We start from the raw sequence: 226,991 nt of genomic DNA on the forward strand, positions 1-226,991 counted from the left end.
TCCTCATCATTAATGTTTCAGTCTTTCCCACTTTCTTCCTCTTTGGAAACCACTGGAAATTATATATATTTATTTTAAAGTCTGATGATGCTAAAGAGGACTCTGGCTTTAGCCTCAGCCTAATCACTGCAGTGTCAGCCTGGAGGACCTCCAGACGATGGAATACTGTTTTAGGATTTCAAAACTTCGCGAATACCCACCACAATGCCCTCTATACATTACCAAAGCAGGAAAAGTCTGCGTGCACAACAGTAATCCATAACAAAACAAAATCAAGTTGGTGAAGTAGGGCCATAAAGCAAGCCTCGAGTTTAAGAAGCTTGAAATTAGAGTATGGCTGCTAACCACAATGGAATTATACTAGAAATGACAACAAGATAGCTAGGAAATCCACAAGTACTTGGAAACCCAGCAACATAATTCTAAACCCCTGTGTCAAGAAGACATAAGTGGAACTTTAAAAATAGCTTCAACTAAATGGAAATGCAATGTAGTGATTTATGGGATGCAGGAGATCCATAGCTTTAAATGAGCATAGTTGTAAAGAAGAAAGATTTAAAATCAGCAATGTAAGTTCACATGAGGAAGCTTTTAAAAAGCACATTAGTGTGGGGAGGGAGCAAGGGGTATATGGGAACTGCACTTTCTGCTTAATTTTGCTGTGAACTTAAAACTGCTGTAAAAAATAAAGTCAATTAAGTAAAAAGCCCTCATAAATATGATCAACTGATCTTCGATAAAGGTGCCATGGTGACTCAATGAGAAAGGACAGTCTCTTCAACAAATATTATTGGGGCCTGGCAGGTATGGCTCAATGGTTCAGTGTAGACCCATGAACCAAGAATTCATCAGTTCAGTCACCAGTGAGGGCAAATGCCTGGGTTGCAGGTTCAGTCCCCAGTAGGGGGGTGTGCAGGAGGCAGCCCATCACTGTCTTTCATCGATTTTTCTATCTCTCCCTTTCTCTCTAAAATCAATAAAAAACATATTTAAAAACAAATAGTGCTGGGAAAACTAGATATCCACATGTAAAAGAATGAATTTGGACCCTTCTCTTACACTATATCCAAAATAGAGTAAAGAACTAAATATAAGTCCTAAAACTATAAACAACCTAAAAGAAACACGAGGAAAATCTTCACCACATTGGACTTGGCAGTGATCTCTTGAATATGAAAATAAAAACAAAACCAAAGATAGACAAATGGAGCCATATCAAATAATGTGTTCATCAAAGGATAAACAGAGTGAAAAGGTAACCTATGGAATGGGAGAAAATATTTGTAAATCATATCTGATGGGGTTTCCAGAATATATAAAGAACCCCTGCAATTCAATAACAAAACATCAAATCTGACCAAGAACTTGAATAGGCATTTCTCCAAAGATGATACACAAAAGTCCAACAAACACCTGAAAAGATTTTCAACATCACTAATCAGAACAATGCAAATAAAACCCACAAGATATCACCTCACACCCATTAGGTTGATTACTAGCTTTAAAAAAGTGTTATATCCTATACTAGGGGTGTCGAACTCAATCAGAGAAGGGGCCAAAATCTAAAATCCAGCCTAAATCGCATGCCGAATGGTTTACTGAATAGTCATAAACTGTCATTGTGATGGAAACGCAGCGGCGTGCAGTGATGACAGCGCAGTGCGGGCCACATTGCAAGGCCTGGCGGGACGGATTTGGCCCGAGGGCCTTGTGTTTGACACATGTGTCCTATACAATAAAAACCTAATATGCAAATCAACCAAACGTTGGAATGATCAGTGGAACAACTGGTCACAATGATGCACACCAACCACCAGGGGGCAGATGCTCAATGCAGCACTGGTGGCAGCAGGGGAATGGGATGAGCAAGCAGGCAGCGTCTGTCTGGTCAAGGTGGGTGCCAATGGGGGATCACAGATCATCCCACAGATCAGCCCTGATGGCCGCCAGGCCTAGGGACCCTACCTGTGCACAAATTTTGTGCAGTGGGCCTCTAGTGTATAATAAATAAGTGAAATGTGAAATGAAACAAGTGCAGAACCTTTTTTATCTAAGATGTAAAGGAAACAAGGATAAATCAAAGGAGAAAGAATGTTTCATGATTTCCCCTTTTAAGATTGTGTTTGTTATAGCAGACTCTGTCAAGTAACTGAAGAGTATTTGCTGGAGCCAGATGTTTGCATTCAGGGATCCTGACATTCATTAATTAAACACACATTTATTGAGTGCACATTAAATGTTGAGTGTTGTAGGCTGTACAGATAGAGCCATTTAGTGATGATGATGATGATGATGATGATAATAATGACAATGTTCTTGCCCCCAAGGAACTGAAATTTTAGTGTAGGAAATGGTCAAGAGACAAGTAATTAAATAAATATATTCAGTTGGGGAAAAGAACTAAACAGAAATAGACCTGGGACATGATGGGTTGAAAAGAGTTGTTTTTATTATAGGTAGGTGGTAGGAAAGTGACATTTAAACAAATCTGAAAGGATGAGTCACCTATTAGGAGAACTGAAGGAAGAAGTCCAGTTCTTCCTGAACTGCTCGTGTAAAGGGCCTGAACTAGGAAAAGGCCTGGCTCTTTCCAGGAATGGAAAGGCAGTGTAACTGAAGCTTGCTGAGTGACAAGGACAGGTAAGTAACACCGAGTGAGGAGCAATTAGAGAACAGCTGAATACGAGGAGGTCCATAGATATCACTCTCTTACCTCCAGATTCAGGAAGATTGCTGGGGCAGAATTTTAAAGCAACACATTCTGGATGTTGCCTGAGTATTTCTTCACAACCATGAGAAGAAGAATTATCTTCCATCTTCATTCCAACAGAGCATTTGTTTATGCCCTTTAAATATAGGCTGTCTTCCCTACCAGATTTAGTGAAGGAACTACAAGCTACCGAACCTCTTAGACCAACCGTAACACCTAAAATTCAGTAAGCCCACAATATTTTGTTTTTTAATTAGAGCTATAGACCTAATTGGTGATCAACTAGTCCAACTTTTTTGTTTTATTAGGATTAAGATGATATCCTAGCTCCCAGTACAGTTTTTTTCTAACTCTATGAGACTGCCCACTTGACATTAGTAAATAAGACCAGCGATTTTCAACCTTTTTCACTTGGCACACATAAACTAAAATTCCGCGCGGCACACCAAAAAATGTGTTTTTTGCCAATCTGACAAAAATAGGTATAAGTTTTAGTGATTCACATAAAAATTAATAATAGTAATCACCTATCCTTTTTGCTCCAAAGGACTTTTTTTTCCCAATCATATATGTGGATTTCTGGTACCAAGAATTAATTAATCAATTAGATGTAACCTCATCATGTGACATGACCAATAAGATGCAATTATATATATGAATTACTAGAAGCCTGGTGCCCACATTTATGCACCGGTGGGGTCCCTCAGCCTGGCCTGCGCCCTCTCACACTCCTGGACCACTCAGACTGCCACTGCCGGGCCAAAGCCAGCAATCTGACATCCCCTGAAGGATGTAGTAGTGTGTGAAGCAGCAGGCTGCCAGGGAGAAGCCCAACAGCTCTGCGCCGTTCCTGCTCATCCCAGCGCCCGCCCCCGTGCCTGCCACTGCTGCCACTGCTCTGGTAGCCTACGATAGAGGCGGGGAAAACCAGCTGTGAGCCCTGTGACTGGCGCCCATGGGTCAGCTGCACTCTGCTGTGGGGGTGCACTGATCACCAGGGGCAGCTCTTGCATTGAGCATCTTCCCCCTGATGGTCAGTGCACATCATAGTGACCAGCCAAATGGTCGACCTGTTGAATGGTTGACCGGTTGCTTAGAGTTTTTTATATATAGATATATATTATGGTTCAAGACTGGGCATTCACACCAGATGGCTATTATGTTGTGTCAATTTTTTTTATTTTACAATTTAAGGGGGAGGTCAGTGCCTGTGACTAGTCAGGTATTGCATGCTTTAAAATATCTTGAGGCCCACCAGTTGAAAAATCACTGAAAAAGACTATGGTCAAAGCACATTTAATAAGCTAGATTGAATCTGGATGGGGTGCAGGTTGATTTCTAAGCACTATTTAAAAGTTGTATTAGGTATTAGCATATTATTCATAGCTACAATTATACTGGCAATGCCATTTAAACTGTGAGGAAAAAAAGAGTAAAAACAATGCAAATCTTCATGAAATAAGACATTATCAATGAAAAAGGAAGATGATTTATTTTTACTTAGAAGATTTGCCTATTACCTTGACAGCTATGCTAATTTCTACCCACTCTAAGTCTGGGGACTTAAATTTCAACACATCAATGAGAACAAATAAAAGTAGCAGTAGCAGCCGAAGCCGGTTTGGCTCAGTGGATAGAGCGTCAGCTTGGGGACTGAAGGGTCCTGGGTTTGATTCCGGTCGAGGGCATGTACCTTGGTTGTGGGCATATCCCCAATAGGGGTGTGCAAGAGGCAGCTGATAGATGACTCTCTCTCATCAATGTTTCTAACTCTCTATCTCTCTCCCTTCCTCTCTGTACAAAAATCAATAAAATATATTTTAAAAAATAAAAAAATAAAAGTAGCAGTAGCAAAGACATACAGGGGAAGCCAAGTATAAATAAGAGCTGGCAAAGAAGATTACACCACAGGCCAATTTGTACTAAGTATTTATTCTACTGACCAAAACCCAATAGCCATGCTAATGTAATAGGTGCCAGGGCGACAGAACTGCTCAGTGAGTTCTCCATCAACTTACCTACTTAAGCCAGAAGTTAAAGCTAGATCGTCAGAAGTACATCGTCCTGCCAGCCAAGGACTGTGGCATCTCTACATTTGCCCTTTGCAAAATAAAAGGTTGTGGAAAATGTGACTAGCAAGTGTTCACTTTCACACAAAAAAGTACCAGGTTCAGGTTAAAAAGCATTAGGTGAGAATATAATTTGAGCTTCTACCTATTAAGAAATAGGAGAAAATTGGCCATCCATCCAAATTCATGAAGGCTAAGATGTCAGATTAATAATTGTGACAGTGTCAAGGAGCAGCTATTTGCTGTCTTCCCTACTAGAGTTGACAGCCAAAGTTAAGAAAAAAAATAATCAAATACAAATATGCTCCCTCAAAAAAAAAAAAAAAAAAAAAAAAAGAAAGAAAGAAAGAAAGAAAGAAAAAGAAAATTGAATTTAAAGCGTGTGAACAAGTAGAAAAACACTTTTTTCTCTTAACCTTCCAGACCAGGTAGAATACATCCTGCTTACCAGCTTCAGCCAGTGCTTCTGTAATCATGATAAATGTTCTTAATGCTTTATCTCACTGTTCCCCTTTTTACTGAGGTATAATTTACATAAGTAAAGATAAAATTTACATCCTACAAATGTACAAATCTTAAGGGTTCAGTTTTATCAGTTTTGACAAATGCATAAATTCGTTTAACCCATGCCTTTATCAAGATGTACAATGTTGCCGAAACAGTTTTTGGCTCAGTGAATAGAGCGTCTGTCTGTGGACTGAAAAGTCCCAGGTTCGATTCCGGTCAAGGGCATGTACAATGGTTGTGGGCACATGCCCGGTGGGGGGTATGCAAGAGGCAGCTGGTCAGTGTTTCTGGCTCTCTATCCCTCTCCCTTCCTCTCTGTAAAAAAATCAATAAAATAATATATATTTTTTATAAAGATGTACAATGTTGCCAGGCTGCTGTGGCTCAGTGGTTGAGCATTGATCCCCAGTAGGGAGCCTGTGGGAGGCATTCTCTCTCATCATTGATGTTTCTATTTCCCTCTCTCTTCCTTTTATAAATATGTATTTTATTGGTTTCAGAGAGGAATGGAGAGGGAGAGAGAAATAGAAACATCAATGATGAGAGAGATCTTCCTTTTGACAGTGCTGGCCTACCACCAACCTGAAGCTGCTGCAATTAGAACTACTAGTTGTTTACATTTGTGACAGTCCACTATCATCCTCCAGGAGTCGCCTGGTTTTTGCAAGACCTGGACTAGTGAATTACATGGAGACATTACAAGGACCAGCATCCTTGTGTGTTTTAGGTTTTTAAAGGTACTGCTGATCTCTGATATACCACCTAGGATGAACTGTTTATTTATGGTGGATGGGTAGTCGGCTAGCTTTACCAGTCTCACTTTGTCTTCCTCATTGCAATGGCTCCTGTCACACAGGTCAAGAAAGCAATGCGGAAGTTGTGCTAACTACCAGGTATGTCCACTCTAATTATAATGCGGAAACTTGGAAAAAATTACCATTGTGATTGGCATCTGAAGTGGAGAGCAGCTAAATGAGGCTGAGCCCTTAACCTGTGGGATCTGGTGCTATCTCTAGGCAGATAGTTCAGAATTGAGTTAAATTGGAACATCCAGTTGGTGTTTGGAGACTTGCTGGTGGGTGTGGGAAACCCCCCAACCCTCTTCAACACACGTTGGAATTTGATGCGGTACTCTTACCCATTATCTTACCTCTGGAGATGACCAATCCAGTAAGCTCTCCTGGATTTCGTTCTAATGTTGTTGTTTATTATGATAATTGCCCCACTGGCTTCTGATGACAGAGGACTACCACCTGGACTCTATTATTTGGGGACCTTATTATTCCATTGCTATTAGAGAATCCAGTTCTGCAATATCTCTACCATCAATCCTGCCTTCACAGGAGAGCTACCACTTATGATAGCTCAGAGATGTTGTCTCTCTCGCCAGTATACTCTCCATTGCTTTGGCCTTCCTGAAGAGCAGTCATCTGGTGGGGTTTCAAGGTTTACATCGTCTGTTCATTCTAGCATGCTCACTTCCTTGAACCTTTTGACTCCCTTCTTCCACTGTCTGCCAAGGCTGTTCTAACATTTCTACTTTGCTTAAAAGGGATGTTTCTCTTTCCAAACTTTTAAGAGCTGTTCTAGCCTAAACTGGTTTGGCTCAGTGGATAGAGCGTCAGTCTGCAGACTGAAAAGTCCCAGGTTCGATTCCGGTCAAGGGCATGTACATTGGTTACGGGCACATCCCCAGTGTTGGGGGGGGGGGGGGGGGGCTGAGAGGGTGTGTGCAGGAGGCAGCTGGTCAATGATTCTCTCTCATCGACATTTCTAACTCTCTATCCCTCTCCCTTCCTCTCTGTAAAAAGTCAATAAAATATATTTTTTTAAAAAGAGCTGTTCTAGCAGCTTGTCAACACCTTCTCCTGGGTATTAAAACCTATATCCCAAAAGTGTACTTCAATACTGGTGTAACCATGCAGAATCTTTGTTTCTTTAATATTTCCTTTTCTCCTTTCTTTCCTTTTGATTCAAACTGGCCTCATTCAAAACCCTCATTCAATTCACCAGCTTCCTTCTTCCTTGCACAACCACTCCCTTAATCATTAAGCCCCCCGAGACAAAGAGGCCTCGGTTGGCATAAAATAATCTTAGGAACAAAGCCTCGGGTCTACTGACCACAGAGACAGAGTTTCAAACTAGAGATAACATTGAGACCTCAGTTGTGTTTCAGCCCCAGACCCAGAAAAGTGGTAAAACCAGATGAAGTGAAGCCATGGCTGACATTGGACCCAGATCAACTACCTCCTACCCTAGTGCTCACCAATCAGTAGAGACCACGACCCTGATCTCCCTTAGTTACCTTGATTAACCCATCCCCTAGAAGCCAGGTCTTTGACATTAGCTCATCTGTGACTCCAGATGCGGGCCACTTCCTCCACCAGTCCCTGGGTACAGGCTGCCCTGGAAAGAAGGTGTAGCTGTGGACAAGGTGGCTCCTTCAGCAGAGATTAAGCCCTCAGTTCTCAAGAGGAGATCTGGACGATGCAGAACAGGATCCATGACAATGACGACAACAAGCTTCACCGAACCAGGAGGAACAGAAATGGGAATGGCCTCCAAAAGAGAGGAAGTGTTGGACAAGAAGAACCCTCTTGCTGTAGTCTGATAGTTTTCTTCATCTACTACTTAATAGAACTTGATTCTAGAAACATAGTTTGATCTCACTGTAAAATAAAATTTGTATTTTGTCGAAACCAGTTTGGCTCAATGGATAGAGCATCAGCCTGCAGACTGAAAGGTCCCAGGTTCGATTCTGGTCAAGGACATGTACCTTGGTTGTGGGCACATCCCCCATGGGGAGTGTGCAGGAGGCAGCCGATAGGTGTTTCTATCTCGTTGATGTTTCTAACTCTCTATCCCTCTCCCTTCCTCTCTGCAAAAGATCAATAAAATATATATTTTTTTAAAATTTGTATTTTGTTAATAAGACTTCTATTTTGTTAATAAAATATGCGCAAAAATAATTATAATCCTGAATTTAAGACAAGAGATCCCAGACAGCTTAACCCTTTGATTATACTTATGCTTTAATAGAACATTGGGAAACACACAGGTATCCAGGGGGGAAGATAAAGTAGTATGAGGTATGGAGAGCACAGCTGTGCTTTACTTTGGGTCTTAAGTTTATAACTGAAACAGCAATCATGCTCATAAACAAACCATGTCCAGCAGCTCTGCAAACTCACCCAATGGTAATACTAGGGCTGTACCCTTTACACTGTAAAACATGCCAAAAACCCACTCTTTAAATTCACTATGTTTCATCCGTTTGTTTGTTGGTTTTGTGTGTGTTTTTTTGTGTGTTTTTTTACTTAAAAAGGGGCTTATCTATAATTCACGATCAAAGTCAGGTTTCTGAAGCCTTAGGTATGAAACATTGCCTGTCAATTTGCTTCTCAAACTCATTTTTAAAAAGAAAAACAGTATAATTTATTCTGTAAAGCAATTTTATAAACACAAGGAATCTAATGAATTCATAGCAACATTGAATGAATATAATATAAAGAAAGTGCAAATATTTTCTAAGACAATACAGGTGAAGGAGGCTTTAATGATTCATGAGGGGGGAAAAAGTTGATAAAACTTAAACTTCTTTTTCAGATGTTTTAAAACTTCTATAAAACCTTTTGTGCCAAAATTAATCATTGAACTGTGCTACACAAAATATACTGAATGCATTGGCTGGTATCAAGGTGGGATACCCTCTCTTTTATATGATAAAATTCTGTTCTGGTCCATCTCGCCCCAAGTCCAGGTCATCTGTAGGCATAGGCTGAAAGTTGGAGGAAAAATCAATTGCTGGTTTGTAGTCAGCCTCAATTTCATTTAGGAAGCCATCTTCAGAGCCACCACCAGATCCTGAGCCAGAGTCAGAGCCTGAGCCTGAGCCAGAATACTCCTCAGAAAGAGGGAAGACATCATTCAAGTCCTGGAATCTCGTCGTTCTGAAGTAAGACAGAAAAATGAAAAAACCACAGTAAAGCTAGAGACATAAGAAGGATCATTGTAATACATTTTTAACGTAAGAAAACAAATGCAGCCACCCAGTTAATTAGTTAACCAAATGAAAAGTTAAAATTTCATATATTCAAAGCTTTCAAACAAAAAATAAGTCAGACCCTTTCACATGTTTGCCTACCCTTGTTTTATGTAACTCGTTGCTCTTATCTATTCCACATCTACCCATTGCAAACTCATATAAACAATGCTAGTTTTCTTAGAGCATAAGAATCCTATACCTGGAATACGTTTAAGGAATCCTTTATTAAAAATAAAAAGACCCTTTTATTCATTTCCTTCCACTAAAGAAAGGATAAATAAGACAGCCTAGATAGATGACATTTTTCCCTAATTTAAAATTCCTACAAAACTTCTAATAATTCACAGTGCTTTGATAGAACCCACTTGTAAGAGTGAGAAGGAAAGTTACTGGCTGGGGGGTGGGGATCATAGAGATTTGAGGAGAGAAGAAATGGTGTAAAATAAGTGTTTTTGAAGAATTTGGGTTATTCCTCTAATATTTTAGATTTAAATAAATCGCTATTGAAACCTAAGACCTAACATAACGGAGGATCCTGTAATATCAGTTCAAGGTTAGTGCCAAGGACTTAAAGCAAAAGCATAAGGGCTCCTTCCTCCATCTTCCTGCGATGCCTTACGGGGTGCATGACTGTCGTAGCTTGTGCCCCCAAGAGTATCAGCTATGCCGAAAAGAGAGGCGACAGCCAGGCTCTTGTTAGGCCGTGCTCCAACGTCATCCTCTGGTTTCTAACTGTGATAACGAAGGATGGTTACACTGGGGAATTTGAAGTTAGTGATGACCACAGAGCTGGGAAAACATTTGTGAACCTCACAGGCAGGTTGGACAAGTGTGGAGTAATCAGGCCCTGATTTGATGTGCAATCAAAGGTCTAGCAAACTGGCAGAACCACCTACTTCTGGCCCGTCACTTTGGTTTCATGGTACCGACAGCCTCAGCGGGCATCATTGACCATGAAGGAGCAAGACAAAATCACCCGGGAGGGGAAATCCTGGGATTCTTTTTCTAGGCACGTAATACATCCTCAAGGGACAAAAGGACAAAAGTAAAAGGACAGGACAGGACCGCAGAGTTGCCTTCTGAGATGGCCATGATGTCACCTCCTGCACGGTGAAGGTGGTGATGGAGAGGGTCGCCAGGATCCCCCAGGTCATGATGGGCTGAGCTGGTTTGGGCATGATGATTTAGCTGGCTTACAGGAGAGTGATTTTCTAGGTTTAGCTCTCAGGACTAAAACTTTTATGAAAATCCTCTTAATAATTCATTTTTTGCTGTATGTTAGATAACTTTGATACTCATTGAAATAACCAATTCTAGTGGAATTCAATTTTTTGTTGCTTATGAGTTCCTATTGAATCTTTTTTGCAAGTTTAAAGCAGGTTTTACTTGATCAAGAAGAGGTTTGGTTTCCTTTTTATTATTGAGTTGAGAAAGAGAGAAAGGGGGCATTGATTTGTTGTTCTACTTATCTATGCATTTATTGGTTGCTTCTTATATGTGCCCTGATCAGGGATCAAACCCGCAATCTAGGCATACTGGGATGACACTCTAACCCACTGAGCTAGCCAGACAAGGCCGTGGTTTTCTTTTGTAAGTCATGTCTATTTATTCTTCCTCTTCTTGATTTCTTCTTGCTAAAAATCACCACTATCTAATTCCAGAACATTTTTATGAACCCTTGAGAATCCTATATCTATTAGCCACTCTTTATTCCTCCAGCCCCTGGCAACTACTAATCTACTTTCTCCCTCTATGTATTTATCTATTCGGGACATTTCCTATAAGTAGAATCATATAATATATGGCTTTTTGTGTCTGGTTTCTTACACTGTGTATAATGTTTCAGGATTCATCCATGATGTGGCATGTGTCAGTACTTCATCCCTTCTTATGATTAAATAATATTAGACTTTAGGGATGTAGCATGTTGTTTACCTATGAGGTTGATGGATTTTTATTAGATTTTAGTATCTATTGTGCTCTATTTACATAAATAAAATAATGTTCAATCATTTTCAGTGCTTGTTGGTAAAAAAAATATATATATTCCCACCAATTATTTTCACAAATTTTTTTTACTCAATTTTTGTCTCTGCCAAAATAAAGACTTTGCAAAACAATACCTGAACCACGTATTCTTGCACTTCTTGTCTACTAGTAAATGCATTTTACCATGTACTGTGCAGTGAAAACCAACCCCCCCAAAGCAAAAGCCTGAAGAAAAACACCCTAGACGACCCCCCCACCTCCATGCCAAGATCTCAAGAGAGGTTGGTGAAAGTAAAAGTAGAGAAAATCACTTACAGAAAAGGGTCAGTCCTGGGTGGGAGGATTCTGTTGAATTGGCCTAGAAGTTGGTCGAACAGCGGTCCCTTTTCCTCAATGCAGTTTGCAGAAGTGCTGTCGGGATTACAGCGGACCCTCTGGTAGCTGGCCCTCCACACAGGTAAACCTGCCCAAGCAAGCAACCCACATCGTTAATAAGTATCTCGTACACAGCTTCTAGTCTATCCTCTGTCACTAAGAAATGTTTAATTAGATTCTACATCTGGTAGCAGGTAAGGTGTAGACAGATTTTATGACCATAAAGATGACAGGAGCACACACTGGGTACCAGCCTTTTACATCTAGACCATCTGTCCTTCTCACAACACCCTTACAAAGTCGCCAGAGGGAAAGGTTAAAATAAGCCTTGGAGAAGTCAGAGTGAAGCCGGAGGTCTGCTGCTGCTGGGCCATGAAGCCTTCTCTTCCCTGAGCTCTCACTGCAAAATGAAGACACTAACTGTCTCTTTTCCATAAGCTGGTCACAAAAAGAGAAATGCATGTAAAGACCTTAACGCAGTGCCAGGCACTCAGTAAACACCAGCTAACATTAACTAGCACTATGTTTGCGCTATTATCTTCATTTTACACAGAGGGACACGGAGACCGTCTGGGTGCTGCCGGCCTCTCCTTACAGAGATGAGTCCAATCATGCTCACAAAGGTTAGGATTCTATTGCGTGCACCGGACATAGTATAGAGTCTTATTTCCTGAGGGCCATAGAGAGCTCTTAGGAATGCAAGCAGTTAAAAACGTGGCCTCTTTTTTTTGCCCTTCGATCTAGTCAGAGATTTCAAAACAGCAAGGCTCCTCCTCACAAAGGGACGGGCAGGCTGGACTATCCTAGTCTGTCCTCGCTTCCTGTGAGTTTAATGGCTATGGAAATGCTATGAGATTATACAGGAGATCTCTCATTAATTCCTGAAATAAATCCTTCAGTCCTCCATTTAGCAAGGATGGAGGCCCAATGGTGAGAAATACTTGACCCTTCAAAAGATTTATCTCCTCCCACCCAAGCACGCGCTTTATTCACGTGGGTGCAACTAATGATCACCTAGCAAGACGCAGCATGCCTAAAATCCTTCTTTTTTTTTTTTAATTATAGCTGACATATTCAGTTCTTGAAAAGCAGGAAAGGTGGTTTTAAAGCCCAGCACATTGTTGTCCTGTATAGATCATAACAACTACTTAAGGCGGGGGGAGAGACATAGTGCTGTGGACAATCGCTGCAGCGTTTTTTGCAATAGCAAAAGATGGGATGCCCTGGGCGGTGTAGCTCAGTTGCTTGGGTATCATCCTGAGCACTGAAAGGTTGCTGGTTCAATTTTCAGTCAGGGCATATGCCCAGGTTGTGGGCTCGATCCCCAGGGTGGGCCATGCAGGAGGCAGCCAATCAATGATTCTCTCTCCTTATTGATGTTTCTATCTCTCTCCCTCCCTCTCCCTTCCTCTCTGAAATCAATTATAAAAAAAAGAAAGGGAAATTACTGCTAATCTCTTTACCCAATGCCCCAGAGAGTGTGGATTTTGGAGTTCTGCTTTTTTTCCTCCTGGGTATCTGTGTTTCCAGGAGCATATGCACAAGCAGTGTCCCATTCTCTCCTGACAGCACCATCAGAGTCAAGTTCCCCTTACATCTCAATGGGATGGCCAAGAACCTGGTTCTCAAAAGACTGCAGAACCACTGAATGCTTTCAAAACATCATCTTCATCATTATTTCCCTTTTTCTCATGACTATTATCTCTATCCTCAACTTTTTTTCTAGCTAGTATTTCTGATTCATTTTATAAATACAACTGCCAAATTATCATATCATTAAGATATACATGATACATATTTACATGTATCAATAGGGAGATGGAAGAATAGGTAAAATACAAAAGATACATGCAATTGTCCACCTTAGTATTATTCAAAATAGGAAAATATAATCAAAATAATAGAAAATACTCAAATAAGTTCTTTGGCATTCATATGAAAGAATGTTAACCAAATGGTAAAAAAAAAAAAAGTAGTTAGGGAAAAGACTATGTAACATCATAAGAAAACCTCTATTTTAAAATGAATGAAAAAAGCAGAATGTCACTGTGATGCATAATAGTTGTTTACATACATAAAGGTTAAAGAAACCATAGAAACAGATATGGGGGGAGATGGGAGAAAATATACAAAAACAACTAGTGGTAGACTCCGGTGATTTTTCCCCCCTCACTTAATTTTCTAAATTGCTGTAATAAACAATATTTCTTTAAAATTATAACAAAAGACTATAATGTAGAAAAAATCTAAATATTCTCTTTTCTTCTTTTCTTTCTTTCCCTTCCTCCCTCCCTTCCTTCCGAACTGCTAGTCTATCACAACCTTTCCCATGGTTCCTAAATATAATGTCTGGTCTGGGACAGCTCATCATTTAAAATGTGTTGGAGGGAAGAAGGGGACATATATAACACTTTCAACAATAAAGATTTTTAAGTAAGTAAGTAAATAAATAAATAAATAAATAAAGTTAGCTCTGTCACTGCCTGGAGGCTGGGGGTCAGGTAGCAAGATCTCATCACAATGTCTGCCCTTTACCAGCTGTGTGACCTTGACTTACTTAACCTCCCCATGCCTCAATTGCCTCATTCATAAAATGAGGGAAAGAAGTAGATCTAATAACGAGATGTCAATATTAATTGTTTAGAATAGCACATGGTCAGAGCTTTGTGAGTGCTAGTTTCTCTGCTTAGGAGAACAACAAGGACCGTGCTCTGATAGAGAATAGCTTGCAGAGAGGGCAGAATTTAAATTACTGTTCTACCATTAAATGCCTTTCTGATTCTCAATTTCTCCTCTTTCAAGTGTGAATAGTGTCCCAAAGAGTTCCTATGTAAGACAAATGTATGTGAAAATATCTATCACAGCCTTTGCATATGGTAGGTAGTTAATGCATTTTCACCCTTTCTTTCTCCTCTGGTTCTTTCCTGAAGCAGCCTACGTTTGGAATCTAATTATGTACTACTTAGAAGCCTAGACTTGTAGGTGGGATTAAAAAATAAATAAATAAATAAAAATCCAACATCTTTTCCAGCAGAGGGTGCTGTCTTCACACCCTATGTTGTCAGACCAGTGATTTTCAACCAATGTAGCAGCAGGCACACTGGTGTGCAACAATATATATCTTAACTTTTTTTAAAAAATTGATTTGAGAGAGAAAGGGAGAGAGAGAGAGAGAGAGAGAGAGAGAGAGAGAGAGAGAGAGAGAGAGAGAAACATCAATCTGTTCTGTCACTCACTCATGCATTCACTGGCTGTCTCCTGCATGTGCCCCTACTTGGGGATCAAACCCGAACCCTTGGTGCTTCTGGTCAATGCTTCAACCAATGGAGCTACCCCGCCAGGGCCAAGAATTTTTTAAACATGCAATACCTGACTATTTAGTCAGGGACACTGACCTCTTTTCCCTTAGATTGTCATATTTTAAAATGACAGCCGCCAACACAGCAATAGCTGACCAGTGTGAATGAATCAAAATGACACCCATTTTTGGTCAGATTAGCAAAAACTAGAATATACGTTTTTTTTGTGTGGCACAGAATTTCAGTGATTAGTTTTGTATGCCCGGAAATGAGAAAGGTTGAAATCACTGGCCTAGACAAATGCTGTCCAATAGTTACAGAAGATGAAACCACATGAGAGAAAGACACCTTGATTGGTTGCCTCCTGAACACGCCCCAATCTGAGGCAGGGATGAACCTCCAACCAAGGTGAGCAGCCATATTTTAAAGAGTAAAAAGATATAAGTGAAACTCACTTACATACAGTTTATTTAAGCCAACATATTCAAATATTATTACTTAACGGAATACAAAAGCTACTGATTTATTTTAATACTAAGACTTCAAATCTGCTGTGTATTTGCATGGAAAGCAGGTCTCAGTGTGGACTCGCCACGTGACACTCATTTCAGGAAGGCCCACGTGGCTGGTGGTCCCCTTTTGGACAGAGCAGGCCTGGGCAGGATCCTCTCCATGTGGCTGGTGCATTGACTATCAAGCCACAGAAATATTTGCATAGATAGGAAGTTAAACAGAGAAGTAAAAACTGACACTTTATGAGGAAGAATCCAGTTGATTAATGACAGCTTTTTACTGGTAAAAACAAATACGTACAACTTTGGTAAACTAGTAAAAAAATATATATATATAAAAAATACAAAACTTTCCCCGAAGTTCAGAATCTCAGCTTTTAAATTTTATCAAGGGGGTTTCTTTTTGGGGGGATGACAAAATGTTCTAAAACTGACTATGGTGATTATTGCCTGTATCTGTGAATACATTAAAAACCATGAGACTATACACTTTAAACAGGTGAATTATATGTCCATGAACTTTATCTCAATAAAGATGTTTTAAAAACTTATAAAGAAATGAAAGGTAGCAATCATTCTCCCCCCCCCCCCCCCCCCCCCCCCCCCCCGCAACATACACACACATACACACACACTCCAAAGCTGATCTGGTTTGGGACTGATGTCTTTAAAATAAGGAACGTGGTTACAGACCATAGTTCCTGACATGTCTATTCAAAGGAGTTGGCAGGATGTGAAAATTGGACAGATCCAGCTCCTAATGTTGTAGGAGTATCTTGACTCTCTTTTACTTGAGAGAAATATTTTATGATTACCATATTTTAAAAAATAAAAGGAAGTATGCTCTTGTACTGAAAGATTATCTTCCTAAAAGGCCCCACTTATTGAATCTGCTAATTGATTTTGTCATGGATTCCAGGGAGAAAAATGATTTTTATTTAGAATCCCTTTCTCTCTCTCTTTCTCTCTCTCTTTCTCTCTCTCTCTCTCTCTCTCTCTTTCTGCTTTACCAAAAATATTTTCTATAAATAGCTGAAACCGGTTTGGCTCAGCGGTAGAGTGTCGGTCTTCGGACTGAGGGGTCCCGGGTTCAATTCCGGTCAAGGGCATGTACATTGGTTGTGGGCATATCCCCAGTAGGGGATTTGCAATAGGCAGCCGGTCGATGTTTCTCTCTCATCGACGTTTCTAGCTCTCTATCTGTTTCCCCTCCTCACTGTAAAAAATCAATAAAATATATTAAAAAAATATTTTCTATAAATAAACATTACTGTAGTACTTTTTATACTGTAGTACCAATTTCCCCCAACATCATCACAATTTACTAATTTCCTCTTCTTTTTTTTAAAAAAAAATATTTTTTATTGATTTTTTTTACAGAGAGGAAGGGGAAGGGATAGTCAGAAACTGCAACCAAGGTACATGCCCTTACCAGAATCGAATCTGGGACTTTTCGGTCCACAGGCCAACGCTCTTTCCACTGAGCTAAACCAGTCAGGGCACTAATTTCCTCTACTTAATGGGGACTTGCTGCAGCAGGTGTGTTAGAGAAACTTAAGCAGAAGCTGCCATGGGAGGAAGGAGAAAAGACCGTTTTGATTCACTGTCTGGCAGCACTCAAACAGACCTCACTCTCTAAGTTGAAGTTGCTTCCTACTGACCAGTCAACTCTACACTACGGAGAGGAGACTCCACCCTTGAATGGTTTGACAAGCTATTAAAAGTATCATATTTACTTTCAATTTCTCCCTCTCTGTCCCTCAACTCAGGGGTGAACTTTAAAAGCATGGGCTATAGTCAAAGCAAGGTTTTTTATTTTACATAAAGAAAGTCTCTCAACACACCAAGAAATAGGCATGTTGCAGTAGAAAGTTAGCTGGTCTTAAAATCAGATGAGCAGTGCTGTTATTAATTAGTTGTAAGGGGCCTTGAGCAAGTCTCATAAATCACTTGCAAAAGGTTGATGTAAAGAGCAAATGGGATGATGAGTGTAAGATCCAGTTTTCTCCTCTTTAAATTGGTGTTAGTTCCTCCTCACAGGGACTGTGATGATCATTTACCAGAGACGGGTGGGAAAACCCATTACAGTCCCACAGCAGCACACATGAATGGAATAAGTGTCTTTACTGTGATCTAGGAGATAGTGTGGACACATGGTCTGGCCCTGACCCCCTGGGCCATACCTGCTCATGGATTTTCCAGTTTTTCTATTTATGGGCTTCTTTGAGGAAGAGAGGCAATAAGAGGGCTTCGGATTCACAGGCCTCATCAATAACCCCCAGGAGCTCGACATGAAAATGTGTGGGAGACCCTGGAGAGCCATCTATGGTCTCCCACACATTGCCAAACTTCCATTGCTTTGACTCTGTAGACAGTGGTATATCATGTCTTTACTTGGGTTTGACTTATAGTAACTGATGGGCTGAATTGTGTCTCTTCCAAACTCCTCTCCCCAGCCCCCAGCCCAATTCATCTGTTGGTCCTAACTCCCAGGACCTCAGAATGGGGCTGTCTTTGGAGACAGGGCCTTAAAAGGGGGTAATTAAAGAAAAATGAGGTCATCTTGATGATCCCTAATCCAATATGGCTTGTGTCCTTGAAAGATGAGGAGATTGGAACACAGACATAGACGAAAGGCCATATAAAGGTACAGAGAGAAGACAGCCAGCCAGAAGCCAAGGAGAGAGGCTGCAGAATGAAGTCAACCCTGCCAGCACCTTGATCTTGGACTTCCGGCCCCCAGGTCTGTGGGGAAATAAATTTCTGTTGTTTAAACCACCAGTCTGTGGTACGTTGTTATGGCAGGCCTAGCACACTGATACAGTAACCCAAGATGTTTTGAATATGTTCAGTAAGAGCAGGCCAAAAGGCTAGTTAATTTGATAGGTTCAGTCAAGCCAATGGGTTAAGAGGGGGAGGGATGCTATCGAATCATATCTGGCATCACGTGGCTCACTCACCATGTCGCCCTGGGTGGGCGTCAATTTATCTTCCTGTTCAGAAGTGAGCACAAACCCTCCATTCCACTTCTCCTTTGGAAACACCCTGGTTTTTCAATTCATTCATTTTCTCTCTTTTGGTTTCTTTTCCAACAAAGAGCTAAACCTACCAGATGATGACATAAATGCTACTATTTTATGCAATCCCATAATGGTTTCTTTCTTTCTTCCTTCACTTCTTTTTGATGAACACCTACTCCATGGAACATTTTTTTTAAAATATATTTTTTATTGATTTTTTAGAGAGAGGGATAGAGTTAGAAACATCGATGAGAGAGAATGATTGACCAGCTGCCTCTTGCACACCTCCTACTGGAGATGTGCCCGAAACCAATGTACATGCCCTTGACCGGAATCGAACCCGGGACCCTTCAGTCCACAGGCCGATGCTCTATCCACTGAGCCAAACTGGTTTCTGCTCCATGGAACATTTTTGTTGTAATTCTGTTTTACCTGGTGAAGCTTGGTGGGGAACATGCCATGTCTGGGAAATGTTGAAGATGTAAAGACATCTATCGCTCTGGCCAGGGAAGACCCAGCACCACTGATCGTTGTAGTCGGTGCAACAAACATGGACCTTTCTGCTCTGGATCTTGCGAGAACACATGGACTTGTTCATCGAGCTAAAGATATTTCCTAAAAGGCCCACGTTAAAGCCTGTTCCCTACAACTAACAATGTTTAACACTTTTTTAAAAAAATCAATAGATCGGTGGGAAAGCTTCAGCAACATTGCTTGCTTGTTTGTTCTCAATCATTGCATACCAAGAAAAAAATGATTTTATAAGTTTCCAATACATAATTAATGTATCTGAGATCAGCTATACGACTTCCTTCCCATCAGAAGTAAAAACAAGATGCAAAGAAACAAATCCGGGACATGTGTGTCACCATGACTCAATATTTCCCTTACAGTTTAGGGGAACTTAATGTTTTTCTACTATGAATTCTACCGTGACCTCCTGCCTGATGTAGGCAGGATCCCTTATTTGCCAAAGGAGCAGCTATTGTATAGTTCTTACAAACATTTTTGTTTTCTCAGTGGTTCAAGGTTTTACCTTATTTCAGTCTTACTAAACAACCATAAATGACAGAGAAACCTAACAAGAAATTTTCAGTTGTGACGTTTCTCTGGCCAACAGCACAAATACTAAAATTCTGGGGTCCCTCTTTAAAATGTAAGAGGGTTTTCAGGAACCATGCCTACCCACTAAGAACCAAGTTTAAAAAGATGAAAAACACACGCAGTCAAATTTACTCTGATTCAAAACTGGCTCTTCCCAGCGTTCCAATAATTATGACGCCACTTGGGATCCACTAAGACGTGGGCTAGATGTGGACAGGCGGGGGTGGGCAGACTCCAAAATACCCAACCGTGCCACCTCCCCCACACAACAGGTTGTCATTCCTTTCTGAGCTTTAAAAATTTACAATATAAACTATCCATTTTCACCCAAAAATAAAATAGCGAATTTCAGTCATTGTAAAGAGTTTACAAGTCTGAGGGTTTACTTTTTCTTGGTATCACACTTAACCAAACGCACACTAAGAAGTTCAGTCACCAAAAGTCCTCTTCCTTTGCCTCCTTTCCCACAATATAACGCATCCTGTACTTTAAAGGGAACATAATGACTTGTGCAGACCCCGGGGCTTACACAGGAGGCTGCAGGAGAATGAGCGAGAGTCCTGGGGCTTACCTTGAACTGAAGAGTCCACAATGAAGATGAGGGCGAGAGCCAGGCCCAGCCGACTGCACCGGAGAAGCACCTGCATCGTGACCAGCCTTCCAAAGATCTGCCGCTTGCACGTCAGCCCCACAGTGAGGAAATGCAGAAGGTGCTCTCTGTCCCTTTTAGACAGGGCTCTACGACCGCAGACCCTGCCCAGAGCTCACGTCATAACTTCCTGAGCGAATAGAAGGAGATCCACATCAAAAAACCAGAAAGATTAAAAAAAAAAAAAAAAGACAGCCAAATAGCTATTCATACCCATTATGAAACAGCATTTCTCTCCCAGGTCTGGGTTTTCAAAAGCTTTGTTGTTTGGCACTTGCCTGTTAGAAAATTTTTTCCACTAAACCAGTAGAATCAGCATTAAGTAGAGTTTGTTTTTCTCTTTCTTTAAGTAACAATTTAACACAAAATTGGTAGCATGGAGTCCAGGGCGCTGTTGATGAGATAAGGAAGCTAGGTACTGCGTGTTTTTGGGGGTTTTTTTGTGTGTGTTTTAAATCCCTGAGCACCTTCCACCTAAAATATTCTTAATTTTCTTTTCTTTTTTTTTTCAGGAGTAGCATAACTCACTGAGCCCAGCTCAAGAACTGAAACTTCAAAGCTGAGTTCTCAACTACAAGAAAATGTCAGATTTCAGATAACCGGTTCCTCCTTCTTGGACTCAGTTTCCCCCTTTGGATCACAGGCTCTCCCTCAACCTCAAGAATAGAGTATTTTCTGTTATAAAGAACTGGGGGCAATAGAATGCTTTTGCCTTCCTCTGCTCCTTCACCCTGAGTATTCCTTACAATTGGATGGCATTTTCACCCGGTAATATTTTTCAACTTGAGTTTTGGGTCGCCTGGCCTTGAGAAGGCTGAAGATCTGAAACAAGGGGAGTTGTCCCCTTCATGGGCTACTTACTGGACCCGGGAAACACACACCCCGCCGCCCCCCCCCCCCCACTGGCCCTGTAGATGAGGCAACAGCGTTTTTCCGGGTCCCAGACCGAGGAACGCCAGGCACAGGCTCCACGTGGAAGCCACACAATAAACAAGAGCCACATGCCTTTTCCTGACTCCCATCCGAGGTCCAGCCACGCTCCTTTCCCCGCGTCTGTCCCTGCAGCTCCACTTGCCATTTCATCTTCGCTCTGGCCTGGCCTCTGACAGGAGGGAGGGGTTTCCCTTCCCTGGGCCTCGGCTTCCTGCAGATTCCTTTACCGTTTCCTGCTGAGGACAGGCCTCGGCGTCTAATCGCTGAGTGGTGTGTAACAGGGTTACAGAGAACGTTCATTTTGATCCTCCTCAGAACCAGCTGGAAGGCACTCTTCTGAGCACAGTAACCTACCCCAAACCCCCAAACCCCCAAACCCAGTGACTGCCCCTCCATGGAATATTGGTTTCAGCTGGAAATACTAGCCTTCATCTTTGGTGCCTTTTAATCCTACCCCCCAGTTTAAACCCTGGCACCCAAACCATAATCCCCGTCAACAGCTTCCATGAATCCCCTGCCAAACGTCAGAGCTGATTAGAGCTTGTGCTCTACAATGGCAATTCTGGAGGCTTTTTCCATGCGGCACTTCTTTTTCTACTTCTTTGGGTTGTGATTATTTATTTATTTTTAATTTGCAGCGTTTGTGAGCATTCTTATACCAGTACGCTGACAACCAATGGCTTCTTTTTTCAAATAGCCTTCCTCCAGTTTCATTTCCCTGGTTTTCTTCAAATCGCAGAGGAGCAGGACAGATACCAGCAACAGCCAAAAACTGGGTCAGAGCGTGTCCCCCTCCCATGGTCCCAGTTCTGACTATGGCGTGTGAAGCCCACAGGAGGACACCCACAGCGGCTACGACACACGCTGTGAGGGTCCCAGTGGCAGTGCCCCTCTGGGCTGGGTACCTTCTTCTCACCCAAAGTTCCTTCCATTAACTGAGCTTCCCCTAAACCTCAGCCTCTATAAGTCACATGTTTTCCATAATTTATGTTTTCCATAATTTACGTTTTCCATAAATTCTACTTCCAATGTAATCCTTCATTTACCAGGCAACCTTAAATGCACCCACCCGATTTCACACTCCGTTGATTTGCCTATAAAATGGGCATCTTTATGCCTTTACAATCACCCTGCCACGGGACACCAATCAGTTCCTTGCATAAGAGAGAAACTTACCCCCCTTTCCCGGCAAGCAATGTCACTTTTTCTGTAGCTATTGGCTTCAGGGTGGCCTTTTTAGGAGGAGGGTCTGTTGGAACACAAACCTTCCCGGCATCACAGCTCGGCAGAACACTGGATAAGATGAATTGAGGTTGTCAGAATTAAGGTGGTGAGGTATTGATGGCCACACAAAATGGCTCTAAGGAATGCCTCAAGGCTCATTTCCTTCTTAAGCTGCAAGTCAAAGATTCTGCAGCCTCTGGGAAATGAAGACTGAGCAGGTCTTGACTGAACTGGGCACTGCACTGAAACAGCAAACAGATCCTGTACCAAATCCATGTCTCCAGAAGGGACCTTAGAGATGGTCTTAATTCAGGTCCAGAAAGGTCTGTGGCTGCTGCTGGTCTCCCAGCTGGTGAGTGGCAAAGCCAGGTCTAGAACTCATTTCCTAACTCAAAGCCCCGTGACACACGAAGACTGATGAGAAAACAAGACTAAGGTTTGTAAATCATCAGAATCCTTCCTTTTAGTCATTTTACTTTTGTAGGGGTACATACCAAAGTATTTCTATTTGAAATGATAAAATAGCTGGGATTTGCTTCTAAATAATTCATTTTGAGGAAGGGGGGATAAGGGAGGTATAAAAGTGGATAGATAATTGCTGAGGCTGAGTGAAGGGTAGATGGAGATTCATGACATTAGTCTCCCTACTTTAATATATGTTTGAGAATTTCCATAGTAAAATTAACCTTTTAAAAGAGTATCTTTGCCCAGCTGGTGCGGCCCAGTGTTGAGCATTGACCTAGGAACCAAGAGGTCACAGTTTGATTCCGAGTCAGGTCACATGCCCAGTCTATCCCCAGTAGGTGCCATGAAGGAGGCAGCTGGTCAACGCTGTTTCTCTCTCTCTCTCTCTCTCTCTCTCTCTCATCAATAAAAAAAGAAAAAGGCTGATCATATTTACCAATTAAATTACTACACTTTAGTTATTTCTTTTCTTTTTTTTTTTTTTTTCAAATTCTAGGCTTTTTTGGGGGGTCTTGGTCTCAAACATGAAAATGTACAGAATTGCTTAGGAAAATGCTATTTAGAAGCTTAACCATTCGGTCACAACTACAATATTCCCATTTCTCACTCGAAATCTTATCTTTTAACCCCACCTCCAAAGAATTATAGGAACTGCCCATCCTCCATCTAAAAAGATAGAATCTACTGCTGGTATCAGTCACTCTTCTGATTTAGATAATATGTTCTATATTTGATGACCTTTATTTGATGATGTCCCTAAATGGATCAATCTTCTAGGTTTAGCATGTTTCTGTACATTCCCACAAGGCAATGAATGCTTTTTTTTTTTAATATATATTTTATTGATTTTTCACAGAGAGAAAGAGAGAGGGACAGAGAGTTAGAAACATTGATGAAAGAGAAACATCGATCAGCTGCCTCTTGCATACCCCCTCCTGGGGATGTGCCCATAACCAAGGTACATGCTCTTGACCGGAATCGAACCTGGGACCTTTCAGTCCACAGGCCGATGCTCTATCCACTGAGCCAAACCGGTTTTGGCATGAATGAATTCTGTATTGAACACTCCTATTTTGTTGCATGTACTAGTCTTATCTTCACACCTAGGTTATTCTAGAGATACAGTTTTGATCAGTATAGAATAAAATGGGCTCAAATAACTGTTGATTACCAAAAAGTTAACAGTGGTTTTTCTAGACATTAAGATGACATGTCTTCTATCATCTTTTCTAGACTATATACAAACAAAAGTATATATATATCAGTAAGCAAGAAAAAAAAAACCTCAATAAAATATTGATTGTTGACAAACATTTAACTTAAAAAAAAAAAAAAAAACACCACTATTACTGGAGAGTATTCTTTGAATAACCTACATTTGGAAACAATAAGACTAAAGGAGTTGGGTCATAGATCAGCGTTTTCCTCAAGGAATTGTAGCTGGCAAATAGACTGAGGAAAAAGTAGTAAGGAATATTGAAGGGGAAAAACATGTGGGTTAAGTAGATATTCCGGTCTTATTACAAATTAAATAAGAATAGAATTTCTTTTCACATTTTAGAGTATCCATGAGGTACTGATACTACTAGCACATGGGCGTCAAATAAGTTCTTTTCACTCTTCCCACGAACTTGGAAACAGGAAAGTGAGACCCCCCCTTCAAACAAACTCATAATAATGAATTGGAGGAAAGGTATGCAAATTCACCCTAAAACAACAGAATGAGAAGAAAGATAAGTGAGGAACATTGTCTTCAAAATCAAGCCAGCCTTCTCCAAGGCACACCCTACTCTAAAGACCGAACTGAAATCTCCCTGAATAGGATGGAGGCCATGTCCCCAGAAGGAAAGGGTGGCCTCTCCTCCTTTGGGGCTGCCGGGAACAGATAAGCACCACAAGTCTGGAAATTCCTACTTTAACCGGCTTTTCGGCTTTTCGTAGCTTTAGATTCGGACTCATTCACCTGGAAAAATATGGCCCCGTGTGCCCGGAATGCTGGTGTCTGCTCTTACCCTCAGAGCTGCTGCCTTTAGTTCATGAAGTTTCCATTAGAGCCGGACCCTGTAGAAGCAGCTCTGCAGGGCTTTCCCAGCACTGCTGGCCTTTAAAAAAAAAAAAAAAATATATATATATATATATATATATATATATATATATATATATATATATATATATATAGTTTTTTTAAATATTCACCCAAGGGTATGTTTATTGATTTTTTTTATTTTTTTTTTATAGAGGGGAAGGGAAAGGGAGTGAAGGAGGGGAAGAGAGAAAGAGAGAGAGATCCTTGTGAGAGAGAAACATCAATTGGTTGAGTCCCATAAGTGGCCTGACTAGGGATCAAACTGGTAACCCAAGTATGTGCCCTGACCAGGAATCAAACCCACGACCTTTCTGTGTACGGATGATGCTCTGACCAACTGATCCACACCAGCCAGGGCCCACTACTGGCTTTCAAACACTGTGACTTCAAGACGATTCCAAACAGAATCCCAAAAGGGCATTCTGCTTCCCATCCTGATCTCTCTCTCAACTACATGAGTCACAGTGAGTACTCAATGAAGTTCTTACCCCAACATTTTAGCTTAATAGAGGATGGTAATCATTCATAAAGTGGTTTCAGAATTGGATCCTCAGGACAAGAGGAGATGCAAGATGGGGCTGGTAGGGAGGGAGGAAAAGACCGTTAGGGGCAAGCAAGCATTTACTCAATAGATCTCCGTCCAAAACCACACTCTTGGAGTTGTAGGGCTTGCATCAGGACGCTCCTTGTTCCGTGTGAGCAGGATACCTCACCTCAGAGGCCTTTCTGGTTATCGGAATAGTGACTAGGAGAGAGCCAAGGCCCAGCCTGACTCGCTCACCCAGGCTAAGAGCCATCCTCTGTCATTTATAACTGCCCTGTCCCCATGTGGCTATTGCACTTGAAATGACATGAATGTTAGTTAAAATCTGCTGCATGTGTAATATATATATACATATATTGGATTTCAACGCTGTAGTAAGGGGAAAAGGGCCTACAATCTCATTAACAATTTTTATGTTATTGTCTGTTGAGATGATAATATTTTGGATATATTGGGTCAAAACACTAAAATTTACTCCACCTGTTTCATTTTGCTCTTTACATGTGGCTACTAGAAAATGTGGAGTCACCTCGGGCAGTTACACTTGTGGCCTGCGTTATATTCCTCTTGGCCCACGTTGGCTTAGAAAACAACGGCTCTTTCATGGAGGAAACCCTGAGTTAGAAGAGAGATGCACAACGTGAAAGTGTTGCGGAAAGTGTGCTTGGACCGAAAACATCCTCTCCATAGGCAGCCCTCGGTGCAAAACATTCAGACGTGGGTTAGGAAAAACCGTCGTCAGCAAAGACAAAAGCAGCCACTCGTCGTCCTGTTTCACTAGGACGTAGGTACCATCCTCAGAACTCGCTGTGTATTAATTCACTTCATTGTCATACTGCCCTGAGAACTTGTACCCATTGCACAGAGGAGGAAGCTGAGGCACAGAGAGGTATACATGCAAGTGAGATTAAGCTTCTGGTACTGACCTTTTCCAGTTCTGTGACCCCTCACAATTCCTTTTTGGAGGAACTTTCCTGGGTTTTTAAATTTTTCTTACTAGTAGTCCTGTTTCCCCAAACAGCTCACCCTATCTCTCTCTCCTGGCACTAAAAAAACACACCACTTCTGTCTGTAGGGAAAGCCCCTCCCCAGCATCACAGGACCCCAAATCCTGGCATCTGGGCAAAACCAAGCGTCTGACAACATGGTGCTTTCAAGTCCCTCCTTGTGTAGCAACTCAGTGAATTGTGAGAAGACAATTTTTCATTTCTGGCCCCAACAGCCTGAAGGCTAGGAAACTTTGCCAGGTTTTATCTTTTGTTATTTGTCAAAGACCGTTTTTTGTGTGTTTTTTTTTTCACCTTTTGCATAACACTTCCCAAACGTTCCTGAGCTGACGGTTATCGGCCTGCGGAAGTTGGGAAGCTCAGCTAAGGAAACACTGAGGGAGCAGCCAGTGGCCTCGGAGGGAGCCGTTCCCCCAGAGGGGAGACGGTTAAATGGGTTAAATGCCAGGAGAGGAAGTCCTCTCCTCTCTCACCTAGTTTTTTTTTTTCCTAATCAAAAGCTCTTGCCTTTCTTTTCTTCAGAAACCACGGAAGTGAGGTGGTTTTTACTTTTCATTTTTTTTAAAGTCTCAATAATAAGAAGATATAAACTATTCACCCTGGAAAGATGCTGCAATGGCCATCTTATTTGTAACATTAGTATCGCTATTATTGTTTTTACTATTACTTCTAAGATCATTATTTCCAAGTGCCCTCAGGGCTGGCAGGCAGGAATCCCGGGGTGGTCAGGCGTTGGCTTGTTTTACCGCTGTGACCCCTGAGGCCGAAGGGGCTGGCAGCTTCCTCAAGGCCTTATCTTGGTTGTGAAAGAGCTGGATCAGAACTGATTTCCGTTAGCCCAGAGGTTTGAGCAGAGCCTGGTCTGGAGTTGGGTAAGTTACCCCACCCGACAGGCAGCCACACAATGCCGTTAGCTTAGACGTGCAAGCCCCCCTTCTTCCCTCCCTGGGCCCTTCTCAGAATCCTTATCTCTGGTGGCCCCTTCCTGATATTTGTGTTGGATCTGATTCCTCTGAGGCTGTAGCTATTTCTGCTGCCTGAAACTCACTATTCCCAGATACCCCATGGCTAACTCCCTCATCTTTTCTTTTTCCTTTCCTTTCCTTTCCTTTCCTTTCCTTTCCTTTCCTTTCCTTTCCTTTCCTTTCCTTTCCTTTCCTTTCCTTTCCTTTCCTTTCTTTTTCTTTCTTTTTTCTTTTCTTTTCTTTTTTCTTTCCTTTCCTTTCCTTTTCTTTCTTTTTATTTAAATATATTTTATTGATTTTTTACAGAGAGGAAGAGAGAGGCATAGAGAGTTAGAAACATCGATGAGAGAGAATCATCGACCAGCTGCCTCTTGCACACCCCCTGCTGGGAATGTGCCCGCAACCAAGGTACATGCCCTTGACCGGAATCGAACCTGGGACCTTTCACTCCACACGCCGACGCTCTATCCACTGAGCCAAACCGGTTTTGGCTCCCTCACCTATTTCAAGTCCTGACTCAATGTGACCTTAAGGAGGCCCTGATCCCCATTTAATATTATATTACAGGCTATCCCGACATTCCCTGGACCCCAGCCCCCTTCCTCTGCTCCTCCCGATAGCCTTTATCAACTTACTGTCCACCTCTCTACTAGAACGTAAGCTAGATGGCTCCCTGGGGTACCCCAGTGCGAAGAAGAATCCCTGGCAGATGCTCAATGAATACTGGTGGGAATGGAAATTGTTCAGAGCTGTTCTCAATGCTCACCAGCTCTGACTGTAAGAACCTCAGGGCACAGATTGTATCTTGGCCACAGGTTCACGCAGTGCCAGCAGGTAGGCAGGCCCTCGGGTTCAATGTCAACTCTTAACTGCATAAAATGTCACGGGAGCATGTTTTCCCTACTGCTTTTTGTTTGTGTGTTAATCAATCCTCTCCCGAGGACGTTTTTTAAAATTGATTTCAGAGAGTGTGGAAGGATGGGAGAGAGAGAGAGAGAGAAACTTTGATGTGAGAGAGACACATCGATTGGCTGCCTCCTACATGCCCTGGACGTGGGGCCAGGGATCCAGGCACATGCCCTTGACCGGGAGTTGAGTCTGAGACTCTTTGGTGTTTGGCCAACACTCTAACCACTGAACCCACTGGCCAGGGCTCTCTATTTCTTTACACTTTTATTTCATCCCTAAATGTTCCAAAATACGAAAATAAATTAAGTTAAAATAAGACTCCGAGGAGCAGAGGACTGGTGTGGCTGGCTCTGGTGCCTGTGGACACAGGAGGTGTGACAGCGCCCAGAGCATCAGCAGTACAGGAGAGAGACGGGGAAACTCCGAGGAAACTGGCGGTGGGGAGAGGCCAGGCCCCTCTTGCTTCAGAGAGGAACGGGCTCAGAGAAATTTGGAACATCATAAGACTGTTTTCAAGCACGTGGAAGAATGTGCCGATCGGCGGCGTTCCATCCCTACAGGTGACAGAGCAGAGAAAACATGCCTGTTCCGGAGCACAGAGTCCAGTGAGCTTCAGAAAGAATTCTCCCTTAGCAGGAGATAAAACAAACAAACAAAAACAAAAACAAAAACAAAACAGCAGATTATAACCCGGGGAAATTTGAGATGTCTGACTCTGGAGTAAAATCTCTTTTGAATTTTTTTTTTTTTTTTTTAAAGCAAACAAGTGCCCTCACCGGTTTGGCTCAGTGGATAGAGCATCGGCCTGCGGACTCAAGGGTCCTGGGTTTGATTCCAGTCAAGGGCATGTACCTTGGTTGCAGGCACATCCCCAGTGGGGGGTGTGCTGGAGGCAGCTGATCGATGTTTCTCTCTCATCGATGTTTCTGATTCTCTATTCCTCTCTCTTCTTCTCTGTAAAAAATCAATAAAATATATATTATAAAAATAAAAAAAAAGCAAACAAGTAAAGCTCTGAGATTCATAGGACAAAGACGAGGCTCCTTTTCCCCATTTGTATGGATCCTAAACATAAGGGTCATCCGGTGGTGAGAATGTGGAGTTGGTGGGGAGCTGGAAGAGGGGCGAAGGCCAGGACCCATCCAGGCCTCTGTCCGTCTCCAGTCACACCGTCAGGTGTAATTACAACAGTAATTGCTCACATGTAAAGTATGATCAGGCAGAGCTCTAAGCACTTTCCACACACGAACACACTTAATCCCTCACAGTCCGCTGGGGGCCGTGCTGCTGAGGGAGCTGAGGGTAGAGTCGGACCCGCTGACGCTGAGCCCCAGGGGTCAGAACAAAGGGGAGCTCTCCAGGCCACGGTGGGCTGCTATCGGGAAAGAGTCCCGACTCAGACACCGCCAATCCTGTCACCAGGCAGCTCGATACGACACAAACCGGATCATGCCATGCCCCTGCAGCCCCTCCAGACTCTCCGAAGGCGGAGCCGTGACGCCAAGCACGATTTCTCCCTGGAGAAGTGTAAGGCCCCTAATCCGGGCCTCCAGAGAGCCCTTCTCTGACTGGTCCATCAGCAGCATCTTCTCTCCTGCAGTGTGTGTGTGACGCAGACACAGGAAGACCCCACAGAGGCCCAAGACTCAGACATCACAGGCCTTAGCCACACCCCACCTCTTGCTTCAGCCCCCCAAAGAGGATAATCGTTACTCAGGGTAACCACAGAGGATGAGGCGAGGCTCGCCCCCGGCTGCCCTGTGCAGGCGGAGGAGACAGGAGGCAGGGCCGCTCCCTCCTGGGCCCACCGTCCTGATGTCCCACTCACTCCTGGCTCTCCCAACCTTTCCCCCTCTGGCTGGTCTCCAGACACCACCATGGGAGCTCCGTGAGGACAGGGCCTGGGTCTGAGCGCCAGAGCAGCACTCGTGCTTGGCACACCACAGGCTCTAGCACACGTGTGTGGGCCAGATCCAGCTGGGTCCACATACCAGAAACACAAAGAGCTCATGTTCACTTAGTCTGCACCACCTTCCTCTGTCCAGGACAAGCCCAGGGCCTCGGCCACCCAAGACCTGGCCGTGTCTGTCATGGGACCCACCACAGCGGCTGTTATCTGATGATGATGTAGCCGTTAGAGTGTAAGGAAACCCTTGAACAGTCACTGCCCATAATCTCACCATCTTCTCCTTTTCTGGTTCCAACTACCACGCACGCATTGTGCTTTCCAGCAGTGGCGACCACAGCATGCTTACCAGATAGTGTTTTCCCGCCATTTATTTTTTTAATGTATTTCTGCTTAGCCTTCAGAATTAGGGTTTTCAAAAGGCTGTCTGCTGTCCTAACCGGTTTGGCTCAGTTGAAAGAGTGTCGGCCTACAGACTGAAGGGTCTCAGGTTCGATTCCAGTCAAGGCCATGTACCTTGGTTGTGGGCACATCCCCAGTAGCTGTACAGGAGGCAGCTGATCGATGTTTCTCTCTCATTGATGTTTCTAACTCTCTATCCCTCTCCCTTCCTCTCTGTAGTAAAAAAAAAAAAAAAATCAATAAAATAATATATATTTTAAAAGGCTGTCTGCTGTTCTTCTCTGGTTCCTGTGCCAGCTATAAACAATGGCCCCCTTCCACCTTTGGACCTGCACCTTTTTGGGGGCAGTTGTGGGAAATAGTTCGGGGTCATTGGCTCCGATGCCTGTGGAGCCCCATGGAGGGCCTGGGGAGCCCCGGGGCCCAGCCCACCGCCTGCCTCATCGGCCCTTATGGCCCAGGACCAGCACACCCCTGCAGTGAAATGCGAGGACGCCTTGGAAGACGGACAAGTGAATCACACTGAAAAGCCCCAGCAAAGGGGCCCAGGAGGATCCTGCATTCTCAGAATGACTGCAGTCAAGTGTCTGAGGAAGTCCCCGCTCCCAAGTTTCAGTCGCCAGAGGAGTTGAAACTACCTCCACGCAAAGCTGTCTTTGTAAATGGCAGCTCTTCTGATTTCATTGGCAACGGAGGGAAAACCCCCTTTATGTCGTGATGTACATAATGTCCTTCCTAAGGGTGCAGACCGGCCAGGAAACCCCGGGTCTCCCTCCGGCCCACGGAGAGCGAGGGCAGGCCCGTGTCCAGCATGGCAGTTACTGCATGGGCTGATATATTTGGAAGAGAGAAGAATAGAGAGTTAGAAACATCGATGAGAGAGAATCATCGATCAGCTGCCTCCTGCACCACTCCCACTGGGGATGTGCCCACAACCAAGGTACATGCCCCTGACCGGAATCGAACCCGGGACCTTTCAGTCCGCAAGCTGACGCTCTATCCACTGAGCCAAACCGGTCTCGGCTCTAACTGACTTTTCCACCACTTCCTTCGAAATGAAAGAACTCATGTTCACTTAGTCTGCACCACCAATGCTGCCTCCACCATAAAACCCGTTCTCTCATAGACCCCCTCCCCCAGCTGCCAGAAGCAGATGGAGAAGAAAAACCGAAGGCACACAGCCCAGCTGGGAACCCCAGGCCCCGGGCACCCCAGGGCAAGCTGATGAGTTTGTGGGTTCTCCCTCTTCCTCTAGACTCTGAGGCCTCACAGGACCAGCTGTGCGCCCCGTGGCATGGGAGGAGAGGTGGTTACTGGTCAGATGTGCCCTTCTGGAAGCTTCCAAACAGCAGGATTCTTTATGGTTTTCCCCTCCAGGGCTGGCTTCCCTTGGGGGCCTGTCGGAGCACTTACCACGGAGGATCGCGCTTCCTTGTGAAGGGCCGTTTTCTTGCTCCTGCAAAGCCTGGTGCTCTAAGGGCAGGCACAGGCCCCACGGGGACAACTTGGTATCAGTGAATCGGGAGCCCTCTCTAGAAGCTTCATCCCCTCCCTGTCCTTAGCGGATGGGGATCCAGGACAAGTAACATCGGATCCAGTCAGGTCCTGGTGATGGGATGAGAGCAGGACCCTCTCCACCAGTAAAAGGCTACATATGAAGTACTCTGCGCTCTTTGGTCTGAATCTCTCTGACTTTAATAAAACATTTCAGAAAATGAAATCTCCACTAGACACAGCTCAAGGAAAAGGGATTCCCAATGGGAGGTACTCAGTAGGTGCTAAATAAATGCATGCTTTTTTTCTTTCTTTCTTTCTTGGCAAACCCCAGGCGGTGGGGAGAAGGAGCATCTGCAGAGATTCGGAAAACCACAGCCAGCAACAGCCTATCGGAGAAGCCCAGAAGCACTAGCACCTGGTTCTCAAACGCGGCGGAACCTTAGGGACCCGGATGTTGGAGACATGGGCGACTTCAGCAGAGTCAAGTGGCCATGGCAGAATCTAGGGGATGAGTTTGGCTTTCACTGAAGAATTATTTGAATTTCGCTAGATATTTAAACATTTTCAATGTTGGAAAGGAAATCGGGATGCCTGGTCCCACCCCAGAGATGGATTTAATTGGTGCAGCCTGTGCGTCAAGTGTTGAAAGAGCCCTGGCTGGTTGAAGCATCATCCAGATACACCAAGGTTGAGGGTTTGGTCCCCAGTCGGGCACATACAAGAATCAGCCAATGAATGCACAAATAAGTGAAACAACAAATAGATGGTTTTCTTTCTTCCTCTCCCTCTCTAATCAATAAATAAACTTTAAAAAAAAAATAGTTGAAAGGACTCCAGCGTGGTTTTACTATCCAGCCAAGGTTGAATTTCCTTGCTCTGATATGGGCCACGTATGATCCAGATCAGCAAAATCAGCATCATCTAGGAACTTACTAGAAATGTGAATTCTGGGGCCCCAATGCAAATCTATAGAATCAGAAATTCTGATAGTAGGCCCAGCAATTGGCACTTAACAAACAAACGCCTTGTGGTGTATTCTAGCTCAAGTTCAGTGGCCTCCAAACTTGGCGGAGGAATGTTGGGGGGAAATAAACAAGATTCCAAATCCAGCCTCAGGGCTCCTGAATTCGGCCCCGGGAGTCTGTGCTCTTTTCTGTAAGTTCCCGGTGATTCTGATGTTCACCAGGGCTTGGGCCCAGCCTCTCCTCCACCTGGAGCTGACCCTCTCATGAGGCCAATGTGGGGTGGCCAAGGCTCACAGTGTCCCAGAGGACAAGGTGGTTAGAACAGGTCTCCTGGCTTCTTGTTCCACAACTCTCTACACTCTCTGGGTTTCCTCATTTAAAAATAATATAAATACATTATTTCAGAGAGAAAGGGAGGAGAGATAGAAACACCAGTGATGAGAGAATCATTGATCAGCTGCCTCCTGCACACCTCCCACTGGAGATCGAGCTCCACAACCCAGGCATGTGCCCCAAATGGGAATCAAATCGTGACCTCATGGTTCATAGGTCAATGCTCAACCACCGGCTGGTGATTTTTTTTTTTTTTAATGGACCTTATTGTGTCCCAAACCAAACCATCCCCAGGAGAATCACTAGTCTATGCGGGAAAAGGCAGGGAAGTTTGGACTTCTGGCCACTCACCTTTCTCTGGGCCTGTCCCTTTGCCCGGAGGAGCAGAACTACCAAGGACTGAAACTGAGCAGGAGGTTGGGTTTGTTAACACCTGGCAGTCAGGGAAGGCTTAGTCTGTTAGTACTTACAATGGGAGCATCTCCAGGTCAGCTGGCAGTCTCCACAGAGGGCCGAGATTGCTTCTCACGGTCTGACCAACCCCGAAAGCACAGATGTGCAGCCAGCCCGGGAGCGCATCCTGGGGGTCAGGCAGGCCACGGGAATCCAAGGTCCTCCTGCCTTGGGCGAGGGTAACTTCCTGCAGTTGCGACTTGGTGAAAAGAGCACTGGGATCAAATGGAGGAGATGGTTTCACCTGTCAATCCATTATCCATGCACTCCTTATCCATGCACTCATTCAATAGGTCGTTGGGGGCAGCTGCTTTGAATCTGGCACTGCTATTTACTAAGAGAACAGCAACATAACACCCCAAGGACTTCAGTTATGATTTTCTCAAAGGAGTTTATACCTTTCAGAGTGTCCTTAACCGCTAAGGCCATTACAGATACTCGTAAGACATTGGTGAACCCTCTTCCTGTAAAAATATCTGTAGCCATAAAATTATTCCTGTAATTTTAGGGGCTTTAGGGTTATTCCTCCCAGTCTTCTACCTAGGACCTCCCACCAATTCCCCTAGACGCATTCTTTCCCTCCCATAACATGAATTTTCTAGGCTCCCTGGACCCAATGGTCCCTGACGTACTCTCAAATCTCAGAGATCAGTCATTTCAGAAGATCCGCCTTCTCCCCACACCAGTCTTCAGAGAACTGGACGGTTGAAATGAGATTAGGAGAAAGAAAAGCAGAGAGGATCTTGAAAGTGTCTGAGGGAAAACAGAAGGTGGAGGGCACGAGGCTTTGTCCTTAGGAGAGACAGAGGCAGAGAAAGCTGGGTCCCAGGCCGAGGTACGGTCTTCCCCGGGGGCAGAGGTTGTCCGGATTGCACAGCGATAAGCCCCTCTGGGAAGCTTAGAGGCTTTAGTAACGCCAGAAGCCAGCTCTGCAGTCGGAGGAATTCCCCGGAGGTTGAAGTCACCACCTTCATCTGCGCATTCCAAAATAAATACGGAGGAAGGCTCCGGGGATACCAGCTAAACAAGCCAGAGGAGGTCCCTGACCTCGTGGGCTTTCTTTCTTTTTGCTTTTTCTTTTTTTAAATACATTTTTATTAATTTCAGAGAGGAAGGTAGAGGGAGGGAGAGAGAAACATCATCAATGAGAGAAAATCATAGGCTGACGCTCTATCCACTGAGCCACACCAGCTGGGGCTGAGCCTTCTTTCTCATCTGTGCGATGCGGGCAGGGCAGCTGCCTCGGAGCCATGGTGGGACCTGCTGAGCCGAGGCTGTCCCCAGTCTTGCCATGGCAGTGCTGCTGGGGGGACAGAGCCGCCGGGCAGCACACCCAGCCCAGGCGGCCACGTACAGGAAGTACACGAGGTCAAAAGGAACACAAGCTCTCCGAGATGTCCTTTGATCACTATCGTGTACATGGGGTCGAATGGAACAGAAGCTGCTGTTTGGGCGTTTTTTTCTCTTCTAACCTCATAGATGCTTCCTTTGCTATTTTTATTAAATACAAACAGGAACAGAAAGTATTCGCTGTGCTGCACATCCAGCGGGTTCTTAACCGGTGCAGAGATTGGGTAATTCCCAAACTGCCGTCTCATCCTCGGGCCACTAGGCCGAGAGATCTGGTAACGCCCGAAGGAGGCTCTGTCCCCCAGGAGGTCCTGGGCCGGCTCTCCCACTAACTTGAGAGCGATGACAGAGGATGTTTAAAAGTTCCACCCACAAGGTGGTCACGCGTTGGGAGTGGCCGTCCCACGTTTGCTCTTCAGAGTCTGTGAGGAATTAGCGTCTCTGCCTTCCAGTGAGCTTAGCTTCTTTAAGGATGAGCGGCTTATCTGTCTCAAAAGCAGTCACAGCCCTGGCCAGAGGCTCAGCTGCTTGGATCCTCGTTCTGTACCCACCCAAAGGTGGCCTGTTAGATTCCCAGGCAGGGCACATACCTAGGTTGCAGGTTCGATCCCCTTTCAGGGCACACAGGAGGCAGCGATTGGTATTTCTTATGTCAATGTTTCTCTCTCTCTCTCTCTAAAATAAAAAAATTTAAAAATTAAAAAAACATCAGTGAACATATCCGCAGGTGAGGAGATATATATATATATATATATATATATATATATATATATATATATATATATATATATGGCAGTTATAGAAGTTTTTGATCACAGTGAACCAGAACCCAAACATAAAAGCTGTATCTAAAGTGGCTTTCCCATTTTGGGCCCTGCAGTGCTGAGAGGCAGCCGCTGTGGAGGAGGTAATGTCCCTGCACGCCTCCGCAGGGTGCCTGAGCGGACTGGGGTGTTGAAAAGACGCCACGGCTTCCTGTCCATTTTGTATTCACAGGCACCTAGAAGCCAGGAGAATTTTGCACCAAAGGAGCCCCAAATATAATCCTAAACCCAGAAAAATCTCTCTCAGCGTGGCAGAGGTGGAGCAGGAATTGAGCATTACTTGGGGTGAGTGAACAGTGCAAACAGGATCAAGGGTGGGGTGCGTGGTTCTTAGGATTTAAGAAAATGTAAGAGAACAAACTGTGCTAAGACTCCGGTGTAGGCAAGGGACATGCTAACTGCAAACCATTCTCATCTAGATTCCCTTTGACAAATAGTCGCTAAGACAGCCTTCTCACCCATTAGTCTGTATTTTGCCCCACATGGGTCAAATCTGATCGTGAAATCAAACATGGATTGAAGACTTACAGCGAAGGGAATGTCATCAATACTATTGTAATAACTGTGTCAGGTGCCAGGTGGGTACTTGAAACATGAGAGGGACCACTCTGTAAAGTGCATGATTATCAAACTCCTGTGCTGTACACCTGACACCAACACAGCATAATATTAGATGTAAACTGTCATTGAAAAATAAAACAAAATAATAGGTTGGAGGCGGGAAGAGGGAGCTGGCTTGCTCTTTCTTGGTGGTGGCTGAAGTTGGGCGATCCAGAGGAAGAGGAGAGAGGAGGAAGAGCGAAAACAGAAGAGGAATGAACTGGCCGATGCTGAGATGATGTGAAACAGACAGACACCAATCTGACCTTGGAGAGCGAAAGCTGGGGCGATGCTGGAGCCCGGGCCCTCCTGCAGACTCCACAGAGCCCTGCCCGCCCCGTCGCAGGCACCCCAGGGCTCTGCCCCAGACCTTCGGAGATGGCAGCGTCTCTGCATCCATCACCAGGACACACAGCTGAAAGGGAAGAGCGTACCTCAAAGGAACACTGGCTCAAAAACCCAGGCCCATTTGACCCAGTGATCTCGCTCCTAGGAATATATCTTAAGAAACTAGAAACACCAGTCAGAAAGGATATACACACCCCTATGTTCATAGCAGCACAATCTACAATAGCTAGGATTTGGAAACAGCCTAGGTGCCCGTCAGCAGATAATTGGATCCAAAAACTATGGTACATCTACACAATGGAATACTATGCTGCCATAAAAAAGGAGTTCTCATCATTTGCAGCGACCTGGATGGAATTGGAGAACATCATGCTGAGTGACATAAGCCAGTCAATGAAAGAGAAACACCACATGACCTCACTCATTTATGGATAATAAGGAACATTATAAACTGATGAACAAAAGGATAGATACAGAGACAGTAAAAGAAACAGACTGTCAAACGACAGCAGGGAGGGTAGGGAGATATGAGGGAGATTAGAGGTCAACTGAAGGACTTGTATGCATGCATATAAGCATAGCCAATGGCTGCAAAACTGGGGAGGGAGGGCGTGTATGGGAGTGGGGGGGCAATGGTAAGATATGTACACATATACTGTAATACCTTAATAAAAAAAGAAAGAAAAAAAACAAAACAGGCCTTTCGCCATGGCTCTCTGGAACCCCAACCTGAGACGCCTGCAGCCTGAATGGCCCTGGAGGCTTTCGGGTGGGGCAGCTGGGAGAGGTGGGCGATCCTCTACTTATTGCCTGGAGGTTCCTCGGTCTCTAGCAGCCCCTCCACCACTGGAGGAGGTGTCTGGGGAAGAGTCTGCCCTGGGGCGGAGCTGGGGCTGCCTCTGGCCCACTTCCCTTTCTGATTCCAGTGCCCTGGACCCGGTGGGGTCGCCGTGGTTTGGTTCTTGTGAAAATCCTGGAAGCGTTCTCTGCTTTAGGAGAGGGTCTTGGACACAGAAGGAGCTAGAAGATTCTGTAACTCCCCCAGGTTCTGCCTCAGGGAGAAGACCCAGTGGCCTTTTGCAGTGGGATGGAGAATTCTGAGCCTCAGAGAGAACTGGGGGAGCTGGAGGCTCGGCCACCTCTGGTTCAGTGGTTTTCTGTGTTTATTTCCACCTGTGAGTTCCTCCAGCGTGGTGGGGAGCCCAAGGGTGGTGGCCTCGCCGCCAGCCCACTTCCTCCTCTCCGGGGAGGGGGTGGCGGGAGGGGAGAGGGTGGCAGACTAAGCCCACAGGGGCCTGGGGTCCGGCCCTGCGACCAGCATGCAATGGGTCACGGGGAATCATTCCCCATCTCTCGCTTTATTTCTTTCTCCTCCAAACACGAGGCTCCCACACGTGGGGTGAGAACCTCAGAAACGGGGTGCAGCGTTTCAACGATACACGTGCTTCCTTCCGGGGAGAGGTGTCTGTGGCTTTCACCAGGGGCCGAGAGTCCCCCGAGGACAAAGGTCATGGCAGGAGCCCTGTTCTCTGACTCGGGTGGCACGGAGCCCTCTCCCGGGCGCACCACCTGCCACCTGGCGGGGTTCACGCAGGCTCTTACCGAGTGGCCTCCCACCCGCAGCTCAGACAGAGCTCTCTGACCCCCTGGGACTCCTGCCGCCCACACCCATGATCCTTTGTATTTAATGAAGTCTTGTTGGGGCTGCTGAGCCAAGAGGCCATGCTCCCATGGTGACCCTGCCACCTGCCTCTAACTGGTCTCCAGGGTGATGCCTTCCCAGGGTACCTGTCCACGGGGCGGGGGCGGGGGTTGGGATGGGGGGTGGGTCCCAAGGACACCGGGCAGCTAACCCTGTAGCCTCTTCTCCATCCAAGAACTTTCTTTCTCTGGTTGTTAATCCCCATCCGAGGATATTTTTCCATTGATTTAAAAAAAATATATCTATATCTATATCTATATCTATATCTATATCTATATCTATCTATCTATCTATATATATATATATATATATATATATTATTGATTTTTTTATAGAGAGGAAGAGAGAGGAATAGAGAGTTAGAAACATCGATAAGAGAGAATCATCAATCAGCTGCCTCCTGCACACCCTCTACTGGGGATGTGCCCGCAACCAAGGTACATGCCCTTGACCGATAACCTGGAACCTTTCAGTCCACAGGCTGACGCTCTATCCACTGAACCAAACCGGTTACGGCTCCATTGACTTTTAAAGAGAATGGAAGGGAGGGGGGGAGACAGAGAGAAACATCAATGTGAGAGAAACACATTTATTGGTTGCCTCTGGCATGGGCCCCGACTGGGTCTGGGATGGAGCCTGCAACCGAGATACATGCCCTTGACTGGAATCGAACCCAGCACCCTCCAGTCTGAGGGCCGATGCTCTATCCACTGAGCCAAACCGGCTAGGGTTCAGGATCCTAACAGGAACCAAGCCACGGTGATCCAGAATGTTCCCCCTCACTGAAATCTAACGGGAAAGGAGGCTTTTGCATCCAGGATGCCTGGAAGGAAGTCTTATCAGCCCAGACTCCTTCCCAGCTCTTCCCTGGGCCTCTGCTTCTCAGTCCCCTCTCAAGCCGTGGGCCCGCTGAGCGACCCCTACAGCCGGGAATGGGGTGAGAGTGTGGAAGCATCCTGCATAAGGGACCCGTGTGTTTCTGATTTGCTCTGGGTACCTATACCTGCTGCCCTCAGCTCCAAACCTTTCTACACTTTCAATCTTCCTGCCCTGCGTTCTCGGCTCGGATCCCCTCACCAGGCTGCTGAGGCCCCTGAGGGCGGGGACTGTGTCTGGGCCAGGCTGCGGCCCCTGAGGGAGGGGACTGTGTCTGGGCCAGGCTGGGCCCCTGCGCCCGCCACACTGAAGAAGGGCTCTGAATGGGAGTCGGGCTCCCCTCTCCTTCGTCTGGTTGACATAGTAACGGGGCAGCGGAGTGGGGAGAGGCAGCAGGGAGCAGGGGGTCCACAAAGGCCAGGGCAGCCCTCTCCTCCAGTCCACGCTCGTTTCTCACTCTCTGGGTGCCCCCTCCCCAGGGGCCGACGTGATGGGAAGGAAAGCCCAATGGTCACCAACAGAAGCGGCCCCCCCCCCCAGGTTGCCACCGGGGGATGGAAGGGGCACATTTGCCAAGAGCCAGGGAACGGGGTGAGTGAGCCAGGGACACCCACCCCCAGGGGAAGGTCAGGTGGCCCTAACCATGCATGGTGTGACCTTTGCCCAAAGGTCACACAGGACAAGAGGGCCAGCCTCCTCTGAAGGTGCCTCTTCCTGGGTCCAGAACCCCTTTGGCACCTGAGGAAGCCTGGAGCCCCCTTCTCAGAACAGTGTTTTAAATACTGTGTGAGCGGAGTGCCTGGAGTTCCGCAGGGCAGTCACCGGTGAGCGAGGTAGGTCGGGAGGGGCTGTAGATGGACCGTGGTGTGGGGCTCAGAGGGGAGAGTGGGTGCAGGGTGTGAGAGCTTAGAAGGAGGGGCCCATCCGAGAGAGAGCATCACCAGCCCGAGGCCAGAAGGAGCGTGGGTCTTGGACGTTCTCTGTGTCCAGTACAAGGCCCGCCCTGGGACCCGCTCTGCATCCAGCTCTACTCCCGCTGCCTCCCCGCCTCTGGCACCGGCTCGGGCTCAGGCTGGACAGTACCCTGTCCTCTGCGTCTCCGTTCCCACGCAGGGGAAGGTGCGGCGGAGTGATCATTCTGGACCTTTCCGCTCAAGATTCTTCTGCACAACCCGTTCCCTTGTTTTATCATTTCAAAGTACAAGTACTTGAGTGCCTACTGTGTGCTAGGTGCTTGAGCGGGATCCCTGAAGAAAAGGGACAAACCTTTGCCCTCGTGGAGTTTACAATTTAGCAGGATGGGAATGGGGAGCGGGGTGACACTGACACATCACAATTAAGGAAATCATACAGCGTGCTGGCGGGGGGTGGGGGTTCAGAGTAAAGAGGTCAGGTGGTGCCCTAACCGGTTTGGCTCAGTGGACAGAGCATCGGCCTGTGGACTGAAGGGTCCAGGTTCAATGCCGGTCAAGGGCATGTACCTTGGTTCCAGGCACATCCTCAGTGGGAAGTGTACAGGGGGCAGCTGATTGATGTTTCTCTCTCATCGATATTTCTGTCTCTCCCTCTACTTCTTCTCTGTAAAAAAGTCAATAAAATATATTTTTTTAGAAGAGGTCAGGTGGTTAGAAGTGAGTTGCGCTCTTTTTTTAAAAATATATATATTTTATTGATTTTTCACAGAGAGGAAGAGAGAGGGATAGAGAGTTAGAAACATCGATGAGAGAGAATCATCCATCAGCTGCCTCTTGCACACCCTTTACTAGGGATGTGCCCCCACCAAGGTACATGCCCTTGACCGGAATCGAACCTGGGACCTTTCAGTCCACAGGCCAACGCTCTATCCACTGAGCCAAACCGGTTTCAGGGTTTTTTTTGTTTTGTTTTGTTTTTTTATAACAGCGACAAGGGAGAGGGATAGAGAGTTAGAAACATCACCAATCAGCTGCCTCCCGCATGTCCCCTACTGGGGATCGAGCACACAACCAAGGTTCGGGTGAGGTGCACTTTTTTAAAGTAATAAGGTCAGGGGTGCTCATCGGAGAAGGTGACCTGTGAGTGAGACACGAAGGAGGGGGAGTGAGCAGGACGGAGAGCTCACCCTGCAGGGGCCCAGGCCCACGTGCCTCCTGCCGGAGGAGAACAGTCGCTAACCTCACACCCTGGAGAGACACAGTGAAACGTCTCAGGCCGATCCCCTGGGGAAACAAGGAAGATATGAAGGAAAGGACTTTAGGAACTTGAACTTCAGAAGCAAGGAGCAAAGAAAGGAAAGCTGAGTTCTTATTGTCGGGAGAAGACAATGCGACAATGGCATGGTGCCGCTCTGGTGAGGGCCAGCTTGGCCAGCCTCCACCCAGCAGACAATGGGGAAGTGGGGCTGGAGGAAGCGAAACTCGTGGGCCAGGAGCCTTGCAAGGCCCACCCCGCCCAGCTCAGCAGCTCCGGGCGGAGGGCCGGATGCCCAGCCCCAAGCCCCGGCCTCTCCCTGCTCCGTCCCGGCCCTGGCACTGTGGTGGGCCACCCATCTCACCTCCTCTCTCCCCGCGTTCCTTGAATTCACCAAGCACAGTCCTGTGTCAGGGGCGTGCATTGCTCTCGTCTGTGCCCTGGATCTCTGCCACCGAGATTCCTGCCGCTCGCTGTCACCTCAGTCCTGCTCTCAATGAAGACCCTCAGAGGGGCCTTCCCTGCCCATCCTAGCCCATAAAAATCGCCGCCACCTCTCCCGCCTGTTCTTCTCTGTCTCCCATCCTGACTGCCTCTGTCCGACATCGTATTCTCTATCAGCGTATTGGCTGTGTCCTCAGGCGGCAGCAGGGGAGCTCCATTTTGCAGGGGGCAAAATCTGTGTCGTAGTCATCACTGCATCCCTGGAGCCTAGATCCGTGCCTGGCACCTGCCAAGTACTCTGCTCAGCTCTTTTGTGGCTTAGGACAGTGGTCGGCAAACTCATTAGTCAGCAGAGCCAAATATCAACAGGGCAATGATAGACATTTTCTTTAGAGAGCCGAAAACCGACTTCTGCGCATGGGCCATGAAGTTCCAATCGCACTGTATGTGGTCCCCACACGTGGAATTTTGTGGAAGAGCCACACTCAAGGGGCCAAAGAGCCACATGTGGCTCACGAGCCACAGTTTGCCGACCACTGGCTTAGGAGGTGCTGCCGAAACTACCCCCGTGCTAACCAGATTCTCTGGAAATGCCTTTCTCACAAAAGATACTCACCATATGTGGGGCTGAATAGAGCCCACTATATATGCACTGGAAGTCCAGAAAGTGACCCTAGATTGAAAATAGGGTCTTTGCACGGATCACTGAGTTAAAATGAGGCCGCCCTGCATTAGGATAGGCCCTACTCCAATTGTCCTTGTAAGAAGGAAAAGTGTGGGCATCGAAGGAGGAAGGTGTGTGACAGAGGAGAAGGCCGCTGGCCATGGTGGCAGCGATGGAGGGAAGCACCCACCAACCCACGATGGCAAACCCCCCATCCCAGGAGCTAGGAAAGGGGAAAGGATGGTCTCCTGCAGCCTTCAAAGGGGGCACGGCTCTGCTGGCGCCTCATTTCTGACCTCCGGTCTCCAGCACGGGGAACGGGAGCACTCCTGTTGTATGCCAGCCGGTCATGGAGCTCTGCGAGGGCAGCCCGGAGGAGCTGGCGCCTGCATGTCATCGGGAACTCATCTCGTAAGCGGCCAGAGCTGGGTCACTCCCTTTGCTGGGTGCTCACCCCTGGAGGCACCAGGAGCAGGAGAAGGCCCTGCCCTAGACGGGAAGACGTGGTTCCCAGCGCGTCCCTGCCGGGGTGCCCCTGCCCCTTCTCAACACGGCGTCTTCTGGGAAAAGGAAGTGCTGGGCCCACAGTGAAGCAAGGGACACGGGGAAAGCAAACGCTGACGGAAAGAACGTGCTGAGTCCCCGTCAGCAGGATGCCAGCCTGGAGCAGCGCTGACCCCGCACACACACTGCCAGTCACGGCTGTCATTTCAGATGCTCCAGTTACGTCTTTTAAAAATGATCTGATGGATTTTTTCGAGATGAAGGGAGAGGGAGAGAGGGATAGAAACACCGATGATGAGAGAGAATCATTGATCGGCTGCCTCCTGCACGCCCCTCCCTGGAGATCAAGCCTGCAACCCAAGAAGCGCACTCTGACTGGGAATCCAACCATGACCTCCTGGTTCATAGGTTGACACACAACCACTGAGCCACACCGGCCGGGCTTTTGAGATATTTTTTATTCTTCTCTCATTCTACGTCTTCAGAACCCAGATGTGCACAGCACCCCTCCGTTTAGACCAGCAGCACTCCCCGGGCTCCGGGGCCACGTGCGACTGGAGGAGGTCACACCGGACACGCAGCCAGACAGACCAGCTGTGCTTCCCGTGGGCCCATGTGCTTCACCAATGAGCTCTGGAAAGCCCATTCATTTCCCCGGCGCTGCTGGCCAAAACTCCAGCCCGTGTGCTTTTTCCCCAGGAGAAGTTCGGTGGTTTTACCAGATTTCCAAAGGGGTCTGGGCCCTTCCTCAGGGTTCAGAACAGCTGCCATGGTTACGGACGTGTAGGCTGAGGACGAGCCAATCCTTCACTTGGGGGCCCAGGAGTCTGTGAATGAGAAGGGGTGCCTTATTCAAGGGAACAGATCCCACGTGACACGGTTTGGACCAAACGCCACAGTTCAGGATTCTTTTAGTCGTCGTCGTCCCCCCTCCACACACACACACACACACACCCGCCACTCCCCGCTCCTGCCCCAGCCCCTGAGGGCGGCTGAGATCCTTGGTGTGACATCAGCAGCCAAGCGTGGGGGGGTAAGGGGGTGGGAACTGAAGTCAGCAAACAGTAGTTTCCACAGCCTCTTGTGCCTACGAGGGTGACACATTCTTTCGCACTCATCTTTGTTCTCATCCGAGTTTCCACAGAAATGACAGCTTCCTCTTTTTTTTCTCTCTCTCTCTCTTCTCCCTTCTTTCTCATCAAGAGCCTAAATCTGTGTCTCCCCTGCTCCTCAGAGGGAGGTTCTTCGCCTCCTCTGCTCCTCACAATCGCCTGGGCAGGTGTGTGTGTGTGTGTGTGTGTGTGTGTGTGTGTGTGTGCAGCAGGGGCTGCACCTGAGCCTCTGAAACGGCCCAGGACCCTCTCCTGATGCTGATTCCGTTTGCCTTCACCATTGGCTTGTTTCTCCTCCTAAGGAGGTGACAGGCAGCGTGAGAGCAGGCTTGGCCATCACCTGAAGTTCGAAGCTGGCTCCCTGTCACTTTCTAGCTCGGTGACTTGGGGCGGTTTTTGTGTTAACCTCGGAGTCTCTGTTCCCTCACCTGCAGAATGCAGCCAGCGTGAGATTAGATCATCCGCAGCTGTAAGAGCCCTGCTCTCGGCCTGGTCCTCACAGATGCCAGCCCCCGGGGCCTGGCCCTCAGCTCCACCCTACCGGCTCCCGTGCTCCCCATCTAACCGGATGTTTCTTTGAAGAACGTGGCCCATGCCAAAACCGTTTGGCTCAGTGGATAGAGCGTCGGCCTGCGAACTGAAAGGTCCCAGGTTCGATTCCGGTCAAAGGCATGTACCTTGGTTGCGGGCACATTCCCAGTAGGGGGTGTGCAAGAGGCAGCTTATCGATGATTCTCTCCCATCGATGTTTCTAATTCTCTATCTCTCTCCCTTCCTCTCTGTAAAAAAAATTAATAAATATATATTTTTCTTAAAAAGAATGTGGCCCAGTGGCTTGCAGAAGAACCAGAGGTTTCAGACACCAGCTTGTTTAGGGTGAAGACACTTCCCTGAGTTCCACCTAAGATGCCAAAAGATGGAAAAAAGAATATTCTTGAAACCAATTTCTGTCTTGACACGATCCCAAGCAGCACTCTGGATTTCCCACCCAGTCCGTGGCTGGAACCCTCCCATTTTCTTCGACAGAAATGCTAACGTTGACTCACTCAGAGATGGTGTACTTTTTAAAGTCCATAAATGCCCACGTAGGACATTGCTTCAGAAAGCCCCACCCTGGATTCTTCCCAAAGACAACACCCCCTCCCCCCCAGAGGCTGCCAGGAAGGCCCGGCATGGGTTTCCCGTCCCGGAGCCGGGCGGTGACGGGGTGCAGGGAGCAGCTCCAGCAGCCTGCGCTCCCGGACGCCTGACACCCACACTTTCTTCCCCTCCCCGTTCCCTGGGCCTCATCCCCTGCGGGCCAGGCTCCTCCTGGTGCCAGGCCCGCTGAGCCCTCCTGGCCTCAGTCCTCCTCCTCACACTGCTCTTCCCCAGCCCTTCTCATCCTTCACACCTCGCTTCTGCCAGGAATTCCCAGGCCTCTCCCTGTCCCCAGGTTTGCAGGCTCCTTCTTCCGAGTCCCCAAAGCCTCAGCTGCCTGCACTTCCTCCTGAGCTCTTTCCTGGAAGCTGGCAGCCGGGTTCCTAGGCAGCTTTCCTGGAAGCTGGCAGCCAGGTTCCGAGGCAGGGCCCCGGGGCAGGCTCCTCGCACAGAAGAAGATTCGGTAAAGTTGAACTGATTGCTGGATTCTGTAAGCCCCCCAAGGGGTAGAAGTGGGAATTCACGGTCACTTAGGACCGTGGTCGGCAAACTGCGGATCGTGAGCCACATGCAGCTCTTTGGCCCCTTGAGTGCGCCTCTTCCACAAAATATCACGGCCTGGGCGAGTCTATTTTTTTATTTTATATAAAATATATTTTATTGATATTTTACAGAGAGGAAGAGAGGGATAGAGAGAGAGAATCATCGATCAGCTGCCTCTTGCACACCCCCACCTGGGGATGTGCCCACAACCAAAGTACATGCCCTTGACCGGAATCGAACCCGGGACCTTTCAGTCCGCAGGCCGACGCTCTATCCACTGAGCCAAATCAGTTTCGGCGCGAGTCTATTTTGAAGAAGTGGCATTAGAAGAAGTTTAAGTTTAAAAAATGTGGCTCTCAAAAGAAATGTCATTCGCCGTACTGATGATATTTGGCTCTGCTGACTAAGGAGTCTGCCGACCACCAGCTTAGGGCCTGGTCTCCGTTATACCCCCTGAGAACGGGGCCTACCAGATTCACCTTTAGGTCAAGTCCCTTCGAACCTGAGGTTGCATAAGAGAGGAAATAGGAGTTGCAACAAAACAGCCCAACCACAGTGTGCACACATCTTGTTTGTTATCTGCAGTGACGCTTTTGTTTTCAGGCGGGAGGCCTATTGCGAGATCAGTGGTCCAGTTCGGGAACTAGATCTTCGCATTAGATCAGCGGGAGACGGCGAGGCATGAGCCTGTACGCAAGGTTAGGACCCCTGTCACTCTCAGAAAACTCTCACAAATGGGCTTCCCTTCAGCAAAACGAACCACGAAGTCAAGGCAGAAGCATGTTGAGAAGGAAAAAAAAAAAAAATCTGCCCAGCGTGTGTTTTTCCTGAGTCATTAGCTTATTTTAGCTCATGGACATGCTGTTGTGTAATTCATCGAGTTTCCCTTTTCTCATCAATTACTAGGAAGTTTAGCGTCAACCCGGTGACCGCACCCAAGTGAGGATGTCGATTTCTGTGTTAGCCTCTTCCCTGGGCCCGTTTTATGTTCATCTCTCCAGCTTTTTTCTCTATTTTTATCATCAAAATTTGTCTTAAGTCCTATTTAGAATAAGGAAGTGGGTAAGAGAAGGAAAAAAAGTGGTCCTTGCCCTTGGGGAATCAAGAATAGGTAAATAAGGAGCTTAGTAACAATAATGGAAATGATTGTTCATTTCCATTGTGCGAGTTCACATTTATTTAGCACTTATGCAAGGCAGAATGGTATATATCATCTGATTAAGTTCCCCCAACAGGTTCACCAAACTGTTTTCCCCAAAAATTAGTATTATAGATGGAGAAAGGGATCCCGAGAGAGATTAAGTCATGAGGCCAGGAACACACAGCTGTAGAATGGTGTCAACATAAGAAACATTGAAACCTGCAGAGAATTTTTGTGAGTTTATTTGAGCCAAACTGACGACAATTGCCCGGAAGCAAAACCTCAAGGGATTGAGATAATGCTCGAGATTGGCAGTTTTGCCTCTAATTTTATACATTACAACCCAAAAAGACGTAAGTGGGTTGCATGAAATCCATTGGTGATAGATTAGGGAGTGGGAGAAAGCAAAGTGCCAAGTGTGGGGTGGGGTTGGGCACCAACCTCTGGGATTGGATAAAGAGTAAAATGAGCCCTGGCCAGTGGGCTCAGTTGGTTGAGCTTCATTCCATGTGCCAATGGGTCCCTGTTCGATTCCAGGTCAACGCACATGCCCAGGTATCAGGTTTGGTCCCTGGTTGAGGAGTGTGTAGAAGGCAACCAGTCAATGTTTCTCACATTGATGTTTCTTTCTCTCTCTCTCTCTCTCTCTCTCTCTCTCTCTCTCTCTCTCTCTCTCTCTCTCTCTCTTCTCCCCGTCTCTCTCAAATCAATTTTTAAAAAGGCAAAATGATAGCTATATACCTCTTTTACATAGGTGTGTACATTGGTTGGGCTCTGAGGTGTCCAGAGAAAGAGAAGTTATCCTGACATTCCAAAGGTATGTTTTTGTAGATGCCAAAAGACAATAGGCTTACTTAAGGTGAAAGTTGATCTTGGTCAAGGAAGATCCAGTACCAGCCTCATACATGACCACCCACCATGAGCTACTGTTAGTGAAGGAAGTTTCCATTTCAGCCCATCCTATGGGGTTACTTTAGGTCTCTGAGTGTGTCAGGCCCTCGCACAGGCCTCCCCTGAGCTTGTGAATTTCAGTAGGTGTTCCCTTTTTATCCACTATAGTACAGCTGGGTCCCAAGTCCAAGTGTGAGTTCTGCCAAAGCTTGGACTCATAGGCACAATATCTACAAAATCCAATGTCAAGGGCAAAAAGGGAAGGTGCCATCGTGGGATTTGCAGAGGGACTGTGGAATTAACAGTAACTTCAGGCCAGCCTGCCCTAAAATATGCCAACGCCTTTGACTCAAGCAGAGAATAGTATTCCTAGGTGCCTAGTACCTTGGTTGTAATAACAAACAGCTAAGAACATCAAGAGCCTGAGGGTCCCAATGTTACTGCAGCTAACTCCCCCCAAACCCAGGCTCCAGGGAGTTCAGGGGCAGCACGCCCCGAGGGAAAGGACCGTGTCTCACTATTGATCCCGCAGATGAAGACAGAACTGTATTCTGATCACATCCACCACCGCACATCCACACCACACAGAGTCCTACAGAGGCACTGCCTGCCCCATGAAAACATGGCTCACAGGAGTGCACAGCTTTCCAAATGTCAATGAAAAGGAAAAGGGTAGTAAGCTGGCTACTTAATATACAGAAATAACACATTAAAAGCAGGTCTGGCCTGGCCCACGTGGCTCAATCGGTTGAGTTTCGTCCCATGCACCGAGAGGTCATTGTTTCAATCCCTAGTCAGGGCACATGCCTGGATTTCTTTCCATCCCCAGTAGGAGATGTGCAGGAGGCAGCTGATTAATGTTTTTACCATTCTCTCCCTCTTCCTTCCTCTCCAAAAATCAATAAAAAAAACAAACAAACATGTATTTTAAAAAACAAAACAAGTCTGCATCCAGAGTAAAGTAGAAGATTCAGGGGCTTAATGGGCAGTTCACACGTAAATGGCTGGGACAGTAATTTCCACCGGTGCTGATGTGGAATTAGTAAGAAGTGGGGTCAGCCCCTGGGGTGTGTGGACAAAAAGGGATGCTGTAATAGAGGATCAGTTCCTAACTGGGCAGGTCATGGTGGGTAGTCGTGTCCCCGGCGTATAACTTCTCTCATGAAGACCCCTTCATGATATAAGCCCAGCCTGTGTACTGTCTGGTGCATCCAGGTTAGCACACCTTTGAAATATCAGAAGGAACACCCCTCAAAGGCACGACCACCCTCCTGTAATCCCACCCCCACCTTACTTTTGTTGTAGGCCTCCCAGGGGTTAGACCCATGGGGTCAAACCTGGTTCAGCAACCTCAGTGCTTGAGTTCTGGCTAGGAAAGAACTCAAAGCCAAGACTCAAACTATAAGAGAACATTTATTTAGAAAACCACAGAGGTGGAAGAAGTAATTCGTAGAAGAAATGGGCTTAGGAAACAAGTTACAGAGGCAAAGGAAGGGCCCTAGGAGCTGGAGACAGAGGATGGGGAAGGGGAAGTCAAGGGCGTGCTCCAGGAGGGAGAGCACTTTAGCTCCTCCCTCCTAGGGTTTTAAGGTGGAGATCTTAGGGGCGGTCCCAGAGGACGATCTCAATAGCATATTCAGCAGCTTTCCAGGTGTGTCCTCTCAGGGTCTAGGTCTCCGAGATTGATTGGTCAGTGGTGGGGTGAGAGTGGGGTCATTATCCAACGCAGCTGGCCCTGAGGTCAGCCATGCTGTCACTGGTCTGGTTTTGTTGCCTTTCTGCGCCTGGAACTGAATGGACTTTAAAAATGTCCACTCTGGGCTTGGTGGGAGAATTGTGGGGACACAGAGCTGCTGCCTCCAAGACAATGGCCTTCATGACATCCTGAGGAGAGCCCTGCGCCGGGGGAGGGAGGGGAGGGAGGGTCCCCATCCTGTGCACTCCCTGCACATCCGGGCAGGACTGACTGAGACAGAGCAGAGACGCTGGAGTCAGTCCTGCAACAACTCTGGATTCTTCTGTGAGGCAGTTAAGAGCTAGAGTGTCCATGACCTTCTACCATACATTCCAACTTCAGGAGTCACATGACAACACACCTCCCCTCCACAGCGTGGAATGAGTCGACTGGGGGCAAAGTGAAGCAACATCTAAAGGACCTGCGTACAGACAAGACCCCTCTCTGACCCTGTGCGTCCAGCTCTTAAGCCGAAGTCTCTGCCAGTGCCCTCGGCGGTCCCTCCGCTCTGCCTCTTGCTTCAACAGTGTTTGGACAGAACAGACCCGGGGACGCCCCTTTTTCCAGCCTCCCACCACCTTCCAGCCTCATAGGTCTGTTCTGTCCAAACACTGTTGAAGCAAGAGGCAGAGCGGAGGGACCGCCGAGGGCACCGGCAGAGACTTCGGCTTAAGAGCTGAACACACATGTGCCCTGATTGGGAATCAAACCATGACCTCCTGGTTCATAGGTCGATGCTCAACCCCGGCCAGGCCCAGCATCTCTCAAAGATGCAAAACAACGGTAACAGCCCCATTCTCCTCCAGGACGTGCTGAAGCCTTCCCAAAGTGAGCGGGCAAAACTCAGGATGTCATGGAAGCCGCCATGGGAGCCGCCCTAGGAGCCACCCTGGCCTTGGAGAGGCCCTGGTGGAGCTGCAGGCCCTGGGTCCTCCCCACACAGACCCCCGTGACTTCCTGAGAACCACTTCCTGGGTGAGGAGGTGAAGCTCATCAAGAAGGTGGGCGACACCTGACTCCCCTCCGCAGCTGCTGCCCGGGCTGGGCTGGGCTGGGCTGGCCAAGTACCTCTTCCAAAGCCTCACCCTCAGGCACGACTGGGGCCTTTGAGGAGCCCTTCTGTGTGTCTGGCTCTTGCCTGTCTCTCCCTGAAACCACTAGCCAACCTTTTAACCACCTGGAGTCTTCTCATTGGACCACATGGAAAGAATAAAGCTTTTTGCGGCAAAAATAATAAATAAATAAATAAATAAATAAATAAATAGCAGGTGGGTGTCTCAACCAAAGCTTCAGGAAGGAAGGACCCCCCTTGTTGATGTAAGCGCACGTTTCCAGAGGAGATTGCGTCCTCGTTCATCTCAGAGCCGCTGGCAGCAGAGCCACTCCTTCCGCTCCACAGCCAGGCGGTCCTTCCCTCCCCCGGCTCCTTTCCACATCCCGTTCTGAGCCGTGCATTTTCCCATCCACCACACACATGCCCTGGGCCTGGCACTGTCCTCGGCGCGGGGGCTCCACGACTCTGTTCCCGCCCTCCCAGAGCTGGCATTCTTGGCCTTTGCACCGTCCGTTTCCTCCGAGAATCTGCCCCTCACAAATCAGGGCCTGCAGCTGGGACCTGACTCCAAGGGCGGCCCATCATCAGCTCGGACACAACAAGGCCTGTCGATGTTTCTCTATGGCCTCCTGCGCTTTACATCCCCATTCCTGCCGATGACATCATCACTCCTCATCAGTCACCCAGACAGACCTCCAGTGGCAATACGAATGGGCGGCATCTCCTGAGTGCTGACTATGTTCCAAGCACATTGTTATCTAATGTAACGCTCATCACAAAGCGATGAGGTGAGCTCCCGCGATGAGAAAAGGGAAGCTCAGAGAGGCTCATTGATTTGCCCAAAGTCACACAGCTGGAAAGTAGCATCACCAGAACTCAAATCCAGATCTACTTCCAGTGAGCAGCAGGTTTCTCTTCGGTGTGTCCAAACACCCTTCGGAATCCTGAGACCTTTTCAGGGGTCTCTGCGGCTGAAACTATGTTCACAACAATAGTAAGAGATTATTTGCCTTTTTAACTGCCATTTTCTTACAAGGGTTTTCAGAATCTGTGTAATATGTGGTATCACAATAGATTGAATGCAGAGACAGATGTAAGAATCCAGCAAGCTGTCTTTCTCATAAGCTGGACATGAAAGAGATTTAAAAAACGTAAAAAGCCGTGGCCAGTGTGGCTCAGGTGGTTGGGCATTGTCCGTGCACGGAAGGGTTCCCGGTTCCTTTCCTGGTCAGGGCACATGCTCGGGTTTCAGGCTCCATCCCTAGAGGCAGCCAATCAATGATTCTCTCTCATCATTGAAGTTTCTCCCTCTCTCCTTCGCTCCCTAAAAGTCAATAAACAAGTTGCACGCTCATTCACTGAGGTTCAGTTAAAAATAATGTAAAAAAAACAAACCCTAGGCTTTTTTCCCCCTTTCATTTTGGAATATACAGTTATTATAAAATATGTTAACATGTTATGGATTTATTATTTATATTTTTTCTTAGTTTTAATGTCTAATATGATAAACATCAATGAATATAACCCACAGCAACAAGATTCGATACTTTGAAAAAGTATAAAGTGGTCTTAAGACCACAGAGTTTAAGAACCACTGCTCTGAAGCTCCTTTTACTGCCTTTCTTTGCATTTCCTTGGCACCTCACATCTAAATGTTTTCGAATCTTCAGGTGGTTTCTGGCCTCCAGGCTGCCCTTGACCCCCACAGATAGCAGCTGCTCCTTGTGGGTTTCTCTTGCTATTTTCTACCCAACGTTCCTTGTCTTTTTTACTGTTTTAAAATATGGTTATATACTATTATATATTTATTTGTAACATTTTAGGGCAAACAATTTAATATGACATGTGCTCCCATGTGTATTGTATATCACTATAGCAGTAATTGGCATCCCTTGAAAATCCATGGTTAAAGCTATTTATTCAAAGTGTGGGCAGAAAGGGGCACATGCTCACCCGGGAGCTCAGGCCTGTGTGGTGGCCTTGCAAACTCGGAGACCCAAAGTCACCACGAAGGAGGGTCTGAAATTAAAACTTTTTAAAGCGAAAGCAGATTATGGTGGGTAATCATGTTAGAGGTCATTATCTTCCCTGAACAAAGGTGAATCTTGACCCTAACTGAGCCTGTCTATGGCCTTTTTGCATCTACGGTACCAGGCCATTGGGATGTCAAAGTGATTTTCCTTTTTCTGGCCCCCTCAAAGCACAGGCACAGCTCTGTGGAGACCACAAATCCCCTCACTGTTTTTTGTTTGTTTGTTTTTTTAATATATTTTATTGATTTTTTTACAGAGAGGAAGGGAGAGAGATAGTTGGAAACATGGATGAGAAACATCCATCAGCTGCCTCCTGCACTCCCTCTCCCCACCACACTGGATATGTACCTGCAACCAAGGTACATGCCCTTGGCCGGAATCAAACCTGAGACCCTTCGGTCCACAGGCTGATGCTCTATCCACTGAGACAAACCGGTTTCGGCCCCTCATTGTTATTGAGTTCATTGTTGACTGTTAACTACTCTGCACCCACCTAAGTATAAGAAGTGTGTGCCTGTCATTTTACTTTTTATCTAATCCTAGATTTCCCCTGCTTTGCTTTCTCCCACTTCCCTAATCTATCGCCAATGGATTTCATGTAACCCACTTACTCTCCTCTTTGAGTTGTAATGTATAAAACAAAGTGCAAAAACCGCCATTCTCTGGAGCATTACCTCAATTGGTTGAGATTTTGCTTCCTGGCATTTGTCGGCAGTTTGGCTCCAATAAACTCACAAAAATTCTTCACAGGTTTGAATGTTTCTTACAGTGACAAGAGACTCATATTTAAAATGTTCAGAAGAACTACAAAAATAGGACTGTTTGAAGACAGTGGTTCTCAGACTTGCTTTCATCAGTCACCAGGAGAGCTAGCTGAAACCTAGATTGTTAGTTCCACCCAGAGTTCAGAGGTCTGGGGTGGGCCCTAAGAGTTTGCATCTGCAACGAGTTTTTGCTGCTGATCCAGGGACCACACTTTGAGAATCACTGTTTGAAGGAAATAACTCCCAGTTTTGTTTTTTTAATATCTATGTCTCATTGATTTCAGAGAAGAAGAGAGAGAGGGAGAGTTAGAAACATCAATGATGAGAGAAAATCATGGGTTGGCTGCCTCTTACACGCCAACTGAGCCCACAACCTGGGCATGTACCCAGACGGGGAATCGAACCGTGACTTCCTGGTTCATGGGTGGATGCTCAACCACTGAACCATGCTGGTCAAGCTACCAGTTTCTATTTTTCACTCAGTTGAATTGCTATATACATGTTAGCTTCACACGGGCTTCATATAATAGGAATATTAAATACTTTCATTCAAAATGGGGCTTAGTGAGAACTCACTGGTAACTTGAATTGGTTGGTGATTTTTTTATTTTTATTTTTTGAGATTGATATCTTTCTCCTCAGGCATGGTATAAGAAGTCTTTTCTGCCAAAATCGGTTTGGCTCAATGGATAGAGCGTCCGGCTTGGGGACTGAAAGGTCCCGGGTTCGATTCCTGTCAAGGGCATGTACCTTGGTTGCGGGCATATCCCCAGTAGGGGGTGTGCAAGAGGCAGCTGATCGATGACTCTCTCTCATCGATGTTTCTAACTCTCTCTCTCCCTTCCTCTCTGTACAAAATCAATAAAATACATTTTTTTAAAAGTCTTTTCTTTTTCTATTTATTTGTTTGTTTGTTTATTTATGTCTGTACTCTTTTAATCGCAATGACAGAAACTCACCTTGAACTGATCTAAGCATGAGAGGAAACTTAGAGTGGGTCAGGGCCTCAGGCTGGCCTTGGATTTGGTTGTTACAGTCATTATCAGGGATCTGTCTGCTTTCGGGGCTCTTTCCTCATATCATCTCTTGCTCTTAGGCAGGCTTTCTCCCAACACGGTGACAGGGTGGCCCCAGCAGCAGCAAGCCAGGCTCAGCGCAGCCCGGGAATCTCCGTGGAAAGACAAGGATCCTCTCTTCTAGCAAAAGCCCAGGGGTTGACTGTAGCCTGTTGATTTTGTGGGTGGTAAAATACATGGCCATAAAACTTACCGTTTTGATAATGTTCAAGTGTACGGTTCTGTGGCCTTAAGTGCATTCGTGTGTGCAGTTGTTACCACCTTTGTTCTTTTGAGGTCACAGTCTGCTGGCTTTCCTCTAAGAATCCACCTTCCCCCCCCCCCCCAACGCCGTGCGGTTTGGTGGGGTTCCTCGACGCCAGCTCAGGGCGTGCCCATGAAACTCCTGCCTGGCCAACGAGAGCTGTCTCTCAGGCCGCAGTGATTGATCCAGGGACAGCCCGAGACAGAAGCTGGGTCAGTGGGTTATGTGGAAACTACGAGGAGTGGGAACTCTCCCTTAATATTGCAAAGCCGATGAGATGTCAGCCTGGTGCTGATAGAAGGAGATTGCCTGAAAACCAAACGAGAGAAAATCAGATCCAGATACGGGGGAGGAGAGAAAGACACTGGGGCCTCAGTTATATACACCTGCATATGTCCTTCTTCTTCTTCTTCTTCTTCCTACCAATTAACACAGTATGGCAGGCAGAATACGGCTCCCCTGTGCCCACCCCCAAGATGTCCATGCTCTGATCATCCTAATCCCTGGAGCCTGGGACTCACACTGTGACAGGGAAAAGGGAACTGGAGGGTGCAGGTGGGGTTCATGCAGATAATCAGATGATCCTAAAATGGGACTGGCCCGGATTACCCAGGTGGGGCCAATGGAATCACGGGAATCCTTCAAAACGGAAGCGGGAGGCAGAGGCCAGAGCGACGTGATGTGAGAAGGACGTGACTCACCTTTGGTGGCTTTCAAAATGAAGGGGCCGCAAGCCAGGGACTGCAGGAAGCTTCTGGAAGGTGCAAAAGGTAAGGAAACAGATTCTTAGGAATGGAGCCCTGCCAACACCTTAGTCTTAGCCCAGGAGACCAACATCCAACTTCTAACCCGTACAACCATGAGATAACTGATTTGTGTCCTTTGTAAGCCACCCAGTTTTTGGTCATTTGGTAAAGCAGCCACCAAGGGTGTGGTGGTTTGTTACAGCTCAGTTTAGAAAATGAAAACGCCTGTATTTTACCAGTTACATCCCAGCCACTGACTCCACCAGCACACAGTCAGGTCCGCCAGGGGCCACCAGGTCGTCTGGCCTAAGCCTACCTTCCCAGCCTCATGTCTCCATCAGTGCTTCTCTCAGCATCTTCCTCAGCCGTGGTTCTTCTTGTTCTCCTCTCTGGGCCTTTGGTGTTAAAACTGGCCCAACCCCCTTCCATCTCTTCCCCCACAGGTTTTGCCACGCTCTTCCTTCTGCCCATTGTAACCCCACCGACCCTTCAGGGCTCAGCTCTAGTCCCACCTCCCCTAGTTGATCGTCAGCCCCAAGCCACTCGCCTGGGTGTAGACCACTCCTGCCTGTGCTCTTGCTGCTCAGATGTGTGAAGACATGGACTTGCCTGGCATGGCCTGCACATCCTTGAGGGCCTGCCTCTTCCCAGACTGTGTATCACAGCACCTCCAAGCCCGCTGCTTAGGAAAAACCGGGCTCTGAGAAGGCAAGGAATGCCCTGAAGTTTCTAGGCCCATGGTTGGCAAACTGCGGCTCGCAAGCCACATACGGCTCTTTGGCCCCTTGAGTGTGGCTCTTCCACAAATACCACGGCCTGGGCGAGTCTATTTTGAAGAAGTGGCGTTAGAAGAAGTTTAAGTTTAAAAATGTGGCCCTCAAAAGAAATGCCAGTCGTTGTACTGTTGGTATTTGGCTCTGTTGACTAATGAGTTTGCCGACCACTGGGCTAGGCTTTCAGCCCACAGATCTTTCCACTTGTCCCTGCGCCTCCAGGCCCCGGCTGGAGAGTTGTTGCACGTGTGGCTGTTTGATTGCTATCCCACAGCCAGCGTTCAGCATGGCCCCTTCCCTCACGGCCCCTAAACCAGTCTCTGACCCAGTCTGTCTGGTTTGTATGAGCAGAGCCAGGGCTGGCTTCCAGGCCCAGCACGATAAGATGGGGTCTGTGCATCCTTTCCTGCTCTCCCGTGCGGCTTGAATGAGGAACGCTTTGGGATCTGTTAAGTGACTTGGGTGAGACCCCCGCTCTCTGAGCCTTGGTTTTTTAAATCTGTAAATTAAGGAGTTTGTGCCATTATGCTCAACCTCACTGGTTACTCACAAAAATGCAAATTAAAACAACAATGAGATGCCATTTTCACCCACCAGGTAAGCAAAAATTTACGTCTAATGTTGGTGAGTATGTGGGGAAACATACATGTGTGCGCTACTTGTGGGAATGGGAATTGCTGCAACTCTTGGGGAGAATAATGTGGCGATGTCTTAAAATAAAAATTATGCACACCGCTAGAGGTCAGGATGGAGGGCACACCTGGGAGGGGCTTACTGACCCAAAGGGAGTGGGAGGTGGCCTCCTCGGGTGCTGGCATTGTTCTATTTCTTGGTCTGAGTACTGGCGACACTTGTGTGTTCTAGTTGTGAGAATTCATTAAACTATACATTTTTGATGCACGTTCTTTTTGGAATGTATGTTATACCCCAATAGAAAGTTAAAATAATATATGCATGTCCTTATTGGTCCAATAATTTCACTTTTAGAAATCTATCCTACAAAAAATCAAAGCACCAATATGTAAGGTTTTATTCACAAGCATGTTTACTGTTTGTAGTGACATGAAAATTGAAAACAACCTGACTATTTATCAAAGGAAACAGGTGAATAACTAGGGTTTACCCATGCGATGGACTCGGAAGCAGCTCATTAAAAGTGTTAATGTCAACGTATTGAGCTGGAGGAAGGTTTATGGTGAATTATTAAGTGGGGGTAAAAAGTTGCAGAGTAAGATGTGTGATTCCATTTTTTGTAAAAGAACAAACTTGAAGGAACCAGCGTTCGTGTCTGAATATATGTGTCTGAGCACAGACAAAGGTGTAGAAGGGCACCCACCACTGGTCACTCAGGTGCAAGGCTGGTAAGGCTGGTTACCTGCTTGACAGTGACTCTGTGCAGAGTCCCGGCTGTCTGGGTGGTTGACAGTGAGGCAGCCCACACGGACGGTGACCTCACGAAGCAGCTCTCCCAGGAGACGTGGCGGCCGTGGCCCAGGAGGGAGCGTGCCAGAGGCAAGGGACAAGCCCTCTGCCCCTACAGTGGACTGAAAGGCGGGCAGATAAGAGCTGCAGAGCTGTTGAAGCGTAAGCTGAGTGGCCACCTGGACCGTGTTCTGAGAGTAACTCCCCTTGGGGCTGGCAGTGCCGGGTCTGAGATGGTGCCGTGGAGCAGGATGCAGTGGGGCACGGGCAGGATCCCGCGAGGCCTGTGGCCTGCAGAGCAGCTGTCAGTCCTGTGAGGTCCTGGCGATCGCTGTTGAACATGCTGTACCACCTTCCGGTGAGAGCCCAGCACAGCACAGCGTGCAGGCTCCCAGCAAATGGTCAGCCACGTGCCGAAATCGATTTGGCTCAGTGGACGCAGCGTCGGCCTGCGGACTGAAGGGTCCCAGGTTCGATTCCGGTCAAGGGCATGTACCTTGGTTGCAGGCACATCCCCAGTGGTGGTGGGGGGGAGGTGCAGGAGGCAGCTGATGGATGTTTCTCTCTCATCGATGTTTCTAATTCTCTATCCTCTCCCTTTCTCTCTGTAAAAAAATCAATAAAATATATATTTTTTAAAAGAGTCCGGCCGCGAGCTGCAGAAGTGAGGCCAGCCGGGGGTTCTCTCCACCGGACTTTGCAGGGACAGGAAACAGCCACACAGCCTGTGGATCAGGCCAATGCTCAGCACGTCGCTGATGAGGTCCTGAAAGTCAAGTATCACATGATCTCACTCCCAGGAGGGAACCTGTTTAACTGTCTTTGGTGATTACCTGGATATAGTAATAACATGCTCATATCACCCGAGGATATTTTTCCCTTTATTTTTCAGGGGGGGGGGGGGGGGGGAACATCACATCCATGTGAAAGAATTAACAAACATTGATTGGTTGCCTCCTGCATGCACCCCTGCCAGGGCCCAGGCCAGGGAGGAGCCTGCAAATTCTGTGTCTTGACTCCATTGTATGTGCTTGACTCCTTGGTCAAATATTGAGTGAAATGGCTTGGGTCCATTTCTGGGGTCTCTATTCTGTCCCATTGATCGATATGCCTATTTTTATGCCAGTACCATGCTATTTTGATTACGGTGGCTTTGTGGTATAACTTGATATCTAGTATTGTGATTCTTCCAACTTTGTTCTTTTCTCAAGATTGCTATGGTCTTTTTTTGTTTCATATAAATTCTTAGAATAGTCTAGATCTGTGAAGCATGCTGTTGGTATTTTAATAGGGAATGCATTGAATCTGTGGATTGCCTTGGGTAGTATGAACATTTTAATGATATTGATTCTACCAATCTGTGAACACAGTATATTCTTCCACGTTTTTACATCTTCCTCTATCTCTATTTTCAAAGTAAGAGTCTTGTACTATGTTGAATTAAGAGTGGCGAAAGGGGATGTTGATTTTGTATCCTGCTACGTTGCCAAATTCATTTATTAAATCTGGTAGTTTTAAGGTATTTTATGTACAATATCATGTCATCTAAGAATGAGAGTTTTATTTCCTCCTTTCTAATTTGGGTGGCTTTTATTTCTTCTTCTTGTCTGGCTAGGACTTCAGTACTATGTTGAATTAAGAGTGGTATAAGGGGACAACCCTCTCTTGTTCCTGTTCTTAGGTGAAATGGTTTTAGCTTTTGCCCATTGAGTATAATGTTCACTGTAGGTTTGTCATATATGACCTTTATCATGTTGAGATATGCTCCCTCTATTCCCACTTTGCTGAGAGTTTTTATCATGTGCCTCTGAGAATCAAACCTTGACTTCTTGGTTCACAGGCCAACACTGAACCACTGAGCAACACAGTTTGGGCTAAGTGATAGGTTTTTAAAAGCTTTTAAAGGAAACACAAGAAATGGCTGGCAAAGTAGAAGTGTGGGAGAGTGCGATGTTGTGGAAGGATGAGGAAAGAAATGTTTCAAGGAGGGAGCATCAGTCTGTCAAATGCCTCAGGAATGAGGAACGAAAGGTTTCCATTGGGTTTAGCAATGTGGAGGTCCCTGACCTCCTAGCCAATGACTAAGTCCGCCATATGCTGTATGCACATACATTGTGTATTGGACTATGCATTGTATGTGTATATTGGTGTCTTGGACTACCTGGCTACAGAGATATGAGGGGAGGACTACATGTTCTCATTCAGAGGTCCAAGCTCTCATCCACCTGGCATGTGACTCTTGTCCCCTCCAGTAGATGGCATTAAATACAGGTCAAGTTACCAACATGTCTCTGTTCTGCAGTTTGGGGATTTCCCTAGGATGCTATTATAGGAGAAAGGATTGCTTGTAAACAATCTTTTTCCTCGCCTCCCTCGAGGCATTCTAGAATATTCTGCAGGGGTCATTAGGAAGTCCCCAGCTTGTCTCTAAGAGTTTCCCCATGGGCCTTGAGAGCCCTAGTACTGTGGTTACCAGGCTCAGCCCCCCCATGGGCATGCACCCAGCAGGATTCTAGTACAGGAGGAGGTGCTGAGAGAGCCAGGAGAGACTTGCAGCTCCTTAGCTACCTAAAGCTCCTGGGAATGTTTGGTTTTTGTCCCTGTGTCCTTAGGCTGGGTTCTCCTTGGGAACCAAAGGCACAGAGTAGCTTTCTGGTTCAGGATGTTTCTCCCTGTAATAGCTGCACTAATACACTCTAGCTCTAGCTTCCTTCTCCTAATTCTAGGAGCAGAGGTCCTTGCACTTAATGTACATAAGATCACGTGTGGTTCTATTAAAATGTAGGTTTCTGGAACCCAACTCCAGAGTTTCTGATTAGTTCTGAGCTAGAGCCTGGGAGTCTGCATTTTAATTTTTTAAAAATTGATTTCAGAGAGGAAAGAGGGGAAGAGAGAGGAGGAGGAAGGAAGGGGGAGAGAGAGACATTAATTTGTTAGTTCCACTTATTTATACATTCATTGGCTTATTCTTCTATGTGCCCTGACTGGGGATCAAACCTGCAACCTTACCGTATCAGGATGATGCTATAACTAACTGAGCTACCCGATCAGGGCGTGGGAGTTTGCATTTTAACAAGTACTTCTACATGATCTTGATGCAGGTATCCTTGACTCTAGAAAAACAATGCCCTAAACCTATTATTGAAAAAATGACCTTAAGTATAATTATCCCAATTCTTCAATAGTCATTAATGATCATTAAATTCCATATAATAAAAGCCTAACATGCAAATTGCCCATTCGACCTGGAGTTAGACCAGGGAGTGGGGCCGGCGGTGGCAGCAGCAGGTGGCCAGAGGAAAGGAGATGCCCTGGTGGGCAGATCGCAGCTGCTAGGGACCCTACCTGTCCGTGAATTTTGTGCACTGGCCTTTTGTAATTATATAAAAGAATTCCTGCTGCCAACCTCGGAACACAGAGGTTCCCCTGGGGGAAGCAGCTTAATTAGCAATCAAAACTTGAATTTGGAGCTCACATTTGAACCTTATTTGTCTTCTCTGTCTCTGGCAGCTTAGTTATCATCTCTGCTGAACAGTGGTCACCCAAGCTTTATACCTTATTAGCTGCCCTTGGGAGATATCTGCTACCCTGGCCCAGTAGAGTAATTGGTTAGAGCATTGTCCCAATACACCAAGGCTGTGGGTTTGATCTCTTGTCAGGACACATACAAAAATCAACTAATGAATGCATAAATAAGTGGCACCAACAAATCAGTATTTCTTTCTCTCTCTCCCCCTTCCTCTCTCTAAAATCAGTAAATAACTTTTTAAAAATTAAAAAGGTGTTTGCCTAGTTTTCTAAGCACCCCAAGGAATCTCAGTGACTTTCTTTTATAACTAGAGGCCCGGTGCACTAAATTTGTGCACATAGGGGGTGCCCCTTAGCCCAGCCTACACCCTTTCTAGCCTGGAACCCCTCAAGGGATGTCTGGCTGCTATTTTAGACCCAGTCCCCAGGACCTCACAATCCTGGATTGCTGGATCCTAATCGCTCACCTGCCTGCCTGCCTGGTCGCCCCCAACTGCCCCCCTTTCCTGGCCTACTCACCGCTTACTGCCTTCCCCTGCCGAGCTGGTTGCCTCCAACTGCCTCCCCTGCTGGCCTGGTTGCCCCAAACTGCCCCCCTGCCCACCTGGTCACCCCCATGGCCCCCCCACCAGCCTGGTCACCCTACACAGCCTGCTGTTCAGTCACTTGGTCATCCCTCACTAACCCCCCTGATGGCCAGGTCGTAGGCAGTCATATTGTGAGGGCAGGAGGGTTAATCTGCGTATTACCTCTTTATTTATTTATTTTTTATTTTTTTAATATATTTTATTGATTTTTTACAGAGAGGAAGGGAGAGAGATAGCCAGAAACGTCGATGAGAGAGAAACATCGACCAGCCGCCTCCTGCACATACTGGGGATGTGCCCGCAGCCAATATGCCCTTGACTGGAATCGAACCCGGGACCCTTCAGTCCACAGACCGACGCTCTACCGCTGAGCCAAACCGGTTTCGGCATTACCTCTTTATTATATAGGATGCTTAAGCATGTGTCAAGTCAGATAAGATATATTTTCCAATATAGAAAATTTAGAAGGTAAAAGCAGGCCCATAAAATTAAAGTTACATGTTGGAACATTCTCAGTAAGTGAAACTTAAGCTGCTCTTCCAGAGGAGGTTGGGAATCATTTCTATTTATTTGTTTGTTTGTTTGTTTGTAATATATTTTATTGACTCTCCAGAGGGGAAGGGAGAGGGACCGAGCCAGAAACATTGATGAGAAACATCGATCAGCTGCCTTCTGCATACCCCCCCAACTGGGGATGTGCCTGCAACCAAGGTACATGCCCTTGACTGGAATCGAACCTGGGACCCTTGAGTCCACAGGCCAATGCTCTATCCACTGAGCCAAACCAGTTAGGGTGGCTCTCTTTATTTTTAAGTGGAATGTAATTAGGTTTTATGGGCTCTATGAGAAACAAATGAAGGATTCCGTATTCAGAAGCAGAGTTCAAAACTATGGAGCTTAAAGGGACATGTTCTTGTAACATAAAGCCATTTTACAGTTTTGCATAACGATTATAGCAGAGCGAAGATTGTTCTGCTCCATTTTTACAATTTCTTATGTAATTGTACTCTTTTCTTAGTGCTTCAGATGACTGTAGGGGGTGACGAATCTCCCAATAACAAAACCTCAGGGTGGTAACAGGAAAGGCCAGTGAGTAAGATAAGCAGCGGAGAAAAAGCGAGGGAGATAACTCAGAAGGAAGTGGGGTGGAGGGAGCTCTGTCCTGATGGAGCTGGTATGTGGCCGCCACAGGTTATGACAGATTCAGAAGCTCGTTATCATTCATCTGGTTCTCTGGTTTGACTTTCTTAACTATTTTTTTTTTAGCTCTGTTTTCATATGGAGTATGTATAAGGCCTTCTTATAATTTCCTGTAGATGAAAAATGGGGTCATGACCTTCCTAAGAAAAAAGGTATTAGCTTAAAAAGTCTGGTCGGGTTATATGGGTTGAACGGGTTACATGGGTGAGGTTTTAGGTGAGTTGTACTTTCTCTGGGGTTTCTCCTTGATGCCTAGTTCCTGGTTGCTTTCTTGAAATCTTACCCTCCCTCCCCATTACCATCCTAGTTTTTTTTCAAAGTCCAATAATAACAAATGATAAATTAAAAAAAAAACACACACAATTTGAGCGGCTATTACAGTCCCCATTTGACTATTTTTTTCCCTAAAAGAGTACACCTTCCCTTGCAATCCCTCGGGGAAAGTTGTTGCAATTGCCTGTAACTCCGTGCTGTTCTAGGTTGTCGACATCTTGTTCATCTCTCCTCCGCGGATCCCAGTTTGAAGCAAGGCCATCGGCTTCTCCCTGAATCATGTGAGAGGAAGGGCTTGATAGATAATGTATTTTCCTTTTTTCACTTTTGTTTGTGATTAGAAAATGCACATGTCCACATGTCAAGTCCTATCCGTTTGGGCTGATTAAATTTCTTCTTATACTTGAAGTTGGCAGACTTTCTGTAAAGGGCCAGATGGTAACTATTTCAGACTTGTCAGGCCATACGGTATTGCAGCTAGTCGATGCTGCTGTGGAAGCCGCAGAGGCAATGTGTAAACGAGCGAACGAGGCTGCGTTCTAATAAAACTTTAGGGAAAAGACTCCATAGTTCACCCAGTGTGGTTCCCTGAGCTTAATGGTAAAGGAATGAGATTGGCATTTCAACAAACCTGCTACAAAAAACTAGGATTTCTCCAAAAGATAGCTTACACTGTAAGACCCTGAAATTCATATAAAAACTTCAATATGCCAGGACCGGTTTGGCTCAATGGATAGAGCGTCGGCTTGGGGACTGAAGGGACCCGGGTTCGATTCCGGTCAAGGGCATGTACCTTGGTTGCGGGCGCATCCCCGGTAGGGAGTGTGCAAGAGGCAGCTGATCGATGACTCTCTCTCATCGATGTTTCTAACTCTCTATCTCTCTCCCTTCCTCTGTGTACAAAATCAATAAAATTTATTTTTTTTAAAAAAATAAAATTAAATTAAAAACTTCAATGTTTTTCTCAGACAACTACGTAGGATTGACAGGTATCAGTCTTCTGGTAAGTAGTATTCAAGATATACTTACTTAATAATTAAATAAATAAATCAGTTGTCTAAATCTAGCAAGAGGAAAAAGAAAATTGCCGAGGATTTTTGTGTCAAAAATTACTTTTTTAATTAGCTCAGTATGTAGTCTTTTCCTAATCATTTGTTTTAGGGGTAAGGAAAATAAAAATAAAAGGTTATCTGAAATCTATGGCTGTGGTAGGTTATTTAGGTTCTGGCATATGTATTCCATGTAAGATTATGCAAAATTAGCCCAGAATAACGCCAAGTGTGAAAGTAAGGGAGAGTTTCTACAAGCCTTTAGCAACTCTACAGTACAATAAAATCTTGATATAATGCGCTAATTTGGTTGAGGGGGTCTCCATTCAAGCCCAAAGTCCATTATAACAAAGTAGGTTTTCCGCATGTGTTAACAAATTGACAAATTAGTTTACCTGTTTTCACTTATGTAGACATGTTTGTGTAATTCGGTATGCATGCAAAGTTTAACTTCACAGAAAAGTTTTCTATATGTATCACTGTAATTTAAAATTTACCCTTAGTGGGTCTGGTACAAGCATGTCAAACTCATGGCCCACAGGCCGCATACCTTGTTTATTTGGCCCAGGTTAGCCTTTGAGTTTGACATGCTTGATCTAGTAAATGTGTGCCATACACCAGTCCCTGTGGGTAAACAAATGCGCATGGCTGGGCGTGGCTTGGTGCAGGCAGAAACATCACTAGCACTTTGTTCAAACTGCAGCACGAAGTCATGCCATGTGACAACAGAACCAATAACTGGGCGCAGAGCAGGGTGATCACAAGCTAATCATTTGACAAACACTGTCTGGGAGTGGTGACTCTTGGATTTAAATATGTAGACTATAGTTGTAGATATGTAATATTTATATTGGCAAAATTACTACTTTTTCCCCAACATATGGCCAATTCACTAAAAATTTTTTAAAATAACCTGTTCATTTAATTACAAGTAAATCTTGGTTAAACACATTTTTTTAAAAAAACAGGGTGTTAATTTTCACATATGACATTCGGTCTGGAAATGTTGTTCGTTAAATCTGAAGCCCATTAAGCCAAGGTCCACAAAATCGAGGGTTCACTATATTAGGGATGAAAAAAACAAGACACAGGTTTGTCAGAGTTCAAGCGGATAAAACGATAAAAGAATCCAGTGTTGCCGGGACCAGTTTGGCTCAGTGGATAGAGCATCAGCCTGCGGACTGAAAGGTCCCGGGTTCGATTCCGAGCAAGGGCATGTACCTTGGTTGCGAGCACATCCCAAGTAGGGGGTGTGCAAGAGGCAGCTGATCGATGATTCTCTCTCATCGATGTTTCTAACTATCTCTCTCTTCCTCTCTGTGAAAAATCAATAAAATATATTAAAAAAAAAAAGAAAGAATCCAGTGTTGCCAAGAAACCCAACGTATCCTGTGATAAAACAACAGATGGCATTGCTGTGACTCCAGACTCAAGCAAAACCAACGTGTGGTAAAGAATAGACGGTTTCAATTTCCCCTTTGGATGTGAGACCTAGACCAGCCACCGCTGATTTAAGTTTCCTAATCCAACAGCATCTGCCCAATAGAAGACCCTAGGATAGGGCACCAGTTCTCATAGCCTCCAGGAAACCACCTAGTCGGGCAGGTGATCCCAATGAACCTATTTCATAATCAGATTATATTACCCTTTCACCCTCATTCCCTCACAAATATAGTACAGTGGAGTTTCCCAAAATCTACTTGACATGCTAGCATTCTAGTTAATCAAAATCAACCTGCTTCTTATTTAGCCATAAGATATTTACAAAAATGTGCTCTGGCCAGTGTTTTTAAGTGGTTAGAGCAGGGGCGTCGAACTCAATCAGAGAAGGGGCCAAAATCTAAAATCCAGCCTAAATCGCGGGCCGAATGATTTACTGAACAGTCATAAACTGACAATGTTAACCAGAAATGTGAATTTAAAATGAGTGGAACAATCTTTTCCTTAACAGTGCTGTTAACCAACTCACATGCTATCAAGCAAAACAGTAATATTGGTATCAAGCAAAACAGTAATATTGGAATGTACCTAAAATGCTCATTGTTTTGTTTTCTGGCTAGATGTCTGACACCGTTTTCCCCGGATCAATGAGTCAATGTTCGGTTTTATTTCTTGGACTGTAGCAACCCGCAAAACAGCATGGAGGTTGTCATCGGTAATGCGTGATCTGTGCTTGTTTTTGTTCAGATTCATTATTGAAAACATCTGTTCACAAAGATAGGTGCTCCCGAACATGGACAGAATACGGGCAGCATGAAGTCGGAGCTCTGGCATTGAGTCAGGGGGCAGTAGAGGGTAGAAGTCCTCAATTTCAACATCCTGAAACCTTGATTTCAGGCCACTGTCAGACTGAAGCTCAATATCTCCATCTGAAGGTGATGGGGCACATTGTTGACATCAACTGTAAAAGGATTGGCAAAGATGTCAAAGCCTGAGTGCTGTGTTCTAAAGTCAGAGAAGCGCCGCTCAAATTCACTTAGTAAACGGCTAACTTTGGTAGCCAGCCGACTGCAAGGAAAAGTACCAGAAATAGTGGTTGAGATACTCAAACAAACGGGAAAGTGGGCAAGATTGTCCTGTTCCAGCTGGGACTTCCATAGTTGAAGTTTACGCTGGAATGCTGTGATCATGTCAGACATCTTCGTGATGACTTGTTTGCGTCCCTGCAGCTTCAGATAAAGTTGGGCGAGATGCTCGCATATGTCACACATCATAGCAAAATCACATAGCCAGGAGGGATCCGACAGTTCAGGCAAGGGCTTTCCTTTACTTTCCATGAAAAGAGCAATTTGTTCTCTGAGCTCAAAAAATCTTTTGAGGACTGCGCTCTTGCTCAGCCATCTTACTTCTGTGTGGTATGGCACGTCTCCATGCTCTGCACCCACCTCCTGTAAAAACTGCTGGAACTGGCGATGATTCAGGCCACGTGCCCGTATAAAGTTAATAGTCTTAATGACTGTGGTCATTATGTCATTCATGTCCAGAACTTTTCCACACATAGCCTCTTGGTGGATAATGCAATGATAAGTAATCAAGGGTGTATGGTAGTGACTTTTTTGCATTCTTTCCTTCATTAGTCCAACCAAGCCTTTCTTTTCTCCACACATTGAAGGTGCGCCATCGGTAGTTAGCCCCACCAACTTTTCCCAGAGTAATTTAAAATTATTTATAGATTTCTCCACAGCCTCAAATATATCTCTACCAGTCGTCGTCCCATGCATGGCAGCTACATCCAAAAGTTCCTCAGTGACAGAGAGGTCGGTCTTTGTAGCACGTATAAAGATGGACAGCTGCGCTGTATCAGTGTTGTCTGTGCTTTCATCGATAGCAAGTGAAAAAGCGAGATAACTGCATGCCTGTTCGGCCAGCTGTGATGATAGATTTCCTGAGAGTTCTTGAACTCTATCTGCAATGGTGTTTCTTGACAAACTGACATTTTGAAAACTCTATATCTGGTCTGGGCGTACTTGCTCACACACTTTTAGCATGCATTGCTTCAAAAAGGCACCCTCTGAAAAACACCTTGAAGTACGGGCAATTTCTTCAGCCACTATAAAACTTGCTTTCACTGCAGCATCATTTTTCGCTGTAGCCTTTGTAAACATTTGCTGCTGTGATTGTAGTTTGCCTTTTAGTTCTTTAACAATTTTATGCTTTTCTTCCAAAGTATATTTGCCATACTTAACATTATGTTTGGTGTCAAAATAACGACGTATATTGTACTCTTTCATCACCGACACTGTCTCATAACACAATATACACACTGGTTTGCCCTCTCTAAGCACAAACATGTATTCATTTTCCCATTTGTCATTAAATTGTCTGCCTTCACCGTCAACTTTTCTTTTCCTGGACATTTTGGGATCAATATTGGCAGTAAAAGATGTAGTTTATTGGAAATCTGCGTTAGAAGGAAAAAGTTGAAAACTGCACAGGGATAGCTTGATTTGGCAGATGGAGTGGAGAAAAAAAAAGTCAGTCAATAAATGCCTGGCTGGGTACAGATAGCAGATTCTGTTGCGATTTTTATGCCTGCACTTTATGCCAGGAACTGGCATCTTCTGCTGTGTATTTTTTATGCCCGCACACTCACTCTCTCCTCTGCTCTGCCACCCGCACAACCACATCGGATGCCGGACTATAGGTCACGCCTCCTGAATCTCGCGTGACTTGTTATCTATGCGCATGCGTAATAGATAGCAAGTACGGCGGCCGGCGAGGCAGCCAGGGAGATCACAAGCCTCCTATGTCATTGTGATGGAACGCAGCGGAATGCAGTGATGACAGCGCGGTGCGGGCCACATTGCAAGGCCTGGCGGGCCGGATTTGGCCCGCGGGCCTTGTGTTTGACATGTGTGGGTTAGAGCATCCATCTATGCACTGAAGGGTCAAGGATTTGGTCCTTGGTTAAGGGCACATATGGTCAAGGGTATGTTCCTGGGTTGCAGGCTTGATGCCTGGCCCCCGTCGTCAGGAAGAGGGCAGGAGGCAACCAATTGATGTATCTCTCTCACATCAATGTTTCTCTCTCTCTCTCTTCCCCCCCTCCCTCCTTCCTTCCCTGCCTCCCACTCTCTAAAAATCAACTGAAAAGCCCTAGCTGGTTTGTCTCAGTGGATAGAGCATCAACCTGCAGACTGAAGGGTCCTGGTTTCGATTCCTGTCAAGGGCACATGCCCAGGTTGTAGGCTCAATCCCCAGTGGGGGGCATGCAGAAGGCAGCCGATCAATGATTCTCATCAATGATGTTTCTCTCGCTCTCTCCCTTCCTCTCTGAAATCAATAAAAATATATTTAAATAAGTAAAATTCAATAGAAAAAAATATCGTTGGGTAAGCATTAACAACAAAAAAAGATATTTGCAAAAATGTAAATTATGCCACTCTTTTTTGGGGGGAAATAATAATTTTTTATAAATGACTGTTTATTTATTTTTAAACTTAGGTTTATCCTTTTTTTCTTTTTTAAATATATTTTATTGATTTTTTACAGAGAGGAAGGGAGAGAGATAAAGAGCTAGAAACGTCGATGAGAGAGAATCATCGACCAGCTGCCTCTTGCACAACCCCTACTGGGGATGTGCCCGCAACCAATGTACATGCCCCTGACCGGAATTGAACCTGGGACCTTTCAGTCCGCAGACCGATGCTCTACCACTGAGCCAAACCGGTTTCGGCTATAAATGATTGTTTAAATCCAATGGGTTTATTACTGTCATTTTAATGGAAATTGTTGAAAATTTTCTTAATTTGAATTTCAAATAGGATAAATACAAAAAAAAAAAATAACCTGCATACCCAAAAGCTCTCTGGCATTCTCAATTTTAAGTGCAAAGAAGGTTTGAGACCAAAAGCTTGACAATTACTAAAACCTAGAGAAGCAACGAAGCCTGAGGCAGGTGCCTGGGAAGCCGTGCTCAGGCAGGCAGCTGTGGGCCAGGCTCGGAGAGAGCGCGGCCTTGCAAAGCAGCCAGTGAGATTTCCTGATAATCAAAGACAACGTCTGAAAACCGTGCAAAGTCCCAGCAGACAGCAAACGACAAATAGCAGAGTATGCTGATGGGTGTGAGGATAAAAGCTGGTTTTAAGTGCCTGTTATACTTGAATGTTATCTTCTGAATAACCCTGCTGGGAAGGAGAAAGGCTATCAAGATTCGAGAGGCTGGCAATTACCGATCATATTCTCAGAGCTCGCACGAGGACTGACACACAGGAAGAGCTCAGTATCTGTTAAATGAATGAATAACGATGTAAGTTGTGAAGTTCGATATGGTTGGCAACAAAAGGCTTATCAGGAAAGGATTAAGGGGCTGAGGTGCAAGGAGTCCCACTGAGCCCAAGAGGCCGCCTCTCCTCTGCCTCAGGACCCTCTTCGCTTTCCTCCTGAAGTCTGATTAAGAGAAGTTATTAGCATCTCATCTCCAGCAACTAAACGCAGTATGACCTAACACACTGGTCGGCAAACAGCGGCTCGCGAGCCACATGCGGCTCTTTGGCCCCTTGAGTGTGGCTCTTCCACAAAATACCACGTGCGGGCGCGCATGTACAGTGGGATTGAAATTTCGCGGCCCATGTGCAGAAGTCGGTTTTCGGCTCTCAAGAGAAATTTCAATCGTTGTACTGTTGTTTGGCTCAGTTGACTAATGCGTTTGCCGACCACTGACCTAACAGAACGCTTAATTTTAACTCCACGTCCCTCTTAAAAACTCTTCCTGATGCTTCTGCTTTTTTCGGTTTTCGGCTCAGAGGCAGCTCAGGAACAACTTCCTTCGTGGCTGCCTCTCTCCCGTGTACAATAGTTCTCGGAGCAGTGTCCGCTCCCATCTTCCCAGAGGCCTCCCCGGTCAGTGGCTACGCACCCCTTGACGTCAACGTTGGCCACAGCACTCTGGCTCCTCTCCGAAGAGCACTCACAACCTGAAATCATCGTGCTTGCTTCGCTTCTCCATGTGAGCAGGGCCGTGTTTATCTGTTCATCACTGTATCTTCCTACCTTAGAAGAGGGGAGCAATGCCTGTCCCGCGGCAGACACTGCTACACATACACAAATGTACAGAAGCCGAGAGGTGACCTAGTCCTAAGCTTTCCAATGCAATAGAACTATTCTCTATCAAACTTTACCACTGATCTTGACTTTTGCACTGTACCTTTACATTTCATAGAACTAACATGTATTAATATTATGAAGTACATATTTCATAATAGTCAAACGGGCCCAATTCCATTGTTATATTTACTTTTATAGCTAGATGAGTACAGTTCGAACTTGAGATAGACCAATTGAGTCTTTACTAAGACCTTAACATAAATGTAATTAATATATCTAATTATGTAAATTGACTTGTTAAAGTGACATGTGATTGGTATTTTAGAGTGCATGTTCTCTATTTAAATATAAACTTTTTCCTGCCTCATTCTCCATTTCATAGAAGAACTAACATGTATTAATATTATGAAGTACATATTCTTTTCTAACAGTGCTCTAAGATTTATAAAATATACCAGGATCCTCTGATGAGAAACTGCAGCCAATTTAAGAATTTTTGGGCACTAAGTAGTACTACAATAAATATTTATTAAATGACTGAGATTTTAGTGTTTCTATGTGTGCAATGTTACTGAAGAAATATCCTTTGGCTTCAAGTAAGGCAATACCTTTGAAGTTGCAAAACTCAATTCTTACAAGAAAACAAGAGAGTAAATGAAGTTTTTATTAGTGAAACAAGTAAATTTATATTTCCAACAAGGCTTTTATCCCTATAAATGAGACAAACTACAATACTTTACACAACATAATTTATTTTTTTAATATTTTCAAAACGGAAAGATTTCTTTGGGACTTTAGGAAAATAAAAATTTGAGTAAAAATAACTAGAGGAAGTTTTTCTTTTAATAATTCTTTATTGTTGAAAGTATGACAGGAAGTGACTTCAATTTTTATAATAAGTTGGTCTACAAGGTATATTAACCAGCATTTCCCCTCTCAAAGGATCCATCAAATACTAGACAATGAAGAAACTACGTTTAGAAAATGAGGCAGGAAAAAGTTTATATTTAAATAGAGAACATGCACTCTAAAATACCAATCACATGTCACTTCAACAAGTCAATTTACATAATTAGATATGTTATTAATTACATTTATGTTAAGGTCCTAGTAAAGACTCAATTGGTCTATCTCAAGTTCGAACTGTACTCATCTAGCTATAAAAGTAAATATAACAATGGAATTGGGCCCGTTTGACTAAGGGGGGGAAAATCTTCAATATTGCACATTTTCTTTCATTAAAAATGAAATTTATTAAGTCAGGGCCATCTTGGTTCTGAACCTCTCCATTTTTGTTGGAAGAAGACTCACCATCTCTTTACTAAGTTCTAGCTCCACTTCTATTTCCTGGGCAGCTTCAGGGTGCTTTTCACAGTAATCGACAATAAATCTGTAATGCTCCAAGGATGTTGCCAAATTTTCTAGCTCTTTTTGGGGATCTGAAGTGATGATTTTGCCATAGAGACGAGCAACTCGAAACTTAGCCAACATGGCAGGGCGAAGCACGTCTTCCCCTATATGCTCAGGAAACACTTTATTTGGGTCTCTCAGGGAGTCTAGGAAGAGCTGGTAGTACTTCATTGCTGACTTATTAAGATTATTTATTTTTTTTACGATGTGTGAATCAGGATCCCTCAGCTTGTCAGCAATGGCAACCTTCAAATCCATCATGTCATAGTAAGCATGTGCGATTTCAAACTGAATCTGTCTGTTGACCAGCAGATAATACTGTGGGTTCAGATCCACAGTGAGGGGCTCTAGCATGGCTATTCTACGCTTATGCATCTTGCACCGCCTCTCCATGTCCGTTTCGAAGAACGCAAGCACCTTAAACAGAGCACTGTGGTCTTGGACAACTTCAATATGGTCAGTGACATAACCGTCAATCTGAAAGAACTCTTTTGCTTCAAAGACATAGTGCTGACCCAGTAAGAAAAGTTCTCTGGCCTCTTCAAAATCTAAAGGCCTCAAGTAGCCCACTTTCTCTTCCACTGCAGAGATGGCGTCACAGAGCTCACCGGTTCCAAACTGCACAGCTTTCTTCCTAATGCTTTCTTCCTCCTCGAGTTCCTTTTTCCTTAAAGCTCTCAGTTCAGACTGTTTATCAAAGTCGAGTTCTCCTATGTTGTCCTGAAAGAAAAAATAATTATGGGTAAGTTACTTATTTCCTGCTGCCAAATAATATTAAAGCAAACTGAAGAGTACAAAAGAGAAAACCTTCTTACTCCCTAGCTTGGTTTAGGGTATTATACTCTTAAGCATCTTTTTTTTTTTTTTTTTTTAAATCTTTATTGTTTAGATTACAATTATTCCTCTCCCCCACTCCTCATAGCTCCCCTCCACCCAGTTCCCACCCCACTCCCTGTCCTCCCCCTCCCCCTTGTCCATAAGTATATGATTTTTGTCCAGTCTCTTCCTGCACCCCCCACACCCCCTTCCCCCAGAGAATTCAGTCCACTCACTTTCTATGCCCCTGATTCTATTCACCAGTTTATTCACTTGCATTTTAGATTCACTTGTTGATATGTATTTGTTGTGACTTTGTTGTTCATAATTTGTCTTTTTTTTCCCCCCTTCTTCCTCTTCTTAAACACCCTTCAGCATTTCATATAATGAACTCCTTTAGCTTTTTCTTATCTGTGAAGCTCTTTATCTGATCTTCAATTCTGAATGATAGCTTTGCTAGGTAATCTTGGTTGTAGGTTCTTGTTATTCATTACTTTGAATATTTTTTTAAAAATATATTTTATTGATTTTTTTTTTACAGAAAGGAAGGAAGAGGGATAGAGAGCTAGAAACATCGATGAGAGAGAATCATCAACCAGCTGCCTCTTGCACACCCCCTACCGGGGATGTGCCCACAACCAATGTACATGCCCCTGACCAGAATCGAACCTGGGACACCTCAGTCCGCAGACTAATGCTCTACCGCTGAGCCAAACCGGTTTCGGCTCATTACTTTGAATATTTCTTGCCACTCCCTTCTGGCCTGCATAATTTCTGTTGAGAAATCAACTGACATTCGTATGGGTACTCCCTTGTAGGTAACTATTTTTCTCTTGCTGCTTGTAAGATTCTCTGTCTTTTGCCCTTGGCATTTTAATTATGATGCGTCTTGGTGTGGTCCTCTTTGGATTCCTTTTGTTTCGGGTTCTCTGAGCTTTCTGCACTTGTAGGTCTATTTCTTTCACCAGGCGAGGGAAGTTTTCTGTCATTATTTCTTCAAATGGATTTTCAATATCTTGCTATCTTCCTTGGGCCCCCCATAATTCTGATGTTGGTACACTTGAGGTTGTCTCAGAGGCTCTTTGCACTATCTTCTTATTTTTGGACTCCTTTTTCTTTTTGCTTTTCTGGTTGGGTGTTTTTTGCTTCTTCCTATGTCAAATCTTTGACTTGATTCTTGCATTCCTCTAGTCTGCTGTTGGAACTCTGTATATTAGTCTTTATTTCAGTCGGTGTATGCTGAAATAAAGCATACATTTCTAGTTGGTTCTTTTTCATATCCTCAAGGGTCTCACTAAATTTATCGGCCTTTTTTAGAAAATTCTTGAAAAAAACCTTATAATCGTGGTTTTGAACTCTATATCCAGTCGTTTGCTTTCCTCCATTTCTTTCATTTGTGACCTATTTCTTTGCCTCCTCATTTTGGCTGCTTCCCTGTGTTGATAGAATGGCTTTGTGTGCTAGGTGTCCTATAGGGCCCAGTGGCCCAGCCTCCCTAATTACCTGAGGTGGACACTCTTGGTGCACCCCTTTGTGGGCTGTGTGCACAGTCTTGTTGTAGTTAAGCCTTGATTGTTGTTGATATCACTGGGAGGAATAGACCTCCAGGCCAATTGGCTGTGAGGACCAGTTGTGTCTACAATGGGAGAACTTCTGTGCTGGAGACACCCTTATGGGGCAGGACTTGCTTCATTGGGGCTTTGGTACTTACTGAGTTTGCCCCCTTGAATGTGTCTCTTATGGATGTGAAGAGTTTTTTTGTTTTTTAAAAAAAATATATTTTACTGATTTTTTACAGAGAGGGAGAGAGAGAGAGAGAGAGCTAGAAACGTCGATGAGAGAGAAACATCGACCAGCTGCCTCTTGCACACCCCCTACCGGGGATATGCCCACAACCAAGGTACATGCCCTTTACCAGAATCGAACCCGGGAACCTTCAGTCCGCAGACCGATGCTCTACCACTGAGCCAAACCGGTTTCGGCGTGGATGTGAAGAGTTGTAATCTGACCAGTGGGTACATTGGCTCTTAGATTTCCAAGGAGGTGCAAAGTCAGCCACTGTCGGAGGCCACCTAGCCACCTAGCAGAAGCTACAGAGAGATCTGCAGATTCTTTCTCTTTTCCCCCCCTAAATATATTTTTATTTTTTACAGAGAGGAAGGGAGAAGGATAGAGAGCTATAAACATCGATGAGAGAGAAATATTGATCAGCTGCCTCCTGCACATCCCCCCACCACTGGGGATGTGCCTGCAACCAAGATACATGCCCTTGAGCAGAATCGAACCTGGGACCCTTCAGTCGGAAGGCCAACACTATCCACTGAGTCAAACCAGTTAGGGAGATTCTTCCTCTTTTGTTTGGGGTTTATAGGTGCCCAAATGAGGCCCAGCTGTGAATCAATGCAAGCTGCTGTGGAGCCCTGGAGCTCTCTGACACAGCTGCAGTTTGTTTGTTTAAATATATTTTGATTTTTTACAGAGGAAAATAGACGGATAGAGAATTAGAAACATCAATGAGAGAGAAACATCGATCAGCTGCTTCCTGCACACCATACCTCCCACCAGGGATGTGCCTGCAACCAAAGTACATGCCCCTGACCGGAATCAAACCTGGGACCCTTCAGTCTGCAGGCCGATGCTCTATCCACTGAGCCAAACCGGTTAGGGCCAGTTTGTTAGGTTTTAGATTGCAAAAGGCCAGTCCATTCGTATTCAAAAGCCTCTTCACATAGCTTGGGTGCGGTTGTAAATTGGGTGGGGCAGGGTCTCAGGGAATCTCCAGGGCAGAAAAAGGGCAATAGCTGCCCATCAGCCCTGCCCCAAAGAGGCCCTCGGGTCTCTGTGTCCCGCGACACCATGCAGGGACAATGATCATTGCAAGCCCCTCTGAGAGAGTGCCGCCCTCGTGTCCTAGCCCAGTGCCAGACAGTCCAGTTTCTCTCTGTATGAGTCTGGGTCCCCTGAGTCTCGCCCAGAACTGGAGTTCAGAACAACTGGGAGCTTATATCTCCCTTCAGACTGAAGAAGACAACAGCGTACTCAGGTGCCAGCCCCTTCGCGCGCATTTCCATACCTCCACACCCATACCTCTGCACCTCCTACCGGACTCTGCGCGTTTCTCTTTCCTTCTATTAGGTCTAGTAATAATTAATGTCGTTTTCTAATACTTTTTTAAATCGAATTTATTTAAACAATTCAACAAAATTTAATCAACAATATAGTTGCCGTTGTTTTCTACTACTTGTGCCCAACGCTCAGGAAGCATTTTAATCCCTCTGTTGTAAAATTCTTGTGATTTTGATGCAAAAAATTCGGTCAATGCATTTTTGAGGCATTCTTCATTATTAAATTTTTTTCCAAGAAGAAAGTTTTGCAAAGAACGAAACAAATGGTAATCGGAAGGGGCAATATCAGGAGAATATGCAGGTTGAGGGAGAACTTCCCATTCCAACTGGCGCAGTTTTTCAGCAGTGATTCTTGCAGTATGCGGTCGTGCGTTATCGTGGTGAAGAATTACGCCCTTCCGATTAATCAGCGCGGGTTCTTTTTCTCTTAAAGCTTGGGCTAACCTTTCCAATTGGGCACTATACACTTGCACTTGTAATGGTTTGGTTAGATGGTAAAAGTTCATAATGAAGAATTCCTTTAAAATTTCACCAAACACACAACATCACTTTTTTCGCATGCAAGTCAGGTTTTGGCGTGGGCTGCGGAGCCTCATTTTTGTCCAACCATTGAGGCCGCCTTTTCAAATTAACATACGGCACCCATTTTTCATCTCCGGTAACAATTTGCTCTAAAAACGGCAAACGGTTTTGACGAGAGAGGAGCGAACTGCAAATTGTGACTCTTTGATTACGGTTGTTGTCGGTCAACTCATGAGAAACCCATTTTCCAAACTTTTGGACTTTGCCAAGTGCACGCAATTGATTGGAAATTGTTTTTTGTGAACCATTTAAAGTTGTCGCAAGCTCTTGTTGGGTAATTTGAGGATTTTGCACCAAAAGAGCTTGAAGAGCTTCTTGATCAAAATTGGACACACGGCCTCGACCACTCTTGTCATCTAACGAAAAATTTCCCTCGCGAAATTTCTCAAATCAACGCTGGCATTTTCTGGCGCTAACTGCATCTTGACCAAGAGCACTACAGATGTTTTTTGCAGCCTCACTTGCTTCCTAATTGGAACTCGTAAAGCATGCAGTGCCGAATATGCTCTTCATCCGCCATCTTCTTAGCCCTAGTTTTGCAACAAAAACCAAACCAAACAAACTTTTTCAAGCAAAACTTGTTAATTGCACTTCACACGTTCTGTAGATACCACGTGTTTGAAGGTTATATGTCAATACAAGTCAACGCCAAGCAAGATTTTAAACGAATGTTTAAAAACGACATTAATTATTACTAGACCCAATAGTTGTAGAATTCCCACTCAGCCAGCCTTTCCATGGTTCTGGATGATATTTGTTTTGTCTTTTAGTTATAGTTTTGATATGGTTGTGTGTGGCAGCAAGTTCAGGTGTTCTCCCATTAAGCATCTTGTAAAAGATTTCTTCTAATTGTATTTTTATCTTTTACATATGTCTCCCCCCACCACCACTGACCCACTCCAGATGGCCCCCAGGCTCCAGCCCACCCTGCCGTAGGCCTTCAGCACCCTATTGTCTGTGTCCTTGGGTTATGCATATATGCATACAAGGTTTTTGGTTGATTACTTCCCTCTCACCACCCTCCCTCCCTTTCCTCTGAGAAATTGTATTTCAATTATATTAAAAACACAAGAAATTTGGAAGAAGTATTTAAATAGATTAACCATTTATAAACCTTTATTCCTATTTATTTTTTTATTGAGTGGAGAGAGAGAGAAACATTGATGTGAAGGATAAAACTTCAATTGGTTGCCTCCTGTATGTACCCTCATTGGGTATTGAATCCACTACCTTTTGGTGTATGGGACGACAATGCAGCCAACTGAGTGCAACAGCCAGGACATATTAATTTCTCTTTTGGGACTCAAACTTATTTATAAGTTACTCCTTCAGGTAAGATAACTACATATGAAAGAACTTTAAACACTGTGAAACATTATATACATGTAATACATTATTAGATTTTAACTGAGTAAAACTGTAATATAAATCCTAAAAATATTTCACAGACATGTCATTAAGATTAATGATATGTTTATGCTACAGATAAGTTTTAGTGAAATATAGTACAGAGAAATACTCGAGGTATTTTAACGACATTAAAGATAGAGTTAAATCTAACTTTATAGTTAAAAGTTCTCTCTTCCTCCTGGGGCAAAAAAAAAAATAAATATATATATATATATATACACACACACACACACACACACACACACACACACACACACACATATATATATATATATATATATATGTGTGTGTGTGTGTGTGTGTGTGTGTGTGTGTGTGTGTGTATATATAATTAAAATGGTTTAAAAATAGAGTAAGCCCTGGCCAGTGTGGGAGCATCAGCCTGCGCACTGAAGGGTTGAGGGTTCAATGTCCCATCAAAGGTATGTAGCTGAGTTGCACATTCAATCCCTGGCCTGGTCAGAGTATGTGCAGGAGGCAACCAATTGATGTGTCTCTCAGATCCAAGTCTCTCTGTCTCTGTCTCATTTCACCCACTTCCACTCCCAAACCCTCCCTCCCTATACTCTCTTTAAAAACCATTGGAAAAAATGTCCTTTGGTGAGGATTAACAAAAATTAAGCTCACCCTCCTCATGCTACCTAATAAAATGGTCAGATCCCTTAATATTCAACCTGAAGACCTTTCCTTTTTTTCTCTTGATTTTTGTCTCTCTCCTACATTGTTCAAAATAAGAGCCATGATATGGATAATTATTGAGCAGTTGAAATGTGACAAGTCCAAACTGAGTCATGGGCTATGTAAAATAATTAATTTCCAAGAAATTTTTGTATAAACAAATTTCCAATTGGAAACTTAAAATATTTCTTAGTTTTTAATATTGATGACATATAGAAATGACAGTATTTTTTATATTCTGGATTAAAAGTAGAATTAAAATTAATTTCACCTGCTTTTTTTAAAAAAATATTTTTTTTTATTGATTTCAGAGCAGAAGGGAGACACTCAAAAACATTAATGACGAGTCACTGATTGGCTGCCTCCTGCACACTCCCAATCTGGGCCTGTGCCCTGACCGGGAATTGAACCGTGGCCTGCTGGTTCATAGGTCGACCCTCAACCACTGAGCCACGCTGGCTGGGCTTCCCCCTTTTCTAAGTGGCCACTAGGAAATTAGAATCACAAATATAGCTAGCATTGTATTTCTATGGGACAGCACTGCTCTAAACAGGTGACGCCTTTCACCATGCTACCTCTGCCATTCATGTGAGGAGGCCCCGAAGTGTACAGCTACAGCCCAGACCTCTCCTCAAGCTCAGCCACAGCTCCCGAAGTGGCATCTCCTCTCAGAGGAGTCAGAGCAAGCCTGTGAAACTCGGCCCGTGGGCTGCATGCCTGGCTTATTTGGCCAGTGTGAGCCTTTGAGTTTGACATGCTCGATCCAGAGGCATCTCAGCACGTCCACAACGGAACCCCTGTGCTTCTTCAGCAGGTGGGAGCCTGATCCTGTCCTAGTGTTATCTCAGGGAAGAACACTTCATCCATGTGGACAGCCAGCAACCTAGGAATCATCCTTGAGAAGTCTCTTGTCCTTTTACCCCACATTTCAAGTCCATCACCAGGTCCTTAATGCTTCGGTTTCTAAACTAGCGGTTGACAACCTTTCGGATCTCACAGACCACCAGTGGCCCGGGGACCACCAGTTGGACACCCCTGTTCTAAAATAACTCGTGAATCCATTCTTTTCTTCTGCCACCACCTTGGGCCACGCCACCTTCACATCTCACCTGACTGCTGTGGTCTTCTAACTAATCTCCCTCAGCCACTCTTGCTTTCCCTCAATTCGCTCTCCATTCTACCACCAAAGTGACTGTTCCAAAACCCTCCTAGCCTTCCATTCCTAAAAGGCCCTGCATGTTCCAGCCCCTTTAACTCTCTTCCATCACATGTTCTCTCTCTCTCATGCAGCCTCACAGGCCTGTTTCCTCCCTTCTGGTACCATGCTCCCTACGCCCTAGATCTTTCTAATATGCTGCGTCAGCCCCTGGGAACGGTCTCCCCTTTCTCCAGCCCAGGTCATCCCACTCTGTCCCTGAGCACACTTCAAATGCTACTTCCTCCTATAATATTATGTGGGCAGCCAGCATCTTGTGTCTCATAGCTACAAACTGACAGGGCTGTTTCCAAATATGTTTATATTTATTTTTATGAATACACATATTCACAGGGTGAGAAAAAAGTTATAGCTGTGACTATATGTATGAACTGTTGTGTTAATTACTGTTATTTTCCAATTGTAAACAACTGTAAACTTTTGCCCCATCCTATACATCCTATACATATACTGCTTAAAATATATAAGATTAGTAAGAATTGTTTTCTGCTCCCAAGTTACTTATAGTCTAAAGAGGAAAAGGAACATGAATAGGGATAGTACAAAGCAGAACTTAATGACTTAGGAAGGGGTAAGAAAAGTTCTATGGAGCTTACAGGAAGGAGATATTTGCAGGGGGAGAATAATTATGCATTTAATCACTACTTATTGAACCTAGTGTACCTGAAGAATGGTGATCTATATAATAAAATCCTAGCCGAGACCGGTTTGGCTCAGTGGATAGAGCATCGGCTTGCAAACTGAAGGGTCCCAGGATCGATTCCGGTCAAGGGCATGTGCCTTGGTTGCAGGCACGTCACCAGTGAGGGGTGTGCAAGAGGCAGCTGATCGATGTCTCTCTCATCGATGTTTCTAGCTCTCTGTCCCTCCCTCTTCCTCTCTGTAAAGAATCAATAAAATATATTTTAAAAAAATAAAATAATAAAAGCCTAAGAGACCTTTACGGCAGAACGACCAGAATGACCGGTCACTATGATGCGCACTGACCACGAGGGGGCAGATGCTCAATGCAGGAGCTGCCCCCTCTGGTGGTCAGTGTGCTCCCACAGGGGGAGCGCCATTCAGCCAGAAGCCAGGCTGATGGCTGGCAGGCGCAGCGGTGGTAGCTGGAGCTTCTCCCGCCTCCACAGCAGCGCTAAGGAGCAGCGAGCAGGTGCACAGTAAGGAATGAGGGGTCCTGGACTGCAAGAGGGCACAGGCTGGGCTGAGGGACACGCCTCCACACACACAAATTTTGTGCACCGGGCCTCTAGATAATATAAATATGATGTAGACCCCACTTCTCAGGGAATTATATTCTATCCAAAGGAAAGTCTTCAAGGAAGAAGTGGTATTTGAGATAGGCCTTGAACAGTACATAAGATTTTAAAAGAGTAAGAAATACTTATGAGAGCATTCTGCATGTTTTGCATAATGAACATGCAATGAGCCCAAGAAGCATAATCCCCATTTTAAGCTTTTATGTCCTGCTCATTTAAGAAAAGGCAACTCCTGACTGCATTACCTGCATTGAATGTTGAGCATTCTGCATGAGTGTCAAACAGTATTTGATCCAGCATCTTGCTATTTCCCCTTTTCTTTGATGATAAAGCTCTGGCACATCTCCTTCAGTTTCAGTAGCTAAAATTATAAACATGATTTGTCTAAGTTAATGGTCACAATTGTAATGTTCATTGTTACTCATTCTTTTTAAAAAATATATTTTTATTTCAGATAGGAAGGGAGAGAGGAAGACAGAGATAGAAACATCCATGATGAGAGAGAATCACTGATCTTCTGCCTCTTGCACACCCATATTAGGAATTGAGCCTGCAACCTGGGCATATGCCCTGATCAGGAATCGAACCGTGACTACTTGGTTCATAGGTCAACATTCAACCACTGAACCACGCAGGCTGGGCATGCATTCTTTTTTATACCGCTTTTTCCTGATTTATATAAATAAGATTCTCACTGAAGCACTGGAAAAAATACCCCACTCCAAATCCCTACCACCCAGAGATATTATTTTTGCATATTTTTTTCTAGTTTTTTTTCTTATGTATTATCTACAGGTGAAAACTAAGGTTTTCACCTGTAGATATATAGCTTTACACCTGGCCAGTGTGGCTCAGTAGTTGAGTGTCAACCTCTGAAGCAGGAGGTCATGGTTCGATTCTCAGTCAGGGCACATGCCTAGGTTGCAGGCTCAATTCCAGTGGGGACCATGCAGGAGGCAACCGATCAATGATTCTCATCATTGATGGTTTCTCTCTCTCGTCCTTTCCTTTCCTCTCTGAAATCAATAAAACTATATTTTAAAAAATTAAAATTTACCAAATTTGTGCATTAATAGATCATATACAGTGCCATTCACAATTGAGAGCAATGTAAACAAACATACAGATGCAATACCTAATCATAACTGTAAATTATGATTTAAAAGTAAAATAACTAATACATTCTATACTACTGTATAATTTTATAGCCACCTCCTGTTGCTATTGCAGTGAATTCAAGTATTGCAAGTATCTGCTAAAATGCTGTGTAAATGCTAATCATCTCTGAGCAGTTTATTTCCCCGGTAAATTGCATATTGCAGTAAAAAGTGATCTCTCAGTATTTTTTGTCATATTTAGTGCAACACTGTAAGTCTTGAATAACACCATGGTGCCAAACAAAGTGCCTCTAGCACTACCTTTGGAAGTACTCCCAAGAAGCAGAGAAAAAGACGTGGCATGACAAGAAAAAAGTTGAATTGCTCAGTAAGTACTGTAGATGGAGTTCTGTAGCCGCAACTGCTGCCATTTCAAGATAAATGAATCCAGTATAAGAATCGGTGTTAAAAAAAAAAAAAAAAAAAAAAAAAAAAGTGAAGCTGTTACTGTAACTACACAAGTAGGCATGAAAAACTTGAACTTTTTGCAAAATATGTTTTATCTGATTCTCCGTGTGGGTGCAGGATTGCTTAAGAAAGGCATATCTATAGATTTGAGGCATACCAAATATGATTTGAGAAAAAGCAAAGTCACTATTTGACAGTTTAAAGCAAAAGGAAGGTGAAGGATCTAAAGCTGGAGAAGTTACTGCCAGCAATGAATGATTTGATACTTTTAGAAAGAGGTTTGGCTTCAAAATCTCAAGGTAATAGAGAAGCAGCTTCTTGTCAACCAAGAGGCAGCAGACAGGTTCCTAGATGCTATTCAGAAAACCACTGTGGAGAAAGGATATCTGCCTGAACAGTTTCTTTTGCAGAGGAAAGTGCACTAATCTGGGGGTGGGGGGAAGCCACAAAGGACATTTATTAATAAGGCAGAGAAGCAAGCGCCAGCATTTAAGACAGGAAGGATAGCCTAGCTCTGCTGTTCTGTGCAAATGCAGTTGGGTTGTGATCAGGAATGTCCTTATATATAATGCTGCCAACCCTGAGCCTGGAAGGGAAAGGATAAATGCCAGTTTTCAGTCAACAAGAAAGCTTGGACAAAACCCTTTTTCTCAGTTGGTTCAATTGATGCTTTGTCCCTAAAGTCAAGAATTAACTTGCCAGTAAGGGACTAGCTTTTAAAGTTCTTTTAATATTGGACAGTGCCCCCGGCCATCCAGACCCCACGAGTTCAACACCAAAGGCATCTAAGTTATCTACTTGGCCCCAAACACATCTCTAATTCAGCCTCTAGATCAGGGGATCACAAAGACCTTTAAGGTCTTTGTACCAGGCAGGGTACTCTATGGAAAGGATTGCCGCCATAGGGAAGTGGACCCCAAGAGAAAGTCTAGAAGGATTACACCATCGGAGATGCCATGTTGTTATAGAAAAAGCCATGAAAGCCATCAAGCCCAAAACAATAAATTCCTGCTCTTAACTGTCCAGATGATGTGCATGACTTCACAGAATTTATGACAGAGCCAATCAAGGAAATTGTGAGATTGTAAATATTACAAAAAAAAAAAAGAATCTTGGAGAAATTCAAGAGCTAGAAGACATTACACCAGAAGACAAGATGACGATGAGGGCATCCGAACCAGTGCCAGAGGAAGAGGCAGAGGAGGCAGGTGCAGAGGCAGAGCCAGAACGCAAACTGGTCTGCGTCAATCTAGCAGAAGGGTTTGATTATTCAAGACTGCTTTTTACTTATTTCATGACAAGAACCCTTCTGTGATACAGGCACAGTAAAGCAAATGTGGAAGGATTGGTACTAAACAAACATTTTTAGAGAAATGAAAAAGCAGGAAAGTCAGACAGAAAATAAAGGTATTTCTGTAAAGTTAAGAGTGTGCCTGCCTCCACTCCACCTCTTCTGCTTCTGCCAGCCAGATTACTCGGCACACCCCAGCGTGAAGACTAGGGTGAAGACTTTCATGATGACCCACTTCCACTTAATGAATAGTAAGTAAATCCTCATCATGCTGCAAAGCTAATGAACTTTGCTGTGTAGGCCTGTCTCCATGTGAAAATCTAATAACTGTATGAGACATTTTTGTTATCACCTAAGTATTCATTGTGTAAGGACATCATGTACAAGACCTGAAGCGGACAGCCTATCCCATAGGCATAAGGTGAGTGACATTTAGTGTAAAATTAGTAAATTTTTCATTTTCTTACTGTTTCATAACTTGGCTTTCAAACATTCTATTAACATACAGTATGCTTCTCTCTCTCGCAATTGGAAAAACTAGGTATCACCTTATCACAGATAAGTGGTTTTTCAAAAAGATAATGTTTTCAATACTGTAGTATGACTGACTGTAATACTATATGCTATGAAAATTTTATAATTTTTTTTTCACTTCCCAAGAAACATTTTTTGTTGTTGTTACTATTGTATAATCCTCACCCTAGGATATTTCTCCATTGATTTTTAGAGTGTAAAAGGAAGGGGAGACACAGGAGAAACATTTATGTGAGAAAGACTGGGGCCAGGGATCAAGACTACAAACTAGGTACGTGCCCTTGACCTGGAATCGAACCTGGGACCCTTCAGTCCGCAGGCTGACACTCTATCCACTGAGCCAAACTGGCTAGGGCTCTACAAAACAATTTTTACCCTATTCAGAATGCATGTCTTAGATATTTCAAGCATCTTATTAGAAACGAATGTTTACTATCATGATCACAGACTTGTTCCCAAACTTCATACTAAGTTTTTCTTAAACCTTCACCCGAGGACCTTTCCACTGATATTTAAGAGCAGAGAAGGGGGGAGGGGGGAACACATCAATGTGAGTAACATTGATTGGTTGCCTCTCATAAGTGCCTGGACTGGGGACGGGAATTGCAACAGCAACCTAGGTATGTGCTCTGATCAGGAATCGAACCCAGACCTTTTGATGTGCAGGATGACACTCCTACCAACTGAGCCACGCTAGCCAGGGCCTAAGTTTAATTTCATCTGAGCCTTATTTCCAAGCCTTCTTAAGGCTGCAGAGTCCCCCACCCTCCAGAGAGCTTTTTCATCTCCGGCCAGTGGAGGAGGTCGGAGGGGCATGAGGTAGGAAAGAGGTCTTTTGGCTCAAGCAATGGGGTTCTGGGCTTGCTTGCGTCTGAATGCCACCTCTGCCCCCACTATGTGTGACACGGGGCAGCCGTTGGAGCTCTCTGTGCTCCAGTTCCCTATCGGTAAAGTACAGAATGTAACAGCGACTGTCAAACAGTATTGCTATGAGGATTAATAAGATGATACCCAAGAAGAATTTAGGACAGGATAATAGTACATGTAGGTGTTCAACATCATTATTAATCAAACTGGACTAAGAAAAGCATCACTCATACAGGTTTTTAGAATACCTACTTTAATAAAAATATGAATTCTATATTTCATGCTATAAATGAATCCTTATGAGGTAGTTGAAAAGCAGTTTCCTCTAATTATTTAAACATTTTCTTTTACCACCTTCCCTATGCTGTGGTCTCTGTTAATAAATAGTGCTAAACAAGTGAAGATTAGCATAGCTCCTAACCAACTTATCAAAAATTCCAAATTAATGGAATCCAAATTGAAATAGATTTCTAATTAATTAAAAGTAGTCCTTAGTGGAAGACATCCTCCAAAATAACGTTCAGAATGATGGTGGAGGTTTAGTTAAGGGCCAATTATTAAATTTTGTAACAAGTCCCATGTCCAGCTTTACCAAAATATTTTTGCATTTGTGAAAGGTGTTCCCTTTTGCAAGAAAATTTTAAAAATTATAAATACAATAAATTTGGTTTAAATTATTTTGGTTTTCACCAGTATTTTAAAAAATCCTTTGTAACATGAAGTAACGGTATAGTTATTAATCCACATACTTTCCTCTGTAGTTTTCATCAATAAGGGTGTGCCACCAACACCACCAAGGCCCAGACAGCTGTAGCACTGACCCGTCCTACAGGGAGAGAATCAACTCACCCCTAAGCGCCACAGGACAGCCCTGATGTAAGTTACCAGAGGCTTGGATTGCCTCCTTCAGATGAACATTCGTTTCAGTAGAAAAAGGGACTTTTAAACTATAAAACTTTCTACCTGAATTCTCTTTTAAAACTTTCTACCTGAATTCTCTTATAATAGTTGATTCTCACTGTTCATGTAATTATGTTTTATAAAGTCACTGTGAACAGTAAATGAGCAAATACTGAAACATTCCTCCTCCAGGAAACACAGGGTTAGGTTCCTATGAGCTTCTGGTCCCATTTTTGTCAACTGATCAATATAAAACCTTATTAGACAAGTGTTTATTTAAAGACATCTTATTTAATATGCATTAACACTGAATTCTTGGCTAACAGCACTGTAAGCCTGAATGAAGCTTACGTCACACTGCATTTTCTCCATAAGGCACAGCACGGCCTTCACACTAGGCAGCACTTCAGCACTCCATTCGGGGCCATTATAAGTAATGAAATCACCAACAAAAAGCACAAAAATGTCACACTAAACAGACCACAAAAAAGACACTTGTTTTACAGTATGAGAGCTGAAACCTCACCTGGGAAATGTGCACCTTGGACAACTCAAATTCTCTGCTATTCAGCACATGCCAGCAAATGAAGTTTGTGCCTCGAGCACTGACTTGGGGTTACAAGTAAATTGTAGCAGGCAGGTGAATTCCCAAACATGAAATCCTCAAATAATGAGGACTGACCTTACTTTGGAACCTGCACTTAGATATGAAGTCCTTAATCTTTCCTTCACAGAAATGGGTTCTTGAATTCCTTACGGTTTGAAAGTAAGTTACTAGATTGATACCTTACTAAAATGTGTTCAGGGACCTGTGCAAGCATGTTACAGATTTTATATGGGAAGTATTTTTTAATTGAGATATTACTGACATATATTATTATATTAGCTTCAGATGTATGTGATTGATATTTGCAATATTGCAAAATAATCACAAGTCTAGTTAACATCCATCACCATACAGCCACAAATTTTTTTCTTGTGACGAGGACTTTTAAGATTTACTCTTAGCAACTTCCAAATATGTATACAGTTAACCATACTATATATTACAACCCATGATTTAATTATTTTAAAACTGGAAGTTTGTATCTTTCTCTAAATAAAAAATTTCCTTCTAATATTCCATTGAATATATATGCTACATTTTCATTATCCATTCAGCCACAGACAAACTTAGGTTGCTTCCAACTTTGGCTATTATAAATATTGCTGCAGTGCAGATATTCTTCGGGTGTTTTCCTTTCCTTTGGAAGTACACTGAATGGCCAGGTTATTATGATCTCTGGACACATAATAATATGGCCATTCAGTGTATATCATATATAATAAAAGGCTAATATGCAAACTGTCCCTTTGACCAGGCGTTCGACCAGCAGGCAGGCCAGGCAACCATCCATGTTCCCCCCCAGCCAGGCTGGCCGGACCCCACCCATGTACGAATTCATACATTCAAGCACCACGCCTCTAATATATATATATATATACTGAGTGGCCAGATTATTATGCGTTCAGAGATCATAATAATCTGGCCACTCAGTGTATAACCAGAAGTGGAATTGCTGGTTCATCAGGTAGCTCTATTTTTATTTTTTGAGGAACCTCCATACTGTTTTCCATAGTGGCTGCACCAATTTACCCAAAAGTACACAAGGGTCCCCTTTCTCCACATTTTCGCCAACATTTATTTCATGACTTTTTTATCTAACAAGTGTGAAGTGATTATCTCATTGATTTGCTCATTTTTAAGACTAAATAAAACACTAACTTAAAAATTAGATATCTGCAGTGGATAGAGCATCTGCCTGCAGACTGAAAGGTCCCGGGTTCGATTCCGGTCAAGGGCATGTACCTTGGTTGTGGGCACGTCCCCAGTAAGGGGATGTGCAAGAGGCAGCTGATCGATGATTCTCTCATTGATGTTTCTAACTCTCTATCCCTCGCTCTTCCTCTCTGTAAAAAATCAATAAAATGTATTTTTTTAAATAAATAAGTAAATAAAATAAAAATTAGATATTTGCACACTTATGTAGTATTCCAACCAAAAATGTATATAGCAGCGCCCCCTTTTTTGTGGTCTTGCTTTCCATGGTTTCAATTCCCCGAGTTCAACAACGGTCTGAAAATATTAAATGGAAAATTACAGAAATAACTCAAGTTTTAAAATTGCATGCCATTCTTAGTGTAATGACATCTCATACTGTCCTATTCCATCCCTTTGTCCAGTGTATCCTCGCTATGCAAACACTACCTGCTAGTAGACACTTAGTAGTCACTTAGATCGATTGCAGCTGGTATCACAGTGCTTGTGTGCAAATAACCCTCATTTTACCTAACAGTGGCCCAAAGCACAAGAGTAGTTTAAACTTTATAGTAGGTATGTATAAACAAGAAAAAAAAATAGTTCAATACTAATCACAGTTTCCAGGAATCCACTGGGCGTCCTGGAACATATCCCCTTTAAGTAAGGGGGTACTATTGTAACCTGAATCTTAGTGTAAGAAAACATCAACATGCCAACTGAGGAAAATTCTATGAAATGACTGACCTGTATTTTTAAAAATGTCTACATGATGAAAGACAGCAGTTGAGGAACGTTCCAGATTTAAAAAGACTAAAGAGATGTGAAAACTGCCCTCACTGGTTTGGCTCAGTGGATGAGCATTGGCCTGTGGAACTGAAGGGTCTCAGGTTCAATTCTGGTCAAGGGCATGTACCTAGGTTTCAGCCACATCCCTAGTAGGAGGTGTGCAGGAGGCAGCTAATCATTGTTTCTCATTGATGTTTTTAACTCTATCCCTCTCCATTCCTCACTGTAAAAAAATCAATAAAAGAATATATTTAAAAAAATAAAGAGGTGTGAAACCTAAACGCAATATGCAATCTTGAACTGGAAATTCAGGTACTAGAAAAGAACTGCTATAAAGGACATTATGAGGACAATTAATGAAATAGAAATATGCATTAGAGATAATAGATGTAATCATTTCTTTTTCTATGATTACATAAAACATCCTTATTCTTAAGAAATACACATTGAAGTATTAAGGAGTAAAGTAGCCTAATGTATGCAAACTTCTCTCAAATAGTTCAGAAAGAAAAATGTGACTGCAAATGAGGCAAATATTAAAAACAGGTGAATTTAGAAGGTCATATAGTAGGTAGTTTTTTGTTTTGTTCTTGAATTTTCTAAAGTTAGGAATTATTTGAAAGTTTTAAAAAGCTATATATAATAAAACATGTACACATAAACTTACTGTCTTCTGTGGTTGGATTCTTTCCAATTTGACCAAAAATGACATTAGCAGCTGATAAACAATGCCTGGCCTCCATAAAGCATTGCTGTTAAGGAAATAAACAAGAGTAAATGTAACTGTCCAACAACCTTATTTACAATTGATATGGGAAAAGCTATTAAAATCAGGTGAAAACCAGTAAGTCGCCGAACATTAAGAAGGTTTATGAGACATGTGATGGTATTATCGAGTTAAAGACTGCCTCAAAGAAGTACAATGCCCCCAAACTCTTAATCCAAACTGACTGGAAGGCAGCTGCTGACTGAGATGGCTCTCCTCAGGTAACTGGTAAGTCTACAACAATAGCTACATCATAGATTCCAGGTGCCTCAGATCATCTTCAGGTTCTGCCCAAAGAGCCAAAGTTATGTGCACGATAACTTCTTAGATCTACATTCTGTCGGAGGACTTAAGGATTTGATTTTTTAGGTTTAGAGATCCCTTTTATATCCTACCATTCAAAGGCAAAAATAATAAATGATAGGAAGAGATTCCTGTCTTCTAAAAATCTTCTATTGTATGAGAATTCCCACCAAGTTTTGATGTCAATGACTTTCCACAGACAAACTTTACGAAACTGCTTTACCAACATACTTGAAGACTTTGTAATTCAAATCTGGGCTTAGTAAACTTCTCAAATGCTTGGAGAAGATCTTGTTAATGTGAACACTTTGCATTTATCGTGTAAGTCACAGGCCACCCAGCAAAGATACAAAGTTCAAGTCCAACTTTTAGTTGGAAGCCATCCTCATAAATATGTCTGCGTCATGTTAGATATACTTACCTGATTTTGCTAAGAAGATTCTTAATAGTTAGCTATGACTTTAAAATCTCAACATTGAATGTAGCCCTCCCTAAGCAAATTCAGAAACCATCTTGAGAATATCTGGGGACCATGTGTAGTATTAGCCCAACAACATCTACAGATCAAAGTGTTAGTGTTAAACCTCAAAAAAAAAAACAAGTTCATTTACATGAGCAGCTTTAATTGTCCCTCCACAACCCCTCCGCCTCATGACCACCGCCGCTTTCTCCAGACGGGCTGGTTCCCTGAGCAGCCACGGCTAGAGCAGTGAGTGCCGCTCTGTGCCCTGCCCTGGAGGTGGCTGGTAAATGTGGGTGAGCACCTGCCAGGGAGGGACCCAACAAGTAGCAAAACCTCATCTCTGGAACCAGATGAAGATGAAGAAGGTATAAATGGCAGCTGCTTTTTTAAAAACATGGTTCAAATCTCTCTGTAATACAACTTAGCCAGCTGTAACAAAAACTTATAAGCCATCCTTGTAAAAAAAAAAAAAAAAAAAAAAAAAAGCACAAGGCATAGGGCAGGTACTCATGAAAATTATTGCATGCTCCATAAAAGCAATATTTAACAACTTTATATTTTAAATTACACTTTAATATCTAGATATCTAAGTATTATCAATACCAACATTGTTTAAAGTGATCATTAAAATCACAGTGACTATGTAACTTTGAAACAAATAAGAGGCCCCCAGAAGCTATAAAAATGGTGCCACAAGCAGAGGCACAAGATAACACTTTTTGATGATGGCCACAATAGAAGGGAGGCACGATTACATTTAACTGGATGCTCTGACATATGCAGCAGCATTACTTAGGCCAGACTCCTAGAAGTGGTGCTGCAGACACCACAGCCCTTTCTCTCCTGCTAATAGCTTTTCTGAATGGAATTCTGCAGGACAATACTTTAAACATAGGGTGCATTTACAGAATCAGCACTAACAAAAATCTTAGGATAAGGGCCCAATAAGGATACTGCAGCAGGCCACCAGAGACCTAAGGAGAAACTCTGATAAGCAAAAATTACCAAAACTTCCGAGAGGCTTATGAATCAGAAATACAAATAAAAGTAATTTCTATTGCTGAGATATTTGATTGAGGATTAACAAAATAGCTGGGAAAGGTGGCTTAAAAGTGTTTTAGCATTAAAACAAGATCTTGAATAGAGGAACAAATAAGTCAATTAAAAGTACACCAACATGATTCTTAATAATTTTGATAAACAACTAAAAATCTAAAAGTCCCTATGTAATACTACAGAGAAGTATATCATAAAGACCTGAAACTCTGGAACTGAGCAGAGATATTTTCAATATAGAAAATCATAAAGGAATTAATTCTAAAGAATAACTGAAATGCATCACATGCTTTTATCAAAGCCCACATTTAACAGTCAACTTCCTCATACAAATTCTTATAGCCAGCAGATTACAACTGCCTAAAGATAAAGTTATATCTACAAAATAAAATCTGCACTTTAAGGTAACATCTTACTAAAAATGAATTGAGATAGCATGCTTCTAACAAAAAAGAATTGGTCTTGGGTAACATATAATTTTAGAGGCTAGAAACATAAGATAATGATAAAACTCTATTTTATGTAGCAGCATAAAATAGATTAATAGATTAATGCAATAGATTAAGATTCAATAGATTAATGCAACAAAAGCTACACAATTTTAGCACACTGGCAAACTGGGCTGTATTTTTCTGTCTAGGTTACATCATAAAATATAAGCTACCTATTTTTCTCAAGGTTTAACTATAAGTTCTTGTTATTGCTGTTGAGATGAGGATACGGGCTACTGGTTGGCTACTTTATATGCCATTTTTTGGTTAAAACTATCACAAAGACCCATGCCATTCTAGCTGGGTGCCAGTTGTGTGGATATGCTTTTGTTGTTGTCATTGTTGAATTCTATGTCAGATGTCCCTAAGCTACCGAGCTTTAAGATTATATTTTCAAAGTACTATGTGGTCTATATTTCATATTCTCTATCAGTAACTTTGTTAGATAACAACTTCGAAAAGCTTACCTTATTGATGTAAAACTGTGACAAGGTAGCAGCATTGATAGCCCACTCAATGGGATGGTAGGCATTGTGCTCAAGCTGGCGCTTTAGGGTGCTGTGGCAATAATGAGCGGCCTTCTCAAACACCTCCTTATGTTGGTAGACTTGAGCCAGGTAATACAGGTTATGAGTATAAACCTTCTCAAATCTATGAAGAAGAAAAAAAATAATATTTGCATAGTGTTTTGCAATTTTTACAGAACTTTCATATATATGTATCTTAATCCTCTCACCAACCCTTTAAATTGGGTATGGCTATTTGACAGATAAGGAAACTGATCCTTAAATATGAAAGAGTCACATATCTAAGTAAGTGGCAAATGAAGGCTTTAATCGATTTCAGAATCCACATTTTAGAATTTTTATGAGTGCCTTGAAAGAGAAAGCGTGTTTTTTAACCATCATCTACACTATGTGAAAAATAGCTGTGAGGGCTGATTTCTACACCTACTCACCTTTTTGATCTCTCTTGTTCAGTAAGTTTCTCTTCTTCAGGAAGAAAATGCTCAGTAGGATCAAGAGGGGGACTCCCAATCTACAAAGAAAAACAAAACTCTAAAATTTTACTGTAAACACCAAGCGCCCTCTTCTGGAAGACCTGGAGAAATCAAAATTTAAAACCCCAATATACTTCATTTTTTACTAATTCACTTTTTTTTTTTTTTAAGCCCATGAGACTGACCCATGTCTTTTTTTTTTTTTAATACATTTTATTGATTTTACATAGAGAGGAATTGAGAGGGATAGAGAGTTAGAAACGTCAATGAGAGAGAAACATCGACCAGCTGCCTCTTGCACAGCCCCTACTGGGGATGTGCCCACAACCAAGGTATATGCCCTTGACCGGAATTGAACCTGGGACCTTTCAGTCCGCAGGCCGATGCTCTATCCACTGAGCCAAACTGGTTTCAGCTTAAGTCTTTTATTTTTAATTTAACTTTATTGTTGAAAGTATTACAGATGTGCCCTTTCCCCCCTCTATTGACTCCCTCTACCATGCCCCTCCAGGTATTTTGTCATAATTCTGTTTGATAGTCTTTTAAAACCTACATAAGCATGACAAATAGAAAAAAGTGTATACATCCTTAGAATAATATTGTTCTAAACTGACCACTAATGAAAATTCAAAGTTTGAAAATATTTTTAAATATTTTTCTAAAGAAAATAAGTATATAGATTACCTTTTAATTTTTTTATTGATTTAGAGAAAAATATCAATTTGTTGTTCCACTTATTTTTGCATTCACTGATTGATTTTTGTTGTAAGAACTCAGCAAAATAAAATTCCCATTTATTGGTGGACAACATTGTTTCACACATACATCAAAAAAGGCCAAAAAAATAGAACTTTCATAGACAAAAAAAGGGAGGAAATTTTAGCAATCTCATATAAACCAACTACTTATAGTACAGCTAAGTACATATACAAAAACTTACTGGAATACTCAGAATAAGACGGTTTTGGTGGTGGTTTTTGCTTTTTTTCCCCAAGGCACACCACAAGTAAAGTCAGAAGTAGGACAGTGAATGACCCAAAGACTAGGTTGGTCATCCCAAGATCATTAAAAAATGGCTGACCCCTAACAATATGTACAGAAATATAAAATGTAAATAAAAAATACCAATTTTCCTTTTTAAAGTACTTAAAAAATTTTTTTTAAAAAGGGCCTTGGAAGTTGTGGGTTTTTTTTCCTTCCTGTTGCAAACTCACGTTGTGGTTTTGGTTGGGTGGTGAAGAGTGCATGTCACCTGCAGGTGGCGCTGCCCAAGTTGGGTGGGTGATTGACAGGTGGGTAGTTGGTCAGGCAGGGGCGAGAGTCTCTACTTGAAGGTGACCATGTTTAGATTATGGGAAGTGGAGAGTGAATAGGTCACAAAGGCTTTTTTTTTTTTTAGTTTAACTTTTTCCTTTTTTGTTATCTAGTCATCCTCATCATCTTCAGCTGCCCATTTGCCATAGATGCCTCCTTATCTTCAGCTCCATCCTCTTCCTCCTCCCCTCCTTTTTCTACCTCATTGTCAGCCTCCTGCTCTCCATTTTCCTCATCAGCGTTCCCATTCGCAGGTGCACCTCTTCCATTTTCTGCCTCCTCTTCAACTTCCTTCTTTAAGTCCTTGATGGTGATCTTGGAGCTGGTGTCCACAGCCATGTCTGGAACGGAGCAGCTCGCCAGTGATCAGATGCAGCGGATTTTTTTAAGTGAAAGTTGGAGGACTCTGGCGAAGAAGCTGCTGGAGTCCCAGCTGGCAGAGGAGGCCCGCAGTGGAGGTGGCAGTAGCCAGCAGAGAGGCAGCCACAGAACAATGCAAAGACGGCTTTTCAGAGCAGCCGGTTTCACTGGTTGATTCTTGTATGTGCCCTGACTGGGGATGGAATCCCCAACCTGAGGTATTGGGATGACACTCTGACCAGCTGAGCTAGCAGGCCAGGGCTGGGTACCCTCTTTCAATACAGGGACATTAAAAAGTTATTCTTGCCAGGCCTGGCTCAGTGGTTGAGCGCTCACCTATGAACAAGGAGGTGACAGTTCGAATCCCAGTCAGGGCAGGTGTCTGGGCTATGGGCTCGATCTCTAGTGCGGGTGTGCAGGAGGCAGCCAATCAATGATTCTCATCATTTTATTTCTATATCTCTCCCCCTCTCCCTTCCTCTCTGAAATCAATAAAATATGTATTTTAAAAAACAACAAAACAGTGATTCCACTGTCTATTGCCTTGAGCTTCTGCTTCCTCCTCTGTAAAATAAGTGTACTTTCCTCATAAGGATCCTAGGAGGATTCAATACAACCCATCCTCCATCTTCCAAAAGAACAGTTACTTAACCTCTGCCTAATACTTGATTGAGAACAGTCACACCTACAAGCCCACCCATACTTTAAACTGAATTCACTAAACTCCCAACAGAAATGATACTTCCCATTAAAAAAAAAAAATGATCTTACATTTTGTATGCGGACAATAAAAGCATCATGACTTGGAGTCCTAGAATTCACAGAAAGTGAAAATGACTAAGATAGGAAGCAAGGCCAAAGGCAAACACAATAGATTTTTAATTAATTTTGCAAAAACCATCTCAACAATTTTAAGGGCTGCTTAGTATGCTTACCCCTGTCTTAATGAGGGGAATTAGTCAATGTATTGTTTTATGTACGTACTTCACTGTTATGACTATCACACGTTATGTATAACTTTGGCACTTAAATCAGTCTCTTAACTAAAACAGAGATATAAAAATACAGAGTGGCCTGAACCGTGTGGCTCAGTTTGTGGGGTGTTATCCTATGCACCAAAAGGTCCCCGGTTCCCTTCTCAGTCAGGGCACATGCCTGGGTTGCAGGCTCGATCCCCTGTAGGGAGTATACAGAAGGCAGGTGATTGATGTTTCTCTCTCTCTCCCCCTCATTCCTCCTCTCTCTAAAATCAATAAAAACATTTTTTTTTAAAGTACACTGTATTTTGCTACATGTTTTATGTTTCCTTATTAATACTAGTTTTGAATGAAATATAACAGGTTTTTGGTATATTTACATTTTAATTTAACAAATTCATGAATTAAGAGAGCCTAAAATCATAAACAGAGACTAACATCACATTCAATTTGGCTTTGTGGTTCTCTGCTTTTCTTAGAACTTAAAGAGGAAAGTTATAACACCAAGGTAGAAGAGCCATGACTTTTAAAATTTTCCAACTTGGGAATATATTCCTCAGGGGGAAAAGCTTTAATTGCCTATAAACACATATTCTAAATTAAACTGACAAACAGTACAACCACTATGGAAAAGTGTAGAGTTTACTCAAAAAATTAAAAATGCCATTTGACCTAGTAACCCCCACTTCTACGAATATACCCTAAGAAGCCTGATATACCAATCAGAAAGAATATATGTACCCCTATGTTATTTTGCAGCATAATTTACAATGGCTAAGATCTGGAAAGAGCCCAAGTTCCCATCAGTAGATGAATGGATAAAAATGCTGTGGAACATTCACACAGAGGAATACTATGCAGCTATAAAAAAGAAGCATTTTTTACCCTTTAAGGAGGGACCTGGAGAGTATTATGCTAAGTGAAATAAGATAGTCAGAGAAATACAAGTATCATATGATCTCATTTATATGTAGAATCTAATGAACAAAATAAACTGATGAACAAAACAGATCCAGAGACATTAAAGCGTGCAACAGAGTGAGGCATTTCAGAGGGAAAGAAGGGATGGAAGAAATTAAAGAATTTATAAGCATACTAGAGGCCTGGTGCACAGATTCGTGCAATTGAAAGGAAATTAATTAGAAGAAATATTTTAATATCACTATTCACCCTTTCTCTATAATTGAACTGTCAACCAAATTCATGATCAACGATGACAAATGGAAACACGCGTGTGCTTGGCACCAGCGAGGGCTTTATATGTATTGTGCATACACGAGTCAACTTAGCCTTTTAAGAATATAGAGAATAAACTTGCTTAGTTAGACCTGCTTTCTGATTTAACTAAACTTTTTCCAGCTCAGTGAATCACCCCAACTTTTCTTTCAAGTAATTGTCAGAATACAGCAGTAAATATCAACATGAAGCAGATTATTATTTAGATCACACAGGGAGAACAAAGGGTGAAATATTTAACTGCAGCAGAGTTTGACTATATTCTGCACAGTGAGAAAACCTAAAGTCATTTTCAAGGTTCACAATTTCTTTTCAATGGGGTCAAGTTTCTAAACTTTCTAAATCTCCATTTTTCGGCTAATGAAAAGAAAATGGGTTTCTACTGAGCCTCCTATCTACCTACTCCAGGACTTCTGTGAGGATCAAATGAGATAAGGCATGGGAAAACATTTCACAAACATTTGGTTAGTGCAAAATGTTTGCACCTGGCTATAAATAAAGCAAATTATATTCTTGGGCTGAAGAAACTCCAAGGAGGCCAGTCATTAGAAAGAGAAAGCCAGGCATTGCTATGTGACATCATTACCCGGAGCCCACAGCACCATTTCCGGGCTGGTCTGGGCTGGGGGCTGCATTTTACACCATGGGGTCTTGGCAGCATTGACTGCGATTTAGTGGGGTGTCACTCCAGGGTGGTGGCAGAGCCTGTGTCCCACTTGGGGGAAGTCGAGTGTTGGTTTGTCGGCACCAGGTCCACGGTGCAGGCCAGTGCGCATCATGGCAGCTCCTACGATGAGCCTCTACCCCTGGTGGTCAGTGTTTGTCACAGCTGCCAGATGGACGGTCAGAGGGACACTTAGCCTTTTCTATATAGACTACAGGCCCGGTGCATGGATTCGCGCACCAATAGGGCCCCTCGGCCTGGCCTGGGCCCTCTCGAAATCTGGGACCCCTCGGAGGATGCTGGGCTGCTAGTTTAGACCAGGTCCCTACAGATCCCCGTAGGCCAGGCCGAGGGACCCCACTGGTGCACGAATCTGTGCACCAGGCCTCTAGTATGCATATAAGATCTTTGGTTATTCTCTTCCTGCCCAACCCCCTTCCCTCTGAGATTCATCAGTCTGTTTCATGTTTGCATGCCTGTGCATTGAGCATCTGCCCCCTGGTGGTCAGTGCACATCATAGCTACTGGTCAAACAGTCGCTTAGGCTTTTATATATATAGTTAGATATACATAACCCATGGACACAAACAATAGTGCAGTAAGTACTGTGGAAGGAACAGGAGTAGGGTAGAGGGAGTTAATGGCGAAGGGGGAACATATATAATACTTTCAACAATAAAGAAACATTTTTTAAAAAGAGAGCAGGAAGGAGAGTAAAACCAGTTTTAGTTGAGCACCTACTATGTGCCAACTAGCATCTTATACCTATGATAGTTCATTCTTTGACCATGCTACAAGGGTGCAAGTATCATTATTTCCATTTCACATATGAGGAATCTGAGGATGACTTATTGGAAGTAGAATGACTTATTGGAAGGCTATACAGTTAATAGGTTCAGGATTCAAACTCAGATATGTGTACAAAGTCTGTGTCTCCCCACCCCACGAAAATAATAATAAAAATTATAAACTGACAAAGCAATTAGGAATGCTCAATCTGCGGATTCTGCTTACAGTGCATTCCTTCGATCTGCTCTCATCATTTTGACACCACACTGTCCTTCAAGGAGCTCTGAGCACTTGTGTTCTACACTAAGTCCAACTACCAAGTGAGACAGCGGAGTCTAGGTTAAAAGTACGGGTTCTGGAATCAGATTGTGTGGATTAGAATCCCAACTTCACAATTTACTAGTGTGTGGAGACAAGTAACTTAATCCCTTGTGGTCTGTTTTCTCATCTCTAAAATAAGAATAATAAAAGTATCCACCTCAGAAGTTGCCATGAGGATTGAATGAGTTAAAATTTATAAATCACTAACAACGGTGTCTGCAAGTACTGACTGACTACCTAGACAGCTCTATAGAGAGGTCCCTAAGTATACTGAGAGTCATACACAAATATTTGAGTAAGGAATTCTTAACATCAGTTCTTGATTAGTTTTAATCAAATCTTAAAATTTATCGGACATGCAACATACCTCTTTCATATACTGAAGATACAGTGCTTCTGATGAGTCTAGGTAAGCTTGTGCCGTTTCAATTTCTTCTCTTTCAGACCACAAGATACCCAGATTATTCTGGAAAATAAAGAGAAATAATGACAATATAAATCTCCTCGTAACAGTAACTTTTAGTTTCAAAGTCAGTATTTTCCTACCAATCAGTACTGCAGTTTGATTAACAATGAATTGTTCCTGTCTTGGCTGGTTTGGCTCAGTGGATAGAGCATCGGCCTGTGGACTAAGGAGTCTTGGTTCAATTCTAGTCAAGGGCACAGGCCCGGGTGGCAGGATCGATCCTGTAAGGGGGCGTGCAGAAGGCAGCCAATCAACGATCCTCTCTCATCATTGATGTTTCTTTCTCTCTCCCTCTCTCTTCTTCTCTGAAATAAAAAAATATATATTTTTAAAAAAACACAATGAATTATTCCCAATATTGTCCTTATGTAGTGGTAAACAGCTACTGATGGATCCCTAATGATCCCTGCCTCCTGGTATTCATGCTTTGTTGTATAATCTTTTCCCCTTAAGTATGGGCTGGATTTTGTGGCTTGCTTCTAACAAACGGAATATGGCAAAGGTGATAGAAGGTCTCTTCCAAGATTAAGTTCCAGAACACTGTTCCCCTTGAGGTGCTCCTCTCCCATTCTGAGGGACGTCAGCTGCCATGTGGTGGCTGTGCAGACTCTCACACGGCAAGGAACTGAGGGAGGTCAACTGGAGCCCTCGGGCCAACAGCCCAAAGGAACTGAGTCCTGCCAACAACCCCATGAGGGAGTTTGGAAGATCCTCCCTCAGTTGACTCTTCAAGTGCAGCCTCACCAGGCCAACAATGGGATGAGAGACCTTGAACCAGAGCAGCCAGCTAAGCCATACCTAGATTCCTGAAATAAACGTTTTTCCTTCAAGATCCTAACTTCGAGGGTAAAACTGTATCACTGTATCAATAGACAGTACACGGTGAGATGAAGATGAGCCAGAAACATGTTTTCAAATGTCTAGAATCTCCAGAGGCCTCTTAACAGTTACTGTTTGGTTCAAGCCTAAAGGGAGGTGAGCTCTCAAATTCCAATTATTCAAATTATGTAATGAAAACTGAAGATGCTATATGCCTTTCCTCATCAGATAAGTCAGGTTCCTAATGTTTACCATTTCAAAAAATAAATGTTTGTATTTTCCAAAGTTCTTAAAATTATACAGCTTTGTAATTATATCCAGAATTTTTAGTGTCTTCACTTGTAGTGTCTTTTCTTATATCGATCACTTCCTTTTGATGTCCATAGCACAAACTTCCTTCTGCTACCATGAAGGTGCTAAGAAATTGATTAGATTTGGGGTGATATGCTAAATAACATTTTTAAAACTAAGCCAGCTTGTCTCCTGCATGTGACTCTCTATCAGGCACTTTACAGAGCAAATCAGGGCTGTCTAGACTCAAAACTCAGGACTGGATGCCCAGCTAACCTTTAGAATACAGGGTTAGACTGTCCTTCAGGCACAAGGAAACTTCGGAGGCTGAGTTTCTACCACCTTTTGCTTACTTTCCTCGGGAAGGGCACAGGATAAGAAAACAGAGAGGTTTTGGTGTATTTTTCTAAAAATACATTTTATTGATTTTTTAGAGAGAGAGGAAGGGAAAGGGATAGATAGAAACATTATCGATCAGCTGCCTTCTGCATGCCCCCCACAGGGGAGCGAATCCACAACCCGGGCATGTGCCCTGATTGGGAATCAAACTGGTGGCCTCTTGGTTCCCGGTTCGGTGCTCAGCCGCTGAGCTACCCCAGCCAGGCACACAGATTAGCCTGTGGTCCACAGAACCACAAGGTAGGAACCCATTAATAGAATTCAGAGTCTACAAATATGGATGGAAAAATCATTTCAATTTATTTTCACTATGTTCTACTAAAATCTAGCATTTATTTTCATTATGAAAGCAGGAAACAAAATGCAACAATATTCCCTGGCTGGTGTGGCTCTATGGTCAGAGCATCAGCCTGAGGACCGAAGGGTAGCGGGTTCAATTCCTGCTCAAGTGCACATACCTGGGTTGCAGGTTCATCCCTCTCTCTCTCCCCCCTCTCCCCCTTCCTTTCCTCCCTGCCTTCCACTTTTCTAAAAATCAATGGGAAAATATCCTTGGGTGAAGATTAACAACAAAAAAAAAGCAACAATAGTCAAAACCAGTTTGGCTCAGTGGATAAAGCGTCAGCCTGCGGACTGAAAGGTTCCAGGTTCGATTCCAGTCAAGGGCATATACCTTGGTTGCGGGCACATCCTCAGTAGAGGGTGTGCAGGAGACAGTTGATCGATGTCTCTCTCTCATCGCTGTTTCTAACTCTCTATCCCTCTCTCTTCCTCTCTATAAAAAGTCAATAAAATATATTTAATTTAAAAAAAGCAACAATATTATACTACTTGAGATTTTGTGACTTATAAAAGTGAAAAAAAAAATCTTAATGTTACAATTTGCTGATCTCAAAATATTTATATTCATTAACTACTTTAAAATTATGAACATTGCCCAGCTGGTCAACCTATGAACCAGGATGTCATGGTTCAAATCCCAGGGTGGGATGTGCAGGAGACAGCCAATCAATGATTCTCTCTCATCACTGATGTTTCTATCTCTCCCTTTCCCTTCCTCTCTGAAATAAATAAAAAAATATTAAAAAATAAAATAAAATTATGGACATTAGACACATCATTAGTTATTGTTTAAATCTTTTTAAAAAAATACTTTGAGCCCTAGCTGGATTGCTCAGTTGGTTGGAGTGTTGTTCCAACACCAAAAGATTATGAGTTCAATTCCTAGTCAGGGCACATACTTAGGTTGTGGGTTTGATTCCTGGTTTTGGTGCATAACAATTGATGTTTCTCTCTCATATCTATGTTTCTCTCTCTCTCTTTCTCTCTCTCTGTCCCACTTTCTCTAAAATCAATAAAAATATATCCTTAGGTGAGGATTAAAATGTATGTGTTGATAACATTTATATTACTGGTTCCTTTAATATTCTTTTATATTTTATTTTATACATTTAAAATCACTAGTCTGTTTTATGCAATACTAGAGGCCTGGTGCACAAATTCGTGCACGGGTGGGGTCCAATTGGACCTGGCAGGGGGAGGAGGGTCCAATTGGGCCTGGCAGGGGGAGCCACATGTGATTGGCAAGCCAATAAGCCCCTGTTCAACTCTCTGTCAACCCCCAGTGGAGGGGACAATTTGCCTTTTAGCCTTTTATTATATAGATAGGCTTCACTAGACTGCAAAAAGTGTTTAGAAACCCTGGAGTTTAATGGTGACTTGAGCAAGGGATCTAGAATCGATTTGATTTTTTTTAAATATATTTTATTGATTTTGTACAGAGAGGAAGGGAGAGAGATAGAGAGTTAGAAACATCGATGAGAGAGTCATCGATCAGCTGCCTCTTGCACACCCCCTACTGGGGATATGCCCGCAACCAAGGTACATGCCCTTGACCGGAATCGAACCCGGGACCTTTCAGTCCCCAAGCCGACGCTCTATCCATTGAGCTAAACCGGTTTCGGCTAGAATCGATTTGATTTTTAACTCCACAGAGATAACTGCTGTTAACATTCTACATGAATTGTTTTTTAAGTATAACATAAATCCTACAATACAACAGAAACTATTGTCTCATTCACAGAGCATCAGACCAGGTAGGGGGAAAAGCTGAATATAAAATAAGAAGAGCTAAAAAAAAGTACTACTACTGGTGAATTCCACCAAACATGTAAGGAAGAAATAACACCAACTCTACACAAACTCTTCTAGAAACATAAGGAAAGTACACCTCCCATCTCAGACGAAACCAAAGACCTAACAAGAAAACTACAGACTGATAAATCCTTCATGAACAAAGATACAAAAAATGTTAACAACATTTTAGCAAATTGGGAACAAACTGGTCCCTCTTAAGATTAAAATTACTTTAGATTTTTTTTTCCCCTAATAGAATGAACAGAACTAGAAGTGGTGGAGAAGAGCTGAAAAAGTATTTTACGATTATAAAGAGGGCAAAACCAATGCATTGACCACGACTAAGCGAAGCAGCCAGGGACGTTGAAGTGGGCGATGGAGGTGGAGGAGTTTCCCAGGTGTTTATCCCAAAGCTTCAAACGCGTGGGACAATTTGAGCCTTGCAACATTTACCTTGGCCCTGGCAGGAGGTGGGCCCTCCCGCCCCGAGCCCCGAGCCCCGAGCCCCGAGCCCCCGGCCGCGGGCAGCGCTCGCACCTGCGCCTGGATGTACAGGGACACGCAGTCGGGCGACAACCGGTAGCGGCGCACCAGCCGCAGGCATTTCATCAGATGCTCCTCCCCCGCCGACAGCTCCTCCGTGTCGATGTGGTTCAGGCCCAGGTGGAACTCGATGACCGCCAGCCGCACGGCGCCCTGGGCCCCGGGCCCCTCGACCTCCACCAGCGCGGCCGGCAGCCCCCGGGCGGAGTCCCCCGCGCCCACGTCGTCCTCGGCCGGAGGCCGCTCCTCCTGGTCCTCGGGCGCGGGGCCCAGCAGCGCTCGGACCTCCTCCAGCAGCACTCGGGCGCCGTACTTGGACTTGTACGGCTCCTTCTCGGGGTTCTTGTGCACTTCCACCCGCGACAGAGCCAGCGCGGCCTGGAACTTCTCCCGGACCTCGGCCCACGAGCCACTCGCCATAGCGGCCGCCGCTGCTCAGGTTTCCCTGATGTTTCCCATCCGCACTCCCGCCTTCCTTTCTGCTTTACGACACTTCCCTTACGGCACTGCATCATTATAGCCAATGAGGTCCGCCCAGGGAACCGCAATCTGCTCAGCAGTGACCAATGGGAAGGCCTGGTGGTTACCGTAGCAACCGTTGCCATGGAAATGAAGCTGCCAAGGAGGATGGCCCCACCCACGAATCCCGCCCTCTGTAATGGTGAATTCACTTCTCGCTCAGCCCGGTGAAGTTCTTACCCATATAAAACCACCGGCTGACTTTAATAGAACACATGGAAATACTGTTGACAAACATATTTACTAATTACTCTTGTTAGCTGATATAAGCGGAAAGGCATAATTCTTTTGGCATTAGTGGTAACTTAGTCCACGATAAAAATGTAACAAGGGTCCGATTATTATTACTATCTATCCTGGTGAGTTAGAGCTGAGTATGAAAGGCATGCCGTGATCACTTCAGGCTTGAAATGCAGGTTGTAGGGCTGTGCACAACTTCCCCAGTAACACGAGTCAAATCCCAGAGCTGTGGCACCGTTCCCACTACACACCTTCGTCAACTTCAGGGCGCTGAGGGGAAGCGGGGAGACCACTTTTAGTTATTATGCTATACTGTCTCCTAGTAGGAGCTCAATAAATAAACCACCATGACACACGGCGCTGACCTCTAAAGATCTAGCTGGTAGAACAGCCAGGTGAAAACTAAGATAGAGGTTTCTGAAAATCCTTACACAGACACACACCTAATAAACAAAGACATCAGACTAGCAAACTTACTAGGTGTACCGGTTAGTAATGTGGATTTTTTCAATAGATGGGAGTTACACATATGCGATTTGATATGTATGCTATTTTGTTGTATTGACAACAAGCTGCAAAACTTCATATGGCAAATTTGCTGAAAGTGTTAATATATTTTTACACTTAAAAATGTTGTATGTCGTGCCCCCCAAAAAAGCACATTTGCAATAAGTTGTAATTCATTACTTTATTTTGAAGAAAAGTGCTGCTGAATACTTCAGGAAGCTTATGGTGAACATGCTCCATCTCAAGATACTGGCTTAAATGCTTTAAAAGTGATGATTTCAATGTGAAAGACAAAGAACATCCAGGTCAACCAAAAAAGTTTGAAGACCAACAATTACAAGCATTATTGGATGAAGATGCGTGTCAAACTCAAAAACAACTTGAAGAAAGATTAAACATTGTTCAGCAAACTATATCTAATTGTTTACAAGCAATGGGAAAGATTTTAAAGGAAGGAAAATGGATGCCACATCAACTGAACGAAAGACAAATGGAAAACCAAAAAGTCATCAGTAAAATATTGCTTCAACAGCACGAAAGAAAATCTTTTTTTTTTTTGCATCAAATTGTGACTGGTGTTGAAAAGTGGATTTATTTTGAGAATCCCAAATGCACAAAATCATGGGTTGATCCAGGTCAATCAACATCAACTGCAAGCCAAATCGCTTCGGAAAGAAGACAATGCTGTGTGTTTGGTGGGATCAGAAAGGTGTGATGTATTATGAGCTTCTAAAACCAGGTGAAACCGTTAATACTGATCGCTACCAACAACAAATAATCAAATTTGAACCATGCTTTAATCATGAAATGATCAAAATGTTCCAGAAGATACTGCAAAGTAATTTTGCTTCATGATGACACACCATCACACACTTCAAAACCAGTTAAAGACACGTTGAAAGATCTAGCCTGAGAAGTATTAACCCACCGCTGTATTCACCAGACCTTGCTCCTTCAGATTACCACTTGTTCTGATTGATGGCACATGTACTTTCTGAGCAGCACTTCAAAATGTACAAAAAGCCCTAACCAGTTTTGCTCAGTGGATAGAGCGTCGGCCTGGGAACTGAAAGGTTCCGGGTTCAGTTCTGGTCGGGGGACATGTGCCTTGGTTGTGGGCACATCTCCAGTGGGGGGCATGCAGGAGGCAGCTGATAGATGTTTCTCATGATGTTTCTAGCTCTCTATCCCTCTCTCTTCCTCTTTGTAAAAAAATCAATAATATATATATATATATATATATATATATATATATATATATATATTTTTTTTTTTTTTTTTTTTTTTTTTAAGTACAAAGTGGAAAATTGGGACTCTGAATGGTTTGCCTCAAAACAAGGAAAGTTCTGTTGGGACGGTATCCACAAATTACCAGAAAGATGGGGAAATGTAAAGCTAGCGATGGACATCACTTTGAATAAAGCACTTTTGATATTCCTCTTGAAATTATCGTGTTTTCTTTGAATAAAAACCGCAATACTAACCAGTACACCTAGAAAGATGGAAGAGTTCCAGCTGACCATAGGGGAACATTATTCCCTCTCTTGGCCTTCTTTTTATACCAGTATTTTGAGTATTGACGGTCATGGGATGTTCTCTATGAGATGTCATAAAGTAGTCCCTGTGGAATTCATCCAGTGAGTGATATACAAATGCAGTGACCCGAGATCAAGCTCAAGGAAGGTAATTAGAAGAGAGGGGGAAATATAAGGCAAGTTGTGATGAAAGGGAGTTAACCTCTATCAATTATGTTCTTTCCAGTAAAAATACACCACTAAGAAGAGCACTAATTTGTCTTTACATGGGGGAGCCAACTTAATGGAAAATTCACAAATAAGAACAGGTAACCAGCATCTGTAGTATATATTATTGATCTGAAAGTGCCAGAAAATGCAGTTGGACATTCTTTTGAACAAATAAGAGGTCTAATGATTGAGAAGATGGAAAAATTATCACTATTTACAGATGGTATGACTGTCTTCCTGAAAAAGCAAAGTAAAACTAAACAGGAAAAGTAAAAAATAAAAAAATAATAAAAAAATAAAAAAAAAAGTTTAGTAAACAGGTGGGTCAAATAAAGGTATAAATCAATAACCTTTCATTGGAGGAAAGATGCAATGGAGAAAAAGGTCACTTTCATAATAATAACATCAATAAAAATGTAGCATAAACTTAACCTATTTAATGAATTAAATAAAAATAAGAATGTAAGACATAGTCTTGTTTCCCAGATTGTAAGCCCTAAACAGCATTACCTATTATACGGAAACGTGGTTCCTTCAAGAAAATGGTAATTCTGGTTCTGGGACAGGATGAGCCTGGCTATCTTGTCACACCAGAAATAAAAGAAACCATCAAAGACTAGAAGCGTTAGTTCACCAACATGCTGGCAGAGAAGCTGGGGTCATTATCAGATTTGAAATATTTAAATTGGATAGAAAACGATTTCAGCAATGCAGACAATTAAGTGCATTATTGTGGGTGATGGTGCCATTGGTAAAATATGACTCCTAATATTCTACCCTATAAGCAAATTTCCATCTGACTATGTACCAACTGTTTTTGACAACTTTGTAGTCACAACGATGATTGGTGGAGAGCCATATACTCTTAGGCTTTTTGAGGCTGCAGGACAAGAAGATGAGACAAGATTATGACTGCTGAGTTATTCACAGGCAGATGTATTTCTAATGTGTTTCAGTGGTCTCTCCATCCTCATTTGAAAACATTAAAGTGGGTGCCTGAGAGAACTCACTACTGTCCATAAACTCCTTTCTTGCTTGTTGGGACCCAAATTGATCTCAGAGATGACCCCTCTACTATTGAGAAACTTGCCAAGAACAAACCAAAGCCTATCCCTCCAGCAACTGCTGAAGAAAAGATGACCTGAAGGCCATCAAATATGTGGAACGTTCTGCACTCACACAGAAAGGCCTAAAGAATGTCTGACGAAGCAATATTGGCTGCCCTGGAGCCTCCAGAACAGAAGAGCTGCAGGTGTGTGTTGCTGTGTTCATAAACCATCTCTCCAGAGCCCTTTCTGCAAAGCTGGTGTCAGCAACATACTAACAGCAATGTTTAAATCAAACTCAAGATGTCATAAAGCAGTCATTTTTGTAATAAAAGAGGCTCTTGCCCACAAGAAAGAATATCTGAAGCAATTTATTGAATTCTTGGCAGCTGGCCCCTCAGCTCCCGCTTTCTCCGAGAGCTGCCTTTACTACAGCTGACCGCCCTCCCAACATTTCCCTCCACAGAAGACCTACTGTCACGGCCTCTGGAGGGGCAATTCCTGGAGGGACTGCTTTAGCCAACATAGGGTCTTGAATAAACAAAATCTATGCAAATAAATCACCATCTTGGGGGAGGGGTGTGATAGGCTCTTGCTGTTCACAGAGGGGATGCACAATCTGAACATGAAATAACTGTAGTAGATTAAAGTATTATATATCACGTTAAAACCTACAAATAAAGTGATCAACCAAAGGACTTGTATGTATGCATATAAGCATAACCAGTGGACACAGACAGTAGGAGGGTGGGAAGTGGCTGGGAGAGATCAATGGGGAGAAAAGAAGACATGTACTACTTCTTTCAACAATAAAGAATTTAAATAAAATAAAAAACACATTAACAAACTTATAAATAATCAACAGTAACAATGAAAAACAAATGGTTTGGCTTCTTTAAAAACTAAGTTGCAAGGAAGAAAATCCCCACCTATGCAGGAATTTGTCAATAAACAAAAATACTACATACGCACTTACCTTTTAACCAAGACATCCCCCTTCTAGGAATCTTTCCTGAAGATACACCTCCAACAGTATCAAACAGACACAAGATTGATCACCGCAGCACTGTTTGTAACTGCAAATTACAGGAAACCTATGTGCTCTTACATAAGACATAAGAAAAAGGTTGAATAAACTTGTGTTATACCCACACAATGGAGTATGATGCATAGAAATAAGCTTTCTATGAACCAATGTGGATTCCAGGGTATTCTGTTAAGGAAAGAAAGCAAAATGCAAAGCAGCACCTATAGAATGTCACTCTTCATCTTAATATCCTAGTTTTTATCATTGTACTGTGGTTACATAAAACATTAATATTGGTGGAAACTGAGTGGAGAGCATACAAAATTCTGTACTATTTGAATACATTTTAGGAAAATATGTTCTCATTGGTTTTGGGAGAGGAGGGGATAGAAACATCAATGAGAGCCCAGTCGACATAGCTGAGTGGTGGGGCATTTCCCGATGAACAAGGTCATGGTTTGATTCCCAGTTGGGGCACATGACAAGGTTGCGGGCTCGATTTCCACTGCGGGGCGAGCAGGAGGCAGCCAATCAGTGGTTCTCTCTGATCATTAATGTCTCTATATCTCTCTCCCTCTCTTTTCCTCTCTGAAATCAGTAAGAAAACTATAATTTAAAAAAACAAAACATCGCCAGAACCGGTTTGGCTCAGTGGTAGAGCGTTGGTCTGCGGACTGAAAGGTCCCAGGTTCAATTCTAGTCAGGTGCATATACGTTGGTTGCGGGCACATCCCTGGTAGGGGTTGTGCAAGAGGCGGCTGGTCGATGTTTCTCTCATCGACGTTTCTAGCTCTCTATATCTCTCACCCTTCCTCTCTGTAAAAAAAATCAATAAAATATATTTTAAAAAAAACAAAACAAACAAACAAACAAAAAACACATCAATTTTTCAGTCTATAATTAATCTGGGATTTAGTGTAAAGATCAAATTAGAGTTCTAGAAGAAAATGAATGAGCCGAAACCAGTTTGGCTCAGTGGATAGAGCCAAACCTGTGGATTGAAAGGTCCCAGGTTCGATTCCAGTCAAGGGCATGTACCTTGGTTGCAGGCACATCCCCAGTGGGCATTTCTGAGAACTGAGAAACATCTGGTCAGGATCCCAAGATGGAACTGAAGCCCAAACAGAAAAAGGACACAGCCTCGAGAATCAGGGTTGAGCAGCTAACTGAGCTCTTTATTGCAAGGTGATCAAGTAAAAGGCCGGTAGATAAAAAACACTACTAAGTGAGAAAAACCAGGTCCTAGAAAGATTTTAGTTATTCAAAATAATTAAATGAAAACAAGATAGGCCATGCAGTTTAACATCCCCAGTGGGGGGTGTGCAAGAGGCAGCTGATAGATGTTTCTCTCTCATCGATGTTTCTAACTTTCTATCCTTCTCTCTTTCTCTCTGTAAAAAATCAATAAAATATATATTTTTAAAAAATGAATGAAACTTTTAAAATCTTAGAGGTGGTGAATACTTTTCTAAGCATAAGATAGCCATTTATTTTTAAAATAAAAATGTCAAGCTATTTTCAATTTCAGGAAAAAAGTCACCAAAAACATAAACAGTGCTAATACCTTTATTATGGCATAAAGCAGTATTTTATACATTAACGCAACTTTATAGTAAAAACATCTTATGTACAATTGTAAAGAAACCACTGCATAGAAATGTAAAAATGGGCTGGATTTTAAAAGTTTGTTAAGTTCATAAATTGGAAAATATTTTCTCTGTAGAAAATAGTAAAAGTGGTAACATTCCCCAGGCTAGCGCAAAAGCCCATTTCAACAGAGCAGTAGCTGAATCACTAGTATACATTTATAATATAGTCTGAGTTCTAGGATCCAGAAGAGACTTTAGCTTCATTTACTGAAACAGCCATAGCCAGGCTTTCCTTAAAATTAAGTTGTGTAAAGTGAAATATCCAATAATGTTCCCCTTATTGATTCAGGTTTGATTATTTTTCTTTAGGCTAATTCCCATCAAGACTTTAATAAAGGACAAGTACCATGTCCTTTTAATCTGCTTGATAAAGTACCCATTTCTATCTAAACTGTGACATATTTTATTTCTTATTAATTATAATCCACAAGGCACATGAGTCCTCTGTCATCAAACACCTTCCCCTAAATTCCTATGGCTTGACAGGTAGCCGTGAGGAACAGGAGGAAAAGTGGCAACATTGACAAGTGGATCAAGAAATAAAAGCCAAGAGCATTTCTGAGAACTGAGAAACATCCGGTCAGGATCCCAAGATGGAACTGAAGCCCAAACAGAAAAAGGACACAGCCTCGAGAATCAGGGTTGAGCGGCTAACTGAGCTCTTTATTGCAAGGTGATCAAGTAAAAGGCCGGTAGATAAAAAACACTACTAAGTGAGAAAAACCAGGTCCTAGAAAGATTTTAGTTATTCAAAATAATTAAATGAAAACAAGATAGGCCATGCAGTTTAACTTCTCCCATCAGAGTTTATTCCCTGAGATTCCCAGTACAGAAATTCTAGGAATTAAGGCAAGAAGACAATGCCAATCTTAAGCTCCTAGACCATGCAGGTTTTTCAGAGAAGTAATAATTGAGAACTCAGTTAACTATCTGGCCAGAGGCTATATCAAGTTCTCCAAAGCCCTCAAAGCAACAACTTAAAATAATCACATACTTTGTCTCTAAAATCTCCCAATGGAGTAGCAGTTTAATAAAGATTCCTATACTGTGGCTATAGGAATAGGCTTTTTTGAGAAACTAAAAATTCCAGTTTGCCCATAAAACATTAACCACCAGAAACATTGACCCATTAAGTTTCTACCAATTAAAGATACTTTATCTTAACTTGCTCTTCTCTTTGCTCTTAACAGATGTTTCCTTCTTGCATATGAAAAATATTTTCAGTGGTTTGGTTTGGTTTTAATTTTTCAGCAATGCAAATCTCTACCCCTTACTCCCTTAACTCCTTCTTGGTAAATAGGAAGTATAATAAATTATCATCAAGCCCCATTTACCCAGCCTCCTTACTTATGAAGAAAGCTATGGAGCCATCTCATACATTTAGAATTCCTTAGAGACATTTGCTCTCTATTAAAAACATTTTGTTATATAGAGAGATATATAAAATCTATGAAGAATTCAATGAAGCACAAATCACCCTATATTGAGAAGCTAAAAATGTATCAAAATGCATAAAATGATGCTAATCGACATACTGTCTCCTATCATATGTATCACTATCCTCCAAATCTATAGCCTAGGCTGGCATAAACTATTACATCCAAGCTCAGTTTGAAATCTTGCTTCAAAACATCGCTCAGTATTAATTCTCAGAGGACATGTTATAGAATCACATGAGGAATCCTTAGGAGGCAGCTGAGGAATGCTAACTACAGAACAAAGTGCTTCTCAAATGTTGCATTCTGCATAGGTACTTAGGGAAGAACATTATTCAGAGATACTTTTAAGTATAAAGACTGGTCAACTTAAAAGTATAGGCAGATACACACTTGACTTTATCTTATATAAAAAATGCATTAGAATAAAAATGCAATGAATTCATATACCTTTTCAAAAGGAAAACCTGATACAGAAGTGGCAATAAAGTTATAAATAGCAATCATCAGATGAAGTGATTTAAATGAAGCTTATCTCTCTGGAAGAGATGGGCCAGGGCAAGTAAGTGGTCAGGAAGGAAACACAATGTATTTTTAACTTTGTATGGAAAAAATAAAGTTCAGTTCCATGTTGCCAAACATAGTTCTGTTTTGCCATATAAATATCTACTTCAATTACTGACCGAATGCTTTATTAAAACTCCGTTTCTGGCCTTTGTTTTGGAATCTGTTATTTCTGTTGCCGCCTCCTGATCGCTGTCCTCTGAAGTTTCTGCTTCCGTCCCGCTGTCCCCTGAAGTTTCTGCTTCCGTCCCGCTGTCCCCTGAAGTTTCTGCTTCCGTCCCGCTGTCCCCTGAAGCCTCGATTGCCTTCCCGTTGTCCCTGGAAGTTCCGGAATCCTTCCCGCGGTCCTTCTAGCTCCGGTTGCTCTGTGGCCACAGAGAGTTGCCAGCGCCGAGAATCATGCCATTTTTCCTGTTGAGAGATGCTTTTGTTTATTCCTCTTTTATTTTTACTGAATTTGGTTTAATAAGACATTTTTTGCCCTTTCTCAAAGAGAAAAATTAGACTGATAACCTACGTATTTAAAAGGTCACTGGTCAAAAATACTAACCTTCATGGCCCAAAGGCCAGAGTCACTGAGGGTGGAAAAATAACTTTCAGATAAAAAGTGCCCTCATATCCTGGCCAGCAAGGCTCAGTGGTTGAGCATCAACCTAAGAACCAGGAGGTAATGGTTCGATACCGGGTCAAGGCTCATGCCCAGGTTGCGGGCTTGATCCCCAGTAGGGGGCATGCAGGAGGCAGCTGATCAATGATTCAAACATTGATATTTCTATCTTTCTCTCCCTCTCCTCTCTCAGAAATAAATTTTTTTTAAAAAAATTTTTTAAAGAGAGAAGTAGCCTCCTAGTATAACACCGTCACAGTATAATGTATTCAATTCAATTCAATTACTATAGGTATCCAAGCTGTCAGGCAGTAAAATATAAATATATCTTAAACAAACATGTTTCTCACAGCAGTAGTGAATAAAGAAAGATATAGCAATTAAACATGTTTATGTAGCCCTAACCAGTGTGGCTCAGTGTATAGAGAGTCGGCCTGCGGACTCAAGGGTCCCAGGTTCAATTCTGATCAAGGGCATGTACCTTAGTTTCGGGCACATGCCCAGTAGGGAGTGTGCAGGAGGCAGCTGATCGATGTTTCTCTCTCATCGATGTTTCTAACTATATTTCCTCTCCCTTCTTCTCTGTAAAAAGTCAATAAAATATATATTTTTTTAAATGTTTATGTAAACCTCGTATAACATATATAGGGGGAGGGGAGGAGTCTGGATATACTCTGTAGAAACGAAAACAGGCAAGCTGGCCAAGAAAATGTATAAAAATAAAATGTTAGGAAAGAAAAAATCCTAAAATTCTTAATTATCTTTTAGTGAAGGGCCTAGAGCTGTTGTTTCCTTTCCATTATTCTGTATTTTCAATAACAAACATTCTACAATTAAGGTATATTAACTTCAAAATCCAAAAAAAGAATACCTGTATTTCTGTGACTGCTTCAGTACGGACATCAAAGCAAACACCCTGGAAATAAAAACAAATGCAGTTAATACAGCCTTTGACCTGAATTATAACATGTACATTAAGTAATATACCAAATGACCAGGTATTGTTTTATTTAAAAATATATTATAAAAAAAAAAGGAATACCACATTTCGCATTAAGATATTTAAAAATTGTATAACCAGCAAATGCTGTTTATAAATGGCCTCTTTTTTTGGCATCAATGATGTTCTCAAATGCTTGTGTCCTTTATTTTCATTTGTATTATCTCTTTGTAACTTTTCATATTTCTTCTTTGTTACTGAGATAATAATGGAGAGGAAAATTGTGGAAGGGATAAATATTATATACTTACGAAATTTTAAATGCATGAAAAAATTTTTAAATGCATAGAGTTTGGTGTACTAGACTTTTTTCTTGTAAGTGTCCACAGAAATGAAGCCATGAAAAGCAATAAATTTGTCATTGAGTCAAAAAAAAAAGTATTAGTTTTAGGTAAACTTTAGACCAAGACCAACACACTATCTCCCAACGCACAATAGCAAAAAGCTAGGAATACACACACACACACACATACACACACACGCACAAAGATTCAAAAACTATTTAGAACTGAGTAGAGATCATTCTTGGCTACTGCACTGTGCTCATCCTCAAGTAACTATTAGCCACATTTACAGCTGAGGAAACAGAAGACTGGATAGGATAACTGACTGGTCTAGGGCCCCACAGCTGGTAAATAGAGTAGGTTTGACAATTCTGGTAGTGTGGCTCCAAACCTCTGGTCTAAAACCACTGAAATACACTGCCTTTCATCAGAAAGAGTGTCAACTATTCAAAAGGGCCTAACTAAAAGCAGAGAAATAAGTGACCTATGGTTAATCTAGTTGTTTATAATTCAGTCTCCTATGAAGTTTTCTAAAAAATTAAAAACAGGACACTATATTTAATAATAAGTAGACATTAGCTCCAATTAAGTCCTGTGTCTTGGTACCCATTTTTTATACTATATTCAAACTACTGATACAGGCATCTCCCCCCCCCCCCCCCACTGGTTGGTTGTAATTCCAACATTTTATGAGGAACAGCCCTTTTACTCAACAATTTACACACTTATAAAGACAGGTAGCATCAGGTACTGGTGGATTTTGCCATTTTGGGGAATGTTCATTTACATGCTAAGTATTCAATGACAGGCTCTTACTGGGTATAGAGAGAACTAGAAAACAGTCTTTGTCCTTGAGTAGGTTATACTGTTCTCGAGACTCTCAGCCAGCAAGCACAGCAAATAAAATTTACCTGAATACAGGTAAGCCCTTAGAACTCTGTAGGACAAATACAGATGCCCCCAACTCTGCTGTATGGCCAGGGAAAGCTTCACAGAGAGACCTAAGAGCTAAGCCAAGTCACAAAGGACAGCATGAAGAAATACTATACACAGTGGGTTCGGCATGCGTGTAGGATGAGAAAAAACAAGGTGTTCTTAGCATTGCTGGAGTAGAGGAGGGGCTGGTGGTGAGGAGGCAGAGATGATGTTAATAAGGTGGGGGGTAGGGGGGGAAGCCAGCTCATAAAGGATCTTATCCTCCAGGGGAAAGTTGGGACTTTATCCCACACATTATATGAGGTTAGAGGTAACCAACATGGTCAGACATGAAATGAGTTGAAAATAAACCTCATTTGGTTTACCAGGCCAAGTATAGTCCATGTACCCCTGGAAACCTGAGATCTTTAGAGGGTTCCACAAAGTCAAAATTATTTTCTAAGAATACTGAAATGTTATCTGCCCTTTTCACCTCATTCATTCACAAGGGTACAGTAGTTTCCCAGACCCCACACGACATGTGATGATGTTGCTCTGATGACTAACTGAACATGGTATTCTTGTTTTAGAGTCCCAGTTTTAACTTTTAATATGGAAAATAGCACTAGATCTAACCCATATGAACAAAAGCTTTTTGGTGTCCCCAACATTTATTAAGAATGTAAAGGGATCATGAAACTAAAATGTTTGAGAATTGCTGTGCTGATCTGTGTCATTCATTAACTAAGAGCAGGACTCAGAAGAAAGAACACCAATTTTGGAGGGCAAGATTTTAAATTTTGAATGTGAATTATAGAATTCAATTTTAAATATTTATTTTAAGTCGCTTAATAAACTCCATCTGAGTGGAGCTGTCAGGGAAGCAGCTGGGTCTTCAAGTCCAGCACTGGCGGCAGGTGGTTCAGGACAGATACACAGTTGGGGCAGTTGTCCGTGACTCAGTGGAACTGAGGGTCATGGATGGCACAGCCCAGAGGAAACTAGAGTGAAAATACGCAGCATCCCCGAGAACAGGGAGAAACCCGACCCAGTGCTTTACTGCCGCATAAAGCCACTGAACCAAAGCAAGTCACTAGAGGCCCAGCCTTCCTTACCTCCTTTCCTTTGAGAAAGACCATTCCCTTCACTTTGGAATCAATATCCTCACCCAGTTGCTCTTTAAGTTCTTTCCAAGCATAACTAATGTTTGGCATTTCAATTGAGCACTTCAAGATCATGGTCACAAAGCCCTATGGAGGAAAGGGGAACAAAATTAAAGTCTTAAAAACAAACCTAACTGATAAACGCCTGCCCTGTTTCTAAAATATTTCTGGAAAAGTTCCCCTAAAAGGGTATACTGCCCTCTACTCCCCACCAACCATACAAATAAGTACAAGTAAAACTGAGAAACTCTGAACAGATTGGTGGATTGTGCCAAAATCAATAACCCCGCTGTGGTATTATAGTTTTGCAAACTGTTAACACTGGGAGAAACTGGGCATAGTGTACAGGGATCTCACTATATTATCTCTTACAACAACCTGTGAACCTATATTTACCTCAAAAAATTTAAAAAAAAAAAAAGCCAAAAAGCATACCTTCAAAAGTTTCAAGGTATGCTGGACAAATGTATTATGTACATTTATATATGTGTTATATTTTAGGAATTTAAAATTTTGAGATATAATTCACATAACTACAAACTCACCATTTTAAAGTGTGCCACTCAGGGGTTTTTAGTAAGTTCACAAAGTTTGCGAACATCAACACTATCTAAAATCCAGGAACATTTCATCACCCTAAAAAGGATCCCTATGCCCGTTAGCAGTCACTGCCATTTCCTCCTTTTTCAGGGACACTGGCAACCAGTGTTCTACTTCTATGTCTCGATGGATTTGTTTATATACAACTGCCTTCAAGTAAAAGGTAAAACAACTGGGGTAGTCACCAACGTTGAAAAAACTATGTATGATGCCAGATGGGTACTTGAATTACTAGGGGGAATACTTTGTGAAGTATGTTGATTGTCTAATTGCTATGCTGTACATCTGAAACTAATACAAAATAAATTGAATGTTAACTGTAATTGAAAAATAAAATAAATAAGAAGTTGAAACAATTGGAGAGTTTACACTTGATCTTAGCCAAAAGGCCGAGAAGCAATGAAACAACTGGGAAATTTCAATAAAACACTTTCAAATCCACTCAAACTCCCAGTTATAAAGCATCAGCTATTTGACGGGTGGCTTACCGCCTCTGAGTTGATCAAGGAGCGCTGGTCTACAGATGTGGCGCCTGAAATGTGGGCCAGCGCTGCCGCCAGGGCTTCCACGGCGCCCTTCTCCTCGATCAGCTTCTCTGCTGACTGCTTAAAGTGACTGATTGCAGTGGGAGGAACAGAATCCAAAAACCTATCGTTTGAGAACATATTCGTTAGGAGAAGGATAGAAGTGGACAGATTTCATTTTCTTAATGTATCTTTATTGTCAAAAGTATTACAAATGTCTCCTTTCCCTATTGACACCCTCCACTCTGTGCCTAAAAGATTTCATTTTCAAGACAACAACATCTCAAGTAACTTTCTTTTATTTATATTCTAACCCATATAAACAAAAGCTTTTCAGTATCCCCAACATTTATTAAGAATGTTAAGGGGTCGCCGAAACCAGTTTGGCTCAGTGGATAGAGCGTCGGCCTGTGAACTGCAGGGTCTTGGGTTTGATTCCGGTCAAGGGCATGTACCTTGGATGCGGGCACATCCCCAGTAGATGGTATGCAGAAGGCAGCTGATCGATGATTCTCTCTCACTGATGTTTCTAACTCTTTATCCCTCTCTCTTCCTCTCTGTGAAAAATCAATAAAATATATTAAAAATAAATAAATGTAAAGGGGTCATGAGACCAAAATGTCTGAGAATTGCTGTACTGATCTGTGTCATTAAATGAGAGCAGGACTCAGAAGAAACAACACCAATTTTGGTGAAATGAAACAGTTGGAAAGTTTCAATGGAACACTTTCAAATCCCACCCAAACTCCCAATTATAAAGCAGTGGCAGGGAACATACCTGATGGCATCTTTGCTGGAAGCTTTTATGATCTCTGTTGCAGAAGGAACACCTATTCGTTTAAATTTAATTCCCTACAAGAAAATGAACTATAGTTTAATACACAACATGGCCTCTAAGATTAGTAATCCTCTAATCTTTTATATTTACCAAACATATTATTGCACATTTATAAGAAAAACTTTTCGAGAATGGTTTTAGATTTACAAAGAGTTCCTATATATCATGCACCAAGTTTTCTTTTGTTATTACTGTGGCACATTTATCTCAACTAAGAAACTCAACTGCTGCTTTACTATTAACTCCAGAGTTCACTAGAATTCCACTAGTTTTTCTGTTAATATTCTTTCCCTGTTCCAATATCCAATCCAGGAAACTACATCACATCGAATCGTCATGTCTTCTTAGTCTCCTCTGACCCATGGCAGTTTGTTTACTTGTTGTTCATGACTTGGACAGTTTTAAGGAGTATTTTGCAAACTGTCCCTCAATTTGGCTATCTGATATTTTTCAAATGCTTAGAGGGGGGTCAAAGTTTTTGGGGAAAGAAGACCAGAGGTGGAAGTTCCTCATCACTCTATCAGGGGTACATGCTTATCACTGTCAGCGTTTGCCTACTTTCGGCACTGTCAGTCTCCCCTGCCCCACCACCCCTATTTTCTTTGTGAGAAATTAAGAGCAGTCCACCCTGGAGAAGGAAGTACCAATTTCTGTACAGAAGCACTAATCTATCCTTAAATATTTCTGATGTGCTCTCATTGTCTGAAAACTGCCTTTCTGACATAAAACACCCATTATAATTTGTTAAATATGAAAACAAAACCACTGCTTTCAAATGCAGTTATTTCAAAATGGGCCTTATATTGTAGGACAATGTGTAAAATATGTATCTAACAAACTTTTGAGTCATGCCCACACACTGGAAATACAACTGATTTCAAGTTAAAATAAAAGCTGAGTAAAGAAACCAAAGGCCGACTTTAGAACTCAACATTTGTTGAAGAAGGCTAAGAACGTAGTTTTACCGCTTTCTGCTCCACTTGCGCTAGCTGATACTCTTCCTTGTGCTGATAAAAGCAGATGCACACCCCAGTCCTTCCAGCTCTCCCTGTTCGCCCAGAACGATGAATGTAGGACTCCACATCCTATTGAAGTAAAATACATGAGTGACACAAGAAAGAGACAAGGACCTGAGCAGTCTACACAGAGGCAAGAGTGGAGATAAATATGCTGGGGTAAGAGGGAAGAGGTTCCTTAGCATTTCAATTTGTATTCAAGTATTATCAAAATTAAATACAGAGAACAGACTGACAGCTATCACAGGGAAGGGTGGAGGGGGACTGGATGAAAAAGGTGTAGGGATTAAGGAAAAACAAACAAAACAAACCCTCATAGACAATAGTACCAGAGGGAAAGGGGTAGGAGAGGGAAAGAGGAGATAATTGGTGATGGAAGGAAGCCTGACTTGGGAGATGAACAATAGACAGATGATGTATTTTAGAATTGTACCCCTGAAACCTATGAAATTTTACTAACCAATGTCATCCCAATAAAGCCAATTTTTAAAAAAATAATTTAAAGCCCTGGCCAGGCAGCTCGTTGACTAAGCAGAACCCCAACATGCCAAGATTGTGGGTGCAATTCCCAGTCAGGGAACATATAAAAAGCAACCAAAAGCCACCCGGCCTGTGTGGCCGTTACTGAGCTCCAAACCACGAATCAAGAGGTTGCTGGTTCAATTCCATTGGGGCACATGCCCGGGTTATAGGCTGATCCCCCGTAGAAAGCATGCAGGAGGCAGCTGATCAATGTTTCTCTCTCTAAAAATCAATTAAAAATGTGTGTCAAATGAAACAACCATGAATAGGTAGAACAGCCAATCCAATGTTTCTCTCTCCTCTCGATCCAAAATCAGTTTTTAAAATATTAAAGTACTGTGACAATTTTGCAAAACCTCTACAACAATGATCCTTGTCCCAGGGACAAGTCTGCACAAAGCACCAACTAAATAGTGCTGTCAAACAGAGCCCTATGTAATTTCAATCTGTAATTTTCTAGTAACCACACTAAAAAGTAAAATTAAAAGGTTAAATTTAATTTTAATATTATTTTAACTCAATATACCCAAAAGTTTTATCACTTCAATATGTTACCTATTTAAAACAAGTTATCAAAATGAGAGATATTTTGCAATTCTTTTCTCCTGTCTTCAAAATCCAGTGCATATAATAAAGAGTTTAAAATAAAAAACATTCCATCCTGTATTTTACATTTATAGCACACGTCAGAGTAGGTGCATTCAAGTGTATTCAACAACTCACTGGCTGTGGCTATCATATTGGACAGCACAGGTCTGCAAGCTCATTTAAACAATATATATGCCACACAATAAGAATTGATGACTTGTGATCACAGTAATCAGGTATTTTTTCCATCCTTTAATCCTGATTTGCCAGTTTGAGGGGAGGTGAAGTGATATGATAGTAACAGGCTCCTTCAGACCGTCTTTTATTAATGTCAAGTACTGTCCACACCATGTAAATTATGCTTCAGGGCCCTCCCTAAGAGGTTCTAATCTCCCCCAAAACCCAGCATTTTAACCATGAAAGCTGCAAGCTTCTTTCCCCTTCTCTATATTCTAGCTCATGAATTTATCTATCCAACCCCCGCCCCATCCAAGTCCTACCTATGTTCAAAAGTCCAGTTCACAACTGCACTACCTCCAGGGAGCCTTCCAGGACTGACCCTCTAACCAGAAATTGTGTTTCCTACCTCTGGCCAGTGATCACACTTGCACTCAACTGTCAGTTCTGAGGGGAGAGCCTCATAATAAATTAAAATCACCCCTAGCACTCAAGACACGGCTATTATTAATCAAGTGAAAGTAAACGATACAACTTCCATTTTTAGTACCCAAAAGAAACAACAAAATAAAAATATAAACACTTACCTTTGGTGGAGAACTTTGTATGACCAGGTCAACCTCAGGGATGTCTAATCCACGTGCAGCAACGTTGGTTGCAACCATAACTCCAAAATCACCATTTCTAAAACCTTTCAGGGTGATTTCCCTTTGCTTCTGTGGGATGTCTCCATGTAAGGACTGGGCGTCCTGCCAAAGAAATAAGCTAGCATGAGGACCCAGATCCAACAATACAGGTAATTTTATATCACCAATGAGCCTGTCAAAGAGATTCATATTTTGGTGCTGCTTCTACTGAAAATAATACAAAGTGGAAAGAAAACATGTGCCTTACAAGGACAAGATTCAAAACTATTTCCAATCTTTGGTCATTAAATCAAATGCACCCTCCTATACTTACAAGATACAGAACACCAGGTAAGAGTGATCCATCTCTTAGCTGGTGTAACCTTGGGAGTAAACCACTTTTTCCTAATCTCTGAGATGAGGCTGACAGATTAGTGAGCTCTAACATGTACACTCTATTAACTAAAAGATGATTTGTCTGCCTAGTCGGTGTAGCTCAGTGGTTGAACACTGACCTGTGAACTAGGAGGTCACGGTTAGATTCCTGGTCAGGGCATATGCCCAGGTTGTGACCTCAATCCCCAGTATAGGTTGTGCAGGAGGCAGCCAATCAATGATTCTCTCTCATCACTGATATTTCTTCTTTTTAGCAGCCATCAGTCCAGGGTGATAGATGAAGGTCATCACTGCGCAGAGCGCTCACCTCTCAACATGAGAACATCATGTGGCTGCGGCTCACCCCCACAGCCCGCCAGCCTCCCACTCAGCAACCCCACCTTCGGCTTAGAACTACGTGGAATTAGCCAATGGCAGGGGTGGCTCTGCCAAAAGCATATCCACGTCTCCAGCACACAATCATCAGAGGCAGAGGGCGGCCTCGGCCTGCATGTGAGCCACTCCGAAAACACACATCTTCCCAAAGCACTTGCAAAGTGCTCCCAATAAATGTGGGCCAGTCGAGATATGAAGTCCAACTAGGCCCAGAAGAGGGCTCCTCCGAGTCCCAAGCCGGCCTAGAGGACCTAGAAACGAGGGGAGGGGAGGGCAGGAGAGCCCCGCCCAGCGCCGCCTCTCCTTGTCGCTAGGGCCTTTAGTAAACGCGGCCGCCAAAGGAGCGGAGAGCTAAGAGGACACAATGGCGTGAGGCCACCATCTTGGATTGAGCCTTTTTAGCTTCCCTACCTCCCCTCAGGAGCTCTTCCCTCTCGAAAGGGATGCAAGTGATGAAAATAACGACCCAATGAGGCCCCAGCGACTAGGCCATCGCCTGTGGAAGGGATATCAGGACTCCATATGGCAGGATGGCTGCAGGGAAACGCAGATGGAAATGGATGGTACTGAAGGCCAAATCTTACCTGAGCAAGGCGAACACGTATGGTGGCAGCAACAGCAACAAAGGAGGTAATCTGCCTTCACTTCCGGTTCCCAGTTTCCCTTCTCATCACTGATATTTCTATCTCTCCCTTTCCCTTCCTCTCTGAAATCAATCCTATATAATAAAGAGCTCATGTGCTAATTAGACCAAACAGCTGACCATCCGGACAAAGCCAGGGCTGCGAGGGCTGGCCGAGGCTGGAAGAGGCTGTGAGAGCCGAGCCCCTTGCACGAATTTCGTGCATCGGGCCTTTAGTAAAAATATAAAAAAATAAAAGATGCTTCTACCCTAAATGAAAGGAAGAGGAAGGACCAACCTGCTTCATGGACGAATTCTGAGACAACTCCTGGGCTTCTTTCTTGGTTTCACAGAAGATGATTGTGCGCCCACGAAAACCACTGTACACTCGGATCACATCCCCAATCACTGCTGCTCTTTGAGTCCAGTGGCACTTTATAGCCAGATGCTTAAAGGAGAGAGGAAAAGATCAATTTCATAAAGATACCTGGAATCTGAAATCAGCTGCTCACCACTAAGGTCCTGGAAGCAGAATTAAGCCCACCTGGAGCAGACTACCACCGTTTAGAGAAAAAACTAAACCATGAAAGCAGAGAGTTCCTGCCATTTTTCCAAAGAGCATCTGACTTATTTACTTTCTGACGTAACCATGAAAATGCAGAAAAAGAAATACCATTTAGATTCCTACAGGAAATCAAATAACAAGAGAAACATTTCTATGTTTTATCCTTTCATCCACTTAAAAATGCAATCAGTAGTCAGTTACATGTCTACTCCTTGGGCGAAATGAATTCAGGTAGGTGCCTGATCCTAAGATGAAAACAGCTTCAACACAAAGCACTAGACTTCTCCTCTGCCCTCTACTGTTTAAAGTCTAGAGGTAATTTCTGTTTAGATAATTCAGATTTAGGTTCCAAAAATTTATGAAATCAAGCTACCAGAAGATGAATTTAGAAAACACAGATTCCATATATAAGTCTTTAACTTGGCTTTTCACATGGATTTGTGTTTATCTAAAAAAAAAGTTAATGTTTGCTAGTCTTAAAACTATCAAATCAGACAGGAAAAAATGATACACAATTTATTACTAATTCCAGCAACTAAATGAATCATTTACCTCCACAGTTATTGCTGTTTTCTGAGTCCTTTTACCAATCAGGTCCACCTGTTCATATGTAGGCTTCATGTATTTCTTAGCCACATTATATACCCAATGAGGGCAAGTTGCAGAAAAAAGCAGTGTCTGGGGATTGTCTTCTGAATCTTTGAGGGCAAAAAAGTTAGTATGAATAACCCAAACAAGCCTACATAGTATTCCACCTAACCCAATTCTTCTAGGCTCCATACAGCAACCACTAGGCCATGCCAGGCATTAAGACACAAAAATGAGATACAGGTTACCAACAGGCAAATACTACCTAAATAATTTTATGTAAAGAATCTCTGAAATAGCCCTAGCTGGTTTGGCTCAGTGGAAAGAGCGTCAGCCTATGAAGTGAAAGGTCCCAGGTTCAATTCCAGTCAAGGGCACATGCCCAGGTTGCGTGCTCATCCCCAGTAGGGGGTGTGCAAAAGAGCCAATCAATGATTCATCATTTATGTTTCTATCACTCCCTTTCCCTTTCTCTCTGAAATCAATAATAAATATATATATATATATATATATATATATATATATATATATATATTTTTTTTTTTTTTTTTTTTTAAGAATCCTTAAAATAGCAAAAGCACTTGAAACTTATTTGCTTTCTGTCCATTGGCCTTTATGAACCACAAGGAAAACCTGTCCATTATAACAAATCCTACCAAGTGAAAAACACCCCGGGGTGGAATGTGGGGGCAGACTAGAAAATGCCAATGGAAGGAGGAGAGGAAGAGGAAAGGAGACATATGTAATACTTTCAACAATAAAGATTTTTTTTTAAAAACACAAGATACCAATTCAGTGCACTTCCATATATTTCAAATGGCAGTATAAGCTCATAAAGTTCTTTTTGAGAGCAACTTGATGATGACTATTGAGGAGCATGAACATTCATACCATTCAACTCCATAATTTCACTTCTGGAAATCTATCCTAAAAAACTAATTCCAAACACTGTGGTGTAAAAAGAAGCTAACCGCACACAAAAAAATGTTTGTAAGCAGAAAAATTTACATTATCTAAAAATTAAAACACACAAATGGAATTAAATCACAGCACAACCACTTCATGAACTATTATGCCAAATCTGTATATGCACAGTAAGGTTACTGTAATGCACACACACATACTTATATACAATAGCACAAAGTCAGGAAGAAATGTACCAAAAGTTTAAGTACATCAAACTGGTAGATATGAAATCCTCCTCTTTATTTACTCAAATGTGTCCCATTTCTGGTAAATCATGAATTGTTTTTAATTCAAGTTTTCCTGAATAAAATCAGTCATCTCTCAATTTCCTAAAGCCTCATTTAACTCTTAGAAAACTACTTAATCACCACATTCTTTATCCCTTTTATCAATTCCTTGAACTTGGGGTTTACCTTTCTTGTATGCCACACTTAAAATCTCTTCTACTTGATCAGCAAACCCCATGTCCAGCATCTGGTCCACTTCATCCAGGACAACATGCTTAAGCTTGCTGAGCTCTAGCTTGCCATTCTGTAGGTGGTCTTTGATTCGACCTGGCGTCCCAACCAGGATGTCAATCCCATTCCGCATACGTTCAACTATAGAGAACATAAAGATAAGGTATGTTTGGTTTTTAAGTCCTTTTATTAGGCTGCGGTACCAATCACAAATATTTTTACTCTAAAAATGTTACCAACTACAAGTGCAAAGGACTAAAGATAAAGATACCAAGACATGCCCTGGCTGGTTTGCTCAGTGGCTGGAACATTCGCCCTTAGACTAAAGGGTGGTGGAATCGATTCCCAGTCAGGGTACATGCCCAGGTTGCGGGCTCCATCCTCTGTGGGGGCTGTGTAGGAGGCAGCCGATCAATGATGTTTCTCTCTCATCCATATTTCTATCTCTCTATCCCTCTCTCTCTCAAAAATAAAATCAATAAAACCTATTATAAGAAAGAGGGGTGGGGAGGAATAATCTTCAATTTAGAGTTTCTAGTTCCAAGGGCCCAACTGGACTCTGTCCTTGGGTTCAGTAAGATACCTTTACAGCCTTTAGATAATCATAGACAATAACACAAAAGTTCTGAGGAGGACACACAGTATTTGACACATCACCAGGCAGGACCATGTTATTAACCAACTTTAAACAATAACCACAAAGGAAACCACCAGATGACTGGACCAGGTTGGATTTAACCGGGACATCCAACAATGAATGGCATTTTCCTTTCCTCACTTTTGAATTTACTTACTTTGACCTCCATAGGGAGTTCCACCATAAAAACAAGCCACTGACAACTTTTTTGTGATGTCGCTGAAGTCTCTGCTTACTTGATTTGCCAATTCCCTTGTGGGTGTAAGAACCAGTACCTAAAAAGAAAAAACTCAATTCGTAACAAGTATTTTCAAAACATTTGTGCTTTGTAAGGTGCTGTGTGTGTGGAAGGATAATATAGATTCTGACAAATCTACTCAGAAGAAGCAACTGTGATCTCCCCAATCAGAAGAAAAATGGTTACCAAAGGTGTGGTGCTCCAGGAGGGCTGCACGGAGCAGGCTAAGCCACTGGGCAATGATCCTGGAGCTGCTGGTACTTAAAGAACAGCATGCCAGGAAAGGAACAACTTGAGCAAGGAGTAACGCTGCTAATAACATTAGCTAATATTTGTGCTTTTACTGTGCCTCAGGCTCGACTAAATGCTTAATATGCAATATTTTCATTTAATTCTCACAAGGTATTGACCTATAATACCTACAATTATATAATTGTATTGCAATACCTACAGTGATAACACAAGAATCTTCTAAAACCAAAGGCTAAGAGGAGGCCAAGCCTGGATTTAAATTAAGAACCAGGCTCCAGCCATAGCTGGTTTAGTTCAGTGGACAGAGCATCAGCCTGCGGACCAAAGGGTCAAGGACATGTACTGTGGTTGCAGGGTCCTCCCCAGCGTAGGCCCTTGTCAGGGCTCATGCAGAAGGCAACCAACCGATGTGCTTTTCTCACATCAATATTTCTCTCTTGTCTTTCCCCTCTATCTTCCACTCTCCCTAAAAATCAATAAAAATATCCTCGGGCAAGGATTAACAAAAAAATAAATAAAAGAGTCAGGCTCCAAAACCTGTGGCCTGAACCTAAGGCAGAACCAACATGAGGGGCTTTGAACCCTGGAGCAGTCTGACTTGGATCCAGCAGGACCCACAGCACAAAACCACTACAGATCCCCCAGTAAGGTAACAACCTGACACAAATATGACTTAAGAACAACAAACTAATATATTCATCCAACAGATAGATATTTACTGAATACCCACTACGTGCCAGATGGTATTCTAGGTGCCAGAATAATTCATTTACTGCTGTACTTGCTAACAGTAATAAACAAATAAATTAATGAGGTGGGAGCATGGTCACAAAAGGCCAGAAAACAAGTGAGGTGCGGCCAGAAATTCAGGTGCAAGAACCGCTAGCCAATGTGATAGCACAGGCATTTTAGTGAAGTAAGGAGGTTGGCCTCTTCACCTCTCATGTCTCTCCTTCCATTCATGCATCGCCACTAAAAGCGGTTTCTCGCCCTGACCAGGTAGGTCAGTTGCTTAGACCATCATCCTGATATGCCAAGGTTGTGGGTTCAATCCCAGCCAGGGCACATAGAAGAATCAAACAATGATTGCATAAATAAGTGGAACAACAAATTGATGTTTCTGTCTATATATATATAGCTCTCCCTAAAATCAATCAATAAATAAAAATGCTCATGTCTTTAAAAATAAATAAATATAAAAATGCTTTCTCCACTTCAAGTAAAAATGATAGACACTTGACCAAATCCATAAGCCCTAGGGACAATCTAATAGTTTGAAAGATACATTGTGAACATTAATAAATAATACAGGTGGTCACAACCATGGGATGGTTTACAATAATTAAATATATAGGATTTGTGGCCAACACTATAAAAAGATTTTTTAATTGATTTTAGAAAGAGACAGGAAGGGAGAAAGGGGGGGGGGGGGGGATTGGGGATTATTTCACTTATATATGCCTTCATTGGTTGCTGCTTGTATGTGACCTGGCCAGAGATCTGACCTGCAACCTTGGCGTATTGGGATGATGCTCTAATCAACTGAGCTGCCTAGCCAGGGCTGTGTCCAACACTTTAAAAGAATTATCCAGGTTTACCTGCAGACAGATACAGTCAATACCCAAAAAAGGCTTTAAGAAGAACCCAATACAAAACAGCAGGTTGTAAATGCCCAAAAGATGTTTGCTGTGTGCATTTGGAGCCCCTGAGGTCTGGTCTGAGTTACCTGAGGGGCGCGGCCTCTCTTCCGTTCATGCAGCCCCCCCAGAAGCTTCTCAATCAAAGGGATGGCAAAGGAGAAAGTCTTCCCAGTTCCTGTCCGCGCCTGTGCAATTAGATCTTTTCCACTATACACATGGTGAAATGTTTTCGCTTGTATAGGAAACAGGAAGGTCACCCCACGGGCTGTAAACAAATTAACCATGTTATCTGACAGTGCAGTTCTTAAAGTATCAGCCATACAGGAGGAGGAATTCTACCTTCTCAACATCTACAAAATCAGGTTCAGTTATATGCTGGTGGTGAAGAAACTATCTGACTGAAAAATATCAACATACTTTAAAGCACCGAATTACAGTAATTAATTATTATTTTAAGAGTTTAAGTTGCTTGTCATGAAATGTCATCCACAGGTCAGTATAGGTGAGAATCAGAAGCTTTGCAGTCCAAGTGCAGACTGCAGCACCTGGTTCAGAAAACACCTAGCTGGGTATCTGTGCCATCTGGCTCATTCACAGGCACACTGCGCTAAGATGAATCCTAAGCCAGGCTGGTATAGTAACCTATAGAAACTTCAAAAAATGGAAGAGGATAAAAATATATATATATTAACATGGTATCAACTATTTAATTGCAGCAGCACTATCTGAATAAATTTTAAGCACCTGTTTAAAAGTCAACAAAGGCCATCACTATATAGATCTATTTCATTATATGGCTGCATATAAAAACATTTTCTAGTTCCTCTCAACAAATACAATGGAGTGCCGAAACTGGTTTGGTTCAGTGGATAGAGCATCGACCTGCGGACTTAAAGGTCCCAATTTCGATTCCGGTCAAAGGCGTATACCTTAATTGGGGGCACATCCCCAGTAGGGGGTGTGCAAGAGGCAGCTGATCGATGATTCTCTCTCATCGATGTTTCTAACTCTCTATCCCTCTCTCTTCCTCTCTGTAAAAAATCAATAAAATACATTTTTTTAAAAAAATACAGTGGAGTACTTCCAAGTAATATGTTCTAATGTATACAATATTCTAAGAATATTACCTTTGAGAAGTTTAATAGTTTCTTCAGATATGGGGAAATTAGAGAAAGCGCCTTCTTTTTGTTCCACAGATATTTCCTATCAAGTAAAAGGCCACAGAAAAAAATTAGTAACTTTACTCCTACAGGTTAATACAGAGAAGCCTTCTGAGAAAGAAACCAAATAACCTATTCTAACATACCTTTCTCAATCAACTCAAAAGACACAAAACCTTATAGGTAAATGAAGGTCTAAAGATAAAATAATCTATAAAACCCTGGAAGAAAATTCTGTAGCAAATTTATAGCTGGCACATCCCCAGGTGGGAGGGAGTGTGCAAGAGGCAGCTGATTGATGATTCTCTTTCATCAAATGTTTCTGACTCTCTATCCCTCTCTCTTCCTCTCTGTGAAAAAAATTAATAAAATATATTTAAAAAAATAAAAAATAAAAAAGTGGAAAAGTCTGGATACAATACTGCATATAGTAAATCCTAATCTGATTAAAAATAATTCCATATATAAAGTACAGCAAGGAAATACTAAAATAAACAGGTTATTTCTGTACCCGAAAAGTGCTTAATATTACTGAATTACTGAATGCAGAAATTCTAAGGAAACTTTTAAAAGTAAATTTCTATATTTCCTAAATTCTCTAGGTCCGTGGTTGGCAAACTGAAGCTTGCAAGCCACATGCAACCCTTTGGCCCCTTGAGTGTGGCTCTTACACAAAATACCACGGCCTGGGCGAGTCTACTTTGAAGAAGTGGCGTTAAAAGAAGTTTAAAAAATTTGGCACTCAGAAGAAATTTCAATCATTGTACTGTTGATATTTGGCTCTACTGACTAATGAGTTTGCCGACCACTGCTCTAGGTCATGTATTATTTTTTAATAATCAAAAAAATCCTTAAATGTTGATCATGACCTACAAAAACAAAATTGTTTATTAAATTATAATTTTTCTTTCCTGAGATTCTGAAAGCTATCAGAATTAGTTTCCAAGCAGATTTATTTAATCATCCTGTTCAACTCAAATTAGTTAATAGCCTAAAGAGACTTATAATCCTTAGGGATTTGGTGAAACCCCTAAAGAATCAAGGGCCTATTTGCATGATTACATCCCTCCTGTTGATTTCTGATTTGCAAATAAGCTGAGGGTATCTGGAGAGATTTTCCCCCCAAATTTCAACAGATCTGCTTATCTGCAAGGAGGCATTCTGAATGCGGGCTCAATGGACCTCATGAAGTGCTAACAAATCAAATTTCCTCCCATTATTAAGTAGGTAGTGATTACCTACTAATTTATCTGAAATGATACATATCTGAACCTTACCTGCTCCAACTCACTGTTACTTTCTTCACTGGCAGCTTCACTGGAGTTAGAGTCAAGTCCAGAATGAGAGAATCCATTCTGTAGTTTGGGGCTTTTCTCCCCAATTTCTCCATTCATTTCCTTTTTCTTCATCTTCTTGGGCTTAGGAGCATCCACTTCTTCTTCAGAAGGCTCCTCATTCTTTACTTTTTTGGTTTTAGAGGAAACTTTCTTTTCCATGGGCTCCTTTGGTTTTTTTGCACTTTTGATTTTAGGAGAAATCACATCACCTGGAGATGGCTCCTCGTTCTTTTTTGCCTTTTTGGGTTTAGCTTCATCCTGAGATGGCTCCTCGCTCTTTTTTGCCTTTTTGGGCTTAACTTCATCCTGAGATGGCTCCTCGCTCTTTTTTGCCTTTTTGGGCTTAACTTCATCCTGAGATGGCTCCTCACTCTTTTTTGCCTTTTTGGATTTAGGAGAATTCATGTCAACCTCAGAAGGCTCTGCTTTCTTTTTAACTTTTTTAGCTTTGGGGGAAATAACTTCGTTTTCTTCTGCTGTCTCTTCAATCTTATTAGATTTTGACTTCTCTTTTTTACTTTTCTAAAAAAAAAAAAATCAATAAAGAAAATACAAACATTGCACAAAGCATCTGATATATCAATTCAGGATTACTCCAAGATTACACAATTATGAAGAAAACAATTTGAGGGCATTTTTCAACATATGTACTTCCACCTTGCAGTAAAGCAAAAATCAAACAGTATGCTTTTTAGTACTATTAGCTATATGGACATAAAAAAAAGAGCAATAAATTCATTCGCTTGGAAGAGAATGCCTCTTACTAACTACTCAATTCATGTTGGTCAAACAAGTTGTAAAATCAAATTTTCACAAAGTATGTGGGGTGGCTCATGGGTTGCTCCCACAGGCTCTAAACTAAATATACTATAGCAAATGACCAAGTAATTCTGATAAAAGTAATAAGGCCATATATATATCCATGGGTGGAATATAGACTCTTCTTTCTTAGAATTCATGTACAGGTAAAACAAGGATTCATAACATCTGCCTTGCCTACCTCACAAATTCAAATGAATTTACAGAGACACTTCATGAACCAAAAGGCTATAAAAACTCACAATCTATCACCCCAGGTGTAAAAGAGATGAACCTAACTTAAAGAGGATGTGGGGGTGAAGCACAAATCACAAGGGTCTGGAACGTGTGGAACCTCAAAACCAAATCAGACTATGGCTCCTACCTGAAGTGTCTGACCCTCTCCAACGTTTCCTATTACTGAATATTACTTAATTACTCAATATTACTGAACACAATCAGACAGTCTGTTAAAACCTCTCCACCAGAGCCCCGGGACAATCCCTGAAGTACAGAGCTGAAGTCTGCCTCCCTGAAACTTCAGATGTGGCCTCTGCTCTCAAATCCTTCCAACATGCCCGTCCTTCAGACTCCTGGAAAACAGCCTGTTCCCCCTCGCCACGACTTCAGCTCTGAATAAAGTAAGTCACCTTGGTTCTACCAAATCAGAGTGGATTTCCCATCCCCGTTGGTCTCCTTTGGAATAGAACGGAGTTTGGTCATGCCCCTCCCGATCTGAGCATCCCTCAACTGAACACGATCACCGAGGCAGTGACAGTGCAACAGTGCAGTGTGAAGACATGCCTGGGCTCCCTACAGGGCCAGAATATTGCTGTTGTAAATTCTGACCATAAAATAAAATAAAAATAAAAAAAAGAAAAACACCAAGAAAATATCTAAGTCGTATTCAATATTCAATACAAGTTCTGGGACAATCTTTATTCCCACTGACCTTATCTCAGTCACAATTCAATCACTATCTAGGAAAGTAACATCAAGGAAACTGCCGGCCACTCTCGGAAATACGGTGCGCAGTCAGCACCACCACAGACAGGACTTGGCATCCCAGCGGGTGATCTGGTCAACAAGCATCCAGAGGCACTGCACTGCAGGACTGCAGTTTCTAAGGGCTGCTTACCGGGAAACCAGCCCTCCCTCACTAGGAAGGCGGCCCCGCTGACGCCGCCCACGTGTGCAGGTGGGCTCCCTTCTCGCCGGTTTAAAGCGCCAGGCCCTCGCTTGCCTTGACTTACAATTCCCTCCGCGCAGGCACTGGCCGGGGGTCAGGTCTGAGCTTGAGCCAAAACGTGGGGGCCTAACCTTCCAACGCGGGGCTCCGGGTGCGGTGCACCCAGGTTCCGGGACCACGTGGGACACCGGGCCCTCGCCGCAGCTCCGATCGGTCCCGGCCCGGCCCGGGGGCAGAACTCCCGCAGCGCGCCCACCGCCCACCGCCCCCGGAACGCGCTCCCCTCAGACGCCCCTCGGCCGAGACCCACGCGGGTCCCCTGACAAGCCGGGTCCGCGCCGCGCTCCCAGCCGGCGTTCCCCTCCCCTCCCCGCCCCAGGTCCCTCCGCGCTCGGTGGCACCTTCTCGTTCTTTGTCGCCATCTCCACTTTTCCCATGGCCGCGTCCGATTCCAAATCTGCGTCACAGAGGAGTTTCCCCGGCATCCTTCGGCACGAGCGGTGCAGGCAGGCCGATCTCGTCCACCGCGTGGAGAGGAAGAGACAGCCCGAGCCCGTGGGTCCACCCAGCTGTCGTCACTTCCTGTGGCGAAGCGTTTCCCCCGGAAGGAGAACACGCTCCCGGAAGCAGTGAAGGTGCGGCAGGGAGGCGGGGCCCCACGTGGTGGTTCCGAGCGCCAGCGGCTCAGTGCCTGGGCGCGTTGAGTTGATTGCGGCATCTGGACTCGGAGGTGCCTACTGTAGGCTAGAACTGGAAGGAGCACAAAGGTTGGCCTTGTATTTTTTTTAATATATTTTTTAAAATATATTTTTATTGATTTCAGAGGGGAAGGGATAGGGGAAAGAGAGATTTTGAAACATCGATGAGAATCATTGATCTTCTGCCTCCTGCACAACCCCAGTCATGTGCCCTTGACTGGAATCAAACCTAGGACGCATCAGTCTGCAGGCGGACGCTCTAACCATTGAGTCGAACCAGCTAGGGCTTTAAAATACTTTTTAAAATATATTTTTATTGATTTCAGAGAGGGAGAGGGAGAGAGGAACATCAACAATGAGAATCACTGGCCAAAACCGGTTTTTCTCAGTGGATAGAGCGTCGGTCTATGGACTGAAAGGTCCCAGGTTTGATTCCGGTCAAAGGCATGTACCTTGGTTGCGGACACATTCCCAGTAGGGGGTGTGCAAGAGGCAACTGATCGATGATTCTCTCTCATCGATGATTCTCTCTCATCGATGTTTCTAACTCTCTATCCCTCTCTCTTCCTCTCTGTAAAAAATCAATAAAAAATATATTTTTTAAAAACACAAAAACAGAATGGGGGGTGGGGAGGGGGCGGAGGGTGGGGTGGGAACCTGGTGGAGGAGGGAAGAAATGAAGAACCTTTGTAATAATATGAACAATAAAGATTGATTTAAAAAATAAAATAAAAATAAAAACACAGAAACAATGAGAATCACTGATTGGTTGCCTCCAGCATGCTCCACATTGGGAATTGAGCCCACAACCCAGGCTTGTGCCTTTGATTGAAATTGAACCTGGGACCCTTCAGTCTGCAGGCCCATGCTCTATCCACTGAGCCAAACCAACTAGGGCTTTTAAAGCATTTTTATTGATTTCAGAGAGGAAGGGAGAAGGAAAGAGAGAAACATCAATGATGAGAATCATTGATCGGCTGCCTACTGCAACCTGAGCAGGTGCCCCTGATCTGAATCTAACCTGGGACCTTTCAGTTCACAGGCTGACCCTCTATCCACTGAGCCAACTGGCCAGGGCTCTTCACTGCAATAGATTGCTCAAGTTTGCAAAATCTTTTCATGAACAGCTTAGCAAGACATCTATTCTTTTAATTGATTTTGATAGAAACATTAATCGTTTGCCTCCCATATTGCCCAACCGGGATAGCCACAACCTGGGTATGTGCCCTGACCAGGAATGGAACCTGCCACCTTTTGGTGTACCTGATGATGCTCTGAGTCACACTGACGAGGGCAAAATGTATATTCTCGATCATTTTGTTAACTAAAATTAAACGCCCAGACTTACAAACCTGGTTTAGAACTAGGGTCTGGTCAACAAACTTCCTAAACTTTCGCTAAAGAACTAGTGATCCAAAGAATTGGGAGCTAAGTCATCATAAAATCATTTTTTTAAATGGATTGAAACCCTGGCTAGTTTGGCTCAATGGATAGTGTCTGCCTGCAGACTGAAGGGACCCAGGTTCAATTCCCCGTCAGGGCACATGCCTGCGTTGGGGGCTTGATCCCAGCCAGTAGGGGGCTGGTGGTACTGGAGGCAGCTAATCAATGATTCTCATTGATGTTTCTCTCTCCCCCTCTCCCTTCCTCTCTCGAATCAACAAAAACATTTTTAAAAAATGGTTTCAAATCATGCATGGCTTTGAAAACCTGCACTATATTTGCTCAATGATTTTGGACACTACCTGATTTTCTCACACATGAAATAACAAAACCTACCTCATAGGTGGAGAAAATTAAGTAAGATAATGAATGAAAAGTGTTTGGCACATACAGCACAATAAATGAAAGCTATTAAAACTCATAGGTGTATGAAGGTGGCTAGAAAATTCAAAATGTAATCATTTTGTGACAGGGAAATGCTGGAAATTTTATTTCTGTATGTCATAAGGTTATTTTAACTGTACTTTTTAAATGACATCTTAACGGGAAATTTTCATGTTTCACATAAACTATTATTTCATGTTTCAGAGTCTCAGTTTTTTTAACAAATAAATTTATGAAATTTATATTCTGTGATATCCTTCAGCCAGGAGCCTTCAGATAGTGCCTGACACACAGTAGCCTATCACCAGCTGTTGACCATTGAAATGGCATTGTCGGGTGAGGGGAAGGAACGCTTGAAATAAATTTTAGCTATATGCCCAGACAGAAAAGCAATTCAACCAATCATCCTGGCATTAGGTGTGAGAAAAGGGGGAGCAAACATGAATGCAGTCAACCAACTGAATAACAAAATGCTTAACATCTAGGATGTCAGCATGGTACACGAACGTTAGAGTGCATATGTGAAGGACCATTCCCTGCCTCAAGCTGATAAACCACAGTCTGATTGATAAACCACAAAACTAAGGGATACTACTACGTATGATACTGCTATAAATAGTATATAACATTTTTATTACCAACAGATGTTCAATGAGAGAGAGCCCAGAACACTGCTAAATGAATTGTCAAAGCTTATAAAGTAAAATCCTTTGTAACATATCTGCACAAGACCAAAATTATGAGAAAAAATGCAAAAGGCTTTTTTGGCTCGAAGGTGACCAAATTATTATATAGAATCTACTTATCAGCATAAAGTTTAATAAGTAGAGGATATGAGTTTAATATACATCTTATAGAAAATTCAAAGTTCTGCTTGAATACTGACTGCAGCAGACTAGTATCCGCTGATGTAGATACATTTCCATGAAATTATGGAATGTTTCAAAAAGTATGTATACATACATGCACACATACAGTGAATTCAACTCAACACAACAAAAATGTTTGCAGTAATTATCTCTGAGTGATGTGATTATAAGTGGTTTTTATTTTTTCTATTTTTTCAAATTTTCAACAATGGATATATATATGATATAACTAATATAAAAAATATGGTTTTTAAAACTTATTAAGCACTACCCCAAAATATACAAAGCCAAATGTGAGAGGAGGAGGCTCTCAGAAATTCATATCTAAATGTGAATTTGTTACAGGGGGATAAATGGTGCCAAAAGGAGACTTTGGGTGGTGAACACACCATATCATAAAAGATGATGTAATAGAATTGTACACCTAAAACCATATAATTTTATTAACCAATGTCACCCCAATGAAATCAATAAAAAATAAAATAAACAGCTGAAACCGGTTTGGCTCAGTGGATAGAGCGTCGGTCTGCGGACTGAAAGGTCCCAGGTTCGATTCCTTTCAAGGGCATGTACCTTGGTTGCGGGCACATCCCCAGTAGGGGGTGTGCAAGAGGCAGCTGATCAATGATTCTCTCTCATCGATGTTTCTAACTCTATCCCTCTTTCTTCCTCTCTGTAAAAAATCAATAAAATAGCCAAAATCGGTTTGGCTCAGTGGATATAGCGTCGGTCTGAAGACTGAAAGGTCCGGGGTTCGATTCTGGTCAAGGGCGTGTACCTTGGTTGGGGGAACATCCCTGGTGTGGGGTGTGCAGGAGGCGGCTGGTCAATGTCTCTCTCTCTCCTCTCCCTTCCTCTCTGTAAAAAAAAAAAAAAAAATCAATAAAATATATTTTTAAAAATAACTAAATAAAATAAAATAAACAAATGTGAATTTGTTATTCAAATGTCTAGTGCCGAAAGTAATAAAACTTTTTTTTACTAATTCAAAAACTGAAGTTCAGGGCTACTGATTCAAGTTCATGTAGCTGCGCACAGGGTACCAAACTGGAGGCTCTGAATGGCCAAAAAGTGGCACCTTGACGTTCTGGGCTCTATGAGGAAGGAGCAGAGTAAGGGAAGTGGCTAAATGAAGCCCAAGGCCAAGAATTTGGTGAATTTGTCCTGCCTGTTCCTTCCAGAAGATATGGAAAGCTCTGATTGAATCTTTTTAGGACCTGCCTCGCTTTGCCTGTTACTAGGAAGCCAGCCTTTAGCAAGTGGATGCCTTAAATACATCTCCATCCTGCTGGCATTCATCTATATACTTATCTTTCTTTTTTAATATATTTTTATTGATTTTGGAGAGGGAGATAGAATCATCAATGATGAGAATCACTGATCAGCTACTTCCTGAACACCACTTACCCGGAATCAAGCCTGCAACCCTGGCATGTGGTCTGACTGGGAATCGAACCATGACCCCCTGGTTCATAGGTCGACACTAAACACTGAGCCACACTGGCCAGACTGGCTCTAAGTTTATGTGTCCAACTATGTCACTAGATTTTGAGCTCCTGAGGGCAGTTACACAGCACTCCTTCACCGTTGTACCCCAAAAGGTGCCTGGGACATTGTACATGTACAACACATTCTGACTTAAGTACTAGTTAGTACTTTTGCATTTAGAAATAGAGATCCTGCCAAAACCGGTTTGGCTCAGTGGATAGAACGTCGGCCTGCAGACTGAAAGGTCCTGGGTTCAATCCTGGTCAGGGGCATGTACCTTGGTTGCAGGCACATCTCCAGAAAGGGGTGTGCAAGAGGCAGCTGATAGATGTTTCTCTCTCATTGATGTTTCTAACTCTCTATCCCTCTCTCTCTGTAAAAAATCAATAAAAAAAAAGAGATTCTATATCATCTTGGGTATAAATCTAGAGCTCACAATTACTTGAATCAGAACCAACTGAGACTTTTGCCCCGTCTTAGTTATCTGGAGCCCTGTTCCCCATAACCAAAACTTCCTCCTTTCTTAGTCCAGCATTGAGTCTTTCTCTGCTTTTGGGCTTAACTGAAATCCGATTCTTCCTGAAAAATAATACCCACTACAGCTTTACTTGTTCTGCATTCCCTCACATTCCATGTACCCTGCCAGGTATCAGTGCCTTTCCCCTCTCCTCAAAGTCATCTGTAAACTATTATTCCTTCACTTTCATGTAAATACACTTATCTCTTTGAAGATATGTAGCATTATATCATAGTATATTCCTCCTATAACAATTTCCACTATTCATTATATTTGGGCACCTGGCTTAGACTTCTTGCCTCCTCACTCCTGCTTTTTCTTCATTCTAGGAAACTTCACTACACATGAAAACTACCCACTTAACATGAATTTTCTGTTCTTTGACTACCCCAACTGAAATAACCTCCCACCACCACCACAGGCCTACTAGCACACCCTGCACCCGTCTTCCCAACCCCTCGAATTCAAAAATCCCTCATTAATCTTTAGCCCTTTGGTCCTTTTACACTTTCTGCTACCAACCCATCTTCCTATCAACCCCCAGGCAGTCTAGACTCTATGGGCCATTACTCCGATCACTTTTGCTGAGTCCTTAACATCTTCACCGTGTCATCCTTTCATCTCACAGAGCAAAACTAATCCTGGACCAGTCAATTGTCTCCCATCTCCACTCCTACAACAAAATGCTGAGTATTGTTACAGAAAATCATTTGAACACTCTAACTTCTGCCATTACAAATTCAGTCTCTAATCTCAACTAGACCCTCAAAGCTACCTGTGCCTCTCAGTTTGCCTGGTGAGTTCTCCATCTTATTCTAGAGTTAATACTCCAGCATTTCTCCACTTTCCTCAAACCTTCCAGTCTAATACTTACCTCTTCAACTTCATTAGATGATGATGCAAGAAAAAAAACAGAAGACATGAGGCAGGTACTTCATCAATTTTATCCTAACACCTTAAAACTTACGTGATAATCACCTTCTTCCTGACAAAATGTTGCAGCTGTGCTTCTAACATCTAAGACACATGTGTCAAACACAAGGCCCGCGGGCCAAATCCGTCTCGCCAGGCCTTGCAATGTGGCCCGCACCGCGCTGTCATCACTGCACTCCGCTGCGTTTCCATCACAATGACAGTTTATGACTGTTCAGTAAACCATTCGGCCCGCGATTTAGGCTGGATTTTAGATTTTGGCCCCTTCTCTGATTGAGTTCGACACCCCTAAAAGACTAAAATCTTATGTGTGCTTGATCTCATCCCTCTGGGTCTTCATAGAGATTTTGCTCTATCATATTTTCGTTCTCATCCTCCCTAACCCTTGGCCCCTCACCAAGACACACAATGCTCACATGATCTCATGTCCTTTCTTATGCATCCAGCTTTAGATTCTTCTTCCCAATTCCTGTTGAACCCACTGTTATATGACTTCTCTCAACAGTATATTAATATGGTTGTTCTTCATGTTAAATGTCTTTTTGCCAAGTCCAATGGCCATTTCAGGCTCATCCTACTGGTTCCTTTGAAAGCCTCACACTTCCATCCGGGCTTTCTCTGCCCTGTTCTGCTTATCCCTTCTTAACGGATCCCCTCCCTCCCTCAGTTTGTATATTAGTGTGCCTCTGAATTCCCCTCTCAGTCCACTTTTTTAGCTATGTGGTTCTGGACAATCTACAGTTCTCAAGTGCCTCTGTTCTCATCACTCAAAATAGGTTAGTCTGCCTGGCGTGGCTTAGAGGTTGAGCATCGACCTGTGATGCATGGGTCACAGTTTTATTCCCAGTCAGGGCACATGCCCAGGTTGCAGGCTCTATCCCCAGTCTGAGGGTGTACAGGAGGCAGCCAATCAATGATTCTCTCTCATCACTGATGTTGAGAAAGAATCTTCCTCTATGAAATCAATAAAAAATATTTTTTTTAAATGTAACCTATTAAGGGTTTAATTTCCAAAATATACAAGAAATTCATACACCTCAAAACCAAAAGATGAATAATCCAATTTAAAAAAATGGATTCTTTCTCTTCCTCTCTCCTTTATAGACCTAAATAGACACTTCTCCAAAGAGGATATACAGATGGCCATAGACATATGAAAAATGCTCAAGGTCACCCATCACCAGAGAGATGCAAATTAAAACTACAATAAGGAATCACCTCATACCAACCAGGATGACTACCATCAATAAATCAACAACAAAAAAACAAATATTGGTGAGGATGTGGATAAAAGGGAATCCTAATGCACTGCTGGTGGAAATGTAGACAGATACAGCCAATGTGGAAAACAATATGAAGGTTCCTTAAAAAATTAAAAATGGAACTTCCTTTTGACTCAGTGATCCCACTTCTGAGACTATATCCTAGGAACCCTGAAACACCAATCAAAAAGATTACTTGGCACCAGTATGTTCACAGCAGCATTATTTACAATAGCCAAAATTTGGAAACAGCCCACGTGCCCATCAGATCAATGGATAAAAAAGCTCTGGGCCGAAACCGGTTTGGCTCAGTGGTAGAGCATCGTCTGCGGACTGAAAGGTCCCAGGTTCGATTCCGGTCAAGGGCATGTATCTTGGTTGTGGGCATATCCCCAATAGGGGGTGTGCAAGAGGCAGCTAATCAATGTTTCTCTCTCATTGATGTTTCTAACTCTATCCCTCTCTCTTAAAAATCAATAAAATATATTTTAAAATATTTAAAAAATAAAAAAAATCTGGTCCCTGTTAGGTATTAACTCCTTCTCTCTCTTATTCCTATCTTCTGCTCATCACATACAAGCCTGAACTAACTGTAGGTCCTCAGATTTACCATGCTATTCTTCCTGCACAGCCCCTCCCTTCTAACCCCCTCTTCCCACCATACACATTACCTCGACTGATACTTTGCTTTACTTTTCCTTTTGGGCACCATTCTTCTAAAAGCCTTCCTAATTACAAGACTGGGTAGGCACACCCCCAACCAGGTCCTTAGCCTTCATACTCTGTTTCCCCGAAAATAAGACAGTGTCTTATATTAATTTTTTCTCCCAAAGTTGCGCTAGGTCTTATTTTTGGAGGATGTCTTATTTTCGGGGAAACACGGGTACTTACCTTCATCTTGGGCTTTAGGTGCTAATCTCATTCTTTACTGTAAGTTCCTTGAGGACAGTGACCATGCCTTGTTTAATACTATACCACTAATGATTAGTATTATGATGGGCACATGGTAGATATTCCAACCTATATATGTTGTATAAGTTATTGAATGTGTACACTCTGTACACCCTTTTAATTAACTACACCTAATTTAAAATACAACACCTAACTAATCATGTCACCAGTTTATACAGCCCTTTAATGTAAAAGGGATTTCTCATTTTCTACTACATGTTCTATAGAAGGAATAATTTGAATACAGATACAACACATTTTGTAAAATACAAGTTACCTTAAATAAGATTAACTTGACTGCCATGTTTTAGGAAAAAAATTAAATTCTTAACGCATAATGAAAAGAGACAATAAAAGGTTTTATTCAAAGGTGTAACTGGGTAAGTTGATTTGTTTACATCCATTCTTGTGAAATATTTCTTAAAAAAATACGACCAACTTCTTTGTAAATAGCAGACACATACCGCAACTATGATGACCTAATTTTTGGTGGATAATGTACATGATTAGGCAGAAATAGGTAAGCTCACACTGGTAGATTAACTATCAAATTCTCAGTCAAAACTCCGTTTGCGGCCCCCACTTCTTGATTGATTTCTATTCCCACTTCGTCTTCGACCATCTTGTCGACTTCCTGACCGACTCCCCTGTTGACTCTGCCTACCTGACCGGCCACCAGATCGACCCCCTGACCGGCCTGACCGGCCTGACCGGCCTGACCAGCCACTCCTTTGTCTGGAATTAGAAGATGTGTTTCCATCATAATATTCTTCGATTTCTGGTAACTTGGCTGGCACTGAGATTATCCAGTCTGAATCATGCCACTCTGCCTGTTGGGGGAATTTACAGGATTAATATAAAGGCAAACTAGAATCCATAAGCAAGCAAATGAGTATAGAACACTCTTCATGCCTATTATCTATTAGCTAAAGTGAAAGTACATGGAACAAACTTAAAAATCAGAGGGGAAAAAACCATATTAAAAGCACTTGCCAGGCTGGTGTGGCTCAGTGGTTGGGCAACAACTCAGGAACCAAGAGATCACCAGTTTGACTCCCAGTCAGAGCACATGTCTGGGTTCCAAGCTCGATCCCTGTGCAGGAGGCAGCCCATCGATGATATTTATCTCTTATTAATGTTTCTCTCTGTCCCTCTTCCTTCCTCTCAGTCTAAAAATCAATAAAAGTATTTTAAAAAAATAAATAAATAAAAGTACATTCATGCCCAGTTGGCGTGGCTCAGTGGTTGAGCATAAATTCCCAGTCAGGACACATGTCCGTGTTGTGGCTGAGTCCCCAGAAGGGGGCATGCAGGAGGCACTTGATCAATGATTCTCTCATCGTTGTTGTTTCTCTCTCTCTCTCCCTTCCTCTCTGAAATCTATAAATAAATAAATAAGTCTATAAATTTCCAAGTTTTACTCTTAGGAGAAACCCTCAGGCCTATTTTGAGACTCTCTATACATTCTAAAAGAGCGCAGTGGCTTCTCTGCATAAAACACATAGGCCATTAATAAGTAGAGCATTGCTTTCAGCAAGTATATTGATAGAAGCAAGGAGTACGAAGCTGATGATGGAGATTAAAAACGTGTAAGCACCATCTAGAGACTAGGAAAATATGGCCAGTGGAATCAATTTGGTATTAGAATAAACAACTCAACATACACAAATCAGCAGCTCATAAGAGCATCAATATCATATCCTGCAATAATAACTGTTCTTCATTGTGATCATAAATTGCCAAGGAAAGTTAATATTAAAATACCTGTTGGTAAGAGTGAGTAGACAAACACCCACACACACCATTGGTGGTAATATATAACCAAAGCCTTAAAAATGTGCAAACCATTTGGCCAAGCAGTCATCTTTAAAAATTCATCTTAAAGAGATAAACATAGCAATGTATAAAGAGTTAGCTACAACAACATTGTTTATAACAATATACTATGGGAAATAATCCAAATGTCAGAAAATAGGACACTGTGTATAGCTGACATAGAAATGTATTCACAGTACATTCTGAATTTTTAAAAGACTTGAAATACAGAACAATCCCCTCTTGTTTCAACGTATGTATATAAATATGCACAGGGATGCAATAGACAAATTCTACACTATAATTATTCTCTTTCTTCAACAGATAAAATATAAAGAAATTTTTTTAAAAGACAAAAGAGGGAGAACCTATAGATTAAAAGAGACTTAAGAAACATCAAATTACAATGTATGAACCTTATGGACCTTACATTAAAAAGTATTTAGGCCAAAACCGGTTTGGCTCAGTGGAGAGAGAGTCGGCCTGCGGACTGAGGGGTCCTGGGTTCGATTCCGGTCAAGGGCATGTACCTTGGTTGTGGGCACATCCCTAACAGGGGGTGTGCATGAGGCAGCTGATCGATGTTTCTCTCTCAATGATGTTTCTAACTCTCTATCCCTCTCCCTTCTTCTCTGTAAAAAATCAATAAAATATATATATTTTTTAGTATTTAGGAGATAATAGGGAAAATTTAAACACAAATTGAACAGTGTCATGGAATTATTATTTTGGGGATTTAATTATGGCATTATGATTATTTTTTTAAGTATCCTTAATATTTAAGTATATGGAAATATTTGCGGTTGAAATGACAGAATACATAAAACTTGTTTCAAAATTCTAGGAGAGTGAGGAAGTGGACGGAAGTAGGCATGAGACAAAATTAGCCAGAAGTTGATAATTGTTGAAGCTGAATGATAGGTATGAGGATTTTTATGCAATTCTATTTTTTATATGTTTGAAATTAGTTATAAAAAGTGTTTTAAATTATTATATAGAATGGATATTTTATAGCAAAGAATTGTTAATTGACTTAAGGCATGATAAATATACTGTTACTATGTTCTTAATCCCTATCTTATAGAGAAATATACTCAACTATTGAACAGATAAAAATTTTTAAGTACCTGTAACCTTTCTGACTCAGTTGTGGGAACATCAAAGCAAACACCCTAAAGACAAAATGAAAAAATTTTATTTAGATTCATGAGTTGATTTTTTTCTTAATATGCTAATACTTGCTAATAATCTCTATATTCGCTAAAACAAAAAGATTAGGTGTGTCCCATGATTGCTTATAGGATTAAAACAGCTAATACATAATAATGCATGATAGAGAGTGCCTGCTTATTTTATTTTCTAAATCAGAAAAATAACTAAACACAATATCTAATAAGATCTACTACCACTGAAAGTCTATCGCATTCTTTAGAAAAGCTTTTGTAGACTTGCTGTTCCATGTCCTTTATAAAATGACCTGTTTGATAGTCATTTCAAAATTTAGTGCCAGTCCTGGCTAGTGTGCTAAGTGTCGGCCCGAGCACCAAAGGGTCTTGTGTTAGACTCCTGGTCAAGGGCACCTACCTGGGTTGCAAGTTCTATCCCAGGCCCTGTGAGGGCACATGTAGGAGGCAGATAATTGATGTGTCTCTCTTGCATTGATAATTGTTCTCTCTCTCCCCACTTTCCCTCCCAGCTTCTCTTCCTTGAAATTTATAAATAAACTTGACCTTCTCTGAAAATCAATGGAAGAAAATATCCCCAGGTAAGGATTAACAAAGATTAATTAATTAATTGCCAGAAAGTTTCTCTCCTAAAGAGCTGCAGTGTTTATCAGATAATGAGAATGATATATCCCAAGATGTTTCCTCCTTGATCTTGATTGCCAGTTAAGGTGAAAATTAACTTAATACTCAAGTATAACAACTAGTTTTGCCTAAGGATCTTGTTATATTTTCCCTCCTCTCCACATTTTTTTCTGAATGTGTATATTTGTCTCATAATTGCCACAAACCCTTTTTGAACGGAAGTAATATTAAATTCTGATAATTACTTCCAATAAACAATCAAGTTAATAAATTCTAGCCTAAAATGAAGCTCTGCAGTAAAATTAGATGAATAAATATAACATCTTTTCTCAAAACAATTAGAAGACATCAGTCACTAAAATTACAGATGGTTTTAACTTTGCTATTTCATAAATGTATTAAAATATTTAATGCACTTCATTATCCACATTAACAACCAATATTACTGGTCTGGCTCAGTGAATAGAGTGTAGGCCTGCGGACTGAAGGGTCCCAGGTTTGATTCCAGTCAAGAGCATGTCCCTCGGTTGTGGGCACAACCCCAGTAGGGAGTGTGCAGGAGGCAGCTGAATCCATGTTTCTAATTCTCTATCCTTCTCCCTTCTCTCTGTAAAAAATCAATAAAATATATATATATTTTTTTTCTAAAAAACAACCAATAGCAGGCCACTCAAAAATTAATATTGCCTATTTCCTAAATAAGTTATTTCATAAATTGCTTCATATTAGAAAATAAACACACACCACACAATAAGTATATATGGGCAGAAACTTAAATAATTTGGATATTAGGTAGTCAAAATAAGAATAACTTACAGTTTTCTAGAGTAATAGGTTTTTTAAATAATTGCCCAAAAATTTACAACAAAACAAATTCATCCCATAAGGCCCAATAAAAGAAAGAATGAACAAAACTTGCTGGTCTTTATATATATTTTTAGTTGTCTAGAAAAGCCTACCATATTTCCTTTCAGGAGGCACATTCTGGTAATTTGGGATAAAGCATTACTACTCAGTTTTCTGTTAAGTTCTTTCCAAGCACAGCTGACATCCTGTATTTCTTCTGGGCTTTCCAGAGTCATGGTCACAAACCCCTTAAGGAATAAAAGTTACATTATGTTTATGGAAAAAGCAACAGCAGCAGTGGGAACAATGACGTCCTAATTCAATGAAGTTCATGACTTAAACATGCCAACTTATGAACCGACAATATAACATAACTGCTAAAAAAATAACTTCTTTGAAGCTATATTAATAGAAGATGAGGGTTTACAGATCATTGATAGTACCATTCTCTATGCATTGCTATGAAGACAAATTTAATTCTAACCATCATGCTTTAAGATATAAATAAACTAGAGCATCAGAGAAAAGGTAGTAAAGAATTAGGGAAGTCAATTCTGAAAGAGTCCAAGTTTGCATGGAGTAGAAAAATAAGAGGCTATAAACTCCTTAAACTTTGTAGGGACTATTACATAAACAAGACTTACTTGTTCTGTAAAATTTCACTGTACAGGAAAAGGATCAACATAAAGAATATATATGGAGGCATTCATTTAACAAATATTTCCGCACTCTCTGTATGTGTTTCAAAGACTCTAAAAGGCGCTAGAAATTCAGCAATAAATAGCCCTTTCTCTCATGGAGGTTACATTTGTAGTGTGTGAGGAGGAAGAAGGGGGCTGATGGAATGCAACAGACAGTAAACAAATAAGAAAATATACAGAATGTCAGATAGTAATAAGCACCATAAAGAAAAGTAAAGCAGAGCAAGGGAATAGAGGGTAAACCAAGCTATTTTAGGGTGATCAAGAAAGTCCTCTCTACTAAGGTGATATTTGAAGAGAGACCAGAATGAAGTGAAGGAGGAAGAGAAGGTTATTAAAAGGAATGAACATTTGAAACAATGCAAGTAAGTACAATGGCCTTGGGTAGGGGTAGGTTTAAGTAACAGCAAGTAGGTTAGGCCCTAAACTGAAACAAGCAAGAGGAGAGTGATAAGAGGTAGCAAGGGAAAGACACCCTGTAGGACATTTGTGGTAAAGGCTTTGGAATTGATTAACCTATAAAGAAATTTTAAATTACTAACACCCTGTTTCTAAGATATTCTAGACTTTTATCTAGACAACTAACCAACTCTTTTAAAAGATCAATAAAAATGATGGGCAAACAGTCCCAAATTAAAAGAGAGACATGAGCCGAGGTCGGTTTGGCTCAGTGGTAGAGCGTAGGTCTGCGGACTGAAGAGTCCCAGGTTCGATTCCGGTCAAGGGCACGTACATCAGTTGTGGGCACATCCCCGGTAGGGGGTGTGCAAGAGGCAGCTGGTCGATGTTTCTCTCTCATCGACGTTTCTAGCTCTCTATCTCTCTCCCTTCCTCTCTGTAAGAAATCAATAAAATATATTTTTTTAAAAAAATAAAAGTCATGAATAACCAAATCTTATCTGATAAAAGAGTAATATGCAAATTGACCATACCCCTGCTATACCACAAGTCACGCCCACCAGTCACACTCATCAGCCAATCAGAATGAATATGCAGATTAACCCCAACCAAGATGGCTGCAGCCACAGAGAGCAAGTGGGAGGCTTGGGTTTCCAGGCAATGGAAGAAGCCAAGCTTTCCATCTGCCCTGGCCAGTCTAAGCCTCTACTCAAGGCTATAAAGTTTCAATTATAGAAGGTAAACAAATCTAAACAGAAATGGCAGCAGTCACGGAGCAAGCAGAAGGCTTGGCTCTGCTCCAGACTACAAAGTTTCAATTGTAGAAGGTAAATAAATTCCAGATGCCAGGGCCTCCGCTTGGGTGGCCAAGGCAGTGGGGGAAGAAAGGGGGCGTGGGTGGCCTGCAAACCACCACAGGCCCCTCGCCAGGCACCCCATGCCCCGAAAGAACTCCCACACTGATCCAGGACACCCTTCAGGGCAAACTAGCCGGCCCTGACCCATGCACCAGGCCTCTATCCTGTCTAATAAGAGTAATATGCAGATTGACCATCACTCCAACACACAAGAACAAGATAGCTGCCCCCATGTGGTCAAAGATCCTGCCCCCATGTGGACACAAGATGGCCAGCAGGGGAGGGCAGTTGGAAGGGACCAGGCCTGCAAGGAAGGGCAGTTGGGGGTGATCAATCCTGCAGGGGAGGGATGACTAGGCCAGCAGAGGAAGGAAGTTGGGGGCAAACAGGCTGGCAGGGGAGCAGTTAGACATTAATCAGACTGGCATGGAAGTGGTGAGGGGGTAATCAGAATAGCAGGCAGAAGTGATTAGGGGCAATCAGGAAGGCAGGCAGGCGAGCAGTTGGGAGGATTGTGAGGGGGATGTCCCACTATCCTACTAGGATCGGGCCTAAACAGGTAGTTGGACATCCCTCAGGGGTCCCAGATTGAAGAGGGTGCAGGCTGGGCTGAGGGACACACACACCCTTGTGCACGAATTTCATGCATTGGGCCTCTAGTATAATATATAAACTCTAATCAGAACCTAATTTTTATTTTAAAAAAAAAATAGCCAAAACCGTTTGGTTCAGTGGATAGAGCATCGGTCTGTGGACTGAAAGGTCCCAGGTTCGATTCTGGTCAAGGGCATGTACCTTGGTTGCGGGCACATCTCCGGTAGGAAGTGTGCAGGAGGCAGCTGGTCGACGTTTCTCTCTTATCGATGTTTCTAGCTCTCTATCCCTCTCCCTTCCTCTCTGTTGAAAATCAATAAAATATATTTAAATATATATATATATAATAAAAATTTTATATATATATACTTTTTGTAAAAAGTATATATATATAAAAAATTATATATATATATATATATATATATATATATATATATATATATATATATGAGGAATAGGAAGAGAGAGGGGGAAGGGAGGTATAGAGTTGGGCAATTAGTAAGTCACTCTTGCAAAATGACATTTGGCTAAATCATTAACACCTGCCAAGTGGAAACCATCAGATGATTGAGCTGTACCCACTTAAGCTACACCAAGTAAGTCACATGCAGGTTTATCACCCCTGCGCCTTTGTTTCCTTCTTCCACCAACTCTCTCTGTCTCTCTCTCCACCCAGACATCAGAGAGCTCTTTTTTGATGGGTTCCCTCACCAGGGACTCCCCTCACTTACATCATAACATAAGTGAACTACTTGCAACTAATGTTTCTGGAGTGGTTTGTTTTGATATCTGATACAGACATGGCAGGGGGCCAGATCAGATGACATCTCACACACACACACACACCACCCACATATACAAGCAATCCTTAATTTGCATGGTACTATGTTAACATCACAGACTACTTCTCGATTTGCATAGTTTCATGGCAATTTAAAAAATGAACAGGATTTAGCCGAAACCAGTTTGGCTCAGTGGATAGAGCATCAGCCTGGGGACTGAAAGGCCCCAGGTTCGATTCCAGTCAAGGGCATGTATAATACCTTGGTTGTGGGCACATCCCCAATAAGGGGTGTGCAAGAGGCAGCTGATCAATGTTTCTCTCTCATTGATGTTTCTAGCTCTCTATCCCTCTCTCTTTCTCTTTGTAAAAACTCAATAAAATATATATTAAAAAAAAAAAATGAACAGGATTTGGTTTGCAAATTTCAGTTAAGAAAGTGTCAGGCAAAGTGAAAATTTCCTGTATTCCTTTCCAGATAGCTAGCTAGCTATGGTTCAATTTTAACCTTTTCTCAAGCATATCCATTTTCTTATAGATTTCTACCTTATCAGAAGTAATCAAAGATCGTGGTTCAAAACTCGATGCACCGGAGATATGGGCTAATGCTGCAGCCAATGCGTCCACCGCCCCTTTCTCTTCTATCAGCCTCTGAGCTGATGGGCGGAAAAAGTCAACAGCAGCATAAGAAACCGAAGCCAGGGACCTGTAGTTTAAAAATAGCAAATTTTCTTGGTCAAGGCAAAGGGGAAAAATTAAAGATAAGAGAATGAATGGGAAAAGAAAGAGCAACGTTTTTATATTTTAATATAACTAAGTATCTGCTGGTAAAACTGGTGATTAAATTTTCTGATTTTTGAACTAGGAGAGCTTAAAGATGAATAGCCTAACACAAAAGAAAAAATTATTCAGCAAGGTCAGAAAGCATACCTGATGGCATCCATGCTTTTAGATTTAACTAAATCCATTGTAGAAGGAACACCTACACGTTTAAAAGTAATTCCCTGAAAATGAAAGAATTACATTAAAGAAAAATGGAAGTCTTTACAATTAATTTCTAAATTAATATCGCTTTTTGAATTTCCATTTCCTGGATGAGATTTCCAAGCCCTAGCAGATCGAAAGATCTGCTTTTTCAAATAAATCACCAATTACAAAATCTAGAAAAAGAAAAGAGATTTTCTGAATTGGCCCTTAGTTACAAACATGGAATCCTACTGCAAACTTAAGCTGATTCAAAAAAAGGAAAATGATGCTGTTTACACCTATGAATCTTTTTCTTATTACCCTATCTAATTTTACAAAGTATATTAAATAGTGTATAAAAACACATCATAAAAAATAAAAAATGTGAAATACCATAAAAAATCCATAATTACTCAATATAATCTTAACAATTACACCAAAACAATGTCATAGTCACCATTATAATGCTGGACTCAGAGATAATTAAATCATAATGCCCTTCTGATTTTAGCATCAAGGGAGAAATTCAAGGGAAAAATGAAAGTCAGATTTTCTGTCTTCACAATAAACGTGTATGAAAACAAAGACTTGCAGCTAATATATATTTAGCTCTCCACATGCTTCACATCCAAATGCAGCTTAAACTGAGAAAAGTTATAAAGATCTATTTGTGAGAACAAATGTAAAAAGAACTCTTTTCAGATAATAAGCCTGAAATAAATTAACTCTACTTACTGCTTTTTGTTCCACATATCTTAGTTGACCTCTTTCTCTTGGTTGATAAAAACATATGCAAATTCCTGTCCGGCCAGCTCTACCTGTGCGTCCAGAGCGATGAATATAGGACTCAACATCCTAAAAATAAGAGGTAATACTTTTTTAAAATTTAGCAAGTTACACAGTCAACCCAATATCCAAATAATAATGCTAATAACAAAACTACTACTACCAATAATAATAACTCAATTCTGTTACTTTTTCTAACATCCCAAAAAATTTATGCAGAATTTTGGGACACGAGGGATATGATCTTAAACCTTATCTAAAATTTAAAAAAATAAAATAAAAAATAAAACCTTATCTATCCCATTCCAGGATTCTTTATATGGCAACTGTTTAATAATTCCCTTTATAAATCCATGCTTCACATACAAATAATAAAGTTAGCAATTTGCAAAGACATCGGATTCTAGTCAATTTAACACCACAGTGACAAAAATGGCTAAGACAAGAACAGATAACTTTTTCATATCCAAAAGCAAAATTTTCCACACACAAAAAAGTCAATTTATACAACTGTTCTTTTCTTCAAATCCAATCTCATTCCCTACCTGTGGAGGAGAGCTCTGAATCACCAAGTCAACCTCAGGAATGTCCAAACCTCGGGCAGCCACATTGGTTGCTACCAAAACTTTAAAACTACCTTCTCTGAAGCCTTTCAGTGTAATTTCTCTTTGTGACTGTGCAATGTCCCCATGTAAACACTGGGCATTCTATTAGGAGAAAAGGGAAAAGTAAGTGTACAATTCATACTTACAATTGATAGCACCCTAACACCATACATTCTGTGTTTTGTTATTGTTTATCTTATTGCTAATCACTGTAATGCATATTATTTTTCAAAACACTATTACTGAAAACCTTTCCTTAAAATCCTCCTCCTACTAGATTGTCACGAGTTAGAGCGAGGCCGGCCCGCCGCCCAGCCGCCTCCTCGCCCGTGGCCACCCCTGCCGCCCCCATCTCCTCGGGTCCCCCCAGATCTCGGAACTGCTTCCCCAGGATGGAGACATTCTTTTGTACCTTGCTCCACTTCTAGAGTTCTAAGAAAGCTTATTTATTAGCGATTTAACCTCGCTCTGCAGACAGGATTTCAAGCGTTAACTTTGGTCTTCTGTATTCGGGACTAAGTACTAATTGACTAGAGTGCTGTAAACTTGCTGTAACATTTATGGCAATTGCAAAGTTGCCCTGCTAGGCGGTCTTAATCTGGCATTAACTTATTTTCTATATCCAGTTTAATATGAAGCCGGTGTGGCTGCCATGCCCCCGTGATGCATTAGGTCTCTAATAAAGTCTGTATATAAATGTAAAAAAAAAAAAATCCTCCTCCTACTAATTCACTGCTAGTAGTTAGGTGAATATTCCTCCAGAAGTTTTTTTTTAATACACACACTGCCCTAGCTGGTTTGGCTCAGTTGGTAGAGCATTATACCGTGGACTGAAGAGTTCGGGGTTTGATTCCAGTCAAGGGCACGTACTTTGGTTGCAGGCTTGATCCCTGGCCCTGGTTCGGGGCATGTGTAGAAGGCAACCAATCGATGTGTCTGTCTCACACCAATGTTTCTCTCTCTCTTTCTCTCCTCTACCTTCCACTCTCTCTAAAAATCCACAGAAAAATATCCTCGGGTGAGGATTAACAAAAAGCAAACACACACACCTCACATATATTAGCATGTTCTATAATTTTATGTACTTACTTAAAAGTAGGGATCATACTATAATTATATTTATATACTGTTTTGTAACCTGCTTTATAAATTATTAGCCATTTTTCCACATCTATAACTCAATTTTTAATTTTTAGAATTTAGTGACTTTCTATTTTTTAATACCTGTGTGTGTGTGTGTGTGTGACCAAGAGCAATACCAAAATATATTCTAGTATAACTACTGACTTTTATAGAAAAAAAGTATTTTGTGTTTAGGCAAAAGACCAAAATCACTCATAAGGGGAAAAAAGTCTGACTGGCATCAGACACACATATTTATTGATTTCAGAGAGGGAGGGAGAGGGAAAGAGAGCTAGAAACACCAATGATGAGGATCATTCATTGGCTGCCTCCTGCACGCCCTCCTACTGGGGATCGAGCTCGCAGCCCAGGAATGTGCCCTTGACTGGAATCGAACCCAGGACTCCTCAGTCTGCATGCCAACGCTCTATCTAGACCAGTGGTCGCCAACCTTTTGGACCTTGTGGACCACTGGTTGGTGACTGCTGTTCTAAACCATCTAGGGCAGTGAGTTTTTAGAGAGACAGAGAAACACTGATGTGAGAGTGCAACCTTGATCTGCTGCAACATTGATTAACTGCCTCTCCCATCTGCGATTGAGCCCACAACCCAGGCCTGTGCCCTGGACTGGGGGTCTCCTAGTAGATAGGACAACACCTAACCAACTGAACCACACTGGCCAGGGCCTTACTTAATTTTTAAAAACTATATATATATGATTTCTTCATATGGATGCGGTATCATTTATTTTAGCAATAATTCTACTGATGAACATTTGAGTCGCATCCAAATCTTCACCTTCAGAAACAATGCTAGTGAACAACATTGTACTTATATCTCTGGATACCTCATTATATGTATATTTCAGAAGGATATATATCTAGAAGCTGTATTTCTGGGTCAAAAATTATGAACATTTAACAAAAGAGGTTGTACCCATTTACTCTTCAACATTCTGAATACTTATTTCCTCATACCCTACCTACCCTATTTACTATGAATCATTATAATCCTTGTGAATGTAATAGGCAAAAATGACTTCACAATGTTATTTCAATTTACATATAGGTAATTTTTACTGAAGTTGAACCTATTTATATATTTATCTACCACTTTGCTACAAATAATCCTCCTAAATTACTGGTATAAATTTCCTAGTATTCTTAGGCACTATTAATATTTTAAAGTTTATAACAATGCCCTGGTTAGTGTGGGTCGGTTGGTTGGAGCACTGTCCCATACACCAAAGGTGGAAGGTTCAATTCCTAGCCAGGACAAATGCCCAGGTTGTAGGTTCAATTCCTGGTCAGGTCGATGTTTCTCTCTCCCATTAATGTTATTTCTCTCTCCTCCCCCACTCCCTTGCCATATCCTTGGGTGAGGATTAAAAAAAAAGAGAGAGAGCCCGGTTGGCATCGACCTAAAACCAAGAGGTCACGGTTTGATTTTCAGTCAGGGCACATCCCCAGGTTGTAGGCTCCAAGTTGCGGGCTCAATCCCCAGTGTGGGATGTGCAGGAGGCAGCCAATCAATGACTCTCTCTCATCACTGATGTTTCTATCTTTCTCTCCCTCTCCCTTCCTCTCTGAAATCAATAAAAATATTTTTTTTTAAAAAAGAAAGACTTTTCACAAATGAAGACTACATTAGAAGAAATACAAGACTAACTAAACATAATAGATGATGTCTTAAAACTGGGAAGTTTTGAAAATTGAAGATGAAAAGAATTTGAGATAAAGTGACAAAGGAGAAAGCAAAGAAGAGCCAATGCCAACAAGAGTCCCTAAAGAAAAACTCCAAAATAATCAAACCAAATACCAAAAAATTAGAATTCAAAAAAAATTTCACTGATATTAAAAACATGTATATTTAGAACTACACATGTACATTGATTGTGTACCCAGAAAAAGTGACCAAGAGCAATACCAAAATATATTCTAGTATAACTACTGACTTTTATAGAAAAAAAGTATTTTGTGTTTAGGCAAAAGACCAAAATCACTCATAAGGGGAAAAAAGTCTGACTGGCATCAGACTTTTTTAGTATGCTTTATTCAAAAAATAAAAAATATTTAAGATACTTAAGAAAATGCAAAGCAATCATTATATATTCAGCCAAATTTATTTCTATGTATACACCCTCTCTGAAATCAATTAAAAAAATATATTTTAAAATGACTATCAAACTTGGGCCACAAATGACAATATGATTTTTTGTTGAGTGATTCACCCATGTAATCTCAATTAGAGAAACCATGAAAAAAGACTTACCTGTTTTATGTGCGGATTCATGGCCATTTCAGTTACATTCTTTTTGGTCTCACAGAAAATAATAGCCCTCCCTTCAGACCCACTGTAGACTTGAAGGACATCTCCAATAACTGCTGGCCTCTGAGACCAATGGCATTGGATGGCCAAATGCTTTGAGGAAAGAAAATGCCAGATATGTTTCATTAAAACTAGTAGAAAAGATTTCTCTTGTACATTTTTCTTTCTATCCAAGAACTGGCCTTCCTGGGAGACAATAAGACAATGATTCTCCTCAATCCCATTTAAAAACAATATACAAATGGCAATCAATAGGTAAATGGATAAACAAATTGTAGTATATTTTATACAATGGAGTACTACTCAGTAATTAAAAGAAACTAACTTAGAAACCAACTACTGACACATCCAACATTATGGATGAATTTCAAAACATATGCTGGGAGAATGAAGCCTTTTAGAAAAAAAGAGTATAGATATTATGATTCCATTTATATGATGATCTAAAACAAATTAAAACTAATGTATAATAGAAAAAAATCACAACAGTGGTTGCCTAAGTATGGGAGACTGACTGGGTAGAAGCATGAGGGAAGTTCCTGGGATAATAATATTCTATATTTTGATAGGAATTTATGCATCTGTATGAACTGGGCAAAACAAACAAATATATGTTTAAACGTTTGCAATTTTTTGCATGTAAATTTTATTTTTAAAAACTGTAAAAATATTATATGGGTGAACCTCAGAAACATGCTGTGACAAAAGCTAAATACCAAAAAGTCACATATTATATGATTACATTTATACAAAATACTAAATGATATTGAATTGCACACTTTACAAGATTAAATTTAGTTATTACAATTTTGCCTCAATAAAAAATTTATAAATATTGAGCTCTAGCTAAAATACTTAAGAGGAAATATACTGATTTCTGCATTTTGAAATGCATCAAAAAACAAAATATAGTTTAGGATATAGTGATCGGTAGGTAAGTGACAAAGCAAATATAGATGTTAATGACAGACTCCAGCAGTTGGCAAGTATATGGGCATCCACTGTAAAATTCAACTTTTTGTTGTGTTTATAAATTTTCATGTTAAAAAACTTAAACTATTTGTACATTTTAAATCTGTGCATTTTAACATATACCTCAATAAAATTGTTTTTAAAATGTAACATATATAAATTATAGAACACCTGGAAAATAAAGACCACACAGAAGAAAACTAAGAATCATTTGTACTACCTACAACAAAGTGTTGCTTCCCCCCACTCTCAAAAACACAAAGAAAACAACCTGAATCTGATCAAATCTCACAACTTTACCATTAACCTGTTAACCAGCGAGTTCCCTTTTTAATTACGCAACGTACAACGGGCGCATACTCTTTCACTAGGACGTGTCAGTACGTCACACCCAGCGGACGTAATTTTATATATATTTTTTTTAATTTATACTTAATTAAAATAAATGAAATATACAGTTTTTCCTATATTTATATATAAAGCACAAAGGAAAATACAAATTTACAAACAAATAGAAAAGAATACCAACAAAAAAATGGAAACATCGAATTAAAAAATTATAGCCGAAACTGGTTTGGCTCAGTGGATAGAGCGTCGGTTGCGGACTGAAAGGTCCCGGGTTCGATTCCAGTCAGAGGCATGTACCTTGGCTGCGGGCACATCTCCAGTAGGGGGTGTGCAAGAGGCAGCTGATCGATGATTCTCTCTCATCGATGTTTCTAACTCTCTATCCCTCTCTCTTCCTCTCTGTAAAATATCAGTAAAATATAAAAAATTATAAATTTTACAAACAATTATAAAGATTACAAAAAATATATACCGTCCCTCTCAGGGTGCAACATGTATTTCAAGGACGTATTCATATGTCCTACCCGTTCCCGATAGTGTTTATGTTTGACGTATTTATAAGTCCCACTTGGTTAACAGGTTAATTCACAGGGAAAATGAAGGCAGAGGAGTATGTTAAATAACACTACATGGTTGCAAATCAGCAAAATTGAGACTGTGGGAAACTTATAAGACAACTGTTCAGTTCTTTTCAAAAAAATATTGCAAGGAATAAAACAGGCAATCTAGCCGGGACCGGTTTGGCTCAATGGATAGAGCGTCGGCGTGGGGACTGAAAGGTCCCAGGTTCGATTCCGGTCAAGGGCATGTACCTTGGTTGCGGGCATATCCCCAGTAGGGGGTGTGCAAGAGGCAGCTGATCGATGACTCTCTCTCATCGATGTTTCTGACTCTGTATCTCTCTCCCTTCCTCTCTGTACAAAATCAATAAAATATATTTTAAAAAAAATAAAAATTAAAAATAAAATAAAACAGGAAATCTACAGATTTAAGACATACAAACCAGTGCAATGTAAGGATCTTATTTAGATCCGGACTCAAAATATTAAAAAAAAAAAAAAAAAAAAAAAGACAAGTAGGGTAATGTAGACACTAGATACTAATGGTATTAAAGAAGTATTGTTTTCTTCTGTGACAAAAACTTTGTTGTTTTCTGGGTTGTTTTTTAAAGACCCCTTATCTTTTAAAAAATATATTAAATTACATGAAGATGAAATGATAACTAGATTGCTTCAAATGTAGGGATGAAGAAAGACTATCAGGCTACAGAAAAAAATCATTTCTTAAAACATGGTGATAAGTATATTAAATCCCTTATATTACCAAATTTTCATGTATGTTTGAAAACATTCTTAGTAAATTTTCACTGATACATTTTCCATTCTTATTGTAAAATTTCCAGCCATTACAAAATATACAAAGCTTCCTCTGACCATCCCATACTATAAAAGTCCTCCTTCCTAGTAGTCATTAACTTGATGTTTAGCCTTCCAACTTATCTTTATACATTTACATAAATACCCAAAGAATATAATATTTTTTGTTTGTTTTTTAATATTACGAATCTGCACATATCACTTTGTAATTTGGTTTTGTATCACTCAAATTCATTCTTTTTAACCATTACATTGTATTTACAGATTATTATTCATTTAGCCTATTTTTATCTACTTCCACATATATGTACATCTATTAAATGAAAAAGTTATATATATAGTATATACCTGACTATAATAAACCATGCAAATATTACCTTTCAATTCCTTTTCAAAAAAACATACTATTGGTTTAAATTTTTATTAAGTCAAAATTATTAACCTTTTTCTTTATGATATATTCTTCTGACTTTATGTTTAGAAAACCCTTCCTTTTCCTAAAATCAAGTAATTGTTCATCTACATATGCTTTAAATAATTTTATGCTTTAATTTCTAAAAAAATCTTTTGGTATATAATATTAGATGAGGATCTAACTTTTTTTCACCTAAACTTTATTATCCCAGCACTATTCTTTTTAAATTGATATGAATTGCCTCCTCTATCATATTCGACACACTTATTAACTGTCTTAATGGCTGCTTGTTTAAATCTCCTGGAATTTGCTTGTTCATACTTTTTCCCCATTTATTCTATTCTGCTCCTCAATCATAGACATAGAATTACATAAGTATCTTACTGACTAAGGGCAAAAAAGAGATTTGGCTTGAAGTGGTACCCAAAACTTAAGTTTAGCTTCAGCAAATTTCAAAATACCAACTAAAAGTTAACATCTATCATTCTGGAAAGCTACTTACTTCCACAGTAGTTGCAGCCTTTTGAGTCATTTTTCCAACAAGGTCAACCTGTTCATATCTGGATTTCATGTATTTTTTTGCAACTTTGTATACCCACTGTGGGCAAGTTGCAGAAAAAAGTAAAGTTTGAGGATTGTCTTCAGAATCTTAAACAAAAAGAATTCAAATGCTTTCTTAATATCCCATGAGGCAGTAAGCTCTTAAAAATCCCCCCAAACTTCAAAGAAATAGTGAAATATTCAAAAAGGGATGAATTTTGAATATACAAACTTCATTGCAATTATTCAAACTTTCAACTTTCAAAACTAGGGGGAACTATGAAGAAAACCAGAAGGAAGGTGAGAATTTAAGAAGGAAGAATACACAAAGAAATCAATAAATTGATTTAGTAAATCTAACTCCTATCTATAAAAAATAATACATGGATGAAAACACATAAAGCTAAGAAAATAGTTAAAGTAAACTACTGTATCTTCCTGTTCAGGAAGAGAACAGATACCAAATAACTTGAGTTGTGTTAGAAGAACATTGGGGACAATGTTGTAAAAATTACAAGATAAATTCTTAAGCTTTTAAATAAGAGAATTGCTAATGTGCTTATTTTGAATTAAGATGTACCAGTTTTGTAGGATTCATGGATGATATCTTCAACTTGGTCAGCAAAACCTAAATCTAACATTTGATCCACTTCATCAAGCACAACGTGGCGCAGCTTAGAAAGATCTAATCGGCCGCTCTGCAGATGGTCTTTGATACGACCAGGGGTCCCAACCAAGATGTCAATACCATTTCGAATATGATTAACTGTGAGAGGAAAGAAATATCAGCAATGTGTAAATTAAATATCTTTTTCCTGCTATTTCTTTAGATTTTTAAAGTAGCAAATAGATATTTGCGCTATTATCATACATATTTACTCACTTTGGCTTTGATATGATGTTCCACCATAAAAACACGCTACACTGAGTTTCCTAGTTATATCTTTGAAGTCTTTGGCTACTTGATTTGCCAGTTCCCTTGTAGGAGCCAAAACAAGTACCTGAGCAAGAGGTTTAAAAAAAAAACAACATACTTTTCTAAAGATGTCTAAATTCAAACTGAGAAGACTTTTTTAAGGTGCATTTAAAACTAGGAATCTCAACATGGTATATAAAGACAACACAAATAACAAGAACAATAGCTTATATTTATTATATCTTCCCTTACTTCCTTCAGATCTCTCTTCAAAACTTATTTTTTCAATGAGCTTACTAACCCTTTTTTCATATATTCTCACTCGTTTCTCCTAGCATTTATATCATGTAAGATATTCCTATTTTACTTATTTATTTGTTGTCTGCCCCACCCACTAAATATATAATAAACTCCAAGGCAAGGATTTATATGAGTTTGAATTACTGTATTCCTTCTACTTCAAACAGTACTTGGCACAGAACTGATACTCAAAAATATTTGTAGAATAAATGTTCAATAGTGGTTTTCATAAATTATCTAATTTGATCCTCACAAAAACTCTGTGAGGTGGATTATCCCAATTTTACAAATGAGGAATCTGAGTCTTAGAGAAGTTAAGAATCTTGCCCAAGATCAAATAGCTAGAAGTGGCAGACCTAAAATTTCCAGTAGTGTGCTTCTAGCAAAAAAGCTTCTTAAGGCGGTGCTGGGACTGTGTCCTATTTTTATTACTTGCATTTTTTCCAAATTTCACCTAAGGAGCAAAACACTCTAAAAAAGATTTGTCCTGTTGGCCAAACTGATCCAAGACCATTATGACTTAATTATATTCATGTATGTGATACTTTCATACTACAATATCATTTAATAGTCTCAAAAAAAACCAAATTATTTAGTCACGTATCTTTTCAAATTATGATGCTGATTTTTTTCTTCTTCACTTTCAAGAAACTTAAACTAGGTTCTCTCTGTTCTTTACTACTTATAAAAACAAATCTCTAGACCTAGCAGGTTAGAGCATTGGGCTGCAGACTGAAGGATCCCGGGTTCGATTCCGGTCAAGGGCACAGGCCCGGGTTGTGGGCTTGATCCCTAGTGGGGGCGTGCTGGAGGCACCCAAACGATGATTCTGTCATCACTGATGTTTCTATCTTTCTCTCCCTCCCCCTTCCTCCCTGAAATCAATAAAAATACATTTAAAAAAAACAGATCTCCAGGACCCCAATAACAGAGGACCAGCAATATCATTTCTATAGTCTCTTCTTAAAATTAACCAATGAAATAAAAATTGATAATTTGCTGAATGACCAAGTAAATGAATACCTTTTCAGCAAATTCATTATTTAAAAGCAAAGGTCATAACTAAAAGGGAAGTTGTTCACTAAATATACTATCTGTAAATACTTCTAACATTAGATATGCTGGCTTCAAAATAATTTTACAGTTATCAGAGATGTCTATGAATCCATACACGTTACATTCATATGCAATAACTACTTCACTTAAGCCTTGACATTTTTTTTACGTTAAAAAAAAACCCAACAGCCGAAACCGGTTTGGCTCAGTGGATAGAGCATTGGCCTGCGGACTGAAAGGTCCCAGGTTGGATTCTGGTCAAGGGCATGCACCTTGGTTGCAGGCACATCCCCATTAGGGGATGTGTAAAAGGCAGCTGATCGATGATTCTCTCTCATCGATGTTTCTAAATCTCTGTCCCTCTCTTCCTCTCTGTAAAAAAAAGTCAACAAGTTTTGCTCTAGGACCCCAATTTTTACTTTATGCTACAGAGTTAATTTTTCTATCTTGGGGGGTTACTTGAACTTAAAACCAGTACACTCCTTTTTTCCCTTTTCATTAGACTAATGTTTAAATCTTTTACTCCTAAAATGGTTACCTTTGGTGAGCGGCTTTTTTTAATTGTCTCTTGATTTCTTTGGAGTCTTTCAATCAAGGGAATGGCAAAAGAAAATGTCTTTCCTGTTCCTGTTCGTGCTTGAGCAATTAAATCTTTTCCTTCATATACAGGATCAAAGGTCTTAACTTGAATAGGAAACAGATACGTTACCCCTCGACCTGAAAAAATGAAATTTCATTGAAATATTTATATAAAACTAGCATTAGGAAAAAATATATTTCTTTGAAAATGATAATCCCGATTCCTCAACATCTGCCTAAAGATGCCACCTACTGACACTGATAGTTATCCCTACCCCAAAGAATAATTCTTATTTTTAATGGTCTAACTCTTGACAATTACATATAATTCTTTAGAGTCAAACACAGATCGGAATACCCAAAGTATGATGTAGAAATAAATGCAATTAAAAAAGAACTATTTATGCTTTCTATATTCTACTTTTGGACAGAAAATTTGGTTTTTAAATTTACATTTTCAATTCCATATCCATTAAATTAATAGTACCTTTGAGAAGCTTTATAGTCTCTTCAGAAATAGGGAAATTGGAGAAGGCTCCTTCTTTCTGTTCACGTGTTAGGGTCTGTCAAAATGAAATCAAAGTTCTAACTAACAGAGTTCATATTGGACTAGGTATTTAGAATATTTTACTCATTTATTGTTTTTATTTTACTACATAACTTAACAAAACAACTTCAGTTAATACTTGCAAAAACTGTATAGATTAACTTACAAAATAAATTAGTGGGAAATACTTTTAATTTCAAAAATATCCCTTTAAATAGCAAGTTTACTCAATACATCTTCCATAGTACACTTAAAAATAATTCACACATAAGGCTCCCTTTAGTAATAATCTACCACATAAATAAAAAATATATTTCCATTTAACTAAGATAATACAAAAAAACTAAATAATCTAAATCATATTCACAGATACAAACAATATTAATTATGAAAATTAATACCAGCCAATAAAACAGCCCTAAAAGAAATTATACATGAGGAAAGTAAATTGCTCCCAAAAATAAAAGTTAAAAGGTTGTTCTATAGCTCTAAACAGCACTTTTTTTGGCCACTGATACAAATAAAGTTCCTGTAAACTTGAAAATTTCTTTAACATATATACAGGTTAGTATAACATTATCATTTAAGATTAGAAACTCTGTATTAGTAAGTGTATATATGGAACAAAAACAATATATCTACCGATAAACTTTATTATTGGTGTGTTTAAAGAAAATAGTTCCAGAACCACACACAATAGCCACTTTTAAGTAGGGAATCAGATAAAAAACATATCAAATTCAAATTGTAAGTCATTAAGCAAATCTCAATGCTGTCATTTTTTTAAGATTAAAAGAAAAAATATATTACAAAAGTAATACATTTCATTGTAAAAATATTAGAAATCATAGAGAAATTTTAAAATTATCTATAATCCAGTCAGCTAAAGTCACATTTGAAACGGACATTCTCCCAATCCTCACTCTATACACATATAAATTTTTAAAGTAAAAATAAGACAACAGTATACACTGTTATCTGGATTTTTGTGTGTGTGTTTTTTCATTTACTATGATACACTAAATGCCTTTTTAACATTCTTCTATGAACTTTATGATAGATGTATGCTATTGTGTGGATACAGCATATTTTATTAAGCCGATTGCCCACTATCAGACACTTAGGATGTTTAAATTTTGGCTATTATCAATAATGTCACTGTGTTAAGAGTACTTATTCATACATTTTTACACACCTCATAATTATCTCCTTTGAAAGATAAATTCCTAAAAATAGAATTACTGAACTCTAACATGATCTAAATAAAATTATGAACAGTTAAGTCTATTATAATATAGACTTTATAGAGCATCATTGTACCAGGCAAAATCCCAAAAGAGTGAGCAACTTGTACAGTCCATTGCTAGTAATACAGATTTGTGGGGCCTTATTTAGATCAATCTCTAATATATGTGCTTTCTGAACAATAGCAAATTCACAAATAAAAAAACCACCAAATTGTAAGACAAGGATTCAATACTATTTCCAAAACTCCCCAAAGATTGCATATTAAATTAAGCTAGAATATATTTATATTCTTAGCAACTCTCAGATTAAAAAATTTTAAAGAATTATTAATTACCAAGAATTAAGTATATCAAAGTTGTTTCTAAACATCTTTCTAAGCATCAATGACAATTTATGATACCTAGAAAAATCTATAAACTCTGGTAGAGAAAAATTACAAAAACAAACTGAACAAATTCTAAGCAAGAAAATAACTACTGAACAGGTACTGGGCAAAAGCAATGAAGATTCTATACTAAACATGTTTTCTACACTTTCCCCAAAATATTCACGGGAACAGATTTCTTATATGTTTCCTTTTTAAAAATGCAGCTTTAAGACTGAATTTCAAAGACTTAAAGATCATTTAAAGTTGCTATTGTTATAGAAGCAGAAAAAGCAGAAGGCAAAATACCCAGTGGAGAGGGCTTATGTACCTTATTCAGGAAGTCAGAATCAATTCATGAGTACTAGTAGGGTCCAAAATAACCATAAGAAATGCAAGTATGTGACCATCAATAAGCATTTTGGAAAAACTGTTTACAGGAACCCAAATTTACAGGAAAGGTTTAAATCTGACCATCCCCCACCTCCACCCCAAAGAGGCAACACCTTAAAAGAAACAGGGGACAAAGGAAAAAAGACTCAGGTTTCAGCGGTAGAGATTCCCAGGTCCAACAGAGTACTGAATACTAAGCAGAAAATATTATAAAATCAATTCTAATTAGTCTAATAAATCCAATTAGCCTGTATTTCAAGGATAATGTCAAATGCAAGACAAAAAGTATCCATACCTCCTCTAGTTTATTATCACTTGACTTACGAGTAGAACTATCTAAGGATGATACTCGCTTTGATTTTTTTTCACATGCATCAATATCTCCATTTGACAGTTCTTTTCTTCTTGACTTATGAGACTTAGAAAATTCATTTGAAAGTGTATTATATCCTTCTTCAGTGTCTCCATTTAACTTCTCTTTCATTTTAGCTTTTTTGGACTTGGGAGCATCCAGATCATCTGTAACACCATTTTCTCTTGTGTCTGATTTCTCATCCGAGTCATAATGGTGCCTTGACTTCCTTCTATCACTCTGTGAAAAAAAACAAAGAAGCAGTGACGAGAGCGCCAAAAGCTCTTCTCTAAGAAGTTAGAGCATGACTCCTCAACCAGCAAAGCTCAACATCCTTTATCTTGAAAGGAACCTGGCAGACATCCAGGTGGGTTTTTAATGCCAAGCCTTAGTTTCCTCTTTTGCTTTTTCTCTTCTTTTACATTTTCAAGACTTGGCTCTAACTCCTCTCTAATCTCATCATTTTTTTTTTAAAGATTAATGCTTTTTAAAAAATGTTTTTATTGATTTCAGTGAGGGAGAAGTAGAGAGAGATAGAAGCATCAATAATGAGAGAATTATCTATCGATAGGCTACCTCCTGCATGCCCCCCACTGGGGACCGAGCCCCCAACCCCAGCATGTGTTCTTGACCTGAATGGAACCCACAATCCTTCAATCCATAGGCCGATGCTCTATCCACTGAGCCAAACCAGCCAGAACTCTAATCCCATCATCAGAAAAAAGAATGAAAACCCAAGATTTATAAACTGAAAGACACACAAAAGCCTCTAATATCTCCAAGAGAGAAAAAATATTAGTACTTATTGAGTACCTACCCAGCATTGAGTAATGTGTTTTCGGCTTGTTTAAATCTTCCTAACAACCCTATAAGGGAAGTACAGGTCCATAATCCCTTATCCGAAATTCCGATATCCATAAAGCTCTGAAAACCTAAAGTTTTTTTGTAACTTATTTGGAGACAAAACCTTACCTGACCTGAACTCATTTGGTGGCAAAATTGGACTTGAACTAATGTGAGGCTATTTATAATTCTTATTTATTATATTAGAATGAATATTCATATTTAATAATAATGTTGTTTGATTTTAGATTGGGGGCCCAAAAACCCTTCTGGGGTGTTGCCCTTCTAAATATCCCCAGAATTCTTAATTTCAAACACATATAGCCCAGGGATTTTGGATAAGGGATAACGAACCTGTATTATTTTCACCATTTTACAGATTAGAAAACAGAAGTTCTTAGGTCAGTAACTTGCCAAAGACCCACATGTGGAATTTCCTACAAGTGGAAGTGCTAGAAATCAAGATCCATCTGATTTGAAACCCCATGATTTTTTTTAATATATGTATGTCATGCTTCCTCTCTGAACTTTGATAAATAACAGGTTAAAGAAAAAAGCAAATTAATCCTTGCCGGTATGGTTCAGTGGCTAGAGCATCGGCCTGCAGACCAAAGGGCCCTGGGGTTCAATTCGTCACGGGCATGTACCTTAGTTGCAGGCTCCTCCCCTGGCCCCCCGCCCTGGTCACGGCTCCGGCAGGAGGCAACCAATCTGTGTGTTTCTCTTACATCAGTGTTTCTCTCTGTCTTTCCCTCTCTCTTCCACGTCCCCTAAAAATCAATGGAAAAATATCCTCGGGTGAGGATTAACAAAAATTGAAAGAAAAATAAAACTATAATTCATGTAAAAGTTCAATTGTAATACGCCCATGGAAGATTGTTAGTATATTAGTAATCCTAGAAAGTAAAAGTTTTTAAAGTTTTAAAAATTTAGTTACTATTATAGAACAATTTATAAAGGACTATGCTACAACTTTAGTTTGTTGTTTTTTAAAATATATTTTTATTGATTTCAGAGGGAAAGAGAGAGAGAGAAACATCAATGATGAGAGCAAATCACTGACGGGGTGCCTCCTGCAAGCCCCCTATTAGGGATCAAGCCCGCCACCAGGGTATGTGCCCTTGACCAGAATCGAACCTGGAACCCTTCAGTCCACAGGCTGATGCTCTGAGCCAAACCAGCTAGGGCTGCAATTTTAGTTTTAAAACACCAGACTTGTGGCCTTTGTTTTAATATCTGCAGCCAGTAAGCAATTATTTGAAAATTTAGCACTTCAGAATTACCTGATCAAATATTCAAAATAAATTAGATAGTAGTGATTAGTGATAGTAAAAGCTACTACCACCAAAATTTTCACCATGATTTAAACAATTTTTACAGCGTATTTTCACATACAATTTTCTCATCCATACAATGATGAAAATTTAATAACATGTGAAAATGCTTTGTAAACAATAGACCTTTAAATGAACGTAAATCATATCCAGTTAAATGTTACATCATTTGGTCTTTAGTTAACTGAACTAGCCCACATTTCCCCAAATCAATAGGTCCTATAGAAATATGTGGTCATTTATAGAGGCAGCCCTGGAGTTTGAATTGTTCCTCAGCCCTGCACTTCAGGGAAAGGAAGCAAGGTAAAGGGAGACCGCTAGGTCCAAGCGCAGCAATATCACAGGTGATGAATAAATTGTTCCACATCTGATCCACAGTGCCTGACGATCTCCACTTCCTTGGCTTCCATACCTGTATATCCCCTCCTACTCTCTTACCTCTACCTTCAGTGGTTCTTCCTCCTCCTCTTTCTGTGGATGCTCCTTAAGTCTGTTCTCTATGTACACTTTCATACCATTTTCATGGCTTCAACATACACTGCCAGGGTTCCTTCCCCACCTGCACTACAATTCTGAGAACCTAAGGCCCAGCTCCACAGCTCAACAAACCCCAAACCAAAGTTATCTTCGACTATTCCTATTAGTTAGTACTCTAATCTGTCTCCAAGTCATATAGCCCCAGACAGCAAAACCTTATCACCTTCCGACCCTAACACCAAGGTAAACTTGCCATTCCAGCTAAGCATTTTTTTAAATTGTACTAAAATATACATAACCTAAAATTTACCATTTCAACCTACAGTTTGGCAGCAAGTACTTCTGAAGAATCGACAATGTGAAAGCCATCAGTTTACAAGAAATAGTGAAATGTAATGGACAAATACATAGTCTTTTCCCTACAGAATCTTTGGGAAGTATTTGGGAAAGATATACACAGGAAAAAATGAGCTAACTTTACAGGTGCAATAATAGATGGCAATCGAATGATAAAGATAGCACTGGAACAAGACTTAAAAGGAGGATAACATTGTCTGTACACACGGCAGTGGTTGGAACATAACTAAACCTTAACAGATGGGTAGGATTTGATGGTAAAAAGAGAAACAAGTATTTCAGGAGGAGCCAAAATTAAAATCACTGCTGGGTGATTCCACTCACATGAGGTATCAGGGGCTGAAGGGAGGAGGCAAAGGGGACTTGGTGTCTCATGGGCACAGAGTTAGGGGTAGAAGGATGAAAAAGTCCTGGAGATGAAGGGTGGTGATGGCTGTGGAACAATATGCATGTGCTTAACATTGAAAAACTGTGGCTCAAAATAGTTAAAATGGTAAGCTTTATGTGCATATTTCAGTAAATTTAAAAAAAAAAAAAAAGACTGCTTGGCTAGAATGGCAAGTTTACCTTGGTGATAAGGTCTGGAGGGGATTCAGTTCTGCTCTCTGGGGCTATCCAGAACACAGTCTTTCTTTGGTCAAATGTCAGCCTTTTTCTCAGCTGTGTTCTCCAACTCTCATTTTTCGGAGGAGTTGGGCAGAGGGGGTAGTCTCTACAATTCTACAGGTTCCTTGAGAGGAAGGGGCTTATTTAAACTCCCTGATGCCCGGAAGAGAGTCTGGCACAAATTAGGCTCAATAAGTACTTGTGAAATGAATGAAAATACTAACAGTAAAGGCTATTAATAATATAACCCACAGGATCCCCATCACAGCGAAATCCTGGCAATGTTGGCGGTGGTACTTTTCCCGAAGCCTCTGGAGATGAGTTATGGAGGTTTGTACACCTAAGGCCGCTCTCCCCGAGATTCCCGCACACAGGTCAGGGTGACGGAGAAGCCACACATACTCAAGGCAACTGGTTTTGTTCATCGTTTTTTAAAGACGGACAACAAGAACCAGATGACAGGCCTGGCAGCTTAAGTAAGAGGAGGGAAGGGCAGGTTCCGCGATGATGGAAGGGAGCTTACATCTCTGCCCATCTCGTAGGCGCCGACGGGAAGGACTCAGGAACCGAAGCCCAGGGCCGCCTCTTCTCCCGGTTTGGGGGTGTGGAGGTGGGAAAGGTCCTGGAGCGACCTCAGGGGAACCAGGGCTGCGCGAGGGGAGGCCCTCGGATGCTATGACCCGGTTGTGACAGGCTCATCGGGGACCGCTCCCCTCCCCGCCCCAGCCGGCGCAGCCCAACGGGAGGCGCGGCCCGTCTTCAGCGCACCTTGTGCCTCTCCGGGCTCCCGGCGTCCTCCAAGGGTGCCTCCAGCTCCATAATGTCTCCCCAGAGAAGTTCCCCAGGCATCATTGGTCGCCGCCGCCTCCTTCTGGGCACGGTGGCCACCACCACCTACCGCTAGCGACAGAGTGAAAGGAAGCGGGGGCAGGGCGGTCGCCGGACCAAAGCTGTGCGTCACTTCCGGGACACGCACCGCACAGCGGGGGATGGGGGTGGAGCGGAAGTAATCCCGGATGCTCTCGGTTTAAACTCTTCCCAGGCGTCTCAACCTGCAGCCAATGACGGTGAGAGGTCTCGATTGGGCCCACCCTCGCTCTAAAGTGATTGGCTCCTAAGAGTACAACCTGGCCAATCTGCATAAAGGACGCGCGAGCTTATTAGCATAAAAATGGTGGTGGTGGTGTTTCCTCTCTCTATCCCTCCCCCGCCCCGAACATTCCTCCTCGGCACCCGGGAGACCCTACAGGGCTTCCCAGCATGCAGTGCGGGCACTAGGAAGCGCCTGGGCCGGGGCTGGGAGCTCCTCGCGCGCGCGCGCGGCGAGGTGGCGCGTGGACGGCCCCGCGCGGGGCTGGACGGCGCGCCACGTGCCGCCCGCCATTCGCCCCGGAAGCCGCGGGCCTCGGCCCGGCCTTTTGCGGGGTGAAGCGTTCAGGTCCAAAGGCTTCGCGCGAGGCCTGCGGCCCGGCGTCAGTGGGAGGGGGGCTCCGTGGGCGCTAAGGGAAGACCTGGACAGGACAGGGGTCCCGCGAGTGCTAAATAGTCGTCAGGAAGTTGGTCCTGGCCTCGTTGTATGCCCTTCCCATATTCCGCATTGGAAACGGGGGAATCTCGGGAGGGATATGCCATCTGGTCACACAAGCAGTCGGTGGCAGTCACGACCAGAGAACTCTCCTGAAGGCGACCGAGACCGGTGCCTTCGGGCTCCATCGACCTGGAAGCTTTGAGTTTCTTTGCAAAGCGTCTTGAGGAAGGTTGCTCTCATGAAACAGAATATGTAATAAGTAGGAAAAAACCTGGAGAAACAAGCCTAAATGTCTAGCACATGATGTATTGGCAGTGAACAAAAAGGATTTTTATAGTGCCGATGGGGATTAACCGCCCCTGAGTTATATACAACCTTATGCAAAACTGGAAGCCTTTTGATTATACAAAGGGTTAATTCCTTTTACCTTTGAGCCATTTCCTCTTCAGGACCTCTTCACTCCAGCTACTCTTGAATGGAGAACAAGAACCCAAATTGAGATGTAGGTGCAGGAGCCCTTCACAAACCACTTGGCAGTGGCTAGCCCCACCAGCCTTGTAACCTGAGCATCAGACTTCTGTGTCAGCAAAACTACAGATTGCTCCCTACGTCATGTTTGGGGATTGGTCCCGAGTAGCTGGAACCACAAATGTTAAATCTGAGGGAAAACGCATGTCTTCCCTAAATTGTGAGAATGGCTATTCATCTCTAAATCTGTAGGGTTTTTTTTTTTTTGTTTTTTTTTTTTCTTTTCTGAATCCTTTTATCCCATTCCCTCACCCCCACCCCCAATTCTACCATGGTAAAGTTCACAGACCTACAACAGGGTATAATGTGCATAGGAACATGGAGTGGGTGTGGTTAAGAATGTCACACATATGAAATTGGGGTAAAACATATATGTTCTGGTTGAAGAGCAAACAGATGAAGTAAAGTTTTTGAAACCTCCTTATGACAGTTTTTGGCATTCATTTTTATGCCAACGGTTACACAGCAGATACGTAAAAAGGAAAGGACTACACTTCTCCCTAAGCAGGAGATATAGGTGGGGGCAGGTTGGGGATACTACTACGTATGTGTTCTCAATGAGTATCAACTAGAAAACTTGAGAATGAAGGAAAGGACAACTTTTTTTCATATTTGTTCCCTCTGTAAATTTCAAGAGATTTATATCAGATGAAATTTGGAGGTGGGAGGAGTATGAAGGAATAGCGTAATTAAAATGCACAAGTAATTAAAAATATACTCTTATTAGAACATCTTTATTTTCCAAGTATCTTACCAGTCATTGATATTTCTTTCTTAAAATTTAAGAACTGGGGAGCCTCATCTATTGCTGTGTTCCAAGGTTCTATAAAGATTTCCCTTGCCTTTGGCTTCAGCTCATAAAACTTTATGAGCTTAAGATATAGACAAGATGACTACAAATTTGTCTCCCTTGGCTCATTCTAAAACTTACAGGGCTAGATACTATTAGAAAATAAGAGGTAAAAAGAGCCATCATTTTGCATCTGCATGTCAACTTTATGTAAAAAGAAAAATTGAACATCATTTTTAAATGTTATGACATTGAAAATAGTTTAAGGGGCAGTTATAAATTGATCAAGAGACATTGGAGCCAGAGTGTTGAGAGTACTAAGGAAGGAAGGAGAAAATGAAAGAGGGAAGAGGAGAGATGTTCCTGCCATTGCTAGCCACATGACCTTGGCCAACTCAACTTTAAAACCTGTTCTTTGTTAGTAATGTGTAGACAAAAATGCCTTCCCTACTGATAGCACAGGGAGTTTACAAGGGTAAGATGATATAACAGTACTACATAGATGATGCTTACATTTATACCTCTAACTTGAGGTTTTGACAGACTTTGAAAGCATTGGCAGTAACCGTCTTCCAGTAATTTGCCAAAATGACTAACACAGAGAGAAAGTGGAGAGGCACCCACTATCCGTTCTCCAGGCCTTTTAGAGAACATGGAGTTGTTCCTTTGGTCACATGCATGGGAATCTACAAGGAAGGTGATGTAGTCATCAAGGGAATGGGCGCTATTCATAAAGGAATGCCCTATAAAGGTTACCATGGCAACATTGAAGAAGTCTACCATGTCACCCAGTATGCAGTGGGCATTGTTGTGAATAATGGCAAGATCCTTGCCAGGAGAATTAATGTACGTATTGAGCATATTAAGCACTCTAAGAGCCCTTCCTGAAACATGTGAAGGGAAATGATTAGAAAAAGGAAACCAAAGAGAACGGTTCCTGGATTCAACTAAAGCGTCAGACTGCTCCACCCAGAGAAGCACACTTTGTGAGAACCAGTGGAAAGGAGCCTGAGCTGCTGGAATCCATTCCCTATGTATTCACGGCATGATAAGTGTAAAACAATCAGAAAACCTCTGTATTGAGTCAAACAACATTGGAGACAGCTTTAAACATATTTAGCGCAGGTATACTTATGTATCTAACTCCTAATTCTAACTAGTTGAAAATATTTTTAAGCCAAAACCAGTTTGGCTCAGTGGATAGAGTGTCAGCCTGCAGACTGAAGGGTCCCAGGTTCGATTCTGGTCAAGGGCATGTACCTTGGTTGCGGCACATCGCCAGTGGGGGGTGTGCAGGAGGCGGCTAATCGATGTCTTTCTCATTGATGTTTCTAACTCTATCCCTCAACCTTCCTCTCTGTAAAAAATCAATAAAATATATTTTAAAATAAATAAATAAAGAGTGGTTGGCTCTTTAAAAAAAAAAAGGAAAGTATTTTTAAATTTCTTTAACCTTTGGGTAGAGGGCTCACTGTTTCTTTAATCACATACTATATACACATTTTTAATCAAGTGGTGGAAGGAGAAGTCACATCATTTATCTCAGAAGAGGGCATCATTCCCAATGAATAAAGAGGGAATGCTTCTGATAAAGAGGGACCCTCTAAGGTTTCAAATAGGAAGATTCGTAGTCATGGGGATGTAAAACACTGCATAGGGAATATAGGCATAATATCGAAATAACTAGGCATGGTAGCAGGAGGCTATTGGAAATATCAGGGGAACACTTTGTAAAGTATATGATTAACCACTATGCTGTAAACCTTGAATGAATACAAAATAATATTGAATGTAATTGAAAACATTAAAAGAAAATAGCGCTCTGCTGGGTGGCTGAGTTGGAATGTTGTCCTGTGCACTGAAAGGTTTGATTCCCAGTAAGGGCACACACCCACTCAGGGTGTGCAGAGAAGGCAACTGATCAATGTTTCACTCTCATCTCTCTCTCCCTTCCTTTCTCTTAAAATCAATACAAACGTATTAAAAACAAACAGAAACCTTCTTAGCCAAAAGCATAATACCTAGAATTTGATTGATGATACTTTCTATAATCATTACCTAAATTGAATCTCTAATTGGAGGAACTCCAGACAACCTGGCAAAAACAGAGGACCTGTATAGTAGGCCATGCATTTACCTATCAGACAAGTTTGGTGAGCATATAGAATTATACAGACACAGGTTTATAACAACATTAGGTGCTGTATTGGGCACTTTCCATAGATTATCTTCAAATCTTCCATCAAGCTGTAGCATCGGTATCATTACTATCTTCCTTTTACAGATAAGGAAACTAAATCAGAGAAGTTTGGTAACTTTCTCCATCACAGGACTACCAAGAATTCCAACTGAGATTCAAACTTCTCTTTCTCCTAAGCTCATATCATCATGCTGCCTCAAGAGACCAGTTTTCTCATTAGAGAATAGCCTGCAATGGGCAAGACAAATCGAGAACTAAAATTTCCACATACAAGAATTAATAATGATGCTGAAACCAGTTTGGCTCAATGGCTAGAGCATCAGCTTGGGGACTGACGGGTCCCGGGTTCGATTCCGGTGAAGGGCATGTACCTTGGTTGTGGGCACATCTCCAGTAGGGGTGTACAAAAGGCAGCTGATTGATGACTCTCTCTCATCGATGTTTCTAACTATCTCTCTCCCTTCCTCTCTGTACAAAATTAATAAAAATATATTTTAAAAAAGAATGAGGAAAATGCAAGTCACTTTAGAATAATCTCCCAAAGAACTATTTAATAACACATACACCCATCTTTAATATCTGTACTCATATGTTGTATTTAATAGAAAGGAATTTTATCCATTTCATAATAGGCTCCATTTAATACATTTCGAATGTTATAATGTTATAACACTAGTGGCAAATTTAATGGCTTTCAGTGATTCCTAGGTGTGGTTAGAGCACAAAAAGACTGGATTCCTCACTCTCAGAAACTTATCCAGGTCCAAAATCTAAGAAGAGTTGTTGGCACTCCTTTTTCCAAGGATTGGCAGGGATAGACGCAGAAATGGAGAATTGAAAGCAATACTCAGGAATCTCACATGAGCCCTAGCTGGTTTGGCTCAGGGGATAGTGTGTCGGCCTGTAGACTGAAGGGTCCCAGGTTTGGTTCCAGCCAAGAGCACATGCTGGGTTGTGGGCTCAATCCCCAATAGGGGGTGTGCAGGAGGCAGCCAATCAATTCTCTCATCATTGATGTTTCTCTCTCTCTCTCTCTCTCTCTCTCTCTCTCTCTCTCTCTCTCTCTCTCTCTCTCTCTCTCTCTCTCTCTCTCTCTCTCTCTCTCTCTCTCTCTCTCTCTCTCTCTCTCTCTCTCTCTCTCTCTCTTTCTCTCTCTCTCTCTCTCCCTTCTCTCTGAAATCAAATAAAAATCAATAAGAATATATTTTTTTAAAAAGGAATCTTACAATTTCAGTATTTTGCAGGATCCACACTGAATCTTTTTATTTAGTTGAGACATATTTCACATATAACCCTCACTGAAGTGCAAAACCTTATTGTTCAAAGGAATCTTCAAAATCATCTAGTTCAATCATCCTGTTAAATTGAGTACTGGAAATATCTACGCAATGTTATCAGTCAAGGGATCATCAAACCTCTATAAGAATGCCCTAAAAATGGGAAATTCATTCATTTACAAAGCTGCCTATTTCATCTACAGATAGTTTTGACTAATAGACGTTCTTCATATTGAGCTGAATCTTTCTCCCAATTTTCATTCACTGTTGCAAATTCCAAGCTACAAGAATCCCTAAAACAATGCCTCCTCACAATGTTTTTCTACCAAGATTACCCTTCTTGATACTTAGTTCAGGGTTTCAAATGTCATTGTGACCACAGCTAACCTTGGGTAGGTTGGTGAGGGCCTATTGAAAACCAATAGTCAGAACCGAGTGGCCCACCCACTGCACAACCAAGTAGCATATGATTTCCACTCCTCTCCACAGTGCTGAGCTTCATCTGGCCTTCCCTGCGCCCAGGTCAGTGAAGTTGGAAAGAGACACTCTCTCATTATTTTGTTAACCTTGAGATCTAAGGCCTTGACAACCTTTAGAAACCTCCTCAAGGAAACATCCTCAAGCATAAGTCAGCATTAGCATCTTCATAAAACCTGTCTTGACTGCTCCATATTCCCCAAACTGAAGAGAACTGACCATCCCACTGCGTGGTCTGGAAAGGCCTTCCAGAAAAAATTCTGGCAAAGTTATGTAGGTCTTATGAGTGGAAATGGATCAAATGGTTTCTCTTCTCTAAATCTCTAATTCAGAATTCAGAACCTCCCTTTTACTCATAAGCCATTGGCAACCATTCTGCTTCCCTTCTATCTCCACACCATCTGAGCACATCCTGACTTGTCACTGCCATGCTATAGAGACAGCCTCCAATGTGGGGAGGAGACAGGTGCTTATTGCCACAGGTATTTTGGACATTGCCAATCAGTCACAATGTGAAGCTATTTGTTCATATTCAAGCTGGTCACAGTGAAGGTCCTGGGCAGTAGGAATTCCTGCTGCAAAGTACCTAGCTCTTTGGGTAAATCCTTTCAGATAACAATAAGACTTTAGGTGTAAACAAGGTATTTTTGAAACCCTGAAACACTACATTCTGGATTTTTGTGATGCAATCAGGTGAGATCCACTTAACATAAAAACTCAATATTAGGTGTGGATAGAGAAATGCAAACTGGGTAGTGAGTTAGCACCCTCTGTATTTGAGAAACTAATGAAAAATCAATGTGATTACATTTAGAAGAGGACAAAGGAGTCCATTTTTTTTATTATTACAAACTATGTATGTCAAATAAATTCGTAGTAAAATAAGCTTTAAAAAAGCTTTAGAATGTCAAAAAAGAAAAAAAGCCAGCAACTAGAGCAAAATGTGTAATGAGGTTAGTAACATTTACTCTCGGCTTTAGAGAATTCGTATGTACTCAGTTGATTAAAACATTCTATATGATGCTGGGCATTTTTACAAAAAGTGTTCAAAAGAAAAATAAGAATTAAACATTGATGACTGGAGTTAGCTGTAGCAAGGGATTGGATGTGAGTGTTTGACTGCTTTTTGTGCCTTCAAAGTTCTGCAGAAAATTCTGTCTTCTTTTCAGACCATCCAGAATGACTGAATTATTAGATGCCAGACTCTGTGTCCTAAAAATATTAAAAATAGAATTATTACCTTCAAAATGGGTTGACTTTCGAATCAAAGCATGATAGTGTCATTTGTTTCTTTGGTGTAACATTTATCAAATAAGTTAACTACTTTAAAATCTAAAGTACTCTTTACATTTTAGATGCTTCACAAAAGCACCTCAATTATTTGACAGCTGCTTTCTGAGAAGTTCATAGTTTCTGAATATCATCTGTTCTCAAATCCAATATCAAGTATATTCTGTTCAGAAATAAGTATCTGAAAAACTATTCTATACAACTAAAGTAGCCAATATCATCTTCTGTAATTTATTTTTTTGGAAGTCATAGGGAAGGGAAGAGCTAATTACAACAGTTTTCATATTGACAATGTTCCCTTCCTTGCAGCTGTAAGCTATGTTAGTTTCTTATCTAACACATCTGCCTTGCTTCAGCCACATTACTGTTTAGGCATTTGGCTTCCGCCAGTCCCCGTTTCCCACCTCCCCTCCTCTTCATTACATGTCCATTACGTTAACATATGTCTCAAAAATTTGTCCTCCAATAAGCCTCCCATATAGCATATCAATTTTTAAATATATATTTTTATTTCTTTCAGAGAGGAAGGGAGAGAAAGAAAGAAAGAAACATAAAAAATGAGAGAGAATCATCGATCATCTGCCTCCTGCGTGGCCCACACCAGGGATGGAGCCTGTAGCCTAGGCATACGCCCCGACCGGGAATCGAACTGTGATCTCCTGGTTCATAAGCCGATGCTCAACCACTGAGCTATACTTGCCAGGCCATTGCATTAATTCCATACCCCTTTGGCAGTTATGAAGAGTTTATGCTTTGTTCTTGAATTCAATCTGTTTATTGTTTGTTAGTCTCAACAAATTAAATTGTAAGCTTCCTATAGGTAGCATCAGTATCTTGTTTATCTTTGTCCCCCAATCCTTATAACAATATGGCACATAGTTGATGTTCAAATGCTATCTTCCCTCCCTTTTTCTCGTCATGTCTTTAAGAATTATAAGTGGGTTTGTTTGGGTTTTTTTTAATTATAAGCAATTTTTACAAAATTAAATTTCTGCCCAGCCACTGGGATCCTCAGTGATTGAGCATCGACCCACGAACCAGAAGGTCACGGTTCAATTCCCATTCGGGGCACATGCCTGGGTTGTAGGCTTAGTCCCCTGTAAGGGGCGTGCAGGAGGCAGCCAAAAGATTCTCTCTCATTGATGTTTCTCTCTCTCTCTCCCTCTCCCTTCCTCTCTAAAATCAATAAAAATAAAAAGTTCTGCTTTCACCTTTTCTAATAAAATGTTTACTGTAATGTTTGAGTCTGTGTATTGTTTCTAAATCTTCCATAGAACCCATCAACACTCCAGATTTAATTATCTCCTAGACGTTATTAAACTCTTTTTAATGGCTTCAAAACATAAACGACATATTCTATTATTTTAGAGATTGCATTGTAACTTTATTTTTTTCCCCCAGTAAAATAAAGGCTGGCCGAAGAATATCATTATAAAAAGATTAGTAGAGGGTTGCCCACTAGGTAACTCAATATATCCTTAATTTTAATAAATCCTGTGAGATAGTTGCTCATCAATTTTATATGCACTTACCGTGGAGAATCTATTCCACTATCTCCTGCCATGCTCTGATTTTCCGTTCCTTCCAAGTGTCTGTGTTCATGCTGGATATCCTGAGCCATCACTGGCATATGTGTAGTGTTGAGAAGTTCTAACTTTTGTGTGAACTGTTTTCTCATTTCCTGATTCTGAGCACTCTGAGACCAGCAAGCTGCTTTCTTTCCTGTGTCAACGCAGTCTTGTGGGGTTTCGGCCTCCGCACTGGCTTTCCTTGAGCTGTAGTAATCAAATATGCTTCTCTCAGCAGATGTGGAGGCCTGCACACATTCAGCCACGCTGGGATCCTCTTCATAGTTACTTCCGGATGGGGTCCCTGAATTGAGGCCACAGCTTTCAGCAGAGAGATTAGGTTTCTGGCTTACACCTGGGTTAGTGAGCAGCGCAGGCTTGCAGCATTCACTTCCTTTCAGCGCTGGAGGCTCAAACCTCTGCATTTTGCTGTGGTACTCAGTCAGAGATCGCTCGGTTACCTTTTGTTTTCCTAAAGGACTCCATTGGCTTTTCCCAGAAAAGGAATACTCAATGTGGCCGGGCAGCATTTGACACAAATCATCATTCTCGGAAAAGTCATCCTCATCTAAATATAATGAACTGCAGGCGCCGTCCTCATCTTCTCCTTTATTTTGATACAAGGCTTGGGCATCGTCAGAAAGCACCTCATTTTCTAGACTCACGGTCTCTGCTTCCTGCACAAATGCCTTTCTTCTCCGTGTTTCCTCTGAGTCTCTGTCTTGCCGCTCAGGTTGACGCAAGTGGTCCACACCAAGCGGGTAATCCAAAAGACAAAGATTTTGGAATTGGTGTGTTGTGTTATCAACTAATCTACGAGCAAAAGATGCCTGGTCTAAAGAGGAGGGACCCGGTGACGGAAGGACATTCCGTGTGTCAGTTGTCTCCCCTAACATGTTAGAGAGAGAATATCTTTCCCTCAAGTCTTCAGGGGTTACTTTGTTTTCTCTACCATACACGTCACAGGTCAACCTGCTTTCCCTAAAGGAACAGCGTCGACTATCCTTTTGCAAAACACTACATTGCGAGTAATGTAAGAGGTGATCTCTAAAATCGTCACTGACAGGCTTGACAGTAGAGTTACTCATATGAGTGGGTTCTGCCCTCAGTTTATCATTGCCTTGTTCAGGACGTGGCTGTTTGGCCTCCCCGTCAGGGATTCGTGAGGAATCTAAAGACCTTGACCTTTGGAAAGGCTTGCCCTTTGGTCTACTCTGGCTGGATTTCAAGTCACTGGTCTTCTGGTGGCTGCGCCCTTTGGTGATTGGGCTCCTCCGGTGAGACAAACCCTGGAAAGGATTATTGATTCGCTTTTTGTAAATCAGATGAGACCCTCGCTCCGATGGGGTCTCACCAAGTGGTTTCTGAACTACGGCTTCATGTGGGCTTTTCCTTCTGGGGGTGGGCTGTGTGGCAGGGAGTTTGGGGTGTTTCTCCGGTCCAGTGCTTCCTGGTGGAGGCTCACTTCCCTGACTCCTGGCCTTGTGTCTGTCCCTGTGAGAATGGCCCCGCCTTCCAGGCTTTGCAGACCGGCCCTGCCTTTTCTTAGCTCCCTCTCTTGAAAGATATTTATGCCCGACTGTCAGCATATCAGTGGAAGTGCCCTGGCTATTGTATTTTTTCTGTTCTTCGTATTTTTGCATCAGGATGGTATGTTTGATTAAGTTGTCCACCGTCAGGACGGGATTGATGCGTTTGATGATCTCATGTTCAACGTCTCGGGGGATATTGTCCAAGTTATCTTCATCTCGGACAGGCCATTCCTCCGGCGGGAACTGGGCGGAGAAACTGCTGTGCCCTCTTCTGGACTTCTCCTTTCTGGACATACTGCGCCAGAAGAGGCTAAAGCCAAACTTCTTGCCTTTGTCTCTGCCTCTTGTGTATGGTAAAGGCTTGGTGCTCTCAGGGACAGGATTCTCCTCAGACGCTGAAACTGCTCGGTTCTGTACCAAAGGTCTGGATTCCCCAAGACCTTTCTGGCCTTTTCTAGTCAGTTCTGCAGCGGCTGGTGGTTCCTGCGGGTCCTGAGTGCACCCATCAGGGAAACACTGGCAAGACGGACAGTGGGAGACGGGGGCAGTGTTTTCTCTGGCCAGCTCTGCCAACTCCGCACAGCTCTCCACGCTCACCAGGTACGTGAGGAAAGCAGGTATCTCGCGGCTTTCGTCTGATCGGGCTCTCTTATGTTCTTGGGGGTTTGTGTTTGTGATGAAGTAAGTCTGAGGAGTAACGATGAAGTATCCTTCCCCGGTGTGATAGATCTTCCTTTCTTTAATCAGAGTGCCCAGAGCAGTATAGAGTATATCTTGAGATGGGATTGCAATGCCTAAAACAAAAGCAGTTTACGCTGGTAAATTCTGTATAAGAAACATTCTAATGAGTGAAGTCAGTCACACAGAAAAGACCATTCAGTGGCTTGATGAGCCTAGAGCTAACGATAACACAATTAATATATGTAATTAAAATGCCAAAGAAACATTAACAGTCATCATCATTTAACTGAGTAGCAGGAATATGATTTGGTCCACACAAAGACATATGGCTAGGCTAATAGTTAAGTAGAGGAAAATAATCTGAGTTCACTAAACTGCAAACACTAAGTTATACAATCCCATTACAAATTTAAACTTTGCCTAAGGAAAGTATTCTTAAGAACAAACATAGGAGTTTTTGAAAACAGTCTCATTGCTTACATCTTAAGAAGCTAAAGAGAAAATGAAATCCAGTTTGTGCTTAGGTGAGGGCAAACTACCTAAAATCTGGATTATGGTGGTTTTTCAAACTGGGAAGGTGATACTTTTAAAAGAAATTTCCCTTTCAAAATAGCAGGGTTTAAAATTATATTGTGAAAACAACGTTTAAAATGTGTGTAAGCGTAACACTGGAAGGCACTTCCCAAAAGCAGTCCGGGTGATCGCTATTCACTTAAAAACCCCACAAAGCCATGCAAATCAAGAGGTTCCAACCTCCATGTTCACTTTAAGAACACTTGTGAAGCCAAAACCGCTTCAGTGGATAGAGCGTCGGTCTGCGGACTGAAAGGTCCCGGGTTCGATTCTGGTCAAGGGCATGTACCTTGGTTGTGGGCACATCCCCAGTAGGGGGTGTGCAAGAGGCAGCTGATCGATGTTTCTCTCTCATCGATGTTTCTAACTCTCTATCCCTCTCTCTTTCTCTCTGTAAATACTCAATAAAATATATATTTTAAAAAACCATTCTCATCTTTATTAAAAAAAAAAAAACTACTTGTGAAACTGCCCAGGTCATCAAGGGTATGCATATCCAAAAAGCCAGTAAGTATCTTTAGGATGTAATTTCAAAAAATGTATGTTTTAAAAAATATGTTTCAGCCAAAGCCAGTTTGGCTCAGTGGACAGAGCATCAGCCTGCGGACTAAAAGGTCCCAGGTTTGATTAAGGTCAAGAGCATGTATCTTGGTTGTGGGCACATTTCCAGTAGGGAGTGTGCAAGAGGCAGCTAATTGATGTTTCTAACTCTCTGTCCCTCTCCCTGCCTCTCTGTGAAAAATCAATAAAATATATTTTTTAAAAATATATGTTTCAGCCGAAGCCGGTTTGGCTCAGTGGTAGAGCGTCGGTCTGCGGACTGAAAGGTCCCAGGTTCGATTCCGGTCAAGGGCATGTACATGGGTTGCAGGCACATCCCCGGTGGGGGGTGTGCAGGAGGCAGCTGGTCGATGCTTCTCTCTCATCGACGTTTCTAGCTCTCTATCTCTCTTCCTTCCTCCTCTCTGTGAAATATCAATAAAATATATTTAAATATATATATATATATATATACATATATATACACACACATATATATATATATGTATATATATATATATATATATATATATATATGTTTCAGAGAGAGGAAGGGAGAGGGAGAGAGAGATAGAAATATCAAGGATGAGAATCATTGATCAGCCATCCCTGCATCCCCCACACTGGGGATCGAGCCCACAATATGGTCATGTGCCCTGACCTGGAATCAAACCCATGACCTCTAGGTTCATGGGTTGACACTCAACCTCTGAGCCACACCAGCCGGGCAGAATGTCACTTTTAATGTGTGCCATTCTACAATGGTGGAGGGCCAAGCCAAACAGTGTGGCTGAATACATGGTCCATGGCCTAATTAAGTGATGCTGGACTTAAGGATGTAGATGTAGACGCTCGGGTCATTGAACACATCCGGGTGAACAAAGTTCCAAGATGCAGAGTAGAACTTTACAAAGCTCATGGGGGGATTCACCCACTCCTAAGCTCTCCCTGCCCCCTGGCGGTGATCCTTCTGAGGAGGAGCAGATTGTTCCTAAACCAGAAGAGAGATTTGCACAGAAGAAAAAGATACCCTGGAAGAAACCGAAGAAACAAAAACTTATGGCCCAGGATTAAATTCAGCATAAAACAAATACTAACACATAGAAAAATGTAACACTGGAAGAAAATACATTAATATGATATGTTAACCTTGGTTTCTTTTGGGTGGCCACACTATAAGTGGTTACTTTTCTATATTAACCACATTTTTCTACAATATGCATGTTCATTTTAGAATGAAAAAAATAAAAAATACTCTTGTACATGTACACTCTGGGATATGAAAAAAATGATCAATATATGTCGATACAGAAAGATCTCCAAAATATGTTTGCAAGTTTTTTAAAAAGTGCAGAAAGAATGTATAGAATGATCCAATTTATGTTATTAAAAAAATACATATACTCAAATCTAACTTATGAAAGTATACATAAGAAACTATAGACAATAGAAATGATCACCTCTGGGAAGTGGCGACGGAAGAATAGAAGGTGTGGTGGGGGAGAAGATGAACTTTTCCTTTGCAGAGTCTGACTTATTTATTGCCGTAAGTATTGTTTTAAAAAGTTAATTAGAACGTAAAAGAAATATCCTTATCAAATTTGCTGATGTAGGCCTTTTCCTGGCAAGGCTCTAATGTAAGGTTCTATAATAGAAAAAAACTTGGATATCATGCAGCTCATTTGTGTTTAAGATTATTTGTAAAGAGAACCATCAAACACATGCAAAGAACTAACAGAGGAAAACTTGTTACCCTACCTGGGTAATGTTTCATCAAATGCTCCAACAGTGATTCCTGTGTTACTACAATCTCAGCAGCATTCATGTCAGATATAGCGCAGCAAAGAACTTCAGCCAAAGGTACAAACTGTGCTTGGGCTATTGGATTCATTTGCACTGGAAAGACATCACCTAAATTAGAGATTAAAAAAAAAAAAAGGAAAGGTGATAAATTTGATAGACTGTAAACTATTTGAAATTAGTGAATCAAGCACATTTATGAAGATTGACTAGCAGATGGAATTGCTATTCTTTCATCAGTCCTTACTCGGAATCTGTTAACACGTCATGCACAAGAATAGAAACTGTAGAAGTAAAGGGTTTATTTACATGGTAGTCCCTACTTTTAACAAGTTTGTAGTATTTTTCAGCCCAAGAAAGAGTAAGAGTATGAAAGTCACAAAGTACTATCATCGTTTAGGTCAGACAATGCTTATATGACAATCGTATTTCAAAGCATTTTTCATATTTTAAAATGTGAAAAGCCAGAGAAAGCTCAAGTAATTGTCCCAAGGCCTAAAAGCAAGTACAGTAGCAGGAAGAGGTCTTCTGACGCCTAATTCAGTATTTCCATCATTCCACACTTTCCCGATTGGAATGACTAAGAAGATTTGAACTCTTTGCTGTATCTACGGTGAGGATGAAGGCCATTTTCAGCAACAAGACTGGTGACATCGCGAAAGATGTAGACATCACTCTGAAGGGACACACAGTTACTATGAAGGGCCCCAGGGGCGCCCTTCAGGGGGACTGGAATCACATCAGTATAGAGCTCAGTCTCCTTAGAAAAAACACAAGAGACTCGGGGTTGACAAATGGTGAACTGGCCGCCACTTGCACAATCGGCAGTCATGATCAGGGGTGTGACACTGGGTCTCCGCTATAAGGTGGGGTCTGTGTACGCTCACCTTTGCCGTCTGGGGCTCTCTTGTGCAGAGCAGGGTGTTTTAATAGTGCCCTTGGCCCCCACCCACTGTCTCTCTCACATTTGCAGCAGCCAAAAATGTCTCCCTTGCCAAATGTCTGCGGGATAAAAGGCATAGGTAGAAGAACTAGCTTAGAAATTATGAAGATTTTACTTCATCTGAGGCTTGAGGAACCAACGGAGGGTAGTAGAAACTCAGAAATATGCTGAGGCAGAGAAAGAATAATATTAGCATGGCAAGTTATCCGATTTCTGTAATGTCAGAGAGAGAAAGGGTAGGAATGAAAATGACAAGATAAAAGGTAGAAAGGGGGGTCTGAGGAACTATTTTGGAGAATATTAGGAAATTAAAAAACAAATATGAAGATTTGAAGGAGCCCCGAGTCTCCAGGTGATGATAGTGCGGTTTATGGCAGATGAAGCGGCAGGAAAGGAAGACAGAGGCCAGCAGTGCTTTGAAAACCTGCATGTGCAGCTGGCAATCATCAGGGGACTGTGCTGATGTGCAGGTTGATTTGGAAGGTCTGGAGAGGAACCTGTGGTTCTGCATTTCCAACAACCTTTCAGGTGATGCCCACTCTGGAGCGGCAGGGGCTGGGGTGTTTACGACAGCCATGTTAAAGTTGCTAACCATTCAACAAATACACACGACCTGTATGGGAGTCAAGTGTCGCCAGAAGAAAGCCTAAGAACTGAGGAACTGAGCCAGACATTTCCTGCAGTGAGTTTAGAAGTTGCAACACTGCAGGGGTTGTTGAGGGGGAAGGTGGTGAGGACTGGCGTGGTGGGAAGGGTTGCAGCCAAAGCTGGTGAGAGACCCATCTATAATCTATAATAATAAAAGCTTAATATGCTAATTAGACCTGACATTCTTCCAGGTGACCTTCCAGACAAAGCCGGGGCTGCGAAGGAAGCCTGGGTCCCCAGTGCCTGCCAGCGGCCAGAGGGAGGGAAGCTGGTGCCAGCAGCTGGGGAAGGCAGGCCTACTCTAGCACGAATTTCGAATTTCGTAATTTCATACATCAGGCCTCTAGTAATAAGATAAAGGACTCCCTTAGGGAAACTGATAAGCTGTGTGCAGTTATCCCTCGCATTGGTCTGTTTTCTGCTTTACTTGCGCTTCTCTAGCTGGCAGATTGGGCCTCGGGTCCCAGCACAGGCTAGAAGTGCAGTTGGGCAGCCTAGGGAAGGCCCCCTCTAACAGTGTTGGGGGCTATCCCACTGGATTCTGAGAAGCTAGAATTAATGGCTAATCAATTCATTAGCATTTCAAAGGGCAGTAATGAGAGATGGTGCTCTCTGAGCCAAGGGCAATAAACCTCTCTCCTTAACTTCACTTCCTCTGCCTTTCTTTTTTCCCTCCAGGTCAGAGATCTACTCTCTTCTCTTTCACATCCCGCTTCAACCAGACCAAAAACAAAATTAAAGTATCATTTCAAATATTTGTATGCTTTCACATAACTATGTGCTATTTTAAATAAGTGACTTTAAACTTTGATATATCTCTCTACCTCATTTCCCAAAATGCTGTGACTTTTTTTTTTTCTTGTATGTGATCTTAAATTGATTATCTGCTTCCACTCCATGTGGACCAGAAGTCCTTAATTAAAAAAGGAGGGGGTGTCAACGTAAGGCCTGTTTGGCTCAGTGGATAGAGTGTTGGCCTGCGGACTGAAGGGTCTGGGTTTGATTCCAGCCAAGGACACATGCTCAAGTTGCGGACTCAATCCCCAGTAGGGGGCATGCAGGATGCAGCCAATCAATGGTTCCCTCTCATCATTGATGTTTTGATCTCTTTCTCCCTCTCCCTTTCTCTCTGAAATCAATAAAAATACATGTGGTTTTTTTTTAAAGAAACATTCAAACCTGTGAAGTTTTTTTTGTTTTGTTTTGTTTTTTAAGAATTTTTGAGCCCTAACTGGTTTGTTTGGCTCAGTGGATAGAGCATCAGCCTGAGGACTGAAAAGTCCCAAGTTCGATTCTGATCAAGGGCATTTAACTTGGTTGCGGGCATATCTCCTGTAGGAGGTGTGCAGGAGGTAGCTGATTGATGTTTCTCTCCTAACGATGTTTCTAACTCTCTATCCCTTCCCTTCCTCTCTGGAAAAAAAAAATTTTTTTTTCAATAAAATATATTTTTAAAAAGAATTGTTTAGAGTTTGAGCCAAACTGTCAACAATTGTAGGGAAGCAAAATCTCAACCAATTGAGACAGTACTCCAGAGAATGGCAGTTTGTGGCTCCTTTTATACATTAAAAAGAGATGATACAAGAGGGTTACATGAAATCCACTGGAGGGAGAAAGCAAACAGGGAGGGAGTAAAAAGTAAATTGATAGACACATGTATCTTTTAAATAGGTGGGTACAGTATAGTTAACAGTCAAAATTAGCATGATAAAACAATGAGAGTATGTTTTGCGTTGGTTGTGCCCTGAGGGACCTGGACAAGAAGGAGTTACCCTGACTGCTTTTAGTTAAAAAGCTTTAATTTCAGCCCAGCTGTGTGACTCAGTGGCTGAGCATCAACCTATCAACTAGAAGATCATGGTTCGATTCCCCCTTCCCTTCCTAATTAGGGCACATGCCCCAGGTGTGGGTTGTAGGCTCGATCCCCAATAGGGGGCATGCAGGAGGCAGCCCACTGATGATTCTCATCATTGATGTTTCTTTTTGTTGCTGTTAATCCTCACGATGAGATTATTTTTTCCATTGATTTCTAGAGAGAGTAAGGGGAGGGGAAAGAGATGGAAGAAAGGGGAGTGAGGGGAAGAGAGAGACACATCGATTGGTTACCTCCCACATTTGTCCCTATCAGGGCAGGGAAATCTGCTACTGAGGCATGGTCAGTACCCTGACCGGGAATTGAACGGTGATGTATTCATAATTCCTACTGGTTTGGGGAATGTGTGTTTTATTTTTAAAATGTTATGTATTTTTAATTTATTTTTAATTATAGTTGACATTCAGTATTAGTGACAGGTGTACAGCATAGGAATTCAACATTTCCATACATTAGGAAGTGATCACTGCAAGAGGAAACACGTCTACTACCAACTAGAAAGACACTTATCTTTTTTTCCTTAAAATTAACACAGCCATAAATCAGCTGCATTTTAGAGAACATGCTAAATCGCATGTAACCTCTGCTTCGGAGCTCCTTTCCAGACAAATCTTAGCAGTTTCTCAGTACATTTCCTTCACCGTCGTTGCTAAGATACGTCTGCAGGTGCAAAAATCAAGAGTTTCTTATACAGGAAAGCAGAGTGACATGGGAACACCAGTGATGGACGCAGGAATCATTTTCAAGATACAGCCACAGTTTGCTCCGGCTACGTGGGCATTTCTTGAGTTTTTGAGATACAATAACTAAAATGCAAAAAATAACTTTCTGTGTAGAAGATCCCACTTACAGACTTCACAGTAAAAGAAGGCCAGCCCTGTGGCTTGACCCTCCGCTGCTACTGAAGAGCATCCTTATCTCCAGCGGCTGCTGACCTCTGACCCTGGAGAAGGAGCTTGGATCAGAGGGCTCGGAGAGGCTGCGGGGCAAAGAAAACAGTTCACAACAATGCTCTGTGTTTACACAGCCTGCCGGGGTGCCAGGAGAATGGGAAAGTGTTCAGGCTGAAAGACTGGTTTCACAAAAACTACCAACAAAGCAGGGCCACGCAGATTTGTGCCTGCTACAGTGAATGCCACTTTCTGTGCCAAGAACATTTTAAACTTGCTGATGTCTTGCTGCTCTTCCCAGGGAGAATTAACCAACTTTAACCATATAGGGGGTATATAAACTTTTTTTTTACATTTGTGATAAAGCAAGTTATGAGTTTTTTGTTTTCTTTTTTTATTACGGTATTATATGCGTACATATCTTTCCATTGCCTCCCCCATGCCCATATATGCCCTCCACCCCCCCAAGTTATGAGTTTTAAAACAATTACTTTTTATAAGTCTACTTTTGGGGGGGAAATAGCGGAAGGCAAATTAAACGTATGCAGCACATAGGTGCCCAGTCAGCAAATATCGAATTCAACTATCAAAAACTGATGACATCCAGTATGTGCCTGGCTTGGAATCCAACCAGCCACCTTCTAGCGTAGGGAACAGCATTCCAACCAACTGAGCCATAAATATAAGTTCATGTTACATTGTAAAGCACCTAAACAAATTCTAAAAGGGCCTCCTCGTGGAAACAAAATCCTGACATTTTTAACTCGCAGTGCCTGCATTTGATTTTAAGATCCGTAAGTGCCTGCGCTACCAAACATGCAGAACAAAGTGTTCTTTGGAAATTCGGAAAGCACCCCATCAGCACTTTTTTGCGTCATACTAAAACATGAAATTTGCCATCAAACTAAACTCTAGGCAAAACTAATCCTAACATTGCTTGTTTCATCTTCAAAACACATTTTCCTCTAAGATAAAAAACTTCAGTCCCATACAAACGTGTGTGTGAACGCTCTGCTAGGCAGCCGGCCAGAAATTCATGCATTATTGACCTTCAAACAGTTAAACCGAGCCGCTCAAACTCTGCTAATTACCGGCACGTGAAATCTGAGACCATCTTTTCGGGCGCCTGTATTGAATCACACTGTGGGAAAGGTATCTTCGACGGGGCATTAGAGATGACAATGGAGCAAGAATAAAACAGCGCGCCATGCACCCAAGTTTAATTTAAAAAAAGGATGCTTTGTTCTCAGTAAACCAAGAAGCTCCCCTGATTTTAAACTGTACTTTTATCCAGTACAGAATTTCCAAATTTCTTTACCATTAAAACCAATCCTGACCTTTTAAAAAAAAATGAAAGCATTTTGTAACAGCGTGCATCTCATCGGAGATAAGACGCTGTGCGAAAATGTCCATGGCTTTGAATGGACTCAGAGAAATCAAACGAAACGGGAACACAAGAAGATGGACGGCTTCGGGTCGGCAAAAGCGAGCCCCTCTCCACAGCGCCCTGTTCTCTTTGGAACATAAAAGGAGGCAAACATTTTTCTCTAGGTTCCGAAACAAAAGCACACCGAGACTCAGAAACTGGCAGTCGGTTTGTCTACGATGGCGGCGGAGATGTTTATTTTGGACCCCCAGACAAACGGCTTCCCTTCTGGGAAATGCCCTCTCTTGAAAAGCTCAAGGCGTCCCTCGGAAGGCTGGGCTGTTCGACGGCCAGGAGTTCATAATGCTGTCTTCTTTGATAGCCACACTTCAGCCTCCGCGGATTCGGAAATCAGCATTCCTTTCGAGCGGTACAGCCACTGCCGCCCACCTTCAATGGAGTGCAGCGGGCTTGGGCCACTTTTTTTTTTTTTTTTTTAATATATTTTTATTGATTTTACACAGAGAGGAATTGAGAGGGATAGAGAGTTAGAAACGTCGATGAGAGAGAAACATCGACCAGCTGCCTCTTGCACACCCCCTACTGGGGATGTGCCCGCAACCAAGGTACATGCCCTTGACCAAATCGAACCCAGGACCTTCCAGTCCGCAGGCTGACGCTCTATCCACTGAGCCAAACCGGTCTCGGCTTGGGCCACTTTTGACTGAGACCCTATGCGTTTTAGTTGTCAGAATAGACACGGGGGCGGCCCTACTCCGGGGAGCCCCTTGAGCCTGTAGCAGCCTTTCCCCACTTCCACTGCCCCTCACTCTGGGTAGAGATACAGGGACTCCAGCCTGGGAGGGAGGGGTGTGAAAGACTTAACCCCCCTACCTGACCCCCGTTCTTTAAAAACAATAAAACTCATTCACATTCAGCCCCAAAGCCCTTTCAGCCCTGTGGTGCCCTGTCCTTACCTCTCCTCCTTCAAGGCTTCCGCTATTGGCTATGCTAATGACTTTACCCAAGTGTGTTAGTTTTATAAGGCTGTCAAAATAAATCATCATAAACTCAGTGGCTTACAACAACACAGATTGCCCTAGCTGGTCTGGCTCAGTGGAAAGAGCTCAGGCCTGCAGAACTGAAGGGTCCTGGGTTCAATTCAAGGGCATGTACCTGGAACCTGGTCATATACCCTGAAAGGGAATCAAACCGGTGACCTCTTGGTTCCTGGGTCGATGCTCAGTCAGAGTCTCAGTGGCCGGGATCATTTCCCAAAATGTGTTCTGTGGAAAATTCTTTCTATGAAGTGCTCTGCAAAAAAAAAAAAAAAAAAAAAAAAAAAAAAAAAAAAAAAGGACCCCACCCTAGCTGGTTTAGCTCCGTGGTTCCATTCCTGCACATGGCCTGGTTGCAGGCTCAATCACCGTAGTGGGGGGGGTGCAGGAGGCAGACAATCAATGATTCTGTCTCATCACTGATGTTTCTCTCTCTCTCCCTTCCTCTCTGAAATCAATAAAAGTGTACTTTTAAAAAAGTGCCAAGGTTGAATGTTTGAGAAATGCTGCCTGGAGTCACAGCGGCATTGTTAAAGGTTCTAAGAAGTGTTATGGACAACCTAGATTAACCCAATGTTTCCCAATCGTGTTTGGCAACAATCCCTTTTCTGCAATACCTATACTACCCTTCAGCTGTGACTTCTCTCCATTCAAACTAGCCTCTCCCTAAATAGTCTGTCCTTCCTCATCTCGGCATCCTTTCCTTACTTCTTCCACCTAAAGCACTCTTCCCCACACCTAAGTGTTTAGAAGTCCTGTCATGAAGACTGGCTCAAATGCCGACCGGCTCTCCCATGAATTGCTCTCTGGCCTCATCAGATGGAGATACATTCTCCTTTATACATGGGTCAATTAAGAAAAATGTAACGAGGGGCTTCCATAGTGTAGCACTAGGTACACAGAAACAGTGATAGCAGTAGCATTCCTTCCTTATCCAGCAAGTACTTATGGAGCACCTACAATATGCCAGTTACTGGGGACACAACAGTTCTTACCCTCAAGGGGCTCTGGGTGTACTGGAAGAGCAATGATAACCCAACATGAGGGCTATAATTGGTAAGATTAGGACCTGGTATTCCTGGGTCCCCCTCCCGAATGCCATTCTCAGAAGAGTGTGGCTGCTTGGGCATAACTATCATAAGGAAGAGAGCCAGACTAGTCCCTCTGGGGCCTTACGATACCTAAGGCAGCATCTATCTAATAATAGAGGAATACACAAATTGTCCCGGATGCCAACACAGTAACAATTATGACCAGCAGGCTGCATGGGGTGACCAGGCCGGCTGGGAGGTTAGTGAGGGATAACCAAATGACTCACCAGCAGGCTGCATGGGGCAACCAGGCTGGCAGTGGGGGGCAGTTGGGGATGGCCAGGCCTAGCTAGTATTGCTCGTTTTTAACTGCTTGGAGACATCTGTCCTAAAAAAGGTTGTAGGAGGCACTCTTCTCTCCATGAGGGTTTCCTGCCCGCATGGAGAAAAATCACAGAAGGGAAGATAACATCGGTCACGGCTGTACAGCCCGCTGTCAGATGGGTGTCTACGGTTACAGCCCTGAGAACGGGACGCCTTTCCACCTCTCCCGAAAGAAAAGCCTGTGAAATGGAGCCAAAAGTCCGTATCATCACCAACCAACATCAGTGTAAGGTTAACTCCGGGTTTAAAGAGACAGATAATGAATAGCCCCACTCACACGGCAGGGGCAGGGGACCCCTCCATGTGTGGAAGGAAGGGGCATCTGGCCCTGAGAGAGCCTGGTCCCTCCAGGGTCCAGGCCTCCGTGGTGGGTGCGTGTGACGGTGGCTGAGCCCCGCACAGGCCTCCCGCGCCGGCGACGGGAGCTGGGAAAGCGCTGCTTCATTACATCACGAGATCGACGTACTGAACGCCACCTTTTACCCAGGACCCGTGGTGGGCACACTGCGGCTCGCGAGCCACATGCGGCTCTTTGGCCCCTTGAGTGTGGCTCTTCCACAAAATACCGCGGCCTGGGCGGGTCTATGTTGAAGAAGTGGCTTTAGAAGAAGTTGTTTAAAAAATGTGGCTCTCCAAAGGCATTTCAATCGTTGTCCTGTTGACATGTGGCTCCGTTGGCTAATGAGTTTGCCGACCACTGGCCTAGACTGTACACACACACACCTACGTACTTTACCAGAAGCATCATAAAAACTGCCACCCTGCCTCTTCCTCTCCTACCGATGGAGGTGGGGGGGGGGGGTGACCCAGAATGATGATGAGCGGCTTCCCCCGAATCCACGCCCAGAGGCGCCCCCTCCACAAGGCTGCTCAGCCCTGTGGGCCATCCTCTCTCCCACCCTGAGCCGCTCCAGCCCCAGCCTGGAAAGCATCCCTGAGTCTCTGCATCAATGGCCCCTTTCACTCCTCCCAGACTGTCTGCTACGCTCCAGCTGCTTTCAAGTTGATTACAGACTCTTTTGGGGCCTCCTGAAATATTAACTTTTAAAAGAGAAAAGCCGCGGTGGGGATACAATCCACATAAATGTAGTTTCACTGAGAGGTACTACTAGGCTGTTAGAAACTTTAAAAACATAAACTTTTCAGTTTTAAGATTGTGAACTCCCTTTCCTCCAACCCAGAAGGCTTCCTGTTAAATCTGGGCAGATGTGCCTGAGCCTGAGCAGGACGCTGGCACCTTTTCACAAGGCCATGGCCTTAGAAATGAAGTGCAAAGTTCATCTCCCTGAAAAGTCCTAGGAGAGGCTGTTGGGTCCTCACTGGCTTGGCTCAGTGAATCTCCAGAGCATCGGCCCTCGGAGCGAAGAGTCTCCGGCTCGATTCTGATCAAGGGCAGGTACACAGGTAGGTTACAGGCTCGACCCCAGGCCCACATCAGTCACATCCTGGAGGCAACCAATCCATGGGTCTCTCTTAACTGTCTTCCTCTCCCTTCCACTCTCTCTAAAAATCGATGGGAAAATGGCCTTGGGTGAGGATTCACAACAAGAAGAGGCTGTGGCTCTCGCTGAGTATCAGTGGCTCTCATCTCTGCCTGTGAGGGGTCACAGCTTCCAGGAGCCAACCACCTCCTCACTTCACCCTCAGCCAGACGTGCTCTCGGGTTACGCTCCGGGAGAGGCTGCAGGTCTGTGCACAGCGTGTTGTGTCCAGACAGAGATCACCAGGGCCCGTCTTAGAGGTCTTCTGCCCCTCCCTTTGCCTTCCACACAGACATGATCCCCAGCCCCACTCTAGACAAACAGGGTGCCACCCCACAGGAGAGGCTCCAGCATATCTTTTAAATATGCATGCGTCCTGGCTTACTGCTGCTCTAACACCCTCTTTTTTTGTCCACCTCAGACGGACATTCTCCGTTTCCTCATGAAAGACCCCCTCTCCCAAAGGCTGCACAGCCAGTGCTCCCGCTACCAACCTGCTGAAGATTGTCTCAACTCCTGCTCCCTCCTCTTGCCCAAGTGACCTCCTCCCTTTCCCCCTGCCACCTCAGGCTTTCTCCCTGGCAGCCCCATGCATGGTGCGGAACTCAGGTGGAGGAGAGCAAAGCCAATTCTTGTGGAATTGCCTGGAGCAACGCAGACTGCTGGGAAGTCATGCATCCATTCTGCTTCCAACGTAGCCCAACGGAGCAAACTGTTAGCAAGAGAAGCGGAATGTTTGACTGACAGTTGGGGCTTTCTGACAAATGCTGCTGAAATCTGGGGATCCTGAGCTAAGTCAACTTACAACTATACCAAATGAAATAGATGATAGGTAGGTAGATAGATGATAGATAGATAGATGATAGATAGAGCTGAGCTGCTATCCCAGATGAACTGCCTTACCTCCAACCTTGGAATGTTAAAACAAGACAAAATAATCTTTGGTCTAGTCTTAAAGCAACACCGTGTTCCTGAGGCACAGTATCCTCCATCTTGTATAAAAACTGCTGTTTGAAATTCTCTGCTATTGTTAGTTAGTCCCTTGTCTTGTAAACTCTGTCATTGTAAACTCTGTCACTTTAGGACAGTCTCTTATTCTATAAAATGACTTTGTTATTAGTTTGAATCATGGAAAAAAGATAACTGTCTGACCTTGCAAGCTAGCCATTCAATGTAATAGATTAATACTGATAATAGTTCCCATATTCTTATGCCAAGAACTCATTATGTATTCAAGTTTACAACTGTCTGTAACAATAACTCACACGGAGCCCTTCGAAATATCTGCAGACAAAGAAGCTCAAAAGGTATAAATATGAAAACCTCCCTGTGTGACTTCGCTCAGAGATTTGGAAGAAACGCTTCCCTCTGGGCCGAGTGCAATAAATGACTCCTAATTAATTGGCTTACTAAGGCATCGTGTATCTTACTCGCTGATTTAAGATACAACATTCCAAAGAACTGTATGCAAAAACAACAGGAAAGCAAATATTATGACTATTGAATTGATGACTACAAACCAAAAACTATAAACAAGCGTTATATATTCACTTTCTTCACCTTCTAATTAGAATGCTAGTTGGGCTTCTGCCTGAATCAGTGCTTCTTGGATTACTCTTCTCCTTTTATCCCAAGCAAATGCTGCTGCCTCCCACGTGACCTTTTACTTTCAGGTGAACAACAGTGAGAAGACTCTAGGGTCCCCTAATTGGAGTGTTTCTATTTATTTCAAAGTGATGTCGGAGGCTCATAGGCTCATGAGGAGGCCAAGGGAGACCTCAATCCTGTGTCCTCGGGGTGGACCTCCTACGTCCTCTACCCAGTCCCCGCACCGAGCCTGGCTCTCCTCTGGAGCAGCAGGCCACGAACACTGGGCCTCAACCACCTTCACTCCCCGCTCACTCCCCAGGCACAGACTCAGCCTGGTGGAGCCCGCTGGAAAGGCTGCCATTGTGCCCGGCAGGGGATGTGGCTCAGCATGCCCAGGGGCAGAGGCAGGTCCTAAGAGTTCCAAAACACTCCCCAAAGGCACGGACTTTACTTGAAAAAGTGTCCCGGAGACTTCAAGCCTAAGAGCACTACTGAAAAAATAACTCTTCTTAGGAACAATGCACTAAACCAATGGTCGGCAAACTCCTTAGTCAACAGAGCCAAATACCAACAGTACAACGATTGAAATTTCTTTGGAGAGTCACATTTTTTTAAACGTAAACTTCTTCTAACGCCACTTCTCCAACATAGACTCGCCCAGGCCGTGGTATTTTGTGGAAGAGCCACACGCAAGGGGCCAAAGAGCCGCATGTGGCTCGCGAGCCGCAGTTTGCCGACCACGGCGCTAAACTATAGGCCAGTTCCTGCGCCAGACAGAACCAGAAAAAGAGAGGGCCAAGAGCACTCCTGGAGTCAGAGTAACCTCAAAGACTGACCTCAGAAGGGACCGCTGACAGAATTTCACTGAATCAGACTGCTGAGCAAGTTTGCCCGAGAGCACTAACTGAAAACAACAGAGCAATCACCAGCAACGATTAGTCCCTCTTAGCTGTGGTGTAATAAATACCAAATGAAGCAGACCTTCCAACAGAGTCCAAGAGAGAGCCCTGCTGAGAACCACGGTCCTCCCGGAGGGACTGTGTGCGGGACCACGGCTGCCTTCTTTGAGGAAAAACACCCACGGCTTCTTGCTGCAGGGGAAGTAACCTTCACTGAAGTAGCCCAGTCAAGTTTCAAAAGCAAACAAGTACACGTCCCAGAGAGGGGAAGGGAAATCTGGACCCAGAGGGGCTAGCATACATATTACCTAAAAGGTCCAGCTTTCAACATCACAAGACATGCAAAGAACCAGGAACATGTGACACATATGCCGGGAGGAATGTAGGCAACAGAAAATGCCTGTGAGTGGGGCCAGATATCATGTTTAAAGACCTCAAGGTAGCTATGACGTGTTCTAAGAACTAAAGAAAACCGTACTTTAAAAGTACAGGAGCCCTAGCCTCTGTGGCTTAGCTGGTTGGGCATCTGTCCGTGCACCATAAGGTCATTCCCAGTTTGATTCCCAGTCAGGGCACAGGCCCAGGTTGAGGGGTCAATCACAGTTAAGGTCCTTGCAGGAGGAGAGGCAGCCGATCAATCAATCAATCAATCTCTCTCTCTCTCTCTCTCTCAAAAAAAAAATCAATAAAAACTTATTTTTTAAAAGTACAGGAAAGTACGAAGACATAGATGATATCAATAAAAAGGAACTGAAAACTAAAAAATTGAAAAGTACAATGACCAAATTTAAAAATTCATTAGAGGGGTTCAACAGTAGATTTGAACTGTCAGAATTGGTGAACCTGAAGATGGAGCAATAGAGATTACATAAACAATCCAAAGAACAAAGAAAACAGAATGAAGAAACTAAATAGAACCTCAGAGCATGTAAGGCTCCTTTCAGTGCACCAATCTATGTGTAAGGAGAAATACCAGAAGTACAGGAGAGAGAGAGAGAGGAGCAGGAAAAAGTATTTCAATAAACTATAGTAAAATATTCCCAAAGTTGCTGAAAAACTATACATCTGAAAAGCTCAAAGAACTTCCAAATATGAGCATGCTATAGACCGACCCACCAGCAAATGAAAAGACTAAAAGCCAAAGACACACAAAATCTTAAAAATAGCAAGGGAATACAACTCAATACATACAAAGAGATCCAAATAGATCAACAGCTAACTTCTCGCCAGAAACAAATAAAGGCCAGAAAGCAGGGTGGTAACGTTTAAAGTGATGAAAGAAAAATCTGTCTCTATCAAAAACACCTCCTGTGTGCATTCCAGATAAAATTAATAAAGATGAATATTAAAAGCCAACAATGCTCTCATTAAAAGTTTTTTAACTTAATGACTTCTCGCTGACACAATTGGAGGAAATAATACTAAAAACTGTGTTAAGACTCACATGATTGTTTAATCATGAAGATTTCAAACTGCCCACAACATTGAGGCTCCCTCTTCCATTCTTCTTGCAAGATGGAGTTGTATTTGACTTCATGTAGAGACCTGCTTTCCGTCATCTATAATAATAATAATAAAAGCCTAATATGCACCGAAACCGGTTTGGCTCAGTGGATAGAGCGTCGGCCTGCAGACTGAAGGGTCCTGGGTTCAATTCCGGTCAAGGGCACGTACCGTGGTTGCGGGCACATCCCCCACTCGATGTATCTCTCATTGATGTTTCTTTTTTTCTTTTTCTTTTTTTAATATATTTTATTGATTTTTTACAGAGAGGAATTGAGAGGGATAGAGAGTTAGAAACGTCGATGAGAGAGAAACATCGACCAGCTGCCTCTTGCACACCCCCTACTGGGGATGTGCCCGCAACCAAGGTACGTGCCCTTGCCCGGAATCGAACCCGGGCCCTTTCAGTCCGCAGGCCGACGCTCTATCCACTGAGCCAAACCGGCCCCGGCTCTCAGCGAGGTTTCTAACTCTCAATTCCTCTCTGTGTAAAAATCAATAAAATATATATTAAAAAAAAAAAAAAAAGCCTAATATGCTATGTAGACCCAACAGCCAAACAGCCTTTTGGACGAAGCCGAGGCCGTGAGGGCCGAGCCCCTGGCACAAATTTCGTGCTTCGAGCTGCTAGTGAAATCATAGAAAGGTATTTGGTGTTTCTCCCTAGTTCCTGGCACAGAGCTCCTAAAACCCTTGGAATTTCCTGAGTGATAAGTGTGATTGGTGGGCCCCTAGATAGTCTCAGGATGGAAGCTGGCTGCCAGAAGGACCAAGCCTTGATTAGAAACTTGGAACGTGGAATTTCCAGCCCCACTTTCTAATTTCTGGGAATGGGTGAGGGCTTGGAGATTGCATTCATCTCCAATAACCAACAATTTAAAAAATATTTTCATTGACTTCAGAGAGGGGGAGAGAGAGAAACATCAATGAGAGAGAATTGATTGGCTGCCTCCTGCACGCCCCCTACAGGGGACTGAGCCTGCAACCCAGACATGTGCCCTGACCAGAAACCTCCTGGTTCATAGGTCAATGCTCAACCACTGGGCCCCCATGGCCAATATTTTAATAAGTCATGTGCCATGGTATTTGTAATGAAACCTCCGTAAGGAAGGTGGGAGAGCTTCCGGATTGGTGAGTACCTCAAGGTGCTGGAGGGAAGCTCTGAAATCCTTCTCCCCTCTACCTGGCCTTACCCATCTCTTCCATTCGTCTGTTCCCGAGGTGTAGCCTTTATAATAACCCAGTAACATAAGCAAAGCACTTTGCTGAGTTCTGTGAGTCATTCTAGCAAATGACTGACCCTGAGGAGGGCTGCTGTGGGAGCTCCTGACTGTGCAGCCAAGCTGCACAGGAGCGTCAGTAACCCGAGGGCCCGGTACTTCCAACGGGCATCGGAAGAGACAATCTCGTGGGACTGAACCTTAAACCTGTGAGTTTGGTGCTAACTCCAGGGAGTTCGTGTTAGAATTGAACTGGAGGACACAAAGTTGGCATCTGCAGAGAACTAGAGAATTAGGAGGCAAATTAGAGAATGTACCCTTCTTGTTTTCCCCTCATTCTCTGTGCCTCCCCCCTGTGTTCTTAAAGCTGGGGGTCCAGGTCAACAGTGTCCCGGTAGCCACAGCCCCCATACTCCAAGAGGCCCCCATACACACAAACGTCTAAGTATAAATAAACTAGATATCGTGGATCTCAGCTACCGATAAAACGTCAACTTCAAAATGAGTGTGCATCCCCTCATTCAACTGGAAACGTGTGCAACACAACGCGCCCCTCCTCCGCCCGCCCCAAGGGTTTCCTTGTAGCTGAGAGGAGTTGAAAAGTTAGTGCCCTAGTCCTTTGTTTTCTAAGCCTCAATCATTTGGGTCACCTTTGGGATTTAGGACCTATCCACATATACCTTTTATTTATTTATTTATTTTTATTTTATTTTATTGATTTTTTACAGAGAGGAAGGGAGAGAGATAGAGAGCCAGAAACGTCAATGAGAAAGAAACATCAACCAGCTGCCTCTTGCACACCCCCCACCGGGGATGTGCCCGCAACCAAGGCACATGCCCTTGACCGGAATCGAACCTGGAACCTTTCAGTCCGCAGACCAATGCTCTACCACTGAGCCAAACCGGTTTCGGCTATCCACATATACCTTTATTTTTTAATCAACTCTATTAAAATCATTACTGAGGAAACTTTATGTCCCTATTTTATTTATTTATTTATTTTAAAATATGTTTTTTTATTGATTTTTTGCAGAGAGAAAGGGAGAGAAATAGAGAGCTAGAAACGTTGATGAGAGAGAAACATCGACCAGCTCCCTCTTGCACACCCCCCACCAGGGATGGGCCCGCAACCAACGTACATGCCCCTGACCGGAATCGAACCTGGGACCTTTCAGTCCGAAGACCGACGCTCTACCACTGAGCCAAACCGGTTTCGGCTATGTCCCTATTTTAAATGGGAAATCAGTACCATTTGCTATAAGAAAAGGTATGCTGTAGTTCATTTTTTTTTTTTAATTAATGTTTCTCCCTCACCGGTTTGGCTCAGTGGATAGAGCATCGGCCTGTGGACTGAAAGGTCCCAGATTCAATTCTCGTCAAGGGCATGTAGCTTGGTTGTGGGCATATCCCCAATGAGGGGTGTGCAGGAGGCAGCTGATCGATGTTTTTCTCTCATCGATGTTTCTAGCTCTCTATCCCTCTCCCTTCCTCTCTATAAAAAGTCAATAAAATATTTTTTTAATTAATGTTTAGACAGCCAGCATGGCTCAGTGATTGAGCATCAACCTATGAACCAAGGAGTCACGTGTTCAATTCCTGGCCAGGGCACATGCCCAGCTGAGGACTCTATCCCCTGTTGGGAGAATGCAGGAGGCAACTAATCAATGATTCTCGTCATTGATGTTTCTCTCTTTCCCTCTCTTTCTTTCTTTCTTTCTTTCTTTCCCTTCCTCTCTGAAATCAATAAAAATTAATATATATTTTTTTTAATTAATGTTTCCATGTACACCTAAGTCAACTTGTGTGCCGCCCCCACTGTTATACATAGAACACTTTGGGCAACGATGGCCTACTTCATTGTGGGATGAGAGGCTAAGGACAGAAATTGAAGGCCCTGGCTCTGTAGCGTGCCCTGGGTTTCAGATCCAGGCTTCCTTCTGAGCAGACTGCCTTCAGCTTCCTTCCCAAAGGCACAGCAAGGAGCCACTAACATCTGCAGTGCCTTGGCTCCGTGAGGACACTAAAAAGAAGAGTTATTTTTATCATCAGGTCTTCCAACCAGCAAATCTCACTGAGGGCAACTGCAGGGCCAGACAGGCCGGCTCAGTGTAAAAATACACAGAGCCCGGGCTTTGTGAGAAGTGCCACCAGCGAAGGCTCTTGCTGCCCAGCGGGGGCCCGTGTGATGTGCCCCACAATGACCATGTAAAGGGCACGCCATTCCTTACTCCCTTTCTTAGGGTGGCGAAGAATCGGATGATGGAAAGCTTAAGAAAAACAGATTCTGGCAAAGGCTGGGATTTAAAAAGAAAAAAAGTAAACATCAAACTGCTTCTTGAAGGTGACTGTTTTACCTGTACTCCAATAAGAATCAAAATTTGGGACAGGGATGAAAGAAGAATCACAAAAGGAATTCGAGGGGCAGACACACACCCTGTCCTGCTAAGGTCCCTCCCTTACTAGCTCTCTGTTTCTGTGCACGGGGCTCTCGGCCAATCAGAGGGCAGAGGCCTCACCCTGGTTCTCCTCGGGAGATGAGCTGCCTCTGGATGAGGACTGCTTCCACAGCTCCCAAAGGCTGGAAGTGCCTCTGGTTGGGTGGGGAATGGGGTGAAATCACACAATTTTCAATTTTTCAAAATGTAATTTTTAGCCCTACCTGGTTTGGCTCAGTGGATAGGGCGTCAGCCTGCGAACTCAAGGGTCCCAGGTTCAATTCCGGTCAAGGGCATGTACCTTGGTTGCGGGCACATACCAGTAGGGAATGTACAGGAGGCAGCTGATCTATGTTTCTCTCTCATCGATGTTTCTAACTCTCTATCCTTCTCCCTTTCTCTCTGTAAAAAAAAAAAAAAAAAAAAAGTAATAAAATATATTTAAATATATATATAATTTTTACTCACTCTGAATTACAAATAAGTTGAACCATTCCATGGTTTTAGAAAACAGTGATTTATAAGTTAAACACTAGCAAGAGGCAGGAATTACTGGCCTATGAGAATCATCCAGTGACTCAAGGGAGTGAGAATAACACAGGACTGAATGGATGACACAAACAGACTAAAGGTGAAGTTCAGAGACCGGCTGGCTATGCAGGGGAGGAGTTAAGGCTGGAATCCGGGTCTCACAGACTCATGGGCCAATCATGGTTGAATAGGAAAAAGCAAAGCCACGTATATCTTTTAAGTGCTTTATCGGTAGCTGTCATGTTATCTTACAACAACCCACTGTAATTTTATTACATAAGTTTTGCCGAGGGGGAGCAGTCACATACAGAGTTAAATCAATTGTCCACAGTCTCCATCAGGTGCCTGAACGGGAGTGGAAGCCAGGCAGGCTAGCCCCAGAGCTGGTGCTCTTAACCACTGACATTCACTGAGCATCCTGCTCTAAAGTCCCTCCTCCTCCTTAAATATCAGCCCTAAACGGTGGCACGGCCGTCCCTAGCAGCCCAGACAAAGCTGGGCGAAGGGCCTTGAGGACCACTTGGGCTTAGAATAGATGGAAGGAAGCCAATGAAGCTGCTGAGCTTCAATGTTGAGCCTGACCTGGCTGAGGTCAGGCCAAAATGCAAAGTGATCACTTTTCAGTTATAGTCATTTAACAGAGATTAGAGCAGTGGTTCCCCACATTTTTTTTGTTTTGTTTTGTTTTGTTTTTTGGCCATGCCCCACCTAAGCATCTTTAAAATCTTGATGTCCCCCGCAAGACATATAATTCTTATTATTCGAAAAATGAACTCCTGCCGAAACCGGTTTGGCTCAGTGGATAGAGCGTCCGTCTGTGGACTGGAAGGTCCCAGGTTCGATTCCGGTGAGGGGCATGTGCCTTGGTTGCGGGGGCATCCCCGGTGGGGGGCTTACAGGAGGCAGCTGGTGGATGTTTCTAGCTCTCTATCTCTCTCCCTTCCTCTCTGTAAAAAATCAATTTAAAAAATTAAAATAAATTAAATAAATAAAAAACTGAACTCCTATTCACTTGGAGGAAGCCTAAAAGGCCATTAAGTTGGTCTAAACAAGCTTCCAAAGAAGATGGCATTCATGAAAGAGAAAAGTAAAGGAACAAAGGACAGTTGAAGTACAGTTGAAATCACTAAGAAATTGTTTAAAATAATAATAATAATAATAATAATATGAAGTGATATAAAAAATAGCAAATAAAGTTTCAAAACATATCATAAAGAACTGAAATGCATGTTTGTCACAATATATATTTATATATTGTGACATGTTTGTCACAATATATATTTATATATTGTGACATATACTGTATATGAGGCCTAGAACCATAAGAAATGCAAAGAATTCACTGTGAATAACTCATTCTCGAATTGCCCCCCTTAAAAATCAAAGTGCCCCACATTGGGAGCCACTGGCTTAGAGGCAGGCTCCTCGCCTCTGCTGACAGACATGTTTTGAGTGTGGGAGACGTGTCCCTTGACCTATGCCCACAGCAGGAGACCCAGCATCGCCCACTGTGCCCTGCCTGGCACCCAGGTCAGAGCTGGCCTAGCATGATTCTTGGTCAATAACTTAAAAAAAAAAAAAAAATTTTTTTTTTAAAGGCAGGGTACAAGTAGAAGATAAGCCTTGAAAATACTTCCACTTCCAATATCCAAGCCCATGCACAACCTGACAAAACAAACTCCCAACCACCCAAGCAAGCCACCACCACAAACTTGTCTCTGGTGATGGATGCTCTTAAGACTTAAACCCGGGGTCATCTTCGGTTGGCTTTCAAAACACGTTCCCCTCAGTTGATATGGATTTCCTAATCCTACCCACGAGATGTGTCCCTTTTTGATCCTCTGTGTCCCTGCGCCCCTGGAGGATGTAAATGAACCTTCTGAGGGCTCCCTTCTCTCTGCTTCCTCCCCACCTGCACTGCTCACTGACTCCCCGGTGTCTGGAAGGCATCTGGCTTCACAGGAGGCTTTCAAAGGCTGCAGAAGCCAAAGGTCAACATTTGCATTTGTAGCACATGGGCAGAATCAAAGGAGATTTAATAGAGCTATTGTGTTCCTACATCAGAAGACTCAATATCGTTAAGATGTGAAGTCTCCTGAAATTGATCTATTGATTTAACACAATCCTAATAAAAATCCCAGCAGGGTTATTTTCCCGTGGAAATCAATAAACCGATTCTAGAGTTTACAAGGAAAAGCAAAGGACCTATAGTTGCCAAAACAAAAAGAAACAAAACTAGAGGTCTTACCACACCTGGTTTCAAGATTTACTATGTAGTTACAGGGATCAAAACAGTATAGTACCACCCAGCATGGCTCAGTGGTTAAGTGTCGACCTATGAACCAGGTCACAGTCTGATTCCTGGTGAGGGCACAGGCCTGGGTTGTGGGCTTGATCCCTTGTGTGGGGCATGCAGGAGGCAGCCTATCGGTGATTTTCATCACTGATGTTTCTATCTCTCTCTCTTCCTCTGAAATCAATAAAAAATATACATCTATATATTTTAAAAATTGGACATATATCTGCAAAAAAAAAAAGAGCATCAACCCATAACACACCATATACAAAAATTTTCATGAAATGCATCATAAATCTAAATATAAACCTAAAAGTATAAAATTTTTTCAATATATTTTTATTATAGGCACTTACGTAAGACTAGTAAATTAGCCATGGGAAAATCTGTGTTACAAGACCCTCACATCAAATGAATACAGTTACAACTGATGGGGGGAACAAAAGCTGTTTTGATGTTAAAAGAACTTTACAAGAGAAGTCCTAGTCCTTAGTTAACAGCTTAAGAAACGGTGCAGAGCTTTGCATCAACAAGAGGGAGATCTTTTGCACACATTTCTCCCCAACAGATAAAATTTTAAGTCAATTTCCATGTAATGAGCTTAATATCATAAACTAAAGGCCCTGTGCATGGAATTCATGCACGGGAATGGGACACACACACACACACACACACACACACTTCACTGGCTCCTAACCACAATCCGGGACCTCTGACTCCTAACCGCTCACCTACCTGCCTGATCATGCCTAACCACTCGCCTGCCTGCCTGATGGCCCCTAACCGCCTCTGCCTCTGCCCCCACTGCCACAGCTTTGTCCAGAAGGATGGCCAGAAGGTTGTTCGGCCATCCGGTCTAATTAACATATTGCACTTTCATTTTTATAGACGATCCTGGGTAAGCAGTCTCTGTTTCCTCATCTGTAATTAAGTTAGCTGACCTAAAGAGTTCTCCACATTATAAAACCTTAAAGCCTCGTTTCCCTACCAGCACACGTTAGCTGAATCTCCAGGGGGCCTTTGAAAGCCCTCTGATCTATGAAACCTGTGAGCTCAAAGGAAGGCAAACTCTACCCCTTCCCGAGGCCCCCACGGGGCACGTGCAGGGCAAGCCTGGCCGCTGTCCTGTCAGAAGGGGAGGACTACGGGGTCAGTGCTGGGTCACGTGGTGAATACTCCACAGCAGCCCAGACTCCGTCCACTGCTCCCCACGACCCAGCCCCACCCTCTGTCCTCAACACACTGACCTCCCTGGGGGGAGGGTAACCTTGGCGGTTTGTACTTGGCCTCGACATCCCACCATCACAGCTGCTCTGAGACTGTGGCCTTCTGGGGGGGCGGGGGGGCGGGCCCTCTGGGTCAGCTCTGTGAGCTGGTCAACTCCTTCCACAGGAAGATGCTCCAAAGGAACCCAGTTTCCCAAGAATGCCTCAGACATCTGCCCCCAGCAGGAGTTAGGAAACAGGGGTTTCCATGGTAGAATACGCCTGAGGCACTAAATTTCTCTCCCGCCTCCTGGATGTAGGCAATCAGCTCACCAAGGTCTCCCAGGAGTCTTTGCAGTCATGAAGCCTGTTTAAAAGTGGTTTCCCAGCTCACTTGGCTTGGAAACTCGCTCCTGTAATACCTATTCACATGCCATGGGCCTAGGGTGTCTGTACACACTTAGATCAGTGCTATGGACTTCTGTGCATTTATCCTGTTCCTTTTTTTATGATCTTTTTAGAAATCCTGTTTCCAGGGAAAAAAAGGCTCATGTGATATGCTAGCATTTATGTAAAAACGGGGGAGGATATTCCCATACATATGGCGTGTAGATGTATAAACTGTCTCTGGAAGGATTTAGGGAACTAACTGTCACAGCAGCTGTTTCTAGAGAAGGGAAATGAGTGGCTGGGGGTAGGAGGAAGAGAGACTTTTTACTGTGTACCCTTTAGTACCGTGTGAACATGTTACCTAGCGATCCATTACATTAAAATAAAATTTAAAAACAGGTACTAAAAGAAAGTGATACCTTAAAAATACAAAAACATTCACAAGTGCATGTACACGCACCCACATATACACACATGCAAGCACTCCAGCCCTAATCAACACCACAAAGAATATAACCAGTGTTAACATTTGGTGTTCATATTTTAGTCTCAGTTGTCTATTTTTGCTTTAGTTGCCTGTACCTTTTTTTTTTTTTTTAACTGATTTCAGATATGAAGGGAGAGAGCAATGATGAGAGAGAGAATCATAAATCGGCTGCCTCCTACACACCCCTTACTGGGGATGGAGCCTGAAACCTGGGCATGTGCCCTGACCGGGAATCGAACCATGACCTCCTGTTCATAGGTCGACGCTCAACCACTGAGCCACACCTGCAGGGCTAGCTGCCTGTGCTTTTGATGTCATATTCAAGAAACCATTGCCAAGACCTACGCCATTATGGTTTTCTTCTCTTTTTCTAGAAGTTTTACAGTTTCAGGTCTTACATTAAGCCTTTAATCCCTTTTGAGTTGATTTCTAGGCATGGTGTAAGGCAAGGGTCCAATTTCATTCTTTTGCATGGGGATATTGTTTTCCCAGCATCTTTTGTTGACATTATCTTTTCCCCATGATGTATTCTTTTTCCTTTTAAATATATTTTTATTGATTTCAGAGAGGGAGGGAGAGGGAGATTGAAACATCAATGATGAGAGAGAATCATTGGCTGTCCCCTGCACACCCTCTAGGGGAATTGAGCCCACAACCCTGATCTTTCCCCTTGACTGGAATTGAACATGTGACCCTTTAGTCCACAGGCCGATGCTCTATCCACTGAGCCCAACCAGCTAGGTCTCCCATGGTGTATTCTTTAAATCCTTATTAAAAAAAAAAAAATCAGTTGATTTTATATGTGTGGGTTTATTTGGGGGCTTTCTATTCTGCATTGGTGTATATGTCTGTCTCTAAGCCAGTACCATATTGTTTTAATTACTATAGAATTGTAACATATTAAAATCAGAAAGTGTAATGCCTCCAGCTTTGCTTTTCTTGCTCAAAACTGTTTTGGCTATTCAGGTTTTGTTGTGACCACACATGAATTTTGTTATCTTTTTTTCCCTGTTTCTGTTAAAAAAAAAAAAAAAATGCCGTTGAGATTTTTTTTTTTTAATTATTTTTGTTAATCCTCACCTGAGGATATTTTTTCCATGTTTCTTGGAGAGAGTGAAAGGAAAAGAGAGAAACATTGACGTATAGAGAGAAACATCTGTTGGTTGCCCCCCTGCACACGCCAACAGGGGCCGGGAGTGTATCCTGCCAGAAAGCGAATCCTCGACCCTGCAGTGCGAGGGCCAACATTCTAACCACCGAGCAACACCAGCCAGGGCGCCACGGAGCTTTTGCTAGGAACTGCATTGAGTCTGTAGATCACTTTTGGTGGCATAGACATTGAAAAAATACCAAGTCCTTGGACACAGACAATAGTGTGGTGAAGGTCTGGGGGGCAGTGAGGAAGGGGGAAGGAGGTCAACGGGGAATAAAACGGGGACATCTGTAACACTTTCAACAATAAAAAAAATGAATATTACGGTAAGTCTTTTAATCCACAAACATAGGATAATGTTGAGGAGCACACGAGACCTGGTTGGAAAGTTTGGAAGGAGGACATTCTGATAAAAGGGAAGTGTGTGGAAGGGAAGGTCCTGTTTATCTGAATTCCAACTTAGGGGAGACTTACGGGAGTGCCAAAGACGGCACCCCTAATTATTCCTTGACCTTTCCAAACAAGTCTGTGCATTTACGGGTGTTTACTGGAATCCTTATCTTAATCCCTGGATGCCCTTGCCTAGAGGACAATGTAAATACCTGTGTCCTTCAAAGATTACTTACTTTGCTGATTGTATCTAAAGGTAAACATTCCAATAAAGCCTAATGAGGCAGACAATCGAGGCTGCCTGGCTCCTTCGGCAGGGCCGCCCCTTAGCCCTCTCTTTTACAGCAAACGTGTCAGAGTAATCCATTCCTCCCTCACTCAAGGTCTGCTGGTCAGCCCTGGCAGGATAAAACTACCTTAACTTCACCTTAATCAAAATAACATAATTAAACCAACAGCTAACATAATAATCAATGGGGGGGAAACTTTTCCTTTATAATCAGGACTAAGACAAGGTTGCACATTCTCACCACTTCTATTCAACATAGTTCCGTAAGTCCTAGCCCAGTGGTCGGCAAACTCATTAGGCAACAGAGCCAAATATCAACTGCACAACGACTGAAATTTCTTTTGAGAGCCAAATATTTATTTACTTAAACTTCTTCTGACGCCACTGCTTCAAAACAGACTCGCCCACGTCACGTCATGGTATTTTGTGGAAGAGCCACCCTTAAGAGGCCAAAGAGCTACACGTGGCTCGCGAGCCGCAGTTTGCCGGCCACAGTCCTAGCCAGAGCAACTAGGGAAGAAAAAGAAATAAAAGACACTGAAATTGGAAAAGAAGATGTAAGGTGATCTATTTGCAGATGACATGATCATGTATGTAAAATACCTTGGAGACTCCCACACAAAAAAAATACTATTGTATTACAACTAATCAACAAACTCAGTGAAGTTTCAGGATACAAAATCAACATGGAAAAATCAGTTGCATTTCTATATATTAACAATGAACTATCTGAAAAGGAAATTAAGAAGAAAAAAAAAATCCCACCCTAACTGGTTTGGCTCAGTGGATAGAGTGTCTGTGGGCCGAAGTGTCCCGGGGGCAAGGACACATGCCCAGGTTGCAGGCTCGATCCCCAGCTGGGGGCATGCAGGAGGCAGCCGATCAATGATTCTCTCTCATCACTGATGTTTCTATCTCCCCCTCTCCCTTCCTCTCTGAAATCAACAAAAATAGGTTTTAAAAAGCTACAGCAACAAAGTTCTAACATACATTGAACATTTTTTTAAAAAAAGGAAGAAAAGAAACAAGTCCCATTTGCAATACCATAAAAAAATCCTTAGGAATAAATTTAACTAAGGAAAAAAAAAGACTTGTACACTGAAAGCTATAAAACACTGATGAGAGATAAAGAAGACATAATAGCCCTGGCTCAGTAGATAGAGCATTGGCCTGCAGGCTGAAGGGTCCCAGGTTCAATTCCCGTCAAGGGCAAGTGCCTGGGTTGTGGGCTCGATCCCCAGTGGAGGGCATGCAGGAGGCAGCCGATCAATGATTCTCTCATCCATCATTGATTTTATTTTATTTATTTTTTTTAAATATGTTTTATTGCTTTTGTATAGAGAGGAAGGGAGAGAGATAGAGAGTTAGAAACATCGATGATGAGAGAGTCATCGATCAGCTGCCTCTTGCACACCCCCTACTGGGGATATGCCCGCAACCAAGGTACATGCCCTTGACTGGAATCGAACCCGGGACCTTTCAGTCCCCAAGCCGACGCTCTATCCACTGAGCCAAACTGGTTTCGGCCCATCATTGATTTTATATATCTCTCTCCCTCTCCTTTCCTCTCTGAAATCAATAAAAATGTATCTTTTTAAAAAAGAAGATGGACAGACAGACATCTTGGTGCTTGTACTTTGTACTTTTCAGGGTTTTCACAGACAGTATCTCACCTGAACCTGATGCCAACTCTGTGAAGTAGGAAGGGCAGATAGAATGATTGCCAAAAGATAAGGAAGCCAAGGCCTCAACAGGTCTGGATGAGAAACTGGGCACTCGGCTGATCAGTGAGAGGATTGGATCCACTCAGCCCTGGCTCTTACTCAGGTGACAGACCACCCCTTGGCGAGCATCAGGGGGTCCACAGGGACTACAGAACCCCTCAAAGGCACCGCCACTGCCGACAACACTCTCCACGGAAGATAATGCTCACCCACAGGCTGGGAAATGCAGGGTGGGGCAAAAGTAGGTTTACAGTTGTGAGTAGGGGAAACACAGAGTTTATTCTTGCATTATTATTTATTAATCAGAGGTCCAGTGCACGAAATTCATGCATAGGGGAGTGGGGGGTGGATCCCTCAGCCCTGCCTGCACCCTCTCCAATCTGGGACCCCTTGAGGGATGTCCGACTGACCGTTTAGGCCCAATCCTAAACGGTCAATCGGACATCCCTCTCACAATCTAGGACAGCTGGCTCTCAACTGCTTGCCTGCCTGCCTTCCTGATTGCCCCTAACTGCTCCTGCTTGCCAGCCTGATCACCCGCTAACCACTCCCCTGCCAACCTGATTGATGCCTAACTGCTCCCCTGCCAGCCTATTTGCCCCTAACTGCTCTCCCCTGCAGGCCTAGGTCCCCCCCAACTGCCCTTCCCTGCAGGCCCGGTTGCCCCCAACTTCCCTCCTCTGCCAGCCTGGTCACCACTAACTGCCCTCCCCTGCTGGCCATCTTGTGGTGGCCATCTTGTGTCCACAAGGGGGCAGGATCTTTGACCACATGGGGATAGCCATCTTGTGTGTTGGAGTAATGGTCAATTTGCATATTACTCTTTTATTAGCTAGGATTGCTGTATTATTTTTCATGCTCACAACTGTAACCTACTTTTGCCCCACCCAGTATTTATCCTGTATTGTGTTAGACAGGATTATAAATGTAATCACAAACACATATGTGCACTCTACTACTTACTACTCTTCAGTGGCCTCAGGCTCCAGACCACACCCCTCAATACAGCAGTCAAAGCCTGTCACAGTCTAGTCCCTCTCCCGGCCCTTCACGCCACTGCCCACAGCACATGCACTGGCTGTGCTCAGCTGCTTATGGTTCCCCACGTGGGCCAGGCCCTGGGACACACTTCCTCCCCCCTCTGTTTAAAATGTACTTCTCACCAGAACCGGTTTGGCTCAGTGGACAGAGCGTCGGCCTGCAAACTGAAAGGGTTCGATTCCGGTCAAGGGCATGTACCTTGGTTGCGGGCACATCCTGGGAGGGGGGGAGGCAGGGAGGAGGGAGGGGTGGCAGCTAATCGATGTTTCTCTCTCCTCGATGTTTCTAACTCTCTATCCCTCTCTCTCTTCCTCTTTGTGAAAAATCAATAAAATATGTTAAAAAAAAATAAAAAATAAAATGTACCTCTCATCAAGCTGACATCTACTCATTCTGTGTTTAGACATCACTTCTTCCAGGAAGTCTTTCCTAAAAAACAGCTGTGTGTACATACGCACACACGCAGCTCTTGGTCAGCTGTGTGTCTATTGCTCCCTATGACTCTATCGCCTCATCCATCCGACCCCTGGACGGTGAACCCCTTACGGTCAGGACACGGGCCCTTTGCCCCTCCGTACAGACCAGTGCAGGACCCGGCACACAGTGAACGCTCAGTGACACCCTCACAGATGGGAGAGCAAGGGAGGCCCGGAAAGGTGTGGGTGCTCCAACCGCTGCCCTACTTCAGATGCTTCAGAAGGGGGAGCAGTATTAGAGAATCAAGGTGGGAGAAGGACAAAATGGCAGCTGAACAGATGGACCTGTTCTGAGCCTAGTCCCAGAGCAGATAGGAGGAGCGTCTGAGAGTCGCTCGGGAAGGGTTAGTTGGCAAGCTAAGGGGTGGCAGAACTCTAAAAGAAGGCAAGGGTCCGCTGGACAGGATTTCCTGACCAAGCAGCCAGTACTGCGGTGGCAGAGACCTCTCCCGGAGCTACGGGCTCAGAGGGAAAACTAAGCCATCTTACAAAGAAAGGGATCTTATCTGAGGCCTGAAAAACCCACAACAGAGGAGAGCATCGACCAGCTGTGACGCCCCGATCGGCTCAAACACGTGGATTCAAGGGAGTTCTTCGATCACCCACGGAAAGGAGAAAGAAAACCACATAACCAGACATCCTGAAGAGAGAGACCGCAGGGAGACATAGGGGATCCAGGTGTCTGGGCAGGACGGAGGGGAAGGCACAGCTCCCCTGCTTGTGGAAACATCTTAAGCAGCTTTCGTCTCCTCTTCCCTGGGCCTCCTGACACTGAGCCACTCGCAGGCCACTGCCAAGCCGGGCGGCGGGAGGCCTCAGCCAGAGGCCTCCCCGGAGCCAAAGTGAGCGGCGCTATTCCAGCTGAAGACCCAGAGACCCGAGCCGATGGACTCAGCTTGTTAAGAGGACGGCGCCCACGCATGGCTGAAGGGAAGTGTGATGGTCAGTCCTACATGTCAGCCTGGGTAAGCTTCAGCCTCATTTTTCTTTTTCTTTTTCTTTTTTTTTTTTATTTCTTTTTTTTTTACGTATTTTAATGATTTTTTTTGCCCCCCTCCCTCCCTCCCCCATATCCCCTCCCTCCCCATAGTTTTATGTCCATTGGTTGTACTTATATGCATGTATACAAGTCCTTCGGTTGATCTATTATCTCCCCCAGATCCTCCTCCCCTCCCCGCTGTAATTTGACAGTCTGCTTGTTGCTTTACTGTCTCTATATCTATCTTTTGGTTCATCAGTTTATAATGCTCTTTATTATCCACAAATGAGTGAGGTCATGTGGTGTTTCTCTTTCATTGATTGGCTTGTTTCACTCAGCATGATGTTCTCCAATTCCATCCAGGTTGCTGCAAATGATGAGAATTCCTTCTTCTTTATGGCAGCATAGTATTCCATTGTGTAGATGTACCATAGTTTTTGGATCCAATCATCTCAGCCTCATTTTTCAAACCCAAGCCCAGGCATTGCTGGGAAGCTATTTTTTTAAAATGTGATTAATAAGGGAGATTATCGTACATAATCTGGGTTTCAATCCATTGAAAGGCCTTAAGAACAGAACTAAAGAAATTCCACCTAGCCCTAACCGGTTTGGCTCAGTAGATAGAGGGTGGGCCTGTGGACTCAAGGGTCCCAGGTTCGATTCTGGTCAAGGGCATGTACCTTGGTTGAGGGCACATCCCCAGTACGGGGTGTGCAGGAGGCAGCTGAACTATGTTTCTCTCTCATAGATGTTTCTAACTCTCTATCCCTCTCCCTTCCTCTCTGTAAAAAATCAATAAAATATATTTTTAAAAATAAAAATAAATTCCACCTACTCACAGCAGCTTTGGTTTGAGCCTGAGATGTCCAGCCTGTCCTTCATGAGGGCCAGACCTAGAGATTTCTGACCTGCCTTGGGGCCCCCACAATCCCACAGAGTCAATTCCTTGCAATCTATTTGCTACTGGTTCTGTTTCTCTGATTGAACCCTGGCTGGTACAGGAAGGCAGGCATCTCTCGAAGGTGGGGAGAAAGAGGATGATTACGGTGGGATTGGATTAGAGAGCCTTGCAGTGCATGCTAAAGGCTCGGGCTTTTCCTGAAAAGCTAAGAGATCTGAGGAAATAAAGAGCAGAATTAGATCTCCTTTTTTGGATCGTCATAAGCCTGCCTACCTGTCAGATGGAGAATGAACTGGACTGTACAGGACCACACAGGGGATGGCACCACAGAACGGGAGGAAGCTGGGGCCCTAATTCACGTGGGAAATGGTGGACGAAAGCCCCCCCATGGAATCAGAGAAAGGGGTGGATTTGAGAGAAACCTGAGGTATTGAGCCTCAAGGAACTTGGTGGCCTACTGGCCTGGGGCAGGAGAAAGAGGGTTGAGAAATCCAAGCTAATGTTCAGGTTAATGGCTCTTTTATCTAATTGTATCTCAATACTACAAGGCAGCAACTAGAGGTGTCTTCGCCTACCCACCAGCTGCTTAACCAAAGCATGGAGCCAGAGATACTTGTTACCTACCCAGATGCCACACACAGGCCATCCAGCTTGATGACAGCAATGTGCCTACAAGCAATGTGCCTAATGTGAGCCCTGTGACTCTTTCAAACTGAACCCTTCAACTGCCCTGCACAGACTAAGGTGAAAGACAACATCTGGCAGAACAAAGCCAGAGAGATCGTGGGTGGGAAGGAGGGAGGTGAGAGTGGGGGCGTGGGCAGAGCAGCTGTTTCTGCCATTTTCTGGGCCTTGGAAGGGACCAAAGGCCTTGTGGGAGGGACTCTGATAGCCCCTCAGGCAGTGCGAGGCCTGGACAATGCCAGGCCCTTTCATTACGGGAGCCCCAGTGAACTGGGGGTGAACAGAGAAGCAGGCAAGAAACCCAAACACCACCCGTCAAATCACAACCCTCATTCTGCTTCCTGTCTGCAAAACGGGCAGAACGACTCCGGCTTCCCCCCTCACTGGAGAAAAGAGATGATCAAGCTAGAAGGGACAGGGGAGAAACCGAGATCTGTCCGGGGGAAGGAGGAGGTGGAACAGAGGCAGGTGTTTTTGGTGACTGTCTAAATGATCTTGAGTTTCTCTGTGGCCTAGACATTGTCCATCAACAGAATAACATCTTAGAAGAGGAGAAAAGCCAGGAACTAAGAAGTTATTACTGGGGTTTTGCTTCCAATAATGGTGAACGAGATCCTAGCAGACTAACCCTCTTGCCAATAACAACTGTAACTTTGTGTGTGTTTTTTGTTTGTTTTTTTATGTTCAGTAAAATTTTATTGTTCCCATATTTTCATTCTTCAAGACCTGATAATCCACATAGGAAATACAGTTAAATTTATATTAATCAGATTCATCAACAGTCCATTCCTGTGTAGCCTGAAATTTACTGCCTTGGAAGAGACCCAGATGGTCAAATATTTCTTTTCTTTTTTTTTTTCTTCCTTTTTTTAAAAAATTTTTTATTTATTTATTTATTTATTTTTATTTTTATTTTATTGATTTTTTTTGCCCCCCTCCCTCCCACATCCCTTCCCTCCCTAGAGTTTTATGTCCATTGACAACTGTAACTTTGGACAAAACATAAAAACCGCTACCTGAAGGTATTGAAAAGCAACCAAAACCAGGTGGAAACTGGAAGGAAGGTTCTCGTGGAAGGAAACGGCACTGGATAAGTTTCCCATTTTTTACAGCTTTTCACCTAAAGGCAGGCCCCATTAGGAGCCAGGCCAGAGAGAAATCGATGTTTCTCTCTCCTACTCCTTCCCTTCCTCCCTCCTCTCCTGAAAAGCAATGGAAAAAATATCCTCAATGTGGGGGAGAGGGGAGGAGAGCAACACTGTGCAGAGGAACATAACAATCCAGAGTTTCTACAACACATCACTCATAATGTCAGAGGTACAATCTGAAACACTAGGCAATACAGAAATAGAAAAATAAGTGACTTATTCAAAGACAAGGCAACCAATGCAACTGACTTGCTAAACCTGAGATGACCGAGATGTTAGAATTGTAAGTATTTTAAAGAAGCTGAAAGATAACATTTTAAATATCCTGATGATGAACAAGCAAATTGGAAATCTCATTAGGGAAACAAATTACTTTATGACAGCCAAATGGAATGGACCCTAAAATTAAATGTATGTGCATACACAGACTTGCACAGAGATGTTCACAGCAGCGTAATTCATCACGGTCAAAAAGTAGAAACAACCCCAAAAGCCATCCATTGATAAAATTGGTAAGCAAAATGTGGTATATCCACACAACAGGTTATTATTCAACCACAAAAATGAAGTTCTAATACATGATTCAACATGGATGAACCTTGAAAACATTACGTTAAGTGAAAGATTCCAGGACAAAAGACCACATCTTGTGACTCCATCTACATGAAATATCTTGCCCTAACTGGTTTGGCTCAGTGGATAGAGCATCAGCCGCGAACTGAAGGGTCCCAGGTTCGATTCCGTTCAAGGGCATGTACCTTAGTTGTGGACACATCCCCAATAGGAGGTGTGCAGGAGGCATCCAATCAATGATTCTCATTCATTGATGTTTCTAACTCTCTATCCTTCTCCCTACCTCTCTGTAAAAATCAATAAAATACATTTTAACCAAAAATTTTTTTAAAAATAAAATATCTAGAACAGGCAAATTCATAGAGAGAGATGAATTAGTGGCTGACAGGAGTTGTGGAGGGAAATAGAAAGAATTTGCTAGTGGGTAGTGGAACAGGGTTTTCTTTTTTGGGTGATGAAAATCTTCTAAAATTAAATAACAGTAATGATTGCACAACATTGTGAAAATCCTAAAACCTAATGAATTATACCCTTTAAAATGGTAAATGTTATGCTATGTGAATTATATCTTGATTTTTTTAAAAATATGCTTCTATTGACTTTAATTTTTTTTTTTTTTTTTTAGAGAGAGAGAGAGAGGAAATGAGAGGGAGAGATAGAAGATAGAAACATCAATGAGAGAGAAACATCATTGATCAGCTGCCTCCTGCATGCCCCCTACTGGGAATCGAGCCTGCAATCAGAGCATGGTCCCCTGACCATGAATCAAATCCATGACCTCTTGGTTCCTGAGTTGACACTCAACTGCTGAGCCACACTGGCTTTTTTTTAAAGGTAAGGTTAAAAAAAAAAAAATTAAGGGAAACTGGGTGATGAATATAGAGCTCTGTAATATATTTGCAATTTTTCTATAAATCTAAAAATTATTCCAAAATACAAAGTTTATTTTAAAATAATACCACTTATAATAGCATCCAAAACATACAGTTCTTAGGAACACAAATTTAACAAAAGATATTCAATGCAATAAAAAGTATATTAAGGACATATATTCCATGTTCATGAAATGTTAAGATGTCAATTCTCCCCAAATTAGAGTGACCGATTCTCCCAGTTTGCCTGGGACTAAAGAGCTCCCAAGATGACAAGACTATCATTTTTTTCAATCCTTGTCTGAGGATATGCTTATTTTTAGAGAAAGAGAGAGAAACATCGATGTGAGAGAGACATCAATCAGTAGCTTCCCTTACCCGCCCCCACTAGGAATCAAACCCCCAACCTAGGTATGTGCCCTGACTAGGAATCAAACCTGCAAACTTTGGTATACAGGACAACGCTCCAACCAACAGATCCATCCGGCTAGGGCAAGACTGTAATTTCTTTTTCTTTTTAATCATCACTCGAGGATAGTTTTCCATTGATTTTTTTAGAGAGAGTAGGAAAGAGGGAGAGTGAGAGGGAGGGAGAAAGAAAGAGAAGCAGCACTGTGAGAGAGACATCAATTGAATGCCTCCCGCACATGCCTCAACCAGGGCCTGGGATTGAGCCTGCAACCCAAGTACGTGCCCTTGACCAGGAATGGAACCCGAGACCCTTGGGTGCACAGCCCGGTGCTCGGACCACTGTGGAATACCGGCCAGGGCAAGATTATCATTTCTAAAAACTGGGTAGTTCAGGAAAACCAGGATGAGGTTTTCATTTAACTTCATGTTGATCTCCTGTTTCAACATAATCCCAATCAAAATCCCAGCTGAGTTATTTTTTAAGTAATGGATAAGCTGATTCTACAATGTATATGGAAAAACAAAGAACCTAACGTAACCAAAACAATTTTTAGGAAGAACAAAGTTGGAAGACTCACAGACTATCAGCTTTCAAGCCTTCCTATAAAGTAAACCAGATAGTGCAGTATTGGTGAAAGGATAGGCTCCAGATCCATGGAGACAGATCCTGACAGTCAACTGATTTTCAACCAAGCTGCAAAGGCACTTCAGTGGGAAAGGCTAGTCTTTTCAATAAACTGTCCTCGGACAATTAGACACTCATATGAAAAAAATATAAAAAACAAAAGCGCGCTTTAGCCCTAGCCTGTTTGGCTCAGTGGGTAGTGCACTGACCGTAAGGGACCCAGGTTTGATTACGGTTGTGGGCTCCATCCCAGTGTGGGGCGTGCAGGAGGCTGCCAATCAATTCTCTCTCTCATCACTGCTGTCTGTCTGTCTCTCTCCCTTCCTCCCTCCCTCCCTCTCTGAAATCAATAAAAAATATTTTTTTTAAAAACACACAAAAACTGCTGAAACCGGTTTGGCTCAGTGGATAAGAGCCTCATCTGAGGACTGAAGGGTCCCGGGTTCGATTCCGGCCAAGGGCATGTACCTTGGTTGCAGGCACATCCCCAGTAGGAGGTGTGCAGGAGGCAGCTGATCGATGATTCTCTCAACGATGTTTCTAGCTCTCTATCCCTCTCCCTTCCCCTCTGTAAAGAAATCAATAAAGTATATTAAAACACATACACACACACACACACACACACACATACACACACACACACAAACACACACACACAAAACTGACCCGAACCCCATCTCGTTCAAAGAGAGCGCCTCCCTTCGCTCCTTATCCGTTAGGCGAGGCCGTGGCTTCTGAGCAGCGCAGCGGGCACTGGGCGCGAGCCTCACCCCCAGGAGCCTGGCGCGGGGCACGGCCCGCGAAGCCGCCCTCCCTCCCTCCCTCCGTCCCTCCGTCCCTCCCTCCGGGCCCAGTGGCCGCGGAGCCCCCTCCCCGCCCGGGAGCGGACACGGGCCGTGGAGGAGCGCGGGCCGCACACAGAGATGATGCGCGGCCTCCCTTCCAGCCAGGCTGCAGGAGCACCGCCGGCCCAGGCCGCTCTCCGGGGAAAGGCGTGCGGGGGCCTCGCCCGCCGCCCCACTCCTCCGGGAAAAGGCCAGTGACGGTTAACGAGGGCGATGCCGCTCTTAGTCAGGGTCCAGGTGACAACCCGGTGTCCCTCAGCTCCGACGGGGCTGTCCTCTTTGGAGCACTGTTCCATCCCGAGAGGGCTTGCTGAGAGGGCTCGGAGGATGCAGGCTGCTCTTGTACTTGGAGCACCAGCCTTGTCTGGAGGAACCACCTTTCCCTATTGATGTCTCGCACTGTCAGTGACAGTGTCCTGGTCCCTGCTGGAGCCATTGAAGGAACCATGTGTATACTCAAAGCAAATTCTGGTCTTGAATCCAAAAAAGAAAACACACACACACACACACAAAACTGCCTGGCTAGTGTGGTTCAGTGGTTGAGCGTTGACCCATGAACCAAGAGGTTACCAGTTTGCTTCCCAGTCAGGGCACATGCCCAGGTTGTGGGCTCAATCTCCAGTAGGGACCTTGAGAAGGCAACCGGTCAATGTTTCTCTCTCAGCAATGTCTCCTCTCCCTCTCCCTCCCTCCCTCCCTCCCTCCCTCTCTCTCTCTCTCTCTCTCTCTCTCTCCCTCCCTCCCTCCCTCCCTCCCTCCCTTCCTCCCTCCCTCCTTCCCTCCCTCTCCTTTCGTCTCTCTCTAAAAATCAATTTAAAAAAAACATTTAAAATAAATAAATAAATAATAAATAAAATACAAGATACTACCAGAATAGCTAAAATTATAAAGACTGAACACGTCAAATTTTGGCAAATATGTGCAGCAACCAGAACCGTCTCACTGTGTTGGTAGGAATGCAAAATGGTACAACCAACTCTGGGAGAAGTTTTCATAAAACTAAACACTCTCAGTGAGTTAGCAATCCCTCTCCTAGATAATGAAGTATGCTAGCAATCATCTCAGGTGGAAGCTGCTGTCTGAGTTCTGTGCTTATTTGTTTGCTAAAACAACAGAAAGTTATTTTGATTTTCTGAACGTATGTATGCTATCCCAATACTCCCTTGATGATGGTTTGAATGTCCCATTGACTGTGATCTCACTGGTCATCAAAGCACATTCCTGGGAACCGGGACAGATTAGTTATCCTAAATTGCCTCAGTAGCTACAGATAGTGCATTCCTGTTGACGCAGTGGTCCCGGAATCTGGACAGCACGATTACTCTAAATTGTCCCGGTGCTCCCAGATAATGTGTTCCTGTTGCTTCAGTGATTCGTAGATACTTTGGATAACTAACTTGCTCAGTTTTTGTAAAATCGAGAAACAGGTTCCTCATTCCAGACCCAAAGACGTGATTGATACCTCTGTGATACTCTGCCAATATAAGGCAGAGCGGCAAGCTGTTCGGGGCTGTGAGGTCTGGAGCGCTTTTGCTTCCTTGTATGCCACCGGCCATTAATAAATGACGCCATAATTCGACTTTTTTTGAGGCGTCCTTTGTAAGATGGGGGTTATACCACAACAATAAGAACTCAAAAAAATAGAAGCATAAAAACAAAACAAAACACCTTATACATAAATATTCACAGGAGCTTTATAATAGCCATAAACTGGAAATATTCCAGGTGTTCACCTAAGGTACAATGGAAAAACTGTGGTATATTCATAAAACCCTACTCAGCAATAAAAAGTAACCAGTAACAGAGAGATGAATCTAAGGAGCGTAAAGTTGAATGAAAGAATCTTCACACAAAAGAGAACATACTAATGATTCCACTTACATGAAATCTTGAACAGGCAGAATTTATAGTTAAAAATAATCAGAAGAGGCCAAGAGGGAACTTTCTGGGACAATGATAATGTTGTAAATCTTGTTAGGAGTTTGGGTGACACTCATTTATTTATGTATTTAAAGAAGGCATCAAATGCTACACTAGTGATTTTGTGCATTTCACTAAATATAAATTTCAACTAAAAATTCCATTGGCTAGCCCCAGCCAGTTTGGCTCTATGGATAGAGCGTCAGCCTGCAGACTGAAAGGCCCCCGGTTCAATTCCGGTCAAGGGCACGGACCTCGGTTGCAGGCTCAATCCCTGGCCCTGGGTGGTGCCCATGCTCGAGGCAACCAATTGATGTGTGTCTCTCACATCAATGTTTCTCTCTCTGTCTCTCCTCTCTCTTCCACGCTCTCTAAAAATCAATGGAAAGATATCCTCCGGTGAAGATTAACAAAACAAACAAAAAATTCCATTGGCTGCTAAAACCTACAAGATGCCCTACTATCATTCAAGGCAAGACCTCAGGGGCAAGGCAGAATAGGAGCTGGACCCCTCTCTCTGCTCACCATCTCTCCACACTCCCCTATGCCATTCCCTCGATCACAGAGTAAGTCAGACCACATTCCAGATGTTTGCCCAACTCCTGTACCATCAGGCGCCCATACCCTTGAGCTGTTCCTCTCCTACACCAGATCCCAGACTAGATTCTGAAGTCAGTCATTTAGACCTTGGCATAAATTAGTGACTGGGCCTCTGGTCTTCAAAGGCACTTGCAATTTTACCTTAATATCTGTGTGTGCTCAGAGATGTTTCGGGAATTAGGGAGAAGGATGGTGATGAGAAGGCGGGGCGGGGCCAGCTCCCGACTCCATTTTGTTCTGTGAGGCAACTCCTGACTCCATTTTGTGTAACTGGACCCTAGCCCTAACCCAACCAGTCAGGGTCAGCCAAAGTAGTGGCATCACCACCCCTATAAAACCCATTGATATGCTAAATTCTTTCTCTCTCCCGCCACGCCCTTGCTGGTGTACGTGGGACCCAGCTCAGACTAGTCCGAAATAAATACAGGCTTTCTGCAATTGCATCGGATTCTGGGTAGTCTCTGGGGATCATGGCACTTGGGCACAACAGTGAGGGGAGGTGGGAAGATTCTCACATGAGCCCCCCTTCCCCAGCCTGACCTGCCAGATCTGAGTTTACCCACTCCCCACACACACACACACACACACACACCAGGGAACAATGGCCCAACTCCATCCGAGGCAGGACCTGCCCCCACAGGGATGGAGTTGGGATGGAGAAGACTGGGCACCTCACCTCCTACTCAACTGTCCCTCTTGAACTGAATATGGAGGAAACAAACAGCCCATGGAAGAAAAACTCACGGAAACACCTAGAGCAGTGTCTGGCACGTTAGTGAACTCATGAGGCACATACTGTAACAGAGCTGCAGGCATTCCCATCCAATGAGAAAAGACGGAAGGCCCTGGTGGGGTTACAATGAGGATACCTCACCTCTCAGCTTCAGGAGAAGGGAGCAAACTTGTTTGGCCAACTGGCCTTCCCCCTCCTTACCCCAGGACGCCACCATTAATCTTTCATCTACCTGGAAGGTGCGGACCCAGAGCAACAGCTGATTCACCCAAACAGACCCCGTGTCCTCCACCCTTGCCACCTGCCCTTCAGCGAGGACCTTGCTGCGAGGTAAACAGACGTCCTCCTTCAGCTTCCAGCTCGCCCCGCTCCTCTGCTCATGTAATCCTCTAACTTAAAAGAAAGGAATGAAAGAAGAAAGAGCACAAAAAGAGAGTTCGTTTGTTAAAGATCCTATGCTGCACACTGAAACTGACATAATACTGAATGTCAACTGTCATTGAAAATTAAAATTTTAAAAATATGCTGATAGATTAAATAGAGAAGGCAGACCGGAGACCGGGATGGCAGGACACGGAGGATCTATCATATACATCCTATGTCCCTCTATTTAGGGAAATGCTCTCAGCCTGGGAAATACCTTCTCGGAGGGAAGCCGAGGTAGAGAAAGTGAAGAGGGAAAGAAAGGGCGCCAAACATGGATAAAACAAACCCCTTCAGGCCTTCACTTCAGGTCTGCATCTGGGGCTCAGGTCTCTTCTGTCTGCTTGGCCCCCTAAGTCCCAGGCCCAGAAGCCCGGGAGAAGGACCCAGGGAAGCACAGTGAGTTTATAAAACTCAGGGCCACACCTCTGGCCGGCAATAGTCCCAATGCCCAAATACTTTTATGTAGAAGTGAGCCTTTTAAGAAAAACACACACACACACACACACACACACACACACAGAAACTCTACAGCCCTAGCTGGTCTGGCTGAGTGGGCAGAGTGTCAGCCTGGAGACTGAGGGTCCCAGATTTAATTCTGGTCAAGGGCGCATGCCCGGGTTGCAGCTTGATCCCTGGTGGTGGGCACGCAGGAGGCAGGTGACCAATGATTCTCCTTCATCACTGATGTTTCTATCTCTCTCTCCCCCTCTCCCTTCCTCTCTGAAATCAATAAAAATATTTTTTATTTATTTTTATTTACTTTTTATTAATTTTTTTTACAATAGAAATATTTTTTAAAAACTACAGCCAAGAGACCAAACCGATCTAACCAAATTGACCCTTTGTATCTTTGTATCTTTTTCTCGTTCTGCTGGTTCCCACAAGTAACAAATAAGGTGTGAAGCCCGCAGCCTGCAGCTGCTCTCCCTTGCCTTCCCGGAAGCCCACTGTAGCCTCTGGAAGCCAACCCGCTGCTGGATAGGAAAGCAAGCCGACTGGAACTCCCAGCTCCCGCGGGCACAGCAGCTCCCGGCCCCACCACCTCACGGCCTGCCTTGGTGCCTCCTCTACTCTGACCCGAGCAAGGATCCCAACCGAGACCCATAATTAGCCATTCCACTCAAAACAGCCTCCTCCAGGGGAATCCACTGGCCTGCATGAAATAAGATCTTTCCCCAGTTTCCTCCTCAAAATGCCCCAATAGGTGGCTTTGTACAGATCCCAGCTAACTGTCTTCATTCTTATCAGGATGCCGTTCAACACACCTCAATATCATTTCTGCCGGCAGACCCGGGTCAGAGATGATGGCCACGGGTAGACCACGGCCCTGCACTCTCCACAGAGCCCCGTGAGGAGCACTGCCTGGCGGTGGAGAACCAGAGCACCTGGGGATGGTCCCCCTCTGGCCCGCTGCAGCTCTGAGGGCAGCTGGCCCGGGCCAGCCCAGCCGCCAGCCTCCGCCCCTGCCTCCGGCTCAGCACAAGCCCTCTCTCTTTCCCCCTCCGGTCCAGACCCCAACTCCACCCACCCCCTCTCTATGCTCACCCTTCAACAGGGGGAGGGGGAACCGGAGAATGCAACCGCCAATTCAAACCAGAAAACCCCAGGACACAGAACTGAAAAGAGTTTTTCATCGACCCCTTCCCCCAGTGAGAATTTCGGCTTTCGGAGCCAAAAACCTATTTTCTTCACTCACTCCTGCAAGTAAAAGGAGATGAAATGCGTTTATGTGGCTTTGCAAGTGAGCTCTTTTTTTGCTCTGAGGGGGAGAGAAAGGGTGTGTGTGTGTGTGTGTGTGTGTGTGTGTGTGCTGTACCAGACAGAAGGGTAATGCGCGGAGGTGACAAGCCAAGGTTTAACCGCCCTGACCCGGGCTGCAGAGACCTCACCTCCGACAGGTGATGCACAGCATCCAGTGCCTCTGGCTATCCCGGACCTTCAGCCCTGGGGACTGAAACACGTGTTTTTTATTCGCTGCTCCTCCTCTGAGGATTTATGGACTGAGAGGGAGCGGGGCTCCTTGGTGTGAGTCAAAATCCAGGGCTGGAACAAGTGGTGACTTGTCAACAGCACACCATCACCTCGCCGTCACGGCCCCACATACTTGCAGACAGACAGACAGACAGAACCAGGCTGTTCCCGGGAGCCACAGCCCCCTGAGCGCGGGGCCGGGGCCAGAGAACTCCCTCGGGGCTGCAGGGGTTCCTCTCAAACGAGGAGCTATGTCAGGTCACACGGGCCAAAGCCGCTGTCTGTCTCCCAACAAATGGGCTCCCTGGAACGGCCGGGAAGGAGGGATCCTATGTAGCCGAGGGGATGTGTCCACAGCGCCGTGTGTCATGTCTTTTACCCGAGCAGTGACCGACCCCAAACCCTCCGCCACGCCCTGATCCAAAGCCACCACACCGCCCCACACAGCAGAACACGAAAGCCACACACTGCTCCTCCGCGTCTGCAATTCAAAAAAATAAAATAAGCCGAAACCGGTTTGGCTCAGTGGATAGAGCGTTGGCCTGCGGACTGAAGGGTCCCAGGTTCGATTCCGGTCAAGGGCATGTACCTGGGTTGCGGGCACATCCCGAGTGGGAGGTGTGCAGGAGGCAGTTGATGGATGTTTCTCTCTCATCGATGTTTCTAACTCTCTATCCCTCTGTTAAAAATAAATAAAATATATTTAAAACACACACACACACACAATAAAATAAAAGCAGCCAGTTCTGAACCAACCCCTAAAGCTCCCCTTCTAAGCGCCCCCGTGAAACAGAGACAGGGGCCCCCACCTCCGGACCAACCCTCTGGCTCCCGGGCACAAAGCCTTCCTCCCCCAAAGCATCACTTTTCTAGGCAGCAAGTTCCTTGGGCGGCCGGGGACCTGCGCGCTCCTCTGGCTGGAAGGTTTGCGCCATGGGGGCCTCCCGGAGCGGCCCGGTGTGTCCTGGGGGCTGGGACCGGAGCATCGGTGCCCCGGGTGGAGGAGATGCTCGGGAGAGAGCCCCCTTCCAGCCGCCCGCCTGTCTCCTCCTCCCTCGTCCGCCCGCGCCCGAACCCTCGAAGCTGAGCCGGTGTGCACGCGCCCGGGTGGGCCCCGGGGCCCCGCACTCACCCAGGGCGCGGATGCGGAAGCCGCGCGGCGGGCGCAGCGCGCGGCGGGCCCAGGCGGCGCGCAGCACCTGCAGGCAGGCGGCGGGCGCGCGCACCAGCAGCACGGCGCGGCGCAGCCAGCCCTGGAAGGCCAGCCGCGAGGCGGCGCGCGCCAGCCGCGCGTCCCAGAAGCAGCGCGCGTTGGCGCGGCGGAAGGCGCGGAACACGGCGTGCCCGCCGGGCTCCTCCGCGCCCCCCGCCGCCGCCGCCGGCGCCTCCAGCCGGCTCAGCACCAGCGCCAGCGACTCCGGCGCCAGCTGCACGGGCCGCGCCATGCCGCGCGGAGGGACGGCCGCGGCCCCCAGCCGAGCGCACCGGCGGGCGCAGGGCGCAGGGCGCTGGGCGGCCCGGGCTCCGCACGGCCGGCGGGAGCGATCGGCTTACTGCGCGCGGCGCCCGCCGTCCGGGGAACCGGCCTCCGGGAGGCGGGGTCAGCGCTCCGAGGGGCCGGGGGCGGGGCTGGCCGCCGCCGCTCGCTCTCCCGGGAGGCGCTCCGCCGGGGTTTCCAAGTGCCCGGTGACCAGGTGCCTCTCCGCACCCCTTCCCGGGCTCTGCGCTCCGCACCCCGGCGGCTCCCCCGGCTCCCGGGGCCCGCCCGGGGCTTCCCCAAGTCCTCGGGGCGCCCCGCAGCCCCTGGAGAGCCCCCGCCTCCGCCCGCGGCGCTGGCTGCGCGGCCAGGGACCCCCGAAGCCGCCTGGCTGCGGAGTGACTCCCAGTGAGAGGCCACAGGGTCAGACAGCCTGGAGGTGTCAGGAACCTGGCGCACGGCCGGAAACCCAGCTTGGAATCTGTGGGCGCCTAACCTGTTGAGACGTTTTGCTTGCCCTCTCTCTGGGCCTCAGCTCGCTGTCCCGTAAATAAAATAAAGCGCTGGGCCCGCTGGCGCGGCTCCGCGGGGGAGCGCAGACGTAGGAACAATAAGGTCACCGTTCGGTGGGCCGGGTTGCGGGCTCCATCCCCAACGTGGGCAGATCCAGAATTCTTTCTCATTGTTGATGTTTCTCTCTCCCCTCCTCTCTGAAATCAATAAAAATATTAAAAAAAAAAAGTCTTGGGTCTCTAAGGACTTTTTCATCCGTGACTTTCTGGGGTTCTAGGACCTGGCCCCGCCCCCGGGACATGGAAGTGATAAGAGAAGTACAGTGTTCCAGAGGTGCCGCCCCGGTTGGAGTGATGAAATCCCTGGCATTCAGCCCTGGGTTGAGTCTGGGGAGAGGACAAGACTGAGACACCGACTTGCCCCGCTAGGAGAAGGAACTTGTGGACTGTCATAGACCTGGAGCTGGTGCCTCACAGGAACAGGGACACTGCAGATGCTGCGGACAGAGGGCTCCTCCACGAAGGAATGGAAAGGAGAGGAATGGCCCTACTACCCCATAGACACAGCAGAGTGAGAGGGAATAGAGGTCATTCCAGACCCCCACCCCCTCACTCCACCCATCACCAATAACAACTATTGGGGTCACAATAAATGATTGACGATGTCATTACATAGCAATCTCTAGCATTTAATGAACACGCTGTACTGCAGCATTAAGGTCATAACCCTGCATTAATTGCCGTTCGCATGTAAGTGTTACAGATAAGAAAACTACAGCTCGCTCAGATTAAGGTGTGTGTCTCAGTCACAGGTAAAGTAAGAAATGGAGTCAGACAACTGCCAAGGCAGGGGCCCCTAAGACAAAATTTCAGTTCGAATTATTAGCCCGAGACAACACGCTCTCTCCCCTCTGAATTCTAACTCTAAGATAGATGGATAGATGGATGGATGGATGGATGGATGGATGGATACAGCTGATAGCGCAACTGAGGTAAACACCTTTGTGCCAGCACAGGGAGAACAAAGTTCCTCCCTGAGTTCCGTATCAGCATGGGGTACTATGACTTCGAACGCTGTAGATCTAGCATCCAGGACAGTGCCTTTTCCATCATAATCATGACGATGCTGATTCCCATTTGCTCACAGCTTCCTCTGTGTCTGGAACTGCACAGAGGGTTTTGGTGTTTGGTTTTTTTTAATCTAATTTTATCCTCAAAATTAACTCTTTGAAAGGAGTAATAGTATTATGCGCCACCTTCCACAAGAACAACCAAAGTTTAGAAAGCTTTGGCAGCTTGTCCCCAGGACAAAGCTCGCAGGTGGTGCAGAGAAGATCCAGTGTCTCCTTGCCCATGCTCCTGGCTGGAGGGGGAAGCCAGACACCCATCACTCGGGCTCACTGGACCTGTATCTGATGTGAGCGGCTGTCCTGAGCTAGAGTCTCTCTCCCAGGAACTTGAACTGGAAATGCACAGACCGGCCCTTATGAGCAGTGCCTGTGGCTGCAAGGCTGTCCCAAGGCAAATCCAGGTGTGAAGTTTCATGGCCTGATATTATGAGAGAGGTTTCGGAGGTGGGACACCTCCCTTATGTTATCTACGCTAGTCCGATTATCAAAGAAAGGAGAAAGGATGTACAGAGAAAATTTTTAAACTGTACAGCCATTCCTTTTCCCAAAGGATCAGCTACCCAACCCCCAGAATTCTCAAACTCCTGCAAAATGGAATGTACCTTAAATGTTAAAACTACAGGCCCTGGCCGGGTAGCTCAGTTGGTTACAGCATTATCCTGACACATCAAGGTTGTGGGTTTGATCGCTGGTCAGGGCACATATACTAGTAAAGAAGCAACCAATGAGCCAATGAATGCATAAATAGGTGAAAGGAAGACAAATCGCTGCCTCTCTCTCTCTCTGTCTCTGTCTCTCTCCCTCTCTCTGTCTCTCTCTCTCTCTCTCTCTCTCTCTCTCTCTCTCTCTCATCTCTCTCATCTTTCTCTCTCTCTCTCTCTCTCTCTCTCTCTCTCTCTCTCTCTCTCTCTCTCTCTCTCGTCCCTCTACCTCTCTCTCTCTCTCTCTCTCGTCCCTCTACCTCTCTCTCTCTCTGGTGTGGCAGTGTACCAGTCCCATGTGGCAGTGTATGCCAGGGTAACTATAACGAGCTCCCAGAAACAGGCCAGGCACCTTCTGCAGACCATGTAAATCCTCAGACTTGTTGTTGCTGGTGTTGACAACTCCAAGGGGTAGACTCCCCAAAACATGGTCAAGATTCAATCTTCAGTCAAATCTGGCAAATGG

The 226,991-nt window shown here is 43.0% G+C and overlaps 5 protein-coding genes, 1 long non-coding RNA gene, 1 other non-coding gene and 4 pseudogenes across 19 annotated transcripts; 4 read left to right on the forward strand and 7 right to left on the reverse strand.

Moving 5' to 3' along the window:
* Window positions 1-8,300: 8,300 nt before the first annotated feature.
* Window positions 8,301-20,357, reverse strand: SRGN (serglycin). The gene is made up of 3 exons (XM_036438284.2): window positions 20,202-20,357; window positions 11,636-11,783; window positions 8,301-9,236 (listed from the first exon to the last, which is right to left on the reverse strand). Exons 1-3 carry the CDS (start codon window positions 20,275-20,277, stop codon window positions 9,002-9,004), a joined length of 459 nt encoding a protein of 152 aa, XP_036294177.1. The 5' UTR covers window positions 20,278-20,357; the 3' UTR covers window positions 8,301-9,001.
* Window positions 9,905-10,340, forward strand: LOC118719166 (annotated as a pseudogene).
* Window positions 20,358-72,140: 51,783 nt separating the features above from the next.
* On the reverse strand, window positions 72,141-104,439 carry LOC118719171 (kinesin family binding protein). 3 transcript variants are annotated; one of them, XM_036438297.2, is made up of 8 exons: window positions 103,935-104,438; window positions 99,654-99,752; window positions 93,584-93,663; window positions 93,093-93,276; window positions 90,214-90,298; window positions 89,373-89,414; window positions 82,048-82,163; window positions 72,141-73,436 (listed from the first exon to the last, which is right to left on the reverse strand). In XM_036438297.2, exons 1-8 carry the CDS (start codon window positions 104,358-104,360, stop codon window positions 72,561-72,563), a joined length of 1,908 nt encoding a protein of 635 aa, XP_036294190.1. In that variant the 5' UTR covers window positions 104,361-104,438; the 3' UTR covers window positions 72,141-72,560. The 3 variants fall into 3 exon arrangements, with proteins under 3 accessions (XP_036294190.1, XP_036294191.1, XP_036294192.1); XM_036438298.2 differs by lacking the exon at window positions 89,373-89,414 and having other exon boundaries at window positions 103,935-104,436; XM_036438299.2 differs by lacking the exons at window positions 82,048-82,163; window positions 89,373-89,414; window positions 93,093-93,276 and having other exon boundaries at window positions 103,935-104,439.
* Window positions 94,935-95,305, reverse strand: LOC118718975 (annotated as a pseudogene).
* Window positions 104,440-107,600: 3,161 nt separating the features above from the next.
* On the forward strand, window positions 107,601-108,281 carry LOC118719001 (annotated as a pseudogene).
* Window positions 108,282-110,574: 2,293 nt separating this feature from the next.
* DDX21 (DExD-box helicase 21) lies at window positions 110,575-133,330 on the reverse strand. 4 transcript variants are annotated; one of them, XM_036438290.2, is made up of 16 exons: window positions 133,156-133,330; window positions 131,101-131,289; window positions 130,708-131,052; window positions 129,398-129,473; window positions 128,357-128,535; window positions 126,298-126,415; window positions 125,459-125,644; window positions 124,044-124,189; window positions 123,225-123,374; window positions 121,495-121,656; window positions 119,570-119,689; window positions 118,545-118,618; window positions 117,731-117,890; window positions 116,595-116,729; window positions 114,152-114,196; window positions 110,575-113,084 (listed from the first exon to the last, which is right to left on the reverse strand). In XM_036438290.2, the coding sequence occupies exons 1-16, from the start codon at window positions 133,237-133,239 to the stop codon at window positions 112,785-112,787; spliced, it is 2,469 nt and encodes an 822-aa protein (XP_036294183.1). In that variant the 5' UTR covers window positions 133,240-133,330; the 3' UTR covers window positions 110,575-112,784. The 4 variants fall into 4 exon arrangements, with proteins under 4 accessions (XP_036294183.1, XP_045437758.1, XP_036294182.1 ...); XM_045581802.1 differs by having other exon boundaries at window positions 110,575-112,878; window positions 112,909-113,084; window positions 130,708-131,289; XM_036438289.2 differs by having other exon boundaries at window positions 110,575-112,870; window positions 112,901-113,084; window positions 130,708-131,289.
* LOC118719658 lies at window positions 122,185-122,262 on the reverse strand. The gene has a single exon (XR_004988219.1). It is a non-coding gene; the product is annotated as a small nucleolar RNA SNORD83 (small nucleolar RNA).
* An 8,307-nt stretch (window positions 133,331-141,637) lies between the features above and the next one.
* DDX50 (DExD-box helicase 50) lies at window positions 141,638-168,890 on the reverse strand. 7 transcript variants are annotated; one of them, XM_036438295.2, is made up of 16 exons: window positions 168,699-168,853; window positions 165,131-165,237; window positions 164,257-164,553; window positions 161,897-161,972; window positions 161,369-161,547; window positions 159,442-159,559; window positions 159,139-159,324; window positions 158,521-158,666; window positions 154,851-155,000; window positions 151,398-151,559; window positions 150,802-150,921; window positions 150,031-150,104; window positions 149,647-149,806; window positions 145,882-146,016; window positions 144,242-144,286; window positions 141,638-142,129 (listed from the first exon to the last, which is right to left on the reverse strand). In XM_036438295.2, the coding sequence occupies exons 3-16, from the start codon at window positions 164,443-164,445 to the stop codon at window positions 141,854-141,856; spliced, it is 2,016 nt and encodes a 671-aa protein (XP_036294188.1). In that variant the 5' UTR covers window positions 164,446-164,553; window positions 165,131-165,237; window positions 168,699-168,853; the 3' UTR covers window positions 141,638-141,853. The 7 variants fall into 7 exon arrangements, 6 of the variants coding, with proteins under 6 accessions (XP_036294188.1, XP_036294185.1, XP_045437760.1 ...); XR_004988051.2 differs by lacking the exon at window positions 165,131-165,237 and adding an exon at window positions 143,064-143,177 and having other exon boundaries at window positions 142,001-142,129; window positions 168,699-168,890; XM_036438292.2 differs by lacking the exon at window positions 165,131-165,237 and having other exon boundaries at window positions 168,699-168,888.
* LOC123652369 lies at window positions 143,143-148,299 on the forward strand. The gene is made up of 3 exons (XR_006741670.1): window positions 143,143-143,280; window positions 146,290-146,296; window positions 148,289-148,299. It is a non-coding gene; the product is annotated as an uncharacterized LOC123652369 (long non-coding RNA).
* An 8-nt stretch (window positions 168,891-168,898) lies between the features above and the next one.
* Window positions 168,899-171,832, forward strand: LOC118719173 (annotated as a pseudogene).
* Window positions 171,833-174,233: 2,401 nt separating this feature from the next.
* Window positions 174,234-224,265, reverse strand: STOX1 (storkhead box 1). Of its 2 annotated transcripts, XM_036438285.2 has the most exons (4): window positions 223,838-224,250; window positions 182,673-182,825; window positions 177,553-179,914; window positions 174,234-175,942 (listed from the first exon to the last, which is right to left on the reverse strand). In XM_036438285.2, the coding sequence occupies exons 1-4, from the start codon at window positions 224,148-224,150 to the stop codon at window positions 175,795-175,797; spliced, it is 2,976 nt and encodes a 991-aa protein (XP_036294178.1). In that variant the 5' UTR covers window positions 224,151-224,250; the 3' UTR covers window positions 174,234-175,794. The 2 variants fall into 2 exon arrangements, with proteins under 2 accessions (XP_036294178.1, XP_036294179.1); XM_036438286.2 differs by lacking the exon at window positions 177,553-179,914 and having other exon boundaries at window positions 223,838-224,265.
* Between the last annotated feature and the right edge of the window lie 2,726 nt (window positions 224,266-226,991).

The sequence above is a fragment of the Pipistrellus kuhlii genome, unplaced genomic scaffold (assembly GCF_014108245.1).
Source record: "Pipistrellus kuhlii isolate mPipKuh1 unplaced genomic scaffold, mPipKuh1.p scaffold_m20_p_15, whole genome shotgun sequence".
In the NCBI taxonomy this organism is placed as follows: Eukaryota; Metazoa; Chordata; class Mammalia; order Chiroptera; family Vespertilionidae; genus Pipistrellus; species Pipistrellus kuhlii.

What these genes read in the sequence shown, in the direction of transcription:
- LOC118719171 (XM_036438297.2), bottom strand. Translation starts at nt 104,360, where the DNA reads ATGGCGAGTGGCTCGTGGGCCGAGGTCCGGGAGAAGTTCCAGGCCGCG. An exon ending in CCCTGTACATCCAGGCGCAG is followed by an intron (nt 99,753 to 103,934) that starts GTGCGAGCGCTG and finishes TTTATTTTCCAG; the next exon opens with AATAATCTGGGTATCTTGTG. An exon ending in GAACAAGAGAGATCAAAAAG is followed by an intron (nt 93,277 to 93,583) that starts GTGAGTAGGTGT and finishes TCTTCTTCATAG; the next exon opens with ATTTGAGAAGGTTTATACTC.
- STOX1 (XM_036438285.2), bottom strand. Translation starts at nt 224,150, where the DNA reads ATGGCGCGGCCCGTGCAGCTGGCGCCGGAGTCGCTGGCGCTGGTGCTG. An exon ending in CTTCCGCATCCGCGCCCTGG is followed by an intron (nt 182,826 to 223,837) that starts GTGAGTGCGGGG and finishes TCTCTAATTTAG; the next exon opens with GTGATGTCTTTCCAGTGCAA. An exon ending in TTTGATGAAACATTACCCAG is followed by an intron (nt 179,915 to 182,672) that starts GTAGGGTAACAA and finishes CTTTTGTTTTAG; the next exon opens with GCATTGCAATCCCATCTCAA.
- DDX21 (XM_036438287.2), bottom strand. Translation starts at nt 133,239, where the DNA reads ATGCCGGGGAAACTCCTCTGTGACGCAGATTTGGAATCGGACGCGGCC. An exon ending in AGAGAGGCCGCGCCCCTCAG is followed by an intron (nt 126,416 to 128,356) that starts GTAACTCAGACC and finishes TTTTCTTTTTAG; the next exon opens with GTACTGGTTCTTACACCCAC. An exon ending in AGAATTCGTCCATGAAGCAG is followed by an intron (nt 121,657 to 123,224) that starts GTTGGTCCTTCC and finishes TTTCTTTGGCAG; the next exon opens with GACGCCCAGTCCTTACATGG.
- DDX50 (XM_036438292.2), bottom strand. Translation starts at nt 168,782, where the DNA reads ATGATGCCTGGGGAACTTCTCTGGGGAGACATTATGGAGCTGGAGGCA. An exon ending in GACTATAAAGCTTCTCAAAG is followed by an intron (nt 161,548 to 161,896) that starts GTACTATTAATT and finishes TCATTTTTTCAG; the next exon opens with GTCGAGGGGTAACGTATCTG. An exon ending in AAAAGCATGGATGCCATCAG is followed by an intron (nt 149,807 to 150,030) that starts GTATGCTTTCTG and finishes TTTAAACTACAG; the next exon opens with GTCCCTGGCTTCGGTTTCTT.
- SRGN (XM_036438284.2), bottom strand. Translation starts at nt 20,277, where the DNA reads ATGCAGGTGCTTCTCCGGTGCAGTCGGCTGGGCCTGGCTCTCGCCCTC. An exon ending in TGTGGACTCTTCAGTTCAAG is followed by an intron (nt 11,784 to 20,201) that starts GTAAGCCCCAGG and finishes TTGCTTGGGCAG; the next exon opens with GTTTACCTGTGTGGAGGGCC. An exon ending in CCCAGGACTGACCCTTTTCT is followed by an intron (nt 9,237 to 11,635) that starts GTAAGTGATTTT and finishes GTCTTACTTCAG; the next exon opens with AACGACGAGATTCCAGGACT.